At 42.7% G+C, this 260,958-nt stretch overlaps 8 protein-coding genes across 17 annotated transcripts; 7 read left to right on the forward strand and 1 right to left on the reverse strand.

Moving 5' to 3' along the window:
* Nucleotides 1–245: 245 nt before the first annotated feature.
* Nucleotides 246–37,586, forward strand: LOC110496290 (KN motif and ankyrin repeat domain-containing protein 3). 3 transcript variants are annotated; one of them, XM_021572139.3, is made up of 11 exons: nucleotides 246–433; nucleotides 21,836–21,924; nucleotides 22,061–23,947; nucleotides 24,105–24,207; nucleotides 24,342–24,581; nucleotides 30,502–30,592; nucleotides 30,907–31,126; nucleotides 31,323–31,465; nucleotides 31,568–31,768; nucleotides 36,357–36,455; nucleotides 36,808–37,586. In XM_021572139.3, the coding sequence occupies exons 2-11, from the start codon at nucleotides 21,888–21,890 to the stop codon at nucleotides 36,865–36,867; spliced, it is 3,081 nt and encodes a 1,026-aa protein (XP_021427814.3). In that variant the 5' UTR covers nucleotides 246–433; nucleotides 21,836–21,887; the 3' UTR covers nucleotides 36,868–37,586. The 3 variants fall into 3 exon arrangements, with proteins under 3 accessions (XP_021427814.3, XP_021427888.3, XP_090052129.1); XM_021572213.3 differs by lacking the exon at nucleotides 246–433 and adding an exon at nucleotides 12,614–13,210; XM_090196003.1 differs by lacking the exon at nucleotides 246–433 and adding an exon at nucleotides 20,802–21,675.
* Nucleotides 37,587–68,375: 30,789 nt separating this feature from the next.
* On the forward strand, nucleotides 68,376–75,356 carry LOC149985426 (uncharacterized). Its single transcript, XM_090196070.1, has 6 exons — nucleotides 68,376–68,462; nucleotides 69,168–69,222; nucleotides 71,108–71,218; nucleotides 71,609–71,983; nucleotides 72,943–73,060; nucleotides 73,550–75,356. Exons 2-5 carry the CDS (start codon nucleotides 69,181–69,183, stop codon nucleotides 72,961–72,963), a joined length of 549 nt encoding a protein of 182 aa, XP_090052196.1. The 5' UTR covers nucleotides 68,376–68,462; nucleotides 69,168–69,180; the 3' UTR covers nucleotides 72,964–73,060; nucleotides 73,550–75,356.
* Nucleotides 75,357–85,767: 10,411 nt separating this feature from the next.
* On the forward strand, nucleotides 85,768–92,557 carry LOC118942967 (potassium voltage-gated channel subfamily V member 2-like). The gene is made up of 2 exons (XM_090196037.1): nucleotides 85,768–90,959; nucleotides 91,895–92,557. The coding sequence occupies exons 1-2, from the start codon at nucleotides 89,682–89,684 to the stop codon at nucleotides 92,171–92,173; spliced, it is 1,557 nt and encodes a 518-aa protein (XP_090052163.1). The 5' UTR covers nucleotides 85,768–89,681; the 3' UTR covers nucleotides 92,174–92,557.
* Nucleotides 92,558–111,165: 18,608 nt separating this feature from the next.
* On the forward strand, nucleotides 111,166–114,493 carry LOC110496754 (N-acetyllactosaminide beta-1,3-N-acetylglucosaminyltransferase 3). 3 transcript variants are annotated; one of them, XR_016485889.1, is made up of 3 exons: nucleotides 111,166–111,301; nucleotides 112,648–112,831; nucleotides 113,019–114,493. XR_016485889.1 is itself a non-coding variant. In XM_021572819.3 (2 exons), exon 2 carries the CDS (start codon nucleotides 113,029–113,031, stop codon nucleotides 114,187–114,189), a length of 1,161 nt encoding a protein of 386 aa, XP_021428494.3. In that variant the 5' UTR covers nucleotides 111,200–111,301; nucleotides 113,019–113,028; the 3' UTR covers nucleotides 114,190–114,493. The 3 variants fall into 3 exon arrangements, 2 of the variants coding, with proteins under 2 accessions (XP_021428494.3, XP_036814371.2); XM_021572819.3 differs by lacking the exon at nucleotides 112,648–112,831 and having other exon boundaries at nucleotides 111,200–111,301; XM_036958476.2 differs by lacking the exon at nucleotides 111,166–111,301 and having other exon boundaries at nucleotides 112,711–112,831.
* Nucleotides 114,494–125,924: 11,431 nt separating this feature from the next.
* On the reverse strand, nucleotides 125,925–171,369 carry jak3 (Janus kinase 3 (a protein tyrosine kinase, leukocyte)). 5 transcript variants are annotated; one of them, XM_021572956.3, is made up of 24 exons: nucleotides 170,921–171,369; nucleotides 170,202–170,408; nucleotides 168,482–168,599; nucleotides 168,128–168,245; nucleotides 166,373–166,518; nucleotides 165,932–166,244; nucleotides 150,610–150,732; nucleotides 150,300–150,457; nucleotides 150,104–150,215; nucleotides 136,586–136,766; nucleotides 136,238–136,362; nucleotides 135,911–136,042; nucleotides 134,869–134,956; nucleotides 134,329–134,453; nucleotides 133,914–134,052; nucleotides 133,588–133,739; nucleotides 133,088–133,238; nucleotides 131,133–131,257; nucleotides 130,244–130,433; nucleotides 129,561–129,685; nucleotides 129,282–129,454; nucleotides 128,808–128,925; nucleotides 128,454–128,567; nucleotides 125,925–128,032 (listed from the first exon to the last, which is right to left on the reverse strand). In XM_021572956.3, the coding sequence occupies exons 2-24, from the start codon at nucleotides 170,392–170,394 to the stop codon at nucleotides 127,901–127,903; spliced, it is 3,351 nt and encodes a 1,116-aa protein (XP_021428631.2). In that variant the 5' UTR covers nucleotides 170,395–170,408; nucleotides 170,921–171,369; the 3' UTR covers nucleotides 125,925–127,900. The 5 variants fall into 5 exon arrangements, with proteins under 5 accessions (XP_021428631.2, XP_021428578.2, XP_090052446.1 ...); XM_021572903.3 differs by having other exon boundaries at nucleotides 170,202–170,424; nucleotides 170,921–171,346; XM_090196320.1 differs by having other exon boundaries at nucleotides 170,230–170,408; nucleotides 170,921–171,009.
* A 3,021-nt stretch (nucleotides 171,370–174,390) lies between these two features.
* Nucleotides 174,391–205,265, forward strand: slc5a5 (solute carrier family 5 member 5). 2 transcript variants are annotated; one of them, XM_021573060.3, is made up of 15 exons: nucleotides 174,391–174,534; nucleotides 196,419–196,844; nucleotides 197,063–197,128; nucleotides 197,318–197,369; nucleotides 197,560–197,627; nucleotides 197,736–197,890; nucleotides 198,007–198,147; nucleotides 199,343–199,472; nucleotides 199,910–199,998; nucleotides 200,095–200,207; nucleotides 200,384–200,454; nucleotides 200,666–200,752; nucleotides 201,047–201,249; nucleotides 201,490–201,593; nucleotides 202,949–205,265. In XM_021573060.3, the coding sequence occupies exons 1-15, from the start codon at nucleotides 174,481–174,483 to the stop codon at nucleotides 203,149–203,151; spliced, it is 1,962 nt and encodes a 653-aa protein (XP_021428735.3). In that variant the 5' UTR covers nucleotides 174,391–174,480; the 3' UTR covers nucleotides 203,152–205,265. The 2 variants fall into 2 exon arrangements, with proteins under 2 accessions (XP_021428735.3, XP_021428781.3); XM_021573106.3 differs by lacking the exon at nucleotides 174,391–174,534 and adding an exon at nucleotides 192,629–192,833.
* Nucleotides 205,266–228,381: 23,116 nt separating this feature from the next.
* Nucleotides 228,382–244,313, forward strand: ccdc124 (coiled-coil domain containing 124). The gene is made up of 5 exons (XM_021573446.3): nucleotides 228,382–228,652; nucleotides 239,241–239,424; nucleotides 239,617–239,818; nucleotides 239,923–240,028; nucleotides 240,300–244,313. Exons 2-5 carry the CDS (start codon nucleotides 239,266–239,268, stop codon nucleotides 240,499–240,501), a joined length of 669 nt encoding a protein of 222 aa, XP_021429121.1. The 5' UTR covers nucleotides 228,382–228,652; nucleotides 239,241–239,265; the 3' UTR covers nucleotides 240,502–244,313.
* A 3,324-nt stretch (nucleotides 244,314–247,637) lies between these two features.
* Nucleotides 247,638–257,825, forward strand: kcnn1b (potassium calcium-activated channel subfamily N member 1b). The gene is made up of 8 exons (XM_021573172.3): nucleotides 247,638–250,333; nucleotides 250,440–250,535; nucleotides 250,641–251,059; nucleotides 251,584–251,725; nucleotides 252,876–252,986; nucleotides 254,320–254,447; nucleotides 254,571–254,640; nucleotides 254,727–257,825. Exons 1-8 carry the CDS (start codon nucleotides 248,699–248,701, stop codon nucleotides 255,006–255,008), a joined length of 2,883 nt encoding a protein of 960 aa, XP_021428847.3. The 5' UTR covers nucleotides 247,638–248,698; the 3' UTR covers nucleotides 255,009–257,825.
* The last annotated feature ends 3,133 nt before the right edge of the window (nucleotides 257,826–260,958 follow it).

The raw sequence follows: 260,958 nt of genomic DNA on the forward strand, positions 1-260,958 counted from the left end.
CTGCAACAAAATTTCCCATTGACAAATGGCACTAGTCTAGGCCAACTACAACATGACAAATGTTTTGCTCAATCATGACTCAATAATTTTGGCCACAAACGTATTTTTAGATATTGTGATAAATATGCAAAGTTAGTTTTAATTTTCGAAACATATTAAAACGTATTTATATTCTGGCTATAACATCATAATACATCAGTCACTTCCACTGAGGTATAAAATACTTTCCACGGTTTCTGTCCCTTACTACTTCTATTGGGCACACATCCCCTTGCACCGATTGGTTGATTCGCCTGTCTATCATTGACTCATAAACCTGTTGAAGAGTGGGAAAGCGCAAGGGGTGGCATGTTTTTCCTTCCTAACTTTATTACCAAGAATGCTCGGAGAAATTATAGTGAAAGTTAAAAGAAAGCCTTAGGAAGTCTGAAAGGTAAGACAAACACATTTCAATGATACATTATTGCATGCACTACATATTCCTCGAACGATAGCCTATCAAATGGGCTCAAGATTTGCGTAAAAGCAAAGGGAACAGGTAAAGTTGCCGCTCTATCAACTGTATGGACCATGCCTTGATTGATTTATATCTATTTTCCTTTTTACGTAGACCTACATAACATATTGTGTGCGCTTCTTATTTAGTGCATTGAAAATAGTGCTCAGATAGTTGTGAATGTTACCGACCCGTACGAAGCCCATCGTATCGTAGGCATATATTTGTTCCGTAACCAACTGTATTCTGGAAAGTCTGTAGCGAACCATCTGCCATAGTTTAAAACATCAACTGTACGGTTATATTTGTGTATAACCAATCAAGTAACGTTATATACGAATAAATTGTTCATACATTTGTGGATTTATTTAGTTTACTTTTCAGAGACAGCGCATGAAAAGCCACAATTAATATCCTATGTGTGCATAAAGACAGTATCGTCGGGTCCACAAAGAGCCCCATTTGAACAAAACTGGGCTAGTCCAAGAACATCTGTTTGAATTTAATTCAAATTAATTAAACATTTTTAGAGTGATTTTAGTCTTGAGAAGAGAGAGAAATTGACACACCCCATGCAAGATAACTGTTAAAGTAGTACTTCATCGATGTATAGGCTACTGAACGCATAGAATGGCGTTATAAAGGTGTTACATGAGGCTGGATGTCTGTTGATTAGTGACATTAGATTTAGACAAGTACATTTAAGATTATAATCCACCCAGGAAGCCAAAAAAACTTTTTTTACCCCAAGCAAAAAATATTTGGAGTTGTAGCTAAACAAAGTCGTCATCATCAAACAAACAGTAAGACATGACATGGTATGAAAATACTCCATTGTCAGTGAAATGCCCCCCCCTCTCTGCACATCCCCCATTAGGGCTACAATCTGTGGTGCTGTCTCTGTGGAGGACAAGAAAGTCGTGTCTTGCTTCATAATAACACACATAATCACATTGTGATATGGGGATTACTAAATTAATCACAGCTTCGTGGAATTGGCTTGTTGTGATCACAATTGATTCTCCTATTGGGGGGTGAGTTGTGCCCCAGACATGGCTTGTCCAGACTGTAATTCATCCACTTGACTGCTAACCATCCCCATGTTGTCTGTCATGTGATTCTATGCTATAAACTGTCTTATTGCCAGCTCGAATTCATTAAATCATTGTTTTGTAACTTCCATATGCATCCTGAATTCACATGTTGTGAACCATCTGGCTTCCTTTGAAATGTAGATGTTAATCGTAAGATGACAAAATGTTGCGCATCTACAAGAACATACTGGTTCATGATGTACATTCCTAAATCTGTTTGTTTATATTTTAATGGAACATAAACCATTGATGCAGGCTAGATCAGTTCTACAACAATATACAGATAAACATAATTAAACCTTTCACTGGTTATGTGGGAAGAAATGATCTAAGCTAAGGTTGGATGTCAAACAGAATGAATCATATTTGAGCAGCAAATATCTGTCCAAACAAGAGGCCTCTATTGTACATAGGATAATTGCATTGACTTGTTGTGCCCTTAGACAGTAGCCTCCATAGTTAAAAAATAAGTGGCAAACAGTTTTATGTTAAGTTTTAGAGTGTGATTATTTATGTTTAAGCATGAATTCACTGCCTCCGCATTTTTCCACCATCAATGCAATGCTTTTCAAACTGTTATTGAAAGCAATATTTCCTCCTGAGATCTATTTGAACAACCCCAAAGTTTTAGTAAAACGTTCCACCTTTCTTGTTGTAAGTAAGTATCCATATGAAACGGCTTCATAACAATGTGAACATCCTCCTATCCAAGAAAATATTAATGGTAAAAAGTTGGCAGTTGGCACATTTGTATTAATTCAGTTAGATGTTTAACCAAAACGCAATGTGGGAAAAAAAACAAAAAAGTGGGTTTAAAGGCTTTAATAGGAAATGAAATTGCCCTTCTCAGATTGACAGTAGCTAAAGCACTTGCTCATGCCTGTTGTCAACCCCTTCGAGGAGCAGTGACTGATGTCTTGTTCTGCTATATATGTCTTGAGATTCATTGTAGCAAATCACAACAATTACGCGTGTTGGACGGTAACATGTTAAGCTTTCAACAACATTGATGAGCTCACAGGGGGGATATGGTCGGGTTCCTGCAACTGTACACTTGAGTATGACTTACAGTGTCTGTCTTCAAAAATAGAACCACCATAAATGTAGTGACGGGTGTTGTGGGGGCAGTGAAACTGTCTGATGCTGAGGACGTTCTCAGCGTCTAACAAAACAAGAAAATATATATTATATTCTGTAATATATAGGTCTATATTCCAAAATATTGATGCCATCATAGTAAATTTACTATGTTTCGTTTTCTTCTCTGCCTGTTCCCTTTACCTTTCATTCACCTTGAATATCCAATCTGCAGAGAGTTTTGTTCATTGTTTGATTGAGTTAGATTATTGACTTATTCATTCAAGGCCACTTGAGGTTTGACCGTTCCCTGAACACTAGTTGTACAATCATCTCCTTTGATCAAGGCCTTCAGTGGATTTTATGTCTGCATCCCCATGGTTAAGTTGGCTCCATCTGCCATAGAGAGGTCTTTCTATTGCATCTCCATCAATGAATCAATCAAATGTATTTATAAAGTCCTTTTTACATCAGCCGATGTCACAAAGTGCTGTACAGAAACCCAGCCTAAAACCCCAAACAGCAAGCAATGCAGGTGTAGAAGAACGGTGAAAGGCCAGAACCCTAGGAAGAAACCTAGAGAGGAACCAGGCTCTGAGGGGTGGCCAGTCCTCTTCTGGCTATGCAGGGTGGAGATTATAACAGAACATGGCCAAGATGTTCAAATTTTCATAGATGACCTGCAGGGTCAGATAATAATAATCACAGTGGTTGTAGAGGGTGCAACAGGTCAGCACCTCAGGAGTAAATGTCAGTTGGGTTTTCAAAGCCGATCATTCAGCGTTAGAGACAGCATTTGTGGTAGAGAGAGGGTCCAAAACAGCAGGTCCGGGACAAGGTAGCGCGTCCAGTGACAGGTCAGGGTTCCATAGCCGCAGGTAGAACAGTTGAAACTGGAGCAGCAGCATGACCAGGTGGACTGGGGACAGCAATGAGTCATCAGGCCAGGTAGTCCTGAGGCATGGTCCTAGGGCTCAGGTCCTCTGAGAGAAAGAGAGAGAGGAAAAAAAGAGAGAATTAGAGGGAGCATACTTAAATTCACATGTTCGCATACTTAAATTCAAATGGCTCCAATATTCCGCGAAGAAGGCCTCTACTTGGCTGTTTCTGACATTGGAGGAGTTATCATTCAAATAAAATAAAATATTATTGGTCACAAACACATACAGTTGAAGTCGGAAGTTTGCATACACGTTAGCCATTTAAACTCAGTATTTCACAATTCCTGACATTTAATCCTATTAAAAATTCCCTGTCTTAGGTCAATTGGGATCACCACTTTATTTTAAGGATGTGAAATGTCAGAATAATAGTAGAGAGAATGATTTACGTAAACTTCTGACCCACTGGAATTGTGATGAAGGGAATAAGTGAAATAATCTGTCTGTAAACAATTGTTGGAAAAATTACTTGTGTCATGCACAAAGTAGATTTCCTAACCGACTTGCTATAGTTTTTTAACAAGAAATTTGTGGAGTGGTTGAAAAATGAGTTTTAATGACTCAACCTAAGTGTATGTAAACTTCCGACTTCAACTGTATTTAGCAGATGTTATTGCGCGTGTAGCGAAATGCTTCTTTTCCTAGCTTCAACAGTGTAGTAAAATCTAACAATTCACAACAATACACACACATCTCAAAGGAAAATAATGGAATTAAGAAGGTGCAGGGTTGTGTAACCGATGGTAGGCGGCTAGTGATGGCTATTTAATAGTCTGATGGCCTTGAGATAGAAGCTGTTTATCAGTCTCTTGGTCCCAGCTTTGATGCACATGTACTGACCTCGCCTTCTGGATGATAGTGGGGTGAACAGGCCGTGGCTCGGGTGGTTGATGTCCTTGATTATCTTTTTTTTCTTCCTGTGACATCAGGTGCTGTATGTGTCCTGGAGGGCAGGCAGTGTGCCCCCGGTGATGCATTGATCAGACCGCACAACCCTCTGGAAAGCCCTGCGGTTGCGGGTGGTGGCGTTGTCTTCACCACACTGTTTGTGTGGGTGGACCATTTCAGACTGTCAGTGGCGTGTATGCCTTCTCCACTGCGGTCCCGTCAATGTGGATAGGGGCGTGCTGTCTATGCTTTTTCCTGAAGTTCACGATCATCTCCTACGTTTTGTTGACGTTGAGGGTGAGGTTATTTTCCTGGCACACTCTGCCAGTCCCCTCACCTCCTCCCTGTGGGCTATCTCATCATTGTTAGTAATCAGGCCTACTATGGTTGTGTTGTCTGCAAAGTTGATGATTGAGTTGGAGGTGTGTGTGGCCACGCAGTCATGGGTGAACAGGGAGTACAGGAGGGGGCTGAGCACACTTCCCTGTGGGGCCCCTGTGTTGAGGATCAGTGAAGTTGATGTGTTGTTTCCTACCTTCACAACCTGGGGGTGGCCCATCAGGAAGTCCAGGACCCAGTTGCACAGGGCAGGGTTCAGATCCAGGGCCCCGATCTTGATGATGAGCTTGCAGGGTACTATAGTTAATGAACAGTATTCTTACATAGGTATTCCTCTTGTCCAGATGGGATAGGGCAGTGTGCAGTGCAATGGCGATTGCATCGTCTGTGGATCTATTGGGGCGGTAAGCAAATTGAAGTGGGTCTAGGGTGTCAGGTAAGGCAGAGGTGATATGATCCTTAACTAGCTTCTCAAAGCACTTCATGATGACAGAAGTGAGTGCTACGGGGCCGGGTCGATGTCACTGTGTTATCCTCAAAGCTGGCGAAGAAGGTGTTTAGCTTGTCCGGGAGCAAGACGTCGTCGTCCGCGACGTGACTGGTTTTGCCACATACAGTTGAAGTCAGAAGTTTACATACACCTTAGCCAAATACATTTAAACTCAGTATTTCACAATTCCTGACATTTAATCCTATTAAAAATTCCCTGTTTTAGGTCAGTTCGGATCACCACTTTATTTTAAGGATGTGAAATGTCAGAATAATAGTATACAGAATTATTTCTTTCAGCTTTTATTTATTTCATCACATTCCCAGTGGGTCAGAAGTGTACATACATTAAAAATCCTACAATGTGATTTTCTGGATTTTTTTTTCTCATTTTGTCTGTCATAGTTGAAGTGTACCTATGATGAAAATTACAGGCCTCTCTCATCTTTATAAGTGGGAGAACTTGCACAATTCGTGGCTGACTAAATACTTTTTTGCCCCACTGTACACTCAATTAGTATTTGGTAGCATTGCCTTTAAATTGTTTAACTTGGGTCAAACGTTTTGGTTAGCCTTCCACAAGCTTCCCACAATAAGTTGGGTGAATTTGGGCACATTCCTCCTGACAGAGCTGGTGTAACTGAGTCAGGTTTGTAGGCCTCTTTGCTCGCACATGCTTTTTCAGTTCTGCTCACACATTTTCTATAGGATTGACGTCAGGGCTTTGTGATGGCCATTCCAATACCTGGTCTTTGTTGTCCTTAAGCCATTTTGCATGACTTTGGAAGTATGCTTGGGGTCATTGTCCATTTGGAAGACCCATTTGCGACTAAGCTTTAACTTCCTGCCTGATGTCTTGAGATGTTGCTTTAATATATCCACATAATTAACCTAAGTGTATGTAAACTTCCGACAACTGGACATCTTGTGTCTGAGCCGTTGAATTGCGACTCCACTTTGTCTCTGTACTGACTGTACTGTTTGATTGCCTTACAGAAGGAATAACTACACTGTTTGTATTCAACCATATTCCCAGTCACCTTGCCATGGTTAAATGCGGTGGTCAGCACTTTCAGTTTAGCGCAAATGCTGCCATCTGTCCACGGTTTCTGATTTAGATATGTTTTAATAGTCACAGTGGGAACAAGATCAACATCCCCTATACACTTCCTGATGAACTCAGTCACCGTGTCCGTGTATACATCAAAGTTATTCTCTGAGGCTACCCGGTACATATCCCAGTCTGCGTGATCAAAACAATCTTGATGAATGGATTATGATTATTCAAACCAGCGTTAAATAGACCTTAGCACGGGTATTTCCTGTTTGAGTTTCTGCCTATAGGAAGGGAGGTGCAAAATGGATTCGTGATCTGATTTGCCGAAGGGAGGGCGGGGGAGGTCCTTGTAGGCATCCCGGAAGAGAGAATTGCAGTGGCCAAGTGTTTTCCCAGGGCGAGTACTACAGTCAATGTGTTGATAGAACTTCGGTAGCGTTTTCCTCAAATTTGCTTTGTTAAAATCCCCAGCTACAATAAATGCGGCCTTATTTGGCCAACTTGGAGAAATGCCTAGTTGTCCTAGAGAGAATATTTTATTGATATGAGTAGGAGCATACTAGAGGTCGACCGATTATGATTTTTCAACGCCGATACCGATACCGATTATTGGAGGACCAAAAAAGCTGATACCGATTAATCGGCTGATTTAAAAAAGATATATTTGTAATAATAACAATTACAACAATACTGAATGAACACTTATTTTAACTTAATATAATACATCAATAAAAATCTATTTAGCCTCAAATAAATAATGAAACATGTTCAATTTGGTTTAAATAATGCAAAAACAAAGTGTTGGAGAAGAAAGTAAAAGTGCAATATGTGCCATGTAAAAAAGCTACCTTTTAAGTTCCTTGCTCAAAACATGAGAACATATGAAAGCTGGTGGTTCCTTTTAACATGAGACTTCAGTATTCCAAGGTAAGCGGTTTTAGGTTGTAGTTATAGTATTTATAGGACTATTTCTCTCTCTACCATTTGTATTTCATATACCTTTGACTATTGGATGTTCTTATAGGCACTTTAGTATTGCCAGTGTAACAGTATAGCTTCTGTCCCTCTCCTGGCCTCGAACCAGGAACACATCGACAACAGCCACCCTCGAAGCAGCGTTACCCATGCAGAGCAAGGGGAACAATTACTCCAAGTCTCAGAGCGAGTGACGTTTGAAATGCTATTAGCGCGCACCCCGCTAACTAGCTAGCCATTTCACATCGGTTACACCAACACACCACACACTATAGTATTGCCAGCCTAATAAACATAAACAGCGCAATGCTTGAAGCATTGTGAAGAGCTGCTGTCAAACACACAATAGTGCTGTTTGAATGAATGCTTATGAGCCTGCTGCTGCCTACCACCGCTCAGTCAGACTACTCTATCAAATCATAGACTTAATTATAACATAACACAGAAATACGAGCCTTTGGTCATTAATATGGTAGGATCTGGAAACTAACATTTCGAAAACAAAATGTTTATTATTTCAGTGAAATACGGAACTGTTCGGTATTTTATCTAACGGGTGGCATCCATAAGTCTAAATATTGCTGTTACATTGCACAACCTTCATTGTTATAATTACGTAAAATTCTGGCAAATTAGTTCGCAATGAGCCAGGCTGCCCAAACTGTTGCATTTACCCTGACTCTGCCTGCAATGAACGCAAGAGAAGTGACACAATTTCACCTGGTTAATATTGCCTGCTAACCTGGATTTCTTTTAGCTAAATATGCAGGTTTAAAAAAATATACTTCTGTGTATTGATTTTAAGAAAGGCATGGGTGTTTATGGTTAGGTACAGTCGTGCAACAATTGTGCTTTTTTCACAAATGCGCTTTTGTTAAATCATCCCCCTGTGTTGCATCAATTATATGCAACCCAGGACACGCTAGATAAACTAGTAATATAATCAACCATGTGTTTTTTAATTTGATCTTTATTTAACTAGGCAAGTCAGTTAAGAACAAATTCTTATTTTCAATGACGGCCTAGGAACAGTGGGTTAACTGCCTGTTCAGGGGCAGAACGACAGATTTGTACCTTGTCAGCTCGGCAGTTTGAACTTGCAACCTTCCGGTTACTAGTCCAACGCTCTAACCACTAGGCTAGTTAACTAGTGATTATGATTGATTGATTGATTGTTTTTTATGATACGTTTAATGATAGCTAGCAACTTACCTTGGCTTCTTACTGCATTTGCTTAATAGGCAGGCTCCTCGTGGAGTGCAATGAGAGGCAGGTGGTTAGAGCGTTGGACTAGTTAACTGTAAGGTTGCAAGATTGAATCCCGGAGCTGACAAGGTAAAAATCTGTCGTTCTTCCCCTGAACAAGGCAGTTAACCCACTGTTCCTAGGCCATCATTGAACATAAGAATGTGTTCTTAACTGACTTGCCTAGTTAAATAAAGGTGTAAAAAAACATAGGCCAAATCGGTGTCCAAAAATACCGGCCCTAATTAATCGGCCATTCCTATTAATCGGTCGACCTCTCAAGCATACTGCTTAATGTGCTTTCATTGCATTGAAACATTATTAAATTGAATCTATCTTGGATATAAGATTGAATCCCTTCTACATGATATACAGTGTGTGAGAATAAATTAGCTAAAAATACCCATGTAAACTCTAACAAGGTCTGGGGGAGAGAGCCTATTTACTAATTGAATCTAGTGCCTTAAGATGCTGTTTATTCCCGCTTGAAGTGCAATCAGCTGCTTCTAACAATTTCCCCAAGGCCACTTTTTGAAACACTTACAGGGATAATTTGGGATTGTGCCTGGATATATTTTAAGGCTCCTGAGTGGCGCAGGGGTCTAAGGCACTGCACCTCAGTTCTAGAGGTGTCACTACAGACCCTGGTTCGATCCTGGGCTGTATCACAACCTGTGATCGGGGGTCCCAATTCGCCCAGTGTCATCTGGGTTAGGGGAGGGTTTGGCCGGGGTAGGCTGTCATTGTAAAATAACAATTTGTTTTTAATCGACTTGCCTAGTTAAATATACAGTAAATATACAGTATGATTCTCAGCTTTACTTTGAGGTGAGCAGAGCTTACGCATTGTCGTTTTTGTTAAGTCTTGGATCTGGAGAAGGTTTTCCCACAAATCAGCTGTCCCTATCCTCCTCTATAAACTTGAAGTAAAGATGTTGGTGAATAAGTGTAATTTGCACCAGTAAAGGAAATAACTGACTAATAAACAGGTTTTGGAGTGTGGTTTTAGACAACTGCGGCTAGCTGACATCTGGTCTTTTTACTGGAGGTATGAAAATAAAACATCTGGAGGCTTCATTTGCTACTGTTGTGAAGAAGGCAAATGGTTCAGTCTCAAAATGGTTCAGTCTCAAAATGGTTCAGTCTCTATGCTGCATGCAGCCCCTAGGCTTGCCAAATGGGTCAATAAGATCATGTTTCCAGAGACCTAGACATTAGGCTATGTATTTATTGCATAATTTATTGGACCATTCCAAGTCCAGTCAAGTCATTTTCTCAGTTTTCTTAGTTGACAATATAACAGTTTGAAAATAAACCATTTGAAAAAGTTAAGTAGTTAATTCAATCTCAGTACAGTAACTTGGGTTGAAGTTGAACAGTAAGATGTTGCAGAACCATGGCACTCATTTATTTTAATTTGATCCACTTTCTCCCCAGGGACATTACAGACAGTACATGTCAGAATGTCTTACCATTACCAGGCCTGCCTATATGAGGACCCTTGCTGAGGAGCTAGACCTTCAGACCATTTTAGAAAGAGCTTGGGCAGGACATTGAGACCATTGTAAAATCTGCATGCAAATAGCTCCACTTTGAGTGTGGTGCTTGGAGCCAACATGGTGTCTGGGTGGGAAGACAAGGTCCTGTTAGACTGGGTTTTGTACTTGGCCTTCCTAACACCATTCAAAGCCACGGACTTCCCCAATGCCTGATTGAATTCACTTTGTGACATTTTGAACCCTTTGGGGAGGGAGAGTGAGGGGGAACGGGAATGGGAGATTGAACAAGGAACAAGGAGACCTCAGAAAACTTTTGCAAACAGCCTCACCACCGAAGTGGCATAATGCTTCATTGTGGGGCTTGAATGTGTGTGGGGGAGGGGGGGATGCATGTGATGTTTGATACCCAAGTTGATAGTTAAAAGATTAGGTTTTAGTCTAGAAGCGTATTTAAGGCTGTAAGGGCAAAACTTTGGACTGCAATGTGTTTGTGTATCTCGAAATCCCTCATTGACATCAACGCATGATTTACGAGACAGAATTACGGATACGGATGTGGCCCTAAATACCTGGGGAAACATCTGGTGGCAGGGGGTTATTTCTGTGAACTTCCCAGGCACTTCATGCTGTGTACACATTTGCATGTCTAATTTCTGCATTATGTGTCGTGATGGGATGCTTGGACGCCAGGAAAAGACCAGGAGCTGTAGTGGATTTGCGTTAGAGGTCGACCGATTAATCGGAATGGCCTATTAATTAGGGCCGATTTCAAGTTTTCATAACAATCAGAAATCGGTACTTTTGGGCGCCGATTTGCCAATTGTTATTTTTTTTAATTTTTATACCTTTAATTAACTAGGCAAGTCGGTTAAGAACACATTTATCACACACTTATTTTCAATGACGGCCGAAGAACGGTGGGTTAACTGCTTTGTTCAGGGGCAGAACGACAGATTTTCACCTTGTCAGCTCGGGGGATTCAATTTTGCAACCTTACAGTTAACTAGTCCAACGCAATAACGACCTGCCTCTCTCTTGTTGCACTCCACAAGGAGTGCCTGTTATGCGAATGCAGTAAGCCAAGGTAAGCTGCTAGCTAGCATTAAACTTATCTTATAAAAAACAATCAATCATAACCACTAGTTAACTACACATGGTTGATGATATTACTAGATATTATCTAGCGTGTCCTGCGTTGCATATAATCTGACTGAGCATACAAGTATCTAAGTATCTGACTGAGCGGTGGTAAGCAGAAGCAGGCGCGTAAACATTCATTCAAACAGCACTTTTGTGCGTTTTGCCAGCAGCTCTTCGTTGTGCGTCAAGCATTGCGCTGTTTATGACTTCAAGCCTATCAACTCCCGAGATGAGGCTGGTGTAACCGAAGTGAAATGGCTAGCTAGTTAGCCGGCGCTAATAGTGTTTCAAACATCACTCGCTCTGAGCCTTCTAGTAGTTGTTCCCCTTGCTCTGCATGGGTAACGCTGCTTCGATGGTGGCTGTTGTCGTTGTGTTGCTGGTTTGAGCCCAGGGAGGAGCGAGGAGAGGGACGGAAGCTATACTGTTACACTGGCAATACTAAAGTGCCTATAAGAACATCAAATTGTCAAAGGTATATGAAATACAAATGGTATAGAGTGAAATAGTCCTATAATTCCTATAATAACTACAACCTAAAACGTCTTACCTGGGAATATTGAAGACTCATGTTAAAAGGAACCACCAGCTTTCATATGTTCTCATGTTCTGAGCAAGGAACTGAAACGTTAGCTTTCTTACATAGCACATATTGCACTTTTACTTTCTTCTCCAACACTTTGTTTTTGCATTATTTAAACCAAATTGAACATGTTTCATTATTTACTTGAGGCTAAATTGATTTTATTGATGTATTATATTAAGTTAAAATAAGTGTTCATTCAGTATTGTTGTAATTGTCATTATTACAAATAAAAAAATAAAAAAATTGGCCGATTGATCGGTATCGGCTTTTTTGGTCCTCCAATAATCGGTATCGGTATTGAAAAATCATAATCGGGCGACCTCTAGTTTGCGTTCCTGTGTGCACGCCTGTGTGTTCTTATTTTGCAGAAACTTAGGCTGCTTTTCGACAGTAAAAGCAGTGTTACACTAATGTACATCCCCTTTGTTTATACTAGGGAAATTGTGTTTCCAAAGCTAGGGCTGACAGTGAGAACTTGTGAAGAGCAGAATCAACAACCTCTTCATAACCAAAATAGTTGCTTTGTGAGAAGGTGTTAAAGTTCACAGTTAGACATTGTTATGTAAATTACAGCTGAAAAGTAACAGTAGCCTGGCTTTGGCTCAGTGAGACACGGGTACTGGCCCATGTAGATGGAAACAGAAAAGTGAGCCTTTTTGGTAAAACAGGGGTTAATCCTGTATGGCAATACACAAGTAGTGTGTTTGTTCAGCTCCTCGTTTTTGCTTGTCTTCTCCCTGGATTTTTCTTCTGGTGTCACAGGAAGCAGCTTTTTGGCCTTAGCGATGGGTTTCCTGTCAGGATTGGAGCGGCCCTGAGTTCCTACTGCGAGACAATAGGAGGTTTCCCCTGTGGGCCGGGTGCTGTTCTCAGACCTGCTTCCCTTCAGGAAACTGCAGATTTATCCCAGCAGCTGAGCTGTACTGAGCTGAGCCACACTGACTCAAACAAGGATTAGAGTGAGACACTACCCTATGAGTGTGTGTCTCTTCTGAATGGGGCTTTTGTTATGTTCAGTAGTCTGATGGTAAAGATGAGCCTGTAGTTGTGGTGGGGTGGGCTGGAAGGATGAAGGAATAGCCTTGCCCAATAAGACCCGAATCTGGGTTAATAAGTGTGGGCTGAGCTGGAGTGACTATCGTCTATCTGTGGAGCTAGAAGCCTTGCTTTCTCTATTGTCAGCCGTGTTTGCTGTTGACCCTCTCCTTTGAGGGAAAAGGGAGGTGGTGGCCGGGATGAGGTCACTTTTCCAAAACATGGCTCCTGCCATGTAGCCAGTAGTCCTCGGCCAGAACACTTCCTGTTGAAAAGCAGCGCTGAAAAAGTATTCTTCAGTGTTAGAATTATGGTGAATGCCTGGGAAACAGCCACCTCAGTGATGACGGTAATGGTAGAGAGTCGTTATGTTAAACAGGATAACAAATCTTTATAGAAACCATCAACAGCTATGGGAAATATGTGCAATTGCTTAGTTTATAGTAGCTTGGCTTCAATTTGTAGAGTATTCCAGTGTGTCCAAATCCAATGACGACTTTACAAAGTTAAACCTTCTATTAGTTTTATATTGACTTACAGCCATAGGCATTTGTTTTTGTCATTTATGGGATCATATGACATGATCTACAAGATTGCAACAACAACATAGAACATTGTGTAACAGGCAGTTGCGCTTGCATGTGTCTGTGTGTGCGGTCACATCATGCGGGTGTATGTGTGTGTGACATGGCTGTGGCTGTGGCTCACTGCTGTTGATGAAACAAAGGGGGATACCTAGTCAGTTGTACAACTGAATGCCTTCAACTGAAATGTGTCTTCCACATTTAACCATGGGGGGCTGCATTAATCGACATCCACGTCCTCGGTGCCCGGGGAACAGTGGTTTAACTGCCTTGCTCAGGGGCAGAATGACAGATTTTTACCTTTACAGCTCGGGGATTTGATCCAGCAACCTTTCAGTTACTGGCCCAACACTCTAACCACTAGGCAGAGGGATGTGGCTTCTCCCCCTGACTGTGTGTGTTGTAATTTGGTGCCTGTCATCAGGACCTGGAAAAACATCTTGAACGGGCCTGTTTGTGCTGAGTGGGAGCTGGTGACACTAAGTAAGGAGGAGTGAGGGAAGGAGTGGGTGGCATAGAGGCTCGGCTACATGTCTATTTTACACTCCTCTAATCTGAGGAGAGGGAGTGGGTGGGATGGAGGCTACGTGTCTATGTTACACTCTTCTGATCTGAGGAACAGGCATCTGGGGCAAATCTGAGACACTTGGAATTTGGTGGTTGCTAATACCTGACTAAGGGTTTCTTTGTGTTTATCTAAGTGTTGTCGATCCTGCCTCGTTACCCCTGGCTTTTTCACAAGGTTGGTTATGAGTTTGTGGCTGTGTAGATAACCTAATCCTTCCAACATGATGATATGTGCAACAGTGGCAATTGTTACTGAGTGGACTATCCTGGCTAAATAAAATAAATGAGTTGTTTGGAAATTGAGATGATTTAGAGATTGGTTAATCTGCGCAGCACCTTGACTAATTTGACTGGATGTTGTGAAGAAGGCCTTGGAGTTATACCAGACTGGGAATTGAAATCCTGGCCCTAGTAAAGTTATAGGCTATAACTAAGGCCCAGAATGTTCCTTAGCCAGGAAAATGTTTTTGCTAGATGTCAAATAAAAGTGGTGACAGCAGGCATGTCTGAAGCTAACCAGAGTCCCCCAGACCAATCTCCACTTGAAGTCTCAGGCTAATGGCCAGTGTCAGTGGATGGCGTTCTCTTGTGATAAGCTTGGCTTGGTGAGATGAAGGGAAGGGGCTGTAGAGACTAGCCTCTGCAATCAGTTTTTGTGTTTTATTTTAATCCAATGCCTTGCTTTGTGGAATATTAATGTAGGCTACGCTGGGCTTTGCTGTCACAGTGTCAACATTTTGTGCATAGTTTCTCCTTGAATTACAACGAGAGATTACAGAAAATCCATGTATTTGGAGATGTTTTTTAATTTATCCTTCTATGTTATCATAACTACCATGTAGGTCTACATGTCCCAGCCTGGTCCATGCTAGCAAGTTGTGAGAGGGAAGTGTGGTGGAATGTGCCAGAGGCTATAGGGAAACAGAATCTGTGTGTTTGTGTGTTAGGGTGCTCTGACCCTGTGTCGATCTCTCTTTCTTAGTCTAGTTGTCTAAGGAAATGTGACCCACAACTCTGAACTCTGTATATGTGTTGGTGTGTATGTTAGCTTTTCTACGAGAGTTGTCATTCTGGGTCGGTGAGAGAAATAACATACTACTTTAGCTATGAAGGCTTTAAAAACCCCACCCCAGACCAATGTAGGAAATTGCTTTTCAACAAGGGGTGAATTCAGAAATATTGCTAAATGGATTCTCTCTACTTTTAATTTGCCCAGCAGGCTGTCTTGTAAGCCATGTGAGAACATATGTGACCGACTGGCTCAATTCGGTCTTCTGTAGCAAAATTTGAAATTGTGTTTTTTACATTGGATAAAAGTAAAGACTCAGAGCTAGAAAGTATATATCGAACACAACAGTTGAGGAACAATGGGAAAGTAATTCTGCTTTGAAAGTTGATAAATTTGTAACCCCACTTTTGAGAACATTTTCCTTGAATGTTTTGGTACACCTACTGGAAAGCTCTTCTTTGTCTACACTCATTCAGCATCGTCACACCCTCTTAAGCATTAGCCCCACCAGTAGTCTCTTTATGGATTCACTTGAGGCCATGTGCTAAACAACCAAAGATTTCAATACTGGTTTATACTACGTCTATTGACATATCTGTAGACAGTTGTCGCAGTGACATCATGAACATTCTATTGTTGTTCGACATCAAACCTGTCGTTGTTCTTATGAAAAAGTATAAACACAAAAATGACAGTCTGCATGACATCAGCAGCCTGGTGGTCCAAAATAGCATAACTGGTATATTTTAACACCAATAAACCCATCCGTTTAAAAATGAATTTAGTATATGTCAATCTAGCAAACCAGGCAACTAAAAGCAACTTTCTAAACAATGTTTTGGTTAGTTTCTAGCTTGTTAGCTAGCTCGCTAAAGTTAAGTTAAGTTAGCTTAACCTGTAGTGACGCCCAGCCCGTGAATGGGACCGTTATCATCATCTGACACTAATTAGCATGACGCAACGGACATAAATCTTCCTAGAAAATATTCCTATTCATGAAAATCACAAGTGAAATATATTGGAACACAGCTTAGCCTTTTGTTAATCACCCTGTCATCTCAAATTTTCAAAATATGCTTTACAGCCAACGCTAGACAAGCATTTGTGTAAGTTTATCATAGCCTAGCATAGCATTATGCCTTGCTAGCAGCAGGCAAACTTGTCACGGAAATCAGAAAAGCAATCAAATTAAATCGTTTACCTTTGATGAACTTTGGATGTTTTCACTCACGAGACTCCCAGGTAGACAGCCAAAGTTGTTCTTCATGATTGGCTGAGAAATCGCCCGGAAATTGCGGTTACCACAACGCTGAAAAATATTCCAAATTAGGTCCATAATATCGACAGAAACATGGCAAACGTTGTTTAGAATCCATCCTCAAGGTGTTTTTCTAATATCTATTCGTCGGGACAATTCGTTTTTCACTTTGACCGATTGGAGTAATGGCTACCTCTGTATTTTACACGAGATTCTCTCTCGGAGCCACCATGTGACCACAATGTGTCTGCCTACGGCTATTCTTCAACAGAAATGCGTAAATCTACGTTACAATTCTGTAGACACCTTGGGGAATACGTAAAAAGCGTAAGCTCGTTGATGGTACATTCACAGCTGAATAGGGAGTCATTGGAATGCAGCGCTTTCAAAACCTGGGGCACTTCCGGATTGGATTTTTCTCAGGCTTTCGCCTGCAACATCAGTTCTGTTATACTCACAGTCAATATCTTTACAGTTTTGGAAACGTTAGAGTGTTTTCTATCCAAAGCTGTCAATCATATGCATATTCTAGCATCTTTTCCTGACAAAATATCCCGTATCCCGTTCCCATTTTCCAAAAATGAAAATACTGCCCCCTAACACCAAGAGGTTTTAAGTTAGCTGGCTAGCCAGTTCAAATAATTACCATATCATATAGCTGACAATGTCTTAACTTTAGCTAATTTGTATTCATTATTACAGGAAAATAAACTCACAACAAGATCCTTATTTGCAAGTTAATGGCGAGCTAATTTCAGAAAATAGCTTATGGTTGTGAGTGTGACGAAATAAAAGTCGGGCATTCTACCGGAGAATTTTAGAACTTGGTCTCCTTGGCCTAACGTTTATGACCTAATTTGACTTTGGTGCAGGTCATGTTGTTCTTCACATTACTGTCTCTGGTAAATACACACTATATCAAATAAAAGACAGGTTTATTTGTCACATGCACAGGATATAGAAGGTGTTAGCTACCAGGCTATAACTATCTTTTTTTTTTTTTTACATTTTAATTTAAGCAGGTAGGCTAGTTGAGAACAAGTTCTCATTTACAACTGCGAACTGGCCAAGATAAAGCAAAGCAGTGGGCCAAAAACAACAACACATGGGATAAACAAATGTACAGTCAATAATACAATAGAAAAATCTGTATCCAGTGTGTGCAAATGAAGTAAGGAGGTAAGGCAATAAATAGGCCATTGTGGTGAAGTAATTACAATTTAGTAATTAACACTGTGGTGAGAAATGTGCAGATGAAGATGTGCAAGTAGAAGTACTGGTGTGCAAAAGAGCAGAAAAAACAAAGACAAATATGGGATGAGGTAGGTAGTTGGTTGGATGGGCTATTTACAGATGGGCTGTGTACAGCTGCAGCGATCGGTAAGCTGCTCTGACAGCTGATGCCCAAAAAATAGTGAGGGAGATATCAGTCTCCAACTTCAGTGATTTTTTAAATTCGTTCCAGTCATTGGCAGCAGAACTGGAAGGAAAGGCAGCCAAAGTAGGTGTTGGCTTTGGGGATGACCAGTGAAATATACCTGCTGGACCGTGTGCTACGGGTGGGTGTTGCTATGGTGACCAGTGAGTTGAGATAAGACGGAGCTTTACCTAGCAAAGACATATAGATGACCTGGAGACAGTGGGTTTGGCGACAAATATGTACAGTCGTGGCCAAACGTTTTGAGAATGACACAAATATTAATTTCCACAAAGTTTGCGGCTTCAGTGTCTTTAGATATTTTTGTCAGATGTTACTATGGAATACTGAAGTATAATTACAAGCATTTCATAAGTGTCAAAGGCTTTTATTGACAATTACATGAAGTTGATTCAAAGAGTCAATATTTGCAGTGTTGACGCTTCATTTTCAAGACCTCTGCAATCTGCCCTGGCATGCTGCCAATTAACTTCTGGGCCACATCCTGACTGATGGCAGCCCATTATTGTATAAGCAATGCTTGGAGTGGTGCTCCATCATACTGGAAAAGGCATTGTTCGTCACCAAATTGTTCCTGGATGGTTGGGAGAAGTTGCTCTCGGAGGATGTGATTCATGGCTGTGTTCTTAGGCAAAATTGTGAGTAAGCCCACTCCCTTGGCTGAGAAGCAACCCCACACATGAATGGTCTCAGGATGCTTTACTGTTGGGGACCTTGTCTTCTCTGGACAAGCTTTTTTCCGGATGCAATATCAGTCTGTCCCTGATGTTTTTCCTGGAGAGAAGTGGCTTCTTTGCTGCCCTTCTTGACACCCGGCCATCCTCCAAAAGTCTTCGCCTCACTGTGCGTGCAGATGCACTCATACCTGCCTGCTGCCATTCTTGAGCAAGCTCTGTACTGGTGGTGCCCCGATCCCACAGCTGAATCAACTTCAGGAGACGGTCCTGGCACTTACTGGACTTTCTTGGGCTCCCTGAAGCCTTCTTCACAACAATTGAACCGCTCTCCTTGAAGTTCTTGATAATCCAATAAATGGTTGATTTAGGTTCAATCTTACTGGCAGCAATATCCTTGCCTGTGAAGCCCTTTGTTTGCAACGCAATGATGACGGCACATGTTTCCTTACAGGTAACTATGGTTGACAGAGGAAGAACAATGATTCCAAGCACCATCCTCCTTTTGAAGCTTCCAGTCTGTTATTCAAACTCAATCAGCATGACAGAATGATCTCCAGCCTTGTCCTCGTCAACACTCACACCTGTGTTAACGAGAGAATCACTGACATGATGTCAGCTGGTCCTTTTGTGCTAGGGCTGAAATGCAGTGGAAATGTTTTGGGGGATTCAGTTAATTTACATGGCAAAGCGGAACTTTGCAATTAATTGCAATTTATCTGATCACTCTTCATAACATTCTGGAGTATATGCAAATTGCCATCATACGAACTGAGGCAGCAGACTTTGTGAAAATTCATATTTGTGTCATTCTCAACATTTTTGGCTATGACTGTAGCGAGGATCAGCCAACGAGAGCATACAGGTCACAGTGGTGGGTAGTATATGGGGCTTTGGTGACAAAACGGATGGCACTGTGATAGACTGCATCCAGTTTGCTGAGTAGAGTGTTGGAGGCTATTTTGTAAATGACATCACTGAAGTCAATGATTGGTAGGATATGCAAATGGCTCTAAAAATAATAATATTGCTACACAGATCATACACGTAACATTAGCTAGCTAGCTAACAGTACGCTTTAACTTGCAATGTAAACAGCATTCTGACAACATTAGAAACGTATAATATATGAAAATGTAGCTAGCTAGACTCTCTTATTGTATACGTGGATGAATGCTTCTCCCTCTCTGTCATGGATGCCGTGGTTGCCCTTATTTTGACAATGTAATCCGGAGACAGGTGTTTTATACAACAGTGTGTTATTTTCTAGACTCCCTCCATGTTATTTGCAATCAAATGCCAGAATTTTCTCCAACTCCTTAGCTGTCATACTCAGCTTCCACCGGGCATTCCACTGAATTCAAAACTCGGTCCTCCATAAAGTGGAGAGTGGAGAGCATTAGCAACATTATCACAGTTCTTTGTGATATCTTTCAAAAAAGCCTCTTTAGAAAGGATTACCTACACATACTCAGCAGCTATTGTTATAGACAGAAGCAATCATATCTAGTGGGAAGTTTATTTTGTCTTATTTTTTCTTCTGTCTTTTTTTGTTTTTGTTTTTGCTCATATTTACAGATAGCGTACACGTTTGTTTTTAAGTCACATGAAAGTTCACATGTTTCAGAAGGCATTTCTGCCAAAAATGCATTTTTATAAAAAAATAAATGTTTGCTTTCAAATGCCTCTCCTGTGAAGTAGTGACGTGCGACATATGCCTAGTTTCCTGAAACGAGTCACATATGAAGGTCTCCAGCTCTCCTTACAGTAAGAGCTTCATAGGCAGTTTATGGCAAGGTTTCATCTTGAATGAGAAGGAATTGCTGCAGTTAATTTCACCATCATTCGAAAGCATCAAGCTGCAACGGTCTGAATAGTATAATTTTAAGCTTCATGCTCTCTTTACCTCTGGGAAACACATGAAAAATACATAGAGATGATTGATCTTAATTTGATCACCCTGTTGCAGGAGTGTATTTGAGGTTTAAAAATGCTTCTGAAATGTATCATTTCCACTTTGAAATTTCAGACTTGATATACCCTTACCAAAAATGTATCAACCCCTACAAAAAATCTCAATGAATTATAATCCACATAATAATTTACATTTCCTGTTGCTTCAGGATTATTTTCCTGCTGTAGAAAACTTGATCAAATTAAGATCCTACATATGTACATTGCATTCGGAAAGTATTCAGACCCCTTGACTTTTTTCCACATTTTGTTACATTACAGCCCTATTCTTAAATTGATTAAATAAAACATTTTCATCATCAATCTACATACAAAACCCCATAATGACAAAGCAAAAACTGTTTTTTAGAAATGGTTGCAAATAATTAAAAAACAAATCAGAAATACCTTACTTACATAAGTATTGAGACACTTTGCTATGAGACTTGAAATTGAGCTCAGGTGCATCATTTTTCCATTGATTATCCTAAAGACTCTCAGACCATGAGAAACACAATTCTCTGGTCTGGTGAAATTAAGATTGAGATCTTTGGCCTGAATGCCAAGCGTTACGTCTGGAGGAAACCTGGCACCATCCCTAAGGTGAAGCATGGTGGTGGCAGCGTCATGCTGTGGGGATGTTTTTCAGCAGCAGGGACAGGGAGACTAGTCAGGATTGAGGGAAAGATAAACGGAGCAAAGTATAGAGAGATCCTTGATGAAAACCTACTCCGACCCTAAGCACACAGCCAAGACAATGCACAAGTGGCTTTGGGACAAGTCTCTGAATGTCCTTGAGTGGCCCAGCCAGAGCCTGGACTTGAACCCGATCAAACATCTCTGGAGAGACCTGAAAATAGCTGTGCAGCGACGCTCCCTATCCAACCTGTACAGAACTTGAGAGGATCTGCAGAGAAGAATGAGAGAAACTCTTCAAAAGAGCCTGAATGCCAAGCGTCACATCTGGAGCCAACCTGGCACCATCCATAAGGTGAAGCAGGGTGGTGGCAGCATCATGCTGTGGGGATGTTTTTCAGCAGCAGGGACAGGGAGACTAGTCAGGATTGAGGGAAAGACGAACAGAACAAAGTACAGAGAGATCCTTGATGAAAACCTGCTCCGACCCTAAGCACACAGCCAAAACAACGCACGAGTGGCTTCGGGACAAGTCTCTGAATGTCCTTGAGTGGCCCATCCAGAGCCTGGACTTGAACCCGATCAAACATCTCTGGAGAGAACTGAAAATTGCTGTGCAGCGATGCTCCCCATCCAACCTGTACAGAACTTGAGAGGATCTGCAGAGAAGAATGGGAGAAACTCCCCAAATACAGGTGTGCCAAACTGAATACTTAGGTAAATGTGATATTTCCTTTTTAGAATAAGGCTGTAACATAACAAAATGTGTAAAAAGTCAAGGGGTCTGAAAACTATCCTCAGAAACACACATACAGTACACAGGTATCTGAGTCTCTGTGTCCATTCTCTGCCCAGGTTGTGAATAGATTCTCTGGGGGCTTCTGCTGAAAGGTGTCAGTCCACAACCATGACTCAGTCTGTTCAGGTCAACCCAAAGCTGCCTGGTAAGCACATTTCACCTCTATTCACTTCATTAGACGTTCAGTTCCATCTGGTATTTACCAAGTCATTATGTGGTAACAAATTATGGATATAGTCTAATTGCTACCTGTTATTATAATGTTTTATTGCGGCTTGTAGATCTGGGCGCACCGTTTCTATACTCCAGTCAGGAAGAGGCGGATCAACAGGGCTCTTATTCGGTTCAGACACCGTATGGCTTCCAGCTGGACCTGGACTTCCTCAAGTATGTGGAGGAAATAGAAAGCGGCCACCACGTCCGACGGGCACCCGTCAACTCCCGCAGGTCATCCCGGGGGGTCAAAGTCTCCCAGCGGAGCCCGAGTGTGGGGGGACGCGCCAGCGGCTGGACCTCCACAGAGTCCCTCTCCTCGCCCGCCAGCGAAGATGGTCGAGTGCCCCCTCCCCCGCCCCCACGGAATCGCATTGGCTCTGCTCCCAGTGAGGGGCAACTCCTGTCCTCGTTATCTGTCCTCAGCCCTCCTCTCTCTGCCGGCGCCAAAGTGCCACCACCACCTCCACTACGTAACTCCAGAGTAGAGAGGACCCTCCTGGAGACCAGCCTGAGACTGCAGCAGGAGCAGAGCCATCAGCACCAAAATGGCACCCGTTTCCAGCTCTCAGACCCACCAAAGCAAAACCCCAGGACTGCCCCTACCCATGTCACCCCAGCTAGTGCAGCAGCCAGCGTGGATGGACAGCTCTTGCACCTGTCCTCTGCCTCTCCCAGCCCATCTCAGAGTAGCCTGCACAGACCCAGTCCCCACACCTCCGGTAAGAGCACCCCGGCCTCTAGCGCCGGAATGGCTACTCTGCCCCCCAGCCAATTGCAGACGGTGAGAGAACAGATGGCCACTGCCCTGAAGCAACTGAAGGAGATGGAGGAGCGAGTAAAGGGTGTCCCAGTGCTGGAAAGAGAGGTGGCCAAGCTACAGGCTGAGAAAGACATGCTCCTACTGGCACTGCAGGAGAAGAAGACCTTGGTGGCCCAACAACAGGCTACAACAGTAGTCAGCAGTACTAATACCACCACATTGGACGCAGGCACATGGAGTCAGGAACGTCCTATTTTATCCCCTAAGTGTCCCAGATGTCCAAAGAGTCCCTGTAAATTAGGGGACCTCAGAAAGCTGACAGAGAAGTTCGAAGGCAAGACAGAAAAAGATGGAGCACGTTCTGAGAAAGTTCCGGAAAAGGTTGTGGAGAAGAAGTCTGTGGCCATCGGGGACGACATGTTGCTGGATGCTGGGGTCTTCTACTACAGCCTGGGCACCAAGGACGCCTCAGAGGGCACGCTGCAGATGGACGTCTGCGAGAAAGGAATGGCCACGGAGGCGCCGGCCATCCGCGAGGAGGGGGTGCAGGCTGTAGTGGAGACAGAGGAGGCCTCAGTTTGGGTGATGGAATCCCAGCTGGGCCTAAGCAGCGATGCCCAGAGGGAGATCGACACCCTACAGGACAACATCAAGTTCCAGCAGGAGTCCATCTCGGTTCTGGAGGGGCGACTTGGCCAGGCTGACGAGGTCCTGGCGGTGCTCAAAGCCCAGGAGAATGAAAGGAAGTCCAAGGCAACGTCCGACAAGGGGGTCCTTGTCAAACCAGACTCTGCCCATGCCCAAGTGGGGACTGAAGCCTCTACAATGTCCGCACCAGCTTCACAGAATGTCGCAGTCTCCTGTTGTCCTGAGGTGGTTGACGCATGTGTAGGTGAGGATTTGAGAGCCGGATATTACGACCAGAGCACTCAGACTGACTCTGTGGAGATCCCTGCAGAAGCGGAATCAACCCCAGTAGTACTGGTCAGCACTGGAAGTCAATGGGAGAATCTGTACATGGAGGAGGACATAGAGCAGAAAGCTCCAGTCACTGCGCTGAAGAGGAGACAGACGACCATCGCGGAGTACAAGGTCAACCCTGGCAAGGAGACGGTCAGTTTACCCAAAGGAAAGGGAGTGAAAGAGGAGGAAATGGCGCCCAGCACTCCAACAACTGCAACAACGGTTGGAAGTGAGTGCCAAGTGTATTTATTTAACTGTTATACAATAGTACTTCATATAGAAGATAAATGATTCCCCCACACTAATAAAGCAGGTATAAAAGTAATATAGAATTCAATGTACTAGCATACTGGTTGGGTCACTCGCCACATCCGTTGTGGCCACAGGTATGTTGAAATCAATCATGAAGAAGAAGGATGGGAGTAGTTCCAGTGAATCACGCAGCAGCGGCAAGAAAAGCTTGCAGTTTGTTGGCATTCTCAACGGGGGGTAAGTGGTGCTTTGCCATCAATGAATGTGTCAAATAGCACATATTACCATTACACTGACAATACACGGGCCATATTCGAAGGAAATTATGACTAATCTTAAAGATAACTAACTAGACATGTGCTTCTGTCCAGGTATGAGTCGACATCTAGTGAAGAGGAGGAGGATGATGATGAGGAAGAGGGGAGTTCCTCAGGTGGCAGTGAAGTAGGTGATTGCTCAGACGGTAGTGATGATGAAGATGCAGCGGCCGCTCTGGAGGAGACCTCCGATGAGGAGAGGAGCATGAATATGGATGACACCGATAGTGATGATGTGGCCTTAGCAGCAGGGACTGGAGCCACTGAGGAGATTCCAGATAAAGTGAAAGAGAAGTATGCTTGATTATGGCTACAGCTCATAGAAGTCAGTGGTGGCAGATACAGTGCCTTCAGAAAGTATTCACATCCCTTGATCCCTTGACAAAGTGGAAGAAAAATTCTAACATTTGTAAAAAAAAATCTAAATAAAACACAAATATATCTTGATTAGATAAGGATTCAACTCCCTGAGTCAATACAGTAGAATCACATTTGGCAGCGATTACAGCTGTGAGTCTATCTGGGTAAATCTCTTAGAGCTTTCCACACCTGGATTGTGCAATATTTTCCCATTATTCTTTAGCAAATTCTTAAAGCTCTGACAAATTGGTTGTTGATCATTGCTAGACAACCATTTTCAGGTCTTGCCATAGATTGTCAAGCAGATTTAAGTCAAAACTGTAACTTGGCTACTCAGGAAAATTCACTGTCTTCTTGGTAAGCAACTCCAGTGTAGTTTAGGCCTTGTGTTTTAGATTATTGTCCTGCTGAAAGGTGAATTAATCTCCAGTGGCATGTATTCATGAATGCCAAGAGAAACCAGGCTACCCCAAAAAATGTACCAAGAAAAAAGAAAAAAAAATTGTCTCTCTGTCTTTCATAAATTTCCTTCAATTCGCAGAGGCTAAATGTATCTCACTGGAGAAAGCATCCGAGCGAACAAAACAGCGCCCCTCTGTCTCAGTATGTCACGTGTCTATCTGATGCTGTCTGGTCAGAAACAGTATGACATTGTTGCCGCCCATAGCATTAAATGCAAGGTAAGCCAGCGAGTGTTTGGTCTCCCTTGATATAAAAATGAATAAATAAATAGACAATCGGCGTTGAGATAAAATCAGTGAGCTCAGCTGTGAATGGTCCTGGCATACCAAAAAAGGTGTCAAGGGAAGCCAGTTTAGATTTGGCTAGAGACCAATCCCATCACAAGCCAAACTTCATTATTGACAGACAAAAACTTGAATTGTTGCGTCTCGTTGTGTTGTTGTCCTCCGGTGGCTAGCTAGCTAACTAAAATCATCCCTTTCCTAAATTAGCCATCGGTAGGGATTTGGACTTGTGGTTTTAATTAATTTTCCGTACTGGCCAATAATTATAACGATGATTATGATCCAACCATAAATTCATACATTGTGCCCCTGGCCTGAGAAGATGGAAATTCTAGATGTAGTATGCTAATGTTAACTAGTTGGCCTGGTTGCCCATGAAAGGAAGCTAGCGAGCAAGTATTTTAGCCAGGTAGCCTAGGACAACCAAAACTAAAAGTGGGTACTGTATGACAGAGTCATACACCGTTTAGGCAACATGAAAGAGGAGGGTGGCATTGGCGTTTCTCTACAAGTGGGTGGGGTGAGTCAACATGTTTTTTTAGCACAACTCTATACCATGGATATCCACGATTTTACCCATGCACTGTTCATCTCCCGGTGTCTGATGGAAAGCAGACTGAACCAGGTTTTCCTCAACAATTACAAACATACCATATCATGATGCAACTACCACTATGCTTGAAAATATGTAGTGGTACTCAGTAATGTGTTCTACCGCCCCGCAGCACTCACTTCCGTCATCATGAAGTGCTTTGAGAGACTAGTCAAGGACCATATCACCTCCACCCTACCTGACACCCTAGACCCACTCCAATTTGCTTACCGCCCCAATAGGGCCACAGACGACGCAATCGCAACCACACTGCACACTGCCCTAACCCATCTGGACAAGAGGAATACCTATGTGAGAATGCTGTTCATCGACTACAGCTCAGCATTTAACACCATAGTACCCTCCAAACTCGTCATCAAGCTCAAGACCCTGGGTCTCGACCCCGCCCTGTGCAACTGGGTACTGGACTTCCTGACGGGCTACCCCCAGGTGGTGAGGGTAGGTAACAACATCTCCACCTTGCTGATCCTCAACACTGGGGCCCCACAAGGGTGCGTTCTGAGCCCTCTCCTGTAATCCCTGTTCACTCACGACTGCGTGGCCATGCACGCCTCCAACTCAATCATCAAGTTTGCGGATGACACTACAGTGGTAGGCTTGATTACCAACAACGACGAGACGGCCTACAGGGAGGAGGTGAGGGCCCTCGGAGTGTGGTGTCAGGAAAATAACCTCACACTCAATGTCAACAAAACAAAGGAGATGATCGTGGACTTCAGGAAACAGCAGAGGGAGCACCCCCCTATCCACATCGACGGGACAGTAGTGGAGAGGGTAGTAAGTTTTAAGTTCCTTGGCGTACACATCACGGACAAACTGAATTGGTCCCCCCACACAGACAGCGTTGTGAAGAAGGCGCAGCAGCGCCTCTTCAACCTCAAGAGGCTGAAGAAATTCGGCTTGTCACCAAAAGCACTCACAAATTTCTACAGATGCACAATCGAGAGCATCCAGTCGGGCTGTATCACCGCCTGGTACGGCAACTGCTCCGCCCACAAACGTAAGGCTCTCCAGAGGGTAGGTCTGCACAACGTATCACCGGGGGCAAACTACCTGCCCTCCAGGACACCTACACCACCCGATGTCACAGGAAGGCCATAAAGATTATCAAGGACAACAACCACCCGAGCCACTGCCTGTTCACCCCGCTATCATCCAGAAGGCGAGGTCAGTACAGGTGCATCAAAGCAGGGACAGAGAGACTGAAAAACTGCTTCTATCTCAGGGCCATCAGACTGTTAAACAGCCACCACTAACATTGAGTGGCTGCTGCCAACATACTGACTCAACTCCAGCTCACTTTAATAATGGAGATGGATGGAAATTTCTGTAAAAACTAGCCACTAGCCACTTTAAACAATGCCACTTAATATAATGTTTACATAACCTACTCATCTCATATTCTTTATCCCTTTACACTTGTGTGTATAACGTAGTAGTTGTGGAATTTTTAGGTTAGATTACTTGTTGGTTATTACTGCATTGTCGGAACTAGAAGCACAAGCATTTCGCTACACTCGCATTAACATCTGCTAACCATGTGTATGTGACAAATACAATGTGATTTGTATTGGATATGCCCCAAACATAACACTTATTCAGGCCAAATTTTTTGCAGTATTACTTTAGTGCATTGTTGTAAACAGGATGCATTTTTTGGAATTATAACGACACAGGGTGAGACCCAGATGCAGACACAGGAGGAAGATTGTTAGAGTCTCTGATATTTATTAAAATACAAGGGGCAGGCAATAGGCAGGTTGAGGACAGGCAGAAGTTCATTAACCAGGTCAGTCCGAAGGGTACAAGCAGGCTCGAGGTCAGGGCAGGCTGAATGGTCAGGCAGGCGGGCTCAGTGTCAGGGCAGGCAGAATAGGTCGGAACTGGGAGGGCTAGAAAACGGAGACTAGGAAAACAGGAGCACGGAAAAACACGCTGGTAGGCTTGACGAGATAAGACGAACTGGCAACAGACAAACAGAGGACATGTATAAATTCACTGGGGATAATGGGGAGGATGAACAACACCTGAAGGGGGTGGAGACAAGCACAAAGACAGGTAAAACAGATCAGGGTGTGACAGTACCCCTCCTCTAGGGGCGCCACTTGGTGTGCTACCTGGGCGCATACCTGGTTGACCGGGGTGCATGTGGGGACAGTCGGCGATGAGGTCCGGGTCCAGGATGTCCTTAGGGGGGACCCAGCACCTCTCCTCCGGGCCATAACCCTCACAGTCAACCAGGTATTGGAAAACTCTGCCCCTATCGAACACTCAGTAGGCGTCTTGCCGTGTACGGCGGATGGCTGTCGATGAGACGGGGAGGAGGGGTGGGCCTGGAAACAGAAGACATAGAGCTGTGAGACAAGTGCTTAATCCTGGACACATGAAAGTGGGATGTATATGGAGGGTACTGGGCAACAGAAGATGAACAGCAGTGGGACTAAGGACTTTAGAGATGGGGAAAGGACCAATAAAACGGGGAAAGTTTACTGGACTCCACCCAGAGGGGCATGTCCCGCGTAGACAGCCATACCCTCTGCCCGAGACGATAGCGGGGAGCTGGAGTTCGGTGGTGATCGTCTTGTCAACAATACCTGGAGGTGGTCTTGAGAAGAGCAGACCAAGCTCTCTTCTTGGTATACCGACAGTGGAGGACGAACATCTGGGCCGAGGGTATGTTGATCTCTTCTTCTTGCTCTGGGAAGAACGGGGGCTGATACCCTATGGACTCGATGGGCGAGAGCCCAGTGGCCGAGCAGTAAAGAGTGTTCCGGGCGTACTCCACCCACACAAGTTGCCGGCTCCAGGTGGTGGGGTTGGTCGAGACGAGGCACCTAAGCATCGGCTTCAGGTCTTGATTGGCATGTTCCATCTGGCCGTTGGACTGGGGATGAAGCGTCGACCTCGACCTCAGCCATATCCCTGGTCTCGATGGATGAGAATGGGGGCTGTAGTAAACCGATGCTTAAGGTTCAAAAACCCCATGTCTACAGCTGGGTACCATGTGAACGGCCCCTTGGGAGAAGTGAGTTTAGAGAGGGGAGCAGCCAGGGTGCTGTAGCCCTGAATGAAGCGGCGGTAGAAATCCCAAATCCACCACCTCTCTCACATTTTCATGATATATCTGAACATCCCCTTCAGCGATGACGTATCCCAGAAAGGAGACAGTGGAGCGGTGAATTCACACTTCTCTGCTTTCATGAACAACTGGTTCTCTAGGAGGCGTTAAAGAACTTGTCGGACATGGAGAAAGTGTTCTTGAGCAGAACAGGAGAAAACAAGGATGTCGTCGAGGTAGACAAACACAAATCCATTCAACATGTGACAAAGCACATCGTTGACCAGGGCCTGGAACACTGCGGGAGCGTCCAAACGGCATGACCAGGTACTCATAGTGTCCACTAGCTGTGTTGAAGGCCGTCTTCCACTCCGTGGTTGCCCCCTGGAGAGGTTTGAAAGTCAAGGAGAGGAGTGGTGTCATTGAGGCCCCGGTAGTTGATACATGGACGTAGGGCCTTGTCCTTTTTTTCCACGAAGAAGAATCTTTCGCTGGCAGAGAAGGCAGAAGGACGAATGCTCCCAGCAGCCAGAGAGTCCTCAGTGGTCTCAGGGCCAGACAGGGAATATTGTTATTCTGTACAGGCATCCTTATTTTTCACCCATCTACTAATAGGGGCTCTTCTTTGTGAGGCATTGGAAAACCTCCCTGGTCTTTGTGGTTGAATCTGTTTGAAATTCATTGCTCTGCATTTCAGATAATTGTATGTGTGGTACAGAGATTAAAAAATCATAAACACTATTATTGCACACAGAGTCCATGCAACTTATGTGACTTGTTAAGCACATTTTTACTCCTGAACTTATTTAGGCTTGCCATAACAAATACATATTGACTCAAGACATTTCAGCTTTTTTTTTTTTTTGAATTAATTTGTTAAAATTTTGAAAAAGATAATTCCACTTTGACATTAATGGGGTATTGTGTGTAGGACAATGACAAAAAAAATCAGGCTGTACAACAACAAAATCTGGAAAAAGTCAAGGCGTGTGAATACTTCCTGAAAAAATGTAAATGGGTATTCAACATAATTTTAAAGGGATAATTAACAGAATTTTCATATTTTGTTGATAGTTTGCTTTCCTTGAATGAAGTCTGTTGGTAGTAAAACTTGAATCCTTTATTTTGGTTTGTAGCCTATAGGTAGCCTGAATTTTTAAAAGTTAGCATAAATGCCAAATAAGTAATGGGAGCAAATCAGTCCTGAATTAACATATGAAACCCTAATATCTTAAAGTTATTTCGCAACATTATCATCTGTGAAGCTATGCATCTGTATAATATTGCCGAGGAATTATAGCCAAGATGTTTACAAAAATGAGTTGAATACTTTTTATAGGAGCCTCATCCATTGGCTAACTGCACAAGTGTTAGATCCCCGTTTGTCACGACCCATAGATAACTTCCACATCTAATTGCAGTAATCCTTTGTCCTAGGTTTGAGCTGAGTGCAAAAATGCGTGAAGCTTGTCTCATTTTGAAGAACCATCTGAATGATGATGTCAAAACACTGAAGAGTAAAGAAGTGGTGAGTTTCAGCATGCCTCTAATTTCTCTGTTTGATAATATCCTGGACATCTTAAATTTCCCATACAATTTCCGGCTAGTTTATTTCCAAAATGCACATAATCTCTCAAGTGTTCCCTCTCAGTATTAAGAGTGATATTTTAAAGTTCCATGACTTGAAGTGTTTATAATCATATTCGTATGATAACCTTTATGTAGTAGTATTCCATCCTTATCCTTATCCCTATACCCCAGACATACCCCTATACCCCTTATCCCTATATCCCTTATCCTTATCCCACATCCTCTCTTCTTCTCCCTTGTCTTGTCTTATAGATCTCCAGCACTCACACTGTGCAGCTGGAATGGTTCCGCATCTCCAGTGCCAAGCTGGCCCAGCAGCCCCGTGTCTCAGACTACCTGATGGCCTTCACAGAAGTCTCCTCTGCCTTGCTGGCCCACGTCGTCAACATTACCGATGGCAATGGCAACACAGCCTTGCACTACAGCGTCTCCCACTCCAACTTCACCGTGGTGGGGCTACTGCTGGACACAGGTTAGTTGGAGTGAGGAGTCTTCACTTATCTTTGGGAAGTTGTGTTAGGGTCAATGTTTATGACCTTAGTGAAGAGGGCCTATTATAATGAATATTCAGAAGTTTGGTTATTTATGGTTTAACTACAGGCATAAACTCACATTAGTTATGCCATGCCCCGGGGTTTCAACAATGTGTGTGTGTGTGCTCTGTGCAGGCATGTGTTGTGTAGATAAGCAGAACAAGGCAGGCTACACTGCGATCATGCTGGCGGCCCTCTCAGCTGTGAAAGAGGAGGATGACATGGTGGTGGTCAGGAAGCTCTTCAGTCAGGGCAACGTCAACGCCAAGGCCAGCCAGGCAAGTCCTTCTCAATCACTTCACATCCACTCTATTTCCTCTGTCAATACTGCTTATGTGTGTTTCTCTAACACTATGCTAACTGGGCTAAGTTGTGTTTAGGCTGGCCAGACGGGGCTGATGCTAGCTGTTAGCCATGGACGGCAGGAGATGGTGCGGGCATTGCTGGACTGTGGCGCTGACGTGAACGTGCAGGATGACGAGGGCTCCACGGCGCTCATGTGCGCCAGCGAGCACGGCCGCGCCGAGATTGTCTCGCTGCTCCTGGACCAGCCGGGCTGTGACATCTCCATTGTGGACAATGTGAGTTCCTTTGCTGTCTGTCTGTCTGTTTACCCTGTACACTCACAAGAGTGTGTCTTGATATGCTTACCTGGCTTCCTCTTCCTGTCCACTTTCCTCATCCTCTACATCTTTTCTGTTTCACGCTGAACTGAAAAAGATAAGAAGATCAAAGCAAGTGCTCTGATAGGCTTTAGCCATATTTCCCATCTTAACATCAGAGCTGCAGATGAAGGACAGGAGAGCAGAGGAGGAAACCACAATAGATTATTGAGATGCACCCAAGAAGTGAATACAAAAACACATATTCAATTTATTTATTTGCTAAATTCTTGTTTGTATGAACACTTTTATTTTCTCAATAAGAGAGAATCATTTTAGAATCTATACACCAAGTGTTTTTCTACAGTATGACTTTATAATACATTTTTCCCAGACTACTTTGAACCTCCAGCCCAGACTCATATCTGGGGGAAAATGTGTTAGCTGTGCAGCACATGGATTGGGTTTCAGTAGGACACAGCTGGACTGAGAGGGGCTGGGAAAGTATTTGGGAACATGCTTTTTTTCCCAACCCTGTGACAATTGGATAGAGCTAATTGTTGAGGACTGGGAGACAGACAGAGATGTGGGTTAACCCTTTGCTGGTGTGTAACCTAGAGCGAGGGGGGGAGGGGACATTAAGAGCCAGTGTGGGTGCAGGGTTTCGTTCCAGCCTGATTCCAGCGTCACTTAGTTGGTGTGTTGCTTAGCTGCCTAGAAGAAAACCCTGTACCCACACCGGCCCAGCAGTTTAAAACCTCTACAGGATCGGTGGGTCCCCCGTGGGACGGTTGAGCGAACGTAGGTTAATGCGATTAGCATGAGGTTGTATGCAACAATTTATTTTACCAGGACATAGACATATCTGATATTGGCAGAAAGTTTAAATTCGTGTTAATCTAACTGCACTGTCCAATTTACAGTAGCTATTACAGTGAAAGAATACCATACTATTGTTTGAGGAGAGTGCAGTTATGAACTTGAAAATGTATTAATAAGCCAATTAGGCACATTTGGGCAGTCTTGATACAAAATCTTGAACAGAAATGCAATGGTTCATTTAATCAGTCTAAAGCTTTACACACACTGCTGCCATCTAGTGGCCAACATCTAAATTGCGCCTGGGCTGGAATAATACATTGTGGCCTTTCTCTTGCATTTGAAAGATGATGGGAAAAAAAACATTTTTTTAAAAACGTGCTTTTTTGAATGTATTATCTTTTACCAGATGTGATGTGTTATATTCTCCACAAACTTCAACGTGTTTCCTTTCAAATGGTATCAAGAATATACATATCCTTACCTCCGTATTACCTTACCTGAGCTACAGGCAGTTAGATTTGGGTGTGTCATTTTATTGGCCAAATTTGGCTCGCAGGTGATTTTATTTGGTGGCCCAGGTTTTCTGAGGATAATATATACTGTGCCTTCAGGAAGTATTCGCACCCCTTGACTTTCCCCCCCCCCAAAATGGTGTTACAGCCTGAATTTAGAACGGATTACATTGGGATTTTGTGTCATTGGATTACAGACCCCATAATGTCAAAGTGGAATCATGTTTTTAGAAATGTTGTCAAATTAATAACAAATGAAAAGCAGAAGGCCTCCCGAGTGGCGCAGCGGTCTAAGGCACTGCATTGTAGTGCTTGAAGCGTCACAGCAGACCCGGGTTCGATCCCAATATGTGTCACAGCCAGCCGTGACCGGGAGACCCATGAGGTGGCGCACAATTGGCCCAGCGTCGTCCAGGTTAAGTGAGGGTTTGGCTGGCCGAGATTTCCTTGTCACATCGTGCTCTAGTGACTCCTTGTGGCGGGCTAGGTACCTGCAAGCTGACCTCGGTTGCCTGTTGGACGATGTTTCCTTAGACACATTTGTGCGGATGGCTTAAGCGAGCAGTGTGTTAAGAACCAGTGCGGCTTGGCAGGGTCGTGTTTCGGAGGACGCATGGCTCTCGACCTTTTCCTCTCCCAAGTCCGTAGGGGACTTGCAGTGATGGGACAAGACTTGTATTGGGAAGAGAAAGTGGTAAAAGTACTAAAATAAAATGAAAAGCAGAAATGTTAAGTATTTAACCCCTTTGTAATGGTAAGCCTAAATAACTTAACATAATAAGTTGCATGGACTCACTCTGTGTGCAATTAATAGTGTTTAACCAGATTTTTGAATGACTACCTCATCTCTGTACCCCACCCATACAATTATCTGTAAAAACCTTAATTTGAGCAGTGAATGTCAAACACAGATTCAACACTCAAGACCAGGGAGTTTTTCCAATGCCTCAGAAAGAAGGGCACCTATTGGTAGATGGGTAAAAAAAAATCTGACATTGAATATCCCTTTAAGCAGGGTGAAGTTATTAATTACACTTTGGATGGTGTATCAATACACCCAGTCACTACAAAGATACAGGCATGAGGCAAATGGCGATTTTAAAACAGTTATAGAGTGGATGTGATAGGAGAAAACTGACGATGAACAACATTGTAGTTACTCCACAATACCAATTTAAATGAGAGTGAAAAGAAGGAAGCCTGTACAGAATAAAAAATATTCCAAAACATGCGTCCTGTTTGCAATTAGGCACTAAAGTAAAACTGCAAAAAATGTGGCAAAGAAATTAACGTTATGTCCTGAGTACAAAGTGTTATGTTTGGACAAATCCAACACATCACTGAGCACTATTTTTCATATTTTCAAGTATGGTGGTGGCTGCATCATGTTATGAATATGCTTGTCATTGGCAAGGACTAGGAAGTTTTTAGGATAAAAAGAAATGGAGTAGAGCTAAGCACAGGCAAAATCCTAGAGGAAAATCTGGTACAGTCTGCTTTCCAACAGACACTGGGAGACAAATTCACCTTTCAGCAGGACAATAACCTAAAACACAAGGCCAAATACACACTGGAGTTGCTTACCAAGTCAACACTGAATGTTTCTGAGTGGCCTAGTTACAGTTTTGACTTACCGTAATTTCCGGACTATAAGCCACTACTTTATTCCCACGCTTTGAACCTCGCGGTTTATACAATGACGCGGCTAATTTATGGATTTTTCCCGCTTTCTCAAGATTCATGCCGCCAAAAAACTGAGCACCGTCACATAATGTGACGTAAATTGAGCGCGCTCAAACTTGCCATCATTCTGATTACGGTAGTAATTTTGTCATCCTCATCATGGCAAAGACACAGAGAAATGCATATGATGCAGCTTTCAAGTTGAAGGCGATCGATCTGGCTGTTGGAAAAGGAAATAGAGCTGCTGCACGGGAGCTTGGCCTTAATGAGTCGATGATAAGACGTTGGAAACAGCAGCGTGAGGAACTGACTCAGTGCAAAAAGACAACACAAGCTTTCAGAGGGAAGAAAAGCAGATGGCCCAAAGTATTTGCAGCCACTCGACATCAGTGTAAATCGTGCATTTAAGGTGGCGCTCCTTGTTCAGTGGGAGGCTTGGATGACAAGTGGGGAGAAATCCTTCACTAAAACGGGCCGCATGCGAAGAGCAACTTATGGTCAAGTCTGCCAGTGGGTCCTGACAGCGTGGAGCATTGTCAAAAAATCCACTATCATCAACGGGTTTCGAAAGGCTGCACTGCTGCGTGTTGAAGGGGCAGCATGAGCTCAGCGGGGTATTTGCCTCCGGATGAAAGTGACAAGAGCGACAATGAAAACAATCCAACATCGGATGAAGCAATTCTGAGGCTATTCAACTCCGACACCGAAGGAGATGACTTCAGTGGTTTCAGTGCACAGGAGGAGGAAGATAGTGACCAAGTTAATTTGTTTCAATGTACCGGTAGGCACCTGCGGCTTATAGACATGTGAGGCTTATTTATGTACAAAATACATATTTTTTAATAATTCAGTGGGTGCGGTTTATATTCAGGTGCGCTTAATAGTCCAGCAATTACGATAAATCAGCTTGAAAATCTATGGCAAGACTTGAAAATGGCTATCTAGCAATGATCAACAACCAAGTTGACAGAGCTTGAAAATTTCAAAATAGAATAATGTGCAAATATTGTACAATCAAGGTGTGCCAAGCTCTTAGAGAAGGACTCACCGCTGTAATCGCTGCCAAAGGTGATTCTAACATCTATTGACTCAGGGGGTTGAATACTCTACACACAATACCCCATAATTACAAAGTGAAAACATATTTTTAGAAATTTTGGGAAATGAAATACAGAAATGTCAAAGTATTCACACACCTCAATACTTTGTCGAAGTATCTTTGGCAGCGATTACAGCTTTGAGTCTTTCTGGTTATGTCTCTTGAGAGCTTTCCATGCCTGGATTGTGCAACATTTGCCCATTATTCTTTCAAAATTCTTCAAGCTCTGTCAAATTGGTTGTTGATTATTGCTAGACAACCGTTTTCAGGTCTTGCCATGGATTTTCAAGTCAATTTGCGTCTACAAATGATTTGTAATTACATTCTGGCATATAGCTTATTAATCTTCCTAAACTGTGTGTTGTGGCTATGAATGTGCATGAGTGCTATGTGTATCCTCAGAGGATTTATAGCTAAGCCTGCTCTCCCTTTCGTGTTCCTCCCTCTCTAGGACGGCAGTAATGCTCTGTCCATCGCGCTGGAGGCCTCTCACAATGACACAGCTGTGCTGCTTTACGCCCACATGAACTACGCCAAAGCCCAGACAGCTGTGAGTTCCCCAGACTGGTCTGGAGGCCTGCCTGTTTTTATATGACAAACATCCAGTTAGACCATGAATCCAGTATAGGTTGCACTCACAACATATCTGTGTCATGCACAATGTTGCTACTATTTGAAGTGTGTAATTTTAGCGCTTCGGCTACACTCCAATGTTTAGTTTGGGTGTGGTATGTTGGCTGCTAGTTGAAAGATCCTGTCTTGACATGTGTAGCAGTAGTGACCCATAGAGCACATTCTATAAAGCGCCATGTATTTTTTCCCCTCCAGTTTGTTACTGTTCATTGTGATTTTTGCCCTGTTTTATTACTATCAGGCTGAAAACGTTGGTATATTTCTTTCAGGGGACAACCAAGACTCGAAGCCCCACTAGTCCTCAAAAGACATGGCCTGCTGTGGAGTAATGGGCCACCAATATGGAAAAACAAACATAACTGGACTTGAGCATTGAAAATGCGCCACTGCAATACTACCGCTGTCTACGTAAATATATGTATTTATATAATGGCATATGTCATTCATTTATTTGTATTGTTAAGATAATATTATTTTTTCAATAAATGCCTTAAACCGTTATTATATAAGCCAATAATCTGCATTTGCAACAAGGTCAAGGTCTGCAGCATATTTTTCTATGATACAGTAAAGCAGACCTCACATATATTTGCACTCATTGATTGTGTTTAGTTTGAGTTCCCCTCCCCCTTTTAAACGCGCACTCCAGCTATTTAAAAAAAAAACTTTTCCTGTTGAAAAACAATATCCCACGTATAAATACAGTAATGTACACACACTTAAGGGTACAAAAAACATGTTTTGAGCAAATTAGTGTTTTTTAGACACACGTGCAAACTTCATGGAGTAGGCCATTCGACGGGTTGGTCTGATGGTGCCCTCTGATGTCATCGGCCTCCCCCCTTGCTTGTAGTAACAATAGAGAACACCTGGACCACCTATTTATATGTTTCTTTTGTTAAGTAAATCAGGTGATAAATTAACTGAAAATGAGACTTGACTAGTAGTCTTCTCAATCCAAAATAGTTCCAAGTTTGCACTAACTGTCTATGCCTTGTATATTCATGTATCTATTTTCATGTAAAAAAATAAACATATATTTACATAACATGTGACTCTGTTCAATTTTGTACTAAGCAGATATACTAGAAGGTTGCTGTTAATGTTCATTAAATAAGATGATGTAAGGCAGGTATTCCCAAACTGGGGTACGAGTAATGCCGTCCGGGGTATGCCAGATATAAATATGATTCACATTTTAAAAATTAAAAAATATTTGTTTTCTTTTTTTTCTTCACATTTTCTAACAGTACATTTATATTTTCCAACGGGGCTATACATTTGGGTGAGTTTCTCTCTCTCGCCTGAGTAGCCTTATTTCACTGCCAAAAATAAAATGAAACCCTCTAGTGTTCAGCGAAATAACAATACAATGTCAAATACAGGTAGCCTAGTCAAATCATTAACATCCAATCACATTAACCATTACTCTCTCTCGAGGGAAACTTTCATTCTTGCTCAGACGTATACATGACAATTTAAAAAAATAAGCCACAGGAGTTTTTTGAGCGAGAATAAAGACGACTTTCGAGTTGTAAGACGTATAAAAGCAACAGATACCATTAATAAGAAGGGGCTAGAAGCGTCTTATATGGTGAGCTACCGAGTGCCTAGGACAGGCAAGCCCCATACTATTGTGGAGGACTTAATTATTCCTGCTGCCACGGATATGGCTGGGACAATGCTGGAGGAAAAGGTCAAACGAAACTATACAGACAATGACTTCATCAAACAACATTGTTTCATGACGCATCAGGAGATGTTTTGAAACAATTCCTGCTTTGCATACAAGCCAGTGAATTATATGTGTTACAGCTGGATGAGTCAATAGACGTGGCAGGCCTGGCACAGCTCCTGGTATATGTCCATTACGTTTATGGGGGGTCAATTAAGGAAGACATCCTCTTCTGCAAACCACTGGAAACCAGGACAACATGAGAAGACATTTTTAAAGTACTGTACAGCTTTGTGACATCAAATGGACTTTGGTGGTCAAGATGTGTTGGTATCTGTACTGATGGCACTAAAGCCATGACAGGGAGAGATAGTGGCGTGGTAACGTGAATGCAAGCATTTGCTCCCGGCGCCACTTAGGTACACTGCAGCATCCACCAAGAGGCTTTTGCTGCCAAGGGAATGCCTGACAGCTTGAAAGACGTTTTGGACACTACAGTGAAAAAGGTTAACTTTGATGAAGCAAGGCCCCTGAACTCTCGTGTATTTTCTGCATTATGCAATGATATGTGCAGTGACCATGCTTTTACAACATACATGCGCTGGTTATCAGGGGGCAAAGTATTGGCAGGTTTTTTTAAATTGAGAGATGAGCTTAAAGTTTTCTTTACTGACCATAATTTTCACTTGTCTGACCGCTTGAGTGATGACGAGTTTCTCACACGACTGGCCTATCTGCGTGATGTTTTTTCTCGCCTGAATGATCTGAATCTAGGATTACAGGGACTCTCTGCAACTATATTCAATGTGCGGGACAAAATTGAGGCTATGATTAAGAAGTTGGAGCTCTTTTCTGTCTGCATTAACAAGGACAACACACAGGTCTTTCCATCATTGTATGAATTTTTGTGTGCAAATGAACTCAAGCTTATAGACAATGCCAAATTGGGAGGCGGGTAGCCTAGTGGTTAGAGCGTTGGACTAATAACCGAAAGGTTGCAAGATTAAATCCCTGTAGCCGATAGGGTGAAAATCTGTTGATCTGCCCCTGAACAAGGCAGTTTACCCACTCTTCCTAGGCTGTCCTTGGAAATAAAAATTTGTTCTGACTTGCCTAGTTAAATAAAGGTTAAAAAAAAGTGATATACCGAAGCCCTGTGAGCTGGGTGTGCAATTCCGCAGGTAGTTTCCCGAAACGGATGACACAAACAACTGGATTTGTTATCCTTTTCATGCCCTGCCTCCAGTCCACTTACCGATATCTGAACAAGAGAGTGTCATCGAAATTGAAATAAGCGGTTCTGTGAAAATTAAATTTAATCAGAAGCCACTGCCAGATTTCTGGATGAGGCTGCGCTCAGAGGTTCTTGGCTTGGCAAATCGCTCCGTTAAGACACTGATGCCCTTTGCAACCACTTACCTATGTGAGAGTGGATTCTTGGCCCTCACTAGCATGAAAACTAAATACATGCACAGACTGTGTATGGAAAATGATTTAAGACTGAGACTCTCTCCAATACAACCCAACATTGCGGTTATGTGCATCCTTTCAAGCACACCATTCTCATGAACTCTTTTGGGATAGGGGGCAGCATTTTCACTTTTGGGTGAAATGCGTGCCCAGAGTGAACTGCCTCCTACTCTGTCCCAGATGCTAATATATGCATATTATTATTAGTATTGGATAGAAAACACTCTGAAGTTTCTAAAACTGTTTGAATTATGTCTGTGAGTATAACAGAACTCATGGCAGGCGAAACCCTGAGAAAATCCAACCAGGAAGTGGGACATCTGAGGTTTGTAGTTTTTCCAACCGAATACACAGTGTCTATGGAGTCAAGTTGCACTTCCTACGACTTCCACTAGATGTCAACCGTCTTTAGAAACTTGAATGAAGATTCTACTATAAAGGAGGGGCTCATGAGACCTCTTTGAGTCAGTGGTCTAGCAAAGTGCCTTGGTCTCATGACGAGCGCTCCCGACAGAGTTTACCTCTCATTCCAGTGCTTTTCTTCAGACATAGGAATTCTCCGGTTGGAACATTATTGATGTTTTATGTTAAAAACATCCTAACGATTGATTCAACACATCATTTGACATGTTTCTAAAGGACTGTAATGGAACATTTCGAGTTTTTATCTGGACGAAGTGCCAGCGCCTCATGAAGATTACTGGGCTGAACACGCTAACAACAAGTGGCTATTTGGACATAAATGCTGGACTTTATGGAACCGTTCAGTCATTTATTGTCGAACTGGGATTCCTGGGAGTGCCTTCTGATGAAGATCATCAAAAGTAAGTGAATATTTATGGTGTTATTTCTAACTTCTGTTGACTCAAAAATGTTGGATGTTTCTCTGGCTGTTTTGGGCTCTGAGCGCCGTTCTCAGATTATGCTTTTTCCAAAAAGTTTTTTTGAAATCTGACACAGCGGTTGCAATAAGGAGAAGTCTATCTTTAATTCTGTGAATAACAGTTGTATCTTTTATCAATGTTTATTATGAGTATTTCTGCAAAATCACTGGATGTTTTGGAATCACAACATTACTGCAAGTAATGTGCCAATGTAAACTGAGACTTTTGGATACAAATATGCATATTATCGAACAAAACATACATGTATTGTGAAGATCATCAAAGGTTAATGATTAATTTGATCTATATTTCTGCTTTTTGTGACTCCTATCTTTGGCTGGAAAAATGGCTGTGTGTTTTTTTGACTTGGCTGTGACCTAACATAATCATATGTTGTGCTTTCGCTGGAAAGCATTTTTTAAATCGGACATGATGGGTAGATTAACAAGATGTTTATCTGTCATTTGCTGTATTGGGCTTGTTAATGTGTTACATATTTCCCCCCCAAAAATTTGAATTTCGCGCGCTGCCTTTTCAGCGGAATGTTGTGGAGGGGTTCCGCTAGCGGAACGCCTGCCCTAGTTAACCTATGGTGACAGTTTTTCATGAACCAATAAGGTTTTATAAGTAAGATGGCTAAATAAAGAGCAAAATTACACCCATCTTCCCCATTATTTATACCTGTGTTTTCTGTCTGTGCCAGTTCAACCAAGTCAACCAGTGTTTTTTTTCTCTTAGCTCCTATTTTTTTTCTCTCGTCTTCCTTTGCCTTGCCTGTCCTGACTCTGAGCCCGCCTGCCTGACCACTCTGCCTGCCCCTGACCTTGAGCCTGCCTGCCGCCCTGTACCATTTTGGACTCTGCCCTGGCTATGAACTCTTGCCCCTCCCGACCTGCCTTTTGCCTACCCCTTGGATTATAATAAATATCAGAGTTCAAACCGTCTGCCTCCTGTGTCTGCATCTGGATCTCGCCTTGTGTTGTTATACCCTGGTCCTATAAGAGCTCCTTGTTTACTTCCCACGAACTGGGTTGTGACAAAAACACACTCATTCTTATGTTTAATAAATGTATCGTATAGTTTGTGTGTGGCAGGCTTACAATGATGGCAAAAAACAACATTTGAGAGTGCGCTGACCCTCGTGCTAGAGGGGGTACGCAGCTGGACGTTGAATGTTTGAAGGGGTACGGGACTAAAAAGTTTGGGAGACATTGATGTAAGGTATTCTTCTGTCAAACATGATCAAGCCATAAAGGTGAAATTTTGTTAAATAGTATTTCAAGCAATAACCATCCTGTCAGACATCAAGCCATCTTTTAATGCAAATTCATGTAATAACATGACATATTATATTGTTTATACAATTTATCACCTGACACAGAACCATGTCTCTAATCTGTGTCAGAGAATCTTGCCTCATAAAATAGGTCTGACTGTCTGTATAGTCTACGGGCCAGACCAGAGCCTTCTGTTGCAATAAAGGGCTCTCATGGCCATAACTACATATGAGAACAACGAGGTCCGGATTTCAGAATTTTTTTCTAATTTGAAAAATGAATGAATAGTGCAAAATATAAATTTTGTAAACAAAATCAATTACGTGTCAACATCTAAATATTGCTCCCAGCATTGATCAAAGCTCAGAACACTTATATTCTTGATCTGACAGTTCTAATAACACTTGCCTTCTTTGCGAACGAGTGGAATCATGAACAGTGTTTGTTCTTTATGTTCGCCCGGATTGGCTTTTTTTAGCAGCACATTCACCCAGTGGCACATATTCATGGATGACAAGGTTTCCTCAAGAAATGTACCAAGAGAAAAAGGAACTCTTTCGTCTCTGTGTTTTTATAATTTTACTTCTGTACCGCCTGGTACGGCAGCTGCACCGCCCGCAACCGCAGGGCACTCCAGAGGGTGGTGCGATCTGCCCAACGCATCACCGGGGGCAAACTACCTGCCCTCCAGGACACCTACAGCACCCGATGTCACAGGAAGGCCAAAAAGATCATCAAGGACAACATCCACCCGAGCCACTACCTGTTCACCCCGCTTTCATCCAAATAATCAAATCAAATTTTATTTGTCACATACACATGGTTAGCAGATGTTAATGCGAGTGTAGCGAAATGCTTGTAGTGTAGCGAGGTCAGTACAGGTGCATCAAAGTTGGGCCCGAGAAACTGAAAAACATCTATCTCAAGGCCATCAGACTGTTAAATAGCCATTACTGGCACATTAGAGGATGCTGCCCTATATACATAGATTTTAAATCACTGGCCTCTCTAATAATGGAACACTAGTCACTTTAATAATGTTTACATATTTTGCATTACTCATCTCATTTGTGTATACTGTATTCTATCCTATTCTACTTTATCTTAGTCAATGTCGCTCTGACACTGCTTTCCCAAATAATTCTATATTCTTAATTCCATTCCTTTACTTTAGATTTGTGTGTATTGTGTGTATTGTTGTGAAATTGTTAGATATTATTTGTTAGATATTACTGTACTGTTGAAGCTAGAAACACAAGCATTTTTCTACACCCGCAATAACATCTGCTAAACATTCGTATGTGACAAATAAAAATTGTCTCACCAGAGAAAGCATCCAACCGAGTGAAACATCGCCCCTCTGTCTCTGTATGTGTACAGGGATTTAGGAAAGTATTCAGACCCGTTGACATTTTCCACATTTTGCTACAGCAATTACAGCCTTGAGTCTTCTTGGGTATGACACTGCAAGCTTGGCACACCTGTATTTGGGTAGTTTCTCCCGTTCTTCTCTGCAGATCCTCACAAGCTCTGTCAGGTTGGATGGGGAGCGTCGCTGCATAGCTATTTCAAATCAAATCAAAGTTTATTTGTCACGTGCACCGAATACAACAGGTGTAGAACTTACAGTGAAATGCTTACTTACAGGCTCTAACCGATAGTGCAAAAAAGGTATTAGGTGAACAATAGTTAGGTAAAGAAATAAAACAACGGTAAAAAGACAGGCTATATACAATAGTGAGGCTATAAAAGTAGCGAGGCTACATACAGACACTGGTTAGTCAGGTTTATTGAGGTAGTATGTACATGTAGATATGGTTAAAGTGATTATGCATATATGATGAACAGAGAGTAGCAGTAGAATAAAAGAGGGGGTTGGCGGGTGGTGGGTGGGAAATAATGCAGGTCTCTCCAGAGACGTTCGATCGGGTTTAAGTCTGGGCTCTGGCTTGGACATTCAGAGACTTGTCCCGAAGCCACTCCTGCATTGTCTTGGCTGTGTGCTAAGGGTCATTGTCCTGTTGGAAGGTGAACATTTGCCCCAGTCTGAGGTCCTGAGCGCTCTGGAGCAGGTTTTCATCAAGGATCTCCCTGTACTTTCCTCCAGATGTGACGCTTGGCATTCAGGGCAAAGAGTTCAATCTTGGTTTCATCAGACCAGAGAATCTTCATCAGATCAGTCACTGTCAGTCCTTTTTAGTTTTGAGTCAGTCTCTACCGGACAAAGTCATGTTAGGATACATCAGTTATCCTGTTAGAGCTTTTGTGTCGAATCCACTGCGCTGCTTCAGGTGGAACATTTATGGTCATGTTGCAGCAGTGTGTCAGAGGGAGATTCCAAGATGTGGGACTTGTGCAGAAGGGCATGGGACAGAGGATTGTGTAGTTTCGGTGGATAAAGTTGTGTGTGTCAACTGTAGGGGTGCCCATGTTGCTGTAGTTTGGAAGTGCTAGAGGCAGTTTGAAGTGGCCAGAGTCCGAGTATAGTGCAGAAGGTGTCATATGCTGGGTTAAGGGTGGGAGATCCTGAGAGGATCCCACTGAGTAGTGGATTTAAGCCAGCAGAGGGATAGAACAACGAGTGATATATGCTTCATTATAAACTGGGTGGTTGAAGCCCTGAACGCTGACTGGCTTAAAGCCATGGTATATCAGACAGTATACCATGGGTATGACAAAACATGTATTTGTATTCTTCTAATTACGTTGATAACTAGTTTATAATAGCAATAAGGGACCTCGGGGGTTTGTGGTATATCGCCAATATACCATGGCTAAGGACTATATACAGGCACCCCGCAACATAAGAACGGCCCTTAGCCGTGGCATATTGGCCATATACCACACCCCCTCGAGCCTTATTGCTTACATATGGTTGGCTTCTTAGCGTTCATAGCAATGGTCATCAACTGTACTGCAGAAATGGAACGTAAATCACAGAAAATTTATGTTGTGGTTGCAGCTGCAGAGAAGTATTTGGGTATATGAGATTTGACAGAAGAGTTACAGGGTGTGTTGTGGGGTGATGTCCCATCCTCCCAGGCCATTGGCATGGTGAAGGAACAGATGGGGTCAAAGTAGTGGAATGGGGTAGTGGGTTTTTAATGGGTGTAGGTGGCAGCTGCAGAGAAGTACCTGGGTGTTTGAGATTTTACTGCAGATGATGGCCACTAAGATGTTTTGAGATTTTTAAATAGTGTTATATAGGTGTAGGGTTGGTTGGGTGTGCAACTTTTTTAAACAATTGTTCCCCTTTTTATATCACTAATGTTAGAGGATTGAACAAACATTACCACACAGTAAGTGGGGGCATGCACAAACAAAATGTGCAAACGCCATGATACCAAAGAAGAAGGCAGCAATGTTGAAGGGTTATGCCCTGCTTACATCGTGATGTATTTCATTACGTTGTGCGTCTTCTTCATGCAATCTCGTTCCACTACTGGACGAGCATAGGATAGGGTTCACAACGCAGTACAAGATGGAGGAGAGCCTAGTCTCTCATCAGAGATTGCATTTATAAATGTCAGAATTCAACTTTTGTCCAAACCACACCATAATCTTGCGTTGTTAGACAGCGGGCTACCATTACACCACGCACTTCACGTGACAATTCCTACCACAAAATCTACCACTGTTCACACAGCAGGAATATGGTGCGGTTTGTACAAAAGTTTATTTTAAATGTTTTTTTTAATTGAGCCTTTATTTAACTAGGCAAGTCAGTTAAGAACAAATAATTTTTTACAATGATGGCCTACCGGGGAACAGTGGGTTAACTGCCTTGTTCAGAATGACAGATTTTTACTTTGTCAGCTCAGGGATTCGATCCAGCAACCTTTTGGTTACATGCAGCCTCAATAAATTGATAGCGAATGATACATTTCATTTTAGGTCTGGTAAATAGAGTTCCGAGAGATTATACATATGCTTTTGTTCACAGGAAAAGTGAAGCCAGACGGTTATATTGTGGTATGGTTATTTTCAGTCACAACTCAGGGACTCCAACCAATACACAGACTCCTGATGTTGTGCCCCAAGGCTATCAAAATGCAAACAATACAGTTCTAAAAATTTAATGTTTTCATTCGTTGTTGATGCTACGTGTTAATGTGAATAATTTATCATATTTCCCCCTGTATAACGTTACAATTGTACAGCTAATAGGCAGTAGCAACAGCACAACTTCAGATCAATAGAACACATTCACCTATCCAGTGGTGTAATGGTGCCTGGAGAAGTGGGTATACTCTAATTATGCCCAAATATAATTATTTATATTATTTAATTATTTACTTCACCAGGTGAAGGAAAGGCCCCCTGTGTCAAAAATTCTATGAGAAACAGGGACAATGACCTAAAATTATAAATCCCATATTGGTCTTTCACAGTCAGGCCAAACCAAGCTGTACTGTGCAAATAGTCTAATAGTAGGCCTTCTATTGAAACAGATACATTCAGAGTTTTCAATTTTTTTTCAGGTTTTTGATCTCCAAGTCCCTCTTTTGATAGTAAAACAACAACATTGGATGTTTTAAGTCTATAACAATGCTTAACCAAATCAGGAGACCACACAAAAAAAGTGAGTGTAGTTACCCTTTAATTAAAGTGTGCAGCCACTTAGCACTGTTGTTTGGTTAGAGGTGCTTCTGCAGCACATGAAATAGATTTAGCAAAACAAATGGTCACTGGATTGATTGAAATAATCACGATATCATTCTGCCATTTAGCAGTGGTGTAAAATATTTTGGTAAAAATACTTGAAAGTACTACTGGGGCCAGCATTTTCACTTTTGGATGAAAGGCGTGCCTGGAGTAAACTGCCTCCTACTCTTTCCCAGATGGGAATATATGCATATTATTATTACTGGTGGATAGAAAACACTCTGAAGTTTCTAAAACTGTTTGAATTATGTCTGTGAGTATAATAGAACTCATTTGGCAGACAAAAACCTGAGAAGAAATCCAAACAGGAAGTGAGAACTCGATTTTGAAAACAGTGCCATTTGAAGTCCATTTTAGATATGGATGTTTATGCACTTCCTAGGGCTTCCACAAGATGTCCCCGTCTTTAGATTCTGGTTGTAGGATTCTACTATAAAGGAGGGGCTCATAATAGCTCTTTGAGAGAGTGTTCTTCCGTTCCAATGCGTTTCTTCAGACAATGAAATTCTCCGGTTGGAACCTTATTGCTGATTAATGTTTAAAACATCCTAAATATAGATTTTTATTTTATTTTTTTATTTCACCTTTATTTAACCAGGTAGGCTAGTTGAGAACAAGTTCTCATTTGCAACTGCGACCTGGCCAAGATAAAGCATAGCAGTGTGAACAGACAACACAGAGTTACACATGGAGTAAACAATTAACAAGTCAATAACACAGTAGAAAAAAAGAGAGTCTATATACATTGTGTGCAAAAGGCATGAGGAGGTAGGCGAATAATTAAAATTTTGCAGATTAACACTGGAGTGATAAATGATCAGATGGTCATTTACAGGTAGAGATATTGGTGTGCAAAAGAGCAGAAAAGTAAATAAATAAAAACAGTATGGGGATGAGGTAGGTAAAATTGGGTGGGCTATTTACCGATAGACTATGTACAGCTGCAGCGATCGGTTAGCTGCTCAGATAGCAGATGTTTGAAATTGGTGAGGGAGATAAAAGTCTCCAACTTCAGCGATTTTTGCAATTTGTTCCAGTCACAGGCAGCAGAGAACTGGAACGAAAGGCGGCCAAATGAGGTGTTGGCCACTGAGTAATAGATGCAGGCAGCCTGGAGAGCCACTACGGGCGCTAGCTAATGACATTGAGAGCCTCTCTCGGCGGGCATGTGAGCATGCCCCCCTCCGTGCAGAGCAAGCTAGCACGGGACCAGTTCATACAGACGCTCTCTCCTACGGAGCTGCGCATACAGACCCAGCTGACTCATCCGGAGTCATTGCAGATAGCCTTGGAGATGGCTTTGGAGAGGGAGCTGGTGTGGGCTTCAGCTGGGGCTTTTGTGGGGGTGCAGGGAGACAGACCCCCTGTGCGAGCTGGGGGGCAGAGCTGCCCGGAGACGGAAAAGCCTGCATGGGTGGCTGAAATGACAGAACTCATTCGTGCTGTGTCGCTACAGGCAGCACAAAACACACACCCTGGTCCCAGGGTCTGCTGGGGGTGTGGCCAGCCAGGCCATCTGCGCCGAGATTGCCCCATGCCCCCTAGAGTTAAGGGAAACGGCTCGGGGTCCGCATAGACCGGGTAGCGCGGACCCCTTGCTTTCTATCCCAAACACCATCTTCTTCAGGAGGAGCACACCGGCACAGATGGCGAACCAAGGCTCCACTTCCCCCAGAAGCAGACGAGGGCAAGCGGATAGAGCCTGTTGTTGTGGTGGGCCGGACCTGTGTTGTCATGTCACTGTGGAGTGGGTGCCCTGCTCTGCCCTGGTGGACACTGGGTCCACAGTAACCCTGGTGAGGCCAGATATTGTGCCAGGTTGAACTCAGTGTGAGCCCACAACTGTGCAGCTCCGCACAGTCACAGGTGAGCTGGAACCCATGAAAGGGAAGGGATTAATGACTCTGACAATAGGGGGCAGGTCTGTGCGTCATCCTGTGTGGGTGGCGGCTGTGCAGGACCCTTGTATACTGGGGTTGGACTTTCTTAGGAGCACAGGCTGCCAGTTAGACCTAAATGGGTGCACACTGAGCTTCCAGGGAGGGCCGGCAGTCACCATGGCCCACCCTAATGTCACATTCATTCAACCCAACAAACCCTTTACTCCAACAGTTAAAGCAGCAGAGACTCAGCCCCCCTGTCACCTACGGCTGTGTGTTACATTCCCCCAGTTACCTCCACGACACAGCCCGGGCTGTGAGCCCGGGCTGCGCCCCCCCAGTCCAGCTACCCCAGATGGGAGAGGAGAGGACACTGTCTGCAGTGAGGGAGATATGGGGGAGGAACTGTGTTGGTCTTGACCCCGAGCAGCAGGAACGGTTGTGGCAGTTGCTGTTTGAATTCAGAGACAGCTTTGCGCTGAGTGAGGAAGAGGTGGATCAGACTCATCTGGTGCAGCATGAGATTGACACAGATGATGCTCGACCCATCAAGATGCATCTCGCCGTATCCCGCTGGCACGCCAGGAGGCGCAGACAAGGCTGTGTTGGAGATGCAGCGGGCAGACTTCATCGAGCCCTCAGACAGCCCCTGGGCGGCGCCAGTCGTCATGGTTCCTAAGAAGGGGGGCAAGCTGAGGTTCTGTGTGGACTACAGGCGGCTGAATGAGGTAGCCAGGAAGGACTCATACCCCATACCATGTATCGATGAGTCGCTGGACCTAGTTAGGGGGTCCTCCTGGTTTTCCTCACTACACCTCCGCAGTGGCTACTGGCAGGTACCCCTCTCCCCAGAGGCCAGAGCCAAAACTGCATTCTCCACTAACAGAGGACACTGGCAGTTCAAGGTCCTGTGCTTCGGCCTGTGCAACACTCCAGCTACTTTTGAGCATTTGATGGACAGGGTGCTGGATGGCATCCCCCGACAGCAGTGTCTGGTATACCTCGACGACATCCTGGCCCGTGGCAGCTCCTTCCAGTCAGCCCTGGGGGCGCTACGGCGTGTGCTGGAGAGGGTGGTTGCCACGGGTCTGAAGCTCCACCCCGAGAAGTGCCACTTCATGAGGAGAGAGGAGTTCTTCTTGGGCCACCAAGTGGGGAAGGAGGGGATCAGCACCATGGAGGACAAGGTGGGGGCTGTCAGAGACTGGCCCACCCCCACGACCAGCGTCAGCTGAAGAGCTTCCTGGGCCTGGCCTCGTACTGCAGGAGGTTTGTACAGGGCTTCTCAAGCGTCGCTGCTCCCCTGAACCGCCTGCTGCCGAAGGACAAGGATTTCACTTGGACAGTGGAGTGTGAGGAGGCGTTCAACACCCTCAAACGTGCACTGATCGAGGCCCCCGTGCTCGCCCTCCCTGACCTCACCTTGCCCTTTATCCTGAATACAGACGCGAGTAATATGGGCATGGGTGGGGTGCTGGCCCAGGTGGGGCCAGAGGGGGAGAGAGTGGTGGCGTACTTCAGGAAAACATTTGACAAACATGAGCGCCGCTACTGTCACCTGGTGGGAGCTCTTGGCTGTTGTGGCCTCCGTCAAACACTTCAAGTACTACCTAGGTGGCCTGCCCTTTACTGTAAGGACTGACCACTCTGCTCTCCAGTGGCTCATGTCATTCAGAGAGCCAGAGGGGCAGGTGGCACGCTGGTTGGAGGAGCTTCAGCCATATGACTTCACAGTGGTGCACAGGGCAGGGGCACGCCACTCCAACGCCGACGCCATGTCCCGTCGGCCCTGTACTGCAGACGGCTGCCTCCACTGTGAGCCGAGAGAGGGACGGGAGAGAGAGCTGTGTGCAGAGGAGGGGGTCTGGGCCACAGTGTGTCGGGCGAGCGGGCCTGTCTGCTGTGAGCTGCAGACTGTCGACGTGGCTGAATGGGGGCAGCAGCAGGGACGGGACACAGACCTACAGCCAGTGCTACAGTGGGTAGAGGCACAGGTGAGGCCACCATGGGAAGAGGTGACAGCGCTCTCACTTGGGACCAAAGGGTTGTGGTCAAAGTTTGAGAGACTGCGGCTGGCTGATGGCGTGCTGCAGCAGGCATGGAAGGAGTCAGCTATGGGAGAGGAGAGGTGGTAGGTGGTGATCCCAAAAGCATTGCGGGAGGCTGTGCTCCAGAGTACTCATGGGGAGGTGGGGACTGGACACTTTGGGGTCACAAAAACACTCCTCCGCCTCCGTCAGGGCTTTTACTGGGGGCAGCACAAGAGGGATGTGGAGGACTTTTGTCGCCGCTGTGACCAATGCACAGCGAGAAAGGGCCCCCAGGCCGCTCTCATGCTCAGCTCCAAGCGTTCCCAGTGGGGGCTCCCATGGAGAGGGTGGGAGTGGATGTAGTTGGGCCGTTCCCCACCACAGACAGTGGAAACCGCTGGGTGCTCACGGCCATGGACTATTTCACAAAATGGCCCGAGGCCTATGCTCTGCCTGACCAGGAGGCAGAGACCATTGTTGACGCCATGACAGCGGGGATGTTCAGCAGGTTTGGAACTGCAGAGTCCATCCACAGCGACCAATGCAGAAACTTTGAGTCATGTGTGTTTGCCACCATGTGTGAGAGGCTGGGTATGCACAAGACCAGCACTACTCCTCTCCATCCTCAAAGTGATAGCCTTGTGGAGCGTTTCAACAAAACGCTTGGACAGCAGCTGGCCATCGTCTCTTCCAAACACCAGCGTGACTGGGACAAGCACCTGCCTATGGTCCTCATGGCATGCCGCTCCGCTGTCCAAGACTCCACCTCCTGCATGCCTCCTCATGCTGGAGAGAGAGATCCGCACCCCTGTGGAGATGGCGTTTGGTCGGCCCCTGGATAGCCCTCATGTTCCCCCGGGGCCGGAGTATGCCCGGAGACTTCAGGACCACCTTCACCAGAGAGCAGCTGATGAATGCAGGTGTGAGACAGAAGAGGAACTATGACGTTCACACCCGGGGTGCACACCCCAGGCACTTTGTGGCTGGGGAGCTGGTCTGGGTCTACAGCCCCCTAAGAAAAAAAGGCAGATGCCCCAAGTTGGACAGTCACTGGGTGGGACCCTGCAGTGTCCTGGAGAGGGTAGGGGAGATTGTTTACCGGGTGCAGCTTCCTCCCAGGGGGAGAAAGGTGACATTGCACCGGGACAGGTTAGCCTCATACAGAGGGGCCTCTTCTCCCCAAACCCCAGGAACCCCCACAATTCCCCTCTCTGGCAATGACATTCTCCAGGCACCCACCCCCAGGTGCCGCAGACAAGGCTCCAGACAGCCCACTCCCCCTGTCTCCCCACCGTGTCACTGCGTGGTTCCCCCGGAGCCACGGACTGTATTACCCGATCCCGCTTCCTTGTCCCCCATATCCCTGCCTTCATCCCCTGGTTCCCAGAGGGGCACTCTGTGACCATCACGGCCACGCAGGCAAAGGAGACCTCCGGGTCGCTTCAGAGACTTTGTTTGTCCCCTCGGGGACGAAGGACTTTGTGGTGGGGGGGTTGTGTAGCAACCCGCACAGACAGCTGTGTGTTATGTGTTAGGCTAGTAGGTGGTTGTGTTGTACTTACCAGTACCCAGTGTTCGTGGGGTCCGACATGCCAATCAACCTGGTATCTGCCAATCATTTGAATGCCTGGAATGTTCTGATGCCGGGCATCCTGCCGGGCATCCTGATGCAGTGTCTCCTGACCCCTCCTGTCTCAGCCTCCAGTATTTATGCTGCAGTAGTTTATGTGTCGGGGGGCTAGGGTCAGTTTGTTATATCTGGAGTACTTCTCCTGTCCTATTCGGTGTCCTGTGTGAATCTAAGTGTGCGTTCTCTAATTCTCTCCTTCTCTCTTTCTCTCTCTCGGAGGACCTGAGCCCTAGGACCATGCCCCAGGACTACCTGACATGATGACTCCTTGCTGTCCCCAGTCCACCTGGCTGTGCTGCTGCTCCAGTTTCAACTGTTCTGCCTTATTATTATTCGACCATGCTGATCATTTATGAACATTTGAACATCTTGGCCATGTTCTGTTATAATCTCCACCCGGCACAGCCAGAAGAGGACTGGCCATCCCACATATGCTCTCTCTAATTCTCTCTTTCTTTCTCTCTCTCGGAGGACCTGAGCCCTAGGACCATGCCCCAGGAATACCTGACATGATGACTCCTTGCTGTCCCCAGTCCACCTGACTGTGCTGCTGCTCCAGTTTCAACTATTCTGCCTTATTATTATTCGACCATGCTGGTCATTTATGAACATTTGAACATCTTGACCATGTTTTGTTATAATCTCCACCCGGCACAGCCAGAAGAGGACTGGCCACCCCACATAGCCTGGTTCCTCTCTAGGTTTCTTCCTAGGTTTTGGCCTTTCTAGGGAGTTTTTCCTAGCCACCGTGCTTCTTCACCTGCATTGCTTGCTGTTTGGGGTTTTAGGCTGGGTTTCTGTACAGCACTTTGAGATATCAGCTGATGTACGAAGGGCTATATAAAATAAATTTGATTGATTGATTGATCCTGGCAGTTGGCGGAGTGGCGTGGAGGGGGGTTGGGCAGGGGGATGGAGCATTGGAAGTTAAGACCAGGTTTAGCCTTTGTTCTCTCTCTTACGTCTGGGCTTCACAAGAAAAGGTCACGATTGGCTTGTGGGTTATCTTTCATTTATTTGGCGTGGGCTACGACCAAACAATAGCCGGTGTAAAGTTGGTTTAATAAACCGTCAATTCGTAAACTCAATCCTCTGTCTGGACAATTGTTCCTTTATGATCTAGTCAGGTCATTACAATACTTTCAATGCAAATGTTTAATATTTATTTATCATAACAAACCGATGCATTTTTAAATACATTGTGGTTAAGGTAGAGTATGATTTAATTTAATAATTTAATTATAATTGTTTTAACACCAATCATAGTCAAACTATCACAAACTGTTTGACTTGAAAAAATTACAAAACATATATTTTTTAAAGAGCCGTTTGGGAGCCAAAAGAGACGGTTATTTTTGTTGAGCTGAGCCGAACGAGTCGGCTCACTGAAAAGAGACGGAATGTCCGTCACTAATTTGACATGTGACTACAGCTTGTATTGAATTGTGGGTAGTATCAACCCCGCAAATGACCATGTTGTTCACTTGTTCCCTCGAGCTAAATCTAGGGCCGATCGGCAACGTTAGAGCAAGAGCGTTGGACTAGTAACCGGAAGGTTGGAAGATCGAAAGCCCCAGCTGACAAGGTACAAATCTGTCGTTCTGCCCCTGAAAAAGGCAGTTAAACCCACTGTCATTGAAAATAAGTATTTGTTCTTAACGGATTTGCCTAGGTAAATAATAATAATGCACAATGCCAGCACATTCTGATTTCACCCCAGAACGGTAGGTGTCAGTAATGCCCATTGCCTGTCTTGAAAATAAAGTATTCTGCCTTTGACAACAATGCTACAAAAATGATCCAGAGGCTCAGAAATCTTTTATCGGGGGCAAGCCACAGCTAGATCTCATCACATTGTGTATTTAGTACAAGTGTCACTTATTTCAAGTTGCCAACACATTTGAAGAGTTTGCAGCCTGTCGAACTGCCTAAGGACACAGCTAACGTTAGCTAGCCAGGTGGCTTGTTACTATAGTTTGCTGACATTGTATGTTGGAAATGAAAGACTCTTTAAAAGCAAGTTATTACTCTTAATTCACCTTATCAAATGTCCACAGCATGATCTGCAAGCAAAGCTATAGTTGCGTTACGGTGAGATTGCAAAGAGGTTAGTGGCAGCTCATTCATGTCTTTAATGTTTGATGATAGCTAAGAATAAATTTAGGCAGAACGTTTTCAGCAGGTTTTGCATGACACTCAGATGGGAGGGGAGGAAAGGATGGTGTTTGTACACTTTGTAAATGCCACAATCTTTGTTACAATCTTTTCTGCAGGACCCTACCACCACCCAAACTTCCTGTTGGGCCCAGCCACAAGTTTGCCTTCAATTACTATAATGGCAGAGATGGGCGTAGAGAGTCTGCACCAGCAATGGTTGTGATGTCGTGTCAAAAGGCCTTGACTGCTTGGTAAGTGGTACATAATAAAGGCTATGACAGTGGAACAAGTGTTGGGATTCCTTCTCTGGCAAATTGGGTGGAAGTTGAGTGCATATGACTACTTTACTGCAGTCCCGCTTAGATTAGACTGCATTAGTCTCTTGTGAAAAATGGCTCACACAGACACACTACTCACTCACTCACACAGACAGACAGACTACTCATACAGACAGACTACTCACACAGACTACCCTCACACACACACACAGACTACTCACTCACACACACTCCTCACTCTCACACACACACAGACTACTCACACACACACATACTCACACAGACTATTCACACACACACAGACTCACTCACACACACACAGACGACTCACTCACACACACTACTTACACACACACACACACGCAGACTACTCACTCACACACAGATGACTCACTCACACACACACACACACAGACTACTCACACACACTCATCATATACGCTGCTGCTACTCTTATCATACAGTGCCTTGCGAAAGTATTCGACCCCCTTGAAATTTGCGACCTTTTGCTACATTTCAGGCTTCAAACATAAAGATATAAAACTGTATTTTTTTGTGAAGAATCAACAACAAGTGGGACACAATCATGAAGTGGAACGACATTTATTGGATATTTCAAACTTTTTTAACAAATCAAAAACTGAAAAATTGGGCGTGCAAAATTATTCAGCCCCCTTAAGTTAATACTTTGTAGCGCCACCTTTTGCTGTGATTACAGCTGTAAGTCACTTGGGGTATGTCTCTATCAGTTTTGCACATCGAGAGACTGACATTTTTTCCCATTCCTCCTTGCAAAACAGCTCGAGCTCAGTGAGGTTGGATGGAGAGCATTTGTGAACAGCAGTTTTCAGTTCTTTCCACAGATTCTCGATTGGATTCAGGTCTGGACTTTGACTTGGCCATTCTAACACCTGGATATGTTTATTTTTGAACCATTCCATTGTAGATTTTGCTTTATGTTTTGGATCATTGTCTTGTTGGAAGACAAATCTCCGTCCCAGTCTCAGGTCTTTTGCAGACTCCATCAGGTTTTCTTCCAGAATGGTCCTGTATTTGGCTCCATCCATCTTCCCATCAATTTTAACCATCTTCCCTGTCCCTGCTGAAGAAAAGCAGGCCCAAACCATGATGCTGCCACCACCATGTTTGACAGTGGGGATGGTGTGTTCAGAGTGATGAGCTGTGTTGCTTTTACGCCAAACATAACGTTTTGCATTGTTGCCAAAAAGTTCAATTTTGGTTTCATCTGACCAGAGCACCTTCTTCCACATGTTTGGTGTGTCTCCCGGGTGGCTTGTGGCAAACTTTAAACGACACTTTTTATGGATATCTTTAAGAAATGGCTTTCTTCTTGCCACTCTTCCATAAAGGCCAGATTTGTGCAATATACGACTGATTGTTGTCCTATGGACAGAGTCTCCCACCTCAGCTGTAGATCTCTGCAGTTCATCCAGAGTGATCATGAGCCTCTTGGCTGCATCTTTGATCAGTCTTCTCCTTGTATGAACTGAAAGTTTAGAGGGACGGCCAGGTCTTGGTAGATTTGCAGTGGTCTGATACTCCTTCCATTTCAATATTATCGCTTGCACAGTGCTCCTTGGGATGTTTAAAGCTTGGGAAATCTTTTGGTATCCAAATCCGGCTTTAAACTTCTTCACAACAGTATCTCGGACCTGCCTGGTGTGTTCCTTGTTCTTCATGATGCTCTCTGCGCTTTTAACGGACCTCTGAGACTATCACAGTGCAGGTGCATTTATACGGAGACTTGATTACACACAGGTGGATTGTATTTATCATCATTAGTCATTTAGGTCAACATTGGATCATTCAGAGATCCTCACTGAACTTCTGGAGAGAGTTTGCTGCACTGAAAGTAAAGGGGCTGAATAATTTTGCACGCCCAATTTTTCAGTTTTTGATTTGTTAAAAAAGTTTGAAATATCCAATAAATGTCGTTCCACTTCATGATTGTGTCCCACTTGTTGTTGATTCTTCACAAAAAAATACAGTTTTATATCTTTATGCTTGAAGCCTGAAATGTGGCAAAAGGTCGCAAAGTTCAAGGGGGCCGAATACTTTCGCAAGGCACTGTATATCCTGATGCGTAGTCATCTTACCCCTATACATATATAACCCTCCCCCTCCAGTAACCCTCCACATTGTAAATATGGTATTGGCACTGACCCTGTATATTGCTTACTTACTTTCTTGTGTTCATATTTCTTGTGTGTTTTTGTTCTATTTTACTTTATAGTATTATGGATATTGATTACTGGATTGTTGTAAGAAAGTCCTTTCACTGTACTTGTGCACTTAACAATACAACTTAACATGCCTACGCAGACACCTAAATCTGTAAATGGCCAATCAAGCAATATTTTTGGATCATAGTAAATATTTTGGACAGTATTATACAATATCGGTGTGCATTTGATTTAGCTAGAGAATTAACTTCCTACTGTATCTTCTGAGTGATGTACCAACATTAACTTATGCTTTCATTCCCTTACAGCCAAGTTCTGGAGGTGCCAGCAAAGCGTCCAGTCACACCTGGAAATGTTCTCAGTGAGCTAACGCTGTCTACAGATCAGCCATACCTCTGAACAACATTGTTTTTTTCCTGACTTATTGTAGGTCTGACAGCAGAGCACAATGTTGCTATCACTATTGTTCAAATCTTGTAAAATATTAAATTGTTAATAAATTATGTAATGTTTGAAGAAATGTTTTGTAATGACCAATTGCTCATGTTACTAGCATATTTACTTTGTGAGTCAATCACAGTTTTGGGTACCTGGTTAAAGGTAGACTCAGCGATATGGCGTAGATGCAGAAAGTAAACAGCATAGTGGGTCAACTTCCGCAACAACTAAGAGCGTTGAAGCGCGAAGCTCAACTTCTCTGCTGTTTGGTGCCCTGGCCACCACACTGAACTGTGTTATGCGAACCCATGCAGATGCTGTGGGATAGCGAAGTGTTGCATCTCGCTCATCTCTCTCTGGTGCTGCTCGTGGCTACTTCCTTTCACTGAGTCTACCTTTAATATCCCCAAAGTAGCTCATCATTATCAGGAGTCGACTCAACCATTCATGCATGTAGTCTGCTACATATTTTTCACTCCCCCTATAGTACCAGCATGTTCTCTCATTGTGACAGCATCATGTTTTTTTTCCCCTGTACTCTTGCTGGATTTATTTACATGATCAAGTGTAGCAACTTTGAACCTCCCAACTTTTGCCCCAAATAGCCTTATGAATTGTACTTTGTTTTGCATTTGTTCTGGCTTTGAAGTCAACATGATCTTAACTGTAACTATATTTTTCCTCAATGCCAAGTTAGCTCCTGCAAGCATCTGGGTTCTCTTAAATTGTTCCGTGGAAGGTGCAGAATAGGTTTGTTAGGACCAAACTCTGCAATATTACATGCGAATGGACCTTAAGGAAATTAATTGAGGATTAATTGAAGTGGCCACAAATAGATAATTGTTCTAACCTCACCCAGACTACATAGTCTGACATACTATAAAAGAAGAAGCACATACCGTGCTTCTACACCTGCATTGCTTGCTGTTTGGGGTTTTAGGCTGGGTTTCTGTACAGCACTTTGAGATATCAGCTGATGTACGAAGAGCTATATAAATAAATTTGATTTGATTTAAAAGGCTTAAAGGGGTAATCCGCAGTTGAAACAAAGCGTTTTCCTTGCTGTTACGTACGCCTCTAGGAAAAGGGAACGCAACACTCTGCTCCAACTCATCTCCCCGTGGAGTGAAAGAGGTATGGGATTGTAGGTGCGAGTAAGGATGACAAAGGCAGAGAATTTACCGTTTACTGGGAATTTATTCCTTCACACGGTAAATTTGGGGAAAAGGGGCTGAACGGAACCAAAGCAAAGAAAGTAAATGTCAAAGCCCCCTCCTACCTTACCTGCCTACCCACTACTTACCTAACCTAACCTACCCTCTCCTACCTTACCTGCCTACCCACTACTTACCTAACCTACCCTCTCCTACCTTACCTGCCTACCCACTACTTACCTAACCTACCCTCTCCTACCTTATCTGCCTACCCACTACTTACCTAACTTAGCACCACCTGGTGTGCTAACCAAAATACAGGGGGTGGTCCGCCCAGGTCTTACCTAGTGTGTATAGACAGTAAATACTACTGGTTATGTATGCCCGCAGGCCTCTTGCCTAAGCACTCCCTAGGTGCCTTCCCCTTCCCCCCTGGGAACAAATGAAACAGAAGAACACAAACAGCGTCAATAATAAAAAAAACTGCATCCTATTGACCAACACAGGATATACTAATAAGTTCTCTCAGCAATAACCAACATTGGACAAACTAATAATCTCTCTCTAACAACGGAACACTGGCTTTTTCTCGCTGGAGAAGGAGTCTGTAATGGGATACAGCTGTATCCTCTGACGAGAGGGCGTGGTCAGCTCCAATTAGCAATGGGGCCGACCAATCAGCTGCTTGGGGGAATTTCAGGAATCCATCCTGAAACATACACAAACAAACAAAACCACAACACAGAAACTGGGGAACTTAACACTTGCCCCTGTTTTAGTAAAACACTGATGGATAGGGCTGGAGAAATGTAACCACTCAAATTCATATTCATTGCATGCATAGCTCTGTCTGACCATCCATGATTTAAAAAATTATAGTTTTAACCATGTTTCGAGGCTACATGTTAGTTTACATTTACTTTTTTCACAATTTGTTTAGAAAAATAATTTTATATTTTGGGTTCTGATGGTGTACGACAGTTGAACTAAGCTCATGAGGCTTTTATAAATAATCAATACATATCAAGTCTAAGAATGGAAGTAGCAACTGCAGATTTACCCTTTTAATATCCAAAGTTCCAAATATCCAAATGTATAAGAAATCAGTTTAGTAGAGTGTTGAGTCTCATTCTCTAGTGACATGGGAAAGATCTCAATTGCATACTCCTCTTACCCTCTCCTCAAATCCCATTGGAGGTGGGATTTGTTCCCATGCTAGCTGATGTCATTGTCCGCCCCGGCTCAGTTGTTGTCACGGCACATGAATGCACTGTCTAAGCAGGGACTATCGCGTAGAGTAGGCCAGAAGGCTGAACTGAAAAACCTTATCTGAAACTTAAGCCTATATTAAACTTAAACTAAAAAATTATTGTTTTTGAGGCACTGCCATTGGTTATGTGCAAGGATGTTTATTTACATAGTGATTTCCCCAAAAAACAGTACTGCCGCAAAAGTATACTCAAATGATGGGGGCCGCTAACTAGTACTGTCCATCAATGGAAAAATCCCCATTTTGAACTGATAGGGGCTCCTTATGTAGGGGGACTTTCCAAACTCATTAATTTATCAAGCCATTACACACAAAACATAAATTTTCCACTCAGATGATTAATTATATGATTATCTTAATTGTACATTTGCAATCGACTTCTCATAACTCCACATAGCACCATAATATAATAAATTTACATAACCCCACCGCTACTGTCATGGTGTTTTCCAATACATCCATTCACATGGGTGTTTAATTCGGGACAGGCACTACAAAGCCAGCCCAATTGCCATAGCTTGCGTCCTTATTCCAGCATTCTCGGAAGCTACAGAGACCGAGAGAGAGGAACAGAAACTAGCAAACAAAGTACTCAAAAACATTGATAAGTACAATAGACATCACTTAAATTAAACATGAAATCTTATCTGTATATTCTTTATACCATACCAAACTGTATCTGCAGGGAGGTAAGAATGTGTGTAATGTATGAACTGAAATCGCTAGATTAACTTGTGTCGATCCACATTGCTAACGTAGCTGAGTAGGTGTGTTAGCTTACGAAATGCTGCCAATGCAGCCAATCTGTAAATAGCCCATCCAACTATCCACGTTTTGAAGCAAGGTTGGTCAGGGGAACCGCGATCGTGAAGAACTGGGAAATGAATCTCTGGTACCACCCTCCCAGACCTAGGAAGAACTTCATCTGTATCTTGGTTCTGAGTTGAGGGCTGTTCCTGATGGCTTCCACTTTGTCCACCTGAGGCCGAACTTCACCCTTACCCAGCTGGTAACCCAGGTACTTTGTCTCTTGTTTTGCATGACGTACTGGACAATCCCCTTTCCTGAGGTAGCTGCTTGTGGACCATTCCTGTACTTCTTCGGCAGATCCAGTGGTCCCTGCACCGGCCACCCATAGAGGAGTTTGAATGGCGAGAAACCTGTGGACGCCTGAGGCACCTCTCTGTAAGCAAAAAGCAGGAAGGGTTACCACTTATACCAGTCTTGAGCGTGTGATTGAACCTCTCTGCGAGCCCATGTTTTTGGGGATGGTAGGGAGTGGTCCTCAAGCTTTTGTTGCTCAGCTGTTGGTGGAGCTGAACCGCCAGTCGCAAGATTCAGTTTGTCCCTTGGTCATCAGGATTTCATCTGGGATTACTACACAAGAGAAGAGCTGAACAAGAGCACTGATTATTTTTGGAGTGGTTATGGAACGGAGTGGTGAGGATTCAAGGAACCGGGTGGCATAGTCACAGATCACCAGTATGTACTCGTAACCTGTGCTACTCTTCTCCAAGGGTCCAACAATGTCCATTGCAATTCTCTTGAATGGGGTAGAGATCACTGTCAGTGAACAGAGGAGCTCGGTCAGACCTACGGCCAGCACTGGTTTTCTGGCATGTGGGGCATGTTTTCAGTATGTTTGCATATCAGTATAAATGGAGAGGGCCAAAAGAAACAGGAGCCTGAGGTAAGTCTTAAGTTGCCCTAGTGGTTCCCAAACCTTTTATAGTCCCTTACCCTTCAAACATTCAACCTCCAGCTGCGTACCGCCTCTAGAACCAGGGTCAGTGCATTCTCAAATGTTTTTTACCATCATTGTAAGCTTATCACACACACACACACACACACACACTATACATTTATTAAACATAAGAATGAGTGTGAGTTTCTCTTCCCACGAGCTGGGTTGTGACAAAGAGCTCTTATAGGACCAGGGCGCAAATAATAATAATTATTATAATAATAAACTAATCAATAATTTCGCTCTTTATTTAACCATCTTACTTAATAAAACCTTATTGGTTCATTTTTTTTAAACCTACGTGTTTCGGCTGGATGGCCTTTGTCAGGGAGTACAAAAAAAAATGAATACAAGGTCCTCTTTTAAACAGCTTATCAATTAGCCCTAATTGGAAGAGGGAGTGGTTACACAATTGGACACACCTAGTAAGCAATACTATACACATTGAAATACTGTAGCTATGTTATCTTAAAAATACAACTCCAAACTAGAAGTATCAGAACACTAAAAGGTAGTTCTAACCTTAAATATGACTGGGAGAAGTGTCAAAAATAAGAAAGCTAAATATTCCATAGTACACTAGAACACAGCAAAACATGAACAACAACAGTCTAACCAAAGCTGAGGGCAATAGAGCAAAAATGTCCACTAGATGACAGCAAATGGACCCATCACGACCCTACAGGAAGGGTGAGAAATCCACATCTTCATTTAAACCAGGGTATTTAGATAACTCTCTTGGTAAATAGTGTGGTCTACAGTTTATCAGGAGATACTCTACCTCAGGCGAGCAAAATCTAGAGACTTCCTTAATATTTTATTTTGTGGGGCCTCCTGGGTGGCGCAGTGGTTAAGGGCGCTGTACTGCAGGGCCAGCTGTGCCATCAGAGTCCCTGGGTTCGTGCCCAGGCTCTGTCGTAACCGACCGCGACCGGGAGGTCCGTGGAGCGACGCACAATTGGCCTGGCGTCGTCCGGGTTAGGGAGCGATTGGTCGGTCTCATCGCGCACCAGCAACTCCTGTGGCGGGCCGGGCGCAGTGCGCACCAGCCAAGGTTGCCAGGTGCACGGTGTAGCCTCCGACACATTGGTGCGGCTGGCTTCCGGGTTGGATACGCGCTGTGTTAAGAAGCAGTACGGCTGGTTGGGTTGTGTATCGGAGGACGCATGACATTCAGCCTTCGTCTCTCCCGAGCCCGTACGGGAGTTGTAGCAATGAGACAAGATAGTAGCTACTACAACAATTGGATACCATGAAAAAGGGGTAAAAATAAAAAAAATAAAAATGTTTTTATTTTTTTATTTTGTGCACCAACTGTAGTTGGTAAACTTTCCCTTTGGTTTAACTGTTTAAGACCCTTTTCTAATAGAGGCCGGAATATGATCAATATAGCTTGTCAGCATCCCAGTGTCGCCTCTTCACCATTGACGTTGAGACTGGTGTTTGTGGGGTACCATTTAATGAAGCTGCCAGTTGAGGACTTGTGAGGTGTCTGTTTCTCAAGCTAGACAAGCTAGTACACAATTGTACTTGTCCTTTTGCTCATGAGAATAATCGTCAGATTTGCCAAATGGAGGGCAAGGAAGGTGGTCTAGAGTTTTTTTTCCCTGTTGTTGCACATGTAACATGCTGGTAGAAATTAGGTAAAACTGGTTTAATTTCCCTGCATTAAAGTCCCTGGCCACTAGGATGTTCTTGTTTGCTTGTGGCCTTATAGAGTTGGTTGACTGCGCTCTTAGTGCCAGCTACGAAAAATATAGATAACTCTCTTGGTAAATAGTGTGGTCTACAGTTTATCATGAGATACTCTACCTCAGGCGAGCAAAATCTAGAGACTTCCTTAATATTTTATTTTGTGCACCAACTGTTATTTGCAAATAGACACAGACCGCCACCCCCTTGTCTTACCGGAGGCAACTGTTCTATCTTGCTGATGCATGGAAAAAACAGCCAACTGTATATTATCCATGTCGTCATTCAGCCACAACTTGGGGAAAAATAAGGTATTACAGTATTTAATGTCCCTTTGGTAGGATAGTCTTGAACGGAGCTCATCCAGTTTATTCTCCAATGATTACATATTGGTCAATATGATGGATGGTAGAGGCGGGTTACCCACTTGCTGACTAATTCTCACAAGGCACCCGGACCTGCGTTCCCTGTATCGGTGTCTTCTCTTCGTGTGAAGGACAGGGATTTGGGCCCGGTCGGGTATCTGGAGTAAATCCTTTGCGTCCGACTCGTAAAAGAAACAATCTTCGTCCAGTTCGAGGTGAGTAATCGCTGTTCTGATATCCAAAAGCTCTTTTCGGTCATAAGAGACGGTGGCAGAAACATTACGTACAAAATAAGTTACAAACAACGCAAAATAACACACAAAATAGCACAACTGGTTAGGAGCACGTAAAACAGCAGCCATCCCCTCCGGCGCCATTATCTGTTGTGAGCATAGCGTGATGGTGTCAAATTGTACATGCTTCAGAAAGTTTTTATCATCACCGTAACTGAACTTCTAATTGCCGTAACAGACAACCATATGGCATGGTAATGAGAAATTAGAATTACGGTAACGAGAAGCCCTTAGCAAATTTAGCAAACAATGGCAGAAGCCATTATGACTCAACAAAAAAATAAGACATCCATTCATGCTCTTTCTAATCTATTATCCTGTATATAGTTTCATAAATAATTTTGCTCAAACATCAAGTATTACACATATACGGTAGGTAATGATATTCTAAAATGGGTAAATGGAGTGTACGGGGACAATTATCAAATTTAAACATAATAAATGTGAAAAGACTAGTTTACTTTGTAGACATCTTCTCTTCTTAGTAATGCAGTATGGGTGGAATGTATATATATTTTTAAAACACTTTACTTTGTATATGAACTTGAAGAAATGCTACGGTAATGAGAAACTGTTTTTGTTTAAAATATGACTACTTTGTAATGTGAATACCCTGAAATTATAACTGTCTTTGAATATGTACTACTTTAAACAGTATTTCATTGGTTTCAATTAAATATGTTAGGTATTTTGTATAAATTAAATGTATGTAAAGTCCTACAAAATTGACTGGACATATTACAGTAATGAGATATACAGTAGTAAACATTTTATTTAAAAAACACAAAAATAAGATTTAAGGCCAAAATAAGTTAAGAAACCAAGCATACTGTAGTGAGCCTTAATATGATAGTGAATTCAGGCTATATAGCTGAATTCATCACAGACATGGTTTCAGTTGGTTTCATGAGAATCACGCAGTCAGGTGGGGTGTGTGGGCAGGGTGTGAAGAAGCAAAGTCATCATGATAATCTATTGTAAATGTAATCCATATAATAATTGATTAAATGTAACGGTTGTTCAGGAACCAGACAGAGGGATTCTTTGGGCAATGCAGATGGTCAGACTCGTGTTGTGTCCCCACTCCCCAGGATTGCTCTTCATCTCCACTCAACAATATCAAGCAAATGTTTAGACACAGACTCGATAAACCAGCCTACATTCCTAGATGATGAGACCTGTCCAGCAGACACTGTCTGAAACTATTGAAGACTGCATTGCTGATCATCATAGAATATCAGGGTAAGTATAAAACTAATTGAGACAAAACAACCATTGATAAAATATATTTGCCAAAATGATTAATCGCAGACAGAGTTGTTATGTCAAGGACAGTTTCCTAAACTCTGTTATTTCCCCATCATTAACCATGGTATCAAGGGCGCCCACTTAGTCATGGATAACAATTATGCTACACCCATCGCTGCTCATCCAACCACTTATTTTGCTTCACCAGAGGAAAAGGCGAAGCGAGATGGATAGCTGAGCCCAAAATCGGTCTTCTCCAGCAGGTGGCGTTTTTCAGTCACCAAGCGAGGAGTTTTTGTATGGAGGTCAATGCGAGAGTGTTGATGAGGGTTGTTGACGTATTCAATGGAATATCCATATCCATCTCGAGGCAATTTCGATATAAAGTGTTTTTTTCTCAAAATTACCGGGATGTCCATGTCCTACTTATATCAGTATACTCCTAACAATATAAGAATTACAAAACGTATATTCTGTCAAATAAACCTTACGTAGCAAATAAGCCATACACATTTTCGTTTACCATTGACCTCCATACAAAAACTCCTTGCTTGGTGGGCGAAACAATAACAAAAATGCCACCTGCTGGAGGGAGACAGATTTTCCGCCGAGTTGGGTCTCTCTTCCTCTCTGATACACTACATGACCAAAAGTATGCACATGGTGATCTTGGGCTTGTTTGCTACAACTCGGCCATGGAAACCCATTTCATGAAGCTCCCGACGAACAGTTCTTGTGCTGACATTGCATCCAGAGGCAGTTTTGAACTCGGTAGTGAGTGTTGCAACCGAGGACAGACGATTTTTACACGCTTCATTGAATAACAGCACTTACAGCTGACAGGGGCAGCTCTATCAGGACAGAAATTTGATGAACTCGCTTGTTGGAAAGGTGGCATCATATGACGGTGCCACGTTGAATGTCACTGAGCTCTTCAGTAAGGCCATTCTACTGCCAATGGAGATTGCATGGCTGTGTGTTAAATGTTATACACCTGTGAGTAACGGGTGAGGCTGAAATAGCAGAATCCACTAATTTAAAGGGGTTTCCACATACATTTGTACATATAATGTATATTTGGATCATCTAGTGGCTACATCCACTTTCACACACTCCAAGTATGCTGTTACCTATAGAGAATGATAGAGGCCTCTAATGGACAAAAGGTTGTTTTAGCATGGGCAGCGCCATTGAGGGCTTCCACCATTTGAAAGTAGTCAAACTAGTCACCTGGGTGGGATTTCCTATGAGTTGTAACCTCAATGGCGCTGTCACAGTCACTATAATGGCACAGATTTAATTTTACCTTTATTTTATTAGAAAGTCAAACTGAGATGGTCTAATTTACCGATTAAATTACATGACAGAAAATACACACGTACAAATATCAATACAAAATGCAAGCTGAAAGAAAAATACAGTCATAAAAAACAAACACCTTCATCACACAAACACAAGTTCCTCAATCAACTTATTAATAAAGATGAGTCCTCGAAATGACATTAATGCATGCGATTTAAGCTGCATTCAACACAACTAGGAACAAATCATGACGTCTGTGATATTCAGCTCGGAAATGCGGATCTCTAGAATGAGGCCCATGTTCCAGAGTTCGAATTCCGAGTTGGATGAACATTTTTATCGCTTTTCCAAGTTGAAGTTCCCAGTTGTTTTGAACACACTGAAGACAGAAGTCGCCGATTTCCGAGTTCCCAGTTGCTTTCAACGCGGCATCAGCACCGGGAAATGGATTTACGTCTTGATCAGACGTGGGAGCTTCACAAACGTGATTAGTTTGGATTTCAGAACACATTGCAACACTTCCGTTTGAACACTTAAATTGTTTTATTTTTTATTTTTATTAATTTCAAATCAATACATAAAGCACATGAGGGAACACAAGCATACATAGATTACAAACAATAGACAATCGAGCTAGGGGGTACAATATCACATTACAATTACACAAGGACCTTAAGGGACATGCATATACTTACAATTCTAACAGCTTTTTTGTTAGTAGAGCATTTAACTGTCGTAAAATACAGTTCAATTTCTTTTTGTAGGGTACGAAAATTTGGTTTTCTGTTTGTAAATTTACATTTGTGTATATGAAATTTGGCCAAAAGAATAATGAAATTAATTACATATAAATGATTCCGCTTATTTCTATTGTATGTAAAGAATCCAAACAGTACATCTCTCCACAATAGTGTAAAATCTTCATAAATGTGTTCAATTATAAACCTACTGATGTCTTGCCACAGTTTTGTTACATGCATACAATGCCAAAAAAGATGCACAACTGTTTCTGGGTGGTCATTACAAAAGGAGCAATTTGAGTTTATGTTTTCCTTAAACTTCTTCATATAGTGGTTGGCAGGATAATATTTATGAATAATTTTAAAGGAAACTTCCTTAATTTTGTTAACAAGTAGGTATGTGTGTGGCAACATCCAAACTTTTTTCCAACAGATATTATCAATAAATCCATTCCAATAAGGCATGACACAAGGTATAGATAGATACAACATCCTGCTGAAACAAGGATTGTATCGCTCTGTTGTTGAATGGACCAAAAGAGAAACAAATCTTTCCTACTGATGAGTCAACAGGGTCAACAGAAGGTAGGCTCTGAGGGTCAGGTCTTGACAGGCTCCTGAATAACATAGCAACACCTGAGGGAATGGCATCTAAAACAATTGCAAAATCTTTAGGTGTTACAGGGACCTTGTAAAGTGATAAGAATTCTTTATAACTGAGTAAAAGACCCTCTGCATTTACCAGTTGGCTCACCAATAGGATATTATTTCGGAACCAATATTCTAAAACAGAGAGGTATTTTTATACAATATATCCCGATTATTCCATATATAATATCTGTGTGGAGAAAAATTGTGTTTATAAATTAAGGACCATGACAAGAAAACCTGCCGATGAAAAGCAGAAAGTTTCACTGGAACTTTGTCAATATTATCATTGCAAAACAACATGAAGTTAAGGCCACCAAAAGTAGAGAAGACATGATGAGGAATACAATTCCAGATAGAAGTGGGTCTTCTTAGGAACTGTTTTATCCAATTGATCTTAAAAGTATTATTTAAAGTAGTAAAATCCAGAAAATTCAGTCCTCCATTCTCATAAGTGTTCATTACAACAGTTTTCCTTGAAAAGCATCTGGTCTATCTCCTTGCTTATTTTAGGTCAAGATATAAAGATAGCGCACCATATGTTAGTCTAGAGATACCTTCAGGCTTGGTTATTAGGACTCTACCTTTTAAAGATAGGTCCCTCTGTAGCCATTGATTTAGTTTCTTCTGGGTTTTTTTTTAATAAGAGGGTTAAAATTTAGTAAGCCTCTAGACTTCTGATATTTTGTAATGGTTATGCCTAAATATGTAAGTTCTTCTTTTACTGGAATACCATAATATGAAGGTGTCACACAATCTTCCGTTTGAACATTAAAGCACCATTACGTCATTTCCACGCGTCTCTAACTGCAGACACAGAGTATGGGAAACTTTCGTAGAATACTTCTTACTCAGTTACTAACCTTCCATTATATTTGGGGTAAGATGTAACTGGCAAGTTTATATCTTCACGTGTTTTAGTCATGTTGCATTGGTGGCGCGTGTAACGTTATTGCCATCGCCCGATTCGCAGCTGTTTTATGACGTGAGGCCCACATTTATTACAGTTGCATTAGCTAGTTAGCAGATTAACGTGTTAGCGTCGATGTAAAAACTATTTTGGTTGCATTGAAGCTATGTTATGCTCAATTACGCACTGTTTTGCATAGCATAGATTTTTCGACCAACCTTAACATGGCTTTACTATCTTCGTTCTCGATTCGGCCAAACATGCATATTATAAAATGTGTCCAGCTGCAGGTGGTTCGTTTGAATTAAGAATTCCTTTCTACATTAAGTAATCCAACAACGGGTACACTATTTATTTGGTATCATAGCGTTCACACATTTTGTTTGTGCATGCTTCCACCTACTGTGCGGTCAGTTACGTTTTTGATAAACAAAATCGGGAGGGGAGGGTAACATTGCACCACCAACTAAGCCTACACACATTTCTTTAATACACATTTAAATCCACTGTACCGCAGACACACAACGCTACCAGCGTAATCACCCGTTTCAAAGGCGCCCTGCTCTAGTGAGCAAAGCAAGTTACAGGTCTTGTCCCTAGAAGTGCCCTCTCCCTCTGAATGACTTCACGCTATCTTCGCCGATTTTAACAGTACCTAATTTATTTTCTACCCAGCCTTAAACTACACATGGATCGGATTTGGAGATTTGCACCACACCTGCCACCACAGGTAATTAATCCTCTCTCGTCAGGTTGAATTTCTGAGACTGCAGAATATGGTTTGTACTTGGCATCGTTCTTCCTCAAAACATATATTCCCACTGCACTCGGCTGTTCGCATTCCTCGCTGTCCATGACCATGTCTATCCGTTCACCACACGTAATCCATTCTATTGCTTGCAGACTGAGCACACACTGATGCCGTTTCCCTTAAATCCAATTTCTGTTCTTTTGCCCAATTTACAATTCTAGCGCCTCCATGCTTCTTTTCTATCGTTACCACTTTTCCCGCAACAGCTCTCATCGAAATGTCTGTCAATACCCAACAATGTGTACTTCGCCATCTTGTCTATTTAAAATATTTTCTCGTTGATTGGGCGTTTTCGATTATGTTGAGCCGTCACGTCATCGGGTGAATGCAGGGAGGGATTAGCTCCATTCTCACAAATGGAACGGTAATCTGTGCCGCTCTGTCATTTTGTCCAGAAACATGCATCTCATTCCCATAAAATAAATGTTTTGAATTTGGTAAAACATTTTCTTTTGGAAGGCATATATAGCGTTGTTTTCCCAAAACAATCACTTTTGCATCGGAAATCGGAATCGTACTATACCGAACAAAAATATAAACGCAACCATTTCAAAGATTTTACTGAGTTCATACAAGGAAAACAGTCAATTGAAATAAATAAATTAGGCCCTAATCTATCGATTTCATGTGATTTAGCAGGTGTGCAGCCATGGGTGGGCCCTGGAACAAAAACTGGGGAGCCAGGCCCACCCAATCAGAATTTGTTTTTCCCCACAAAAGGGCTTTATTACAGATAGAAATACTCCTCAGCACCGTCACGTCACTTTTTTTGCCCCACTGTATAATGGACCATACATTACAGCAATACTTTTACATTTGACATACATTTAAAAACATTAACATGTAGTGTGTTTGTGCATCTATCAGTTACAAATACATGTCAGTACATACAGTGCATTCGGAAAGTATTCACACCCCTTCACTATTTCCTCATTTTTGTTACATTACAGCCTTATTCTAAAATAGATTAAATTAACAAAGTACTGAGTAAAGTGTCTGAATACTGATGTAAATGTGATATTTTCAGTTATATACTACCGTTCAAAAGTTTGGGGTCACTTGGAAATGTCCTTGTTGTTGAAAGAAAAGCACTTGTTTTTTTGTCCATTAAAATAACATCAAATTGATCAGAAGTACAGTGTAGACATTGTTAATGTTCTAAATTGTATTTAATGGAATTTCTACATAGGCGTACAGAGGCCCATTATAGGCATTTATCCATTTGTAGGCACTCTAGGTAACACTCTGCCGACCTGTGAACAGTGCCAGTTCAAGTGCAGGAATGGAAGATGTATCCTCGGCCTCTGGGTGTTTGTGACAGGGACGGTGATTGTGAGGATGGCAGTGATGAATTCTGCAGCAGGGAGTGACAGTGGAGGGGGTTTACCTTGTTAAAGACCAGTGGATCATAGGGGAGACTGAATGCCCCAGTACAGCGTGTATCTGTACTAACTTGATATTGTCCAGTAACAGGGATGTCAAAGTCCAGGGTTTGAGTTTGCTGATTTTAGTGCTTGGCCATATCAGTTGTGACATTTCTGCTGGAGCATACTGTAGGGCTGTACACCTGTGTCATCACTGTACGATCTGGATTGGGTTCACTAGACACCAAACAGACCAAAACGGGGAGAGACTACATGAACTTGTCAAACAAGAAATGATCTTTTGTTTTCCATTCCAAAACGTTTTGCTACCGTGCACTATGATCCAGATCACATGTATATACAATTTATTGAGGGAAGGTAATAATTGCGTATGACAATTTTGTAATTGTGACAAAATGAGAGTATTTTGACTGTTTCAGGGACCTGCCCAGGATTTCTGTGTACAGATGGAGGTTGCATTTCCCAGAGTGCTCTTTGTGACGGCACCGCGGACTGTCATGACGGCTCTGACGAGTTCGAGGACATCTGTGGTAATAGCTAAGGAAAAGAGGATACCTCTGCCACCTGGGTTGGGCTCAAGTAACACATGCTCAACGTCAGTGTATGAACAAAGTGCACATTCCGTTCATCAATCCAATTTTACGAGCCACTTTCATAATCATAAACACAGGGCCACATTCATAAGCCGTTGCACAAATGAAACATTTGCTTAAATTCCGGAGGGATTAAAGCATTACAGTAATCAGAAAAGTTTACAAAAGGAAAAATGACCCCATTGGAAAATTAGTCAGTTTAATGTGATCATTTATTTTTATTCCCCTCTGAAAATAATAGATGCAGACTTTGTAAAAATGTAGTAAGTCCCTTTTTATTTAAAGTACATGACCACTAATTGCCCTCTGGGCTTTCATCTTTCCCAGGTTTGCTCCAATGTAAGAAGGATGAGTTTGCCTGTGGCAGTAGGCGATGTGTATCCCTCCTCTTCCGCTATGATGGCACTGACGACTGTGGAGATGGCAGTGACGAGGCCTCCTGTCATAAGAACTGTACAGCCGAGTCCTTCCTCTGTGAGCGGACAGGGAGCTGCGTTGCCAGGGCCAAGCTGTGTGACGGCTGGCCAAACTGCCCCGTTGGGCAGGACGTGGGTGCCGACGCATGTCCCTCTGGCCAGACCCGGGCCCCTCACACTTGCTTCAGCTCTGACTTCAGTTGTGGGGATGGCCAATGTATGCCTCATTCCTGGAGGTGTGACCGCTCGCCGGACTGTGCTGACGCGAGCGACGAGGACGACTGTGGTGAGAACTATTGACACTTTGTTACATCTATATCATTAGGCAGAAAACTGAAGAATACAGACTGAAACAGGGACCCCCTGGACTTGTTTAATTTGAACACAACCATGCTCTGCTGCTCTCATCCTTATAGACCAGCAGAGGGCAAAATAACTTCACTCCTACTTGCTCCTTTTACAGACACAGTGGACCTATTATTATTTCCTTTAATTATGGTTTCCGTAATTAAATAAATAGTATGTTGTGTGTGTGTGTGTATATAGTTGCTGTTGCGACTAATAGTCTTTTGAGGTGGTTTGTTGCCCATAAAAATGTAATGCTTTTGATAAGGGCTTGTGTCCCGGACACAGACTAAGTCTAGCCCTTGACTAACAGCACTTAAAATATCTGCTCGATAGAGAATTTATTGATCTGTGTGCTATGAAAGTACAAACGAGCTCTGTTTCACATCCTGTAATGCATTCCCTTTTAGACAGTAGTCAGTTTTCCATTTGGGTAGGTAATTTCTCTTATCACAATCTTTAAATATGTGTGTGTCTAGCTGCTATAGTAAACTGTTGGTTGACTAATTGGAATGATTGATTTATTTTTATTTCATCTTTATTTAACCAGGTAGGCAAGTTGAGAACAAGTTATCATTTACAAATGCGACCTGGCCAAGATAAAGCAAAGCAGTTAGACACATACAACAACAGAGTTACACATGGAGTAAAACAAACATACAGTAGAAAAATAAGTGCAATGTGAGCAAATGAGGTGAGATAAGGGAGGTAAAGGCAAAAAAAGGCCATGGTGGCGAAGTAAATACAATATAGCAAGTAAAACACTGGAATGGTTGATTTGCAGTGGAAGAATGTGCAAAGTAGAAATAATGGGGTGCAAAGGAACAAAATGAATAAATACACATGGATTGGTCCTGTATTCACGCTTCCCTGTCACTGACCCTATCTCTCCCTATGTAGATCAGAATGAATGTCTGGTGAGCAATGGCGGCTGTTCTCACCTGTGTGTAGACCTGCCGATTGTCTTCCTCTGACTGTCCCACTGGCATGAGGTTGGTGCACGACACCAAATGTGAGAGTGAGTGGCATCTCCGAGAGTCATTGATAGGACCCAGAGTTTTTCCTGACCATGTTATGTGACCAAGTTAAATTCAGAGACCAAAAGTTGGTCCCAGGTCATGTGTTTGTTGAAAAACTAATGGCCCAAGTCGTTGGTCACACCAGTGCACTACAATGAATCTGTGATAATTGGTTGATTTTAATGTCTCAAATTAAGCTTGTGATAGACACTTTGAAGTACTATGTGACATTGTATTTACATTTGTGTTCTATCTATGTCTGCGTTTACAGGCAGCCCAATTCTGACTTTTTTTTCACTAATTGGTATTTGTACCAATCGGATCAGCTCTGAAAAATATCTGATGTGATTGGTCAAAAGACCTATTAGTGGAAACAATATCAGAACTGGGCTGCCTGTGCGAACGCAGGCATAGAGGGTGAAAAGTAGATGTTTTCCAATCAGACATATCCTATTAAAATGATTAAGAAATACCCACTCTTTTCTCAGAAATTGACACATGCCTCGACACTGACGTCTGCAATCAACTATCTGTACATGTCAACGGAACTTTCTCCTACGACTGCCATGAGGGCTACCTGATGAGCCCAAGGACTGGTATGAATGGCGTGAGTACTAGAGGTCGACCGATTATGGTTTTTCAACGCCGATACCGATTATTGGAGGACTAAAAAAAGCAGATACCGATTTTTATTGATTTGTAATAATGACAATTACAACAATACTGAATGAACACTTATTTTAACTTAATATAATACATCAATAAAAATCAATTTAGCCTCAAATAAATAATGAAACATGTTCAATTTGGTTTAAATAATGCAAAAACAAAGTGTTGGGGGAGTAAAAGTGCAATAAGTGCCATGTAAAAAAGCTAACATTTGAGTTCCTTGCTCAGAACATGATAACATGAAAGTTGGTGGTTCCTTTTAACATGAGACTTCAATATTCCAAGGTAAGAGGTTTTAGGTTGTAGTTAATATAGTATTTATAGGACTATTTCTCTTTATACCATTTGTATTTCATATACCTTTGACTGACTATTGGATGTTCTTATAGGCACTATAGTATTGCCAGTGTAACAGTATAGCTTCCGTCCCTCTCATCGCCCCTACCTGGGCTCGAACCAGGAACACATCGACAACAGCCACACTCGTGACAGCGTTACCCATCGCTGCACAAAAGCCGCGGCCCCTGCAGAGCAAGGGGAACAACTACTCCAAGTCTCAGAGCGAGTGACGTTTGAAACGCTATTAGCGCACACCCAGCTAACTAGCTAGCCATTTCACATCGGTTACACCAGCCATTAGGCTGATAGGCTTGAAGTCATAAACAGCGCTGTGCTTGCGAAGAGCAGCTGGCAAAATGCACGAAAGTGCTGTTTGAATGAATGCTTACGAGCCTGCTGCTGCCTACCATCGCTCAGTCAGACTGCTCTATTAAATCATAGACTTAATTATAACATAATAACACACAGAAATACAAGCCTTTGGTCATTAATATGGTCGAATCCGGAAACTATAATTTCGAAACAAAATGTTTATTATTTCAGTGAAATACGGAACCGTTCGGTATTTTATCTAACAGGTGGCATCCCTAAGTCTAAATATTCTTGTTACAGTGCACAACCTTCAATGTTCTGTCATAATTCCGTAAAATTCTGGCAAATTATTTCGCAATGAGCCAGGCAGCCCAAACTGTTGCATATACCCTGACTGCGTGCAATGAATGCAAGAGAAATGACACAAGCAGGTTAATATTGCCTGCTAACCTGGATTTCTTTTAGCTAATTATGCAGGTTTAAAAATATATATTTCTGTGTATTGATTTTAAGAAAGGCATTGGTGTTTATGGCTAGGTACAGTCGTCCAATGATTGTGCTTTTTTCGCAAATGCGCTTTTGTTAAATCATCCCCCTGCGTTTCATTGATTATATGCAACCCAGGACACGTTAGATAAACTAGTAATATCATCAACCATGTGTAGTTATAACTAGTGATTATGATTGATTGTTTTTTATAAGCTAAGGTTAATGCTAGCTAGCAACTTACCGTGGCTTCTACTGCATTCGCGTAACAGGCAGGCTCGTGCAATGAGAGTCAGGTGGTTAGAGCATTGGACTAGTTAACTGTAAGGTTGCAAGATTGGATCCCCCGAGCTGACAAAGTGAAAATCTGTCGTTCTGCCCCTGAACAAGGCAGTTAACCCACCGTTCCTAGGCAGTCATTGAAAATAAGAATGTGTTCTTAATGAACCTGTCTAGGACACAAGTTCCGCTAACGGAACCCCCCCCAACATTGCGCTGAAAAGGCAGCGCGGGAAATTCAAAAATATTTTTTAGAAATATTCAACTTTCACACATTCACTTTTTATGGCTTGGGGGGCAGTATTGAGTAGCTTGGATGAATAAGGTTCCAATGTAAACGGCCTACTCCTCAGTCTCAGTTGCTAATATATGTATATTGTTATTAGTGTTGGATAGAAAACACTCTAAAGTTTCTAAAACTGTTTGAATGATGTATGTGAGTATAACAGAACTCATATGACAAGCAAAATCCTGAGAAGAAATCAAAACAGGAATTGAGATATCTGGGCTTTGTATGTATTCACCAGAGTCCCCAATGAAATCCCCTTGAGATATGATGTTGCACTGACTAGGGGTTCCACTAATGTCAACCATCAATATAAATTATAATGAGGCTTCTATGTTGTTGTGGGAGTGAATGAGAGCAGAATATATCAGCTGTCCATCAAGCAGCCATTTTGTGATTGCGCTTTTTCCTCATGGTACCCACTTGCGTTCCATGGCTCACGAAGACGAGAAGGAATACTCTGGTTGGAACTTTATTGAAGCTATATATTAAAAACATCCTAATGATTGATTCTGTACTTAGTTTGAAATGTTTCTTCGACCGGTAATATCACTTTTTGAAGTTTTTGTCCGATATAACGCTGACTAGAATTAGCGTTTGGATATGTATACCAAACGCCCTAACAAAAGAAGGTATTTGGACATAAATAACGGACATTTTCGAACAAAACAAACATTTATTGTGGACCTGGGTTTCCTGGAGTGCATTCTGATATAGTTCATCAAAGGTAAGGGAATATTTATCATGTAATTTCTTGTTTATGTAGAAGCCATTTTTGCGGCTGTGGTGTTTTTAAATTGAGCTCCGTCTCAGGTTATTGCATGCATTTCTTTTTCCGTAAAGTTTTTTTGAAATCTGACACAGCGGTTGCATTAAGGAGAGGGATATCTATAATTCCATGTGTATCATCTACATTTATGATGAGTATTTCTGTTGAATGACGTGGCTATGCAAAATCACTTGATGTTTTTGGAACTGGTGACTCTAACGCGCCAATGTAAACTCAGATTTTTTAAATATAAATATGAACTTTATCAAACAAAACATGCATGTATTGTGTAACATGAAGTCCTATGAGTGTCATCTGATGAAGATAATTCAAGGTTAGTGACTAATTTTATCTTTATTTCTGGTTTTTGTGAATGCTATATTTTGCTGGAAAATGGTTGTGGTTTGGTGGAGACCTAACATAATCGTTTGTAGTGCTTTCGCTGAAAAGCCTATTTGAAGTCGGACACTTTGGTGTGATTAACAACGAAAATTGATTTAAAATGATATAAGACGTGTATGTTTTAGGAATTGTAATTATGAGATTTCTGTGGTTTGAATTTTGGCGCCCTCTATTTTCACTGGTAGTTGTCATATTGATCCCGGTACCGGGATTGCAGCCATAACAGGTTAACAAGTCCAATACAGCAAATGAAAGATAAACATCTTGTTAATCTACACATCGTGTCCAATTTTTTAAATGTTTTACAGTGAAAACACAACATATTAGATCACCACCAAATCCAAAAAAACACAGCCATTTTTCCCAGCCAAAGATGGTCACAAAAGCAGAATTAGAGATAAAATGAATCACTAACCTTTGATAATCTTCATCAGATGACACTCTTATGTTGTGTTCGGTATTATGCATATTTATATCCACAAATCTCGGTTTACATTGGCGCCATGTTCAGAAATGCCTCCAAAATATCCGGAGTAATTACAGAAATACTCATCATAAACTTTGACGAAAGATACATGTTTTACATATAATTAAAGATACACTGGTTCTTAATAAAACCGCTGTCTCAGATTAAAAAAAAAACGTTATGAAAAAAGCATACCATGCAATTATCTGAGACAGCGCTCAGACGTAAATATATTTCTCCGCCATGTTGGAGTCAACAGAAATACGAAATTACATCATAAATATTCCCTTACCTTTGATCTTTCATCAGAATGCAGTGCAAGGAATCCTAGTTCCGCAATAAATCGTTGTTTTGTTCCATAATGTCCATTACTAGTGTCCAATTAGCTACTTTTGCTAGCACGTTTAGTTCACATTTCCAAAAGCTGGCGCTGGTCCAGGCGAACTCGGACGAAAACTTAAAAAAGTTATATTCCAGGTCGAATAAACTGGTCAAACTAAGTAGAGAATCAATCTCCAGGATGTTATTATCATATGTCCAATAACGTTCCAACCGGAGCATTCGTTTTTGTCTACAGAGTAATGGCGATATAATGACTACTGCGCGTAACCAGGAACTGGCATTCTGCCAGACCAGTGACTCAAATAGCTGCCATCCAACCCACATCACACTAGAGGCTTCATTCCACATTCTACTGACTGTTGACATCTAGTGGAAGGCGTAGGAAGTGCGAACAGATCCATATCTTATTTGGATGTGAATAGGCGATGAGTTGAAAATCAACCAGCCCCAGAATTTCCACTTCCTGTTTGGATGTTTGCCTGCCCTATGAGTTCTGTTATACTCACAAACATAATTCAAACAGTTTTAGAAACTTCAGAATTTTTTTTCTATCCAATAGTAATAATAATATGCATACATTAGCATCTGGGACAGAGTAGGAGGCAGTTCACTATGGGCACGCAATTCATCCAAAGTGAAAATGCTGCCCCTATCCCTAAAAGCTTGCCTAGTTAAATAAAGGTATAAATACAAATTTAATCGGCAAAATCGGCCCCAAAAAAGACCAATTTCCATTTAAACTTGAAATCTGCCCTAATTAATTGGCCATTCCGATTAATCGGTCGACCTCTAGTGAGTACTTTATGACCTGAGAGCGTTGATGAGGCAAATGGGTAAAGCAGATTTAATTTCTGACAAATGGCGCTTTTTTTTGTTGTAAAACATCTTGTAAGAATAGGAAAAACCCTACCCAAAAGAGTACCTTGTGCATCCAGTTTCCTTTCAACCAACACCACCTCCACCCCACACACACACAATGGCTCCGGAGGAGATGGCTGACGTCTTTACAGCCTCCTAACCAATTGTGCTATTGAATGTGTGTGTGTGTTCGCGTTATTTGTATCTTATGGTGGCTGCTGCCAACACACTGACTCAACTCCAGCCACTTTAATAATGGGAATTGATGGGAAATGATGTAAAATATATCACTAGCCACTTTAAACAATGCTACCTAATATAATGTTTACATACCCTACATTATTCATCTCGTATATACTGTACTCTATATCATCTACTGCATCTTTATGTAATACATGTATCACTAGCCACTTTAACTATGCCACTTTGTTTACATACTCATCTCATATGTATATACTGTACTCAATACCATCTACTGTATCTTGCCTATGCCGCTCTGTACCATCACTCTTTATGTACATATTCTTTATCCCCTTACACTTGTGTCTATAAGGTAGTAGTTTTGGAATTGTTAGCTAGATTACTTGTTGGTTATTACTGCTTTGTCGGAACTAGAAGCACAAGCATTTCGCTACACTCGCATTAACATCTGCTAACCATGTGTAAGTGACAAATAAAATTTGATTTGATTTATTTTGTGCATAATGTTTCTGTCACTGTCTCTTATGACCGGAAAGAGCTTCTGGATATCAGGACAGCGATTTACTCACCTCGTACTGGACAAAGATTTTTTTCTTTAATGAGTCGGACTTGAAGGATTTACTTCAGACACCCGACAAGGCCCTAATCCCCGTCATTCACATGAGAAAGAGACGGCGATATTGGGGACGTAGGTCGGGGTGCCTTGTAATGATCTGACGGCGAGTGAGTAATCCGCCTCTACCATCAGTCCTATTAGCCAACATGCATACATTGGATAACAAAATAGACAAGCTATGATCACCCTACCAACTGGACATTAAAAACGATAATGCTGTGGCTGAACGATGATATGGATAACATACAGCTGGCAGGGTTTTACGCTGCATTTTCAAGATAGAACAGCTGCCTCAGGTAAGACAAGGGGTGTATATTTATAAACAGCTGGTTAAGGAGGTCTCAAGGTTTTGCTCGCCTGAGGTTAGAGGTCTACCGATTTATGATTTTTCAACGCCGATACAGATTTAATGCTTGAAGCATTGCGAAGAGCTGCTGGCAAAAACACGGAAGTGCTGTTTTAATGAATGCTTACGAGCCTGCTGCTGCTTAGTCAGACTGCTCTATCAAATATAATTATAACCTAATAACACACAGAAATACGAGCCTTAGGTCATTAATATGGTCAAATCCGGAAACTATAATTTCGAAAATAAGACGTATTCTTTCAGTGTTTTCAGTTTCAGTATTCTTTCCCCCCATCTATCTTCAGAGCTCGTGCTGCTAGGTGACCTAAACTGGAACATGCTTAACACCCCAGCCATCCTACAATCTAAGCTTGATGCCCTCAATCTCACATAAATGATCAATGAACCTACAAGGAACCACCCCAAAGCTGTAAACACGGGCACCCTCATAGATATCATCCTAACCAACTTGCCCTCTAAATACACCTCTGCTGTTTTCAACCAAGATCTCAGCGATCACTGCCTCATTGCCTGCATCTGTAATTGGTCAGCGGTCAAACAACCTCCACTCATCACTGTCAAACGCTCCCTGAAACACTTCAGCTAGCAGGCCTTTCTAATCGACCTGGCCGGGGTATCCTGGAAGGATCCTGGAAGGATATTGATCATACACATCACAGACAAACTGAATTGGTCCACTCACACAGACAGCATTGTGAAGAAGGCGCAGCAGCGCCTCTTCAACCTCAGGAGGCTGAAGAAATTCGGCTTGTCACCAAAAGCACTCACAAACTTCTACAGATGCATAATCGAGAGCATCCTGGCGGGCTGTATCACCGCCTGGTACGGCAACTGCTCCGCCCTCAACCGTAAGGCTCTCCAGAGGGTAGTGAGGTCTGCACAATGCATCACCGGGGGCAAACTACCTGCCCTCCAGGACACCTACACCACCCGATGTCACAGGAAGGCCATAAAGATCATCAAGGACATCAACCACCCGAGCCACTGCCTGTTCACCCCGCTATCATCCAGAAGGCGAGGTCAGTACAGGTGCATCAAAGCTGGGACCGAGAGACTGAAAAACAGCTATCTCAAGGCCATCAGACTGTTAAACAGCCATCACTAACATTGAGTGGCTGCTGCCAACACACTGACACTTTAATAATGGGAATTGATGGGAAATGATGTAAATATATCACTAGCCACTTTAAACAATGCTACCTTATATAATGTTACTTACCCTACATTATTCATCTCATATGCATACGTATATACTGTACTCTATATCATCGACTGTATTCTTATGTAATACATGTATCACTAGCCACTTTAACTATGCCACTTTGTTTACATACTCATCTCATATGTATATACTGTACTCGATACCATCTACTGTATCTTGCCTATGCTGCTCTGTACCATCACTCATTCATATATCCTTATGTACATATTCTTTATCCCCTTACACTGTGTACAAGACAGTAGTTTTGGAATTGTTAGTTAGATTACTTGTTGGTTATTACTGCATTGTCGGAACTAGAAGCACAAGCATTTCGCTACACTCGCATTAACATCTGCTAACAATGTGTATGTGACAAATAAAAATTGATTTGATCTAAAAAAATGCGTAATGTGTAACTCTGTTGTATGTGTCGAACTGCTTTGCTTTATCTTGGCCAGGTCGCAATTGTAAATGAGCAGTTGTTCTCAACTTGCCTACCTGGTTAAATAAAGGTGTAAAAAAAATAATTAACGATTACCGAAAACTTGAAATCGGCCCCAATTAATCGGCCATTCCGTTAATCGGTCGACCTCTACCCGCAGTAGAGTATCTCATGATAAGCTGTAGACCACACTATTTACCAAGAGTTTATCTATATTTTTTGTGGCCGTCTATTTACCACCGCAAACCAATGCTGGCACGAAGACCGCACTCAATGAGCTGTTTAAGGACTTAAGCAAACAGGAAACGCTCATCCTGAGACGGCACTCCTAGTGGCCAGGAACTTTAATGCAGGGTAACTTACATCCATTTTACCTCACTTCTACCAGCATGTAACTATGCAACCAAAGGAAGAAAAACAAAAAAAAACTCAACCACCTTTGCTCCACACACAGAGACTCATACAAAGCTCTCCCTCGCCCTCCATTTGCCAAATCTGACCATAATTCTATCTTCCTGTGTACAAGCATATACTAAAGCAGGAAGCACCAGTGACTCGGGTCAATAAAGAAGTGATCAGATGACGCAGGTGCTAAGCTACAGGACTGTTTTGCTAGCACAGACTGGAATATGTTCCGGGATTCTTCCGATGGCATTGAGGAGTACACCACATCAGTCACTGGCTTCATCAATAAGTACATCGATGACGTCGTCCCCACAGTGACTGTACGTCCATACCCATAAGCCATGGATTACAGGCTACTGAGCTAAAGGGTAGAGCTTACGCTTTCAAGGAGCGGGACGCTAACCCGGAAGCCTATAAGAAAGCCCGCTATGCCCTCCGACGAACCATCAAAGAGTCAATACAGAACTAAGATTGAATCGTACTACACCGGCTCTGACGCTCGTCGGATGTGGCAGGGCTGGCAAACTATAAGACTTCCAAGGGAAGCACAGCCACGAGCTGCCCAGTGATACGAGCCAAATGACTTCTGTGCTCGCCTCGAGGCTAGCAACACTGAAGCATGCATGAGTGTCAGCTGTTCCCAACCCGTAGCACTCACGCCTGTAGCCACGAAGAGCTCTGAAAGGTTGGTCATGGCTCACGTCAACATCATTATCCCAGAAACCCTAGACCCACTCCAATTTGCATACCGCCCCAACAGATCCACCGATGATGCAATCTCTATTCCACTCCACACTGCCCTTTACCACCTGGACAAAAGGAATACCTATGTGAGAATGCTATTCATTGACTACAGCTCAGTGTTCAACACCATAGTGCTCTCAAAGCTTCTCACTAAGCTAAGGATCCTGGGACTAAACACCTCCCTCTGCAACTGAATCCTGGACTTCCTGATGGGCCGCCCCCAGGTGGTAAGGTTAGGGAACAACACGTCTGCCACGCTGATTCCCCTCAGGGATGCATGCTCAGTCCCCTCCTGTACTCCGTTCACTCACGACTGCATGGCCTAGCACGACTCCAACACCAAGTTTGCCGATGACACAACAGTGGTAGGCCTGATCACTGACAACAATGATACAGCCTGTAGGGAGGAGGTCAGAGACCTGGCTGTGTGGTGCCAGGATAACAACCTCTCCCTCAACGTGATCAAGACAAAAGGGATGATTGTGGACTACAGGGAAAGAGCACGAGCACGCCCCCATTCTCATCAACGGGTCTGTTGTGGAGCAGGCTGAGAGCTTCAAGTTCCTTGAGGTGTCCACATCACCAGCAAACTATCATGGTCCAAACACACCAAGACAGTTGTGAAGAGGGCACAATAAAGCCTATCCCCCCCTCAGATCCTCAAAGTTCTACAGCTGCACCATCGAGAGACTGGTTGCATCACCGACTGGTATGGCAACTGCTCGGCCTCTGACCGCAGGCCACTACAGAGGGTAGTGCGTACAGCCCGTCACCCAAGTCATAGACAGTTTTCTCTGCTACCACAAGCAGAGCGGTACCGGAGCGCCAAGTCCTAGGTCCAAAAGACAAAAGCTTCTACACCCAAGCCATAAGACTCCTGAACAGCTAATCAAATGGCTACCTAGACTAGTTGCATTGTCCCTATTTGCCCTGCTGCTCTTTAATTATTTGTTTCAATTATTCTTACCTAACACTTTATTTTTGGTTAAGGGCTTGTAAGTAAGCATTTCACTATTTCACTATTCAGTGCGTGTGACAAATAACATTTGATTTGATTCTTGTTTGCACTTAGGGTTCAGAAAAGATCTTTGAATATTTTCCCTTTGGATCTGGTTCCTGTCAAATTGTAACCCAGTTCAAATATTTACCAACCCACCTGCCCAAGGTGGGGAATTTGCACCACTTGACAGCTTCCTTTAACTAACGTGATTTTATGTGAATGTCAATGCTTGCGCTGCAGTACAGCGCCCTTAACCACTGCGCCACCCGGGGGGGCCCTTCTGTGAGCTATTTCTATACTTCCTGTTCCTAAGTTTGGTTTATGCGTCTTTTATATTCAATTTTGTTGACCAGCTGAAAGTACAGTAATTTTGATTATGGAAAAGATTTCAGTGGCTTAGATGTTACAATGATTCTCTACACAATGAATGCTTGTTTTGTCACAAACTGAAATTAGGTGAACTTTTGTTATTGACCAAATACTTATTTTCAACCATCATTTGCAATAAAATTCATAAAAAATCCTACAATGTGATTTTCTGGATTTTTTTCCCTCATTTTGTCTGTCATAGTTGAAGTGTACCTATGATGAAAATTACAGGCCTCATCTTTTTAAGTGGGAGAACTTGCACAATTGGTGGCTGACTAAATACTTTTTTGGCCCACTGTGTGTGTATATGTATGTATGTGTGTGTATATGTATGTATGTATATACGTGTATGTATTTTTTTTAGATTAGAAAAATGTAGAGGGGTGAGGAGGGTCTATGTTGTACACTGCTTTATGGCAAGCTCCAGATCCCTATCAATGTGTGAAAGACAGGGTGCAAGACAGGAGCCAGTTTGTGTGTGGCTGGCAGCCAGCCACTGGAGCAAACAACTATAAACAAGTAAGGCCAACAGCAGGCAGGTACACCCACTCATGATAAAGATAATGATAATGATAATGTGCCATACCTTTTCTCTGGAACAGGCTCTCCCAGCTTCACCTGCGTTTCTCCAACAGGTGATGGTGAGTATGCATGCGGAAGTGGAATGAAGGGTGGTTATTAACTAAAGGTTCAGTGCAGCAGTTTTTATCCCAATAAAATCATTTTTGGGTAACAATTAAGTTCCTTACTGTGTTTTTTGTTTTTAATAAATGGTCAAAAAGAAACATGGCTTCTTAGCAAAGGGCAATTTCTCAATCCAGAATGTTTCTATGGCTGTCTGGCAGTGGTCTAAGTCAGGTGGGGAAAACTGAAAATTAGCTGTGGATCATAGCTTTCACCTAGTCTGTCATGGGAAGAGCAGGTGCTCCTAATGTTTTGTACACTCTGCGCATATTGCTTTTTTGCTTATGAAGCGCTTTGAGATTTATTTTAATAAAGGCACTAATTTACTTTATTATTGTGTGTACAACATCTAGTATAACAATTGGCTCTTGTTCGAGGTTAGTAACAATGGCAAAACATGAGCAGTACAAAACATTTTCCATTTAGTATATTTTATACAATATATTTCATTGCAGAATTGTTATTTTTCGTGTTTATATAGATGTTTCTCACCCACTTCCAGACCCAGCGGTGTCTGATACAACCTATGCTGGAATCCTTTCACTTATAGGTGGGTTTTTAGCAATTAATCCAACATATTTAGATCTCTTATGGTGTATGTATACATCATCTGTGGAACTGTACAAAAGATCATATCAATCAGATGTAAGGAGAGATTCAAATGATATGTGATATAAATGTGTCAGTGCCTTATGGTTTATATAGACACAGCAGCTGTTTATATGCAAAACAACTGTAACCCTTTATTTTAATTTTAAGGTACACATTGGCCACTAATTTGTAGTTTATCAGTCTATATAAGTAGCTAATACAGCATTTTACAGTGCCTTTGGAAATTATTCAGACTCCTGACTTTTTCCACATTTTGTTACATTACAGCCTTATTCTATAATTGACTAAATCGTTTTTTTTCTCAATTTCTTCTTTTTTAATTTTTTTTTTTTAAATTTTTTTTTTTACAAATGTAGTTCAAATAAACTGATCCCATTTACTTAGATATTCAGACCCTTCACTCAGTACTTTGTTGGCACACCTGTGTTTGGGGAGTTTCTCCCATTCTTCTCTGCAGATCCTCTCAAGCTTAGGGTCGTTGTTCTATTGGAAGGTGAACCTTCGCCCCCAGTCTGAGGTCCTGAGCGCTCTGAAGCAGGTTTTAATCAAGGATCTCTCTGTACTTTGCTCTGTTCATCTTTGCTTCGATCCTGACTAGTCTCTCAGTCCCTGCCGCTGAAAAACATCCCCACAGCATGATGCTGCCACCACCATGCTTCACTGTCGTGACGCTTGGCATTCAGGCCAAAGACTTCAATCTTGGTTTCATCAGACCAGAGAATCTTGTTTCTCATGGTCTGAGAGTCTTTTGGTTCCTTTTGGCAAACTCCAAGCGTCTGTCATGTGCCTTTTACTGAGGAGTGGCTTCTGTCTGGCCACTACTATAAAGGCCTGATTGGTGGAGTGCTGCTGAGATTGTAGTCCTTCTGGAAGTTTCACCCATCTCCACAGAGGAGCTCTGTCAGTGACATATCACTTTCAAAGGCTGTACTTGCTGCCAAAGGTGCTTCAACAAAGTACTGAGTAAAGTATCTGAATACTTATATAAATGTGATATTTCAATTTTTTGTTCTTAATAAATTAGCAAACATTTCTGAACTAGTTTTGTCTTTGTCATTATGGGGTATTGTGTGTAGATTGAGGGCGGGTGGGGGGGGGGGGGACTATTTAATCAATTTTAGAATAAGGCTTTAATATAACAAAATGTGGAAAAAGTAAAGGTCTGAATACTTTCCGACTGCACTGTACGAATTTTATATCTTAACTTTTTGACAACCAAGGTAACATTTTCTGAAGGCTACAGCATTGACCCGTTGAACCGAAACTGCCGTTAGTGCCGTTAGTGACATGATACAGCGCACTGGCTGGCTCGTGTGTGTGTGGTGTGGCAATGCACTACCATTTTGAGTGCAGCACGTTGGCAGTACTTGCTGTGGCTTGTTGTGCAATGCAGCGCTTCATGTGCCAAAAATGAATTTACAATACAAATCATTGCGTGGCCAGATAGAAATGTCACGGGCCGAATTCGACCAATGGCCCTTGTTTGACACGTGCCTTAGTTCTACATTGAGACAGCATACTTATTCTGTTTCTTGTAATAAAGAAATGTACACACCAAACAAAAATATAAACGCAATATGTAAAGTGTTGGTCACATGTTTCATAAGCTGAAATAAAATATCCCAGAAAATATCCCAGAAATGTTTCAGAAATGTTTATTCATGTTTCATATGCATAAAAAGCTTTAATTAGTTTTAATGACATTCCATCAAGTTGAGTTTTAACAAGAATCCCTTAAATAGAAGTTAAAACCGATATAGATCTCAATGGGAATGAAGAATAAATGAAATAATTTGATATTAATTTAAGGAAACCCAATTTAAAAGGATTAATTAAATGCATGTAATCTAATTGACTCCAAGGCCCCTGGTGTCTCGTAACCGTGCCTCACCTGACAGACTGCCCTCTGTTAAAGGGCTTAAGTGAAGAATGTGATCTATATGCTTAGTATACAGCCATCTCCTCCCTCAGGACACTCTGCTAAAGCTGGACTTGGACTGCAACTGAGTGTCCCAAGCCACTTGCGTAAGAGAGACCGGTGTCCAGCAGTGCTCCCGCTTGACTGTGGCTTTCCACTTCAGTTTCAATGAAGGCTAGAAAATGACTTGTACAATTGACTTGAACAATATTTTCTGTAAATTTTTTTGCAAGCTATTGATTTTCCTGACTTGACTGTAATTTAATTAGAATTGTCCTTAGCCTTGGCGGTCCTCATGCATATCAGTTATTTAGCTACAGATTGACACCGCTGCCTATCTGGGGTACTGTATCCCTTATGCATACAGTTTCATTGTGACATCTCAATGTCCCTTTGCACTCAGTTGACTACTCTGTCCAAAGAAAGTTTTGTAATTCATATTTGGACTAATATGTAGATACATTGTGTGTGTATCTATCATTCCACATTTGATAGTGTATGCAAAACAATGTACCAGCCTTACAACTGAACCAGCCATACACAGAGACATGGGTTGTACATTCTGCTCCTAGTTACATGCATCTCTGCTCTTATCTGGTGTTTGGGGATCAACTGAAGTTGAGGTGTGTTTTAATATAAAATGACAACAAGGGGGTAGAATGTGGCTCTGACGTTGAAGTAGAGTATTCACTTAACACTGTAATCGAGTCATTTTTTGTACTGGTCTGCGTTGTTTAGATCAGGTGCTATGCCTTCATTGAAAAACAATTGTTTGCCTTTTGATTATTGTAAATTATTTGTTGTCCTGTGTTTAATCTTAGGCATTCTTCTTTGTTTTTTTCTTTAGATTCTTAACTACTGAGTGAGCTGTATTTATGTTTTGAATGGAGGTTCTATTTCTTTTTGGAAGGACTGCCGTTATTGTAACCTGACCATTTTTGTGGTTACTTTTGAATAGTCTTTCAGTTAATCTTTACTTGTTGACAGTTGAGTTTATTTAATTGAAATGAAATAAAATAGTTTTCTCCATATTCATGAGGTGGTTTCATTAACTAATATGCTATCTTTCATAGTTGGCAAATAATATATCTTATCACCTTAATTGATAAAAGGCTTGATCCTGCAATTGCAATAATGACGATACATTTTGAATGTGCAATTGCTTTGTACAGTGAGTAATGTGGTTGCCTTTAAATCAGACATGACAAGAATTATGAGCAGAGAGGAGAGCTGCGCCTTAATTCCCTTACTTCCTTATTAGTTCAGATCAAGGTAATAAAGCAGCTTTGGTTTACTATTGTGATAGATGTCGTCGGAAACAAGATACAGAAGCATTGTAAAGCTATCACTTAGAGTAATACTTTTATTATCACAGGACAGTTGAACATCAACCTGTCAAACATTACCATAGTTAAGCCACTTTGTGCATGGCTGTCTTCTAAATGTATAGCCTTAGGTGACTGTTGGACTTTTGACCTCAAGTCTTCTGAGGCGAAAGGGTATCCAGGTTAAGTAGTTTTCTGATGATGCACAATCAGGTCCAGTAGAGTGGATTACGGTGGCGGGGATTACTGAATGATTGAATGAATTATTGACCTCATTGTTCTTAATTGATTTACCTGTATAAATAAAGGTGAAATAATAAACAAGTAACAAATTGGCACCAATGACTGCTATGCTATCTATGGCTACATTCTGCCCTTCATCTAGCCACAAACGGAAACTGTCTACTACAATGTTCCCAGTAAGAATTAAATTAGAGCAGATTATTATACGATTTCCATAATTCAAATCTGAACAAAGAAAATTCATCGGCCATTGTTTGAGGAAGATTGGTTAACTGGTTCAGGATGTGAAACGTAATCGGTGAGAGAACAATACAGTGAGTCTAAGAGAAATGACTTGTGGCCCCGTTCAGACACAACCCCTAGCCCCTACACTAGGCTCTGGGATCTGACTGGCCCTGTTCAGATACAACTCCTAGTTCCTACACTAAGAACTTGTGTAGATCTGAAAGAAATTGATATGTTTCAGCAAGAAGGCACATTCCTCCTTAGCCTAATCAGAGGGCAAAGTGGATCTGGCATCTACCATGTTCTGTACATGTGTATTTTATGACCTGTAATGAGTTTCTAATGACAATTTCTGTGGAAACAGACAAACTTATCTTCTCACTACCAAATTGCTTAACCCTAACCACTTTTGGATCAACATGAAGTGTCTAGGAAGTAGAGACGACATGGGTTGGTTCTGGATGGAAACCACGTTTCTTTAGAAAGAGCAGTTGACAAAGTGTTAGTGACAGCCTTGTGCAAGTGTTGAAGCCAGCGTCCTCTTCCAAGTTCAAAATCTCCACATGAACGTGTGCACTAATCTCCCCCTGTCCCTCCTATTTATAACTGCTTTAAGAAAGAGGAAGGGCAGCAATGAGATTAGATCAGAGCCTCATGGATCTTCTGCTCAAATGACTTTTACTCTTCTTCCCCACATAACGGTCCTCATCAGGAGAAGAAAACGAGGCTTTGTTCTTCCCCTTGTTGCCCTTTGGACTTACAGGACCACAACTGAGAAGTACTGCACGAAGTAATGCCACTGAATGGGATAACTGGGCCTAGATGATTTTTATAAGACGCTTCAGGTGGCTCGGCACGGTGCACTGAGCCGATGGAGCTGTTTTTCCGGCAGTGTTTCCTCCCTTGTTCTTCTGTTAACGTCTGATGAAGACTGCACCCTGGTTGATTTTCTAATATTCTTGTGCGCTATTGTTATCCCATTTGGGACTGGTTGGTTTCTATGCACAATTAACAGCCAGCACTCACAGAAAACCTAACAAAAGTGTCTTGAAAGTGCATCATGGATGCTAATAGTGCTCAGCTAAAGACTAAGCTGAAAGAGCGACGCTCTACCATCAATGTGCTGGGAGCCAGTTTCTCACAGTCCATTGAGAAAGAAAAGGCCTTCTATTTCTCCCAGGGCAGTTCTGTTAAGCCATGGAACTCTTTGGAACACCTGGACAGCCCTGCTCCTGCGGGCCAGATCCCAAGACACCAAAAAGAGACGTTGAGACCACAACAGAACATTAACATCAACGTAGGGGGAAAAGTCTTTCACATTCCCAAGAAGATGGCCGTCAGATTCCCTCGCACACGGATAGGCTCCTTGGCCCTGTGCACAGACCGCGTCAAACAGCTCACTCTGTGCGATGACTACTCGGTGCTCAGCAACGAGTTCTTCTTCGATCGCGACCCAACTTTCTTTTACTACATCTTTCATTTCTACAGCAGTGGCGTTCTGTGGGTGATGCAGGAACTGTGCCCTATCAACTTCGAGGAGGAGATGCAGTACTGGGGCCTGAGCTGGAATGACACCCAGCGCTGTTGCCGCATCCTGTTTGAGGAGAAGGTGGATGAACTCCGGGACAATCTGAAGGTGGAAAAGGAACTCTTAGCGGAGATCGAGATAAAGCATAATGAGGAAGGTTACAAGACCATGTTCCTGGGTGGAATTCGCAAAGACCTCTGGGACCTGATGGAAAACCCTTACTCCTCGCTGTCGGCCAAATCCTTTGCAGTTTTCTCTAGCCTCCTGGTGCTCATCTCCATCGTGGCTATGACCCTCAACACTGTGAAGGAACTGAGGTCCCACACCCTCTCTGGCAAGACCTACCTGGAATGGGTAGAGATTTTCTCTATTCTCTTCTTCACAATCGAGTACTTCATGCGGCTTGTTACGACTTGTGACATAAAGCACTTTGTCAAAAGCTCCCTGAATTTGGTGGACCTGGTCGCCGTCATGCCCTACTTTATCCAGCTGATATTTGAAGCATTTGCCAACGTGGAGGACCTCAGTGCCCAGGAAGATCTCAAAACCCTGGCTCATGTCAGCAAGGTCAGCAAAGTGCTCAAAGTTGTCAAGCTGATGCGCATCTTTCGCATCCTGAAGCTGGCCCGTCACTCCACCGGCATGAGGGCGTTTGGGTTCACCCTGCGCCAGTGCTACCAGCAGGTGTGTTGCCTTTTCCTCTTCATCGCCATGGGCATTTTCATGTTCTCTGCCCTCCTGCATTCGGTAGAACGGGATGTCGAAGGCTCTCCATTCAGGAGTATTCCTGATACCTGGTGGTGGGCGACTGTGAGTACCCAAACTTGTACTCAGACTTGAATGTAAATTATACTATGTATGTAGCTTTTGGTTGACTTACTTGACTTTGTCCTTGATGCTACATCTAACCTTAAAATATATTGTTTGAACAGTACAACATAAATACTGTTTTTCATATGGTTGAGAAATAACCAATAACCTCTGTAGTTACATACTCAGCATAGGGGTGTTATTTCCTCCCCCAATTATCTTTTGACATATAAAATGACAAGGGGCATATTGGACACCAACAGGGGGCATATTGCGTAGGGATGTTATTTCCTCCCCTAATCATCTCTTCCCCCTACATAAAACCCATGAGAACTAATTTCAAACCAGCATTTCTGGTTTGACAACAGAGAAGCATATCATGTTTGTGTGCGGCCCAATGTATATCAAGTTTAGATTCAGATTAAATACTTAAAGGATTAGTACTCTCTGATGTAATCCTAGTACATGTGAAATACAAACTGAATTGCAATTATACAGTTCTTGTCACGGCATTTTGGACTTGTGGGGAAAGTTGAAGGGCAGTATTTTGTTGCAGATCCTCATGGATCATTTGATATGTATTACACAATTGTGCAACTTCCCAATTTTTACATTCACTTCCTTAGTCTCTATTGTATTGAGTCTGACATTCCATACCATTTCCACCTCCTATATGCTAACAGTAATTTTTCAGGGACAAGTTTAATTTTACCATTACCTCTAAGGGACAAAACAAAAGGTTAAAACAAGATATCAAATAACACAACCAAGGTAAATGACAATAATGTTAATGCTTCAATCTTGAGACTTCCTTCCACACTATCTTCACTACATACTACTGTTATAACCATAGTGTCATTATTAACATAAAACATGTTGACAACGACAGAGGAAGGCAAGCTCTGAGAGTGTGTCCCTCTAACCCTGCATTACAGGTGAGCATCTCCCAAGTGGGTTATGGGGACGTGGTGCCCGTATCCCTTCCTGGCCGCGTGGTGGCATTCTCCTGCATCTTCTTCGGCATCATTCTCAATGGCATGCCCATCTCTCTCCTCTTCAACAAGTTCTCAGACTACTATGCCAAGCTCAAGTACCAAGAGTCCACCTCAACCAGTGTGAAACGCCGCTTGATGCTCAAGGCCCGTCTCCGTCGCAAACTGGACGTGTGCTTCAATCCCTCTATGGGCGACCTGGAGGAAGGCAGGAGCCACTGAGCTCTAGACAGGATGTACTTTTTTGACATTGCAGGGGGTATTTCAAGACTTCTCTACCAAATCACCAGTGGGTCTGGACTAATAGGAGTGAAATGGAGCTAATGATAAGGACAGGGGACACACAAAGCAGACTCATAGAGAGGATGTACAAGGGAGGATGTGGGTGTCACCTCATGTCGGGAACTGATACTGCGATCTTGAGAAAATTCCTGATACTGTAGAGCAGTTCCTGTAAAGTCAATGGTATGTGGTGTATTGTGCATAGTGTGTTTAAGCGTGCAGACCAGAGTGTTGTAAGTTACAGTACATTGTAAATGCAGTATACCATGTTGCAATCTTTGCTCTATTTACTTGCACAAATTAAAGCCGATTCTTGTCATAGTCTATCATGTCATGACTCTTATCATTGCTTATCATAAGCGTGTGTAATGAATGTATTTTTTTATTTTTTTACTTTTCTATTTAAACACTTCATTGCACACAGTCAAATCACAAGTTAATTTACCTCAAATGGTGTCAAATGTAACACTATGGTCCCACCCTCGTTTTGTGTTAAAACTACTCTGGTCATGGTGTTATTTTTGGAGTTAAAACCACACAATTGTGTAAATATCCAACTCTCAGAGTTGCTTAAATTTAACTCCAATGGCCATTTTCCTCTTCAGTAGAATTGTTTTTATTTTTATCATATCCCTATTTTACACTTTTCTGTGTTTGGAATTAACAATCAACTACAGCAGAGTACATTTCTCTTTCAGTTTACTTCCTTTGAGTTATAAGGGTTTGAAGCCTTATTTGAATATTTCTTAGTGTCACATTATATGCTGGTTTGTAATGTGATATCCAATCTCTGTTGGAAGCCCACTTACAGGAAAATGTCCTGCACTTTTAAATCACTCAACTTGCATTTAGAATGCCTGACGGAGTAGAGAAGAAAATGCAGAATATAAAGACTAGCGATGGGTTCTTTTGCGAACAAACTACTTTTTATTTTTTGAACGGCTCTTTTTGTCCGAACTCAACGTTTTTAACACCTGTAACGGCTATTTCCTGCAACCTAGAGCAAAAAATGGCCCTATGTGATAACAAATAGTTATTTTAAGAAGGTTGTGCTGAGGTGGTGGGGCTCAGTTATCAAGTTAGCTAAGCAGTTGTGTTGTCAAATATGATCATTATTGGCCTCATTCCACTTTTTAGTACAACCATTCATGACAAATTGTTCACCTATATTTGAACATTGTCTACAATTAGTGTCATCTTCAATTAAAATATTAACTTCCCCGGTAAACCTATAATGCCTTAGGCTCTTTTCCCTCTCAGTCTCGACTGTAACCCCAGACCCATTCTCTATAACATTAGCGGCGGGCTCATTCTCCGGTGGTGCTGACAAAGGTCCAGCAGCAGCAGCTGATAACTGCGTTTTACACTTAGCTAGCTAACCAACTAGGCAGTAATCAGACACTCACTCGGTCAGAGAAGTATGGCTAAGTTACAAACTAGATATTGCGTTAGCCAACGTCGGCTGACTCCATCTACTCCTGTCTATAGGTCTTCTTCTAGGTTCAAAACAATATGGCTATAGTCAGGTAGTTCATTGTCAGAAGAAACCCACTCACACACTGCAATCTAGTGCAGTCAAAAAGTATTCCATAAGCACATCGTTCCAAAAGTATTCACCTGAATCTTCGTCAAGCATGGACAACGTTCTAGTTCATATTTTAATGGTGCACGTGCAGCCCAGAAGTATATAATCGATTTATATCCCCAATTCACAATGTCAGATTGAAAATATAAGTGACATAACAGATTCATACATATATATGCACTACTCATTGTTTTTTAGGGGGGGGGGGTTATAGTGAAACATGTACTTTAAGTCTGTTCTCAGGTGGTGAGTCAGGTAGTCCTGGGGGGTGGGGGGCAGATGAAGGGTGAGACTGTTGCAGCTATTGGTAGATGGCCTTCACTTTGTTTTGAAAGGAGGCCAGAAAACTGTCAGAGGTCGGTGTTGATTGTGATAGAGGGTTTGTCCAGTGGGCGGAGAAGTTTGTTGTTGGTTGAGAAGAGCAGTATTGGGTTTCCTTGTTCATGTCTTATGATGTTGGAGAAATAGGCAGATTTTATTGTGGCAATTGAGTCCTTGTGTACGTGTTTTTTTTTTGTAGGCCTCCTTATGGACGATGAGCCCTGTCTGTTTGTAGCGCTGTTCTAGTTGTCATCCTTTGGCTTTCATGGAAGGAGTGTACCCTGGCATTGGGATGTTGGAGACCACCCTTATTTTAAGGGGGGCCAGAACATCCAGGTGGGAGGAGAGCTTGCTCACTGTTGTAATGAGCCAGCAGGTCAGTCACTGAGGATACATTAGGGTCAGTGGTGTCATGTGATTGCAGTAGATCCATTAGGTCAGCAGTGGGGATCCTTTTTGCTATTTCTGTAGGAAATTGTGCACTTGTTGGTAGGCTTGGGCATGGGGGCGGACACACTGAACAGTATGGCCTTGTGGTCAGATGGTCAGATGGGTATTTCCAGACCTGAGAGGTTGGAGGGAGCCGTGGCAGTTGTGCACACAAGGGAAAGTACATTGGTGGGGTAGTTGACATGCTGTGTGAAGTTGAAGCAATTCAACAGGGCCATAAAGTTTCTGTCAAAAGCACATCCATCAGTCCACATGAATGTTAAAGTCCCCTAGCAATTGTGTGGCAGGACACAAGGAGCAGACCGATGTTAGGCACTCAGCTAACTCAGAGAGGAAGACTAGAGGTTTTAGGTGGCTGGTAAATTGGTACTATAAACATTTATTGAGGGCCAGATAATGTACAGGCTATGCATTGAAATGTTACCTGCAATACAGGTGTGACTTTGATCTTCAAGTCAAACCGATGAAGGACAGCAAGCCCACCTACGACCCACAGCATGAGGTTTGTCAAGGTAAACAGACAGTTGCTTGGTTAAGCAGGTAATAGCAATTGGGTGGTTGCATGTCTATTAGGCACAGAACATCAATACATTTGTCCACAATGTCACTGATGAGTAGGGCTTAGTTGTTCAGGGATCGAGTATTAAAAACAACAAAATTGCCAGGTGACTGGCAAATGAAGTGGGGACTGGCGAGTGGAGTGGGCTTGGATGGCTCGGCATTTGGGCAATGTTATTAAATTGCTGAGGTCAACACCACAACATTCAGCTGCGGTAGGGGAAGACAGGGAGACACAGTTCTGTGTGGACTCTTTTGGCTTATGAGTGGATTTAGTACCATCTTGCAGTCTTCTGTTGGATTTTTCCCCCCCGTAGGATTCCAAGTTGAGGACCCGTTTTGAGTTCCTTACTAAGGGTTTGTTTAATCCTCTTGATTAAATCCTGAGTAAAAGATGTGTGTCCCCCATTCCTGTACTTTGTAGTCCTCCAGGAGATAATAGGTTCATAAAAAAATGACTAGATTTAAACGATCAGTAATTGATGAGCTAATCTAAAACAAAAGGTTATTTAAGAAAAATGCACCTTAACTCAACTATAAATTGCTAATACAATTAACTCAGTGTGCTTCATTCTGTAGCTAGAAGACTCCTGATATCTCCAGGCAGTGGGAACACTGAGGGCCTTCAGAGAAGGCCTAATGATTTATAAAACATTTACATGTCAAGTTTGGACACATACTCATTCCAGGGTTTTATTTGTATTTTCTTTATTGTACAATAATAGTGACAAGTTCAAAACTATGAAATAACATATGGAATTATGTAGTAACCAAAAAAGTGTAAAACAAATCTAAATATATTTGAGATTCTTCAACGTAGCCACCCTTTGCCAATAGTGTGCAAAGCTGTGAAAGGTATTCTCTCAACCAGCTTCATGAGGTAGTCACCTGGAATGCATTTCAATTAAAAGGTGTCCCTTGTTAAAAGTTAATTTGTGGAATTTCTTTCCTTCTTAATGTGTTGGAGGATTGTGTTGCGACAAGGTAGGGTTGGTATACAGAATAGAAGTCCATATTATGGCAAGAACAGCTCAAATAAGCAAAGAGAAACAACATCATTACTTTAAGACATGAAGGTCAGTCTATCTGGAACATTTCAAGATCTTTTAAAGTTTCTTCAGTCACAGTGCAGTCACAAAAACCAGCAAGAGCTATGATGAAACTGGCTCTCATGAGGACCGCCACAGGAAAGGAAGACCGAGTTACCTGCTGTGGAGGATAAGATCCTTAGAGTTACCAGCTTCAGAAATTGCTAAATAAATGCTTCAGAGTTCAAGTAAGACACATCTCAACATAAATTGTTCAGAGGAGACTGCGTGAATCAGACCTTCATGGTCAAATTTCTGCAAAGAAACCCCTACTAAAGGACACCAATAAGAGGTGTGATGGTTTGGGGGTGCTATGCTGGTGACGATGTCAGTAGAGGAAGAGCGGAGAGAGACTGCAATTCGATTGGAAGGGAATAAGCAAACAATCAAACTTTTAATCGGTGTGGCTGCGGTTCGGCATGGCTGTACTGTGACTGGGTCAGAGATGGTGATAGAGAAGAAAGCAAAGCAAATTTGGAGTACAAGCGGGAGAGGTCTATGGAGGCGGAGATGAAGAAAAGGAAGTTTGAGGAGAGCAACATAGTTTCCAACACCAGCAGCATTTTGGCGGTAGAGAGTTCTAAGGAGTAAGGGCAAGATACCTCGTGACGGGATCATGGAGGTGAGAGGAGCATAAAGAAATTCTGAAGTTGGAGTTGGGATGATGAGCCCAATAAGGTTGACGGCTGTGATTGGGGAAATTGCCAATTCTAAAGTGTTAAGAGATGGGAGCTTGTTGGTGTTCTAAATTAGATAGCTATCTATAGGCTACTCACCATACTATAGGCTACAGATCTGAACCATCACTAGAATAGTTATTTATATGTTATTGAGTAGGCCTGTATCTTTGTTGAATCTAATTATTAATCTAACAATACAAATCCTTATTGTTTTGTAAGATATGTAAGGTCTTTTATATGTTGCAATAAAGTTGACTAATGTAGTAGCATTTCTTTTTAATATATTTTCACTTGGTAATGAGTAATAAGAAATTATATAGAAACTGCTTTTAGGTAACTATAAAGTTACACTTCACTTTAAATAGCAAAATCATGTGTAACATCTAGCAAAAACCTTGTACTTATGCAGGTATGTACTCTGTGTATCACTGTTTATTTTCTCACTTGGATGGCACTTTCAGAAGCTGATGATTAGATTGTCAGAATGGTTAACGTACTTTGTAGGTACACTTCAAGTAAGTACACGTCAAGATACACTTAATTATAAATAGATAAATCCTGTGTAACCCCTATTAATTACATTGTACTCATGCAGATATTACACATACTCTGTATTGTACTTGTGGGTTTATCCTCTCACTTGGATTCTGCTTCCAGAAGCTATACAATTAGGGTCAGGTTGTCAGGATGGCTAATGTACTATATATGCAGTGCAAGAGGCGTCACTACAGTCCCTGGTTTGAATCCAGGCTATATCACATCCGGCCGTGATTGGGAGTGTCATAGGGCGGCGCACAATTGGCCCAGCGTCGTCCAGGTTTGGTTGGGGTAGGCTGTCATTGTAATTAAGAATTTGTTCTTAAATGACTTGCCTAGTTAAACAAAGGTAAAATAAAAAGCTGGACGTAATGACGTCACAACTTTTAACAAAATACATAGAATGTCAAAATAAAATGAAGTGGTCGAAGTGTTTATATGACCCATTTAGTCAAAATCAAATAAAATTGTATTAGTCGTGGGGAAGACGTCACCGATGCACTTAATGATGAAGCCAATGACTGATGTGGTGTACTCCTCAATGTCATCGGAGGAATCCCGGAAAATATTCCAGTCTGTGCTAGAAAAACAGTCCTGTAGCTTAGCATCTGCTTCATCTGACCACTTTTTTTTATTGATCGAGTCACTGGTGCTTCCTGCTTTAATTTGGCTTGTAAGCAGGAATCAGGAGGATATAATTATTGTCAGATTTGCCAAATTGAGGGTGAGGTAGAGCTTGGTACGTGTCTCTGTGTGTGGAGTAAAGGTGGTCCAGAGTTTTTTTCCCTCTGGTTGCACATTTAACATTCTTATAGAAATTTGGTAAGACTGATTTAAGTTTCCCTGCATTAAAGTTCCCGGCCACTTGGAGTGCCGCCTCTGGGTGAGCGTTTTCCTGTTTGCTTATGGCGGAATACATTGATTGCGGTCTGAGTGCCAGCATCAGTCTGTGGTGGTATGTAAACAGCTATGAAAATTATAGATGAAAATTCTCTATGTAGATAGTGTGGTCTACAGCTTATCATGAGATACTCTACCTCAGGCGAGCAAAACCTCAAGACTTCCTTAGATATCGTGCACCAGCTGTTATTTACACAAATACATAGGCCGCAGCCCCTTGTCTTACCAGACGCCGCTGTTCTATCCTGCCGATACAGTGTATAACCAGCCAGCTGTATGTTGATAATATCGTCGTCGTTCAGCCACGACTCCGTGAAACATAAGATATTACAGTTTTGAATGTCCCGTTGGTAGTTTACTCTTCCACGTAGGTCATCGATTTTATTTTCCAAAGATTGCACGTTTTCTAGCAGAATGGAATGCAGTGGGGGTTTATTCGATTGCCTATGAATTCTCAGAAGGCAGCCCGTCCTCCGGACCCTTTTTTTCTGCCTTCTCTTCACGCAAATGACAGGGTTCTGGGCCTGTTCCCGGGAAAGCAGTATATCATTCACATCGGGCTCGTCAGACTAGTTAAAGGAAAAAAATGATTCTGCCAGTTTGTGGTGAGTAATCGCAGTCCTGATGTCCAGAAGTTATTTTTGGTCATAAGAGACGGTAGCAGCAACATTATGTACAAAATAAGTTTAAAAATAAGTTACAAACAATGCAAAGAAACAAACAAAAAAACACAATTGGATAGGAACGTCAGCCTTCTTCTCCGGTGCCATCTGTATTCACAAATTGCACATTAATAAATTGACAACAGCCTGTATGCCATTCCCACCTATCTGTTTCATGTCTCAGGTAGCCCGCAAAAGCCCGTGGATAGAATGCAAGAACTGAATAATATTTGTCATAATCCTAACATGCTGACTAGACCGGACACGTTGCGTGCGCAAGCATTGCAAAATAAATGTAGAAATCCATGTTATTCAATTATTGCGCGCCAACGAGCATCTGCGATGCCAAGGGCTAACATGCTGACCAGACCGGACACGTCGCATGCGCGAGCGTCACAAAATACATTTGGAAATCCATGCTATTCAATTATTGCACCCACACTGCTCGCGCATGCCAACGAGCATCTGCGATGCCAAGGGCTAAAATAGAACTCCTTTCTATTTCTGATGCAGATCGCGCTGAAAGTCCTGTCTCTCCCATCTCCTCACTGGTTTATAGAAGCAGGTACCCACGTGCCATCTCCTCATTGGTTAAACCCACGTGGGTGATTGAAAGACGGACTGTTTTGCCGGTGGTCATGGTAATACTATGAAAGTTCAGATGCCGAACACCATTCAAAGATGAAAAAGCCTGGAAGGAGGAGAGATGACTAGAAACGATTCGATTGGCTGTTTTATATATGGATTAATTGTCGTAGTAGAGGACCTTGTGCATTTCATGTAACATTTCAAAATAACAACTCAATGTTTATATCCCAGGACAAATTAGCTAGCAACAGCAAGCTAGCGAAATAGGACAAATTGGCTAGTAAGTGCAAGCTAACTAGCTAAATTGCCATACATGTTTAACGCTTTTCAACCTGTCCCCAAATTAATGTCATTGGTTCAGAGTTTGTTTTGATATTTTATTCTGTCGTGATTGCATTTGGTGTAGGGGGACAAAATAAATTTATGCACGACAGCACACGCGCGCAGCCGGTTTGGGTTCCGTGTAATTCTCATGTGCCTAGGCCTACTTATCGCCAGAGTCTGTGACATGGTGAAGCTTGAACTCATGTACTAATGCTGAAACAATATGATGGTGACATTTAAAATTGCTGTCATTCTTGAAAGTTAGGACAATCCTTGTCCTGCAAAGAAACATACTTTTTTATAGTTGAATAAATAGATTTTGCAAGCAGTAGGCATTTTCGTGATGCCATCACTTGCCCCGCATCTTCTAAATTATACATTTTGAAAACACTGTTTTCATCATCAATTTTCACAATAAAGGAAATTCGACAAAAGAAAATCCATCCCTGCCGAACGATTGAAATGTTGGTTGATCTTTAGAAAATGTATCTTACATCTGCCGTTTTCATTCAATCGCAATGATTGGCCTCCCGGGTGGTGCAGTGGTTAAGGGCGCTGTACTGCATACAGCGCCAGCTGTGTCATCAGAGTCCCTGGGTTCGCGCCCAGGCTCTGTCGTAACCGGCTGCGACCGGGAGGTCCGTGGGGCGACGCACAATTGGCCTAGCGTCGTCCGGGTTAGGGAGGGATTGGTCGGTAGGGATCTCCTTGTCTCATCGCGCACCAGCGACTCCTGTGGCGGGTTGGGCGCAGTGCGCGCTAGCCAAGGTTGCCAGGGGCACAGTGTAGCCTCCGACACATTGGTGCGGCTGGCTTCCAGGTTGGATGCGCGCTGTGTTAAGAAGCAGTACGGCTGGTTGGGTTGTGTATCGGAGGACGCATGACATTCAGCCTTCGTCTCTCCCGAGCCCGTACGGGAGTTGTAGCAATGAGACAAGATACTACTACAACTACTACAACAATTGGATACCACGAAATTGGGGAGAAAAAGGGGTAAAATTCTAACAAAAAAAAAAAAGTCGCAATGATTTTTTTTGCCACATTGCTTAAATCGAAAAAACCTGGGTCAATGGAAACCTGCCTACTGTTTTTGCTAGCACTTGCCCCCAAAAAGTGTACCATCTGTGTTAACTTGGTTGAGTTTACAGATATACCTCACTGACTGGGTAACTACCAATACTGGTGGTATCCCAGATTATAATTAATGTGTACGTTATCTATTAGCTAAAATGGGGAGAAGTCAGTCCATAAAAAAACGCTGCTCTGCCTTCTTAACAACACAATCAACTAGACAGGTCCTACAGGCCCTTGTTTTGTCGTACCTAGACTAGTGGACATGGCTAAACACGTATTATATTCAATAAATTAATATGCATTCTCATAAACTCTAAATCATCGACAGTAAAACAAGCTTATATTTTGTGTTCTGATGGGGTACAACAGTTAAACTAAGCTTATGGGCTATTTTATAAATTATATAATTCAAAATAATGGGTAATGTAAACTCACCCATTCCTTACAAATGTGCGCAACCGCAACATTCAAACGAAGCTACAAAGAAAACTAATGGGACTGTAGCGACTGTGTCAAAATCGGGGGTGTGAACTAGGTTTCTATTCAAGCGTTGATCGACATGGTAATGGCTCTATAGTATTGGAGAAAAGTTGAAAAAACTGACCCTCCGTTACATCTTGACGTGTCATGTCGTAACGTACAGCACGCATAAAGCAACTATTTCTGTCTTACAATCTCTCTCCACCAGGTGTAGCAAGTCTATAATCCTTTAAAAACAAGAAATGGACAGTGACGGGGGTAAGGTGGGGGTACCTAGTAATTTTTTTTCATCATCATTGCATGCCATCATCATTCTCAAAGCCGCTGTTTACTTCTAAGATCACTTTAGCACCACCCTAAAAACCTGATTCAAATTCGACACAAACCTTCAAATAGGTATGTAATGACACATTATATAAACTCTTTATAGTGTTTAATTTATATTTTAGAGGCAATAAGGTGATAAGTTGGACAGATCGAGTGGAAAAACTCTCTTCTCACTATCACGCATTAGTTTCGCTTCCCTTTAATATTCATATGTGTAAACATACTGAATTGTAATTCAATGCATTTTACCTCCATATCATACTGTGCTATGATTGGTTAAGACCACCCAAATGGTTAGGTCATGGTCAGTTTGATCCTGGTTGGCGATACGTGAACATGCCAGTTATAGCTAGCTAATAATGAGCTACGTTAAGAAATATACTGTAAGTACTGCATTTTATTATTTTGTACAAATTGTGCAAAACAAGACATGGTGTCTGTAACGGTTGTCTTCCTCCCCTTTGACGAGGAGGAGTAGTAGGAAGGATCGGAGGACCAATGGGCAGCGTGGTAAGTGTTCATGATATTTATTATAACTCAGAACACTAAAGAACAAAACAATAAAGCGACAACGAACTAAACGAAATAGTCCTGTACTGTGAATACACAAAACACAGAACAGAAAATAATCACCCACAACTCAAAGGAGAAACCAGGCTACCTACGTATGGTTCTCAATCAGGGACAACGATTGACAGCTGCCTCTGATTGAGAACCATACCAGGCCAAACACAGAAATCCCAAATCATAGAAAAAAGAAGAGACTGCCCACCCCGCTCTGGCAACTGGCGGGCGGCTCTGGCAGCTCAGGACAGACGGGTGACTCTGGCAGCTCAGGACAGACGGGAGACTCTGGCAGTACAGGACAGACGGGAGACTCTGGCAGCTCAGGACAGACGGGAGCACCTGTAGGGACGAGAGGCAGCTCCGGAGTGAAAGGCGATTCCGGCAGCGCCGGAGTGACGCTTGATTCCAGCAGCTCCTGACTGACAAGCGGCTCTGGCAGCTCCTGACTGACCGGCGATTCTGACCGGCGACTGACCGGCGGCTCTGGCAGCTCCTGACTGATGGGCGGCTCTGGCAGCTCCTGTCTGACGGGCGGCTCTGGCAGCTCAGGACAGACCGGCGGCTCTGGCAGCTCCTGACTGACCGGCGGCTCTGGCAGCTCCTGACAGACGGGCGGCTCTGGCAGCTCCTGACAGACGGGCGGCTCTGGCAGCTCCTGACAGACGGGCGGCTCTGGCAGCTCCTGACAGACGGGCGGCTCTGGCAGCTCCTGACAGACGGGCGGCTCTGGCAGCTCAGGACAGACGGGCGACTCTGGCAGCTCAGGACAGACGGGCGACTCTGGCAGCTCAGGACAGACGGGCGACTCTGGCAGCTCAGGACAGACGGGCGACTCTGGCAGCTCAGGACAGACGGGCGACTCTGGCAGCTCAGGACAGACGGGCGACTCTGGCAGCTCAGGACAGACGGGCGACTCTGGCAGCTCTGGACAGGCGGGAGCACCTGTAGGGAGGAGACGGAGAGCCAGCCTGGTGCGGGAGGCTGCCACCGGAGGCCTGGTGCGTGGAAGAGGCACCGGATAGACCGGACCGTGGAGGCGCACTGGAGGTATCGAGCATTGAGCCTGCACAACCCTACCTGGCTGGATACTCCCCGTAGCCAGGCCAGTGCGGCGAGGTGGAATAGACCGCACTGGGCTGTGCTGGCGAACCGGGGACACCATGCGTAGGGCTGGTGCCATGTACCCCGGCCCGAGGAGACGCACTGGAGACCAAATGCGCTGAGCCGGCTTCATGGCACCTGGCTCGATGCCCACTCTAGTCCCGGCCGATACGAGGCGCTGCGATGTAACGCACCGGGCTATGCCTGCGCACTGGGGACACCGTGCGCCTCCCGGCATAACACGGTGCCTGCCCGGTCCACCTCTCTCCACGGTAAGCACGGGGAGTTGGCGCAGGTCTCCTACCTGACTTCGCCACACTCCCTGTGTGCCCCCGCCCCAATACATTGGGGCTGCCTCTCGTCCCAGCCGCGCTGCCTTGCTAGCTTCTCATAATGCCACCTCTCGGCTTTCGCTGCCTCCAGCTCTGCCTTGGGGCGGCGATATTCTCCCGGCTGTACCCAGGGTCCCTTGCCTTCCAAGATCTCCTCCCAAGTCAAGGAGTCTTGAACCCACTGCTCCTGGGTACCACGCTGCTTGGTCCGTTTGTGGTGGGTGGTTCTGTAACGGTTGTCTTTAACTCAGAACACTAAAGAACAAAGCAAATAAAGCGTCAACGAACTAAACGAAATATGAATACACAAAACACAGAACAGAAAATAAATCACCCACATCTCAAAGGTGAAACCAGGCTACCTAAGTATGGTTCTCAATCAGGGACATCGATTGACAGCTGCCTCTGATTGAGAACCATACCAGGCCAAACACAGAAATCCCAAATTATAGAAAAAAAGAAGAGACTGCCCACCCCAACTCACGCCCTGACCATACTAAAACAAAGACAAAACAAAGGAACTAAGGTCAGAACGTGACAGTGTCAGAGTAAAAGGTCTTAAAAGATTGATTTTTCTGGAGTTCCTTCACCTCGAATGGACTGGGAGTCTACAAACTTACCCGATGCATAGAGTAAGTACAAACAGCATGTGGAGCTAATGTTGAGGTAACACTGGACAAAGCTATCGACATAGCCAGATCTCACGAGCTAGCACAGGCTCAGATGAAAAACATTTTGCGAGGCAGCACGTGCGCATCACGTGAACAAGCAGTGTGCAGTCACAGCACACCTCTGGTGCACAGAGAGCACATTTTGCGACACAGACTCAAAACGCCCCAAAACATGTGGATATTGTGGATACAAAATGCATGGCGAACAAGGAAATTGCCCAGCTAAAGGAAAACAGTGTACTAAATGTGGAAAATGTTAAGGGTTGCGTCAATCGAATCTGGTATCAGGATAAATATGACATTGAGTCACTGATTGTATACTATGTACTTTTTATTAGCTAAGCAATAAGTAGTAAATGCAATATTTGTATATACGGGTTCGCTGAAACACCACGCAGGGTAGAACAGAGAACTGACTTGTTCCTGACAAAGATATTATAATATACTCAGACAGAAGTAGTTCTTGCTTCCGAGCCGGCCTGTCACAGAGTAGAGACTGGGCGTGGTTTAAACTCACCCAGCCTATCGTTGATTGTTGGCGCACAAGCTGGTCCCAGCCCCCTAGGCGCTTCAGCGGTCAGTCGTTGTAGTTGTGTAGAATATCTATGCGCTCATGCACTCGATACAGTTATCACACACCTGGTTCCTGTTATCTACCCTACGTTCTGTATGTGCCCCCAACAATTCATGATAGCTGCCTACACCCAAGGCCAGCCACAGCCTTTCCACTAGTCACACCATATGTTGCAAAATGTTGCTTTTAACATACACAGACACCCTCATGATAGGCCAAGCATATTTTCAATCCTCACAAAAATGGAATCACTTATCAAAAGTGTGCAAATCTTACTGTGGAAAAACAGTACACACAGTGAGTGAAGATGAAATGTCAATCAAAGAGTCAAACGCTGATGAACTGTTTATTAATTCAGTGACACAGAAAAGTCAAATATCAGAGACAGAGCAAGCCTTTGCTGACATTGAGATATGAACACAAGGCACAAAGCTAAAGTTCAAACTAGACACTGATGCACAAGTAAACATTATTCCTCTGAATAAGTACCACAGCTTGACATCGTGCAGACTGACTGGTTATGGTGTTGGACAGCTCCCAGTAAAAGGCACATGCATGTTCAAATGCAAATACAAAGAAAGTGACATGATGTTGGACTTTTATGTTGTTGACACTAGAGCACCTGCAGTGCTAGGTCTTAAAGCATGTTTAGACATGGACCTCATCATGCTAGTTTTATCAGTGACAGCACCAGTAGAGACAAGGTACTGGAGGAGTTTGCTGATGTTTTTACATGAATAGGATTATTCCCAGGAGAATGTACCATTCACCTTGACCCAGACGAGACGCAACCCCTGTGGTCTAACCACCGAGAAAGATTCCCCTTGCTCTCCGTGCCTGTCTGAAGAAAGAGTTGGAGAGCATGGAGCAATCTGACATAGTCACCAAGGTTACAGAACCGACTGACTGGGTAAACGCGTTAGTGGTGGTGGAGAAACCACGCACAGATAAGCTCAGAGTATGTCTCGACCCAAGAGACTTGAACAAGGCTATCAAAAGCCCCCATTATCCTTTACCGATTCTAGATGGCATCACACACAAGCTAGCGGGAGCACACTGCTTCAGTGTCATGGACGCTAGATCATGCTACTGGGCTATCAAGCTCACAGAAGAGTCATCTAAGCTCACAACATTCAACACACTGTTTGGACCCTACAGGTTCCGTCACCTGCCTTTTGGGATTATCTCAGCCCAAGACCAGTTTCAGTGAAAGATTGACGAAGTGTACGAAGGCCTCGACGGAGTTGTGGCAATTGTGGACGACATCCTTGTCTATGGTCGAACCAAAGAGGAGCACGACAAAAACCTCAGCGCGATGCTGTAAAGGTCCCGTGAGAGAGGAGTCCGGCTCAACCCCGAGAAGAGCACAGTCGGTGCTACAGAGGTCAGATACTTCGGACATCTTCTCACAGCGACTGGAATCAAGCCAGATCCACAGAAGATTTTAGCCATAAAAGAAATGGAGCCACCAAAGAACTGTGCAAAGCTGGAAACAGTGCTTGGCATAGTCAACTACTTAGCCAAGTTTGCACCCAGCCTCTCCAATGCTAATGCACCCCTGCGCCAACTGCTAAAGCAGCAGTGAGTTTCTCTGGGACAAGCAACACGACATTGCTTTCCAGAATGTGAAAGACTTGATCACGAGAGAACCAGGACAAATCCTTGCCTACTACGATCCCAACAAAGAGCTCAGACTACAAGTGGACACGTCGAAGTATGGACTAGGTGCAGTGCTACTGCAAGAAGGAAAGCCCATCGGCTACGCTTCCAAATCTCTCACAGACTCAGAAATCAACTACGCTCAAATCAAAAAGGAGCTCTACGCCATTCTGTTCGGATGTAAACGTTTCCATCAGTACATTTATGGATGACAAGTCATTGTGGAATCCGACCACAAGCCCCTTGAGTCAATTATGATGAAACCACTAGCCGCTGCCCTGCCAAGGCTACAGAGAATGATCCTTCAACTACAAAAATACGACTTCACAATCACTCACCGTCCAGGCAAAGACATCCCTGTCGCAGACACACTCTCCAGGAAGTTTCTTACCTATAAGGACAGCAGCCTCAGTGAAGGCATGGACATGCAAGTGCACACTGTGTATAGCAACTTACCAGTTAGTGACACAAAACTGAAGGAGATCCAAGCAGAAACAGAAAAGGACTCGCAACTCGCACAGCTGAGGAAAGTCATACAGGATGGATGGCCTGAGGAGAGGAGAAAATGCCCTCAGAGCGTCTCAGAACTCTGGAACTATCACAGATCAATGGAATAATTTTCAAAGGAGAGGAAATCATTATTTCTACCAGTCTCAGAGAAGAGATTTTGACAAAGATCCATGCTGGACACATGGTCATGGTCAGTTTGATCCTGGTTGGCGATACGTGAACATGCCAGTTATAGCTAGCTAATAAAGAGCTACGTTAAGAAATATCCTATTGTAGTATCTGGGATCTACATCGGTTTATATTAGTTACTGTGCTGTTACTAAGCAGTAATGCATTACGGCAGTGTTACGTTACTACACCTAATAGGAAATGCACATGCGCACTGGGGTGCCGCGAACTGTAGAGCAATAATTATGTAATTCGTCAGTTATTTTTTATTTTCTTTCGCCAGTAGAGAAGGCTAAGCACTGCTAGCACTGCTAGTACAGTATTCAGGAGCTGCCAAGTAGCAAGACTATTGGAGTCCAGAATAGCGACACTGCCCTCTGGTGGTGAAATAAAATAAACTGTCATTGAACCCATTGAAATTAGGCGATCTCAGTGGAGAAATGTTGTCAAGGGAAAAAAAGGAAGAAGGGACGTAAAACGGTGTGTTATATAGCACTTGGACTCGAGCTTGCCCACAGGGATACTATTGAGCTATCGGGACATGCAGAAAGTCAGAAAGGTGTTCACAAGGTCAGTGATGCACGTGGTGAAAAGAGCGCACAAAGTGTCAGACGCAGCACAAGACGAGGAAGGTACAACTGAAACAGTATTGGAACTGTTCACAGTGTACACAGCTCAACAACTAAAAGATGGAATCTATCTCAACATGGAGTTAGCGGGAAAACCAGTAAAAAGAGTGCCCTCTTCAGCCCGCGTCCATCCGCCTTTCTTCATACACTGGTGACACTATTCCTGTGTTAGGGCAGATCCAGGTACCAGTCCGGTATGAGGGGAAGGAGTGGACGCTACCGCTTGTCATTGTTAAAGGAGAAAAATAATTTCTGCCTTGCTAGGCAGAAACTGGCTACAAAAGATCAAGTTGAACTGGGGAGAAATCTTCAGTCTGAGAAATGACAAACCAGTGAGTCAGGCTACGCTCACTAACATGCTGGAGAAGCACAAAGAACTTTTCAAAGATGGCTACGGTGAAATATAAGACTTCACAGCAAAAGTCAGAGTGCAAGAAGGAACCAAGCCTGTCTTTCACAAACCACGTCCAGTTCCCTATGCTCTTAAGGAAGCAGTAGAGAAGGAACTGGACCGCCTACAGAAGAATAACATAATCACGAAAGTAGCGAGGAGCGACTGGGCCGCTCCGATTGTTGTAGTCCCAAAGAAAGACAAGACCGTCAGAATGTGCGGTGACTACAAGGTCACAGTAAATCGCTGCATACTACCAGAGGAATATCCACTAACAAACGCTGAAGATCTGTTTGCCACTCTAGCTGGTGGGAAGGTTTTCAGTAAGCTGGACCTGGCATTCGCTTATCAGCAACTGAAGCTGGATCCGGAGTCAGAACACTATCTGACCATCAATACACACAAGGGGCTATTCAGATTCAATCGCTTGGCCTATGGAATCACGACAGCTCCAGCGATATTCCAACAAACAATGGATCAGATCTTGGACGGTATAGACCATGTTGTGTGCTTCATGGATGACATCCTCGTGTCAGCACCAACCATTGGAGAGCACCTTGTAGTGCTGGACAAAGTGATGTCAAGACTGGAGAAATATGGAGTGAGAATGAAACGCAGCAAGTGTGAGTTCCTCCAGGACTCCGTGGAGTATCTCAGATACAAGATTGATGTACAAGGCCTGCACCCAACCAACAGCAAGGTGGAAGCAAGTTTGTGGCAAACTTGTCCACATTGATGCATCCGCTTCACCAACTGCTGCAGGCCGATACAAAGTGGAATTGGTCCCCACAATGCGAAGAAGCATTCAAGACTTGCAAACAGCGTCTGCTAAAGAGCAAGTGGCTTGCCCACTATAACACAGAGATGAAGCTGAGACCTGCGTGTGATGCATCTCCATACGGAGTAGGAGCCGTCATCTCACATGTTCTACCATCAGGTGAAGAACACCCTATTGCATTTGCATCACGGACTCTGTCACCAAGTAAGAAAAATTATGCTCAAATTGAGAAGGAAGCCCTGAGCATAATATTCGGAGTGAAGAAGTTTCAGAAATACCTCTACGGAAGGAAGTTCCAACTGCTGACAGATCACAAGCCTCTGTTGGCCATCCTTGGACCAAAATCAGCTATACCAACCCTTGCTGATGTTCGAATGCAACGTTGGGCTCTGATATTGTTAGCCTACAACTACGAGATTGAGTACAGACGATCCAGTGATCACGCAAATGCTGATGCACTATCAAGACTACCATGCAATAGTGACACCGACAGTGAAGATGATAGAGCAGTCTTCCAGATCTCTCTCATTGATGAACTGCCCATATCTGCTTCTGACATAGCAGAGGAAACAAGGAAAGACCCAGTGCTTTCCAAAGTCTTGGACTTAACATTAGGCGGTTGGCCAACCTTCGTAAATGACGATAACCTTCGTCCATTCATCGACAAGAAAGACCAGTTGTCCACTGATCAAGGGTGTGTTCTGTGGGGATCAAGGGTGGTGGTACCTCCCAAATTCCAGAGGAGACTGCTATCTGACATGCATGAGGGACATCCAGGGATCACTCGAATGAAAGCACTCGCTCGCAGTTATCTGTGGTGGCCTGGACTGGATCAGGACATTCAACAGCATGTAGGCCACTGCTCACCTTGTGAAGCTGTTCGCAACAAGCCTGCTGCTGCACCTCTTCATCCATGGTCCTGGGCTGCTACACCTTGGGAACGCATCCATGTGGATTACGCCAAAATTGACAAGCAACATTTCCTTGTTGTCGTCAATGTCCATTCCAAGTGGATGGAAGTGTTCCCTACTCAACTGACCACAGCTGAGAAGACCATCAATCTTCTCAGACACCTATTTGCATCCTTTGGACTAGTCAAGGAGCTCGTATCGGACAATGGCCACAGGAAGCCCAGGAGGAACGGAGATATCCTATTCGTGAGTTGAGCTGGTTAAGGAGGTAACGGACAGTAAAACAAACACTTTAATATGTCCTCGATAAAAGGAAAGAAAAAGGACATTACCTGGGTTAGTTATTAGGACACATCTTCTGGGCAGAATAATCCCCTGGATTTGTGCTGGGCTCTGAAAAGTCTGCTTCAACCCAGTAGTTGAAATGTTTTTCAGAATGCATTGTTCAGATATTGCATTAGTAGTTACCTAACATATTTACCTTGTTCTCTGGGAGTTAAACACTATGGGGGAGGAGTGTAGTATCTGGGATCTACATCGGTTTATATTAGTTACTGTGCAGTTACTAAGCAGTAATGCATTACGGCAGTGTTACGTTACGGAGTTTTGACTAAACGGTAAACTAACTGTACTCCCGTCTCCTGCCTGGTCATTTCTCCACAACACAAATATTACACCTATAGTACTGCATTTTATTATTTTGTACAAAGTGTGCAAAACAAGACATTCCCCACCCGACCAGACGGGGCTCTTTGCCTGCTTAAATTATGCAGAAACGGGCAGCGTTTAGGTCATGTAATTGATTCTGATGGAAAGGGGAGAAATTGTCCTTTACAATGGTATTGACATTACAGTTGATCTGGAAGTATTACGTTTTTGTGGCGCTAAAATAAGGGCAATTGTACGGACCAAGGTTACACAGTATATCATTAATTGATGTATATCATTATTCAGTTTATCACAAATTGATGTATCACCTTTAATTAACACACAACATTTCTCACAGTCTAAGGTTGGGACTTTGGTTGACGAAGGCGCTCAAAGCAGCAACATAAAATCTAACTGGCAGATAGAGGCCAATGCTCAGGAGCAAGTGCACTTATAACACCTAGCGCTCACGAGCATGTGTATTTTCAAAATGATTTCCTGAGCAAAGGCAACACATGTTCCAGCCGTTCTGACAATAGGACGCAGGCAGAAAAGGTAATGGACAACGACTTTAATGTGCACTGGAAATATGGAGATATGCTTTTCTATGACTATGAATGGGTTTTATACTGTACATTTATCATACTAGAAATACAGATTCCATATTTGTTCGTTTGTAGGCATATTTTATATTAATCTAATAGCCTAATAATCTCGAAAAAGTCATTATTTGTGCCAGTTCAAAATTATACATGCGAACAAACAAATAAACTGCTTTTGGACGGTCCAATACAATTATAATAAAGTCATGCAGATCCTTAGGCTACCCAGAGAAAACTTGATGAATTAACAGCGCAATAGCTACTCGTGTATGAGACGTTTGTTTTATTACTGTGGCAAAGGCAAATGTGGTTATTATAAGAAAGTGTTAACCTATAAATTCACTGTTTGCTAAAATGTATTATAACAGCGAATTACCACAGTCTCTGGTGGTCTTAAAACGGGCGTATTTTCAGATTGTGCATGATCTACTGGGACACTCTTATCCTGTTATTGTCAATGAAGGAAAAACCTTCACCAACACAGGAACTCTGACTCACTCAAATTGGTCAGTAGCTTATTATGTATTTGTAATAATTGTAGTTCTACAAGTACTTGAACAGTGGGTGTGTAGACCTATTTTGTCTGTCAACATCTAGTCTTGTAAATCCCAGACCTATTTCAACAGCACTAAGTATGCATGTATGCAGCACTTTGTATGTCGAAACATTACCATTAAGCGAAATGACTTTTATACGTATTTTCCGGACGTTGACATCAAGTGTGTCTCAGGTGCTGAATGAAAGGTTAGAAGACATATTTTCTGGAAGTCGTAAATATGTCTTATATGGACATACAAAATGAACTATTTTCTATACATTGAAAATATTTATTTTCCGGATATTGAAAATACGTATTTTTCAGCCATTGATTGTATGGCCAAATTTCAACTTCTATACATTCTCAATGAAGTAAGCATTATATCACAAGCATACTTTTTCACGCCTCTTAATAGGAAAGAATAGCCTGAAGTTTATAATAATAACTGAAGATTGCAACAAAATATTTGTTATTTCTCCTATTACATGCACTTATGCTAGATTTTTGAATTGCTTTGAAACTAGCAGCAATGATGTTCAAAATACTTTTAACGTACAGAATAAACCGGCAGACCACTTCAACTACAATAACTGTCACAGATAATATTTTTTGTATTGCTATAACTGCGATATGTTGTGGTTTATCTACCTAAGTTGAATGCATTGACTTTAAGTCACTCTGGATAAAAGTGTCTGCTGATGTAAATGTAAAAACAAACACTTGCATACAACATACAACGATGTGTACTACTCCCTTCACAGAACAGCGCAAACGGTCTCTAACCAGAATAGAAAGAAGAGTGGGAGGCCCCAGTGCACAATTGAGCAAGAGGACAACTACATTATAGTGTCTAGTTTGAGAAACAAGACACCTCACAAGTCCTCAACTGGCAGCTTCATTAAATAGTACCTTCAAAACACCAGTCTCAACATCAACAGTGAAGAGGTGACTACAGGATGCTAGCATGTTGTTAAACAAGTTTTCTGCCCGTCTGCAATTTAACCTCATAGTCAGAGTGCTGGAGTACTGAGCCGAAACAACAACAAAATGTGTCACTGTTCCAGTAATTACAGAGGGCACTTAATCTCTGGCCCATTTTGTACCTTTAATGCCTTGTTTTTTCTCATTACAGAGCAACAAAAATGAGAAGGTCGTCTCGTTTGCTTGAGTCAACAGCTTTACTTGTGATCAGCATTCTGTGCTTGGTCATAATTTTTATTAAAGAGGACATTCGTCCTAAAAAACCCTCAAACCATTTCCAGATAAACAGGAGGGAATCAACCTATCAAAACAGACCTCAGAAACCAACCAGTGAGAGCGCAGGTGTTTCTACCTGGGGCCATTGTGAACGGAATGAGTCTGCGGCCAATGTGTCAGGGTTTTCCTCTCTGCCAGTTCACATCCAAGACTTCCTTTTCTATCGTCACTGCCGCCATTTCCCAATGCTGCTGGATGTACCTGATAAATGTGGAGGCCCTCACAAGTCTGCTGACGTCTTTCTTCTGCTGGTCATAAAAAGCTCACCTGCGAATTACGACCGCCGTGAGGTACTACGGAAAACCTGGGCCAAGGAGAGACTGCAGAATGGAGTCTGGATTCACAGGATTTTTCTCTCGGGAACAACAGGCACAGGCTTTGAGAAGCGCAAGCTAAATAAGCTTCTACGACTGGAGAACCGTGAGCATAATGACATCTTGCAGTGGGACTTCAACGACTCCTTCTTCAACCTCACCCTGAAGCAGATTTTGTTCTTAGAATGGATGGACAAGAACTGCCGCCAGGCCCGATTTCTCCTCAACTGTGACGATGATATCTTCGCCAACACAGATAACATGGTGGACTACCTTCAGAGTCTAAAAGACAATAATGGTGACAAGCACCTTTTTGCAGGTCATCTAATCCGCTATGTAGGACCCATTAGAGAGTCAGGGAGCAAATACTATGTCCCAGTCCAGGTTCAAGAGTCAGACTCATATCCCCCTTACTGTGGGGGAGGGGGCTTCCTGCTCTCTGGAAACACAGCTATGGTTATTTACAAAATGACCCATACCATTCCCATTTTGCCAATTGATGATGTCTACATGGGAATGTGTCTGGAAAAGGCTGGTCTTGGGCCAGAGTCCCATTTCGGAGTCAGGACTGCTGGACTTCATGTCCCCTCCCAAAACGTGGACACTTACGATCCTTGTTATTACAGGGAAATAATTTTAGTACACAGATTTCTGCCTCATCAGATATATATTATGTGGCACGGAATACATGAACCTAACTTGAGATGTAGTAATTCGCAAGGTTCTCTTTAGCCATCTGTCCTGTTGAAATCAGTTGCCTGCTGAGGTTTGCTTTTCCAGTCTTTTTTTCAAACAGGTGTGATGTCTGAAAGTTGTTTTTGTTGTTGTAAATACAGACTAATTTTAAGATGTAAATTATGGGATTGATTGCTTCTTCTGTGTATGTACATAGAAATGATCAAAGTTTATATGATGTATTGCTTTAAGTCAGTATCACTTCTTTCTATTTAATAAATGAAAACATGCATATTAAAAAATATATATGATATTGATTCTATATCAAACGCGAATAAAATAAAATGCATCTTTGATTTTTGCATGTGTATGGATTTAGCTCATTCTGGCGATTGTTGTTAAGTAATTGAGGTAAATATTATTGAGTATATGTATATGTTTATAAAGTATATGTAGATTATTGTTCATAAACCCACCGGACCACAAATAAGCCATATTTCACAATAATTTCCACTGCAGATCACCATAAACAATGGATTTCATGAATTCATATTTTATTTAACCAGGCAAGAAAGTTCTTATTTACAATGACAGCCTACCCCAGCCAAACCCAGATGACGCTGGGCAAATTATGCGCTGCCCTATAGGACTTCCAATCAAGGCTGGATGTGATACCGCTGCACCACTCGGGTGCCAACTCAGAATCTGTCATTCTTTTCTCTTCAGTACTTCAGCTGTAGCCACACATTTTAACATTTATAGTATGAAAGTAATACTATTATTACATAAACCAAGTAGAGACATGGGATGGCAGGTAACCTAGTGGTTAGAGCATTGGGCCAGTAAACGAAAGGTTGCTGGATTGAATCCCCGAGCTGACGAGGTAAGAATCTGTTGTTCTGCCCCTGAACAAGGCAGTTAACCCACTGTTCCCCAGTAGGCCGACATTGTAAATAAGAATCTGTTCTTAACGGACTTGCCTAGTTAAATAAAACAACTTTTGGAAGCATACAAACAACATTCTGTTATTACAAGTGCCTGATACTGTATTGGCAAAGGGGGATACTTAGTCATTTGTTCAACTGAAATGTGTCTTCCACATTTACCCCAACCCCTCTGAATCAGAGAGGGGCCTTAATCGACAGTGCCCGGGGAAGTGGGTTAACTGTCATTCTGCTCAGGGGTAGAACGACAGATTTCTGTCAGCACAGGGATTTGATTCAGCAACATATTGGTTACTGGCCCAACGCTCTAACCACTAGGCTACATACAGTGGGGCAAAAAAAGTATTTAGTTAGCCACCAATTGTGCAAGTTCTCCCACTTAAAAAGATGAGAGAGGCCTGTAATTTTCATCATTTGTACACTTCAACTATGACAGACAAAATGAGAAAAAAAATCCAGAAAATCACATTGTAGGATTTTTAGTGAATTTATTTGCAAATTATGGTGGAAAATAAGTATCTGGTCAATAACAAAAGTTTATCTCAATACTTTGTTTATTACCCTTTGTTGGCAATGACAGAGGTCAAACGTTTTCTGTAAGTCTTCACAAGGTTTTCACACACTGTTGCTGGTATTTTGGCCCATTCCTCCATGCAGATCTCCTCTAGAGTAGTGATGTTTTGGGGCTGTTCTTACGAAGCCACTCCTTCATTGCCCGGGCGGTGTGTTTGGGATCATTGTCATGCTGAAAGACCCAGCCACGTTTCATCTTCAATGCCCTTGCTGATGGAAGGAGGTTTTCACTCAAAATCTCACGATACATGGCCCCATTCATTCTTTCCTTTACACGGATCAGTCGTCCTGGTCCCTTTGCAGAAAAACAGCCCCAAAGCATGATGTTTCCACCCCCATGCTTTACAGTAGGTATGGTGTTCTTTGGATGCAACTCAGCATTCTTTGTCCTCCAAACACGACGAGTTGAGTTTTTACCAAAAAGTTATATTTTGGTTTCATCTGACCATATGGCATTCTCCCAATCTTCTTCTGGATCATCCAAATGCTCTCTAGCAAACTTCAGACGGGCCTGGACATGTACTGGCTTAAGCAGGGGGACACGTCTGGCACTGCAGGATTTGAGTCCCTGGCGCCGTAGTGTGTTACTGATGGTAGGCTTTGTTACTTTGGTCCCAGCTCTCTGCAGGTCATTCACTAGGCCCCCCCATGTGGTTCTGGGATTTTTGCTCACCGTGATCATTTTGACCCCACAGGATGAGATCTTGCGTGAAGCCCCAGATCGAGGGAGATTATCAGTGGTCTTTTATGTCTTCCATTTCCTAATACTTGCTCCCACAGTTGATTTCTTCAAACCAAGCTGCTTACCTATTGCACATTCAGTCTTCCCAGCCGGGTGCAGGTCTACAATTTTGTTTCTGGTGTCCTTTGACAGCTCTTTGGTCTTGTCCATAGTGGAGTTTGGAGTGTGACTGTTTGAGGTTGTGGACAGGTGCCTTTTATACTGATAACAACTTCAAACAGGTGCCATAAATACAGGTAACGAGTGGAGGACAGAGGAGCCTCTTAAAGAAGAAGTTACAAGTCTGTGAGAGCCAGAAATCTTGCTTGTTTGTAGGTGACCAAATACTAATTTTCCACCATAATTTGCAAATAAATTCATAAAAAATCCTACAATGTGATTTTCTGGATTTTTTTTCTAATTTTGTCTGTCATAGTTGAAGTGTACCTATGATGAAAATTACAGGCATCTTTCATCTTTTTAAGTGGGAGAACTTGCACAATTGTGGCTGACTAAATACTTTTTTGCCCCACTGTACCTCCCCATATTGAGAATAGAATAAGTGTAGTATAAGTGTAGAAAGGGAACTGACGTACAGTAGGCGGTATCTTTTCAACGGACACAAGTTTTGTATTTCTGTGGATGTTTGGACAATGATGGATCTATCTATATTTGACAGCTGGCATTATTATTAAAGTAAACGATTCACAACACGTTATTGATTAATCATTTTCTTAAAATTGTTCACTTGTGTAACTACAATGCCTCAGGAATCCCACACCACCCGCTAAGCTCAGAACAATCCTGCCCAACTTGCACAGTGGATGATTACATGGGCTGCTTTATATAATTAACATTTCATTATTTATTTTCCATATTTTCTCATTGTTTCTGTGATCAAAAAATACAATTAACATTTAAATGTCCTGTGTAGTATTTTAATATTTTGATACTTTGTGCAAGGAAATTGATAAGCATTAAAAACTTTGTGGATGGAGCCTCTTGAGTGGCGGAGCGGTCTAAGACACTGCATCACAGATGCTGGTTCGAGACCCGTGCCGGTCGTGACCGGGAGATCCATGAGACGACGAAAAACTGGCCCGGCGTCGTCCGAGTTAGGGGAGGGTTTGGCCAGCCGGGATGTCCTTGTCCCATCAAGTGTATGGTGTTTCCTTTGACACAAAATGTTTTTTTTGTGGATCGGTATAATTTATATGTATAAAATGTATAGTAGTAATATTTATAATTACTAAATCGTGTAATTTTGAATACATTTATTTAACTTTGCATCGGGCCGCTTCTGGTGGGATTCTGGTAAGATGCCGGCAAAATCAGCTGAATTCCAGTAAACGGAAACGGCCCGATGTACTTGGGCCAATTCTGGGCAATCATTCATTTTAATTCCCGGACGAGTCCAACACCCGATTCTGAGCCGATTCAATCAGTTCCGGCTGCTTCTGGGACGCTTTCTCATTGCTAGCTGTGTGACGATTGGGAAGGAAATGTTTGTGGTCGACTTCAAAATAAAAACGTTAGACAAGAAATGATTTGTCAAATCAAATCAATCAAATCAAACTTTATTTGTCACATGCGCCGAATACAAGTATAGACCTTACTGTGAAATGCATACTTACGAGCCCTTAACCAACAATGCAGTTCAAGAAGAGTTAAGAAAAATACTTAACAAATAAACTATAGTAAAAAATAATACAAAGTAACACAATAACATAACAATAACGAGGCTATATACAGGGGGTACCGAGTCAGTGTGTGGGGGTACAGGTTAGAGGTAATTTGTACATGTAGGTAAGGGTGAAGTCACAATGCATAGATAATAAACAGCGAGTAGCAGCTATCTGCAAAACAAATGGGGGGGGGGGGGGGGGGTCAATGGCCATTTGATTAATTGTTCAGCAGTCTTATGGCTTGGGGGAAGAAGCTGTTGCCTTTTGGTCCTAGACTTGGTGCTCTGGTACGTTTTCCTCTGACACTGCCTATTATATAGGTCCTGGATGGAAGGAAGCTTGGCCCCAGTGATGTACTGGGCCGTATGCATTACCCTCTGTAGCGCCTTACTGTCAGATGCCGAGCAGTTGCCATACCAGGCGGTGATGCAACTGGCAGGATGCTCTTGATGGTGCAGCTGTAGAACCTTTTGAGGATCTGGGGACCCATGCCAAATCTTTTCAGTCTCCTGAGGGGGAAAAGGTTTTGTCGTGCCCTCTTCACGACTGTCTTGGTGTGTTTGGACCATGATAGATCGTAGGTGATGTGGACACCAAGGAACTTGAAGCTCTCGACCTGCTTCACTACAGCCACGTCAATGTGCTCGGCCCTACTTTTCACGTAGGCCAGGATTAGCTCCTGTGTAACAATGTTTTTGTTGCAAATTGCGTTGGTGGTATTGATTTATTTTTAATAATTTTTGTAAAAAATGTATTTATTCCTGTTTCCTTACTAATCATTGTTCCTGTTCTGTTATTGATGTCCTAGTACAAAGCACTCTCACACTGATATGGAGCAATTTATCAGATACAGTGTTCTATGTAATGGCCTAATTCACTTATTGATAGAGGTCATAGATCATTAGGATATTAAACGAAGCACAACTTGGACAGTCAACAGCATACGCAAGATGTGAAAACCAAAACAAATAAGCCTTTTACAAAGGACTTCCCTTCAGCGGTGTAAAGTGTAAAATATTTTTTACTTAAGTACTTTACACCACTGCTTAAGTAGTACTTTAAAGTATTTCTACTTAAGTAAAAATATTTTGAAGTACTAAAGTAGTTTTTGGGGGTTTCTGTACGATTTCTATTTTTGACAAATTTTACTTTTACTTCATTCCTAAAGAAACTAATTACATTTTTACTACATTTTCCCTGACATCCAAAAGTTACGTTTTAAATGCTTAGCAGGACAGAAAATGGTCCAATTCACACACTTATCAACTGAACCTGCATGGTCATTCTTACTGCCTCTGATCTGGTGCACTCACTAAACACAAATTCATTGTTTGTAAATAATGTCTGACTGTTGGAGCATGCCCCTTGCTATCCGGAAATAAAAAAAAAACAAGAAAATTGTACCGTCTGGTTTGCTTATTAATACAATGAATTTTTAATTATTCATACTTTTACTCTTGATACTTAGGTATATTTAAAACCAAATGCTTTTAGACTTTTACTCAAGTAGTCATTTCCTGGGTGACTCACTTTTACTTGAATCATTTTCTAATAAGGTATCTTTACTTTTACTCAAGTATGACAGTTGGGTACTTTTTCCACCACTGTACTTATGTAGTTTTTGGGGGTATCTGTACTTTACGTGACTATTTATATTTTTGCCAACTATTACTTCACTACATTCCTGAAGAAAATAATGTACTTATTGTGAGCGGACCAAGTAATTTGGTGTTACTCTAAAGGGGAAAGGTGGAATAAATGAGTCAGGAGTAGGTTCTCTATTGAGAGATTTCTTTCAACTCAAACACTCCACAATCAATGATGATCTCCCACGGAAAACATAAATCTTCTTCTTTACACGAAAAAGGTTTATGACAGTCATAAATACCTCTTCCCCCTTTTTCCTCTCTCTACCCTACTGAGGTTACATGTGCAACACCCTTGGTTAACATAGAGAACACTGAGGTGGGGGGAAATTAACTATATTCTGGTAATCCGAACAATTGAACATATGCGGTGGTACTTAATGAATATGATATCAGTTCGGTTGTCATCTGAGACATTCTCATCAATGATAAGATGACATAAACTCTACAGTGGAAAGTCTACACATCAGAGTTATCGGATTCACATGGAATTGTTGTTCAATTTAAATGTTTGAATATGAAATTATTTGTGATGGGATGAAATGTGATTTTAGCTTCTAAAATGAGAGATTTGGATTTTCACAAGACAGGGCTGCTCAATCAGTGGCCCGCCCTGTGAAGGGACATGAGCTATAAAACTTTTCAAACACGCCCTCCTCTCCCTTCCTATATAAGCCCTTGATGACAATAGAACTTCCTGTTCCGAGGATGTGAGGACGACGGTCTGATGTCAGAATGGTTCAGATAATAACTACAGAACGTAGCCAACATCAGCGTGAGCTTTGGTTGCAAATGGTATGAACTTTGAACTCTTATTCACTACAGAAGTGATAGCTCCTAGCCGTTGAGTTAGCAAACTATCAAAATAGGTGGTCACCACTCCTCCGCTAATTAGTGAACCTCCACCCATAAAAGGATTGATCTCTGACCTCAGCAGCGATACCAACCCTAATTATACCATCAGCGAAAAAACAGCCGAAATTGCGAACGCTCTCCAAAATCAACCATCAAACACAGGCTTTGTGACGGTTCTCCCCACTTTTGCACCGATGTATCGCCATAAAAATGTGGCATCGGTCCAATACCACAGTGCACAGCTGAAGCACGTGCCAGACATGGCTAACATGAGGGGACAGGTGGAGAGAACTGAGCAACTACTGACAAAAGCTGGAAATTAAAACATTCTGCTAGTCGAGGAACTGCGTTTGAAATCTGAACAATTAAAAGTAATTGCAAATACTTATGACGATGAACGAGCACAAACTCTTCAACAAAATCGTTGTCTCCAGGAACAACTCGATTTAGCCAAAACTAAATACGATGTTGTCCACTCCAAACTAGATAAATCTGTTGAGTTATCTACAAACAGGAGCGCACAATTTGATAACATGCAGGCAGTTTTGTTGAACGTTACTCAGAGTAGCACGGTTCTACTCAAAATTCTGCAGACCAAAGAAAATCAATTGATGAACACAATGACTAAGCAAATCAGCAGAACTCATTGAAGTCGCTGACCAAAGTAAGGATGAGAGAACTCAGGTGATGAAGATGGAAATCTTGATTTCTAAGCAAGAGGAAGAAATCTCATCACTGAATCTCTCGCTCCTGTGACGACCCTCCTACTCTGTCTGCCGTATTCTCTCTTTGTTTTTGTTTCCTTATTAGGATGCCGGTGGGCGGAGTTGGGAGGGTTGTCAGCTACATAGGAAACACCTGGGCCCGGTGTGTCCCAGGATAAATACACCACTTGCCCATTCATGGAAGAGACTCTCTCCATGCAGACACCTTTACAGATTTTGTTGTGTATCTTGGTGGTTTTTGGTTGTCTGCTTTGGCACCATTCAACACCCTGCATTATCACATTCATGCATGCAAAACACTCACTTACACTACTGATTACACACACCATTGTATATTGCACTTAGTTTACTTTATTTAATAAATATATGTTTTGTTACTCCTTATCTCCACGTTGTCTCCCTTTTGTTACGGGCTTTGAGCCGGTTCGTGACACTCCGTACTCAAGACCTCTATCTGTAAACCATGACATAAGTTTGAGACCGAAAGGAGCAAGTGCGACAGGTGTCCAAAATCATTACTCTAAGTGCTCAAGTGGACTCTGCAATGCAGCATAATACCGCCCTTAGGTACCATCTGGAGGAAGTCCAGAATGGTCACGCTGTAGAGCGGAGCCCTGTAGAGTGTTACGGATACAGGTATGTGGGTGTGTGTGTATATATCCTGTGTTCTTTTCTCTCCTTCTCCCCTCACAGGTGAAAATCATCACTCCCCAATTAGTCACCAATCAATCATCAATCAGAAGACACACCTCCTGTTTCCTACCCAATCACAATTCCTTTCCCTTGGTTTAAAAACCCTGTCAGTTGTTTGCTCTAGAGCTTAATCTCTCTGTAAATGCCATATCTCTATAGATCGTTATGGCTCTATCTCTCTTTATGTATTGAGCCATCTTTTGTTTGAGCACCTCCATATCACTTTGTCCCCACCTGTGAGTATTGTTTTTGGTTACGGTGTTTGTTTGCTGGTGGGAAAAGGGGGAACCAAGACAAGGCGCCCATGGGCATACGCTACTCGTAGGTAAACTTAACACTAGTTAGAACTGGGTGGACCACCCACTGTATTTTTGGTTAGTTAGCTGTTGTTGAAATAGGCTAGTCTAGCTTAGGGGTGTTTTGGATGCTTATTGTTTCTTTCCTTGGGTACAGCTCAGCCCCTTTCCTGTCCCCTCTGCGCACCGAACCCGTTAGCGGAATTAAATTTGACAACATACGGTGATCGCTACATAAATAGTCATATTAAACATTCATGAAAATACAAGTGTCTCACATGTTTTGAAAGCCTAGAATCTTGTTAATCCAACTGCGTTGTCAAAAAGGATTTACTGCGAAAGAATACGATGAGACTATCTGAGAACAAAGCCCCATTTAAAAAATAACTATTTCAACTAGCACAGGCGTAACATCACAAATTGCTATAAAATAAATCGTTTACCTTTGACAACCTTCCTCTGTTTGCAATCCCAATGCTCATTGTTACACAATGAATGGTCTTTTGTGTGATTAAAATCCATTTTTATAGCCTAACACGAAACATTTTGTGAACCGCTTGTGTCGTGAATTCTGTCTCATTCCATTTTCGACGACACATTCGATGTAAATACACACACTAAACGTGATTTTTCCAGTCATGTTTCATTGCAGTCAACTGGTTTGTTTGTAACAATCAAACCTGATGGGTCATTTTGTGGGACGTAGTGACTGAAAGAAACCGATTTGAAGACAAGTAATGACATTGTGCACCAATGATATGACCGCTGTTTCGTTGATTTACTATTTTTAACCCAATGACCACTGATCGTCTTGAAATCTAGCTGGGTAGATAGCCAATAAGCTGAGGTAAACAGCAATATGTAATGTTTGTGTTGGAAGACCAACCCATGTAGTAAACTCCGGCGTAAAGAGGGTCATTCGCCATTGAAGTTTCATACCGGAAGGAGCCACGCATGTTACACACAGCATTGTTTTGGTAAAGCGCATCTTCAGCTGTTTATATAACAATCAGTATGGTGACTAAGTCAGGGAAAGCTAAGTCTAGATATACAGATGTGCACACAATTTTAGAAGAAATTGATCGTGAAAGTGAGACAGATTTTTGGAGGACGATTCATTTAGCGATTCCCAAATGGAGGAATATTTTTTTGAACGGAGAGGACATCGTTTTGGACTGGTAAGTTCTTCTCGTGCTAATGCCGTTTGAAATTAATCATATAAAATATTATTTGATTTGTAATTTTTTTTTTGGTTATATAATTGTCATCAGCAACCGCTGAATAGCATAGCGCCACAGTCAAATAATATTACAAAAAATTATTCATATTCATGTAATCACAAGTGCAATATAGGAAAACACAGTTTAGCCTTTTAATCCACCTGTCGTCTCAGATTTTGAAATGATGCTTTACAGCGAAAGCAATCCAAGCGTTTGTGTAAGTTTATCGATAGCATAACATAACATTATGTACACTAAGCATCAAGTAACCAGGTCACGAAAATCAGAAAAGCAATCCAAAAAATAGTTTACCTTTGATGATCTTCAGATGTTTTCACTCATGAGATTCCCATTTACACATCAAATGTTCCTTTTGTTCCATAAAGATTATTTTTATACCCAAAATACCGACGTTTGTTTGTCCACAGGAAAGAGCAGTCACGACAACGCAGACGTATATTCCAAATAATATCTATAATGTCCACAGAAACTGTTTTTTTATAATCAATCATCATGTTGTTTTTTGAAATATATATTCGATAATATATTAACCGAGTGTGTAGGTTTTTCAATAACAGCGGGAGGAACAATGGCGGCTTTACTCAGTTGCGCAAAAACTCACTCTGAGAGCCCCCACCTATCAACTTACGCAATGTGATCCTTCACGCTCATTTTTCAAAATAAAAGCCTGAAACTATGTCTAAAGACTATTGACTCTATAGCTACAGCACTCACCAGTTTTCTCAGAAGTCCATAGGTCATCCCTGTAGACTGCCCAAAACTAGTGCCTCAAAACTAGTGCTACATTTTGCAACAGAAACGGGGATTCTGGACATTCTCGTAAAGCCCAGCGCATTGGCTATCTAGCTAGTCTTGTTTGACCCCAATTGGTGCTTATTAGAGTCGACCAAGTGATGACCGGCCGCGTCATCGGCGTGCCGGGAAGGCATCGCTCTCTGACCAAATTTGGTGTCCTATAGGATACACTACACCCCTAATGATATAGTGAAGTTTGGTTACTTTCTAGGATCTCTGAAGAATATATATACACGTGATTTGACTGGTTGAAACAACGTTTAGGGTTAGATTTTCAGAGTCCTTTTTTTGCGAATTGAAAGAGTGGAAATACAAAAATCGATCGTGCATGCTATGTGGACCTTTTTAGGATATGAAAAAGGATTTTATCGAACAAAACAACACTTCATGTTATCTCTGGGATCCTTTGGATGATAAATCAGAGCAAGATTTCATAATGTAATTACATATTTCACCTTCAGAGGTGAATTTATCAAACCTATCGCGGTGACAAAAGTGTTTTGTTGTTAGGAGCTTTCCTCAAACAATAGCATGGCATTTTTTCGCAGTAATAGCTACTGTGAATTGGACAGTGCAGTTATATTAACAATAATTTAAGCGTTTTATATTTATATATAAAATGTATAAGAAAAAAATGGATGTAGCAGATTGCCCCTTTAAGTCTATCAAAAGTGTACGAGTTTGAGCATGAGCGCATTTAGGGGCAGCTCTCTGTCTCTCCTTCTCACATTTCCGAATCATTATTAAACTTATTGATAAATTATCCAACCCAAAAGTATAATGACAGACCCCACGTGAAGTACTAGGGACTATCACTTCAATTTAAGACCCTCAATTTAGCACACACCGACACTTGCAGAATGTACATTTACATTGACATACAGTATATTCATCTTATATTTCTAGTAATCACATTCCTCCTCACAGCCCCCATTTTTCTACCAGTACACCAGCAGCAAGATAGAAGTTTGGAAGGGATTTCTCTCCATGCTCACTTCACATGGACTCAGGTCGCACTCCTGAGAGAAAAGGCATTTGAGAAAAGGCAGTTGATGGCCTTGATGTATGATCTTAATTTGAGAATGAGAATTTTCCTGCGCCACAGGAAATTCAGATGAGCTTCGTGATTTACATAAATTCACTGAAAAGCTGCACTTACACGTTTATATTAACAGTGTTGCACTTTTCACATAGCCTACTTTTGTCCAGCTAATTTATTTTATTTATCTCACCTTTATTTAACCAGGTAGGCCATAGGCTAACCACCGATCAAGCAACATTATGGACTAAACGTTAAAATCCTGTTGCTGCAGGATTATTTTGCTACAATAATACTGGTCAAATGAATATCCCATATTGGTACCTCTCTTACATCTGATCACATGTTCCATATTTGGATTCTGTGCCCCTCAGACATTGAAGGAATTCCAGGGTGGACTGAAGTTGGAAAATAGGCTACCTATTCTATATTTTCTGTATATTCTGTATTTTATTTATGTATTTTGAATGTAGGGCTTTTGTGTGTGGGGATTTTGTATGCAGGACTCAATGTTGATTCCCTGTTAAAATAATGGCTCAATTAAAAAAGTTTAAAAGTAAACCTGAAGATGACAAGCTCTTATAAGAGTATTGTTTATTTGTGTGCTTAGACACTCTAAAGATTACATCATGATTTATTATCAAAATGTTTCTTTCCAGTCGTTATTAGGTTGTAAACAAACAGAAAAACTCACACGGATGATTAGAAAAAGCTCAAAACATATATATTCAACCCACTGGATGCTTCAGCTGCAAACACAACATACAAGTCACTCAAACATGTGTGTATGCATTCTGACTAGGCCAAGTCACCTCCTTGTATGTCTAAAATAAACAATCTGTCTATGTTGCTAGGCCAGAATTCAGTCTGTTCCTCTTACTGGTATTGTCATGGTCCTGCCAAAGTTCCTTCTCTCTTCAACTGTTAACCGTAACTTGAGTTGAGTTCCACATGCTTTCTAGTACTACTTTTTTGGAAACTGGCCTGCCTTATCAGGAAATGAGACTAAACTGTTGCTCTTTCCTCATTCCGTAGGAACTTAATATTCAGCAATAACATGTTTGCCCATTCTCTCAATCAGTAACTTTCCATGCACAACGTTCCTATTCACCTTTCATTAACTCCTAACATATACAGTTGAAGTCGGAAGTTTACATACACTTAGGTTGGAGTCATTAAAACTCATTTTTCATCCACTCCACAAATGTATTGTTAACAAACTGTAGTTTTGGCAAGTCCAGAAAATGATGTCATGGCTGTAGAAGCTTCTGATAGGCTAATTGACATCATTTGAGTCAATTGGAGGTGTACCTGTAGATGTATTTCAAGGCATACCTTCAAACTCAGTGCCTCTTTACTTGACATCATGGGAAAATCAAAAGAAATCAGCAAAGACCTCAGAAAAACATTTGTAGACCTCCACAAGTCTATTTCATTCTTGGGAGCAATTTCCAAATGCCTGAAGGTACCACGTTCATCTGTATAAACAATAGTATAAGTATAAACACCATGGGACCATGCAGCCGTCATACCGCTCAGGAAGGAGATGCGTTCCGTCTCCTAGAGATGAACGTAATTTGGTGCGAAAAGTGCAAATCAATCCCAGAACAACAGCAAAGGACCGTGTGAAGATGCTGGAGGCAACAAGTACAAAAGTATCTATATCCACAGTAAAATGAGTCCTATATCGACATAACCTGAAAGGCAGCTCACCAAGGAAGAAGCCACTGCTCCAAACCGCCATAAAAAAGCCAGACTACGGTTTGCAACTGCACATGGGGACAAAGATCAGACTTTTTCGAGAAATGTCCTCTGGTCTGATGAAACAAAAATAGAACTGTTTGGTCATAATGACCATTGTTATGTTTGGAGGAAAAAGGGGGAGGCTTGCAAGCCGAACAACACAATCCCAACCGTGAAGCATGGGGGTGGCAGCTTCATGTTGTGGGGGTGCTTTGCTGCAGGAGGGACTGGTGCACTTCAAAAAGTAGATGGCATCATGAGGAAGGACAATTATGTGGATACATTGAAGCAACATCTCAAGACATCAGTCAGGAAGTTAAAGCTTGGTTGCAAATGGGTCTTCCAAATGGACAATGACCCCAAGCATACTTCCAAAGTTGTGGTAAAATGGCTTAAGGACAACAAAGTCAAGGTATTGGAGTGGCCATCACAAGGCCCTGACCTCAATACTATAGAAATTTTGTGGACAGAACTGAAAAAGCGTGTGCGAGCAAGGAGGCCGACAAACCTGACTCAGTTACACCAGCTATCTGAAACGTTTGACCCAAGTTAAACAATTTAAAGGCAATGCTACCAAATACTATTTGAGTGAGAAAGTGGTGATCCTAACTGACCTAAGACAGGGAATTTTTATTATTAAATGTCAGGAATTGTGAAAAACTGAGTTTAAATGTATTTGGCTAAGGTGTATGTAAACTTCTGACTTCAACTGTACATTTTTTATGCATGTAATGTAATCAATAAGTTCTAATATGGTAACAGGAATATATGTATTTCAAGTTAGAATGCAAAATTCTCTAATAGGGTTGGCTTCAGTTATTTTCATCCTTTTGAACCTTCTCTCTCTCATCTTGGATGCTGGTCTCAATCTGATCTCCCAGGGTGGAGAACGTTGGCCGTTCCTCAGCGCTGTATCCCCAGCACGCCGTCATCATACTATAAATCTGTTAAATAAAACAATGGAAGGTTACAAAAACAGGCAAAATAATAACTTTCATACCTGAGACATCCCTATGTCTAGTGTCTATGCCTGTAAAAACTCAGGATAGGACCAGTATTAATTAATTTATCTTAAAGTGTGACTTTGTGCACTCCTCAACACGCATTTAAAATCATTGTGTTGTTGTGAGTATGGACTAGCTAAAGCAGGATTTCCCAAACTTGGTCCTCGGGACCCCAAGGGCTACACATTTTGGTTTTTGGCAAAATAGGGTTAAGTGCCTTGTTCAAGGGCACATTGATGGATTTTTCACCTTGTCGGCGTAGGCATTTGAACCAGTGATCTTTCAGTTACTGGTCCAACAATCTAACCGCTAGGCTACCTGCCACCCTAAGCGTGGCATATGGCTGTGGAAGGTGTCTTACTCTGGGAGGGCAGAGTGGTGGAGCAGGCAACCTCCAGTTGTCCTTCAGGATATCAACCAGATGCATTGAAATGGAGAGACCCTGCATGTCATTGCCAATCTCCTGCATATATAGCTTTAAATGTGCAGTGGATGGGAGAGAAAATGTCAGAATCAAATTAGGCATTTATGGGCAGGTAATGTACAATCATAATAATTTAGTTAAAATCATTGACACAAAAAAATGAAAATATTTTTTTATGAGCTTAAAGTAATGTAATGTCAGGGTTGGTAGATTTGAGATAGCTCAAGCTGAAACACAGATATTTAATGAGACCAGTAGAACAAGGTATTAAGGCTTGGTTAAGCCACTTACCCTCTTTGGGTTGCAGTTGTGCTCACAATAGGAGAAGAGCTCATGAAGGACGACTCCAAAACTCCAGACATCTGACTTGTGGGAGAATTTGGACTCTGTGATGGACTCTGGGGCATACCTGGGTATGAACAGAAGCCTTATTAGAGGACAACTTGCCTTAGAGCTAATTTCCATAGAAAATGAAGATGCTCTCAGCAGCACTTCAAGTCTATTGACCTGGATTCATTGGAGAATCAGGTGCGTTAGTGCATGAACAGAAATGTGCATTAAATGTGCACACTATCGCGCTAACCCTAACAGTACTGTACTTTTACTTTGTTCCAGCAACATTGATGGATGTTCATCCAGCCTAGCACAGGACAGCTCAGTTTGGATCAGTAATGTGAAAAGGTAACAAGTGTCTCCAGGAAGAAGACTGAAGTAGATCATGTCATTTCCACACATGAGTGGAAAGTAAATTCCAAATGCAGTTACCAGAAAATTGGGCTTTCACCAGGATGTGTTACACGGTAGTACTCCTTGTCAAAGGGAATGATCTTTGTCAGGCCAAAATCAGCTATTTTGACCAGTGTGTCACTTGCTACCAGAATGTTCCTAGCAGCCAGGTCCCGGTGCACGTAGCGCATGCTCTGCAAGTACTCCAATCCCTAAGTGTGCAAAACAACACAATTAAGGTTTTCCCCTTTACAATGTAGAGATAAACAGTCTTGTATGGAATAGTCAGGACTTCTGCTATTTGAATTGGACTCATACTTTACAGATTTGAGAGGCAAAAAGCAACATCCTCCTGTTGTTGACGAGCTGCCGGTTCTTCTCCAGGTATCCAATCAGACTGCCATAGGGCAAATATTCCATCACCAAGCTCATGCTGAGTCGACCTACCCAAAATGTGGATAAACATTCAGAGAGTTAACACAAACATTCCTGCCTTGAAACAGCAATTTACATGTAGGCTGAAGGTTCTTACTTCTAATATACTACCTAATCTTTTACATGTTTTTTCAAGAATAGGAAGAGAAAGAAGTTCCCTCTGGGGAAAAACAAATGTTTATATTTTATTCAGTGTCTTGAGTATAAATAACAAAGAGGGCACATTTAAGAAGCTAATACAGATATGGAGGTTGACAAAACAGTTTTGATGGTCTAAAGTTATCAAGTAATGGCATTTCTGGCATTTCAGCTATGATTATGAAAATCACAAAGATTTCAGCCCATTTTATGTTCCATTGACTGTTGCATGGTCTATTGACATTGACGGAAAGAATACCAAAACCCCCAACAAACTTCAAATATGAGTTTGTCTAGCGACACTTCATAGAACAGGTACATTTCCCATGCTATCAACTGTGGTGCAGCTGCAGATAACCTGGTGGCATTATAGCCTACAAAAAGTGTTATTGGGGTCTTGGTGTATGAATTTATTTGCATGTTCTTACCCATGCTGTAGCAGACACCCCTGTATTTGACAATGTAGTCACAATGCAGGGAGCGAATGGTGTTGATTTCCTTTTGAAAGTCTTCCAGGTTTGACTGCTTGTTGGGCTGTAGCTTCTTCACAGCAATCAGCTCGCCTGTGTTGTCCCCCAGAGGATCATATCGGCACAGCTCAACACTGCCAAAGTTCCCCTAAATACAATGAGGACAGAACGTTTTATATTAAAACATGTACTGTAATATACAGTACAACAGGTTGGGGGTGTTCGTATTTTAACCTAGTCAATTCTAGGATTGAGTTCTGAATTAGATTAAATTGATGTATTGATAACGGTCATAATAGAAAGTAATGTTCACCACTCCAATTCCTGAATTAAAGTTACTGTACTGTATGTTGAAATAGATTTGACCCTTGGTACAGGATGCCTAAAATGTTTTGTTCAGAATAGTGTGGATTGCAGAAGGATAGGAGAACACTGTCCTCTTGTGGTACATGATAAAAAGTGAAGTGACCATTTCTAGGGCTTAGTTTTTTTCTCATTATTTTCTTTTGTTCCCCAAATAACATCGGAAAGCAGAGAGTCAGTCGACTTGCGTTCAGCCATGCATTTTTTTTAGACATAAAGGCACAATGTGTAATTTCAACTACCTAACCCTGACACTTTGTTTGGTGAGCCAGGGGATAGGGCTGGGGAAATGCAACTACTCTCAATGTCATAGACGGAGCTACTGTATGGATGCAAGGACTGACAGTAGCCTGTAAGAAAATTAATCATCATAGCTTTTTAAAGCTATACAATGTTTGTTTACAAAGACTCAATTAACAACAAAAGGAGATGAGAGGTGGAAGCACAGCATGTGGGAAAGCAACTCATGCAGGTGACAAGTTACCTTCCCCAGAGGGGAGATATAGCGCAGGTGTCTCTCCTCATACACTGATTGGTCCTGCTGGTGGGAGGGGCCTAATGCTCTGTCCCTGTCAGGGAGAGGCTCCGCAGCATGGAGTATCACGTAATCTATGGCACAGGAAGAAAGGCACTCAGAGGCTATGTCACTACTGATGCCTTTCATAAATCACATAGGGACAGATTTAAAAGTGTTTGCCTCAGAGCAAAGATTAAAGGAATAAAGGAATAAAAGGTTATCAATAAGTAGAGGTCAGTTTAAGGTAACTGTCCAGTGTTTCCAGATTTCTATGAAATATGACCTATAATTACTTACAAATGAGTGAAATAGTTTCCCTTCCAAAAAATGCTAAGGAAGTACATTAAAAGCAGGTGTTCTGTGTTGGAATGAGTTCTTCGGGCTATACACATAGGATAGAACCCAAAAGGGTTCTATGTAAAATCCTTTCCACGGAGGGTTCTACATGGAACCCAAAAAGGTTCTACCTGACACCAAAAAGGGTCCTACCTGGTAAGACTGCCCCCGACAAATGTTTTGGGGTCAACCGAGTTTTTTTAGAATGTGTATTTTTGCATATATAGACACACCCTATGTTTGAATAAAATCAACTATATGTAGGCTACTGAGCTTGTCTGATGCTTTATGCACTGCGATTAAAAATGAAAACACACAAATTACAAAAGAGGGAGCCAGAGATCAATATAGCTTAACCAGAAGACATAAACCTCTTCCCGACCTTTCTCCCGCTGCTGCTGGCCTTTGCAGATTCTGCCTTTAAGCTCCTGAAGTTGCCGGTAATAGGCTGCACCAGCGATCGGCAACATTTTCCATTTGGAGTGCCAAGTTATCGTACCATTTCTACTGAGTTGTGTGCCAGTTATGATTTCATATGCACATTTTCGGGGAACAGTTTCAATTAATTTATTATAATGTCTTTATATCTGAAAATCAATGTTGTGGTTAATCAAAATGTAATCTAAATTAAAATGATAGAAATCTAAAAGTAACTTCTATTGCCATTGCTACGTTGAGGAACTATTGTTAGTCTCAATGGATGTAAAAACAGACTTCCTTTACTTGCTGTTTGAGGCAAAGAAAAAATTACTTAGATAAGCACCACAGTGATGGTGAGTTAAGACAATCAGAAAAAGTATCAGATTCCCAAATGGGCCATTTATAGGCCTACATTTGCATGCATGCCAGTTAGCCTAGGCCTACTTCTATGAGTAATCAGATGTGTTTCCTTACTCAAGATGTACAAGAGCACTACAAACAAAAGACAATTAATAAATTGACAACTTGTAAATGGAATGAAATAAACCAAAACTTTGTTCTCAAAAGTATAGCCTAGGTTGTGCGCTCTGCAAACAACTTGTCCACTTCTACAATGACAATGATAAGACTGGAGTAATAATAATATGTTAAATGCATTAACAGAAATTACCCTAACCAAACAAACATTGCAGATTTGAAATCTTGGGAATTAACGGTAGGCTAAATGTAGCCTACTACCGATGATACTGGTGTGCCATCCCCATGGCCTCAGCAATGGATTAGTCCACTTAGACAGGTGTGAATCAGACAGGTGTCTTTCCTACCATACATTTATTTTTAAATATATCGACTAAAAAAATCTTGGTAGACCAACAGCCTATCGACCAAACAATCAACCAGTCGACTAAATAGGGTCAGCCCTACTACCTGGAACCAAAAAGGGTTCTCTTATGTGAACAGCTGAAGAACCCTTTTGGAACCCTTTTTTCTAAGAGTGTAGAACAAACAGGTCAATAAAAGACAAAGCCCCTAAACTAAAGGCCAGTTTGTGTTTAGCTGTGTTTTATTAAACAAATTCCCACCTGAAAATAGCAGGTAGAAACTATAATTCTGGACCACACCAGGTGTTTTAAGTAACATGGTTTGGATTCATTAGCGAGAAGTACCTGACGTTATCAGACTGTTCAGTTGGCGAATGATGCTTCGACAGGAGGGCCTGAATGCAGGCTGGTAGTTCATACACTGACTGATAAGATCCGCCAGCTCTGTCCACTCTGAGGAGGGTAACTGCTTGTAGGTCTCGTAAAACTGCAGCTTCTGCTTGAAAGAAGCAGAGGTTAATTCAACATACTGGGTTTCTACAAAAACGCTGTGGTGAATTTGTGTGGAATTTGACCACATATTTTCTGAAAACCGCTTAAAAAGTAATCAACATTGGATTAATGTAAGTGTAATACTCAGGATGTAGACAAGGACTAATCCAAGGAGAATTAACAGTTGGTAATTTCATGTGGGTTATACAGAGAAAATAAACTGCACTTGATTTTCCTGAAACTATAATTGTATATGTTTCATGAATATATAACTTTGGCCCTTATCCACAGGGTAAGTCAATATCAGATACTGTACATTATTGTGTTAGTGGTAGTAAAAGGTGGGAGTTTACCCTCTCGAGGTCCAGGCCCTGTAGTGGTGCCTGTCCTCCATTGAATAGCTCCCACAGCGTGGCACCGAAGCTCCACTTATCACACTCCAGCTCTAGCCTCTCTGGAGCCTCCAGCACCTCCGGAGCTACCCATGGAATCCTGTCAAGCAACACTGTACACACACACACAGACACACACACACACACACACACACACACACAGCCCATACAGTATATACAGAACACAAACAGTTAAAAGCATGAGGTTCTTAAATAAAACATCACTTTTCGAAGCCATTCCCAGTGTGCATGTATACTCTCTGCATGACATTATGATAACTGTTTACCATCTCTGCCCAACATTGCCAAGTTGATGCCCGGGTCACTCAGCTTAATGAATGGAGAACTTCCTTGGGATGCGTCCCCCTCTCTGGCCAAGAGCAGATTTTTGGCACAAATATTCCCATGAGTAATGTTTTTCTCTTCCTATTTGATGAAGGAAGAGACAGAATGTAACAGTTTATTTGAATAGTTCTTAACGAAAGTGTATGCTCAAACAATGAGCAAGTAGTAGCAGTTTAACTAGTGTATACACTAGTATTGACAATGAAGGAATGTCTAAGGATAGTTAATCAAACATCTAATGATAATCTATTTGAACAAAGGTGCTTCCACCGAAAACATACAAAATACTTCCACAGAAGTTATGTATTATCAACTGAAGAGAAAGAGAAATCAGGCCAAAGATCAGGTTCATCTCACCAGGAAATTGAGCGCACTAGCCAGCTGTTTGGCTACGTCAAGTTTCCAGCTGACCGACACTGACCCTTCCCTCTTCAGGAACAGGTCAAGGGCCCCACACTTGATAAACTCCTGCACCATGACGTCTGCAAGGTTAAGAGATGACCAGCGTAGCATGATTAGATGTGTTACAATAGCAGCAGCTCCTTGCGAGAGAGTTGAGTCAGAACTGCTCAAAGCCCCCACAGAAAATGAAGTGGAACTGCGTTAGCAGACTCTGTAGCACTTTAGATTACAGTGCCCTTAATACCGTGTCACTACTCATATAATTACAATGTAACAAGTATTGTAATTACTCATTGTTACAATGAGTTACAGTGAATTTACGGCAGTAACCTTAACTCTAACCATAGCCTTAACACTGACCTCAGCCCTAACACTATAACCTGTAGTTAATTTAAATTGTGCCTGGATTTTTAAAATATTTTTTTAAAGGTTTGGTGATTTTGTAGAAATCTGTGAGAAATGGGATGTTAAGTTGAGAGGTTGATGCTTACTCACTCTTGGATCTGTGAACACTTATCCCATAGACAAGGAGAAGGTGCTTGTGGGAAATCTGGCTCATCAAGCTGGCAGCTTCAAAGAATGACTAGAAATGACAAGCAAACAAATACTTAGAATGTGTGACCACTGTAGCTACTCTCCTTCTATTTGTACAGTATTTTCTTCAGTAAGGTGTAACAAGGGGTTGATACAGGCTTTGGTATCCTATCTTAGCTACTGTTTCATGTGGCAAAAAGCTACAGCCACCTGCTCTAAAACATCCCGTAGGATTCAAGAGACAATGAAACACATCCGATAATATGTTTTTAGAATATTCCAAAAAGAGCTGATATAACATGACACAAGTTAACAAAACCCCTCCAAAAAGTTTTCTAATAGGGTCTATGTCTTTAGATGCTTAGTTTGTTATACCATAGACCACCCCTTCCCAAATGGAAAAACCCTCCAACTGAAACTGGCTACTTGATTAATAATAATATTATATATATATATATTACCTTTATTTAACTAGGCAAGTCAGTTAAGAACAAATTCTTATTTACAATGATGGCCTACACCAGCCAATCCCGGAGGACGCTGGGCAAATTGTACGCCGCCCTATGGGACTCCCAATTCCCACAGGTTGTGATACAGCCTGGAATCGAACCAGGGTGTCTGTAGTGACACCTCGAGCACTGAGATACAGTGCCATAGACTACTGCACCACTAAATCATTTTTTCTTTGACGTTGTGATTGTTGTTAAAGAGTAATTATATTGTGCTGAGCGTATTGCTCTTACAGTTGATCGGATCATTTGACTCAATACATGTCAATTAAAGTAAAGTAGGATATTAAAATGGTCCTCTTATTATTGATTAAAACTAAAAGGACTCATAACATTCAGAAAAAAACTCAGCACCTGGGTTTAAACAAGAACACCTTCTGGTAGATATGGACTAATGCCATGAATGGGGAAATTACAGTTCTGATCCATTCTGATGCAGCCACAGTATCACATTCTATTTGACTTCTGAAATGCACATGATCTGTTTTGCGTACCTCCCAGCAGTTTTTGTGGTTTGCATCCAGCTCCTTAAGCAGAACATCTGTCACATGTCTCTCCCCATCACGGATGTCTATCTTGCTGCCTTTGAAGATTCGCGTGAAGGATCCCTGTCCCAAGCTTTCAGACTGACAGAAATTATACATACAGTAAAGTGAGTAAACCATTAATTCACTCAAACTGTCATTCATGGCCTTGCCCATCTTCCCTTATACAGGATTTGTCATAAGACAGAATTAATTTAAACTTGAATGGTATTAAACCCACATAACAGAGAACTGATAGGATGTTTGAGTAAAGCTCCAGGCTTCCACTGAACTCACCCATCGCAGATCCTCGTACTTGATCATGTGGAACTGGATGTGACTGGGTTTGGTCCTTTGCAGCATCGGAGACCCCTGTGTCTCTACTGAGCTGCTACCGCGGATGATGACCATGTTTGAGAGTTCTACAGCAAGTAAGGTGTAGTTTTTGTGATGAATGATGTAGCATTATGCAGATGTATCATTGCTAATTGTTATGATTGAGATATGTATAATCAAATAAATATTATGTCTTCTGATTTCAATATGAAATATATTTTAGTCTCATTTGATTGTGAAGTAACCAATGGTCAATGATCAGAATCCTATGATTTAGCTTTAAGTTTCAACTGGCTTGTTGTCCTGTACCTTTCGGTCGAGGTGGACAACATCTTTCCAGCTTGACAGGAACCTCAGCCAGGAGCAGCTTGCTTTGTTGGAAGAAGTCAGTGAGTTCCCTCAAGCTGAGGAAGGACTTGTGGACCCCCGAAAGACTGAATTGTTCATTCTTCATAATTAGACAGTCTTTGTAATCCAGCCCAAGAGGAGTCTAAGAGAATATTGAAAAGTACACCCCGTAACACATTATTTGGGGCGGCAGGTAGCCTAGTGGTTAGAGTGTTGGACTAGTATCCGAAAGGTTGCAAGATCGAATCCCCGAGCTGACGTTCTGCCCCTGAACAAGGCAGTTAACCCACTGTTCCTAGGCCGTCATTGAAAATAAGAATTTGTTCATAACTGACTTGCTTAGTGAAATAGAGGTAAAATATTCAGAAAATGCTGCTGTTGTCAATCTGCTGCCATAGGCAGCCTCCTAATCCTGCCTAATGAGCGGGCCTGCTAGCTAGCTACTTGTGTCAACACTATTATGGATAACAGAACAACTAGCTAGGTAGCTAGCAAAGACTAGCTAGCTATATGCCTAAACTACAGAAATCATGATGACGATAACTAGGCCAAATTGTCATACATTCTTCTTCGCTACCACAGATTCTCACAAGGTCAGACGCTTACAAGAAAGAAGTCAGAGTTGTCGATTTCCATTGTTACTTGTAATGTTAAAAAGGAAAGAAAAAGACAATCCCATTTTTCTAAATTAGATTGCTATCTAGGCTACTCACTAGCCTACAGATCTGAATCATCACTAGAATAGTTATTTATATGTTATTGAGTAGGCCTGTATCTTTGTTTAATCTAATGAATCTAATTATTAATCTAACAATACAAATCCTTATTGTTTTGTAAGATATGTAAGGTATTTTATATGTTGCAAGAAAGTTGACTGATGTAGTAGCATTTCTTTTTAATATATTTTTACTTGGTAATGAGTAATAAGTAATTATATAGAAATTGCTTATAGGTAACTATAAAGTTACACTTCACTTTAAATAGCTAAATCATGTGTAACATCTAGCAAAAACCTTATGCAGGTATGTACTCTGTGTATCACTGTTTATTTTCTCACTTGGACGGCACTTTCAGAAGCTGACGATTAGATTGTCAGAATGGTTAACGTACTTTGTAGTTACACGTCAAGATACACATTTTAAATAGATAAATCCTGTGTAACACCTATTAAATACATTGTACTCATGTAGATATTACACATACTCTGTAATGTACTTGTGGGTTTATCCTCTCACAGCTATACAATTAGGGTCAGGTTGTCAGGATGGCTAACGTACTATATGAGTACACATATATAAGTACACATGGGCTCCCGAGTGGTGCAGTGCAAGAGGCGTCACTACAGTCCCTGGTTTGAATCCAGGCTGCATCTCATCCAGCTGTGATTGGGAGTGTCATAGGGCAGCGCACAATTGTAATTAAGAATTTGTTCTTAAATGACTTGCCTAGTTAAACAAAGGTAAAATAAAAAGCTGGACGTAATGACGTCACAACTTTAAACAAAATACATAGAATGTCGAAATAAAATGAAGTGGTTGAAGTGTTTATATTACCCATTTAGTCAAAATAAAATACAATTTTATTAGTCATGGGGACGACATCATCGACGCACTTATTGATGAAGCCAATGACTGATGTGGTGTACTCCTCAATGCCATCGGAGGAATCCCGGAACATATTCCAGTCTGTGCTAGAAAAACAGTCCTGTAGCTTAGCATCTGCTTCATCTGACCACTTTTTTATTGATTGAGTCACTGGTGCTTCCTGCTTTAATTTGGCTTGTAAGCAGGAATCAGGAGGATAGAATTATTGTCAGATTCGCCAAATGGAGGGTGAGGGAGAGCTTTGTACGTGTCTCTGTGTGTGGAGTAAAGGTGGTCCAGAGTTTTTTTCCCTCTGGTCGCACATTTAACATTCTGATAGAAATTTGGTAAGACCGATTTAAGTTTCCCTGCATTAAAGTTGCCGGCCACTAGGAGTGCCGCCTCTGGGTGGGCGTTTTCCTGTTTGCTTATAGCGGAATACAGCTCAATGATTGCGGTCTGAGTGCCAGCATCAGTTTGTGGTGGTATGTAAACAGCTATGAAAAATATAGATAAATTCTCTAGGTAGATAGTGTGGTCTACAGCTTATCATGAGATACTCTACCTCAGGCGAGCAAAACCTCAAGACTTCCTTAGAAATCGTGCACCAGCTGTTATTGTAAATAACAAAAATACATAGTCAGCAGCCTCGTCTTACCAGACACCGCAGATCTATCCTGCCGATACAGCATATAACCAGCCAACTGTATGTTGATAATGTCGTCGTTCAGCCACAACTCTGTGATGCATAAGATATTACAGTTTTGAATGTCCCGTTGTGGGTTTAATCTTCCACGTAGGTCACCCATTTTATTTTCCAAAGTTTGCACATTTTCTAGCAGAATGGAAAGCAGTGGGGGTTTATTCGATTGCCTATGAATTCTCAGAAGGCAGCCCGTCCTCCGGACCCTTTTTCTCTGCCTTCTCTTCACGCAAATGACAGGGTTCTGGGCCTGTTCCCGGGAAAGCAGTATATCATTCACGTCGGGCTCGTTGGACTAGTTAAAGGAAAAAAAGGATTCTGCCAGTTTGTGGTGAGTAATCGCAGTTCTGATGTCCAGAAGTTATTTTTGGTCATAAGAGATGGTAGCAGCAACATTACGTACAAAATAAGTTTAAAAATAAGTTACAAACAACGCAAAGAAACAAACAAGAAAACACAATTGGATAGGAACACGTAAAACGTCAGCCTTCTTCTCCAGTGTCATCTGTATTCACAAATTGCGCATTAATAAATTGACAACAGCCTGTATGCCAAGCCTCCCACCTATCCTCCCACCTATCTGTTTCTGTCTCAGGTAGCCCTAATTCTCATGTGCCTAGGCCTACTTATCGCCAGAATCTGTGACAATCTTATCTAATGCTGAAACAATATGAAACAATATGATATTTGAGCATATCATATTGATATGATAATATGAGCATTTAAAATTGCTGTCATTCTTGAAAGTCAGGACAATCCTTGTCCTGCAAAGAAACATGCTTTTTTATAGTTGAATAAATTGATTTTGCAAGCAGTAGGCATTTTCGTGATGCCGTCAGACAGCCAGAGAGCATCTGTCCATCTTCTAAATTATACATTTTTTTTTTACCCCTTTTTCTCCCCAATTTCGTAGTATCCAATTGTTGTAGTAGCTACTATCTTGTCTCATCGCTACAACTCCCGTACGGGCTCGGGAGAGACGAAGGTTGAAAGTCATGCGTCCTCCGATACACAACCAACCAAGCCGCTGCTTCTTTAATACAGCGCACATCCAACCCGGAAGCCAGCCACACCAATGCGCCGGAGGAAACACCGTGCACCTGGCCACCTTGGCTAGCGTACACTGCGCCCAGCCCGCCACAGGAGTCGCTGGTGCGCGATGAGACAAGGACACCCCTACCGACCAAACCCTCCCTAACCCGGGCGACGCTAGGCCAATTGTGCGTTGCCCCACGGACCTCCCGGTCGCGGCCGGTTACGACAGAGCCTGGGCGCGAACCCAGGGACTCAGCTGGCGCTGCAGTACTGCGCCACCCGGGAGGCCTCTAAATTATACATTTTGAAAACACTGTTTTCATCATCAATTTTCACAATAAAGGAAGTTCGACAAAAGATAATTCATCCCTGTCGAACGGATAAAATGTTGGTTAATCTTTAGAAAATGTATCTTACATCTGCCGTTTTCATTAAGTCGCAATGATTTTTTTTGCCACATTGCTTATTTGTCAATGGAAACCTACTGTTTTTGCTAGCACTTGCCCCCCAAAAGTGTACCATCTGTGTTAACTTGGTTGAGTTTACAGATATACTGTAGGTCAACCTCACTGACTGGGTAACTACCAATCTGGTAGTATCCCAGATTATAATTAATGTGTATGTTACCTATTATGACAACTTTAAACTCCTTGCCATCCAAGTGAGAGGATAAACCCATAAGTACTGTTACGGTGCGTGAATGAGGACCCAAAAGCGAATTAACAAAACAGAGTATCTTTAATTACAAAACAAAACGTAGGCTCAGACGGACCGGCAGATTCCGACAGGACAGGACAAGGTTACAGGAACACGACGATGGTCTGGTTCAGGCATGAATGACACAAACAAACAAACAAGAATCCGACAAGGACAGGAGCAGAAACAGAGAGAGATATAGGGACCTAATCAGAGGGAAAAAGGGAACAGGTGGGGAACGGGGTGAATGGGTAATTAGGAGGAGACAAGGCACAGCTGGGGAAAAGAGGGGGAGAAAAGGTAACATAACAACGACCAGCAGAGGGAGACAGGGTGAAGGGAAAGGACAGAGACAAGACAACATGACAGTACATGACAGTACCCCCCCACTCACCGAGCGCCTCCTGGCGCACTCGAGGAGGAAACCTGGCGGCAACGGAGGAAATCCTCGATCAGCGCACGGTCCAGCACGTCCCGAGAGGGAACCCAACTCCTCTCCTCCGGACCGTACCCCTCCCAATCAACAAGGTACTGGTGACCACGGCCCCGAGGACGCATGTCCAAAATCCTGCGGACCCTGTAGATGGGTGCGCCCTCGACAAGGATGGGGGGGGGGGGGGGAAGACGAGCGGGGGCGCGAAGAACGGGCTTAACACAAGAGACATGGAAGACCGGGTGGACGCGACGAAGGTATCGCGGAAGAAGAAGTCGAACTGCGACAGGATTAATGACCCGAGAAATACGGAACGGACCAATGAACCGCGGGGTCAACTTGCGAGACGCCGTCTTAAGGGGAAGGTTCTGAGTGGAGAGCCAAACTCTCTGACCGCGACAATATCTAGGACTCTTAGTTCTACGCTTATTAGCAGCCCTCACAGTCTGCGTCCTATAACGGCAAAGTGCAGACCTGACCCTCTTCCAGGTGCGCTCGCAATGTTGGACAAAAGCCTGAGCGGAGGGGACGCTGGACTCGGCGAACTGAGATGAGAACAGCGGAGGCTGGTACCCGAGGCTACTCTGAAAAGGAGATAGCCCGGTTGCAGACGAAGGAAGCGAGTTGTGGGCGTATTCTGCCCAGGGGAGCTGTTCTGACCAAGACGCAGGGTTGCGAAAAGAAAGACTGCGTAAGATGCGACCAATAGTCTGATTGGCCCGTTCTGCTTGACCGTTAGACTGGGGGTGAAAGCCGGAAGAGAGACTGACGGAAGCCCCAATCAAACGGCAAAACTCCCTCCAAAATTGAGACGTGAATTGCGGACCTCTGTCCGAAACGACGTCTGACGGAAGGCCATGAATTCTGAAAACATTCTCGATGATGATTTGTGCCGTCTCTTTAGCAGAAGGAAGCTTAGCAAGGGGAATGAAATGAGCCGCCTTAGAGAACCTATCGACAACCGTAAGAATAACAGTCTTCCCCGCTGACGAAGGCAGTCCGGTGACAAAATCTAAGGCGATGTGAGACCACGGTCGAGAGGGAATGGGAAGCGGCCTGAGACGGCCGGCAGGAGGGGAGTTACCGGACTTAGTCTGCGCGCAGACCGAACAAGCAGCCACGAAACGACGCGTGTCATGCTCCCGGGTGGGCCACCAAAAACGCTGGCGAATGGAAGCAAGCGTACCCCGAACGCCAGGGTGGCCGGCTAACTTGGCAGAGTGAGCCCACTGAAGAACGGCCAGACGAGTAGGAACGGGAACGAAAAGAAGGTTCCTAGGACAAGCGCGCGGCGACGGAGTGTGAGTGAGCGCTTGCTTTACCTGCCTCTCAATTCCCCAGACAGTCAACCCGACAACACGCCCCTCAGGGAGAATCCCCTCGGGGTCAGTGGAGGCTACTGAAGAACTGAAGAGACGAGATAAAGCATCAGGCTTGGTGTTCTTAGAGCCCGGACGATAAGAAATCACGAACTCGAAACGAGCGAAAAACAGCGCCCAACGCGCCTGACGCGCATTAAGTCGTTTGGCAGAACGGATGTACTCAAGGTTCCTATGGTCAGTCCAAACGACAAAAGGAACGGTCGCCCCCTCCAACCACTGTCGCCATTCGCCTAGGGCTAACCGGATGGCGAGCAGTTCGCGGTTTCCCACATCATAGTTACGTTCCGACGGGGACAGGCGATGAGAAAAATACGCGCATGGGTGGACCTTGTCGTCAGAGAGGGAGCGCTGAGAAAGAATGGCTCCCACGCCCACCTCTGACGCGTCAACCTCGACAACGAACTGTCTAGAGACGTCAGGTGTAACAAGGATAGGAGCGGATGTAAAACGATTCTTGAGGAGATCAAAAGCTCCCTGGGCGGAAACGGACCACTTAAAGCACGTCTTGACAGAAGTAAGGGCTGTGAGAGGAGCTGCCACCTGACCGAAATTTCGGATGAAACGACGATAGAAGTTCGCGAAGCCGAGAAAGCGCTGCAGCTCGACGCGTGACTTAGGAGCGGGCCAATCAATGACAGCTTGGACCTTAGCGGGATCCATCTTAATGCCTTCAGCGGAAATAACAGAACCGAGAAATGTGACGGAGGAGGCATGAAAAGTGCACTTCTCAGCCTTCACAAAAAGACAATTCTCTAAAAGGCGCTGGAGGACACGTCGAACGTGCTGAAGATGAATCTGGAGTGACGGTGAAAAAATCAGGATATCGTCAAGGTAAACGAAAACAAAGATGTTCAGCATGTCTCTCAGGACATCATTGACTAATGCCTGAAAGACAGCTGGAGCGTTAGCGAGGCCGAAAGGAAGAACCCGGTATTCAAAGTGCCCTAACGGAGTGTTAAACGCCGTCTTCCACTCGTCCCCCTCCCTGATGCGCACGAGATGGTAAGCGTTACGAAGGTCCAACTTAGTGAAAAACCTGGCTCCCTGCAGGATCTCGAAGGCTGAAGACATAAGAGGAAGCGGATAACGATTCTTAACTGTTATGTCATTCAGCCCTCGATAATCTATGCAGGGGCGCAGAGACCCGTCCTTCTTCTTGACAAAAAAAAAACCCCGCTCCGGCGGGAGAGGAGGAGGGGACTATGGTACCGGCGTCAAGAGCTACAGACAAATAATCCTCGAGAGCCTTACGTTCGGGAGCCGACAGAGAGTATAGTCTACCCCGGGGGGGAGTGGTTCCCGGAAGGAGATCAATACTACAATCATACGACCGGTGTGGAGGAAGAGAGGTGGCCCTGGACCGACTGAACACCGTGCGCAGATCGTGATATTCCTCCGGCACCCCTGTCAAATCACCAGGCTCCTCCTGTGAAGAAGAAACAGAGGAAACAGGAGGGATAGCAGACATTAAACATTTCACATGACAAGAGACGTTCCAGGAGAGGATAGAATTACTAGACCAATTAATGGAAGGATTATGACAAACTAGCCAGGGATGGCCCAAAACAACAGGTGTAAAAGGTGAACGAAAAATCAAAAAAGAAATGGTTTCGCTATGATTACCAGAAACAGTGAGGGTTAAAGGTAGCGTCTCACGCTGAATCCTGGGGAGAGGACTACCATCCAGGGCGAACAAGGCCGTGGACTCCCTTAACTGTCTGAGAGGAATGTCATGTTCCCGAGCCCAGGTCTCGTCCATAAAACAGCCCTCCGCCCCAGAGTCTATTAAGGCACTGCAGGAAGCTGACGAACCGGTCCAGCGTAGATGGACCGACAAGGTAGTGCAGGATCTTGAAGGAGAGACAGGAGTAGTAGCGCTCACCAGTAGCCCTCCGCTTACTGATGAGCTCTGGCTTTTACTGGACATGAAGTGACAAAATGACCAGCAGAACCGCAATAGAGACAGAGGCGGTTGGTGATTCTCCGTTCCCTCTCCTTAGTCGAGATGCGGATACCTCCCAGCTGCATAGGCTCAGCTCCCGAGCCGGCAGAGGAAGATGGTAGTGATGCGGAGAGGGGGGCAACGGAGAACGCGAGCTCCTTTCCACGAGCTCGGTGACGAAGATCAACCCGTCGCTCAATGCGAATAGCGAGTTCAATCAAGGAATCCACGCTGGAAGGAACCTCCCGGGAGAGAATCTCATCCTTTACCTCTGCGCGGAGACCCTCCAGAAGACGAGCGAGCAAAGCCGGCTCGTTCCAGCCACTGGAGGCAGCAAGAGTGCGAAACTCAATAGAGTAGTCTGTTATGGATCGATTGCCTTGACATAGGGAAGACAGGGCCCTGGAAGCCTCCTCCCCAAAAACAGATCGATCAAAAACCCGTATCATCTCCTCCTTAAAGTCCTGATACTGGTTAGTACACTCAGCCCTTGCCTCCCAGATTGCCGTGCCCCACTCACGAGCCCGTCCAGTAAGGAGAGATATGACGTAGGCGACACGAGCAGTGCTCCTGGCGTAAGTGTTGGGCTGGAGAGAAAACACAATATCACACTGGGTGAGGAACGAGCGGCATTCAGTGGGCTCCCCAGAGTAACACGGCGGGTTATTGATTCTGGGCTCCGGAGATTCGAAAGCCCTGGAAGTGGCCGGTGGATCGAGGCGGAGATGGTGAACCTGTTCTGTGAGGTTGGAGACTTGGGTGGCCAGGGTCTCAACGGCATGTCGAGCAGCAGACAATTCCTGCTCGTGTCTGCCTAGCATCGCTCCCTGGATCTCGACGGCTGAGTGGAGAGGATCCGAAGTCGCTGGGTCCATTCTTGGTCGGATTCTTCTGTTACGGTGCGTGAATGAGGACCCAAAAGCGAATTAACAAAACAGAGTATCTTTAATTACAAAACAAAACGTAGGCTCAGACGGACCGGCAGATTCCGACAGGACAGGACAAGGTTACAGGAACACGACGATGGTCTGGTTCAGGCATGAATGACACAAACAAACAAACAAGAATCCGACAAGGACAGGAGCAGAAACAGAGAGAGATATAGGGACCTAATCAGAGGGAAAAAGGGAACAGGTGGGGAACGGGGTGAATGGGTAATTAGGAGGAGACAAGGCACAGCTGGGGAAAAGAGGGGGAGAAAAGGTAACATAACAACGACCAGCAGAGGGAGACAGGGTGAAGGGAAAGGACAGAGACAAGACAACATGACAGTACATGACAAGTACACCACAGAGTACATGTATTATCTGCAAAAGTACAATGTAATTACTAGGCGTTACACAGGATTTAGCTAGTTAAAATGAGGTTTATCTTGAGGGACACTTACTTGTAATTTACATTAAAATATTTGAACCTTTATTTAACTAGGCAAGTCAGTTAAGAACAAATTCTTATTTACAATGACAGCCTCCCGGGGAACAGTGGGTTAACTACCTTGTTCATGGGTATAATGACCGATTTTTTTTACCTTGTATAAATGGGGATTCAATCCAGCCACCTTTCGGTTACTACTCGCCCAAGGCTACCTGCCGCCAGCTGTTTTAATCGGAACAAGATAGTTCAATGGAAATGCTCTGTGGCAGGCAATTGTCGCATCTACTTTCTATGCTAACTTTGTAAATGTCACCAAAAAGGTAAGGTAATGGAAACATAGCGACTGAGTGGAGATTTTGAAGAGTGCACATTCACGGGTAGGTAATTAGTGCCTACTGAGCCTCCAACCAGTGTAATCTCAGACAGCCAGAGCATCTGTCCACCAGAGATTACAACCCTGTGACAGTTATTACTGAAACCGATGCAGCTGAGAACAAACTAAACACGAAATGGTGAATTTAGTGGAAACTTTCCCATTTGTAACAAGCATTTGTTGTTACACCTCTGCAATTACAGACTGCAATTACCACCAGTTACATGGTGTTATTATAGTGTAAGGGAGTTATTACAATTAACTACAAAACTTGTTACAGTGTAATTATACAATACTAAGGACCCCGTAAAATTAAGTGTTACCACAAAAAGTTTTAAACTCTAACCAGGGTATTTGCAAACAGCACAGGAATGAAATCATCCACATGTATTGATCTCATCTTTACTAATGATGCAGAAATCTGCTCTAAAGCAGTATCCACATCCATTGGATGAAGTGATCATAATATAGTAGCCATATCTAGGAAAAACAAAGTTCCAAAGGCTGTGCCTAATGTAGTGTGTAAGAGGTCATAAAATACATTTTGTAGTGATTCCTATATTGAAGAGAATATTTGCTGATCTGTGGTGTGTAATGATGAGCAACCAGACGCTGCACTTGATGCATTTATGTAATGTGTTATTCCAGTTATTAATAAGCATGCACCCATTAAGAAAATGACTGCAAAAACTGTAAAATCCCCAAAGAATGACAAGGAATTAAAAAATGGTATGGTTGAAAGGGACGAAGCAAAACGAATGTCAAATAAATCTGTCTACACAGCTGGTACTGTAAATTGACAAATCATGTGACAAAACTAAACAAAAAAGAAGAAGAAACTGTGAAACTATGAAACAAAAATAAATGATACAGAGAATGATAGTAAAAAGCTTAGGAGAACCTTAAAACCCCATAAGGTCCCCATCAAAATCCATCAGTTTAAGCTAGAGATGTTTTTTTAAGCTAGAGATGTTTTTTTTAAGCTAGATATGTTTTTTTAAGCTAGAGATGTTTTTTAAGCTAGAGATGTTTTTTTAAGCTAGAGATGTTTTTTTTTGCATTGGATGCGTCTCAATCCACCATATCTGCCTATGTCGCACTTCTGAATCTGCGCTGAAAGGTGACAGAGCTAGAGCAGTGTTTGTCAGACCATGAGACATCCCGAAAATCGTTCTTCTCGCAACATTGTCTGTAGTGACCGAACAGGATGGTGTTCTTAATTTTGCTCTATGACCTCCACAGGTGTCAGGAGACTCGTCTGAAGTCGGTACAGACCCTTTGCTATGAGATTCGAAATTGAGCTCAGGTGCATCCTGTTTCCATTGATCATTCTTGAGATGTTTCTACAACTTGGTTGGAGTCCACCTGGGGAAAATTCAATTGATTGGACATTATTTGGAAAGGCACAGTGCATGTCAGAGCAAAAACCAAGCCATTAGGTCAAAGGAATTGTCTGTAGAGCTCTGAGACAGGATTGTGTCGAGGCACCGATCTGGGGAAGTGTACCAAAACAATTCTGCAGCATTGAGGGTCCCCAAGAACACAGTGGCCTCCATCATTCTTAAATGGAATAAGTTTGGAACCACCAAGACTCTTCCTAGAGCTGGCCGCCCGGCCAAACTGAGCAACCAGGGGAGAAGGGTCTTGGTCAGGGAGATGACCAAGAACCTGATGGTCACTCTGACAGAGCTCCAGAGTTCCTCTGTGGAGATGGGAGAACCTTCCAGAAAGACAACCATCTCTCCAGCACTCCATCAATCAGACCTTTATGGTAAAATGGCCAGACGGAAGCCAATCCTCAGTAATAGGCACATGACAGCCCTCTTGGAGTTTGCCAAAAGGCACCTAAAGGACTCTCAGACAATGAGAAACAAGCTCTCTGGTCTGATAAAACCAAGATTTAACTCTTTGGCCAGAATGCCAAGCGTTACGGCAGGAGGAAACCTGACACCATCCATACAGTGAAGCATGATGGTGGCAGCATCATGTGCATCCTGTTTTAGCAGCAAGGACCCCGAGACTAGTCAGGCGCGAGGGAAAGAGGAACGCAGCAAAGTACAGAGAGATCCTTGATGAAAACCTGCTCAAGAGCACTAATATTTAACAATCGTTATCACAGAAGTGATAAAAGGAGAGAGTGTAATTGTATACAGTATGCATCTACTCTCACTCTTTCTTTGTTCATGCAGGTGACTGTCACGCCCTGGCCTTAGTTATCTTTGTTTTCTTTATTATTTTGGCCAGGGTGTGATTTATGTGTCTTGTCTACGGTTTTTTGTAGATTTATGGGGTTGTGCTCAGTTTAAGTGTCTAGGTAAGTCTATGGTTGCCTAGTTTGGTTCTCAATCAGAGGCAGGTGTTTATTGTTGTCTCTGATTGGGAACCATATTTAGGCAGCCATGTTCTTTGGGTATTTTGTGGGTGATTGTTTCCTGTCTTTGTGTTTTATGCACCAGTTAGGACTGTTACGGTTTTCACGTTTATTGTTTTGTAGTTTGTTCATGTTTGAGTTTTCTTATTAAAGAACCATGAACTATAACCACGCTGCGTTTTGGTCCGCCTCACCTTCCCAGGAAGAAACTGTGACAGTGACTGTGATCTCCTCCTCAGACCAATTGGCAAAACACCCAGAATATGTTCTGGAAGTTAGGATAGGAGAAATTGCTCAGCGTCTTGGGAAACTGAGCCCACGCTATAACAGCCAGTCACCTGCAGGAACCAACCCTATGAACCATGCCTATGTAGCTTTTTTGTGTAGCAGTATATAGTAAGAAAACAGAAGGGACCGCCCTGGCGGAGCTTTCGGCAAATTTGTACTTTGTATATGAGTTGCTTGTAACCTCTCCGATTAACTGATAATAAAGAATGATTCATTTAATATTGACTTCAGGTGTTTCCTTGGTATTGAATTTCCACCACAAACTGATAAGATGTTTGTGGGAGCTGTTTTGATAGACTTTGATAAATTAACTACTACCTTATTACTAAACCTAACTAAATCTTGTAATGAATAAGGTGAAAATTGAGCAAGTTGAGAAGATTAAACTGCTTGGAGTAACCCTGGATTGTAAACTGTCATGGTAAAAACATATTGATGCAACCGTAGCTAAGATGGAGAAAGGTCTGTACTTAATAAAGCGTTACTCTGTTTTCTTGACTAAATAAGTCCTACAGGCCCTAGTTTTGTCACACCTGGACTACTGCCCAGTCATATGGTCAAGTGCCACAAAGAGGGAAATATGCTAATTACATTTGGCCCAAAACAGAGCAGCACGGCTGGCCCTTAAATGTATATTGTATATGGAGAGTAAACATCAATGATATGCATGTCAATCTATACTGTCTCAAAGTAGAGGAGAGATTGAATGCATCACTACTTGTCTTTGTGAGAGACATTGACATGTTGAAAGCACCGAGTTGTCTGTTCAAATGACAAGCATACAGCTCAGACCCCCATGTAAACCCCACAAGACATGCCACCAGAGGTCTCTTCACAGTCCCCAAGTCCAGAACAAGCTCTGGGAAACGCACAGTACTACATAGAGCCATTACTACATGGAACTCTATTCCACATCAAGTAACTGATGCAAGCAGTAAAATCAGATTATAAAACAGATACAACTAAACCTTATGGAACAACACTAACTGTGAAGAGACACACACACGCACATACGTGCACACAGACGCTGGCACACACACTCTACACACAGGTACATGGTAATATTGTTGTATGGTGGTATTATACATTTTCTATTGTAGATATGCAGTGGTGTAATAATGTTATAAGATGTACAGTTATTTATTATTATTTTTGATTGTAAGGGGGATTCCTAATAAATACAATACAGGTGGACCATCCAGACTATCTAAATAAAGTAAAATCCAGATTTTAAAAAAAGTAAATCCAGATTAAAGCAATTTGAGGATTGATTATGTTTCATAATTGTCAACTTTTTACCTGAACGCAGACAGTGAGAAAGAACTTGTCATAGTCTTTGGGGCTGCGTCTTAGCAGAAACCTGCCATCTTTGGCGCCTACTTTTTTCAGCTTGTGCACTGCAAACTCAGACCTGAGAAAACAACATATAAAGGTACACAGAATGTTTACGTCTAATGTATCTCTATGGGTTTGATATAAGTCTGAAAGGACCTACGTGATTGGCCCATGGCAGTTGCTTTCAATGTCTTCAAGCAGGCTGGGAGGTGCAACGTCTTGACAGAAATAGTGACTGGAGTCTGTAGTCAGCCTGAAGTAGCCATCCACAAGTGAAACAAATGAAAGTGCCTCAGTCACTGTTTGAAACTCGGCCTCCTGTGGAGAAAAATGGTGACATGCACGCTTTTTCATTAGCCATACACCCCCCGAAATGGATGTTGCTCAGGTGCAATGAGTCAGCATCAATTGTTTTTGATTAGGCATTAATTAAGGATGTATTGAGCATTGATTCAGTGTTATCAACCAACCAGGCATCTGTCGTCCTGCCGGGTGATCGTGACCACCCTGCTGTCCTGGGGAACCTGCTCGTGGCACGCCCTCTTGATGTTGATGTCGATGATCTCTGGGAAGTCACAAAATGTCTGCCACTCCTGTGAAAGAATGTACAGTTATGAAAATACTACTGTTCCCTGAAGGAGGGAACGAAGTATAACATACTATGGGGAGTTAACCCTGAAGCAAACTGAAATCACGCCCAATGTGCCAATGAATGCCGAGCCCGCCCTTGGAAACCCCGCCTTCCTGGCTATAATACCAGGGCTCACATCCATTTCCTCAATTCAGTACCGCTCTTCAGCGAGTCCAAACCCCATTGACGGCTCGGGGCCAAAATATGTTATACCTCGTTCCCTCCTTCAGGGAGCAGCAGTTATAGTCATAACTGTACATTCCCTTGTTCCCTTTCAGACAGTCACTTGATATAACATACTATGGGGACATACAATCAAGCCCCAAGCCGGCTCAGAGGGTACCAAACTAGGAGGCCCATGGCAGCCCAAGCACACACAGGTTCCTCCGGCTCAAAAAAGGCTACAGAAGCCACTTTTTTCCCTCAGACTTAACCGAGAAGCCTGAACTGTCAGAGAGAAGCCTGAACTGCAGTCCAAGTTCCTATACCCCACAGTTCCAATACCAATATTTACCTTGAGAGCCTGAAATGTCAGAACTCATAAAAGGAACTGCAAGTCCAAAACAACAAAACACATGTCCTAACTTGGTAAAGTGCACACGGGCGCTGCATAAACATCGACCGGAGACGATGAACCCCGGCAGACCAAGGCTCAAACCCACAGGGAACCGTGGTAACCCGGACAAAATCCTGCATAACTTCGACCACGGCAGCCAAGTCCTTAAACCCTATCGGTTCCAAAAAGGCTCACACAAGACCTGAGTCTGGAATGCCAAAAGTCACAAAAGGAACCTTAAGTCCAAAACAACAGGGAACCTGCTGTGACTTGATAATGCGCATTCGCGCTCTGCCTCATCGAAGACACAAGGTAGCCCAAGGCTTAATCCCACAGGGGAACTGTTGCAGACTGTTTCAGACACCTCTGAAGACACTAGCCACTTCCATGGCAATCGGAAGAGCTTAGGTGATTTACCTCTGAACACTCAAATGCTGGTTTCTCAACCGACTGTTGGATAAGGGGTACAATGGGGTGTTAACAACACTCGGTGGAGAAAACAGATCCTGACTGCCAATGTGTCCAGCCTGAGACATTAAGTTATCCTGATTCTCAAAACGCACCATTGTTACGAATGTGGAGTTGCATTCGGAAGGTTGTGGCTTTCGGGTGTAGAGTATTGCAGACTCGAAATACTGTTATAAATAGCCAGGACCAAAAAAAATCACGATTTCACTAATATCATCATTTAGGGGGTCTAGCAGCTTGATCATCATGGTACTTTCTGAGCATAGATTTTTTTTAACCTTTTTTTTAACTAGGCAAGTAAGTGAAGAACAAATTCTTATTTTCAATGACAGCCTAGGAACAGTGGGTTAACTGCCTTGGTCAGGGGCAGAACGACAGATTTTTACCTTGTCAGCTCGGGGATTTGATCTTGCAAACCTTTCAGTTACTAGTCCACTAGGCTACACTGCTGCCCATATTAGGTATAATTGAAACTTGTATCTCGTTATTGTAAGTGATTAAATAAGTATAGCTAGTTATAATTGTAATGTTTTAGCAGATTATAAGAAAAGACAATCAGTCATTACCTGGCTAAAAGAGAAGGAATATAATATCTATTGTTTACAGGAAACTCACTCTCCAATTACAGATGATGTTGTACGGAAAAAGGAATGGGAGGGAGAAATATATTTCTGTATGGGCAAAGAAACTCAACAGGGGTGATGATATTAATCAATAACAATTTCGAACCGAATGTGCAAACTGTCCAAACAGATTAGATAGTAAGGTGGATCATTTTAAATATCCTATTGGACGATAAACAGATTTGGCCAATTAATCTATATACTATATACTGTACATGGTGGTGGCTTAATCAAACTAGTCATCTTGATTACTTTCTTGTATCCCTCACACTGGCACCAAAAGTAAAAAAAAAGAAAAAAAAAAAGAAGCTTTGATAGGGGGCAGAATGCAGTCGGACCATCAAATATAACTCTTCCAGAATTTCCACGTGGACGAGGACATTAGAAATGTAATCAAAGCCTACTGGATGACAACCTGTTTTTAACCAAGACAAATCATTTTTAAAACTAATAATAACTTTTTCCTGCATAACATAAGTACAGCAGATTCCCATATTGTATGGGACACTTTTAAATGTGCCATTAGAGGTCATGCAATTCAATACTCATCTTTAAAACAAAACATTTAGGCCAAAATAGTTAATATTATATTCAAAGGAAATAGTATAAATAACAGTACAGATGGATAGCAATACAAACGGTACCATAGAGGCACAGAATAAGTTATGGATGAACTTATTTGGGAACGATCAAGTATAATGTATTACAAAAGTAAAGCCAATTGGATGGAAAATCTTCAACATAGAAATGCTACCAATGCGGCCTCCTGAGTGACGCAGCGGTCTAAGCCACTGCATCGCAGTGCTAGAGGCATCACTACAGACCCAGGTTTGATTCCGGGCGGTGTTACAGCCGGCCGAGATCGGCGCACAATTGGCCTAGTGTGTCCGGGTTAGGGAGGGTTTGGCCGGTCGGGATGTCCCTGTCCTATTGTGCTCTAGCGACTCCTTGTGGTGGGTCGGGCGCATGCACGCTGACTTCAGTCACCAGTTGTACTGTGTTTCCTCCGACACATTGGGGCGGCTGGTTTCCAGGTTAAGCAAGCAGTGTGTCAAGAAGCAGTGCGGCTTGGCAGGGTTATGTTTCGGGGGACGCATGGCTCTCGACCTTCGCCTCTCCTGAGTTCGTACAGGAGTTGCAGTGATGGGACAAGACTGTAATTACCAATTGGATATCACGAAATTGGAGAGAAAAAAGGGATACTGTCCAAGCTCATGTTCTATAATAGTTCTGACTGAAAACATATAATGTATAAGTACTATCTTTCTAGATGTAATGTATATCAACATTTCAAATTACTTTATTCTTGCTATGTAAGTAATGTAAAAACAAAAACAGTGCCATGTATGTAAAAATGTGTGTAGATTGTACATGTAACAAAAATCCCCCGAAGAGGGGAGGTGGTGAATAGTAATGATTGTGTGGTGAAAATGTTAGTCTGTGTAATGTAGGAACATGTTCTGTCCACCATAGGGAAATTATCGTAATATAACATAATTCAATATGTCAAAGTACTCCACTCTTCCGTAAAGCCCAGCTCTGTGGAGTGTATGGCTTAAAGTGGTCCTATGGACAGATACTCCAACCTCCGCTGAGGAGTTTTGCAGCTCCTTCAGGGTTATCTTTGGTCTCTTTGTTGTATCTCTGATTAATGCCTTCCTTGCCTGGTCCGTGAGTTTTGGTGGGAGGCCCTCTCTTGGCAGGTTTGTTGTGGTTCCATATTCTTTCCATTTTTTAATAATGGATTTAATGGTGCTCTGTGGGATGTTTTCAGATATTTTTTAATAACCCAACCCTAAGCTGTTCTTCTCCACAACTTTGTCCCTGACCTGTTTGGAGAGCTCCTTGGTCTTCATGGTGCTGCTTGCTTGGTGGTGCCCCTTGCTTAGTGGTGTTGCAGACTCCGGGGCCTTTCAGAACAGATGTATATATACTGAGATCATGTGACAGATCATGGGACACTTAGATTTAGGGGCTTCATAGCAAAGGGGGTGAATACATACGCACGCACCACTTTTCCGTTTTACATTTTTTTGAAATAAGTTATTTTTTTCATTTCACCAATTTGGACTATTTTGTGTATGTCATTACATGAAATCCCAATAAAAATCCATTTAAATTACAGGTTGTAATGCAACAAAATAGGAAAAAATGCCAAGGGGGTGAATACTTTTGCAAGCCACTGTAGCAAACTCACACATTTTTACAACAATTACATCTATTTCTTCCTACTTTAATCATGGAGAGAGTTTAAAAGTGTTCATAAGAATAACTGAAACAGGCGCTCTAGAGTAGTGTCCATAGGGTCTGTGCATCAGGCTGAACGTTTGACGTCCCAAATATAAACACTATCTACAACCATTTCCATGGCTTGGTGCGATGAGGAGCTACAGAAATATATATTTTGAATTGACCGCCAGTAGAAAACACCCCCCAATAAAAAAATAAAAAAATAAAATCCAAAATACCCCCCCCCCCCCCCCCAATGAATTACTGTGCCTTAAAGTAGTATGGCAGAGTTTTCAAATCAAGTTAATCTGATTGGTCATTTTCAACTGTCACACTCTCACTTTTGGCTTTCTTTAAATCACCATGCATTTCATTGACTGATTTCATTTCATTGATGAGTATGTGCCTATGTTTCATGAAACAGCACTTCTTGTCCCATCAAAACAGTAACTCTGGGAGACAAGTATATCGTCGCTCCAGCAGAGACGGAAGAGGAAGCAAAACATCTGGTTCATAGACAAGTAGACCAGACGTAGCTGCTATCGCATTGGCGTCTCTGGGAGAGCCACACACCTTAAGTATATTTTTTCAATGGTAAAGACATCTTTATTTAACTTTGGCTCTAGGTTCACAAACTTCGCTCAAAGCTAGTGTACATTGATAATATATCATAATTTATAATGTTGGCTATAAATTCAGGCCCCTGTTTATTTTCAATGTCATTCTATTAGAAACTTTTATTAGAAGCGTTTTTTTGTTCGTGTGATGTTTTTAGCTTTCATGTGGCCTACTTGGGATTTCACCACCATCATTTTATCTGTTCAACAACACAGATTCAGGTCAAACTCACACAGGTTGCAACAAAGGCCTGCAGAAATGTCCATATTTCATGCCCATAGACATGGCTGTAGTGGATCCTATGCATAATCTTTAAATGGGGACAGCAAACATGTTTTTACAATCAGGAAGAATATTTGTGTGCTGGATGTGTTCAGAGTGATGATTGTATGAATATAACTTTGTAGTCTATCATTCATATTAAGTTTATAGAATGTATGAATCAGGTTATAGGCATACTTAATACATGTTTGGAGTAGATTGCCTGCTGAGCTGAACTGGGGCGTGATATGAGTACAATAGTCAAGGTGTTAGAGGCAAAAATATTTTCTTAACTCTTATTTTTCTTCAAACATCATTGTTGGCCTCCCGAGTGGTGCAGTGGTCTAAGGCACTGCATCGCAGTTGCTACAGTAGCTGTGCCACTAGAGATCCTGGATTGAGTCCAGGCTCTGTCGCACCCGGGAGCGACCGGGAGACGCATAGGGCGGCGCATAAATGTCCCAGCATCATCCGGGTTAGGGGAGGGTTTGGCCGGCAGGGATGTCCATGTCCCATTGCGCTCTAGCGACTCCTGTGGTGGGCCAGGTGTATGCACGCTGACACGGTCACCAGGTGTACGGTGTTTCCTCCAACAAATTGGTGTTTTTTATTTTTATTTTTTTATTTCACCTTTATTTAACCAGGTAGGCTAGTTGAGAACAAGTTCTCATTTGCAACTGCGACCTGGCCAAGATAAAGCATAGCAGTGTGAACAGACAACACAGTAGCAAACTCACACATGGAGTAAACAATTAACAAGTCAATAACACAGTAGAAAAAAAGGAGAGTCTATATACAGTGCCTTGCGAAAGTATTCGGCCCCCTTGAACTTTGCGACCTTTTGCCACATTTCAGGCTTCAAACATAAAGATATAAAACTGTATTTTTTTGTGAAGAATCAACAACAAGTGGGACACAATCATGAAGTGGAACGACATTTATTGGATATTTCAAACTTTTTTAACAAATCAAAAACTGAAAAATTGGGCGTGCAAAATTATTCAGCCCCTTTACTTTCAGTGCAGCAAACTCTTTCCAGAAGTTCAGTGAGGATCTCTGAATGATCCAATGTTGACCTAAATGACTAATGATGATAAATACAATCCACCTGTGTGTAATCAAGTCTCCGTATAAATGCACCTGCACTGTGATAGTCTCAGAGGTCCGTTAAAAGCGCAGAGAGCATCATGAAGAACAAGGAACACACCAGGCAGGTCCGAGATACTGTTGTGAAGAAGTTTAAAGCCGGATTTGGATACAAAAATATTTCCCAAGCTTTAAACATCCCAAGGAGCACTGTGCAAGCGATAATATTGAAATGGAAGGAGTATCAGACCACTGCAAATCTACCAAGACCTGGCCGTCCCTCTAAACTTTCAGCTCATACAAGGAGAAGACTGATCAGAGATGCAGCCAAGAGGCCCATGATCACTCTGGATGAACTGCAGAGATCTACAGCTGAGGTGGGAGACTCTGTCCATAGGACAACAATCAGTTGTATATTGTACAAATCTGGCCTTTATGGAAGAGTGGCAAGAAGAAAGCCATTTCTTAAAGATATCCATAAAAAGTGTTGTTTAAAGTTTGCCACAAGCCACATGGGAGACACACCAAACATGTGGAAGAAGGTGCTCTGGTCAGATGAAACCAAAATTTAACTTTTTGGCAACAATGCAAAACGTTATGTTTGGCGTAAAAGCAACACAGATGAACACACCATCCCCACTGTCAAACATGGTGGTGGCAGCATCATGGTTTGGGCCTGCTTTTCTTCAGCAGGGACAGGGAAGATGGTTAAAATTGATGGGAAGATGGATGGAGCCAAATACAGGACCATTCTGGAAGAAAACCTGATGGAGTCTGCAAAAGACCTGAGACTGGGACGGAGATTTGTCTTCCAACAAGACAATGATCCAAAACATAAAGCAAAATCTATAATGGAATGGTTCAAAAATAAACATATCCAGGTGTTAGAATGGCCAAGTCAAAGTCCAGACCTGAATCCAATCGAGAATCTGTGGAAAGAACTGAAAACTGCTGTTCACAAATGCTCTCCATCCAACCTCACTGAGCTCGAGCAGTTTTGCAAGGAGGAATGGGAAAAAATTTCAGTCTCTCGATGTGCAAAACTGATAGAGACATACCCCAAGCGACTTACAGCTGTAATCGCAGCAAAAGGTGGCGCTACAAAGTATTAACTTAAGGGGGCTGAATAATTTTGCACGCCCAATTTTTCAGTTTTTGATTTGTTAAAAAAGTTTGAAATATCCAATGAATGTCGTTCCACTTCATGATTGTGTCCCACTTGTTGTTGATTCTTCACAAAAAAATACAGTTTTATATCTTTATGTTTGAAGCCTGAAATGTGGCAAAAGGTTGCAAAGTTCAAGGGGGCCGAATACTTTCGCAATGCACTGTACATTGTGTGCAAAAGGCATGAGGAGGTAGGCGAATAATTACAATTTTGCATATTAACACTGGAGTGATAAATGATCAGATGGTCATGTACAGGTAGAGATATTGGTGTGCAAAAGAGCAGAAAAGTAAATAAATAAAAACAGTATGGGGATGAGGTAGGTAAAAATGGGTGGGCTATTTACCGATAGACTATGTACAGCTGCAGCGATCGGTTAGCTGCTCAGATAGCAGATGTTTGAAGTTGGTGAGGGAGATAAAATTCTCCAACTTCAGCGATTTTTGCAATTCGTTCCAGTCACAGGCAGCAGAGAACTGGAATGAAAGGCGGCCAAATGAGGTGTTGGCTTTAGGGATGATCAGTGAGATACACCTGCTGGAGCGCGTGTTACGGGTGGGTGTTGCCATCGTGACCAGTGAACTGAGATAAGGCGGAGCTTTACCTAGCATGGACTTGTAGATGACCTGGAGCCAGTGGGTCTGGCGACGAATATGTAGCGGGGGCCAGCCGACTAGAGCATACAGGTCGCAGTGGTTTGTGGTATAAGGTGCTTTAGTGACAAAACGGATGGCACTGTGATAAACTGCATCCAGTTTGCTGAGTAGAGTGTTGGAAGCAATTTTGTAGATGACATCGCCGAAGTCGAGGATCGGTAGGATAGTCAGTTTTACTAGGGTAAGTTTGGCGGCGTGAGTGAAGGAGGCTTTGTTGCGGAATAGAAAGCCGACTCTAGATTTGATTTTCGATTGGAGATGTTTGATGTGAGTCTGGAAGGAGAGTTTACAGTCTACCCAGACACCTAGGTACTTATAGATGTCCACATATTCAAGGTCGGAACCATCCAGGGTGGTGATGCTAGTCAGGCGTGCGGGTGCCGGCAGCGAACGGTTGAAAAGCATGCATTTGGTTTTACTAGCGTTTAAGAGCAGTTGGAGGCCACGGAAGGAGTGTTGTATGGCATTGAAGCTCGTTTGGAGGTTAGATAGCACAGTGTCCAAGGACGGGCCGGAAGTACATAGAATGGTGTCGTCTGCGTAGAGGTGGATCAGGGAATCGCCCGCAGCAAGAGCAACATCATTGATATATACAGAGAAAAGAGTCGGCCCGAGAATTGAACCCTGTGGCACCCCATAGAGACTGCCAGAGGACCGGACAGCATGCCCTCCAATTTGACACACTGAACTCTGTCTGCAATGTAGTTGGTGAACCAGGCAAGGCAGTCATCAGAAAAACCGAGGCTACTGAGTCTGCCGATAAGAATATGGTGATTGACAGAGTCGAAAGCCTTGGCAAGGTCGATGAAGACGGCTGCACAGTACTGTCTTTTATCGATGGCGGTTATAATATCGTTTAGTACCTTGAGCGTGGCTGAGGTGCACCCGTGACCGGCTTGGAAACCAGATTGCACAGCGGAGAAGGTACGGTGGGATTCGAGATGGTCAGTGACCTGTTTGTTGACTTGGCTTTCGAAGACCTTAGATAGGCAGGGCAGGATGGATATAGGTCTGTAACAGTTTGGGTCCAGGGTGTCTGCGGCAGCTTTCCAATCCTTGGGGATCTCGGACGATATGAAAGAGAGGTTGACCAGGCTGGTAATAGGGGTTGCGACAATGGCGGCGGATAGTTTCAGAAATAGAGGGTCCAGATTGTCAAGCCCAGCTGATTTGTACGGGTCCAGGTTTTGCAGCTCTTTCAGAACATCTGCTATCTGGATTTGAGTAAAGGAGTACCTGGAGAGGCTTGGGCGAGTCGCTGCGGGGGGGGGGGGGGGGGGGGGGGGCGGAGCTGTTGGCCGAGGTTGGAGTAGCCAGGCGGAAGGCATGGCCAGCCGTTGAGAAATGCTTGTTGAAGTTTTCGATAATCATGGATTTATCAGTGGTGACCGTGTTACCTAGCCTCAGTCAGTGCAGTGGGCAACTGGGAGGAGGTGCTCTTGTTCTCCATGGACTTCAGTGTCCCAGAACTTTTTGGAGTTAGAGCTACAGGATGCAAATTTCTCCCTGAAGAAGCTGGCCTTAGCTTTCCTGACTGACTGCGTGTATTGGTTCCTGACTTCCCTGAACAGTTGCATATCGCGGGGACTATTCGATGCTATTGCAGTCCGCCACAGGATGTTTTTGTGCTGGTCGAGGGCAGTCAGGTCTGGAGTGAACCAAGGGCTATATCTGTTCTTAGTTCTGCATTTTTTGAACGGAGCATGCTTATCTAAAATGGTGAGGAAGTTACTTTTAAAGAATGACCAGGCATCCTCAACTGACGGGATGAGGTCAATGTCCTTCCAGGATACACGGGCCAGGTCGATTAGAAAGGCCTGCTCACAGAAGTGTTTTAGGGAGCGTTTGACAGTGATTAGGGGTGGTCGTTTACAGGGGTGGTCGATACAGGCAATGAGGCAGTGATCGCTGAGATCCTGGTTGAAGACAGCGGAGGTGTATTTGGAGGGCCAGTTGGTCAGGATGACGTCTATGAGGGTGCCCTTGTTTACAGATTTAGGGTTGTACCTGATGGGTTCCTTGATGATTTGTGTGAGCTTAGATTGTAGGACTGCCGGGGTGTTAAGCATATCCCAGTTTAGGTCACCTAACAGAACAAACTCTGAAGCTAGATGGGGGGCGATCAATTCACAAATGGTGTCCAGGGCACAGCTGGGAGCTGAGGGGGGTCGGTAGCAGGCGGCAACAGTGAGAGACTTATTTCTGGAGAGAGTCATTTTTAAAATTAGTAGTTCGAACTGTTTGGGTATGGACCGGGAAAGTATGACATTACTTTGCAGGCTATCTCTGCAGTAGACTGCAACTCCTCCCCCTTTGGCAGTTCTATCTTGACGGAAAATGTTATAGTTGGGTATGGAAATCTCTGAATTTTTGGTGGCCTTCCTTAGCCAGGATTCAGACACGGCAAGGACATCAGGGTTAGCAGAGTGTGCTAAAGCAGTGAGTAAAACAAACTTAGGGAGGAGGCTTCTGATGTTGACATGCATGAAACAAAGGCTTTTTCGATCACAGAAGTCAACAAATGAGGGTGCCTGGGGACATGCAGGGCCTGGGTTTACCTCCACATCACCCGCGGAACAGAGGAGGAGTAGTATGAGGGTGCGGCTAAAGGCTATCAAAACTGGTCGCCTAGAGCGTTGGGGACAGAGAATAAAAGGAGCAGATTTCTGGGCATGGTAGAATATATTCAGGGCATAATGCGCAGACAGGGGTATGGTGGGGTGCGGGTACAGCGGAGGTAAGACCAGGCGCTGGGTGATGAGAGAGGTTGTATCTCTGGACATGCTGGTTGTAATGGGTGAGGTCACCGCATGTGTGGGAGGTGGGACAAAGGAGGTATCAGGGGTATGAAGAGTGGAACTAGGGGCTCCATTGTAAACTAAAACAATGATAACTAACCTGAACAACAGTATGCAAGGCATATTGACATTTGAGAGAGAAATACAGCGAGGCATACAGTAATCACAGGTGTTGAATTGGGAGAGCTAGCTAAACAGTAGGTGAGACAACAACAGCTAATCAGCTAGCACAACAACAGCAGGTAAAATGGCGTTGACTAGGCAGGGAGGGTCGGATTAACTACACACAGAGCCTGAGTGCGGCTGGGGCCGACAGATAAAACATAAACAAGCAGAATGGAGTACCGTGATTAATGGACAGCAGCATGCATCAGCTATGTAGCCAAGTGATCAGTGTCCAGGGGGCAGCGGTGGATGGGGCAGGGAAGCCAGACTGGCGAGTATTATCCAGGTTAAAAAACTGGCTGGCTGTGCAGAAGGTAAAGCCGCTAGCAGTGGCTAACAATGACTAAATAGCTTGTAGCTAGTTAGCTGGTTAGCTTCTGGAGGTTATTGAATGTGTTCTAAAAATTAAAAATAATAGTGATTCCGTATCACATTGGGTGAGGCAGGTTACCGGAAGGTATAATCGAATTAAAAATCGAAAAGAGATTGAAAGTAAAAATGGGTCCAGTGAGTGGTTGGGACGCGGCGATTCAGACAGTTAGCAGGCCTGTGCTAACAAGCTAACAGTTAGTAGGCCGGGGCTAAACAAGGTAGCAGTTAGCGGACCGGGGCTAAACAAGCTAGCAGTTAGCAGGCCGAATTAGCAAGGAAGCAGATAGCAAGGGCTAGAAAGTCTTTGGGGGACGTCGCGATGGGGTGAGTCTGTTTATGCCTCTTCATGCGGTGACATCGATAGACCGGTCGTGGGTCCGGATATTGTAGCCCAGGAGTATGCTTTGGTGGTAGCACAGGAGCTCTGGCCGGGCTAGCTTCAAGCTAAGTGGATGGAAACGCTAGCCAGGAGTAATCATCCAGGGTTGCGGTTAGCTAGTTAGCTAGTTGTGAAGATCCAGCTGAAAATGTTCCGTTTGCGGTGGGAATCCGGTGGGAATCCGGTGGGAATCCGGGGATAAAAATAATAGGTCCGTTATGCTCTGGTTAGAGTCGCGTTGCTCGAACTGGCGAGAGCTTTCCGAGCTAAAGGTTAGCTGATGACCAGTTAGCTGATGACCGCTAGCAATGGTTTGCTGGTAGTTAGCTGGCTAGCTTCAGTTGAGGGGTTCCGGATCCGAAGTAAATATAAATACTTTAGAAAAAAAAGCAGATCCGCGCTACATTGGGTTGCAGGAGAGTATTTTGAAGTTGAGGTTTAGCAAAATGTTTTAAAAGATATGCGAAGAAAAATATGTAAAAAAACGATATATACAAGGGACACGACAAGACGTCTGACTGCTACGCCATCTTGGATTCTAAATCTGGCTGGCTTCCGGGTTAAGCAGGCCATTGTAAACTAAAACAATGATAAATAACCTGAACAACAGTATGCAAGGCATATTGACATTTGCCTTGGTTAGCGCGCACTGCGCCCGTCCCGCCACAGGACATCCGGGAGGCCAGCCCAGCAGTCTTGACAAAGTCAGCCCGACTTTGTCAGAATGTCTTTAATGATAAGAAGTAGAAGCTCAGTATTGAGAAGTCAGAATTAAAACAGAGCTTGACCAGTCTTGTTTAGTTGGCTCTGGAAGGTCATGGATCTTTACACATGCTAAATAAAATATAGTTTTTATTTGTCACCTGCGTTGAATACAACATGTATTTGTATTTGTACTTACCATGAAATGCTTATTTACACGCCCTTAACCAACAATGATGTTGTGTCAAGAAGCAGTGTGGCTTGGTTGGGTCGTGTTTCGGAGGACGCATGGCTCTCAACCTCGCCTCACCCGAGGATGTTCGGGAGTTGCAGTGATGAGACAAGACTGTAACTACCAATTGGAAATCATGAAATTGGGGAGAAAAAGTTTTTAAATTTTTTTTTTTAACATTGTTGGTTAAGGGCGTGTAAATAAGCATTTCATGGTAAGGTCTACACATGTTGTATTCAACGCAGGTGACAAATAAAAACTATATTTTATTTAGCATGTGTAAAGATCCATGACCTTCCAGAGCCAACTAAACAAGACTGGTCAAGCTCTGTTTTAATTCTGACTTCTCAATACTGAGCTTCTACTTCTTATCATTAAAGACATTTTGACTTACATGTACACTCTCGGAACATGCCATTTTACGGTTTTGCCCCCATTGACCAGCCACTTGGGAGCACTGTTGCCTTTGTAAATGATTGGGGAGGAGGACCCCGAGCCAAACAACCTTGTTAGCGAAACTGGCTCATAAAAATACATCAGCCTGTCCCTCTCAGGAATCCAGAGAACTGGCTCTGTTTATTCGGAAGCACTGTGCCAGGATTACCCATCTTGTTAGCCTCTTGAGCTAAGTAACACACCACTCATCAGCAAAATCTTTAAACAGGGGTTAGAAACGCTTCACAGCTGCAGGGACAGGAAGTAAATACCTTCCCCCAAACCTGGAGGAACCCCTATCAACTCTGACTACCGATCTTTCTCACAAAGTCAGCCCGACTCCCAGTGGAAGTTGAACCCAGCCGGAGACAATGGTCTTGCAAACTGGTCTGAGCCAAGGCCTCCTGAGCGTGGTTCCACCCCAGGCAAAAGGACAGCCCTCGTGAGAATCTTACATTTTTCATTGTGAAACCACATGCCCTAGGGCACGGTCAGAGGTTCAAACCCAGCTGGTTAGCCTTTTCAAACATACTCTTACCACTCAAGTAAGGAAGCATTAGCTACACAAGCAGAGCAGAAAGTAGTTAGCTTTCACCAAACACAAAAAACGATACCAAGACCCAAAAACTCGCAACATCTAGGGGAACGAGTACTTTCTCCTCATAACAGACACTTAATCTCCTAGCCATCATGTGCTTGAAACTGAAGAGCGAAGAATTGAGGAAATGGAGCGAGCCCCCATATTATAGCCAAGAAGGCGAGGCTTCCGAGGGCGGGCTTGGCATCGATTGGCAGGTTGGGCGTGATTTTAGTTTGCTTCAGGTGAATAGGATTGGTTATTGACTCATGTGATAGAAAAATGACATATTTACCTGATTTGTTCGATATTTAGCAATTATTTACTTAACAAACAGTGAGATATTTCTGTCCTGCTAATACTGATTTTGTCTGTCCACTCTAGCTTCCTGCAGCTAGGCTGGGTGTCATAGACATGGTTTTTACTAAAGATAGCTTGAAGCTGACAATTGATAGATGTCTCTGTGATAAAAAACCAAACAGCCAAATTCCATTCTATCATTTGTGGGGCATGTGAGACATATGTCTCTGGTCTAACTGGGCCTACATTCTATCGAGGAGATTGTGGTTGTAACTGGGATAGAGAGGAGTAGAACAAAGGCCTCAATGGTTCTTAGACATCCTGGCATCTGAGAAATTAGGCCAGAGTCGGGGGTTTAGATAACGCCAGGTGCAGATAAAGACAGGATGAGACCAAAGTGGCTCATGGTGCCCGCCAATCTATAAGGGAAGGGTGGAGCCAGCCATGGTTGAAGCATTTTTAGGTTTGGTATATAAAGACATGGTATTCTCTGTATGATTAAAGCACTTGGTCCGACAGTCAAGACTGCTGGGCTGGCCTCCCGGATGGCGCAGTGGTTAAGGGCGCTGTACTGCAGTACCAGCTGTGCCATCAGAGACTCTGGGTTCGCGCCCAGGCTCTGTCGTAACCGGCCGCGACCGGGAGGTCGTGGGGTGATGCACAATTGGCCTAGCGTCGTCCGGGTTAGGGAGGGCTTGGCCGGTAGGGATGTCCTTGTCTCATCGCCCACCAGCGACTCCTGTGGCGGGCCGGGCGCAGTGCGTGCTAACCAAAGTTGCCAGGTGCACGGTGTTTCCTCCGACACATTGGTGCGGCTGGCTTCCGGGTTGGATGCGCGCTGTGTTAAGAAGCAGTGCGGCTTGGTTGGGTTGTGTATCGGAGGACGCATGACTTTCAACCTTCGTCTCTCCCGAGCCCATACGGGATTTGTAGCAATGAGACATTGGCCTAGCGTCGTCCGGGTTAGGGAGGGCTTGGCCGGTAGGGATGTCCTTGTCTCATCGCCCACCAGCGACTCCTGTGGCGGGCCGGGCGCAGTGCGCGCTAACCAAGGTTGCCAGGTGCACGGTGTTTCCTCCGACACATTGGTGCGGCTGGCTTCCGGGTTGGATGCGCGCTGTGTTAAGAAGCAGTGCGGCTTGGTTGGGTTGTGTATCGGAGGACGCATGACTTTCAACCTTCGTCTCTCCCGAGCCCATACGGGATTTGTAGCAATGAGACAAGATAGTAGCTACTAAAAACAATTGGATACCACAAAATTGGGTAGAAAAAGGGGTAAAATTCAACAACAACAAAAAAGACTGCTGGGCTGACGGCTTCATTACTGCAATAATGAATAGATATTAAATAAAGATGATTGTTAGAAAAAATGACCAAGTCTCTCTCAGTACTGAATTTCCACGACACTCCCCATAGCATGTTAAATCGAATGACCAACTGAAAGGGAACATTATTTATGTTTTGTGGTCAGTCAAGTAGATACAGGATGATAGTCATGATCATGACCCACAGTAGGGACTTTGCACTTTCTCTCACCAGGACATCGGCAGGGCAGTGACTTCCACTGAATTGTATACCGCTCTCCCCGGCGACCCGCATAAGGTTGAATGTTGGTTCCTTCTGCTGCAGCTGGGAGCCAGGGTGGTTCACCTGAAAGGTCTCAGTGCCGTGGGAAGGCTCCACCCCTGCCAGCTCCATCAGGTACTTCAGCTTTAGACTGCGTTCCCCCACCGAGCAGCGGCCAAGCTTCTTCAGGAACCGTTTCAGAGTGTTGCGGATTCTGTAGCGCGCAAGCCGGCTCAGTTGCTGGATTTCCTGACGATGTGTCTCGGGAAGGCATGACTTGTAACTGAAAAAAATAATTAATATATATGAAAAAAGTAATTGATATATTGGACACAGCCAAATAAGAAACCAAGAGACCTGTTGGCATAAAGAAATGTACTAATTTTCATACCCTCTTTTCAGTATTCATACCTGACATTCTTGCACACCTCCCTTACACTCTGGTTGTGTTCCTTAGCCAGTCGCCATAGGTCGAGCACTGCCAGACCAAGACACTCCTCCTGGACGCTCAAGGGAGGTGAGACCCCCGCCTGGCCAGCCACAAAGTCACTACGGGACTAAAGGGTCACAAAAAATTAAGAATATACACAGAATGCAAGAAGTAGTAGAACACTTACAGTGCCTTCGGAAAGTATTCAGACCCCTTGACCTTTTACAAATTTTGTTAGGTTACAGCCTTATTCTAAAATGAATTAAATTGTTTGCTTTTTTCATCAATCAACACATTGACAAAGCAAAACAGGTTTTTTAATTTTTTGCTAATTTATAAAAAATAAAAACTGAAATATCACATAAGTATTCAGACCCTTTGTTGATGCTCCTTTGGCAGCGATTACAGCCTCAAGTCTTCTTGGGTATGACACTACAAGCTTAGCACACCTATATTCAGGGAGTTTTTGTCATTCTTCTCTGCAGATCCTCTCAAGATCTGTCAGGTTGGATGGGGAGCGTTGCTGAACAGCTATTTTCATGTCTCTCCAGATTTGTTAGATCGGGCTCAAGTCTGGGCTCTGGCTGGGCCACTAAAGGACATTCAGAGACTTGTCCCGAAGCAACTCCTGCATTGTCTTGTCTGTGTGCTTAGGGTCGTTGTCCTGTTGTAAGGTGAACCTTTGCCCCAGTCTGCGGTCCTGGCCGATCTTGAGCAGGTTTTCATTAAGGAGCCCTCTGTACTTTTCTCCGTTCATCTTTGCTTCGATCCTGACTAGTCTCTGCCGCTGAAAAACATCCCCACAGCATGATGCTGCCTTACAATAATTCACAGTAGGGATGGTGCCAGGTTTCCTCCAGACGCGACGCTTAGCATTCTGACCAAAGAGTTTGTGATTGGTGGAGTGCTACAGAGATGGTTGTCCTTTTGGTTCTTGGTCACCTCCCTGACCAAGTCCCTTCTGCCCCGATTGCTCAGTTTGGCCTGGCGACCAGCTTTAGGAAGAGTCTTGATGGTTCCAAACTTTGTCCAGTTAAGAATGATGGAGGCCACTGTGATCTTGGGGACCTTCAATGCTGCAGAATATTTTTGGTACCCTTCCCCAGATCTGTGCCTCGATACAATCCTGTCTCGGAGCTCTACGGACAATTCCTTTGACCTCGTGGCTTGGATTTTGCTCTGATATGCACTGTCAACAACCTTATATAGACAGATGTGTGCCTTTTCTAAATCATGTCCAATCAATTGAATTTACCACAGGTGGACTCCAATCAAGTTGTAGAACCATCTCAAGAATGATCAATGGAAACACGATGCACCTGAGCTCAATTTTGAGTCTCATAGCAAAGGGTCTGAATACTTATGCAAATAAGCTATTTCTGTTTTTATACGTTTGCAAAAAAGTCTAAAAACCTGTTTTTGCTTTGTCAGTATGGGGTATTGTGTGTAGATTATATTTTTATATTATCCATTTAGAATAAGGCTGTAACATATAAAAATGTGGAAAATACAAAATGTCTGAATACTTTCCGAAGGCATCCTACGTATACATGCATGTGTTCTGCCCTTGTGGACATTCTAAAGCTAATCATTCACAACAAATGGCCTTATGTAGTTTTGGAAAATCAGAACTGTGCGATAATGTAATTTCACATTATTTATTGCCATATCAAAATAGTCTATATCTAAATATGAGTTTTGGTTTACTGCAAAGGTTGGAAGTATTTTCTATGTACCTGTGCAAAGAGATAATCAATGACACAGTAGTCGAGCACTGCACTGATTCTGCCTCTTCTCAGACAGTAGCGGTATGATGTTTTTGACCCCTCTCCAAACCAGTTGGCAAAGAAAAACCTTTGTAACAACAGGGGCAATAAAAAAGTACAATTTTATACATACATGAGTCATCCAGTTCACATTCACAGCTATTAAAATCCCCTTGTATGATAAAACAGTATGGTGGTGCTATGCTGGTGCACTACACATGACTAAGACCAAATAAAGTGCAACATAATAGTTAATATTGGGCATAAAATGTATTTCTAGTCAAATGTTTATTTTTTACACAAAAATCCATAAAGTTTTCTCACCTGACTCTGTAGTGAATGCTAATGCTTTCATCAGTGCTGAAAACATGTGTTGGGGGGTAAAAGTTGGACAGATCATCAAACGCCAAAGCAAATAGGCTGTGGTACACTGGTAGGATTCCTAAGGAGAGAGAAAAGTTATTGTAAGAAACATTTTTTTTGCAGGTTTGAACATCCATGCTAATACGTGACTGCATTCTCAAGAAATATAAAGCGTAGAGACAGCAAGGTCCTGAAGGAAGATACACAAGGCTCAAATAAATATTTTGTAATTCCACAACAAATGGGTATGCACACTCAAAAGGTGGCGTAGTCAAGGAAATTTCCAAAATTCCTCCCTTAAAGGGGAAATCTGGGATTTAAATAACAACAAAGTGAACAACTTGCCACTTTTTTAGTAAACAGCTTAATGGTGTTTATTTCACACCATATTACAATTATTCCTCAGACTGTTACAATATATGCTCTTCAACAGGGTTAAATAAAAAAAAATTACAACCATATCCACATAAAAACACATACAGTGCCTTGCGAAAGTATTCGGCCCCCTTGAACTTTGCGACCTTTTGCCACATTTCAGGCTGGCTTCAAACATAAAGATATAAAACTGTATTTTTTTGTGAAGAATCAACAACAAGTGGGACACAATCATGAAGTGGAACGACATTTATTGGATATTTCAAACTTTTTTAACAAATCAAAAACTGAAAAATTGGGCGTGCAAAATTATTCAGCCCCCTTAAGTTAATACTTTGTAGCGCCACCTTTTGCTGCGATTACAGCTGTAAGTCGCTTGGGGTATGTCTATCAGTTTTGCACATCGAGAGACTGAAATTTTTTCCCATTCCTCCTTGCAAATCAATTTTAACCATCTTCCCTGTCCCTGCTGAAGAAAAGCAGGCCCAAACCATGATGGGCTTGTGGCAAACTTTAAACAACACTTTTTATGGATATCTTTAAGAAATGGCTTTCTTCTTGCCACTCTTCCATAAAGGCCAGATTTGTGCAATATACGACTGATTGTTGTCCTATGGACAGAGTCTCCCACCTCAGCTGTAGATCTCTGCAGTTCATCCAGAGTGATCATGGGCCTCTTGGCTGCATCTCTGATCAGTCTTCTCCTTGTATGAGCTGAAAGTTTAGAGGGACGGCCAGGTCTTGGTAGATTTGCAGTGGTCTGATACTCCTTCCATTTCAATATTATCGCTTGCACAGTGCTCCTTGGGATGTTTAAAGCTTGGGAAATCTTTTTGTATCCAACTCCGGCTTTAAACTTCTTCACAACAGTATCTCGGACCTGCCTGGTGTGTTCCTTGTTCTTCATGATGCTCTCTGCGCTTTTAACGGACCTCTGAGACTATCACAGTGCAGGTGCATTTATACGGAGACTTGATTACACACAGGTGAATTGTATTTATCATCATTAGTCATTTAGGTCAACATTGGATCATTCAGAGATCCTCACTGAACTTCTGGAGAGAGTTTGCTGCACTGAAAGTAAAGGGGCTGAATAATTTTGCACGCCCAATTTTTCAGTTTTTGATTTGTTAAAAAAGTTTGAAATATCCAATAAATGTCGTTCCACTTCATGATTGTGTCCCACTTGTTGTTGATTCTTCACAAAAAAATACAGTTTTATATCTTTATGTTTGAAGCCTGAAATGTGGCAAAAGGTCGCAAAGTTCAAGGGGGCTGAATACTTTCGCAAGGCACTGTATCTTACCACATTTTTTTGCTGCCAGGACACAGACCCTTTCAGCAGAGATTTGTCCAGAGGATATGTTGAACGTTGTTCCCGCCTTTGTGGCAGGGAGGAAGTAGAGATGGACTTGTAAACCAGAGCCAGAACCAGACATTTGGCTGCCCCCCCTGTCCCTGTCCATTAGAGGTGCTGTCTCCTCCTCAGTGAGATCCATTGGCAGAACCACTCCTGAAACACAAATTACCTGAGAAACTGCAAGTAAATTTAGCGAAGAGGAAGGATAGTGACGTCCTAGATTTTACAAGAAGAGGATGACGTCAACAAGCTCGCTGCTGAAGCCACAAGGGAAAATGAAATGTTATTAAAAGCTAGGGGTTTCCTAAACAGAGGAACTAAACCATGGGAATCTACACAATACATTTTGTTGAATCTATTTCAACAAGACCAGGTTGAGGCTTTTTGATCAGAAAACTGAAAATATATGTTGAAAAATATATACAATAGTAAAAAAACATACCACGTGGAGAGCAACACTCTCATTTAAACAAACCTAACATTCCAACACAGTTGTGAGTCTTAACATCCAAAGATTAACATTTGAACTGGACTCAAGCACTTAATCAATGTTGTCTTGACACTACCTAGTGTCAGCTTGACAAAAATAAGCAGTAAAAGACATCAATTGAAGTTCAGTCTTCACCACTACATCCACACAGTATCCTATGTACGTACTCCATTACCTCAAAATATGATTGACAGCAAGGTGTTTTCTTTCTGATCAGGCATCCATGTCTTCGATGTCTCTTGTTGATGAGGCTTTTGCTTCTATGTTTCATGGTGGTGGGAGGAGGAAAGTAATACAGTTTCCTGTTTGAGACAGAGCAACATATTTCCTGACCAAAAAATGTATCTTGATTAGTATCTTCAACCGGTTTTAACCGCAACCTGTTCTAGTTTGCAGAAGAGACTTAACAATAAATTACATCTGTCAATACCATTTCCTCTGTGGGGAAAAGGAATTTAAGACTTGAAAGTGTGACAGTAATGGTATGAGAAAATATTTTAGCCTTTTTCACATGTAGCAGATATAGACAGAAAATGTGTAAACAGACTTGAACATGAGTTGGAATGTTAGTCAACTGACTTGTTCAAGACAAAAAGAAAGCTCTTTGAAGCTGTACTGTGGTTTCCTCTTTCACTGACAAGCAGTGGGTTCTTGTAGTTTCCTGTCGCGAACCAAACAAAAAAAGATACCCAAGTTATATGAATGTGAAAACCCTGTGTTGTTCAATGGGAACACCTAGCTTCCCATTAGGCATTGACTGTATTTGCCATACGAGGTTATGTTTCTCTTAATGTAATTTAGATTTTACCATAGCCTCTCAAACCTCTCTATCGGTATATGATATTATTCAATATTGCCCTTGATCATTTTAATCAGGTGTGTTGATGCTGTACTACAGTTGATCATCTTCCATTGTTTAGATTATAAGGCCATACCATTATGAGTCTTCCGTTAAGAGTTCATATCATGTTTGCTGAGTGTACCATAAACTGCAAAGGCAGTCTGACTTGAAGATGTTCATCCGAACGTTGTGAGTAGAGTGCGGGTTTGCTATTACTCTTTATGGAGTGCAGGAGCACTTCAAGACTTCTGGTCTGCCAGTTTCCAGACCTTGTTAGTTCCAACTGTTTACAGAGTTTCAAGCACATGGGCTAGTTGGCATGCAAGGCTCATGGGGTGGAAAAGTGGGAGGTTCTAGGTCTGAGATTGAGCAGTCAGCAGGAAGCAAAGGCAGAACACAAAACGCAGTTTAACATTTATTTTCTTAAGGCACATAGCTTCCAGCACATTCGCAAAACAGTTAAATTCCTTTGTTTCCAAACTCTGTTCCATAAATATCACTTCTTACATTTACTATAAAACCATGCTACTAAAGACACATACAAACCAAACAAAAATGGGTCACAGGAAGCAACACAGCCCAGCAGCCAGCTGTCTATCTTCATTTATAGTCAATTATAGCACAAACTCATTTGCCACGTGCTCTTCTATGGTATATTGGCGTTCGCACAATTTAGTGTGCATGCTGCCACCTACTGTGAAGAATGGAAACAGGATTCCATACAAACTAGTAAAATAAATAAACTACACTAAATCAAACTACTTTTCTGTTCAAAATAAAAACGGATCTTATCCCTACATAGGCTCAAGGGGAGCCTAGGAGGGCAGGCCGTCATCTGGCGCCAGTACCCCTTGCAAGTCCCAAATAACCTTTCTGCCGAGGCCACAATAATGTCCCGTTTCTTTGACACTCGAGCCATACAGTTTATAACTGTGTCAATGAACGCCACAGAATCTAACTTTTTAACACACAGGGTCTATTTTGACTGGCAGAAAACATTTACAACTGGCTATGGTACATCCAATACCATATCTTTACTAGTCACTTTTTCTCAATGCTTTTATAATCACAGCCGCATAGGAGATTCGATTGACCACTAACTTTAGCCACCTTAATCGCCTTCACCCTTACAGTGCACTCCAGGAACTCGGGATCATGATCCCCACCACAATTTCAACATTGTCATCCTTCACACCTTTCTTCAGTATACTCTGTCCATCTGCACACACTTTCAAATCGAATTTTATTGGTCACATACACATGGTTAGCAGATGTTAATGTGAGTGTAGCGAAATGCTTATGCTTCTAGTTCCGACAGTGCAGTAATATCTAACAAGTAATCTAATAATTCCCCAACAACGACCTAATACACACAAATCTAAAGGGGTGAATGAGTATGTACATATGCATGAGTGATGGCCGAGCGGCATAGACAAGGTGCAGTAGATGGTATAAAATACAGTATATACATGTGATGAGTAATGAAAGATATGGAACCATTATTAAAGTGACGTAGTTTAAAGTGACTAGTGATTAATTTATTAAAGTGTCCAGTGATTGGGTCTCAAAGTAGGCAGCAGCCTCTGAGTTAGTGATTGCTGTTCGGTCCCAGCTTTGATGCACCTGTACTGTCATCACCTTCTGGATGATAGCGGTGTGAACAGGCATCGCTCGCTCTTGAAACATGCCCAAATCCTTACCTTTTCTTACACTGCAATGGTTAGGGAACGAAAGCTCTTACAGCAAATCTTAATTAAGTAACCAAGCTTCACCTGTGTAAGTAAATCTCTATTAAAACACAGAACCGGTCTCCCGAGTGGCGTAGTGGTCTAAGGCACTGCATTGGAGTGTTAGCTAGCTGTGCCGCTAGAGATTCTGGGTTTGATTCCAGGCTCTGTCTCAGCCGGCCGTGACCAGGAGACCCATGGGTCGGCACACAATTGGCCCAGCGTCGTCCGGGATAGAGGATGTCCTTGTCCCATCGCGCACTAGTGAGACCTGTGGAGGGCCGCGCGCAGTGCATGCTGACCCGGTTGCCAGGTGTTTCTTCTGACACATTGGTGCGGCTAGCTTCCAGGTTAAGTGGGCATTGTGTCAAGAAGCAGTTGGGTTGTGTTTTGGAGGACTCACGGTTCTCGACCTTCGCCTTTCCTGAGTCTGTATGGGAATTGCAGTGATGAGACAAGACTAACTACCAATTGGATACCATGAAAAAGGGGTAACATTTTATTTTATTAATAAAACATTTTTTTAACACAGAACCGACAGTTTCCTCCATTCACCTAGCGGGTAAGGTGTTGGGCACCAACTAGCCCTAGAATTCTCTTCAGGTATTTAATGTTAAATATGTTGTCATCCCTGAAATTGCTCCTTTAACAGGCACTCTGCTCCAAAGTACAATACTTCTGTTGTATGGATTGTTTTGAGGCCCACTGCAATATTTCTCTATTCTTCATAGACACAATTAATCAGTATAAGACCACCTCAATATGACCAATCCACCATGCCTCTGGACTGCATCACCTCCTGTGGACAGCCACCAAGAAACACAAAAACAGGGGGTTTAAATACATTCAGCACAAATCACATAACCAGTCAATTATCCAATATAAATAATTGTTTCTGATTACATGCAAATGAGTCACACCTGTGACACACATGTACAATATTGTTAAGTACTCACCAGAGTTGTGGACTCCAGTCACAAATAAAATAACTTGAGACTTAACATGGAGCCTCAGGACTCGACTTTGACTGATGACTTGAACTTATTTGGACAGGTTTTGTAAGTTATTTTGTGGCACGGAGTCTACGTGGATTACTCTACACACATAGCCAGAGACAATAAGCAGCATCGCTCTTGCAAAAAAACCTGCAACAGATTGGCTAGTGAAATGCATACACAGCACTCTGATTGGACCAACAAACTGTCAAACAACACAGATCGGGTGAGTTAGCAAATGTCATATTGCAGGAAGAGAGGATTGCCATAAAAATATGTAGCTCAAATTTTTGGGTGATTAAGAATGTTAACTGTTTACTTTGCAATCTCACCAGCAAAAGGGCAACAATTACTAGCATAGCCCTACTGGTCTTTTGGTATGTAACAAATGCTTGAAAATTATTTACTTATGAAGTTTGCATTTGGAATGTTTCGTTTAAAATAAATTACTGTGGTGACGACGCACCATAGGCACAGATCTTCACTTGCGCTCACCAAACTCCTGCCAGCGGAGTTTGCTTTTTTTCTCTTGTTGAAATGTTTGCTTTCACACGTTTAAATGCATAGGCCCTATGTGGTAAATCTATATTCCATCTAATACAATAATTGCTAGCATTTCATCATTCCAACCCTGTACCGTTTATTGCAACACCTAGACATTTCTGTTTCATGCAACACCCAGACATTTCTTTTTCATGTTTGATAGGTCTATGATACATCTTAATTTCAAATAATTGTAATTCACCACTTCTGAGGATCACTTAGAAGGTAACAGACACTTTTCAGAATGAGGTCCTTCTTCCAATAGGGTTTCACCAGGTACCATGCTTCACAAAGTACCCACAGTCACTCTAGTCCCTTGCCCCTACAGACAGCACCAATCCCCACTGTGATCAATTCAGTGTCAGGACGGCTCTAGGCCGCCCGCAACCGACCAGTGGCAGAGTATCTTTGAGTTCACAAACTCTCAGATTACTCTCCTCTGACTCGGCCCTGCTCACACAGGAATACACACTCAGAGCCTACGTAATAGAGGCTTTTCTTAAAAACTCGACTTTGTGTGTTTCGCTCAACTCTTTATTTGTTTTAAACTAAGTTCAAGATGTGGTATCCACTCGACTCGCTGCCTCTCAGATCTTAGGTTGGTCCATCTGCTCTGTTCCCGAAGTGTGGACTCCCTGAGATCCCAAGTTTGAAGGATCCCTTGTGCATGATTTACCCAGGTTGTCAGGAGCGGTCATCAAGTGAAGATTCACATCCCATCCCCTTCGCCAAAAGTGGTGGTTAATTTCTTTACTAACAAATGAGGAGAGACAAACTTATCACACAAGTCAGAGTTATACTTAAATAAAATCTTTAATCACGTATTAATAAGGGAGCAGGTCAATACAACGCACACATATAAAGTGAATCGCTTGAGTGCTCTACGATAACGAAGGCTGGTCATGACTGGTCGACGATTCATGCTCAGATGATTCATTGAGAGCCCAGAGACAAAAGTACAAAGGTCTTTTATAGCCCAGATACACCCCTTTCAACCTACATGACAAACATATACAGTGCCTTGCGATAGTATTCGGCCCACTTGAACTTTGCGACCTTTTGCCACATTTCAGGCTTCAAACATAAAGATATAAAACTGTATTTTTTTTGTGAAGAATCAACAACAAGTGGGACACAATCATGAAGTGGAACGACATTTATTGGATATTTCAAACTTTTTTAACAAATCAAAAACTGAAAAATTGGGCGTGCAAAATTATTCAGCCCCCTTAAGTTAATACTTTGTAGCGCCACCTTTTGCTGCGATTACAGCTGTAAGTCGCTTGGGGTATGTCTCTATCAGTTTTGCACATCGAGAGACTGAATTTTTTTCCCATTCCTCCTTGCAAAACAGCTCAAGCTCATTGAGGTTGGATGGAGAACATTTGTGAACAGCAGTTTTCAGTTCTTTCCACAGATTCTCGATTGGATTCAGGTCTGGACTTTGACTTGGCCATTCTAACACCTGGATATGTTTATTTTTGAACCATTCCATTGTAGATTTTGCTTTATGTTTTGGATCATTGTCTTGTTGGAAGACAAATCTCCGTCCCAGTCTCAGGTCTTTTGCAGACTCCATCAGGTTTTCTTCCAGAATGGTCCTGTATTTGGCTCCATCCATCTTCCCATCAATTTTAACCATCTTCCCTGTCCCTGCTGAAGAAAAGCAGGCCCAAACCATGATGCTGCCACCACCATGTTTGACAGTGGGGATGGTGTGTTCAGGGTGATGAGCTGTGTTGCTTTTACGCCAAACATAACGTTTTGCATTGTTGCCAAAAAGTTAAATTTTGGTTTCATCTGACCAGAGCACCTTCTTCCACATGTTCGGTGTGTCTCCCAGGTGGCTTGTGGCAAACTTTAAACGACACTTTTTATGGATATCTTTAAGAAATGGCTTTCTTCTTGCCACTCTTCCATAAAGGCCAGATTTGTGCAATATACGACTGATTGTTGTCCTATGGACAGAGTCTCCCACCTCAGCTGTAGATCTCTGCAGTTCATCCAGAGTGATCATGGGCCTCTTGGCTGCATCTCTGATCAGTCTTCTCCTTGTATGAGCTGAAAGTTTAGAGGGACGGCCAGGTCTTGGTAGATTTGCAGTGGTCTGATACTCCTTCCATTTCAATATCATCGCTTACACAGTGCTCCTTGGGATGTTTAAAGCTTGGGAAATCTTTTTGTATCCAAATCCGGCTTTAAACTTCTTCAAAACAGTATATCGGACCTGCCTGGTGTGTTCCTTGTTCTTCATGATGCTCTCTGCGCTTTTAACGGACCTCTGAGACTATCACAGTGCAGGTGCATTTATACGGAGACTTGATTACACACATATGGATTGTATTTATCATCATTAGTCATTTAGGTCAACATTGGATCATTCAGAGATCTTCTCTGAACTTCTGGAGAGAGTTTGCTGCACTGAAAGTAAAGGGGCTGAATAATTTTGCACGCCCAATTTTTCAGTTTTTTGAAAAAAGTTTTAAATATCCAATAAATGTCGTTCCACTTCATGATTGTGTCCCACTTGTTGTTGATTCTTCACAAAAAAATACAGTTTTGTATCTTTATGTTTGAAGCCTGAAATGTGGCAAAAGGTCGCAAAGTTCAAGGGGGCTGAATACTTTCGCAAGGCACTGTATATATATATATATATAGAATGGGTCACAAGGTTAAGATCTGTATGAAAGATGCCTATAATACATAGCAGACAGTATCTGCTGTGTCAACAGTTCTCATTGTGTAGAGACCAGTGTCCGGCCCCGTATAGAACAGAAACATTAACTCATTGCTCTGTAATGCTCTTTAGGTTTTATCACCCAAAAGACATCGTAAATCTCCTGTCAGTGTTATCTCCCAGAAGCCCATCCTCAGTAGAACACACACAATAGTTAACAGAATACTGTTGCATAAAACAACCATTTGATGCAATAAAAGTAGTATAACATAATCTTGCAATTTTCCACTGTAGTGGGAGCAATGTTTATTGTGCACCTGGACGTTCACAAGACTCTAGGTACAAGTTATATTTATGTAATTCAATGTATCGTTTCCTTTGTTCATGTTTCCCGGGTTATGTCGGAGTTCCGCGTGTCCTTTGTCTCTCTCTTTCTGGTTGTTGGTAATAGGAGCATGCGTGCCTCAGTGTGCATAGAAATAGGCTACATGGCTGAGCGCCACGCTTTGGAGTCATGAAGTTGAATAAGATTAAATGAGTGTTCCATGTATTCATGGTGTCAAAATATCATTAAGTCTGATAAAGACAATTGTAACAATGGATGTGGAAATCACCTTTGACCTTGTAGAACCAGTTTATTGGTTGTAATTGCCAATTGGGTAAGTGTATGGTCCTGGGGGCTTATGTAGGCCTACCTGTTTGAGCTCCTGTTAGACAGATTCTATTTTTGGTTTCTCAAGGGGAGGCTGTACAGTCTTGCCCTCTATCTGTGTCCATTCACATAGGACAGGTTAAGCCTGATACAGAGGCTATTTCCTTTGGGCTATTGCCCGTGTATATTTGGTAAATCTACTTGTATTGTTTGTTTATTTATTTTTCTCCCCAATTTCGTGGTATCCAATTGGTAGTAGTTACAGTCTTGTCTCATCGCTGCAACTCCCGTACGGAAGAGGGAGAGGCGATGGTCGAGAGCCATGCGTCCTCCGAAACACAACCCAACCAATCCGCACTGCTTCTTGACACATTGCCCATCCAACCCGGAAGCCAGCCGCACCAATGTGTCAGAGGAAACACCGTACACCTGGCGACCGTGTCAGCGGCCGGTCGCGGCCAGCTGCGACAGAGCCTGGACTCAAACCCAGAATCTCTAGTGGCACAGCTAGCACTGCAATGCAGTGCCTTAGACCACTGCACCACTCGGGAGGCCCCTACTTGTATATTTTGTATGATATGGTGCTTTTGTATTTATTAAGGATCCCCATTTGCAGCAGCTACTCTTCCTGGGGTCCAGCAACATTAAGGCAGTTATTTACAATAAAAAATATTACATGACATTATATTTCAAAACACTTTTCACAAAGTAGTGTGTGTGCCCACTACTCTACCACATTTACAATACAAAATCCATGTGTATGTAGTTTATATGCGTGTGTCTGTGCCTGTGTGTCTGCTTGAATCAGTTACCTGATGTGAAATAGAGTTCCATGTAGCCATGGCTCTATGTAGCACTGTGTGCCTCCCATAGTCTACTCTAGACTTTGGGATTGTGAAAAGACCCCTGGTGGCATGTCTTGTGGGGTATGCATGGGTGTCCGAGCTGTGTGCTTGTAGTTCAAATCAGCTTGTCAATACTTACAAAAACAAGTGATGAAGTCAATCTCTCCTCTGCTTTGAGCCATGAGTTTGAGATGCATATTTATTAATATTAGTTCTCCATGTACATTTAAGGGCCAGCCGTGCTGCCCTGTTCAGAGGAAAATTACAATTGGCTAAGTCCCTCTTTGTGGCACCTGACCACATGACTGGACAGTGACTGGACAGTAGTACAGGAGTGACAAAACCAGGGCCAGTAGGACCTACCTTGTTGATAGTGTTGTTAAGAAGCCAGAGCAGGTCTCCCGAGTGGCGCAACAGTTTAATGAACTGCATTGCAGTGCTTGAGGCGTCACTAAAAACCCGGGTTCGAACCCAGGCTGTGTTTCAGCCGGACGTGACCGGGAGACCCATGAGGCGGTACACAATTGGCCCAGCAACGTCCGGGTAAGGGGAGGGTTTTGGTGGCCCGGATGTCATCACCTAACTCTGATTCCGGCGCCGATAGAGATGGCCGCCTCGTTTCGCATTCCTAGGAAACTATGCTAGGAAACTATGTCTTTTTTTTTTTTTTTTTTACGGGTTATTTCTTACATTGGTACCCCAGATAATCTTAGGTTTCATTACATACAGTCGAAGAACTACTGAATATAAGAGCAACGTCAACTCACCATCATTACGACCAGGAATATGACTTTCCCGAAGCGGATCCTGTGTTTTGCCTTCCACCCAGGACAATGGATCAGATCCCAGCAGGCGAACCTAAACAACGTCGCTGTAAAAGGGGCAAACGAAGCGGTCTTCTGGTCAGGTTCCGGAGACGGGCACATTGCGCACCACTCCCTACCATACTACTCGCCAATGTCCAGTCTCTTGACAATAAGGTTGATGAAATCCGAGCAAGGGTTGCCTTCCAGAGAGACATCAGAGACTGTAACGTTCTTTGCTTCACGGAAACATGGCTCACTCGAGAGATTCTATCGGAGTCGGTGCAGCCAGCTGGTTTCTTCACGCATCGCGCCGACAGAAACAAGCATCTTTCTGGAAAGAGTGGCGGGGGGGTATGCCTTTTGATTAACGAGACGTGGTGTGGTCATAACAACATACAGGAACTCAAGTCCTTCTGTTCACCTGACTTAGAATTCCTCACAATCAAATGTCGACCGCATTATCTACCAAGGGGATTCTCTTTGATTATAATCACAGCCGTATATATTCCCCTCAAGCAGACACATCGATGGCCCTGAACAAACTTTATTTGGCTCTTTGTCAACTGGAAACCACATATCCTGAGGCTGCATTCATTGTAGCTGGGGATTTTAACAAGGTTAATCTGAAAACAAGACTCCCTAAATTCTATCCGCATATCGATTGCGCAAGCAGGGCTGGTAAAACCCTGGATCATTGTTATTCTAACTTCCGCAACGCATATAAGGCCCTCCCCCACACTTCTTTCGGAAAAGCTGACAACAACTCCATTTTGTTGCTTCCAGCCTACAGACAGAAACTAAAACAAGAAGCTCCCGCGCTCAGGTCTGTTCAATGCTGGTCCGACCAATCTGATTCCACGCTTCAAGACTGCTTCGATCACGTGGATTGGGATAGGTTCCGCATTGCGTCCAACAACAACATTGACGAATACGCTGATTCGGTGAGTGAGTTCATTAGAAAGTAAATCGGCGATGTCATATCCACAGCAACCATTAAAAAATTTCCAAAGCAGAAACCGTGGATTGATGGCAGCATTCGCGAGAAACTGAAAGCATGAACCAAGGTGGCCGGAAACATGACCAAATACAAGCAGTGTAGCTATTCCCTCCGCAAGGCAATCAAACAAGCTAAGCGTTAGTATAGAGACAGAGTTGCAATTCAACAGCTCAGACACGAGGTATGTGGCAGGGTCTACAGTCAATCACTGATTACAAAAAGTAAACCAGCCCCGTCGCAGACCAGGATGTCTTGCTCCCAGACAGACTAAATAACTTCTTTGCTCGCTTTGAGGACAATACAGTGCCACTGACACGGCCCACTACCAAAACCTGCGGACTCTCCTTCACTGCAGCCGATGTGAATAAAACATTTAAACGTGTTAACCCTCGCAAGGCTCCAGGCCCAGACGGCATCCCCAGCCGCGTCCTCAGAGCATGCGCAGACCAGCTGGCTAGTGTGTTTACAGACATATTCAATCGATCCTTATCCCAGTCAGCTGTTCCCACATGCTTCAAGAGGGCCACCATTGTTCCTGTTCCCAAGAAAGCTAAGGTAACTGAGCTAAACGACTAGCACTCACTTCCGTCATCATGAAGTGCTTTGAGAGACTAGTCAAGGACCATATCACCTCCACCCTACCTGACACCCTAGACCCACTCCAATTTGCTTACCGCCCCAATAGGTCCACAGACGACGCAATCGCAACCACACTGCACACTGCCCTAACCCATCTGGACAAGAAGAATACCTATGTGAGAATACTGTGCATCGACTACAGCTCAGCATTTAACACCATCGTACCCTCCAAACCCTGGGTCTCGACCCCGCCCTGTTCAACTGGGTACTGGACTTCCTGACGGGCCTCCCCCAGGTGGTGAGGGTTGGTAACAACATCTCCTCCCCGCTGATTCTCAACACTGGGGCCCCACAAGGGTGCGTTCTGAGCCCTCTCCTGTACTCCCTGTTCACCCACGACTGCGTGGCCACGCACGCCTCAAACTCAATCATCAAGTTTGCGGACGACACCACAGTGGTAGGCTTGACTACCAACAACGACGAGACGGCCTACAGGGTGGAGGTGAGGACCCTGGAAGTGTGGTGTCAGGAAAGTAACCTCTCACTCAATGCCAACAAAACAGAGGAGATGATTGTGGACTTCAGGAAACAGCAGAGGGAGCACCCCGCTATCCACATTGACGGGACAGTAGTGGAGAGGGTAGTATGTTTTAAGTTCCTCGGCGTACACATCACGGACAAACTGAATTTATCTACCCACACAGACGGCGTGGTGAAGACGGCACAGCAGCGCCTCTTCAACCTCAGGAGGCTGAAGAAATCTGGCTTGTCACCAAAAGCACTCACAAATTTCTACAGATGCACAACCGAGAGCATCCTGTCGGGCTGTATCACCGCCTGGTATGGCAACTGCTCCATCCACAATCGTAAGGCTCTCCAGAGGGTAGTGAGATTTGAACAACGCATCACTGGGGGCAAACTACCTGCAGGACACCTACACCACCCGATGTCACAGGAAGGCCATAAAGATAATCAAGAACAACAACCACCCAAGCCACTGCCTGTTCACCCCGCTATCATCCAGAAGGTGAGGCCAGTAAAGGTGCATCAAAGCAGGGACCGAGACACTGAAAAACAGCTTCTATCTCAAGGCCATCAGACTGTTAAACAGCCACCACTAACATTGAGTGGCTGCTGCCAACATACTGACTCAACTCCAGCTCACTTTAATAATGGAAATTGATGGAAATTGATGTAAAAATGTAGCACTAGCCACTTCAAACAATGCCACTTTATATAATACCCTACATTACTCATTGTATATGTATATACTGTACTCTCATCTACTGCATCTTGCCATCTTTATGTAATACGTGTATCACTAGCCACTTTAAACTATGCCACTTTTATGTTTACATACCCTACATTACTCATATCATATGCCCCTGAACCCACTGTTCCTAGGCCGTCATTGAAAATAAGAATTTGTTCTTAACTGACTTGCCTAGCTAAATAAAGGTATAATAAATAAAAAAATATGTACAGTGGGGCAAAAAAGTATTTAGTCAGCCACCAATTGTGCAGGTTGTCTCACTTAAAAACATGAGGCCTGTAATATTCATTATAGGTACACTTCAACTATGACAGACAAAATGAGAAAAAAATCCTGAAAATCACATTGTATGATTTTTTTAATGAATTTATTTGCAAATTATGATGGAAAATAAGTATTTGGTCAATAACAAAAGTTTCTCAATATTTTGTTGGCAATGAGAGGTCAAACGTTTTCTGTAAGTCTTCACAAGGTTTTCACACACTGTTGCTGGTATTTTGGCTCATTCCTCCATGCAGATCTCCTCTAGAGCAGTGATGTTTTGGGGCTGTTGCTGGGCAACACGGATTTTCAACTCCCTCCAAAGATTTTCTATGGAGTTGAGATCTGGAGACTGGCTAGGCCACTCCAGGACCTTGAAATGCTTCTTATGAAGCCACTCCTTCATTGCCCGGGCGGTGTGTTTGGGATCATTGTCATGCTGAAAGACCCAGCCACGTTTCATCTTCAATGCCCTTGCTGATGGAAGGAGGTTTTCACTCAAAATCTCACGATACATGGCCCGATTCATTCTTTCCTTTACACGGATCAGTCGTGTAAAAAACAGCCCCAAAGCATGATGTTTCCACCCCCATGCTTCACAGTAGGTTTGGTGTTCTTTGGATGCAACTCAGCATTCTTTGTCCTCCAAACACGACGAGTTCAGTTTTTACCAAAAAGTTATATTTTGGTTTCATCTGACCATATGACATTCTCCCAATCTTCTTCTGGATCATCCAACTGCTCTCTAGCAAACTTCAGACGGGCCTGGACATGTACTGGCTTAAGCAGGGGGACACATCTGGCACTGCAGGATTTGATTCCCTGGCGGCTTAGTGTGGTACTGATGGTAGTCTTTGTTACTTTGGTCCCAGCTCTCTGAAGGTCATTCACTAGGTCCCCCCGTGTGGTTCGGGGATTTTTGCTCACTGTTCTTGTGATCATTTTGACCCCACGGGGTGAGATCTTGCGTGGAGCCCCAGATCGAGGGAGATTATCAGTGGTCTTGTATGTCTTCCAGTTCCTAATAATTGCTCCCACAGTTGATTTCTTCAAACCAAGTTGCTTACCTATTGCAGATTCAGTCTTCCCAGCCTGGTGCAGGTCTACAATTTTGTTTCTGGTGTCCTTTGACAGTTCTTTGGTCTTGGCCATAGTGGAGTTTGGAGTGTGACTGTTTGAGGTTGTGGACAGGTGTCTTTTATACTGATAACAAGTTCAAACAGGTGCCATTAATACAGGTAACGAGTGGAGGAGCCTCTTAAAGAAGAAGTTACGGGTCTGTGAGAGCCTGAAATCTTGCTTGTTTGTAGGTGACCAAATACTTATTTTCCACCATAATGTGCAAATAAATTCATTAAATATCCTAAGGATTTTTTTTCTCATTTTGTCTGTCATAGTTGAAGTGTACCTATGATGAAAATTACAGGCCTCATCTTTTTAAGTGGGACAACTTGCACAATTGGTGGCTGACTAAATACTTTTTTGCCCCACTGTACTCAATACCATTCTACTGCATCTTGCCTATGCCGTTCTGTACCATCACTCGTATATCTTTATGTACATATTCTTTATCCCTTTACACTTGTGTGTATAAGATAGTAGTTGTGGAATTGTTAGATTACTCGTTGGTTATTACCGCATTGTTGGAACTAGAAGCACAAGCATTTCGCTACACTTGCATTAAGATCTGCTAACCATGTGTATGTGACAAATAAAATTTGATTTGATTTTAATACACCATTTATTTATTTTTTATTTCACCTTTATTTAACCAGGTAGGCTAGTTGAGAACAAGTTCTCATTTGCAACTGTGACCTGGCCAAGATAAAGCAAAGCAGTGTGACACAGACAACAACACAGAGTTACACATGGAGTAAACAATAAACAAGCCAATAACACAAACAAATCAATGACACCGTAGAAAAAAGGAAGTCTATATACAGTGTGTGCAAAAGGCATGAGGAGGTAGGCAATAAATAGGCCATAGGAGCGAATAGTTACAATTTAGCAGATTAACACTGGAGTGATAAATGAGCAGATGATGATGTGCAAGTAGAGATACTGGTGTGCAAAAGAGCAGAAAAGTAAATAAAATAAAAACAGTATGGGGATAAGGTAGGTAGATTGGGTGGGCTATTTACAGATTGACTATGTACAACTGCAGCGATCGGTTAGCTGCTCAGATAGTTGATGTTTAAATTTGGTGAGGGAAATAAGTATCCAACTTCAGCAATTTTTGCAATTCGTTCCGGTCACTGGCAGCAGAGAACTGGAAGGAAATGCGGCCAAATGAGGTGTTGGCTTTGGGGATGATAAGTGAGATATACCTGCTGGAACGTGTGCTACGGGTGGGTGTTGTTATCGTGAACTGAGATAAGGCGGAGCTTTACCTAGCATAGACTTATAGATGACCTGGAGCCAGTGGGTCTGGCGACGAATATGTTGCGAGGGCCAGCCGACTAGAGCATACAGGTCGCAGTGGTGGGTGGTATAAGGTGATTTGGTAACAAAACGGATGGCACTGTGATAAACTGCATCCAGTTTGCTGAGTAGAGTGTTGTAAGGTATTTTGTAGATGACATCGCCGAAGTCGAGGATCGGTAGGATAGTCAGTTTTACTAGGGTAAGTTTGGCGGCGTGAGTGAAGGCATTGTTGTGAAATAGAAAGCTGATTCTAGATTTGATTTTTGATTGGAGATGTTTAATATGAGTCTGGAAGGAGAGTTTACAGTCTAGCCAGACACCTAGTTATTTATAGTTGTCCACATATTCTAGTTCGGAACCGTCCACGGTGGTGATGCTAGTCGGGCGGGTGCAGCAGCGAACGGTTGAAAGCATGCATTTGGTTTTACTAGCGTTTTAAGAGCAGTTGGAGGCCACGGAAGGAGTGTTGTATGGCATTGACGCTCTTTTGGTTAGGTTAGTTAACACAGTGTCCAAGGAAGGGCCAGAAGTATACAGAATGGTGTCGTCTGCGTAGAGGTGTCTCAGGGAATCGCCCGCAGCAAGAGCGACATCATTGATATATACAGTGAAGAGTCAGCCCGAGAATTGAACCCTGTGGCACCCCCATAGAGACTGCCAGAGGTCCGGACAACATGCCCTTCGATTTGACACACTGAACTCTGTCTGCAAAGTAGTTGGTGAACCAGGCGAGGCAGTCATTAGAAAAAAACAAGGCTATTGAGTCTGCCGATAAGAATATGGTGAGTCAAAAGCCTTGGCCAGGTCGATGAAGACGGCTGCACAGTACTGTCTTTTATCGATGGCGGTTATGATATCGTTTAGTACCTTGAGCGTGGCTGAGGTGCACCCGTGACCGGCTCGGAAGCCGGATTGCACAGCGTAGAAGGTACGGTGGGATGGTCAGTGATATGTTTATTGGCTTTCGAAGACTGTAGATAGGCAGGGCAGGATGGATATATGTCTGTAACAGTTTGGGTCTAGGGTGTCACCCCCTTTGAAGAGGGGGATGACCGCGGCAGCTTTCCGATCTTTACGGATCTCAGACGATACGAAAGAGAAGTTGAACAGGCAGGTAATAGGGGTTGCATCAATGGCGGTGGATAGTTTTAGAAAAAGAGGGTCCAGAATGTCTCGCCCAGCTGATTTGTACTAGTCCAGGTTTTGCAGCTCTTTCAGAACATCTGCTGTCTGGATTTGGATGAAGGAGAAGCTGAGGAGGCTTGGGCGAGTAGCTGCGGGGGGAGCTGTTGACCGGGGTAGGGGTTGCCAGGAGGAAGGCATGGCCAGCCGTTGAGAAATGCTTGTTGAAATTTTCAATTATCATGGATTTATCAGTGGTGACCATGTTACCTAGCCTCAGTGCAGTGGGCAGCTGGGAGGAGGTGCTCTTATTCTCCATGGACAGTGTCCCAAAACCTTTTGGAGTTAGAGCTACAGGATGTGAATTTCTGCTTGAAAACGCTAGCCTTTGCTTTCCTGACTGACTGCTTGTATTGGTTCCTGACTTCCCTGAACAGGTGCATATCGTGGGGACTATTCGATGCTATTGCAGTCCGCCACAGGATGTTTTTGTGCTGGTCAAGGGCAGTCCGGTCTGGAGTGAACCAAGGGCTATATCTGTTCTTAGTTCTGCATTTTTTTAATGGGGCATGCTTATCTAAGATGGTGAGGAAATTACTTTTAAAGAATGACCAGGCATCCTCGACTGACGGGATGAGGTCAATATCCTTCCAGGATACCCGGGCCAGGTCGATTAGAAAGGCCTGCTCACAGAAGTGTTTTTGGGAGTGTTTGACAGTGTGGTCGTTTGACCGCGGACCCATAACGGATACAGGCAATGATCGCTGAGATCCAGATTGAAAACAGTGGAGGTGTATTTGGAGGGCCAGTTGGTCAGGACAATGTTTATGAGGGTGCCCATGTTTACGGATTTAGGGTTGTACCTGGTGGGTTCCTTGATGATTTGTGTGAGATTGAGGGCATTTAGCTTAGATTGTAGAACTGCCGGGGTGTTAAGCATATCCCAGTTTAGGTCACCTAACAGAATGATGGGGGGTGATCAATTCACAAATGGTGTCCAGGGCACAGCTGGGAGCGGAGGGGGGGTCGATAGCAAGCGGCAACAGTGAGAGACTTATTTCTGGAGAGGTTCATTTTTCAAATTAGAAGTTCAAACTGTTTGGGTATAGACCTGGAAAGTATGACAGCCTGCAAAGTTCTATCTCTGCAGTAGAGTGCAACTCCTTCCCCTTTGGCAGTTCTATCTTGTTGGTGGCCTTCCTAAGCCAGGATTCAGACATGGCAAGGACATCAGGGTTCGGCGGAGTGTGCTAAAGCAGTGAGTAAGACAAACGTAGGGAGGAGGCTTCTGATGTTGACATGCATGAAACCAAGGCTTTTTTGATCACAGAAGTCAACAAATGAGGGTGTCTGGGGACACGCAGGGCCTGGGTTTATCTCCACATCACCCAAGGAACAGAGGAGGAGTAGGATGAGGGTACGGCTAAAGGCAATCAAAACTGGTCGCCGAGACCGTTGTGGACAAAGAATAAAAGGAGCAGATTTCTGGGCTTGGTAGAATAGATTCAGGGCATAATGTGTAGACGGTTATGGTGGGGTGCGGGTACAGCGGAGGTAAGCCCAGACACTGAGTGAGAGAGAGGTTGTGTCTCTGGATAAGCTGGTTATAATGGGTGAGGTTACCGCATGTGTGGGAGGTGGAACAAAGGAGGTATCAAAGGTATAATGAGTGGAACTAGGGGCTCCGCAGTAAACTAAAACAACGATAACTAACCTAAACAACAGTGTACAATAATAAATAAACAGAATGGAGTACCGTGATTAATGAACAGTCCAGCGGGCATCAGCTATGTAGCCATGTGATCATAGGTTCCAGGGGACAGCAATATATGGGACTGGGAATCCGCGGAGTAGTTGTTACTAAGGTAGCACACGGGCAACACAGCGTTTAAAGTTAGTAGCCCGGGGCTAGTAGAAGCGTCTGCTCCGACGTCCAATGGGGGGCGGTTGAAGGCACAGAGGATGGAGTATTCGTCGGCAGACTTGTTGCGGCGGGGCACCGTGTCAACTAAGGATCCAAGCCAGATGGCGAAAGAGGTATTGTAGTTGTAGTAGTTTAGTTTTCTATCCGGGAGATGCGCTTGGCTCACGGCTAACTGGTGCTAGCTTCGGGGCAGATTTGCCAGTTTTTGCTGTGAGAAGTTACCTCACTCTTCCACCAAGGCCATGTCAGGATGAGCCTGCAGGAAGGGTACCACATGAGGGAGGAGGATGTCTTCCATGTAACGCACAGTGTTGAGATTGCCTGCAATGACAACAAGCTCAGTCCGATGATGCTGTGACACACCGCCCCAGACCATGACGGACCCTCCAGAGTACAAGCCTCGGTGTAACACTCATTCCGTCGATGATAAACGTGAATCCAACCATCACCTCTAGTGAGACAAAACCGCGACTCATCAGTGAAGAGCACTTTTTGCCAGTCCTGTCTGGTTCAGCGACGGTGGGTTTGTGCCCATAGGCGACGTTCTTGCCGGTGATGTCTGGTGAGGACCTGCCTTACAACAGGCCTACAAGCCCTCAGTCCAGCCTTTCTCAGCCTATTGCGGACAGTCTGAGCACTGATGTAAGGATTGTGCGTTCCTGGTGTAACTCGGGCAGTTGTTGTTGCCATCCTGTACCTGTCCCGCTCGTGTGCTGTTCGGATGTACCAATCCTGTGCAGGTGTTGTTACACGTGGTCTGCCACTGCGAGGATGATCAGCTGTCCGTCCTGTCTCCCTGTAGCGCTGTCTTAGACGTCTCACAGTACGGACATTGCAATTTATTGTGCTGGCCACATCTGCAGTCCTCATGCCTCCTTGCAGCATGCCTAAGGCACATTCACGCAGATGAGCAGGGACTCTGTGTATCTTTCTTTTGGTGTTTTTCAGAGTCAGTAGAAAGGCCTCTTTAGTATCCTAAGTTTTCATAACTGTGACCTTAATTGCCTGCCGTCTGTAAGCTGTTAGTGTCTTAACGAGGGGTCGACAGGTGCATGTTAATGAATTGTTTATGGTTCATTGAACAAGCATGGGAAACTGTATTTAAACCCTTCACAATGAAGATCTGTGAAGTTATTTGGATTTTTACGAATTATCTTTGAAAGACAGGGTGCTGAAAAAGGGCAGTTTCTTTTTTGCAGAGTTTAGCTAGACAGTTAATCTACTGGTGCCAAAATTTGACTGTACAGTTGTGGCCAAACGTTTTGAGAATGACACAAATATTAATTTCCACAAAGTTTGCTGCTTCAGTGTCTTTAGATATTTTTGTCAGATGTTACTATGGAATATTGAAGTATAATTACAAGCATTTCATAAGTGTCAGGCTTTTATTGACAATTACGACATGATGTTAATGCAAAGAGTCAATATTTGCAGTGTAGACCCTTCTTTTTCAAGACCTCTTCAATCCTCCCTGGCATGCTGTCAGTTAACTTCTGGACCACATCCTGACTGATGGCAGCCCATTATTGCATAATCAATGCTTGGAGTTTGTCAGAATTTGTGGGTTTTTGTTTGTCCACCCGCCTCTTGATGATTGAGCACAGATGCTCAATGGGATTAAGGTCAGGGGAGTTTCCTGGCCATGGACCCAACATATCAATGTTTTGTTCCCCGAGTTTCCTGGCCATGGACCCAACATATCAATGTTTTGTTCCCAGAGTCACTTAGTTATCACTTTTGCCTTATGGCAAGGTGCTCCATCATGCTGGAAAAGGCATTGTTCATCACCAAACTGTTCCTGGATGGTTGGGAGAAGTTGCTCTCGGAGGATGTGTTGGTACCATTCTTTATTCATGGCTGTGTTCTTAGGCAAAATTGTGAGTGAGCCCACACCCTTGACTGAGAAGCAACCCCACACATGAATGGTCTCAGGATGCTTTACTGTTGGCATGACACAGGACTGATGGTAGCGCTCACCTTGTCTTCTCCGGACAAGCTTTTTTCCGGATGCACCCAAACAATCAGAAAGGGGATTCGTCAGAGAAAATGACTTTACCCCAGTCCTCAGCAGTCCAATCCCTGTACCTTTTGCAGTCTTTCTCTGATGTTTTTCCTGGAGAGAAGTGGCTTCTTTGCTGCCCTTAACACCAGGCCATCCTCTAAAAGTCTTCAACTCACTATGTGTGCAGATGCACTCACATTTGCCTGCAGCCATTCCTGAGCAAGCTCTGTACTGGTGGTGCCCCGATCCCGCAGCTGAATCAACTTTAAGAGATGGTCCTGGCCCTTGCTGGACTTTCTCGGGCGCCCTGAAGCCGCCTTCACAACAATTGAACCACTCTCCTTGAAGTTCTTGATGATCCGATAAATGGTTGATTTAGGTGCAATCTTACTGGCAGCAATATCCTTGCCTGGGGAAGCCCTTTTTGTGCAAGGCAATGATGTCGGCACGTGTTTCCTTGTAGGTAACCATGATTGACAGAGGAAGAACAATGATTCCAAGCATCACCCTTCTTTTGAAGCTTCCAGTTTGTTATTCGAACTCAATCAGCATGACAGAGTGATCTCCAGCCTTGTCCTCGTCAACCCTCACACCTATGCCTTTTAATGTTTAATAATTGTATTATTTGCTTTGGCAGCAGCAAATGGGGATCCATAATAAATACAAATGTCAACACATCCCTCAGTGCTGCAGTGAACCGCATCATAAGAGACATGCCAAATGAGAGATGTCTAAAATGTTTTAATAAAAATGGGCATCATTGACGCAATTTCAATGTTGCTTTGTGTATCACCAAATTTGCTTAAGATGATATTACTGCAACACTTCTCACTACATCCAAGTTTCTTAACATAGCTGTTTCAAAGAACTGTCAGTCAAGGCGAGCTCATGGATATAAGCTTCCCGCTCAATCAGCCTGTCTCTTCAAACAAAAGTTTTCCCACATTTTAGAGCATTTCTGTTCCCCAAAAATATTAGGTGATATTTTAGTCACTCAAAATACTGATTTTACATGGGAATCGGAATCTTTTCGGGACCCTTTAAGGGCTTACAAAAGTCTTCAGAGTACACTTTTTTTTTTTTGTACACATTGTCGATACAACTCTGCAACCAGCTGTTTTCTCCAATATTGGATGACGTACCAGATATTTGGCAGCTGGTAAAGGGACCAATTGTGTAGGCTTGTAGGGAAGAAGCAAACAAGTCACTTAGGTATGTGTAAGTTTTTGGAGCCTTGACGGTAGCTGTTAGTCAGCCAGAGCTAGTGAAGTGATACTATATCAGGAGTCATACAATTCTCAGTTGTCAAGTGCAGCTGTATTCAGTTGGATAGTCTTCAAAGAGGCATTGCGACAACTAGTATTGTGACATAAGCTGAGTCGTGGTGTGTTGTATGAGTTTTCCAAGACATTTATACTGCCGGATCTCCTGTACTTTTGGTGTTCAGACCCTTTATGGCTAAACTAATATTGTGAAATGCATTCAATGGGAACTCAAGACTCCCATGTAAAGGTGATTTGTAGCATGAAACATAATTAACCTGTACTATTTGTAAAATAGGGTAACTTAAAGCTAAAGAGGAGAGTCACAAATACCACAACCTTTCTTTGTGAAATGTATTTGTAAAGCAAGTTTGTTGAATATTCTCCATTGTGTTTTGGACTTATGAAATCATAAGTGATATCATGGATGGTCAGTCCTTGCATCCCAAAGCTCTGTCTATGAATTAAAAAGTGTTTTTGTTCACAAGCTCCATCCCTCAGCTTTTTACAGAAAGGGGGCAGGGAAGATGCTTTATCTTTTTAACTACTGATTGTTGCTTTAAAGATGTCCGCATACACAAGGACATGTAATTAAATGTTTTACCTATTGATCTCTTTATGGATGTCAATTAGTATATTATGTCTGTGGATTTCAGCCTGTGTTGACTCATATGGGCATCAATAAAACTGAGCTTGAATGTTTTTATAAAATCCTGAAATATTAGCACATTTTAAATGTAGGTGAAAGTGAACTGCATATGCTCAATTAAATACAATCAAGATCTAAACCAGTGTTAATTCTGATACATTTACAGTGTTTTTAACCCATCCCTTTCCCATTAGTTAATTTCAGCAGCATGACAATAAAGAACATTTCAACTTATTAAAATCCCTCTTATTCTAATCCTCCTGACCTGTTTTACTCTTGCTCCTCCCCCAATACCTTGTTCAACACACAAAGCACCTTCCACTCACTGTAACAGACCAAGTTTGCAGAGCCACTTTTAATGAAAGGTGCTGCTATTCTTCGTCATCACTTGGCATTCTAAAAATGTCCTAATGTCTTAGGCTATTGTCAATTGAAACTCTGCAGAAGAAGAAGGTTAGAAGGTAAAGGGTTTTCAGAGACTGGGAATTTGAGTTTTAGAGAGGACACAGGTAAGGTTATTTGAACTTTTTCAAGTTTGTCAAATTGTTTTGTGGTTTTAATCTGATCATGGATACAGGATATAATGGAATGAGTTTCCCGCTTAACCTGTATAATGGTCCCATAACCAAATGTTGGGTTATTGAGACAATATTTATGAACCCACTAAAAGTGCCAGTGTGCACAACTATGGTTTTAGAGGTAGGGGAGACAACGTGGCGGGGTCCTCCCCCAGACATTTCTTTTCCCACCATTTCCTGCATTTCTAGACAATTTTGACATGATCCATGGCACTTCTATCCAGTTATTTTTTTGAAAATCAAAAATAAGCAAAAAGGGCCACTGTCATCAAGCTAGCTAAGATATCATTATTGAACATGTTAAAGGATTGATAAAAGAACAAACTAGAGCAAAGGTAATTCAATAATCAATATTGTATTGCACCTTGAACCAAATAGCCTAACAAATGGAACTTAACACAAAGTACAATGACTTTTGATGGTCTTTATGAAGACTTCCTCTATATCAAACAAATTTAGTCAGACAATTGTTAAAGTTTTCATGAATATATATATAGTTAGTCTTCACTTTTTCCGACTCTGTTTTGTCATTTACCCAGAAAGTAATCCATGGGGCCAAGAGAGACAGTCATCTATGGTTCAAATTTGTTTCAAAAGCCACGGCCAACTTCAGGCAATAATAGCTAAAAAACTATGGGAGTGATAGGGACTAGCTCACCATGTAAAAGTAACTTAGAACCAAGTTTTTGAGTTGATTTGGTCATGCAATTTTAAACATGGTGAGGTTGCCCCTATCTATTGTTTTTTTTTTTTGGCAGTTAGCAGTGGCTTTTGAAATGAAACAAAACAAAACTGTGGATGACAGTCTCTCCTGGCCCCATTGACTTCTTTCAGGGCACATGGACAAATTGAAGTAAAAAAATGTAAAGATCCTTTAACATTTTATTTGGTCCCTTCAAATTGAAACACTTTAGCCCCGGAACATTTAGTTTCATACCCTCAGCATATAATCAAATGATGTGCCAGAACAGGAGCTATACAGATCTTTATCTGAAGGAGTACTTCACTGATTCATGTTATTTAGGCTGCATTTTTGTGATGACATTGGCCTACTTTTGACTACTTTGATACACAAACTGTAAGTGAATGTCACAATAGTTTTGGTCCCCTAAAATGGGTGGACTATGTACAAAAAGTGCTTTAATTTCTAAACGGTTCATACAAAATGGATGAAAATACCCTCAAATTAAATCTGACAATCTGCACTTAACCTCAGTCATTGTATCATTTCAAATCCAAAGTGTTGGAGTACAGAGCCATAACAACAACACATTCACTGTCACAATACTTTTGGAGCTCTGTAAGTTCCTGGGAGTCTTCGCTTTCAGGAATGGGGTCATAATAGGTAATAACCCAAACTGCCAAATTCCCACACTGTCACGCTGGCTATAGAAGCCGCTGGTTGCGATGTCAAACTTGCCTGGCTACCCATCCACATCGCTCTGGAAACACACCATGCCCACTAACATGTCTTCTCTGCAATGAGAATAGATTTGCTTCCACCTCAACAACTTCTTGAATCGGAACACATTCAAACCGTTCTGATTGGCCTGAGAAAAAGAATCATGAACCATGCAATTTTGACTTAAGCACAAACGACTTCTAGGATTTCGGTGGTCGGTGAAGTTGTTTACACAGTAACTTATTTAGACTTGCCATAACAAAGGGGTAGAATAATTATTGACTCCAGACATTTAATAATAATAATAAAAACAATATGGGGTATTACAGTTGAATTCGGATGTTTACAGTTTAGGTTGGAGTCATTAATTCGTTTTTCAACCACTCCACAAATTTCTTGATAACAAACTATAGTTTTGGAGAGTCGGTTAGGACATCTACTTTGTGCATGACGCAAGTAATTTTTACAACAATTGTTTACAGAAAGATTATTTCACTCATAATTCACTGTATCACATTGCCAGTGGGTCAGAAGTTACATACACTAAGTTGACTGTGCCTTTAAACAGCTTGGAAAATTCCTGAAAATGATATCAGGACTTAAGAAGCTTCTGATAGGCTAATTGACATCATTTGAGTCAATTGGAGGTGTACCGGTGAATGTATTTAAAGGTCTACTCAGTGCCTCTTTACTTGACATCATGGGAAATTGAAAAATCAGCAAAGACCTCAGAATTTTTTTTTGTAGACCTCCACATGTCTGGTTCATCCTTGGGAGCAACTTCCAAACACCTGAAGGCCCCACGTTCATCTGTACAAATAATAGTACGCAAGTATAAACACGCAGCCGTCATAACGCTCGGGAAGGAGGAGCGTTCTGTCTCCTAGAGATGAACGTACTTAGGTGCAAATCAATCCCAGAACAACAGCAAAGGACCTTGTGAAGATGCTGGAGGAAACGGTTACAAAAGTATCTATATCCACAGTAAAATGAGTCCTATATCAACATAACCTGAACGGCCGCTCAGCAAGGAAGAAGCCATGCTCCAAAACTGCCACAAAAAAGCCAGACTACGGTTTGCAACTGCACATGGGGACAAAGATCGTACTTTTTGGAGAAATGTGCTCTGGTCTGATGAAACAAAAATATAACTGTTTGGCCATAATGACCATTGTTATGTTTGGAGGAAAAAGGGGGAGGCTTGCAAGCCGAACAACACCATTCCAACCGTGAAGCACGGGGGTGGCAGCATCATGATGTGGGGGTACTTTGCTGCAGGAGGGACTGGTGCACGTCACAAAATATATGGCATCAAGAGGAAGGACAATTATGTGGATACATTGAAGCAACATCTCAAGACATCAGTCAGGAAGTTAAAGCTTGGTCGCAAATGGTTCTTCCAAATGAACAATGACCCCCAAGCATACTTCCAAAGTTGTGACAAAATGGCTTAAGGACAACAAAGTCAAGGTATTGGAGTGGCCATCACAAAGCCCTGACCTCAATCCTATAGAAAATGTGTGGGCAGAACTGAAAAAGCGCGTGTGAGCATGGAGGCCTACAAACCTGACTCAGTTACACCAGCTCTGTCAGGAGGAATGGGCCAAAATTCACCCAACTTCAAATACTAATTGAGTGTATGTAAACTTCTGACCCACTAGAAATGTGATGAAAGAAATAAATCATGAAATAAATACATTCTCTGTACTATTATTCTGACATTTCACATTCTTAAAATATAGTGGTGATCCTAACTGACCTAAAACATAGAATTCTTACTAGGACTAAATGTCAGGAAAACTGAGTATAAATGATTTTGGCTAAGGTGTATGTAAACTTCTGACTTCAACTGTCTGTATCCATTTAAAAAAAGGAACTGTATGTGTATCCATTTGGAAAAAGGAAAGGGTTGTGAATACTTTCTGAAGGCACTATATATGACTGGGACTCATTTTATCTGTAAATGTAAAGTTTCTTTCATTCAATACATTTTTCCTAGCAACCTTTTATCAGATGCACCAATTGCAGTTGAAAGGTCAAAACAGCAGTTTAAAGGTGCTGTATCATATCCTCTACGTCGTAATTTATATTCATTATGCATACATCCTATTCAGTCCCAAGAAACACCTGGAGCATCTGATTCTACCATCCAACACGACAAGGAGGACAAAGCAATGGATGGAGAACATATCCCCGAACGACCCCGACCAGGCTTTGTCCTGGCAGACTACGTCGTCTTTGCTGCCATGCTGCTCGTTTCCATGGGAATTGGGCTGTTCCAGGCCCTGAAGAAGAAACCGGGTGATGCTAAGGTGGATGACTTCTTCACCGGTGGCCGTAGTATGCCAGTCATACCCGTGGGAATGTCACTGTGTGCCAGCTTCATGTCAGCTGTCCAGGTCCTGGGAGTGCCAGCTGAAGCCTCCCTCTATGGTTTTAAGTTCCTATACATGTGCCTTGGGCAAACCATCAACTCCTGTCTGACTGCATACCTGTTCCTGCCAGTGTTCTACCGCCTTGGTATCACCAGCACCAATGAGGTTTTGTTACCCTTTACATTGACAGCATCCATAGAGATGCCATGCACATACAACACATAGCTACTAGATCTACGCAATTAAGAAATAGGGTTATGGCCTAGCAACTGTTGAACTTGAAATGTTTGTGTGTGTGGGGAAGGCAGAGGGAGGGATAGGAAGAACAGTATGTGTGGAAGGATACTGTTTTGTTACAATTACTCTTTGCTTTGCTGTCACAGTACCTCAAGATGAGATTTGGCAGAGAGATGCAGCTGCTTGGAAGTGTCCAGTTTATAGTCTCAACAGTAAGTAAGGCAAACTGATAGAGCATGCGCAAAGTCGTCCTCATATGACTTTATGCATAATGTTGAGATCAGAATGTGTACACATACATACATACATACATACATACATACATACATATTAGATATGTGTGTGTGTATAACATATACTGTCAATTAGCCATTGATTTATACTTGATCATTTCTTTCCAGCTGCTCTACACAGGAATTGTGATCTATGCTCCAGCCTTAATCCTGAGCCAAGGTATGATCTCTGGAGAAGCACAATAATGTGTATGTAATTCTTTATAAATGCATGTATGACTATAGAGACCATGAGCTGTTGTGAAGGCTTAGTAAGTGTTATAATGCTCTATACCACCTGTGTGTGTGAGATACATTATCAATGTGTTACGTACAATTGTTATTAATATGTTTTAATTATTGTATTCCAGCCACTGGGCTCAATATGTGGGCATCCCTCTTCTCAACTGGGTTCATTTGTACTTTTTACACCACATTGGTAAGACTTAGAGAACTCCTTCTCCATACTTCATAGTAAATAGACTGTATTAGCGCAGGGTGCTACTCTGAATCTATCTTATCTGTCTGTCTGTCCTCCGCACCACAGGGGGGCATGAAAGCAGTCATCTGGACAGACGTGTTCCAGATCCTGGTCATGCTCTCTGGCTTCATCGCCATCTTCGTCCAGGGCACTGTTTTGGTTGGTGGGCCAGCAATGGTTTTGGAGATTGCCAACAATGGATCACGAATTAACTTTAATGAGTAAAAAACTGCTTTTTATTCAACTAACAATATGCCTTTCAGCTATCCATTGCACAATCACCCCCAAAAATCACACTTACCATTACTACACCATCAATACCTTCTCTTTTGATCAGTTTTGACTTCGACCCAAGGAGGCGATACACATTCTGGAGCTTTACTGTTGGCGGTACGCTGTTGTGGCTGTCCATGTATGGTGTGAACCAGGCACAGGTACAACGCTACATCTCCTGCAGAACTGAGCGACAGGCCCAGTGGTGAGTGCAGACATCCACTTTCAGCAAAGCCTATGCTGGATCAGATTCTTATTTTCACATAAGATAAAGCTAAGATTAAGATCATATGCAAATTCACATTTTGTGAAATGTATTAATATATTTTTAACGCTGCCAATGAATTAAAGCAGATTCTAGATTCTTTAGACCTTCCTATATAAAAAAGAGAGGAATATAACTGTAACCAACTGGACCAGTAGTTACAGGAAATGAAATAAAATAAACTGGTAATACGCAACCCCTTGGTTTATACAGAAGCAAAGGGGAGTTCTGAAATACTAAGGAACCCTGACGCATACAGGCTATCAAATGAACGTTAAGAGAAGCACGGTGCATGTTCAATAGTTTGTTATACAGTAAGTCAAATGAGCAGTGGTGTTTTTATTATTTACAAATAAGAGCCACAAATCACAATCACTTCACACATGAAAGGCTGATTACTGATAGGAATGTTCAGAGTAATTATAACCAGAAGGATGTAATGATTCCCAAATCACTCCAGAATGACTCACTTTACTTTATAAGACGCACAGCACTTCTGTAAGAAAAATGTTCAGAATATGTTTACACAAGGGCTCTCCAACCCTGTTCCTGGAGAGCTACTCTCCTGTAGGTTTTCAATCCAACCTCCGTTGTAACTAACCTGATTCAACCAGCTGATTGTTAGAATCAGGTGTGCTAGATTAGGGTTGGAGTGAAAAAGGTACAGGACAGTAGCTCTCCAGGAATAGGGTTGGAGTGAAAAAACGTACAGGACAGTAGCTCTCCAGGAACAGGGATGGAGAGCCCTGGTTTAGACCATCACTCAAATGATGGCAGTCCAGCACAGTCCCTGTCCCAATACAAGATTAGTTGGACTAGAGGGAAGGGTGTCCATGTCTTACCCACAAGACCAGGGTCCTTATTCATAATGTGTGATCCTCGGATAACGAGTGCTGATCTAGGATCAGTTTTACCCTTTATTATATAATGAATAAGGTCAGCACTCCTACTCTGAAACTGTTTATGAATATGGGCCCTGGAAAAGATAATTTATGATAATTCAACTGTTTGGTAACAAGGAGGATAAAACACTGTCTATTGACCAATAATATAAAACAAGGATGTTTGCTGAAAAATAATGTCCCACAAGGCTGTACTGGACTAAATGTAGATGTTTGCTTATCCTTCTCTGCAGGGCGTTGTTTGTCAACCAAGTGGGCTTGTGTCTCGTTGTAGGCAGTGCAGCCACCTGCGGCATTGTCATGTTTGCCTTGTACTCCCACTGTGACCCTTTGAAGTCTGGAAAGATTGCTGCTCCAGACCAGGTAATGAGTAATGATATAACTACTACAATCTACACCAGTGGTTCCCAACTTTTGTAGCCTCAGACAAACATACCTGATTCAACTCATTGAGGGCCTGATGGTTAGTTGACAAGTTGAATCAGGTGTGCTTGACAAGGACTACAATAAAATGTGTACTGTTGGGGGTATTCAGGGACCGGAGTGGTTCTAAAGGGGTGGTTCTAAAGGGGTGGTTCTAAAGGGGTGGTTCTAAAGGGGTGGTTCTAAAGGGGTGGTCCTAAAGGGGTGGTCCTAAAGTGAAATCTACATCCACTTGAGGTACCAGGAGAGCTAAAGTAAATGCACCCAATGAACTTTCACAGAATTGTAAACATTTTATTTTCTCCCTTTTTATGAAATGATTGCGCTTGTGTTAATATTTGGGTTTTCATACATTTCCCCTCTTCTCTCTTTCAAAGTATATGCCATACTTGGTGCTGGACATCTTTCAAGACCACCCTGGCTTTCCCGGACTTTTTCTGGCTTGTGCATACAGTGGCACCCTGAGGTATCCAATCCCTATCTGTAATATGCATCAAGTCATAAATCAGCATGTGACTGACACCACTGATGACATCATTGCTGGTAATTCACTGCTTTACAGTACCGCCTCCACCAGCATCAACGCTATGGCAGCTGTTACCATGGATGATCTACTGAAACCAACTCTAGCCAACATGTCACAGAAGAGGTTGATTTTAATTTCCAGAGGGCTGTGTAAGTGCAATTTTAAAGTTATATTTTTGTATTAGGTCAGCAACTCTTTCTCTAAAGTGAAAAACGCCCTAAATAGTTTGATTATTTAATAATTTGGTACAAAAACCAATGTGGTACAAAACAATGTGACCTTATCAAGCTGGAGTTGTAGCATCTAATGTGTCGCTGTGTTTTAGCTTTCATGTATGGGGCTGGATGTATCACGGTGGCTGCTCTCTCATCCTTCTTGGACTGGGGAGTTCTTCAAGTAGGTTCCTCCCTTCACCATATTACATTCCTCCTCATGTTTAAAGTCTCTGTAGGCCACGGACTCAGATCAGGTACACAAAAGGCTTTCTTATGGACACCAATACAAGTGTACCAAAATGCTGTCCTGACATACAGCCATAAGCCTTGGGGACTGAGAATAATGAAGGATTTGTCCAGTGTCACATTGTCCCTATTCTTCTCCTCCTCAGGGGTCCTTCACAGTCATGGGAGTGGTCAGTGGCCCACTCCTTGGGGCTTTCGTCCTGGGGATGTTTGTTCCCGCTAGTAACAGGCCGGTGAGTTGGACAAGATGCTGTTTGCACAATGGGAACATTTGGGAAGAGAGAGAAGATCAGCTGCTCATGTAATAAGAGTTACAGGGGTGTCCATCCATGATTATATTTTGATGCTTAGGAGGGTGCCATGATTTGATATGGGGGTATTGACCCGTACCCTTTTTCACCTTTTTAATTCTAACCCTCCATAGGAAGATTATTTGTACAGCTAATACCACAGTTTTGTTTTAGCTCATTCCAGAGAATTCCATAATGACTGATTGCCTTCAGAGATTATATTACTTTTGTCTTTAGGGCGTGTTTAGTGGCGTGGCGGTGGGCTTCTCCATCTCCTTGTGGCTGGTCATTGGATCAACTCTCCATCCTCCCAGTCTGCAGACCATGGGAGTCCTGCCCACCTATACAGATCAGTGTCCATCAAGTAACAGCACAGTCAACAGCAGCCTGGGCATGGACACACCCTCCGCCTCCACGCCGCTTCCCCTATATCAACATGGGTGAGGAAGACCTATGGAGAGACATACTAACAAATTGAGAGTAGTACCACCAGTAGAAGTAGCAAAAGTGTGTTATTATCATCAATCATATATCTCATTAAAGTGTTCATAACTCAATAACTTGTCTCTTATCTTGAATGTTGGATAGTTTACGGCCCAGATGTTCCTGGTCTGGTCATATGGTTAGGAAAGGCTCTTGGCCTTATGAGGTACGCTGACCAAGGAAACATTTCTCCACAGACGGACGAGTCTGCAGAACTTTTATTCCATGTCCTACCTCTACTTTGGTGCCGTGGGGACAATTTCAGTGGTGCTGGTTGGGGTAGCTGTGAGCTATGCAACAGGTAATAAAAGTATGATTTATTTATCATTTCCTCAATGTTTTTATCGTTTAATACCATGTCTTGACCATTCAGCTCAGACAGACATAGAGTGCATTCGGAAAGTATTCAAACCCCTTGACCTTTTCCAAGTTTTGTTACATTACAGCCTTATTCTACAATTGATTCCATTTTTTTTTACCTCAACCTACACAATACCCTATAATGACAAAGCAAAAACAGTTTTTTTGCAGATTTACATAAGTATTCAGACCCTTTACTCAGTACTTTGTTGAAGCACCTTAGGAAGTGATTACAGCCTTGATTCTTCTTGGGTATGATGCTACAAGCTTAGCACACCTGTATTTGAGGAGTTTCTCATATTCTGCTCTGCATATCCTCTCAAGCTCTGTCAGGTTGGATGGAGAGCGTCGCTGCACAGCTATTTTCAGGTTTCTCCAGAGATGTTAGATTGGGTTCAAGTCCGGGCTCTGGCTGGGCCACTCAAGGACATTCAGAGACTTGTCCCGAAGCCTCTGCTCCTTTGTCTTGGCTGTGTGCTTAGGGTCGTTGTCCTGTTGGAAGGTGAACCTTCACCTCAGTCTGAGGTCCTAACCTGCTCTAGAGCGCTTTTCTGCATATCTGCAGATATGGTTGTCCTTCTAGAAGGTTCTCCCATCTCCACAGTGGAACTCTGGAGCTCTGTCAGAGTGACCATCAGGTTCTTGGTCACCACCCTGACCAAGGCCCTTCTGCCCCGATTGCTCAGTTTGGCCAGGCAGCCAGCTCTAGGAAGAGTCTTGGTGTTTCCAAACTTATTCCATTTAAGAATGATGGAGGCTATTCTGTTCTTGGGGACCTTCCTTGCTGCAGACATTTTTTCTTACCCTGCCCCATATCTGTGCCTCGACACAATCTTGTCTCGGAGCTCTACGGACAATTCCTTCGACCTCATGGCTTGGTTTTTGCTCTGACATGCACTGTCAACTATGGGACCTTATATAGACAGGAGTGTGCCTTTCCAAATCATGTCCAATCAATTGAATTAACCACATGTGGACTCCAATCAAGTTGTAGAAACATCAAGGATGATCAATGGAAACAGAATGCACCTGAGCTCAATTTAGAATTTCACAGCAAAGGGTATGAATACTGATGTAAATAAAGTATTTAAAAAATAGATATATTTTTATAAATTAGCAAAATATTCTACAAAACTGTTTTTGCTTTGTCGTTATAGGGTATTGTGTGTAGATTGAGGAAGAAAAATTTAATTTAATCCAGAATAGGGCTGTAACCTAACAAAATGTGGAAAAAGGGAAGGGGTCTGAATACTTCGTGTGTGTGTGTATGTAAAATTATGTTTTCTGTTTAAACAGGACCTACCAAGAGAAATACCATTGACCCTGGCTTGCTCTGGTGGGATTTACAACAGAAAACCCTGGACAGTCAGATGGACAATCCACAGATAGTGCCTCTACACCACTTGCACAATGAAGATGTTGGTGAAAAAGAGGCCCTGAGCGCTGCGCGGAAAACTACCTTAACTCAATGTTCCCCAATAAAGTATAGAGAGCTTTGAGAGAAGAGAGGTGGACACACACACACACACACACACACACACACACACAGTACCAGACAAAAGTTTGGACACGTACTCATTTAAGGGTTTTTCTTTATTTTACTATTTTCTACATTGTATAATAATAGTGAAGACATCAAAACTATGAAATAACACACATGGAATCATGTAGTAACCAAAAAGTGTTGAACAAATCTAAAAATATTTTTATATTCTTCAAAGTTGCCTCCCTTTGCCTTGACGACAGCTTTGCACACTCTAGACATTCTCAAAACCAGCTTCACCTGGAATGCTTTTTCAACAGTCTTGAAGGAGTTCCCACAAATGCTGAGCACTTGTTGGCTGCTTTTTCTTCACTCTATGGTCCAACTCATCCCAAACAATCTCAATTAGGTTTAGGTCGGGTGATTGTGGAGGCCAGGTCATCTGAAGCAGCACTCCATCACTCTCCTTCTTGGTCAAATAGCCCTTACACAGCCTGGAGGTATGTTGGGTTATTGTCGTGTTGAAAAACAAATGATAGTCCCACTAAGCACAAACCAGACGGGATGGTTTATCGCTGCAGAATGCAGTGGTAACCATGCTGGTTAAGTGTGCCTTGAATTCTAAATACTTTACAGACAGTGTCACCAGCAAAGCAATGTCACATCTCCATGCTTCACGGTGGAAACTACACATGTGGAGATCATCCGTTCACCTACTCTGCGTCTCACAAAGACACGGCAGTTGGAACCTCAAATTTGGACTCATCAGACCAAAGGAAAGATTGACACTGGTGTAATGTCCATTGTTTGTGTTTCTTGGCCCAAGTAAGTCTCTTCTTATTATTAGTGTCCTTTAGTAGTGGTTTCTTTGCAGCAATTCAACCATGAAGGCCTGATTCACGCAGTCTCCTCTGAACAGTTGATGTTTAGATGTGTCTATTACTTGAACTCTATGAAGCATTTATTTGTGCTGCAATATCTGAGGCTGGTAACTCTAATGAACTTATCCTCTGCAGCAGAGATAACTCTGGGTCTTCCTTTCCTGTGACGGTCCTCATGAGAGCCAGTTTCATCATAGCACTTGATGGTTTTTATCACAGCACTTGAAGAAACTTTCGAAGTTCTTTTCATTTTCCGGATTGACTGACCTCCAGGTCTAAAGTAATGATGGACTGTCATTTCTCTTTGCTTATTTGAGCTGTTCTTGCCATAATATGGACTTGGTATTTTACCAAATAGGGCAATCTTCTGTATACCACCCCTACCTTGTCACAACACAACTGATTGGCTCAAACTCATTATTTTCCACAAATTAACAAAGCACTACCTCATGAAGCTGAGTGAGAGAATGCCAAGAGTGTGCAAAGCTGTCATCAAGGCAAAGGGTGGCTACTTTGAAGAATCTCAAACATAAAATATATTTTGGTTTTGTTTAACACTTTTTTTGGATACATGATTCCATATGTGTTATTTCATGGTTTTGAAGTCTTCACTATTATTCTACAATGTAGAAAATAGTAAAAATAAAGAAAAACCTTTGAATGAGTAGGTGTGTCAACTTTTGACTGGTACTGTATATCTCTATATCGAAAGGGACAGAAATTGTCATCCTCAGGCACAGCAGTTTAATTGAGGTTCTTCAGCAACATGTACATCATGTACAATTAGCTGAGGTAGCCAGTATATGTTCATATCATGGGTTTTGAATAGAATATTTTGGATAGGACACATGGTCTTTCATTTTAAAATGAGGTTGTGGTTATATAAGGGGATATAGCAGACCTAGATAAATACTGATTTAGCTTGGAGTATGCACTTTTGGGACAGTACCGGGAACACTAAATCAAGTGCAGCTCAACTATTTGAAAGCATTTTGACCTTGGTCTGTCATGAATTATACTATGTTACATAGTTGTAAGCAATATAACAATGTCTGACTAAACACTACAGTTTTACAGTAGCTGCCTATGTAACTACCATGCAAGTACACAGTTATAGCAACACTTAAGTAGAATGGAAATGTTTTCATTTAATTTTAGTCAGTTGGCATTCAGTTGAATGGAATCAATCAATAGAGTCAAATAAAGCTGCAGACGTTTTTTTGTCATTGATCAAAGGACCTTTCACAAAGGAGTCCATTATGGTTCTGTCCACATGCCTTATCAGCTACACACACACCTGCAATTCCAACCGTGGCGATGATAAACATGAAACCCAATGAGAGCATCCCGAAACCAAAGTGTTGACGCATCATATCGCCTAGTCTCCTTTCCTCCTGATATAAGCTAAAACAAAAATCTGATATGAAAGAACTGGACAGATGAATGGACATTCCCAGCAGTTTTTTATTATAATGCCTTCACTTTCCTTCAGTGCAGATGAAAGGAGACAAGTATAGGAATCCACTTTAGACTATTGAGATGTAGCTTTATGCTCAGGGACATTCTTTGAAATCCAGGAATATAGACTGGATGATTGATTAGCAACAAAACCGACGAGTGCGCAACTACTGTATGGGGCAAAACAGACAGGATTGGCATAGATTGTTCACAACATGTAAACTACAGTGCCTTGCGAAAGTATTCGGCCCCCTTGAACTTTGCGACCTTTTGCCACATTTCAGGCTTCAAACATAAAGATATAAAACTATTTTTTTGTGAAGAATCAACAACAAGTGGGACACAATCATGAAGTGGAACGACATTTATTGGATATTTCAAACTTTTTTAACAAATCAAAAACTGAAAAATTGGGCGTGCAAAATTATTCAGCCCCCTTAAGTTAATACTTTGTAGCGCCACCTTTTGCTGCGATTACAGCTGTAAGTCGCTTGGGGTATGTCTCTATCAGTTTTGCACATCGAGAGACTGACATTTTTTCCCATTCCTCCTTGCAAAACAGCACGAGCTCAATGAGGTTGGATGGAGAGCATTTGTGAACAGCAGTTTTCAGTTCTTTCCACAGATTATCGATTGGATTCAGGTCTGGACTTTGACTTGGCCATTCTAACACCTGGATATGTTTATTTTTGAACCATTCCATTGTAGATTTTGCTTTATGTTTTGGATCATTGTCTTGTTGGAAGACAAATCTCCGTCCCAGTCTCAGGTCTTTTGCAGGACTCCATCAGGTTTTCTTCCAGAATGATCCTGTATTTGGCTCCATCCATCTTCCCATGAATTTTAACCATCTTCCCTGTCCCTGCTGAAGAAAAGCAGGCCCAAACCATGATGCTGCCAGCACCATGTTTGACAGTGGGGATGGTGTGTTCAGGGTGATGAGCTGTGTTGCTTTTACGCCAAACATAACGTTTTGCATTGTTGCCAAAAAGTTAAATTTTGGTTTCATCTGACCAGAGCACCTTCTTCCACATGTTCGGTGTGTCTCCCAGGTGGCTTATGGCAAACTTTAAACTACACTTTTTATGGATATCTTTAAGAAATGGCTTTCTTCTTGCCACTCTTCCATAAAGGCCAGATTTGTGCAATATACGACTGATTGTTGTCCTATGGACAGAGTCTCCCACCTCAGCTGTAGATCTCTGCAGTTCATCCAGAGTGATCATGGGCCTCTTGGCTGCATCTCTGATCAGTCTTCTCCTTGTATGAGCTGAAAGTTTTGAGGGACGGCCAGGTCTTGGTAGATTTGCAGTGGTCTGATACTCCTTCCATTTCAATATTATCGCTTGCACAGTGCTCCTTGGGATGTTTAAAGCTTGGGAAATCTTTTTGTATCCAAATCCGGCTTTAAACTTCTTCACAACAGTATCTCGGACCTGCCTGGTGTGTTCCTTGTTCTTCATGATGCTCTCTGCGCTTTTAACGGACCTCTGAGACTATCACAGTGCAGGTGCATTTATACGGAGACTTGATTACACACAGGTGGATTGTATTTATCATCATTAGTCATTTAGGTCAACATTGGATCATTCAGAGATCCTCACTGAACTTCTGGAGAGAGTTTGCTGCACTGAAAGTAAAGGGGCTGAATAATTTTGCACGCCCAATTTTTCAGTTTTTGATTTGTTAAAAAAGTTTGAAATATCCAATAAATGTCGTTCCACTTCATGATTGTGTCCAACTTGTTGTTGATTCTTCACAAAAAAATAGTTTTATATCTTTATGTTTGAAGCCTGAAATGTGGCAAAAGTTCGCAAAGTTCAAGGGGGCCGAATACTTTCGCAAGGCACTGTAGACTCACTGGCTTTACTCAAAGCCAGTAGTAGCTCGTTAGTGAATATTGAAAAAAGTAAGGGGTCTAAACAGCTACCGTGGGGAATTCCTGATTCTACCTGGATTATGTTGGGGAGGCTTCCATTAAAGAACACCTTCTCTGTTCTGTTAGAAAAGTAACTCTTCATCCACAATATACTATGGGGTATACAGCCAAGTCTGTTGTAAAATATAGAATTGTATCTGGTCAAACACAATTTTTTCCAGAAGTTTACTAAGGGTTGGTAACAGGCTATTTGAGTCAGTAAAGGGGGCTTTACTATTCTTGGGTAGCGGAATGACTTTTTCTTTCCTCTAGACCTGAGGGAACACACTTGCTAGTATACTTAAATTGAAGATGTGGCAAAATCGTCTGCTATTATCCTCAGTAATTTTACATCCAGACCCCGGTGGCTTATTGTTGATAGACAACAATAATTATTTCACCTCTTAAACACACTCTACGGAATTCAAAAGCACAACACTTATCTTTCATAATTTGGTCAGATATACTAGGATATGTAGTGTCAGCGTTTGTTGCTGGGATGTCATTCCTAAGTTTGATTGTCTTGCCAATGAAAAAGTAATTAAAGTAGTTGGTGTAATGAACACGAAGGGAGACAGAGAGATGGTTTCAAGCGCAGGGCACAGCAGGTGTTTATAGCGAAGGACCACAGGAGGAGGCAGGTAGCTGGGTCCAGGGGCAGGCAGAAGGTCATACACAGGGGTCCAAAAGGGCAACAGTACAGGCTGGGAAAAGGCTAGTATTGTAGTCTGGGAGATCAGGCAAAAACTATCATACATGGGAGGAGTAAATCACGAGGACAACCAGCGCTCTGAAAGAAGAAACAAACAATACCTTACAGTGATGGGGTGCAAAGAACTGAACTAAATAGTGTGTGATAATCACATACAGGTGTGTGAACAGGTGATTAGAATTCAGGTGATTGGGATCTGGAGACTGAGCTGCGTTCAGGGGATCTAGGTGTTTTGAGAGTGTGAGTTGGAAGCAGACGTTACAGTTGGCAATTTCAGTGGGTTTTGTGATGAATGAGCCATCTGATTCAATGAATGATGAAGCCAAGTTTACCTTTTTCCCAAAATGTCATCTAAGATGCTCCAACGCTTTTTACTATCATTCATTTTCGTTTCATAGTATAGTTTATTTGTATTAAGTTCAGTCACATGATTTCTTAATTTGAAATACGTTTGCCAATCGATTGGGCTGCCAGACTTATTTGCCATACCTTTTGCCTCATCCCTCTCAACCATACAATTGTTCAATTATTCATCAATCCAAGGGGATTTAACAGTTTTCACAGTCATTTTCTTAATGGGTGCATGCTTATTAGCAACTGGAATAAGCAATTTCATAAATGTGTCAATTGACATTTTCAAACTCTCCCTGTCCGAGTCTGTAATACCAACATGTTTTAAGCAGACCACCATAGTGCCTGTGCCCAAGAACATTAACATTAGTAACCTGCCTAAATGACTACCAACCCATAGCACTCACATATGCAGCCATGAAGTGCTTTGAAAGGCTGGTCATGGCTCACATCAACACAATCATCCCAGAAATCCTAGAAGCATTCCAATTTGCATACCGCCCCAACAGATCCAAAGATGATGCAATCACCATATTGCACTCCACACTGCCCTTTCCCACCTGGACAAAAGGAACACTTATGTGAGAATGCAATTCATTGACTACAGCTCAGTGTTCAATACCATTGTGCCCTCAAAGCTTATCAATAAGCTAAGGACCCTGGGGCTAAACACCTCCCTCTGCAACTGGATCCTGGACTTCCTGACGGGCTGCCCCCAGGTGGTAAGGGTAGGTAACAACACATCCGCCGCCCTGATCCTCAACACAGGGGCCCTTCAGGGGTGCGTGCTCAGTCCCCTCCTGTACTCCCTGTTCACTCCTGACTGCATGGCCAGGCACGACTCTAACGCCATCAATAAGTTTGCCAACGACACAACAGTGGTAGGCCTGATCACAGACAACAACGAGACAGCCTATAGGGAGGAGGTCAGAGACCTGGCCATGTGGTGCCAGGACAACAACCTCTCCCTCAATGTGATCAAGACAAAGGAGATGATTGTGGACTACAGAAAAAAAGATAACCGTGCACACCCCCATTCTCATCGACGGGGCTGCAGTGGAGCAGGTTGAGAGCTTCAAGTTCCTTGGTGTCCACATCACCAACAAACTAACATGATCCAAGCACACCAATACAGTCGTGAAGAGGGCACAACAAAACCTATTCCTGTTCAGGAGACTGAAACGATTTGTCATGGGTCCTCAGATCCTCAAAAGGTTCTACAGCTGCACCATCGAGAGCATCATGACTGGTTGCATCACTGCCTGGTATGGCAACTGCTCGGCCTTCGATCGCAAGGCACTACAGAGCGTAGTGCGAACGGCCCAGTACATCACTGGGGCCAAGCTTCCTGCCATCCATGACCTCTATACCAGGCGGTGTCAGAGAAAGGCCCTAAAAATTGCCAAAGGAAGGTCCTAAAAATTGCCAAAGACTCCAGCCACCCTAGTCATAGACTGTTCACTCTGCTACCGCACGGCAAGTGGTACCAGAGTGTGAAGTCTAGGTCCAAGAGGCTTCTAAACAGCTTCTACCCCCAAGCCATAAGACTCCTGAACATCTAGTCAAATGGCTACTCAGACTATTTGCATCTACCTACATGTACATATTACCTCGACTAACCGGTGCCCCCACACATTGACTCTGTACCGGTACCCCCCTGTATATAGTCTCACTATTGTTATTTTACTGCTGCTCTTAAATTACTTGTCACTTTCATTTCTTATTCTTATCTGTATTTTTTAAAACTGTATTGTTGGTTAGGGGCTCGTAAGTAAGCACTTCACTGTAAGGTCTACTACACCTGTGGTAAACGGCACATGTGACTAATACAATGTGATGATTTCATTCCTGTGCTATTTGACTGATAACCTGAACCAGGTTGCAGGCACTGGTTACAGTTTACGTTTTTTCTTGAGTGGGCAGCTTGATGAAAGCCAGTCAATATTTAAATCACATAGAAAATATATTTCTCTGCTGATATCCCATACATTATCAAGCATTTCACACATATGCAGACACTGACTGTTAGCACTCGGTGGTCTATAGCAGCTTCCCATAAGAATGGGCTTTAGGTGAGGCAGATGAACCTCTAGCCATATTATTATTATTTTATTTAACTAGTCATGTCAGTTAAGAACAAATTCTTATTTACAAATGACGGCCTAAAAAAAGGCAAAAGGCCTCCTGCAAGGACTGGAGCTGGGATTAATAATAAATATAGGACAAAACACACATCACGACAAGAGAAACAACACTACATAAAGAGAGACCTAAGACAACAACAAAGCATGACAGCAACACAACATGGCAGCAGCACAACATGGTATCAGTACAAAACATGGTACAAACATTATTTGGGACAGACAACAGAACAAAGAGCAAGAACAATAAATCATGCAAAGCAGCCACAACTGTCAGGAAGAGTGTCCATGATTGAGTCTTTGAATGAAGAGATTGAGATAAAATTGTCCAGTTTGAGTGTTTGTTGCAGCTTGTTCCAGTCGCTAGCTTTAGCCAATTGAAAAGACGAGCGACCCAAGGATGTGTGTGCTTTGGGGACCTTTAACAGAATGTGACTGGCAGAGCGGGTGTTGTATGTAGAGGATGAGGGCTGCAGTCGATATCTCAGATAGGGAGGAGTGAGGCCTACAAGGGTTTAATAAATAAGCATCAACCAGTGGGTCTTGCGATAGGTATACAGAGATGACCAGTTTATAGAAGAGTATTGCTTCAACAGTATTTAACATGAGATCCTCTAACCTTTACAGGAATGTGGTTCTGAATATAGACCGCAACACCGCCACCGTTGGCATTTCTGTCTTTACATGTAAGCAATGTATTGCTACCACTGTATCATCAAAGGTATTATCTAAGTGAGTTTCAGAGAGTCAGAATGTAAATGTCATCTGTTACAAGAAAATGATTGACTTCATGAACCTTGTTTCTTAGGCTACATATGTTAATATAGGCTATTTTTAGCACTTTTCTGGGTTTCTTGATTATTTTTTATGCTTTACTGGGAAGCTTATCAGAAGTAGACTTGCTCATGTTATTTATATTGGAGCTGATAGTGCACGGTGAGTTGAACACAATGTACTTCCTACTAGGGCACACCGCCTCAGTGCTAACAGTGTAACTCTGGTTCATAGGCACATGATTACTGCACAAAACAGCTATGTTCAAAAGAGGTATTCAGGGCAGTTAGGGGGACATTAATTAAGTTACTTACATTGTGTCTGCCAACGTCCCTGGGATAATGTACATTTGATGCAGCATTATAACAACTCATTGTCACAATGGTAGGGATTAACTGAGCTGGTCTTGGGTCATTGAGAAGTGACTGTCTAAACAAAGCCTTGAAATGCGTGGACTGAGTCCAGGAGTCAATAAGATTTCGATGGACACAGTAATTCCTGTAGAGTATCTTCTGTTTCCAGAAGGTGCCAAAATTATCTATAAAAGTGATTCCAACAGAGCTACAGTAATATTTTAGCCAGATGTGTAATGCCAGTAGTCTGCTGACTATTTTATACCCGCCCAATGATGTTACCAGACCTGAAATTATTGGACTCTTTTTGGAATCTTTCAATGCTAGAATCAGTTGTGTAAAACCAATTTTCAGAAGTTCAGAGCTAGCCCTCCTGATATAATTTGACCCCTCATGGACTACGACAGCGTAAACTCTTGGCATCTGTCGTAGAACAGTCAGAAGCATTCTTGTAATGTCCTGTACTCGTGCTCCTGGGTAGCACAGGGTTTTTGCACTGGGAACCAAAATGTTTCTCACCATAGAGCTGCCAATGATAACAGCTGTTGAAACGGCCGGGGAGGTTCGGCCGTTCTTTCGCCTCGAGTAGTTTAGAAGACTCCTTGAGGACCGAAGGGCGGTGGTGCCCGATGTACCAGACCGGGTGTAGTATTTTTGGTAGAGACCCCCTGGCCTGGAGACAGGGTAGAGGATGAAGGAGCAGGAATCTGTTGGTCAGCAGGATGGGATCCCCAAAAGCCATTTTAGCCCCATTCACCAATGGGGTGAATGGGTTTACGGCGTGTGACATGTCTCCACTGGGATGCAGGATTGATAACCGTGGCATCCGCCAACTCCTCTTAAGCTTCCTTGCTCCTTTATTCTCCAAGGGGGATGGGGGGGGGGGGCAGGTGAGATGGGAGGGGAGAGATGAATTCACTAGGGAGGGGTCTCTGCAGGGCAGCTCTGGCCAGTCAGTCAGAGAGTGGTAACACGGTGGCGAGGCAGTGGCACGATGACCAGGCTGAGAAGTGGAAAAGGTCTTAGAGTGAGCCCTATCCAGGATATTCTGCAATGTCTCAATTTTGTTTACTCTGGACGTTCAGTTCAGACATATTTTCCTCTGTAAGCTGGCAGTTTCTACATTTCAAATTTGTCCAAAAAATATTATCCCTGAACAGGCCGAGCAACAGAGATCTATTGGCTGTTTAGATGTACAAGCAGTTGACTCCGCCTAGTAGGAAGTGCTGGTATAAGTGCTGGTCTTTGTCTTTGTAGCTGTTTGACCCAGTGGGTGAATAAACTTGGTTTGATCTTTTACTAGTTGCCCGTGAGTTTTCACTCTGTTTGTTGAGAACTTAACAGTTGGCGTTATCAGCAGGATTCACCATGATGTATAGATAGGATAGGTCCGAAGTGGGGGTATTTCTCTGCGAGATCCGTAAGTGGGACGAAAGTCTCAGCCTCAGTGGCTGTGAGGCCATAGAGTGTGTGTATGGATAAATGATCATGCTTGTGTACTAGTACAACATTTTGTAGAGAAGTAGTCCATGTAGAAGGATAAAGGAAGGAAGTGCATACGGTGGAGAATAGGAGATTTCTGAGAATATCTGTTCTTAAAGATGAAACATTGTCAGTGAGTGGGAATGTGGATAGTGATACAGTTATGGAGGAGAGCATCATCCATGGTTAGAAAAGCAAAAAGATATTTGAATGTTGTTTGAACATGATTTGAATATATTAACAGTAGCAATAAGGAGAGAGGTTGGTTTATGCTCAATTGGGTCGGGGAACCGTGACAGATTATGTGACAAATTATGTGGAAATAGGAAGACAACTGTGAATAATTTTAGCAATGTGTGTTGTTAACAAAAATATTTGAAGCATGACACTGGTATAAGACATTAGGTCTCCTGTATTCTCCAGTAGTGGCAGATTCTTTATTATTGGTTCTAATACAAAGTATCCAGTGCAATAACCAATTAAAAGGCACACATACCATAACTGCTCTACGGGGAAGAGGGTATCACTACCTTGAAAAATGTTAGAGGGTGTGTATTAGAGCTGTGAGTGAGGAAATCTGAACACCCTAGACATAACCAACATTGAAATGACATCCATGGTTTCTGACACTCCCGTAAAAGGGGGAATAGAAGAGGAAAACTATAGCAAAGTCATTGATGTGCTAAAAGAAACGCACAAGCATTTTACCAATTCGGCTAGAATATGGGAAAAATTAGGCTAAATAAAATCTAATCTAATAAAGAATTCATAGATGCTATTGTGAGTTGGCACAATGACATAAAATAAAAATAAAAAGCTGTGTACTAGTACAACATTTTGTCACGCCCGGACCTTAGAGATCCTTATTATTCTCTATGTTTTGTTAGGTCAGGGTGTGACGGTGGGAAATTCTATGTTTTCTGTTTGTTTTTGGCCGAGTGTGGTTCCCAATCAGAGGCAGCTGTCTATCGTTGTCTCTGATTGCAAAACATTTGTGCTGTCAACCGTTTACCCAACTGCATATCAAAACACTGTCAACCTCACAATACTCAACAACTTCAGAAGTCTGTTTAGGCAGCCCTTTTTCCCACCTTTAGGTTGTGGGATCTTGTTTTCTGTTTAGTGTCTTAGCCTGACAGAATTGTGCATTTTTGCTTTTGTTATTTTGTTTGCTTTGGTCTACTCTTCCTACCACCAACGACAGCCGTTACAGAAGATTCCATCAAAAACGGACCAAGCAGCGTGGCCAGGAGGAGTGGACATGGGAGGACATCCTGAATGGAGAAGGACCCTGGACGCGGGCCGGAGAGTATCGCCGTCCAAGGGAGCAGATGGAGGCAGTGAGAGCGGAACGGCGACGATACGAGGAGTTAGGTCAACAACGGAAGCCCAAGAGGAAGCTCCAAAAAAAAATTGATCCCCAATCTAAAGTTTCTAAAACTGTTAAAGTAATGTCTATGAGTATAACAGAACTGATATGGCAGGCGAAACCCTGAGGACAGCCTACCACTATTTTCAATGGCTGTCACTTTTATTATAAGGCGAAGTCCTCCCAGATTGCAGTTCCTAGGGCTTCCACTAGATGTCAAGTCTTTAGAAAGAGTTTCAGGCAGTTTTTTGGAAAAATGAGCCAGAAATTTTAGTTTTTCTAGGTGGCTCACATTTTGGCTGTAGTGTTTCCAAGCACGTGAATGAGAGTGATGATGTATTACACTTGTGATTTTATGCAAGTTAAATATTTATAATTCTGTAGTTTGAATTTCGCACTCTGCAATTTCACCGGATGTTGGCCAGGTGGGACGCTACTGTCTGAGGGAGGACAGTGGACTCCCGGTGAACAGAAGTTATGTTTTGTCTGTAATTAAAACTTTTGTGTTGCTGATTAAGATTTAGCATAGTGAATACTAAAGAAATGTACATTTCTCTTCCAGGAGAGGAAGGGGGTGTCCCTACCTCTCTTGTAAATGTTTCCAGAGGCTGTTGTCTTGGGAGAGCAGTTAGTGAAATTCTGCAGTTTAATCAAGTATAAAGGTACCCAGATCCGGCTGTAAACTGAGCTTCCAATTAAGTAAGGCCTGGCCATTTGTTTGTTTTTGCCCTACGTTTTACCACACACACCAGCACATGCACACACAGCCCACCGGTTATGAGTATTTTTTGGTGGTGTTAGTACCGTGTCTGATTTAATTCTGTGGCGTCTTTTAATTTGTTTTTTGTAGGTTCTTCACGGGTTGGAAAGGATGCAATTTAAAGAGCACACAAATGACATTTTCAGAAGTATTTAATGTCCGAATTTTGGGTTACACACATGTAAATTCTCCAGATATGAAATGTACTGAGAAACCCTGGAGTTTTTTTGTTAGACTTCAGTGAAGCTTTTGACATTATCCATCATAATCTGCTGCTGGAAAAACTCATGTGTTATGGCTTTACATCCCCTGCAGGGCCGGATTAAGAAATCATAGGCCCCGAGGCTTTGGTTGTTTTATAACCTTCCCCCATAACGTTTGCCATAATAACGTTTGCCATGTGGCATAAACTACAGTTGAGCAGAGGCGTTTTAGGATTTCCACACATGGGGAACATTCTTTAGCCGGGTCTGGAAAAAATAAGTATTTGAAAAATGCAGTTTCATGCAATTCAACATCATTTACATAACAGAAGAACTTAGCTGAATCTTTTTAATACCACACAAATGACTGAAATTAGTGGCTACTCTGACTGACAAACTGAGAACAATCTGGTCTTGAATTCAAACAAACAATTACATTGTTATTTAGCTAGGCAAGTCAGTTAAGAACAAATTCTTATTTACAATGACGGCCTACACCGGCCAAACACGGATGACACTGGGCCAATTGTGCACCACCCTATGGGACTCCCAATCATAGCCGATTGTGATACAGCCTGGATTCGAACCAGGGTGTCTGTAGTGACGCCTCTAGCACTGAGATGCAGTGCATTAGACCGTTGCGCCACTCGGTATACCCCAGGCCAATGAAGCGACAAACAGATTGTACAGTATTAGGAAGAAATACATAGTTGAACGCAGAGTGAAGGAAAAGCAGCCAACAAGTGCTCAGCATATGTGGGAACTCCTTCAAGACTGTTGGAAAACCATTCCAGGTAAAGCTGTTTGAGAGAATGCCAAGAGTGTGCAAAGCTATCATCAAGGCAAAGGGTGGCTACTTTGAAGAATCTCAAATATAAAATGTATTTTGATTTGTTTAACACTTTTTTGGATACGACATGATTCCATATGTGTTATTTCATAGTTTTGATGTCTTCTACAATGTAGAAAATAGTAAAAATAAAGAAAAACCCTTGAATGAGTAGTAGGTGTGTCCAAACTTTTGACTGGTACTGCATATGGGTCAAAGATGAGACGTGTAAATTTGGTGTCCGAAGGCCATTCATTTAACATAAAAAGATAAATGTATAAATATAATATTAAATTCACTCAACTCTTACCCAGCTATATTAAATATGAAAAGTAAGGATAAACTTTAGGTCAAGGTCATTCATTTATATAGGTGGCCAAGGAACTGACTGTTAAATATATTTATGTATGAAATCCGTCCTTCAGTATAACGCTTTTGTCCTTCAGCACAACAAAAGTTTCATGTTATACCACAATTTCATCCATTATGCTGAAGGACTGTAGCTTTGTTATCCCATGTTTTCACTAGTTTACAACATTTAATCATGCAATTGATATTTACTTGTATGAATACTGAATATTATCATTTTAAACTTTTATTGCATTTTAAGGTGTTTCAAGACATTATCTTCATACTGTAGATGCCATTGTCTAATAAGGAGAGGGCTGCATGGCACAGACAAAAGATTAACACAGATCCAGTTGCTAGTGAGGAAAGACTAGCCAGAAGAAAAGCAAGGTATTGTTTTCATGCTACTGTCAGCAATAGTTCAATGCTGATTTAATCCTACGTGAATTACATTATACCTCTTATCAGTTAAACTATGTTGCATAGTAAAACCCATGTTCTTTATGTGTATGGCGTATGGGTCATTTCTCTTGCTCTCTCTAGTATGGAAGCGATCTAAGTTCAGCTAGCCTGCACATTTTAAACATTGTATCCTGTTTTTTTTCACAGTTTTATAACTTAAACAATAGCTAAAAGAAAAATACTATGAACACGTACCACGCTGAACCTTGGTCCTCACCTTCTTCCACCAACGGCCGTTACAGAACTACCCACCACCAAAGGACCAAGCAGCGTGTAATGGACTCCTGGACATGAGAGGAAATATTGGACGGGAAGGGACCCTGGGCACATCCGGGAGAGTATCGCCGTCTGAAAGAGGAGCTGGAGGCAGCTAGAGCGGAGCGGCGACACTACGAAGAATTGGCTCGAGTTAACGTGCACGAGAGGCAGTCCCAGATTTTTTTTGGGGGGGGGACACGGGGAGTTTGGCGAAGTCAGGTAGGAGACCTGAGCCAACTCCCCGTGCTTACCGTGGCGAGAGAGTGACCGGGCAGGCACCGTGTTATGCGGTGAAGCGCACGGTGTCCCCAGTGCGCACGCATAGCCCGGTGCGCTACATCGCAGCTCCTCGAATCGGCCGGGCTAGAGTGGGCATCGAGCTAGGAGGGATGGAGCTGGCTCAGCGCATCTGGTCTCCAGTGCGTCTCCTCGGCCCGGGTTATACGGCACCAGCCCTACGCACGGTGTCCCCAGCTCGCCAGCACAGCCCAGTGCGGCCTGTTCCAACTCTCTGCACTTGCCGGGCTACAGGGGGTGTCCAGCCAGGACAGGTTGTGCAGGATCGTTGCTCGAGACCTCCAGTGCGCCTCCACGGCCCAGTGCATCCGGTGCCTCGGCCATCGAAGAGGCCGCCTGTAGGTCTCCCCAGCCTGGTGAGTCCTGTGCCTGCTCCCAGAACCAAGTCTCCCTCCAGTCCGGATCCGCCAGAACCACCCTCCTGTCCGGAGCCGCCAGAGCTAGCCGTCTGTCCGGAGCCGCCAGAGCCGCCCTTCACTCCGGAGCCGCCAGAGTCGCCCTTCACTCCGGCGCCGCCAGAGTCTCCCGCCTGTCCGGCGCCGCCAGAGTCTCCCGCCTGTTCGGGGCATGCTGTAAGGGTCCCCAGGGTCGCGAGGGTCGCCCCCCCCCCAGAGGCGCCACCTAAGTGGGCCAAGACTAGAGCCGCCACCGCGGTGAAAGGCCCACCCAGACCCTCCCCTATAGGTTCAGGTTTTGCGGCCGCACCTTTGGGGGGGGGGGGGGGGGGGTACTGTCACGTCCTGACCTTAGTTCCTTTTTCTGTCTCTATTTTGGTTTGGTCAGGGCGTGAGTTGGGGTGGGCATTCTATGTTTTGTTCTGTGTGTTGTATTTCTATGTTTTTGGCCTGGTATAGTTCCCAATCAGAGGCAGCTGTCAATCGTTGTCTCTGATTGAGAACCATACTTAGGTAGCCTGTTCCCACCTGTGTTTGTGGGTAGTTGCTTTCTGTTTTTGTGTCTGCACCAGACAGAACTGTTTCGGTTGTTCGCTTTGTTGTTTTGTCATTCAGTGTTCTGTTCTATTAAATAATGATGAACACGCACCACGCTGCACCTTGGTCCTCACCTTCTTCCACCAATGGCCGTTACAGTAAGGCAGGAAGGTTTTGTAATGTACCCTTTTACTAGGGTACATTCATATGAATCACAATAAAAAATGAATGATTGGCTTTATTCTTGAATATAACTAATACAAGGCCATAGCTGACACTCCAATGAACATTAAAAAAAGCCTTTTAGGGAATTGTAACTGCTGTTTTATTTTTTTGCTACTTTGAAAACAGCAACTTCTCACGTGCCTTGAGAGGAGGGACAAAGACTTCAAGCAGGAGTTCTGAGGCCTACGCCAATCTATCCTCACAGCTCCTCACCAGCGCTTCATCAGCTCCTCACCTAGCAGAACTTGTCAGTTAGAACCCAAGATTGGGTCTGCCAACACCAGGATGACGAAGGCTCGACGCAGCAGGGACGTCAACTCCAGAGCAGGATCCTCAAGCAGTGATGAGGCCAGCCCCAGCACCAGGAGACCAGTCCAGCAGTGCTGACATCCACCCTCCAACATTCCTGAGTAAGGAGCCAAAGATGCCTTCCTACAGAAGAGGGAGGACATTGAAAACTACCTGCTGAGGTTTGAGTGAATGGCCAAGACGTGGTGGTGGCCGGAGGTAGAGTGGGCCTACAGGCTTGTCCCATTGCTCACGGGCAAGGCCTTAGAGGCGTACGTAGCAATGAATGAGGCGTTGTCCAACGTCTACAAGGACTTGAAGGAAGCGCTGCTGGTGAAGTTCGACATCTCCCTGGAGACCTACCATCAACGCTTCAGAGCTGCATCGACGTCATCGGGTGAGTCAATGTGTCCCTTACGTAAATCCAAGCTCTCAGGTTACTGTTATAGCGGTACCGAGAGGAAGCTAGGGCAAACCTTCTGCAGGCCCAGTAGAGAGGGTATAACCAGCATGATCGCCACAGAGTTGGAGCCAGGATAGAAAGTCCTGCTCCTCCTTCCCTCGTCTACTAGTAAGCTCCTGGCTCAGTGGCAAGGGCCATACCTAATTGGGAGGAAGATGGGCCCGGTGACCTACGAGGTGCTGCACCTGGACAATGGTAAGGAGAAGCAAACCTACCACGTGAACCTCCTCAGGCACTCTTCAGTCAGAGGCCAGGAAGACCCAAAGTCCTGGAACACATCATCCGTTTGAAGCCTGACCAGAGCACTGTCTGCCAGCATCCTTATCGTGTGCCTGAGAGGCTGGTGGTAGTCCTCAAGGATGAGGTCCACATCATGATAGAGATGGATGTTGTCGAGCCATCTTCAAGTGAATGGAGCAGCCCCATTGTCATTGTCCTAAAGAAGGATGGCTCTTTGTGCGTATGCATGAACATGCACTATGCATGGACTTCCGTAAGGTGAATGCCATCTCCCAGTTTGATGCCTAGAGAATAGGCAGAGCTCATTACATCACGGCATTGAATCTCTGCAACGGGTACTGGTAGGTGCCCCTGGACGAACAGTCCAAGGCCTGCACTGCCTTCCGGACACCGATGGGCCTGTTCCAGTTCAAGGTTATGCCATTTGGCCTTCATGGGGCCACTGCGACTTGCCAGAGACTGATGGACAAAGTTCTCCAGGACTGTGACGATTGCTGTGCTGCCTACTTGGATGACGTGGTGATCTACAGCCACTCCTAGGAGGAGCACATACAGCGTCTTAGCAGAGTCCTGGGGAAGATCCATGATGCGGGCCTCCACTTAACCTCCTGAAGTGTGAGTGGGCGAAACAGGAGACAAAATACCTGGGTTACCAGCTGGCTAATGGTGAAGTTCGGCCTCAGGTGGACAAAGTGGAGTCCATGAGGATCAGCCCTCAACCCAGAACCAAGACACAGGTGAAGTCCTTCCTAGGTCTGGCAGGGTGGTACCGGAGATTCATTCCACAGTTCTTGACCATCGCGGTCCCTCTTACTTCAAATGTGGCCAGCAACCATGTGAAGAGGACTGAGGAGTGTGAGGAAGCTTTCATAATGCTGAAAAAATGCCTGTGCTCAGACCCTGTTCTCCAGAGCCCTGATTTTCAGAAGAGGTTTCTCATTCAGGTGGACGCTTCAGCTATGGGAATTGTAGCTGTACTGGCCCAAGGGGAGCCAGGAAAAGATCTCCCTGTGCTGTACCTGAGTCGCAAGGTATTGCCCAGGGAAACCAGGTATTCGACAATCGAGGAGTGCCTGGCTTTAAAGTGGGCACTAGATAGCCTCCAGTACTACCTTCTTGGGAGGGAATTTGACCTGCACACGGACCACAGAGCTCTGACCCGGATCCAGGCCATGAAGGACCGGAATTCTTGTGTGACCAGGTGGTATCTGGAGCCCCAGCCCTTCAGGTTCTGTGTCCGTCAGAGAAGTCCATCACTGGCCGCGGGCAGCGTTTGGTATACTAACACACACACACACACTCATCGCATCCTCCCTGCTCCGTTATCAGCAACGTTAGCAATGTGGGTTGACACACAAGTTAACTTCGCTATCTTAGTACATACATTACATACTTTATTCTTACCTCCGGTCAGTAACAGTTTGTTATGGTTTAAAGAATATTCAGACAAGCGTTCATGTTTAAGTTAAAGCAACGTTATTGTACTTATCAATACTATGGATGGATGCGCTGTTTGTTTTTGTTTGGTTCTGTTCCTCTCTCTCCGTCTCTGTAGCTTCCGGGTACGCTGGGATAAGGACCAGAGCTACGGCAATCGGGTGGCTTTGTAGTGCCTGTCCCGACTGGCTCGTTCATGTGAATGGGCATATTGGAAGACACAATGTCAGTAGTGATGGGATTTTGTAAATGTGTCATATTGTATCATGAGAAATGGATTGCAAAGGTGCAATGAATATAATTCATGATGTTTAGCTGAGTGGAAAATGTAGGCATTGATGATGGTAATTGCTTAACAAATTAGTGTGTGGTATGTTCTAATGGGATGGGCTACAAAAGGATCCTCTCTTTCAGTTGAAATGGGGGGGTACCCTTTTGGATTGAGCTGTTGATGGGGCAGCATTGTTTAGCTGTCCCATAATGTATACTTTTGGTGGCAGTACTGTTGTTTTCACTCCCAGATTCACTACGTAAATAAACACCCTTGATGGCTCCACCATCTTTTTATTTGATAGAGGTTAGGTTTTTCAGTTTAGCCTTCTGGCCTACTCTACGCGACAAGGACCAACCTTGAGTCCTCCTGTGGTTGGTGATTGCAGTAAAAATAAACAATATAATATATACTGTACATATAATATATACAGTATATCTGGGAGTGTGGTGACAGGAAAATAACCTCTCACTAAACATCAACAAAACTAAGGAAATGATCGTGGACTTCAGGAAACAGCAGAGGGAGCACCCCCATATCCACACCGCAGTGGAGAAGGTGGAAAGCTTCAAGTTCCTCGATGTACACATCACTGACAAACTATAATGGTCCACCCACACAGACAGTGTGGTGAAGAAGGTGCAACAGCGCCTCTTCAACCTCAGGAGGCTAAAGAAATTTAGCGTAACACCTAAAACCCGCACAAACTTTTATAGATGCACAATTGAGAGCATCCTGTCGGTACAGCAAATGCACCGCCCACAATCGCAAAGCTCTCCAGAGGTTGATGTGGTCTGCCCAACGCATCACCGGGGGTAAACTTGCCACTCTCCTGGACACCTACAGCACCCGATGCCATAGGAAGGCCAAAAAGATCATCAAGGACATCAACCACCCAAGCCACTGCCTGTTCACCCCGCTATCATACAGAAGGTGAGGCCAGTACAGGTGCATCAAAGCTGGGACTGAGAGACTGAAAAACAGCTTCTATCTCAAGGCAATCAGCCAACACTAGCACATCAGAGGCGACTGCCTGTAGACATAGATTAGGAATCACTGGCCATTTTTAGAAATGGATCACTAGCCACTTGAATGTTTCCGTATTTAGCATTACTCATCTTATATGTAGAAACTGCACTCCACACTATTCTACAGTATCTTAGTCACTTTTAAATTGTGTTAAAATATTGCATCAATCATTTCATATGTATATACTGTATTGTATTCTATACTACACCACTGACTGTTAAACAGCCATGGAGATGGCTGTTTAATCAGAGGCTGCTACCTATAGACATGGATTAGGAATCACTTGCCACTTTAAGGAAATTAAACACTAGCCAATTGAATGTCTCCGTACCTTGCATTACTCATCTCATATGTATAAACTGTGCTCTATACTGTTCTACGCTATCTTAGTCACTGTAATTGTCTGTAAATAATGCATCATCCATCTCATATGTGTATATACTGAATTCTATACTATGCCACTGTCCAATGACGCTCTGACGTGTGTGTGATATATACATACATACATACATACATACATACATACAGTTGAAGTCGGAAGTTTACATACCTATGTTAGAGTCATTAAAACTCGTTTTTCAACCACTAACAAACTACAGTTTTGGCAAGTCGGTTAGGACATCTGCCTTGTACAAGTAATTTTTCCAACAATTGTTTACAGACAGATTATTTTCAATGTATCACAATTCCAGTGGGTCAGAAGTTTACATACACTAAGTTAACTGCCTTTAAACAGCTTGGAAAATTCCAGAAAACGATGTCATGGCTTTAGATGCTTCTGATAGGCTAATTGACATAATTTGAGTCAATTGGAGGTGTACCTGTGGATACATTTCAAGGCCTACCTTCAAACTCAGTGCCACTTTGCTTGGCATCATGGGAAAATCAAAAGAAATCAGCCAAGACCTCAGAAAAACAATTATAGACCTCCACAAATCTGGTTCATCCTTGGGAGCAATTTTGAAATGCTTGAAGGTACCACGTTCATCCGTACAAACAATAGTAGGCAAGGATAAACACCATGGGACCATGCAGCCATCATACCGCTCAGGAAGGAGACTCATTCTGTCTCCTAGAGATGGGTGTACTTTGGTGCGAAAAGTGCAAATCAATCCCAGAACAACAGCAAAGGACCTTGTGAAGATGGTGGAGGAAACAGGTCCAAAAGTATCTATATCCACAGTAAACGAGTCCTATACCAACATAACCTGAAAGGCCGCTCAGCAAGGAAGAAGCCACTGCTCCAAAACCACCATAGAAAAGCCAGACTACGGTTTGCAACTGCACATGGGGACAAAGATCGTACTTTCTGGAGAAATGTCCTCTAGTCTGATGAAACAAAAATAGAACAGTTTGGTCATAATAACCAAACATGGGGGTGGCAGCATCATGTTGTGAGGGTGCTTTGCTGCAGGAGGGACTGGTGCATTTCACAAAATAGATGGCATCATGAGGATGGAAAATGATATGGATATATTGAAGCAAAATCTCAAGACATCAGTCAGGAAGTTAAAGCTTGGTCGCAAATGGGTCTTCCAAATGGACAATGACCCCAAGCATACTTCCAAAGTTGTGGCAAAGTGGCTTAAGGACAACAAAGTCAAGGTATTGGAGTGGCCATCACAAAGCATTGACCTCAACCCCATAGAAATTTTGTGGGCAGAACTGAAAAAGCGTGTGCGAGCAAGGAGGCCTACAAACCTGACTCAGTTACACCAGCTCTGTCAGGAGGAATGGGACAAAACTCACCCAACTTATTGTGGGAAGCTTGTGGAAGGCTACCCAAAATGTTTGACCCATGTTAAACAATATAAAGGCAATGCTACCAAATACTAATTGAGTGTATGTAAACTTCTGACATTCTCCCATCACTGGGAATGTGATGAAAGAAATAAAAGCTGAAATAAATAATTCTCTCTACTATTATTCTGACATTTCACATTCTTAAAATAAAGTGGTGATCCTAACTGACCTAAGACAGGGAATTTTTACTAGGACTAAATGTCATGAATTGTGAAAAACTGAGTTTAAATGTATTTGGTATATAAGATGTATGTAAACTTCCGACTTCAACTGTGTGTGTGTGTGTATGTATGTATATACAGTATATACACACACACAATCTTAATTCCTTACTTAGATTTACGTGTATTTTGGGTATATGTTGTGAAACTTAAATATTACTGCACTGTCGGAGCTAGAAGCACATGCATTTCGCTACACCCGCAATAACATCTGCTAAACATGTATGTCTGCTAAACATCTGCTAAACATGTTTGATTTGTATAAATTTAATGTATTATATTTTTTTTGTAAAACAGTTATCTTATAAATGTATTTATTTTTTCATTCCTCTTGGGCCACCACAGGCCTGGGCCCAGGGCTTCAGCACCGGTAAGACCCTGCATTAATCCAGACCTCATTCCCTGTTATCCTTTGCATTTTGTTCTACAACAACCGAGAAACGCAGGGCAAGATCAACTAAGGAATTATTGTGTAATGTTGTGTAATGTGAGCACCCACATCCTGGGGTTGAGGATGGACAGAATAAAAGATTTGGGACAAAGAAGTATGGAAATGTAAGCACATCCAAGTTGCTAAGATTTTAGAAGTCGTATAGTGTATGACCAGAAAAAAGGACTTTGCAGACTGCACGTCACGGATTATCTTTTACGATTATCACGTTACACTGTGTGATGTTACCAAATTAAAATCTTGATGTCAACCTGAACAAATTGTACGGTTTGCTTAAATTCTGTCGTCACATTCTGCGATTTGCTTGAGAGGCTATGTCAGCCGACATAGGCTATGTCAACTACAGAGGAAATTGTTCTTCTTGTACAGCATGTAAATGTTTAAATCAAACTAATTTGCCTATGTCCCTCTTTGTGGCACTTGACCATATTATGGTCAAGTGCCACAAGCTGGCCCTTAAATGTACACATAGAGCTAACATCAATGACATGCATGTCAATCTCTCCTGGATCAACATAGAGGAGAGATCGACTGCATCACTACTTGTCTGTGAGAGGTATTGACATGTTGAAAGCACCTAGCTGTCTGTTCAAATGACTAGCATACAGCTCAGACACCCATGCATACTCCACAAGACATGCCACCAGGGGTTTCGTCACAGTCCCCAAGTACAAAACTGATTTGGAAAAGGCACAGTACTACACAGAGCCATGACTACATGGAACTCTATTCAACATCAAGTAACTCATACAAGCAGTAAAATCAGATTTAGAAAACAGTACACCTTATGGAACAATGCAGACTGAGGAGACACACACATAGGCACACAAACGCTAGCACACACACTACACACATGTATGTATTGTGGTATTATAAATGTTGTATTGTAGATATGTAATGGTGTAATATGTACTGTTATTTGATTTTTGGTTTAATTTGTTTGGATCCTAGGAAGAGTAGCTGCCGCCTTGGCATCAGCTAATGGGAATACTTAATAAATACAATACAAATGAAAGAGTAACTTATTTCACAAGATGTTCTTCTCAAGCGACAATTTCCACAACTTCAAATAGAATAAGCCACTGACAAAGAATGCTTTCAAAATAGTTTAGTTCATGGAATTGATGTAATGAATACTATGTGCAAGTATTTGTAATATATTGGACAGTGAAGTAAAAATGAGAATTTTTGCTCTATTCCAGCATTTTGGATATGAGATAATTTATCCTAATGGGCTAATTGAGGGAAACTTACAACACCTTTTTTTTTTGCCTATGGTTACACAATTTTACTAATTGAAATACCATAACACCTTCTGCTTTTTTTGCCTATGGTTACACAATTTTACTAATTGAAAAACCATAAGAGGTAGGACAGCTTTATATCCTGATAAATCCAACTGAACATGCTACCTATGCAATATAGATAGATGTATCAATATCAACCATTTGCATTAAAAGTAGGTCATTTTTATAGGATGAGTGGGCTACTGATGAAATGTTGCAACACCTATATCAAAATTATGTAATTTATTTACCAGGTTGTGTGTCTAATAGACAAACTTGTGCATGCATTAGATGTGTAATGTTGCCATGGCCATAGGCTATATATTGATGGGAAAAAACACATGTATGCTTAAATTCTGGACAGAATGTGTAGTTTATTTCAATCACCGAGATCAAAACATTGCCTAGCAAATATAATGCTGACGAATGTTGTTGAGGATTCAACATAGGTTTACACGTTTTTGTTTTCTTGCAGTCACCACCCTCTTTGGCCCGCTTTTAGCTAAATTGACGACAAATACATTTGGGACAAACCGAGACCAAGACGCTCAATCTTAAACGACACGAGGCTTGTCTTATGAATTAAATAAACCCCAAGTTTTGTGAAATGAATGTTGCTGCCTGTCCACATTGATAGCATCAGCTACTGGAGGTCCGTGTTCCTTTCTCGTGCCAGATATCTCCCAACTCCATCACCATTCTTCCGCGGCCCGGTTAGAATCCTCGTCTGCGACAGCGCAGTCCAGGCGTTGAATACCGGGAAGAGCCAAGTCTCTTTGATTCAATTTATCAAGAAATGATGAGAGGAGACGTTTATTTAAGTGGTCTGTAAGGGTCCTTTCTTCTTCAACATTTGTATCGGATTCTTCTACTGCCTCAGGCCTTGGGGTTTGTGGTGGTAAGGCCACCGACTCATTGGACAACAAGCCGTTCGAATATTCCTCCTCCCCGGACTCTTGGCCTCGCTTACTCCCGGTATCTGTGGCTGATTCCGACTCCATTCGTAGAGAATTCAAGCTCGTTTGCAACGCAGAATTTTCCAGCTCTTTTAATCTTTTGCTGTGTGTAGTGCCTGCGTTGGAGCATGCATGACTAGCTTCATTTCCAGACAACTCAACTTCGTTGTCGAGAGCTTCTTCAGCTGGCTCCATAATGCTTCATGTGACGTCATGAAAATAGATACGTCTGCTCCTCCAATTTGGACTGTTTAAATGTTCTATTTCTTTGTGTAGTGAGAAGGCTTGTTTGTTCGTGTTGAAAATAATTGGGTTTATTTTTTAGATTTATTCTAATAATATCAACAAGCTGGTAGGAAACTGGTGGAAAAAGCAAGTCATTTTACTTTTTAAAATTCAAAACCTTTGCTTGGAAACCATAACAATACTAAATATATAACTAGAATGTATTAGACACAAAGTGTAAATCCCATAAACAAGTCAATCAAACAGATTGGGTTCGTTTTGGACGTCACTTAAACGAGCCATTTAAAAAAACGTTTTATTAACAAATATCAACAAACAAAACAGGATTAGTCACATACAAGCATACATACAAACTATTTACATGGAATATACAGGAATCCTAAACAAAGAAATCATATTCATGAATAATACAAGTTTTAATTGCCTTTTTGTTTTCCATTTTAGTTAAAGTAGTGCCATATTGTTTAAATTCATTTATAAAATGAAAAAAGTTAGGTTTTGAATTTTCATATTTTCATTTGTGAATATGAAATGTACATAGTATTATTAGCAATTCAATTAAATATACTACATATTTATGTCATCATTTCTGAAATAAATCATTATATCAAAACCATTAAATAGTACAACCGGTCCTATTTTTTTGAAACACAATTCTGTATGTCAATCCAAAAATGTCTACTATAAATACAGGCAAAAAACAAATGCAAAATGGTCTCCTTCTCCATTCCACAGAAATCACATTTATAGTCAATATTCAGCTTGAATCTTTCCAAAACACGTTTCAAATGATAAATTCGATGTAACATTTTAAATGAAACTTCCTTTACCTTGTTACTGATACAATATTTGTTAGCATTGTATATCACCATAGATATTTGACCAAAATAATATTGCTGAGGGAATTGTAGTATCACAAACAATATTCCTCATTTGTTTATTACTACATTTATCTCTTTAATCAAGCCATTTCGTTCTGCACGTCATCACGGTGCGTCGTCACGAAAGGGTTATTTCATAGCTTAATGGTCTGACACTCAGATGCCTTTTTCGAAACAACATCTGTCGCTCAGGTACAGCCCTTCTCCTTTCACACTTTTATTTTTACATTGGTTAAGAGATTCAATTGTCACGGAGACACTGAAAATCTTGGTCTTTGCTAGATAACTTGCTCATAACAGGCTGTTTAGCTAGCTAGCAGTAACTTGCTCATTTATACATTAATCGCTATGGAAGCTGGAAACTAGCTAGGTTGCAAAGACGTTTTATGAGTGGTTACTGGTAATATGTTGGGTAAATACATAACTCGTATGACTAGAGTATCTTGCTAGGTAGTTAACGTTTGTCGAATGTTTTGTAAGCTTGCTACTAACGTTACCTTGCAGGATTGCTAGAGTTCGGCTACATGGTTGATATGTATAACTTCTAATGTAATGTTACTTATATCAGCTAGCCAGTGTGTAGCATGCGTTAGCCCGGATTCCCAAAAGCATCCGAAGGCAAAGTTCATCCTTCGAATGTGCATCATTAAATGTCCGAGCTGTTTCCCAAAACCATTGTTAACGTTGCCTGCCTTATAACACTAGGCTGGACAGGTTAAAATTCACCCAAGAACGTTGGCTAAACTGGAACACTAGCGCGAGCCCATAGCAAATGAATGGAATCGAACGTTCGCAGAGTCTATTTTGACTGGGGTGATGTTTAGAATTAAATTTCGCCTAAATGGCACAAAATGTATTCCTTTTTATTTTACCACTACAATCTGTTCGTCGGACGAAACTGAAAACCCCCAACTTGTGCAGAAAGTAAACATCCGCACCTCGATGGTGTCAACGGTGCTTATGTCAGCGTAATGAGATAGTAAGGAAAAAAATTAAAACGTATATTTCTGGTTTAACGATCGATGACAAACGACCTCGCTGCTCAATACTTAAATAATTACAAAGAGGAGATCTCCCGATTTTACATGGTGCCCGACTTGAAAAAATCTAGATATACACTGAGGAAAACAATGGGGGAGCTCAGCTTTCCATGGCAAAAAGTATTTTGGGGGCTAGCGTTTGATGACAACCGAGCTAGCTGCCCAGGCTTACGTAATTAGAAAGAGGAGATTCACATGTTTTAAAATGGCGTCCGACTTGAAAAAAAAAGAAAAATACACACATTGCGAGATATTTGGCGAAATGGTCAGACATGCCTATATTTCCCCCATAGGAAACGATGGGACGACCTCAGCGTTCCAATATAATTTTTGTTTACATTTTAACTATAAAACAACGTGAACAGGTATCATTGCCAACAATAGCGAAGCAGGCAGAACGTTCGGAAGTTGGAGTTGGTGCCACAGTGCTCAATAGAACAAATAGGAGCTGGCAGGGTGAACAATTTTGGACCCACAGACTCCAAATAAGTGTCATGATGTTGGAAAATTGCGCACAACATTGCACAGTGCTTATTTTCATGATTTGGACATTAATTCGCTTTCCAAAGCTAATACACGTGGAAATGTGAGCAGCATTTTGTATTCCAAGTAGAATTGGTTAGGGAGCGTAAACAAAGTACAAACTTTTTACATTCGAACTTCAATAGCTCCTTGGTCATATGACTTACTTGACTCAAACAAGGTTCAGAATGTCCACTGACTACCCTTCTATATTGCACACCCGTTGGTTTGTCCATTGCCATCTCACACGTTTTTACATGAATTTTTCCAAATGTAAAATTTCAATAGATCATTGGTTATGTGACCTACTGACTTCAAACAAGGTGCAGAATGTACATTGACTACCCTTCTACACTGCTCAAAAAAATAAAGGGAACACTAAAATAACACATCCTAGATCTGAATGAATGAAATATTCTTCTTAAATACTTTTTTCTTTACATAGTTGAATGTGCTGACAACAAAATCACACAAAAATTATCAATGGAAATCAAATTTATCAATCCATGAAGGTCTGGATTTGGAGTCACACTCAAAATTTAAAGTGGGAAAACCACACTACAGGCTGATCCAACTTTGATGTAATGTCCTTAAAACAAGTCAAAATGAGGCTAGTGTGTGTGGCCTCCACGTGCCTGTATGACCTCACTACAACGCCTGGGCATGCTCCTGATGAGGTGGCGGATGGTCTCCTGAGGGATCTCCTCCCAGACCTGGACTAAATCATCCGCCAACTCCTGGACAGTCTGTGGTGCAACGTGGCGTTGGTGGATGGAGCGAGACATGATGTCCCAGATGTGCCCAATTGGATTCAGGTCTGGGGAACGGGCGGGCCAGTCCATAGCATCAATGCCTTCCTCTTGCAGGAACTGCTGACACACTCCAGGCACATGAGGTCTAGCATTGTCTTGCATTAGGAGGAACCCAGGGCCAACCGCACCAGCATATGGTCTCACAAGGGGTCTGAGGATCTCATCTCGGTACCTAACGGCAGTCAGGCTACCTCTGGCGAGCACATGGAGGGCTGTGCGGCCCCCCCAAAGAAATGCCACCCCACACCATGACTGTCCCACCGCCAAACCGTTCATGCTGGAGGATGTTGCAGGCAGCAGAACGTTCTCCACGGCGTCTCCAGACTCTGTCACGTGCTCAGTGTGAACCTGCTTTCATCTGTGAAGAGCACAGGGCGCCAGTGGCGAATTTGCCAATATTTGTGTTCTCTGGCAAATGCCAAACGTCCTGCACGGTGTTGGGCTGTAAGCACAACCCCCACCTGTGGACGTTGGGCCCTCGTACCACCCTCATGTAGTCTGTTTCTGACCGTTTGAGCAGACACATGCACATTTGTGGCCTGCTGGAGGTCATTTTGCAGGGCTCTGGCAGTGCTCCTCCTGCTCCTCCTTGCACAAAGGCGGAGGTAGCGGTCCTGCTGCTGGGTTGTTGCCCTCCTACGGCCTCCTCCATGTCTCCTGATGTACTGGCCTGTCTCCTGGTAGTGCCTCCATGCTCTGTACACTACGCTGACAGACACAGCAAACCACCTTGCCACAGCTCGCATTGATGTGCCATCCTGGATGAGCTGCACTACCTGAGCCACTTGTGTGGGTTGTAGACTCCGTCTCATGCTACCACTAGAGTGAAAGCACCGCCAGCATTCAAAAGAGACCAAAACATCAGCCAGGAAGCATAGGAACTGAGAAGTGGTCTGTGGTCACCACCTGCAGAACCACTCCTTTATTGGGGGTGTCTTGCTAATTGCCTATAATTTCCACCTGTTTTCTATTCCATTTGCACAACAGCATGTGAAATGTATTGTCAATCAGTGTTGCTTCCTAAGTGGACAGTTTGATTTCACAGAAGTGACGATTGACTTGGAGTTACATTGTTTAAGTGTTCCCTTTATTTTTTTTGAGCAGTGTATATTGCACACTCTTGTTTGCAGTGTAAAATCACGCGGTGTAACGTACGTTTTTCAGAATTTTAAATTGCAATAGCTCCTTGGTCATATCAATTACACACCTAAGAAGCGTGCAGTGGATATACACCAATATTGCATAACCTCTAGTCATGTATCTTCTATATTGTTGTACATTAAATTAGTTTGACAATTGGGGGTTCAGTCCAGTGTTTACCCTTTAATATTTATCTAATAATAAGTAGTTATTTTCCCTGTTAAAAAATAAATAAATCCACAGTATTTAACACACTAGGAGTGAGAGAGAATCTCTTTATATCGTTAATATCAACCATAAAGGAAAAGGGCAGAGTACGAATGTCATGTTATTAATTGTCCAAAGCAGGGATGGAGAGTGAGCTAGTGATGTAGGCTGCAGTGGGTTTGCTGGTCAATACATATACTGAACATGTAACCACAGTAATGGTGGCCAGTAAATCAATGAATAAAAATGTAATATTGACAAATTAAACAAAGTGTAGACCTTTAATATTTTCCAACATGTCAACAGACACTTCAAATAAGTACAAAATGTTTGTGTTAACTTTCTCTTTAGCCCTGGTTGATGTACATTTCAGAGCCTCTTCAGTGTGGATTGGGCATAGCATACATTTTCAACAACAGACTGTACTTCCAGTTTGTGTTCTTTATTCTGTTGAACTCTTTTGTCTTCATTCCTAGGCACAGCACATGGAACCACCGTTGGCAGGCAAAACATTCAATCTAAAACAAAGCGTAACACGTTATAAATAATATCAATGCAGTATGACAAATTAGCCATCCATTGGGTTATATCTTAAATTGTCTTACATGAAGCAGTTGTTGGCTTTGTTGAACTCTGAAATCATGGGCATGAACTGAACATATGGCTGTCCCACACAACTACATTAACATATAGAATTTACATTTACTTTGAATTAAATGTCATTACAAACCAGACATTTTTAGTATATCCTCAGCCATTTCTTTTCGCAGTTGCTCCATGTGTTTTTGTGAAGGTTCTATATCAATTTGGGAAGGGATGTTGGGTCATCTACACCAAAAAATAAAATTAGAGTTTTTGACCTAATTGTCACATAACAGCTAACCATTCATTATTGAAAATATAACTATCAAACCTGCATTACAAAGACCCTGCAACTGAAGGTGTCCTGCTGCATGTTGTGAGTTATTTCCCCTCCTTTCCACTCTATGTCCACCCACTTGTCTTTTCCATGACAGAATCTTCTCATTTTGAAGTATTCTCTTTTTTTTTTTGTAAACATAATGGAATTCTGATTAGTTATAGGCAAATTAATACACATGCCACAATTGTATGCTGTTTTCCTGATCACTATAATCTAGTAGAGGTAATTTCCATTATGCCCCATTCTACACTCAGCCTAAATTATAGGCACTGAACCATTTACAGGACAATAATAAAAGTAGCATATAGGATCCAACCCTATCAGAGTGAATAAATGTAGAGCGTTTGTAGACTTTAAGAAAAAAATATTAAGTGACAGTTTCATCAGTACGTGCTTAAAGAAAGTCATATCACAAAGATCACAGATGACAGTGCCCACCAAATCTGACAAGATAATTAATTGAAAGCACAAAAGGGTGTTAAACTGTTTGTCAAAATAATATCTGAAAATGTCAGTTGTTGAACATAATACTTCTATTTGCAATAGCAATGTATGATATATGCAGTTGAGGAATATTCCATGTACCAACACTACATGTAGGATGGACATAAGACATTCCCACATACAGTATACACAGAGGCATTTTTCAGCTGTGATTTTACCACTCAGAATCCAGAATGGATATGACAATGGGGCCAGCACAGGACGTAATACACCCTTACAACAATCTACTTTTTGATCTTGACTTGTTATCTGGTAAACTGCTACTATGTGTCAAGAAAAGAGACCCAGTTAGGGGTTAGTGTACTCAAGTAAAAAAGGGCTGGTTTAGATTAAAAACTATTGCCCTGTGTCCCTGTTCATAGGGGCATGAGAGACTAGTCAGTGGTAGAATTGAGTTGGCACTTTATTGGCCCACAGACCCATAAGGTTGAGGTTACTAATTTTTTTGTTTGTTGTATTGATGTATTGTTCCGACCTAGAATATGTGGACATCTATAAGTACCTAGGTGTCTGGCTAGACTGTAAACTCTCCTTCCAGACTCATATCAAACATCTCCAATCCAAAATCAAATCTAGAATCGGCTTTCTATTTCGCAACAAAGCCTCCTTCACTCACGCCGCCAAACTTACCCTAGTAAAACTGACTATCCTACCGATCCTCGACTTCGGCGATGTCATCTACAAAATAGCTTCCAATACTCTACTCAGCAAACTGGATGCAGTTTATCACAGTGCCATCCGTTTTGTTACTAAAGCACCTTATACCACCCACCACTGCGACCTGTATGCTCTAGTCGGCTGGCCCTCGCTACACATTCGTCGCCAGACCCACTGGTTCCAGGTCATCTACAAGTCCATGCTAGGTAAAGCGCCGCCTTATCTCAGTTCACTGGTCACGATGGCAACACCCACCCGTAGCACGCGCTCCAGCAGGTGTATCTCACTGATCATCCCTAAAGCCAACACCTCATTTGGCCACCTTTCCTTCCAGTTCTCTGCTGCCAGTGACTGGAACAAATTGCAAAAATCGTTGAAGTTGGAGACTTATCTCCCTCACAAACTTTAAACATCTGCTATTTGAGCAGCTAACCGATCGCTGCAGCTGTACATAGTCCATCGGTAAATAGCCCACCCAATTTACCTACCTCATCCCCATACGGTTTTTATTTATTTACTTTTCTGCTCTTTTGCACACCAGTATCTCTACCTGCACATGACCATCTGATCATTTATCACTCCAGTGTTAATCTGCTAAATTGTATTTATTCACCTACCTCCTCATGCCCTTTGCACACAATGTATATAGACTCTTTTTTTCTTTTTTTTTCTACTGTGTTATTGACTTGTTTATTGTTTACTCCATGTGTAACTCTGTGTTGTTGTCTGTTCACACTGCTATGCTTTATCTTGGCCAGGTCGCAGTTGTAAATGAGAACTTGTTCTCAACTAGCCTACCTGGTTAAATAAAGGTGAAATAAAATATATATAAAACTGTCCAAGAAATGGATCCAAAGTGTTAGGACATTTGTTCCTATAAATACAAAGGAGGATGTCTCTGCTCATACCTCTGGCACTTTGGCCAGACTGTGTAAAAACTTTATGATGGGGCTGGCAACGGAGTTCCCATTGACTAAGCACCACAGAGCTAATCAGGAGAGAATACACAGGTCAAGGGTGCCAATTGAAAGTCAAGGGGTGTGTCTGTGCCTTTTGGATTACTCTCGCTTTACATGGAACCTCTGTGGTTCAAGTCAAGAGCTACCCTTACCCTTTCAGTCTGCTCTGCGCATGTTTGAAAGTGACCGAGACAGCAGCCAAGATACTTTTTTATGACATACTGTGAAAAACTATTACACTTACGAATGTATGTAAAATGCTAATATATATTAGATCCAGTACAATGGAATAACTAATACCTGAATTTGAATGCAGTGTGTTCTGATTCATCCTCTTTCTGTCCAGCAGAGTCAACCAAAAATACTTGGCCTGATGGTTCATGCAGATACTGGGGGAGCAATGCGACCATGTTATTTCGGGGAAGCATATTTGATTCTGAGTTCAGACATATGAAGTTTGTATGAGAACTTTTTCTAAGATGCATAATTAGTTTTTCCGAACTCACTTTTTTAAATTTAATTGTCACACGCTTCATAAACAACAGGTGTAGACTAATAGTGAAAAGCTTACTTACAGGCCCAACAATGCACTATACTCCCTCCAAAAAAATTGTAACACAAGGAATAAATACTCAATGATAGCTTGGCTGTATACATAGGGTACCAGTGCTGAGTCGACTTGCAGGGGAACAAGAACATTTAGGCAGATATGTACATATACGTAGGGATAAAGTGACTAGGCAACAGGATAGATAAGACAGTAGCAGCAGTGTGTGGCGATTGTGTGTATGTGTTTGGGTAGCGTCCAGTGTGTGTGCATAGTTAAAAAGAGTTGGTGCAAAAAGGGCCGATGCAGATAACCCAATAGCTACTCGGACTAACTATTTAGCAGTCTTATAGCTTGGGTGTAGAACCTGTTCAGGAGCCTTTTGGTCCCAGACTTAGCGCTCTGGTACCGTTTGCTGTGCGGTAGCAGAGAGAAGTCTATGACTTTGGTGGCTGGAGTCTTTCACAATTGTAAGGGCCTTCCTCTGACACCGCCTGGTATAAAGGTCCTGGGTGGCAGGGAGTTCGACCCCCAGTGATGTATTGGGCTGTATGCACTACCCTCTAGCGCCTTCCAGTCGGATGCTGAGCAGTTGCCATACCAAGCGGTGACTCAGCCAGTCAAGATGCTCTCAATGGTGCAGCTATATAACTTTTTGAGGATATAAGGGACCATGCCAAATCTTATCAGCCTCCTGAGGGGGAAGAGGCATTGCCAAGACCTTGAAGCTCTTGATCCGCTCCATTACAGCCCCGTCGATGTGAATGAGGGCATATTCGTCTCTCCATTTCTTGTAGTCCACGATAAACGCCAACCCTCACTACCTGGCCCATCAGGAAGTCCAGGAATCAGTTGAGGGAGATGTTCATTCATTCCCAGGGAGCTTAGATTGGAGGGCATTATGGTGTTGAATGTTGAGATGTAGTCTATGAACAGCATTCTCACCTAGGTGTTCCTTTTTGTCCAGATGGGAAAGGGCAGTGTGGAGTGCAATAGAGATTGTCATCTGTTAGGGTGGTATGGAATTGGAGTGAGTCCAGGGTGTCTGGGATGATGGTGTTGATGTGAGCCATGACCAGTCTTTAAAGCATTTCATGGCTACAGATGGGAGTGTTACGGTGTGGTAGTTGTTTAGAAAATGTACTTTGTTGTTCTTGGGCACAGGGAATATGGTGGTCTGCTTGAAACATGTAGGTATTACAGACTGTCAGGGAGAGCCTGAAAATGTCAGTGAAGACACTGAGTACTCGTCCTGGTAATCTGTCTGGTCCTTGTGAATGGAAACCTGTTTAAAGGTGTTACTCACATCGGCTACGGAGAGCGTGATCACAGTTGTCGAACGGCTGGTGCTCTCACAAATGGTTCAGTGTAGCTTGCCTCAACGCGAGCATAGAAGGCATTTTGCTTGTGTCCACTGGGAATCTCTCGGTTGGGTTTCCCTTTGTAATCTGTGATAGTTTACAAGCCCTGCCACATCTGACGAGCATCCTGTATTGTCGCTTTGCCTGTCTAATGGTTTGCCTGAGGGCGTAGCAGGATTTCTTTATAAGCGTCTGGATTAGTGTCCCGCTCCATGAAAGTGGTAGCTCTAGCCTTTTAGCTCAGTGCGAATGTTGCCTGTAATCCATGGCCTCTGGTTGGGATATGTACCTACTGTCACTGTGGAGATGACTTTGTCAATGCTCGTATTAATGAAGCCGTTGACTGATGTGCTAAACTCCTCAATGCCATCTGATGAATCTCGGAACGTATTCCAGTCTGTGCTAGCAAAACAGTCCTATATTTTAGCATCCGCTTCATCGGACCACTTCCGTATTGAGTCCGTCACTGATACTTCCTGTTTTGAGTTTTTGCTTGTTAGAAAGAATCCGATGACTTGCCAAATGGAGGGTGAGAGGGAGCTTTCTATGCGTCTCTGTGGAGTAAAGGTGATGTAGAGTTTACTTTACTCTAGTTGCACAGGTGATATGCTGGTAGAAATTACCCCCCCCCCCCCCCCCCCCCCCCCCCGCATTAAAATCACCACCTCCGGATGAGCATTTTCTTGTTGGCTTATGGCCCTAAACAGCTTGTTGAGTGCGGACTTAGTGCCAACATCAGTTTGAGGTGGTAAGTAGACAGCTACGGAAATATAGATAAACTCTTGGTAAATATTAGGGTCTACAGTTTATCAGGAGGTATTCTAACTCAGGCAAGCAGAACCTTGAGACTCAATATTTGGGATCGCATACCAGTCTTTGTTGACAAAGAGAGAGACCCCATGAGCAGAGTGAGGCTTGCGCTGCTGTCACATGCGCAGATCAAATACACCGCTGCAGTTGACGTAGCCTACGTCGACTTACGTAGCATCGCAAGTAGTACTGACTCAGATCTTTTAAACTTGTTCAGTCAAAATAACTGATCTTTCTACTAATTTTGTTCATTTAAGTACTGCCCAGAACATGCAGGACCCCCTACCGGTGAACGATGAACTAGAAATTCGAGTCATGATTCTACAAGCCTCTTTCACCATAAGGGTCATATTGGAGCTGTCATTTGTGAATGAGACTTGCAAACGTGTGCTTTAAAACAATGTGCATTTGTTGATTGCTAGCCATACAAATAAGATTATTTCTTGATACATTTGAAACTGTCTAGTTTTGGCCGCAACCGGACTAGATTGTGATTGACTCTCTGTGAAATGCATTGCTCAATTGCCGTGAGGGTAATGAGCACAATGTCGTTTGCGAACTGCACCCCCCCCCCAAAAAACGATTTGTTCTCAAGTTCGAGTTTGTTGAGCAGAGGCTGTGTACGTTTTGGTTCTACAGAGCTGTGTCCATAACATTCAGTAATCCATTAATTGCGTTTATTCTTGCACCATGCGATCAATAATGAGTTCTAAACATGTATTATTCTTTATACTCATGATCTATTTCCCTGCACTCATATGACAGAGAGTTGGTAGTTTGAGCACATCTCTGGAGATGCTGAGCTGGAGGAGCGTGTATTAGCCCTGCTGTAGGACTCATTGCAGCTAGCACTAGCAGGTCAAACGAAATATTAAAATGAACAAGTCTTTTTAGAAAAGCTAATGATCCTAGTCAGTATAAAGAGTAGTTAAATTTTATTTTTTTATTGTTCGAACTGATCATCACTACTCGCAAGCCAATCGCAGAATGTGATGACAGAACTGAAGCAAATTGTACAATCTGGCCAGGTTGATATCAAGATTTTGATTAGGTAACATTACACAGTGTGACCTGATAATTGTAAAATACTGACATAGCCTTTAAGGCCTTTGCAGACTAAGTTCACCGTTAGAATCGTATGGTTATATGGTTCTAATGATTAACTTAGCCGTAAGATGCTTTTGGTTGGTTTACTCTTATCTTTGGCCCATGGCTCAATTAGATGGTGACTCAGTAAGTAAGCTTGCCACCTGGTTTGGTTTATGATAGAATGTCTAAATCATACTTTGTTTGTGTCAGCTGAAGAGTAGGCCTAGTGTTAGGAATGCCGAAGAAGTTCCAGGGCGAGAACTCCAAGGCGATGACTGCCAAGGCCCGCAAGGCAGAGGCCAAAGCTGTGGAAGACTCCCGCAAGAAGAAGGAGCTGGAGGATGCTTTATGGCAGGAGAACGATAAACATGTCCTGAAGAAAGAACAGAGGAAGGTGATTTTTCATGCTCCGTTTCTTATTCCCACACTGGGTCAAATAGTCGGCAGCACCATTCAATTGGGCTATATCACAATCCAATATCTGCCGATGTATGTACAGACCAGACGAATATGCTAAGTAATTCCCTGATATGTTGACGTGGGTCTGATCATTTCGGCTTTAAATGTCTCCTCTTTGAACCTGCAGGACGACAAGGAGAAGAAGCGCCTTGAGGCCCTGGAGAGAAAGAAAGAGAACCAGCGGCTCTTGGATGAGGAGGCTGCAAAGATTAAGGGCAAGGCCAAGGAGGCGGCTGCTGCTGTGGCGGCGTGCAAAGTGACCCGGGCCCAGATTGAGGAGACGCTGCGTATTGAGCAGGCGTTACCGCAGGAGCAACCCAAAGAGAAAGGCAACGACCTCACCATTATTCCTTTAAGCATTAACCAGGCTCCCTTTCCTCTCAGGGTTCTGTTGTATTTTTATGTTCCTCCTCTCCTATATTCGTGTCCACAGAGAAGAGTCAACTGGAGTCACCCCTGGAAGAGAATGTGAATCGCCTCATCCCTGAGGAAGGTGCAGGGGACGCTAGATCCATAGAGGATGCCATTGCTGTGCTCAGGTACAGAATACTGAAGAGGCATAACCTCTCAATGTTACCCCCTACAAAAGCAATATTGAAATTACTGTATAGAACTAGGGGAGCCTTTCCATCAGTTTACCATACGTTATCAACATAAAGTGGGTTTGGTGTGACCTACAACGTAGACATTTAACAAGTTACTTTTCATACTCCAGGCTATATAACGCAGACATGACAGGTATCATAACAAGTATGGGGTTCCATAGAGAACCAAGTTTCAGCCCTCTCCTCGTCTTTGTTTCTTTCCCAGCACGGCTGAAGAGCTCGACCGCCACCCCGAGCGCAGGGTGAAGGCAGCGTTCGCCGCGTACGAGGAACTGAACATGCCCCTCCTTAAAAAAGAGAACCCCAACATGCGGCTGTCGCAGCTCAAGCAGCAACTGAAAAAGGAGTGGATGAAGTCGCCAGAGAACCCCCTGAACCAGCGCTTTGCCAACTACAATGCCAAGTGAACCAACTCCAGCAGCAGCTGACACAAAACTGTTACCTATACATATTGGACCTTACAATGGAAGATGCCTCCAACCTAGAACTATTCCCCCATTATGAATACGTTGCTGGAAAAGCTGCACTCATTCCCTAGGAAGGACCTCTGATGCAAGGAATCACCTTGGGACTTCAGCTTGTTTCATTTAGAGGAGAAGCAAATTTCCCCCATTTTCCTGAGGATTTTTCTGTTACTGTGAATTCCCACTTGTGAAGCATCTCAGTGGTTTATGGATTTTATTCCCATTATCAGTTTTTGGCACTTAAATTGAAAACGGGGGGGGGTGTGACAGAAGTTTGAGATTAAAAGTAATTTATTACAGTTCACAATACTAGCATCTAATTGTTTCTGAGAGTGAGACTACAGGTATGTCGCTGTATAAGAGCGTCTGCTAAATGACTAAAATGTGGTCTGCACTCTTGCTATAGTAACCACCTCCTTTTAAAGGCCCAATGGAGTTGTTTTATAGAAATATGACAATTCTGGGTTACAATTAAGTACCTTACTGTACTAGTTTTCCATTAAAATTGTAAATTATGTTTAGCAAAATTTTCTCAGACTTTTCATAGGACTGTCTGGGAGTGGTCTGAGTGGGGAGGGGAAAACTCAAAACTAGCTGTCTGGAACTCTTTGTTATTGGTCTAATTTACGGCCTGGTGATGACCCAGGCAAGCTGAAAATCCCTCCCATGCAAACCTGCTGCTTTTAGATGGTCTTGTGTATATTGTATTTTCAACCAGCAATTATCAGGAAATTACTTATGAAATGTTTAATACTTTTACAGTGTTAGTTTCATCAGCTGTTGTACAATATGATATGAAACATACAAAATGAGTTGTCTGCACTGGGCCTTTAACCCTTAATGATGATAATGACCCACAAAAGAAAATATCATGACCAGAGCCAGCTGTGGACTTATAAGAGCACTGCCTTGTCATAAACTGATATTTTCAGCACCATTGGAAATGACTACCCCTTTACCTATGATAAAGTGTCTTGTTGCACCTGTTCCCCATCCTAACAGGGCCTTATTAGGTGTACCTAGGGTTGCAAAGAGTCGGAAACTTTCTGGTAAATTTCCATGGGAAGTTACAGTAAGCCTGGGAATGTAGGGAATTTAGCTTAAATTCATCAAAAAAGTTTGCTTATTACAGTGAACCTTTTTTTTTGTGGGATACACAAGGCAATTCTAGGTCTTGTGGCATATTTTGGTTGAACGATCCCCAAATCAGTGGAATTGCAACCCTCTGCATGCACAGTGAATTCTTCCATCAAATGTGCAGTGCACTCTTTCATCACATGTACAGCTGATTCTCTAGCTCTTGCACACTGAGATGCTATTAAGCCCACATTACTACACTGTCTGAGCCAAGGACTACATGCTTTCTGTTAAGTTTTGATCACAATACTGGGTGGGGTGAATATATTTTGACAATTTTTTGTTAGCTAGTAAATAGTAGCCCACAGTGAAGTGTGTTTAAATCATTTCTAACTTAACAATTTCTGATAGTTTTTGCTACCATGTGGGTTTAAGCTTGCTTGTGCGTGTTAACTGAGTGTTAATTCACCTGTTTCCGTACATTTAATTTTAAAATATTTATATTGCAAAGGAGTTTAATCTAACTGCTTAACTATTTATCTGTACATGGAATTGTATTAGGGTTTTTCATTTTTTTCCCTAATCTTTACAGGAAAATGCCACGGGCACTATCTGATGTGTGAAGACATTTCACTGCAGCTAATGTAAAAGGAAAAGCTGTGTACATTTTGCAAATACTGTGCCAAATCATATGTGAAGAATGCAACAAAGATGCAGAATCTGGTCAAGTGCATAAAGTTCCCTCAGCGCTCACAACAAGCAACCTCTGACAAAAGTCCCTCAACTTCTATTCGAGGTGAAAATGATTAATTGGACACCTTATCGATAGCAACAGCTCATGGTCCTCCTGGAATCAGAAGTGTTTTTGACTCAATAGAGGAATGTAGTCAGATATGCTGATGATTGTCTTGCTCGAGCTGTGTATTGCAACTGGTTCACTGATGCTCACAGGCAATGTGTATTTGAAGAGATTTCTGAATGTTCTTCACCCAGCATACACCCCTCCAACCAGACATGCTTTATCTCCTCATTTGATGGATACAGATTTCAAGTGAAGGTCAAGCAAATCAGAGATAGCAGACTATTGCAATCATCTGATGGGTGGTTGAATGTTTGTGGGCAAGGGATAATTAATTACATCTCTACCCTTCAACCAGTATTCCACAAGAGCACAGACACAAGGGACAACAGACGCACCTGTCTCTACATTGCAGATGAGCTGAAGGCAGTCATCAATGACCTTGAACCACAGAAGGTATTTGCACAGGTGACAGACAATGCTGTGAACATGAAGGCTGCTTGGTCTAAAGTGGAGGAGTCCTACCCTCACACCACACCCATTGGCTGTTCTGCTGACAGGTGTGACATATCAAGAAGATGATTAAGCAGCATGATCATTAACAGTGCAGGTATGGCACAACACAATTCCACAGATGTATCAAGTTTTGAGGGAGTGTGCAATTGGCATGCTAACTGCAGGAATGTCCACCAGAGCTGTTGCAACAGAGTTGAATATTAATTTCTTTACCCTAAGCCGCCTCCAATGTAATTTTAGATAATTTGGCAGTACAACCACAGACTGTAACCACGCCAGCCCAGGACCTCCACATCTGGCCTCTTCACCTGCAGGATCTTCTTAGACAAGACACCCGGACAACCAATGAAACTGAGGATTAGTTCTGTCTGTAATATAGCCATTTAGTCAGAAAAAAATAATTCTGATTGGCTGGGTCTGGCTCCCCAGTGGGTGGGCCTATGCCCTCACAGGCCCACCCATGGCTGTGCACCTTCCCAGTCATGTGAAATCCATAGATTAGAGCCTAATGAATTTATTTAAATTGACTGATTTCCTTATATGAACTGTAACTCAGTGAAATTGTTGTATGTTGTTTTTATATTTTTTATTCAGCATAGTTAATGAATTGCTATCTAGAAGACATCAATGTTATAAATCTAATGTTGTACCGGCTGTTCGCGCTGTGGCGGATGAATCAGAATTAGTTGGGTAACATAGATAATTAAGATGTTTTAGTTTCATAATATGCTTATGTGAGAAACTTGTCATTAGAATGCATCCCTTTGGACTCTAGTGTTGGCAGTTGCACTTTTCCCTCATCTAGGGCTCAGTCACTTGGGGCCCAGAGAGGGTAGAGGTCAGAATGGAACATTGTCTTCATATGTGAATGTGTCTACCTATTCTTAAACCATGTGAAGGGATGGCGTGATTAATGGGGAACCAATTACTTGTCTCCACAATGTCTGTGCGCATGTCACTCCCCCCAGTGAGCTTGTCCAGGAGTGGGGTCAAGAGGGGGTTTACTTGAGATGGGAGTATCTAGAGTTGACAATTGATATATGCCATTGGATGAGTTGCTGTTTTTGTACTATGAAGTACCAGGAACGAGATTAGAACCTCGTCTTAGGGACCAAACTGAACAATAATTTATAGCGAATGCTATCTGGCTATGGGATACTCCTCTCTCAAGTAAAAGTCCTTCTTTGTGAACAGTTCCTAAATATCTGTGGTTTGTCATGTCAAAGGGGGGTGGATCTTTGCTAAAAAAAAAGATTTCAGTAGCCATTGTGTTGACACTCAACGGTTCATTAGAAATGGCGAATCGTTGAAAGTCAAGTGCTAATGCAAAGCTCTTATTATTAAAGATGTAGTTTAAGTATAACTCTGACTGGTGTGTGAAGTTTGTCTCTCTCCTCATTTGGTAATACAGAAAGTTAGCCACCACAGCGTTTACAGATCAATACAGTATTGTTGTAGCCATGCCTTTTACTCTGCTACAATACTGTTATACATGCCAATACCATACAGGTGTAAGAAAAGACTGTTACTGTAGAATATAATAGTCATAACCCTCTGATCCAAATAATTATGCATAGGTAGTGTTCCTTCTTAGTTTCAATGAACGTTGTAACTGAGGCTGACCAATACATGTGCTGTGAAATCAACTGCCTTTTGATATTAATTTGTGTCACAATATTACAATTCACTTGGAACACAATAGACATTGAGCTTTGATGAAGCTTGGCAATTATTTATTTGGCTTATGACAGTGTCCTGTGCTGCCTTTCTCTATAACGTTTTTTTTGTTTACAGCACAGCCACATTCAAATGGTAGCCTGCTGACCAAACACACCACAGTCTTTGTAACGTTGCCTGCCACCAGTTTGAAAGTGTGTGACCACAACGTATTACTTAAAGGAAATGTTTGTAGCCCCATCTCACTGGCTTCTTGAAAGTAGAATTTATTATGATTGTTTAATTATAATAGTGAATATGATTGTTCATTCAAATGTCATAACTCCAAGCATTATTTTGAACCTCTTTTGATTGGAGAGAGACTATCACTGGTATCCTTTGTGTTAAAGCCCTCAACTCCATAGCTACATTAAGCATAATATATCACTTATATTAAGCCTATATGTTTAATAATGTATACATTAGTCAATGACTGCATTAAGCAGTGTACATGTTATCAAATGCTTTATTATACTGAACAAAAATATAAATGCAATTTCAACAATTTTACTGAGTTACAGTTTATATAAGGAAATCAGTAAATAAAAAATAAAACATTTATTAGGCCCTAATCTATGGATTTCACATGACTGGGCAGGGGCGCAGCCATGGGTGGGCCTAGCTCCCAAGTGGGTGGGCCTATGCCCTCCCTGGCCCACACATGGACCAGTCATATGGAGGTCCGAGGCTGTGGTGTGGTTTACACTTCTTCTGCGTTTGTGAGGCCTTTCGGACGCACTGCCAAATTCTCTAAAATGACGTTGGAGGCAGCTTATGGTTGAGAAATTAACATTCAATTCTCTGGCAACAGCTTTGGTGGACATTCCTGCAATCAGCATGCCAATTGCACGCTCCCTCAAAACTTGACACATCTGTGGCATTGTGTTGTGTGTCAAAAATGCACATTTTAGTGTGACCTTTTATTGTCCCCAGCACAAGGTGCACCTGTGTAATGATCATGCTGTTTAATCAACTTCTTGATTTGTCACACCTGTCATGTGGATGGATTATCTTGGCAAATGTTCACTAAGATGGATGTAAACAAATGTGTGCACAACATTTGAGAGAAGCTTTTTGTGTGTATGGAACATTTCTGGGATCTTTTATTTCAGCTCATGAAACATCGGACCTACACTTTACATGTTGCATTTCTATTTTTGTTCAGTATAGATCAGATGTTTAATGATGACTTGCTGTGGCAAAAGCCAATTTCACTTTTAGACATTAGTCTGATGCAAGAGCCTTCATTTATCACAGCTGTATATGTGAACGACACATAAGGAAGTAATAGCTGTGTGTAGGCTATTCTTACATGAAACAATGTCAGGTAGAGAGAGCTGGGTAAGAGAACTCCCCCCTAAAAAAAAAAAAATATTTATTTAACCTTTACTTAACTAGGCAAGTCAGTTAATAACAAATTCTTATTAACAATGACAGCCTACCCCGACCAAACCCTCCCCTAACCTGGACGACGCTGGGCCAATTGTGCGCCGCCCTATGGGACTCCCGATCACGGCCGGTTGTGATATAGCCCAGAATCTAACCAGGGTCTGTATATAGCCCAGAATCGAATGCAGTGCCTTAGTCTGCTGCGCCACTCGGGAGCTCGATGTGGCCCAACCTAACCGTAAATTATTACGTTGGATTGGAGCAGATAGCTTGGATTATTATTATAAACATACAATCTTCACTGTTTATGATTCAATAATTAATGTTAAACTGTGTTTCTGGAGGATTTTAGATTTATTATAATGTTCTGGTGGTCTCATTCGTGTGCAGATAAGACACTTTGGCCCCATTTCAATTTGTCAAGAACAAGATCCTAACCCTGAGTCCTTTTTTCCCAATGCGCTTTGAGAAAGAGAAAGAATGTGAGGAATCAAGGAAAGATGAATAAGAAAAAGGCTTTGTATGGTCTGTCCTTGAGGGAGGAGATAAGAGGCTCTGTGTTGGCCTTTGAACTACAAAGCATCAATAACAAGTTTCTCTGACGGCTAATTGACAATTCTGCTTTGAAGAACCAACAGTTTTTTTTTTTAGCTATTTATGGGTCTGCTTTGAGTCCATGTATGTGTGATCTGTGATGTGGTCCTTAATGCTTACATCCGATGTCACAACCTTTTCTGTATCCTGTTGCTTTGTCCCCCATTCTATTTGCATGCCAAGCCTTTAATAAGCCCAGCAGCTGCCCTTTCTTCAATTTGAATCCTAATGATCACTTTCAAAGGAAAGCGGCCCTATCTCAAGTGTAGGAAGAGCCTGTCTAAGAAGAGCCTGTTGTCTGGCTCCCACTTCAGATGTCTTTCGAGCGGTGCCCTTCCCCGGCACTGGCCAAGATCACCTCCAAGTTGTGTCTGGATTTCTACAAGGACAGGGAGAGAAATGTATCTGAAGGAATAAGGTAAGATTCTCCAGGCTAAGGGGTATGACTACTGGTCTGGTCAGTTGTATAATGCTTTGGGTCGATAGAGCAGAGAAAATGACAATAATACATGCAATAGTTTTTCTTTTTCCTAAAGGGACAAACGATTGGGTAAAAAAAAAATTGAGCTAGCAAAGAGAGGGTCGATAGCAGTTCAGTTTAAAGGCAATAACTTAACATGCATTTAACCAGTTCCTTGTAGAGTTTCTTGAATATTGTGTAGTTGCTTGATAAATTAGACTAGGTTTCTTGTCCTGAAATGCTTTCAAAGGTTATCAGTTATATGTTGAGGGCAAATATTTGTGGTGCAGTTGTTAAAAGAATGGAAAACTCAGTAAGTCAGGAGACGGAAATTATGAATCGTGAATAATCTGTGATATTGATTCTAATAATTTTCTTAAATAAATAGTACTGTGGATGTTTTAACACAGTTGGCAAATACACAAGGCTACATAACGACAAAAAAGATTTGAGTACAAACAAAAACAAAAAGCAATGTAAAAATGTCTAAATAGTGTATTCAACAATGATGTGCCAGTTATTGTTGACAATAGTTTTATTTTATTCAAGCCTGCCCTACATCCTTTCAGTAGCAATGGTGATATCCATGTTGGAGGAGGATTCATGTCAGAGGGGCTCTCATCTGGTTTTGACAGGGGCTCTCCAGTCTCACAAAATGTCTCTGTTAAAAGTCCTATGTTTGCTTTAGATCTTTGTTAGCTTTTGCCCTCAACTGTAGTGCACACTGCTTTAATTCACTTAAAAAGGCTTTAGAAAATTGTCTTAATGATCAGATATGACACTTTACAACTTTGAGGGAGTTGAGTCAATGTCTTTGTATTGTATTTGTTCATGTTTTCTCTGCTTTCTTGCAGATTATTCTTGTGTTAACGCACCACCCTTTTAGCTGGACGACTGTAACACACCATGCATTGGCAAGTGCACATGGTTACACTAATATATGAGGTTGCTTTGGGAAACATTTTCATTCGAATCTGGATTCCTTCCTAGCAAACTCTTTGTAGTTCATCAATGTAAACAGTGTTAAAAGTGACAAGATTTACCCAACTGCCTTTCCAGCATCACAGTATTGAAAAACCTGGACAAAATCACCGGATGAATAATACATTCTTAGTTAACTAACAAAAACAAAAAGTTTAATAAAAAGACAATTAAAAACAACTAAATATGAATCAAATTTTCAAAATGTACAGGAGCCATTAAGTTAACCTTCCAGCGGCTCTGGGGCATCATCCAACTGGGTGCTACACATTAGTAGTGTAGAGGAGTAGTTAGCCAGCTAGCTATGGAGTCCATAATGAGAGGCTGAGGACAATGAGGTGTGCTAAAGGTTCCGCACCTGTCTCTGACTGGCTCTGATATGACCACTGACCTCCCTCGCTGTAACCAAGACGCTCCCCCCTCCCACCACCACTTGGATCGTTCTACTTCCATTCTTGCCTCAACTCCCTGACTTTTACATTTTCTAGAATCACATTTTATTAAATGAAATGTGGTTACTTGTATATATTACTGCAATAGTTAGCTGCAAATTTTAGCTGCCATAGTACACATGAAATTAAATAAACCATCATCATCATACATTAATTATGAGGCTGGTTCTAGTCAAACCCACCAATGCAACACTTCGGCTTGATTCAACAGGAGACGCTTGCAATGACCAAGACCCCGATCACAGTAACTCAAGAGGGCAGTCCCTACCAGACAAAGCCCCTGATGTCATGCAGGATTGCTACTCTGGGACTGCCCTCCACCACCAAACGTTAGTACCAGAGCAGAGCATTAACAGCATGTCCCCTTCCACTTCTCTGCCACTGGCTACTCTGAATGGAGTCGCTCCACCATGGAAATCTCCACCATTAAAAATTACACTTTCCCATCTGAGCAATCAAGAACTCCTATGCTTTTGTAGCCAGGTGGGTGGTACTCTTGAACTGCAGCGCGGAAGCCCACTCATGGCCGAGTGGCATGGGACCACGGTGGAACGTCCTAATGACGACTGTGGCTCTGTTTGCTATTCTCCTAGTACAAAACATGGTTCAGGGGTGGCAGGTTTCCAGCCACGATCAAAGCAGGGCTTCCTGAAGGACTGCCTCTCCACATTTTCTAAGGGAACTCCTCCTTCTCTGCAGTATACCCACTCCTATCCTCAGAACACCCTGGCCTCATCGTCATCCCAGTTTTTCACGCAGACACCAAATCAATCAGATCCCTCAACAGAGACCATTGATCACCAGCAGGATAATTTCAAATCCCGATGCAGAGGAAAATACTGGCTGAAGGAGTATAGTCAATGGCAGCAGACCCATAATCATTTCAAGCTTAAAGAGCATAACCTACCACCAGTATTGACTTCTGAAAAACCAGAACCTTCGCTCAATATACCTATGAAAGGCAATGAGTCAAGTGAAGTTAGGCAGCTCTTGGTTTTGTCTCAACCTCAGGACCAGCAGCAACCTCCCATAGAAAGGCAACACCAATGGATGTTAAGGAATGGTTTACCTAGCTGCTGTGCGAATGAGGGTGGAGTACATTGTGGGAGCCAACAACCTTCCTTACACCAGCATCTACATCAAGACCCTGAATGGCAGCATTGTTGTGACCATTTTAGCACCCTAAAATGCCATCAGTCTTCTCTTTACCCATCCAGCAGCCCACGAGTGAATAATTCATCTGCGGCTACTAGCAACAAAAGCAGTGTTCACTCCTCTTCCAGTTGCCATCGGTGGCCTGAGAACCATAGTCTAGTGGGGAAAAGGCAACGACAAAGAGAGCAGAAGGTACATCCTCATACCAAAAAGGTTGGCCATGTTGGATCGATGCCTTCCCTGTCCAAGAGCAGTGGCCCACTCCTTCCCGACACAGTTGTGACCAGCGCTAAATACAGTGGGGATGTTGGAAGACCCCCGAGCAGCCTTGGAGCTTCGCCACCAAACCTTTCAGATCTGGACTCAGAGAGACAAGAGCCCCTTCAGACTCTCCAAAGGTCTGTCTTGGAGGAGGTGTTCTCAAAAGGCTTCAGCGAGAACAACAGTAAGGCCAACAGTGAAGGAGGAAGCGACACGCCACAGAAGAAGACCAAGGACATTGGCTATAGATTGAGCCAGCGTAAGGCACTCTTTGGAAAGCGCAAACAGTTGAGCGACTATGCCTTGATCTTTGGGATGCTTGGGATCGTCATCATGGTGATGGAGACGGAATTGTCCTGGGGGGTTTACACGAAGGTAAGAAATGTCTCTATTGTAATGGATTGGCCTCAAATAATGTAAGCTAGCATTGGTAAGACAAGACTGATTCAAAATACATCTTAATTGTCTGTCTTCTCTGCAGGAATCCTCATACTCATTCTCTCTGAAATGCCTTATCAGCCTTTCAACTGCTATATTGCTCGGACTAATCGTGATGTACCATGCACGGGAAATACAGGTGATATGCATCCCCATCTCGACAATAATATTATAATTTTCCTCTTATTTCCCCATTGAATAAATCCCCTTGTTCGCCCTACTCTCCTTACACCCACACACATAGCTCTTCATGGTGGATAATGCAGTTGATGACTGGAGGATTGCCATGACTTATGAGAGGATCTTCCTAGTTCTGCTGGAGCTGCTGGTCTGTGCCATCCACCCCATCCCGGGCCAGTATGTCTTCACCTGGACGGCCCGGCTGGCCTTCACCTACATGCCCTCAGTAACTGATGCCGACGTGGACATCGTCCTCTCCATCCCCATGTTCCTCAGGCTCTACCTGATCAGTCGCGTCATGCTGCTGCACAGCAAGCTCTTCACAGACGCCTCGTCGCGCAGCATCGGCGCAATCAACAAGATCAACTTCAACACGCGCTTCGTCATGAAGACTCTCATGACCATCTGCCCCGGCACCGTGCTGCTGGTCTTCAGTGTCTTCTGTTGGATCATCGCCTCATGGACAGTGCGCATCTGTGAGAGGTAAAGGCCCCGCCCCCAACACAGTAGGCTGTTCCACCAGCACTGTATCATTCGTACCGAGTACATTTCACACTGAAAAAGATCCGTATTTGAGATCATGAGAGATTACAGCCTCAAGTTTGATTATGGCTCTACTTTGCCTTTCTGCTTGATATAGTTCCTACATTTCTTTATGTTTAATTATATAAGATGTTAATATACTTTAGGAAAAACCCACTGAGCACAGACATCAATTCAATGTCTAGTTTGGATTGACATTTGGTTGTTATCAATTAACCAGGAATTTATCATGAAATCAACAACAAGAAAAACGTCACACTGTCATTGGATTTCGGTTAAAGTTGGGTGGAAAAAAGACAAAATTCCATTACGTCAGTGACTTTTTGCAAGTCCAATCAGTTTTCCACGTTGATTTTACATCATCACACAGAGTTTTTTTTGGGGGGGGGCAACATTGATTCAACCAGTTTTTGCCCAGTGGGTAGATGTGTTTATTACAACAGGTATATTTCTTGTTCCTCCAGATATCATGACACACAAGAAGTGACCAGTAACTTCCTTGGGGCCATGTGGCTCATCTCTGTCACCTTTCTCTCCATTGGTTATGGAGATATGGTCCCTCACACTTACTGTGGAAAGGGTGTCTGTCTGCTGACTGGAATCATGGTATGTTTCCAACACATTCCCCCATTGACAAGTGCCAAAAGAGATCTTTGACATTCATGATGAGGTAGCTCTAGGGCAGGGTTATTTTATTTATATTTTTATTGTTGGACAAAAGACTAAAAACACCATAAAATTAGCTCCAATTGACTTTCATTTTGGAAGTCTGTTCCAAAGTAATCCAAATCAAATAAAAAAATGTCATATACACGTGTTTAGCTCCAGTAGTGCAGTAATATCTGAAAATACACACAATCTAAAGTAAAGGAATGGAATTACGAATATATCAATATTTGAACGAGCAATGTCAGAGCGGCATAGACTAAGATACAGTAGAGTAGGATAGGATACAGTATACATATGAGATGAGTAATGCAAAATATGTAAACATTATTGTGTGGCGATTGTTCCATTATTACAGTGGTCAGTGATTTCAAGTCTATGTATATAGGCCAGCAGTCTCTAATGTGCTAGTGATGGCAATTTTACAGTCTGAGATTGAAAAACAGCTTCTGTCTCTCGGTCCCAGCTTTGATGCACCTGTACTGACCTCACCTTCTGGATGATAGCGGGGTGATCAGTCAGTGGCTTGAGTGGTTGTTGTCCTTGATTATCTTTTTGGCCTTCCTGTGACATCGGGTGCTATAGGTGTCCTGGAAGGCAGGTAGCTTGCCCCCGGGGATGTGTTGGGGAGACCGCATCACCCTCTGGAGAGCCCTGCGGTTGCGGGTGGTGCAGTTGGCCTACCACTCGGTACTGCAGCCCGACAGGATGCTCTCAATTGTGCATCTGTAAATGTTTGTGAGGGTTTTAGGTGCCAAAACATTTTCTTCAGCCTCCTGAGGTTGAAGAGCGGCTGTTGCACCTTCTTCACCACACTGTCTGTGTGGGTGGACCATTTCAGTTTGTCAGTGTTGTGGAAGCTTTCCACCTTCTCCACCGCTGTCCCATCAATATGGATAGCGGGGGTGCTCCATCTGCTATTTCCTGAAGTCCACGATCAGCTCCTTAGTTTTGTTGACTATTTTGTCAGACCCATGGTATATGGTCTGATATCCCATGGCTGTCAGCTAATCTGCTTTTAGTTTATGATATTGAATAAATCATATATAACGACTCTTGAAAGTATTAGTGCCTGTGTCTTTCTCTCCAGGGGGCTGGCTGCACTGCCATGGTGGTTGCTGTAGTTGCGAGGAGGTCAGAGTTGACCAGAGCTGAAAAGCACGTTCACAACTTCATGATGGACTCTCAGCTATACAAACGAGTAAGTGGACATTAGAGGTCTTCATGGTTATAAAAAGTTGTGCCTGACCTGAACCCGTGGATTATTTCTTTTGAGTAATTTTAACCCCTTTTTCTCCCCAATTTCATGATATCCAATTGCGATCTGGTCTCATCGCTGCAACTCCTCAATGGGCTCGGTAGAGTCATGCGTCCCCCAAAACATGACCGACCAAGCCACGCTTCTTAACACCCGCTCGCTTAACCCAGAAGCACCAATGTGTTGGAGGAAACACTGTTCAACTGATGACAGAAGTCAGATTGCAGGCACCCGGCCCACCACAAGAAGTCGCTAGAAAACGATGAGTAAAGCCCCCCCGGCCAAACCCTCCCTTAACCCGGACGACGCTGGGCCAATTGTGCCTCGCCCTATCGGTCTCCCAGTCATGGCTGGTTGTGACACAGCCTGGGATCGAATTCCAGGCTGTAGTGACGCAGCAACACTGCGATGCAGTGCCTTAGACCACTGCGCCACTCAGGATGCGGACCTGTGGATTTACTACCCAAACCTGATAATATATTTTTTAAATAAATAGACATTATAAAAAAAGATAATGCCCCCAATCAGCAACCCAATCAGCAACCCAATAAGCAACCCAATAAGCAAAATGTTGTTGAAAAGGTGTATTTGTCTAATGTTGAAAGCATGTTCATTTTCAGTTCTAAGGGCAAGTTTAAAGGCCCAGTGCAGTCAACAATGTGATTTTCCTGTGTTTTATATATATTTTCACACTATGATGTTGAAATAATACTGGGAAATTGTGAATATGATAATGCCCTTTTAGTATAAGAGCTGTTTGAAAAGAAGGCCTGAAATTTCAGTCTGTTTTGAATGAAGTTTTGGCCTACATATATAATAATAATCATTCTATTAAATTTAAGTTACTATCCAATTAGTAGAAGGCTTTCGAAGTAGTTCATTTTCTTCTTCTACTACTTCTATGAGTTGGCAAACAAACTGAAAGTGTGCACACTGCCACCTGGAGTGTGTTGTTTGAACAGGTATAAAGCCAAGGTTGGTGATTTACTGCCACCTGCAGTTATGGAATGTTTCCTCACAAGTATAATTAATTGGCTGATCTCTCCTGATGACCTGGATGGACTTATTTAGTCATCCATTAACCCATAGGAAGCCCCACTCAGTTGCCTACTTCAAAATGGTGAAAGTCCTCAAGGGCCATGCTAACAGGCTTTTGGGAATTAGTGTCTATCTATCTCTATGGGCAAGACAGACTCCACTGCTAGGGCAGTCCATTATGACAGTCTGCCATGTCAGCCAGTCTGTCATGTCTCTGTTTTCTGGAATGTTCCCAAAGGTGAAAAACACAGCTGCCAATGTACTCAGGGAGACATGGCTGATCTACAAACACATGAAATTAGTCAAGAAGATCGATCACGCCAGGGTACGCAAACATCAGCGGAAATTCCTGGAAGCCATTCACCAGTAAGTAGTGTGCCTTTTCAAACCGTTGTTAAATAAAGATTTGTTTATTTGTGTGTATGTTACACTGCCTAAGTTAACCCTTCCCTTTTCCCTCCATAACTCTCCCTCTCCCACTTCATCTAGATTGCGCAGAGTCAAAATGGAACAGAGGAAACTCATCGACCAGGCTAATACACTTGTGGATCTAGCCAAGGTGACTAAGCACCTTCATCATCTCTAATTTATATATTTTTTTCTAAACACTGATTATGAAAGTTTGACACCGTTTTTTCTCCACAGACTCAGAACATGATGCATGATCTGGTGTCTGATCTGCAGCGGCGCAGCAAGGAGCTGGATAGGAGGATCGGTAGTCTGGACGACAAACTGGACTCCATCCTAGTCAGTCTGCAGACCCTACCCAGCCTGGTCTCCCAGGCCGTCACACAGCAGCACAGGGACTTTCTGGATGGCTTGGCCCCCCGTGTTCAGACAGCCTCGAAGGGCTCCGAGGACAATTGGGTTCCCGCCAGGCGCAAACGTTCCCCCTACACTGCACCACAGACCATATCTTACAGCTGACAGCCTGCCAGTGCCATCTCCACTGTTGTGACCTCAAATTATGTATTTATTTAATATTGTATTTGATACTAGCCAGGGACATTCTAGCCTCTGTATGAATTTGAGACTGGTTCGATCTCTCCAGCACCAACCCGCAGCTGTTTACCAAAACAAGTAACAGAGTGGCTGATTTGAAGGTTTTCAGAATCACAAATTCCTGCCTGTGTACCTGGGTCATTCTTGAATTGCGGTGGAATTTGGGTATGGCATTTTGGAAAACAATTGACTTAATTTTAGCTTATTTTTAATTTAATTTGGGTGTTATATCTTTTGTAACACCAATGACACCAAATGATCAATGGAATTCATGTCATACTAAAGTGTGATTAGCTAATAACTGTCTTTAACCCCCTAAAGTCAAATTAGTATAGTAAAAACATCCTAATAAAAAATCTGTCCAATGTTTTTGCATTGGATGCGGCTCAATCCACCGCATCCGCCTACGTGGCAATTCCGCATCTGCGGTGAAAGGTGACAGAGCTAGGGAGGTGTTTGTCAGACCATGAGACGTCCCAAAAATTGGTCTTCTCACAAAATCGGTTTTCTCCGTTTTGCTCTACAAGCGTCTTGGGACTTGTCTGAAGTCGATATACAGCCGATCTGCCAAAGTCTGTCTGTAGCGTCCAAACAGTTTGGGCTACACACTAATATGACTCCTCTGTGAAAACGAACATGTTTTGCTCTAGGACACCCACAGGCCTCACAAGACTTGTCTGAAGATTCGGCAGAGAGGAAGAGACGAAAGTGAGAGGGCTAACTCCCGTCAAAATATGTCCAGAATAAGCCCAATGCACTTATATGGGAATAAAATGCAGCCCTAAACTTGTCACCTGCCTTCCCGCCTTTAGGACAAAGACTCCCATTGTTAGGGCAGACATGAGCATCTCGTCATTATATACAGATCTCTGGATTAAGCCTCTTGCAAATTGGAAAGAAAAGTTGGCCTGGATTCAATCCAATCACGTTTTGTCTCCAAAATGTACCTTTTAAGAAGGCAATGTTAACGCATTCACAGAGTCTGCATTCATGGTAAAGGCTGCATGCCTGCTCAATCAGAAATGAACTGTGTCAACAAAGCATGATTGGATTGAATCCCGGCCTAAAGTTGAAGTGTTACAGATTCCACGATAGAAATGTAAAGGTCATTTCCAATTAAGCCAACATGCAGCATTGACGGTGAATGCTGTCTCCACTAAAGCGGGAACATTGAAATTTTAATTTCAGTCACCGATGATGCGGATTAAATAGAGCCCTACATTTCTGCTCTGTTTGTATGGGATGTGCTACAGTGCCTTGCGAAAGTATTCGGCCCCCTTGAACTTTGCGACCTTTTGCCACATTTCAGGCTTCAAACATAAAGATATAAAACTGTATTTTTTTGTGAAGAATCAACAACAAGTGGGACACAATCATGAAGTGGAACGACATTTATTGGATATTTCAAACTTTTTTAACAAATCAAAAACTGAAAAATTGGGCGTGCAAAATTATTCAGCCCCCTTAAGTTAATACTTTGTAGCGCCACCTTTTGCTGCGATTACAGCTGTAAGTCGCTTGGGGTATGTCTCTATCAGTTTTGCACATCGAGAGACTGACATTTTTTCCCATTCCTCCTTGCAAAACAGCTCGAGCTCAGTGAGGTTGGATGGAGAGCATTTGTGAACAGCAGTTTTCAGTTCTTTCCACAGATTCTCGATTGGATTCAGGTCTGGACTTTGACTTGGCCATTCTAACACCTGGATATGTTTATTTTTGAACCATTCCATTGTAGATTTTGCTTTATGTTTTGGATCATTGTCTTGTTGGAAGACAAATCTCCGTCCCAGTCTCAGGTCTTTTGCAGACTCCATCAGGTTTTCTTCCAGAATGGTCCTGTATTTGGCTCCATCCATCTTCCCATCAATTTTAACAATCTTCCCTGTCCCTGCTGAAGAAAAGTAGGCCCAAACCATGATGCTGCCACCACCATGTTTGACAGTGGGGATGGTGTGTTCAGCTGTGTTGCTTTTACGCCAAACATAATGTTTTGCATTGTTGCCAAAAAGTTCAATTTTGGTTTCATCTGACCAGAGCACCTTCTTCCACATGTTTGGTGTGTCTCCCAGGTGGCTTGTGGCAAACTTTAAACAACACTTTTTATGGATATCTTTAAGAAATGGCTTTCTTCTTGCCACTCTTCCATAAAGGCCAGATTTGTGCAATATACGACTGATTGTTGTCCTATGGACAGAGTCTCCCACCTCAGCTGTAGATCTCTGCAGTTCATCCAGAGTGATCATGGGCCTCTTGGCTGCATCTCTGATCAGTCTTCTCCTTGTATGAGCTGAAAGTTTAGAGGGACGGCCAGGTCTTGGTAGATTTGCAGTGGTCTGATACTCCTTCCATTTCAATATTATCGCTTGCACAGTGCTCCTTGGGATGTTTAAAGCTTGGGAAATCTTTTTGTATCCAAATCCGGCTTTAAACTTCTTCACAACAGTATCTCGGACCTGCCTGGTGTGTTCCTTGTTCTTCATGATGCTCTCTGCGCTTTTAACGGACCTCTGAGACTATCACAGTGCAGGTGCATTGATACGGAGACTTGATTACACACAGGTGGATTGTATTTATCATCATTAGTCATTTAGGTCAACATTGGATCATTCAGAGATCCTCACTGAACTTCTGGAGAGAGTTTGCTGCACTGAAAGTAAAGGGGCTGAATAATTTTGCACGCCCAATTTTTCAGTTTTTGATTTGTTAAAAAAGTTTGAAATATCCAATAAATGTCGTTCCGCTTCATGATTGTGTCCCACTTGTTGTTGATTCTTCACAAAAAAATACAGTTTTATATCTTTATGTTTGAAGCCTGAAATGTGGCAAAAGGTCGCAAAGTTCAAGGGGGCCGAATACTTTCGCAAGGCACTGTATTTTCCAGGATTTTGACTACATAATGTAGCCTACTGTTCTCAGCAACTAGGCTAAAATGAATAATATTGATAACATTTAAATATTTTTAGCTCCTGATGTGTTAAATTATTCACTTTTTATTACTAAATCAGACAATATTGCACCAGGGAATTTATGGAAATGTGTATTAATACCATAATTCCGCTTGTTTTATATTGGCGGGAACTGGAACACACTGTCTTACATGTTGATCCAGTGCATCCCAAACATGCTCAATGGGTGATATGTCTGGTGAGTATGCAGGCCATGGAAGAACTGAGACATTTTCAGCTTCCAGGAATTATGTACGGGTCCGTGCGACACGGGGCCATGCATTATCATGTTGAACCATGAGGTGATGGTGGCGGATGAACGGCACGATAATGGGCCTCAGGATCTCATCACAGTATCTCTGTGCATTCAAATTGCCATCGATAAAATGCAATTGTGTTCGTAGCTTATACCTGCTCATACCATAACACCACAGGACACTCTGTTCACAACGTTGACATCAGCAAACCGCTCGTCCATAGGATGCCATACACGCTGTCTGTTGAAACCGGGATTTATCCATGAAGAGCACACTTCTCCGGCATGCCAGTGGCCATTTGTCCACTGAAGTTGGTTATGAAGCCAAACTGCAGCCGGGTCAAGACCCTGGTGAGGATGACGAGCTTCCCTGAGACGGTTTCTGACAGTTAGTGCAGAAATTATTCGGTTGTGCAAACCCACAATTTCATCAGCTGTCTGGGTGACGTGTCTCAGATGATCCCGCAGGTGATGAAGCCGGATGTGGAGGTCCTGGGCTGGCGTGGTTACACATGATGTGTGGTTGTGAGGCCGGTGGGACATACTGCCAAATTCTCTAAAACGACAGAGAAATGTACATTCAATTCTGTTGTAACAGCTCTGGTGGACATTCCTGCAGTAAGCATGCCAATTGCATGCACCCTAAAAACTTGTGACATCTGTGGTACTGTGTTGTGTGACAAAACTGCACATTTTAGTGTGGCCTTTTACTGCCCCCAGCACAAGGTGCATCTGTGTAATGCTGTTTAATCAGCTTCTTGATATGCCACACCTGTCAGGTGGATGGATTATCTTGGTTTAGGAGAAATGCTCACTAACAGGGATGTAAACAAATTTGTTAACACAATTTGAGAGAAATAAGCTTTTTGTGTGTACAAAAATGTATGGGATCGTTTATTTAAGCTCATGAAACCAACACTTTGCTTTATATTTTTGTTCAGTATACTTTAACCTGAAAAAGTAGTCAAAAAAATAGATGTTTATTTGACAACCACATTTATTGAAAAGAAAACGAAAGAAAATTAGAAATACAATACTAAGTAAAGAAATACAAATAAATACAAATAAATTACAAGTACAAAAATTTGCTAAGTAATTTACGTTTACAAAAGTTTTTTTTTATTTTTCAGAGAAGCCTCTTAGAGTTTGGGAGATTGCTTGATGTGCTACCAAATCCAATCTACACACAATAGAACTGTAATAAAATGTTTACCAACAGGATTGTTTTTAATTCAGTTAGGTAATTAACTTCATTGTATTTCTTGATTTGTTACAAATACACATTTCCCTGAGGAAACAATTCCACTGGAAGTTCAGACTCAGTGTCTGATATGTTCTAAATGCCTCTTAATGGTTTGTTTCAAACACTTAAATAAAAAGCAGGTGATTAGAGATGTCAACAGGTGGTATAATGTACCTTAAAAAAAGAATAATTTCAACATACACTTAAATCGCTTTGATTTAGCAGATTCTTTGTAAGTGAAGGGGAAAATGAGGAAGCATACTAACTATTTGCAAGTTTTAGGGTAATCATCATTGATTGAAAGTTGAAGCATTAAGGTTAGTCTGAATCATTCCCCTAGCAGCAAAATTATCCCTTCTAGACAAGAGAGAGAATACCGGTTGCAATATCCACAGCAATGCACATTCTTCAGCCTGTAACATTGAGATTTGACAAAAGACAGACAGCGTATATAAAACTCAAAGCATGGTTTACACGTTTAATGTGACAGGTGCTAGTGAAAACGAACATTGAGCTAAAAGGTCAGAATATTTCTGCCCAGAAACAGTGTTTGTCGAGCTGAGGTGCCAATATATTAATAGAATCCCTTATTTCAATCATTAGATTCATGGTAACCGTTTACAGTGAGAAGATATTTCTCACGACTAGATATTGGTCGTAGAGCACAGGCGTCAAAACTAATTTCATGGATGGCTGAGTGTCTGCATGTTTTCACTCCTTCCTTGTACTTGATTGCTAAATTAAGGTTATTGATTAGTTGGGAACTGCCTAGGTCTTAATTGGACACAAATTGAAAGGAAAAAACAAAAACCATTAGACCCTCGGCCCTACATGGAATGAGTTTGACACCCCTGCTTTAGAGATATAACTAGGCCCCAGTTTTTCCCTGGTTAGGTCACAAGCCCTATAGCAGGGGTATTTAACTTTCACCCTACGACACGTGTCCAACTCATTTCAGAGAGACCATTGTCTGCAGGTTTGCGCTCCTCCCTTGTACTCGATTTATGAATTAAGGTCACTAACTAATAAAACTCCCCATCACCGGTTGTCTAGGCCTTAATTGAATGGAAAAAAACTGAAACCTGCAGACACTAGGCCCTCCACAGACGGAGTTTGACACCCCTTCCCTACGAGGTCCGGCGCCTACCGGTTCTGTTCTACCTGATAATTAATTGCACACACCTAAAATCAGTCCCTGATTAGAGGGGAACAATGGAGAGAGAGAAGAAGAAAAAGGCTAACTGGCTTCGAGGTCCAAAGTTTAGTTTGAGGGCACTAGTAGTATCAGACAATTGCACCTCAACATCATTGACTTAAATAATTATAGAAATGCCCAATGGACTCATGTCTGATTCAGGAAGATAAACACATAGCATCGCTTGTTCCATTACATTGATAGTGACATCACTGGAAAGAAATCCAAACATTACA

Source organism: Oncorhynchus mykiss, chromosome 1 (assembly GCF_057628025.1).
Source record: "Oncorhynchus mykiss isolate SJ-2025 chromosome 1, ASM5762802v1, whole genome shotgun sequence".
Taxonomy (NCBI): Eukaryota; Metazoa; Chordata; class Actinopteri; order Salmoniformes; family Salmonidae; genus Oncorhynchus; species Oncorhynchus mykiss.

What these genes read in the sequence shown, in the direction of transcription:
- LOC149985426 (XM_090196070.1), top strand. Translation starts at nt 69,181, where the DNA reads ATGGATCGGATTTGGAGATTTGCACCACACCTGCCACCACAG. An exon ending in CGAGTTCGAGGACATCTGTG is followed by an intron (nt 71,219 to 71,608) that starts GTAATAGCTAAG and finishes CATCTTTCCCAG; the next exon opens with GTTTGCTCCAATGTAAGAAG. An exon ending in GAGCGACGAGGACGACTGTG is followed by an intron (nt 71,984 to 72,942) that starts GTGAGAACTATT and finishes CTCCCTATGTAG; the next exon opens with ATCAGAATGAATGTCTGGTG.
- LOC118942967 (XM_090196037.1), top strand. Translation starts at nt 89,682, where the DNA reads ATGGATGCTAATAGTGCTCAGCTAAAGACTAAGCTGAAAGAGCGACGC. An exon ending in ATACCTGGTGGTGGGCGACT is followed by an intron (nt 90,960 to 91,894) that starts GTGAGTACCCAA and finishes CCTGCATTACAG; the next exon opens with GTGAGCATCTCCCAAGTGGG.
- jak3 (XM_021572903.3), bottom strand. Translation starts at nt 171,016, where the DNA reads ATGAAACATAGAAGCAAAAGCCTCATCAACAAGAGACATCGAAGACAT. An exon ending in CCTGGCAGCAAAAAAATGTG is followed by an intron (nt 168,600 to 170,201) that starts GTAAGATACAGT and finishes CTCTCTCCTTAG; the next exon opens with GAATCCTACCAGTGTACCAC. An exon ending in AAGTGTTCACAGATCCAAGA is followed by an intron (nt 134,454 to 134,868) that starts GTGAGTAAGCAT and finishes TTAACCTTGCAG; the next exon opens with ACGTCATGGTGCAGGAGTTT.
- LOC110496290 (XM_021572139.3), top strand. Translation starts at nt 21,888, where the DNA reads ATGACTCAGTCTGTTCAGGTCAACCCAAAGCTGCCTG. An exon ending in CCAGATAAAGTGAAAGAGAA is followed by an intron (nt 24,582 to 30,501) that starts GTATGCTTGATT and finishes CCTTTGTCCTAG; the next exon opens with GTTTGAGCTGAGTGCAAAAA. An exon ending in TCAACGCCAAGGCCAGCCAG is followed by an intron (nt 31,466 to 31,567) that starts GCAAGTCCTTCT and finishes AGTTGTGTTTAG; the next exon opens with GCTGGCCAGACGGGGCTGAT.
- LOC110496754 (XM_021572819.3), top strand. Translation starts at nt 113,029, where the DNA reads ATGAGAAGGTCGTCTCGTTTGCTTGAGTCAACAGCTTTACTTGTGATC.
- ccdc124 (XM_021573446.3), top strand. Translation starts at nt 239,266, where the DNA reads ATGCCGAAGAAGTTCCAGGGCGAGAACTCCAAGGCGATGACTGCCAAG. An exon ending in TGAAGAAAGAACAGAGGAAG is followed by an intron (nt 239,425 to 239,616) that starts GTGATTTTTCAT and finishes TTGAACCTGCAG; the next exon opens with GACGACAAGGAGAAGAAGCG. An exon ending in GGAGCAACCCAAAGAGAAAG is followed by an intron (nt 239,819 to 239,922) that starts GCAACGACCTCA and finishes TCGTGTCCACAG; the next exon opens with AGAAGAGTCAACTGGAGTCA.
- kcnn1b (XM_021573172.3), top strand. Translation starts at nt 248,699, where the DNA reads ATGAGGCTGGTTCTAGTCAAACCCACCAATGCAACACTTCGGCTTGAT. An exon ending in ACAGTGCGCATCTGTGAGAG is followed by an intron (nt 251,060 to 251,583) that starts GTAAAGGCCCCG and finishes TTGTTCCTCCAG; the next exon opens with ATATCATGACACACAAGAAG. An exon ending in CACTTGTGGATCTAGCCAAG is followed by an intron (nt 254,641 to 254,726) that starts GTGACTAAGCAC and finishes TTTTCTCCACAG; the next exon opens with ACTCAGAACATGATGCATGA.
- slc5a5 (XM_021573060.3), top strand. Translation starts at nt 174,481, where the DNA reads ATGCATACACAGCACTCTGATTGGACCAACAAACTGTCAAACAACACA. An exon ending in TGTCAAACAACACAGATCGG is followed by an intron (nt 174,535 to 196,418) that starts GTGAGTTAGCAA and finishes CATCCTATTCAG; the next exon opens with TCCCAAGAAACACCTGGAGC. An exon ending in TCCAGTTTATAGTCTCAACA is followed by an intron (nt 197,129 to 197,317) that starts GTAAGTAAGGCA and finishes ATTTCTTTCCAG; the next exon opens with CTGCTCTACACAGGAATTGT.